Below are 285,142 nucleotides of genomic sequence, written 5' to 3'. Positions count from 1 at the left end.
AATTGCTTCAGGGAAACCTTGAATAAGGAAACCATAACTAAGAACAACCTGATCTTTTCCATTTGTTTACATGTCCTAAAAGCAAATTGTGATGTTTTAATATTTCAGGCAAATTAGTTGCTTAGGGAAGGTCAACAGCCCACTGATGTTTTCCTGGGGTCCTGGTGGATGACAGCTTGACCATGAGCCAGCAGTGTGCCCTCGTGGCCAAGAGGGCTAATAGGATCCTGGAGTGCATTAAAAAGAGCATAGCCAACAGGTCAAGAGAGGTGACCCTCCCCCTCTACTCTGCCCTGGTCAGGCCTCACCTGGAGTACTGTGTCCGGTTCTGGGCTCCCTGTTACAAAAAAAGACAGGGATCTCCTGGAAAAAGTCCAGTGGAGGGCAATAAGGATGATATGGGGCCTGAAGCATCTTCCTTATGAGGGAAGGCTGAGAGACTTGGGTCTGTTCAGCCTGGAGAAAAGAAGACTGAGAGGGGATCTCATCAATGTGTATAAATACCTGAGGTGTGGGAGACAGAGAGATTTGGCCAACCTCTTTTCAGTGGTTTGTGGGGACAGGACAAAGAGCAATAGCGACAAGATGGAGCACAGGAAGTTCCACACCAACATGCAAAAGAAATTCTTCACAGTGAGGGTGACGGAGCACTGGTACAGGCTGCCCAGGGGGGTTGTGGAGTCTCCTTCTCTGGAGATATTCAAAGCCCGTCTGGCTGTCTACCTGGGCAGCCTGCTCTAAGCAATCTGCTTTGGCAGGGGGTGTGGACCCAATGATCTTTTGAGGTCCCTTCCAACCCCTACAATTCTGTGATTCTGTGATGTTTAGACTATAGACATACTAGGGAGAAAATAAGTTTAATAGGCTCTGGTCATGAAAAAGGTTCATTGAGGAGCTGAATGAAGAAGGTGCTTAAACTGTCCCAGAGTGATTCCTTAACACCTCCACAGTCCTCTCATTGCTGGTGGCTGAGTTTGATTCCCAATACGGCCAGTTTCGATCCTTTCTACTTGTATTAATAATGTTAATATACCGATTATAGAGTAGAGAACACAGTGAATACACTCCCGCCCCCCCCCCCCCCCCCCGCCCCCCTTTTTTTTTCTGAAAGGGAGAATAGCTGATCACTTGTGGATTCTCTGGAAAATTAGGACCATACAATCCAGGGTGGGAATGGAGTTTTCCTGTGTCTCTCTGTGCAAGTGTGCAAGAAGAGAGAGAAAAATCCCTGTGCTGACTTACCCAACTTTCACCACTATGCAGCAAGAGTGACCTTCATGCCTCCTTTCTCCTAAGAAGCTGCCTAAGGCCCCTGACATCATGAAAACAGCAGCTGGCAATGTGCACACAAAGCAAGTGGTTATGGGACAGAGACATCTGAGGTATTCGATTTTGAACGCATAAAGACAGCATATAATTGAAATCACGGCTTATTTTGTCTTGTTTTGCCATTGTCACAAATTTAAACACAGTGCCCTTGTAACATTTTTGTAAAATACCTTCCAGGGATAAAAGTGACAAAAAATCACTTGCAGATTGTATTTAAGAGTAGGTCACATTTTTTCTGTGCTGTTTGTGGTTTTCTGATGTATGAGAAAAACAAGACACCACTGCTTAAACTTTCCAAGTCAGATGATGTACTTGAAGATACCAATCTAAGGAAACAAGTGGGGAAGAAAGAATAAAGCAAGTGTTTTCTGTCACCTTGGCAAAATAATACAGCATTTAAATAACAAGAAAGAAGCAATGTTTTTCAGATGTTCTGAGGAAGAGATCTCTTAACATGAGCCTCTCCTGGGATTTCTCATGCTGTAACAACTGAAAAATTTAGTTATTTATGTACTGGTGTTCTGTCTTAAAGGTTCTGATTTAATCAGTTCTGAACAGAGCATAAACTCAACAAGTTGAGAGAGCACAGTTTTGAGAACAAACCTCTGCTATTACATTGGCCACATCAGTCCCTCCTGGCTTACTCATACCTTCGTGTTCTGTGCACAGATTTGATAATAGACTTCTCTTGACACTTTGCCAAAATTCTGACATCTTTCAAAATATGTACATATCCACATCCATCTGTTAATTGCATTTGGAGTAGTTCTGCAAAGGGGAACACAGAGTAACTCAAGAAAAAGGCCAAATTACCAAAGTGTTCAACACTTGATTCTAATTTTCCATTAACCTCATGTAAAAGTAGGATGGTCTTAATGGTATCCTGGCAATTGTCTGTCTGGTTTAAATCTGATAAATATGCACAGATATATATATATATATGAATATATGTATATATATATATGTGTATATATATATATATATACAGATATTGCAAATATGCTGCACTGAATGGAGTGGCAGTAGATTTCTGATAACCAAATTTTGATGTATTTTTTTTAGCATTGACCATTAAAAATAATAACACTTTCTGTTTAAGATGATGTTTAAAAGTGTCATCTCATGTCTTCCTTGATCTTGGTGAGAATGAAACCAGAATCAGATCTCTTTAACTATGTGTTTTGATGTTACTCCAAAAACTGTAGGAAATTGATCTCACTTAAGAATCTCAATCAGAAACCATTATTCAGGATTATGTCTAGAGGCCTGGCAAAGAACAAAGTCAGAGCATTGGCATTATACAGAGAATTGTCTCTGGAAAAAAATCTATAAAAACAATGATTTGCCATCTCTTAAAGTACTTTTATCTAAATAGCTATTATTTAAAATAAACATGTGAACAGTGAAAAACAAAACCATTTTACAGTATGTTTTGTTTTCTGCAGAAGAGATGCTCTCTTTTCTGTTATTTACCTTTGACTTTCTCTGATTTTGTTTGTTTGTTTGTTTGTGCATATAGCCACTGGAAAATGTAAGGGTAAAAGGAGGGAAAGAACAGGAGAGAGAAAAGGAAGAGAGAGAAAAGGAAGGAAAATTTCAGTGATTGTGAAGTTTCATATAAAAAACATTTGACAAAATATCTTGAAAGAAGGCACGAAGAGCACACATCTTGGATGTTCCCACTGCATGTCCTGGCTGTGCCTCAGCAAGCAAGGGCCATGTGCACACTCTGCCTCTACCCAAGCCAGACAAAGACAGGCTGTGAAACTGATCTGGGTTCTGGACCTGATGTCAGGTTCTGGAGCAACTTATCACTCACAATGGCTAAAGCCACTAGATATCATCCTTCTGGGTTTGGGGAGCTCGGCCTTTAGAGAGACCATTGCACCACCAATAAAAAGTTGCTGTGGAATGGAACAAGGCAAGGCCATAGATTCAAGAGGTTAAACAGGACCCAGGGGGCACAAACTGACCAGAGGGAAAACAAAGCTTGCAATGGAATACCCACTGGCCAAAAGAGAGATAAGGAAAACTTAGGGAAGCAATAAATATAAATTACTGATTCTGTATATATTTAAATAGTAAGTGCTAGGTTTTCACTCCTTTTCTTACTGATACTTGTTGTAATATTCTCTCTCCTATTATTTCATGTTTTCATAATAGAACTTTTAGGTTGCCACTAACAAAAAATGCTGCAAAATTAAAATATGTCTGAAAAGATGTCATCACAGTGCAAGAACATATCTACCTTACCTGTGTAACCGACCTAGCCTATTTGGATTAGACTACATCCTTATAAGATTATTTTATTTCATTCAATTTATTTTTTTTAGACTTGAATCTATGTTATTTTTCAAGTGCAAAGTTTGTATCCACATACAGCTTTTATTTCTAGTTGCAGGCTACAGAATGGATTAGTGTTTAATTACTGTCAAAGGTAAACTAGGCAATGTCCTTTATTTTTAAACTTTAGGGATGAATTTTAAAGTGCATTTCTCCCACTGTCTGTACATATGTATACCAGAATAGTCATTCAGATACAGGAGACTGGAAAACATCCTGGAGTTTATATACAAGTTTATATGGAGAATGTATGCTCCACAGCTCACTCAGTGACTCTCAGAAGCTCTTATTAAAGTTATTTTTTTTCTGATCTGCCAAGTGGATATGACATTTTCTCATTAGCTAAAGCAAAATTGTTCTCACATATACAACATCCAGAAGAACTTTGTGCTCCAGATTCTGCTCTCTTTTGTGATCCAGAGTAACTATGATATTAGGTGCTAGCAATGTGCATTGCTTTGTTTTTGTTTTGTTTTGTTTGTTGCTCTGGCAATCTCCAGCCTTTCATCCCATATTTATAAGTCTGGGCTGTTCCATCTAGAGAGATTTAAGATGGGATCCCAAGAGTATGAGCCAGGTAAGGCAGGTGATACTCTTCTGAGTTTTCTGGAAAGGGGCTGTTCTCACTCAACACCAAAGTCTCTCTGCTCAGATCTGGCAGGGCTGAAGAGGAGTAAACAGCTGTTTTTGGAAGGAGAACACTCCTTGATCAGACACTTTCAGTGACTCAGATATCTTCTGTCTGTAGGCGCTTGTACTTGACAGGATGAGGGAAATCATTGTGCCTTAAGGTAAGTGTGCCTAACTAGTGAGGCCATCTGTTGACTGGGAAGCTGGCTTGGTGGAGATGCTTACCCCTTGCAGAACTTAAAGCTGAGTGACAGTAACGCCGTTCTCAGTGCTTGTGCAGTCTGCACAGGGGGGAACATGACCAATACCCCAAACTTACAAGAACAAATGGGTACTGTCAGGATCTCAATGTCAATGTCATTTATTGAAAGGATGCTGTCATATTATCCTGGAGTGCTCATCTGTTGATTTATATTCTCAGTACTGAAAAACTTGTTAACATTGGTTCATTGCCAGCATTCTGCCTGGCACAACTTTGACTGACATTGATTGCTGCACTGTTGGCAGTGCCTTCATAATCACAGATCCACTGTATCCTTCATAGTGTAGGTGCAAATGAATATGTCAGACCATTACATCCCAGGCAAATGAATGCTAGGGAAGAAGATACATGAAGAGGCAGAGGGAGCAGATTCCCTTGAGAAACCAAATGCTGATTACTTGTGCCTTTTGGCCTTCTTCTCTCCTCTGTCCCCGTGTTTTTTCTTTCTTTCTCCTTTTATTTTAAGCTATGAAAAAGTGAACTATGCTAGCAAAAATTCAAAGTAGAGAAATGTCCTGATACAGGACAAGCAGACTCTTCAAGCAGAAAGATAGGTTGAACTGAAACTTCTTAATGGCCTAGGCCCATGTCTAATACTGTACACAGGAACCCTTCCCACCCTCACAGAGAGGGTCTACACTGCAGGGATGCCCTGCAGGACCCTCTCTTGGAAAGATCCCCACTGTCAAGTACCCACAGTTTCTCTTTCAGGTCTCACTAAACATCCCTTCTTCCCTATCCATCTGTACATTTTTCTCTGTGCAGATTCAGTCACAGGATACAACACTTTCACTCCTCAGGTTGCATGCCAGTTATTTTACATGGTAGTCGATTATTTTTTTCCTATTTTTTGAGCTTTGTGGGGTTTTGTTTGTTTGTTTTTGGTGTGTGTGTGTATGTGTGTGAAATGTTGTAAATAACAGATGGGTCTGAGCTGCGCAGTCTCTGTGTGGGAATCAGGGGGCTACTGTGAGTCCATGGTCAAAATCAGTGTTTGAAACATTTCATGCTTCTGTGTCTTCTGCTGTCCAAAAAGACAGCAAACAATTTCAGCTGGCATAAGCAAGTCTACTCCCACTGAAGTTATCCAATATGTATGGGCTAAGGTTTTATCTCCAAACTGTGGCCGGCAAGGTCCTCCTCAGAGAGGCCTTCTGTATCTTATGGTCTTCATTTCATGTTTTGCTGCCATCTGTTTTCCTGTTTTCATCTGTTTTTCTCTGGCATAAGAACAATGCTTCTTGGGGAAAAAAAAATAAAAATAAAAAAAATAAAAATGGAAATAAAAGAAAACCAGGGAAGAAAAAAAAAAAAAAAAAAGAGGAAATTATACCAAGAGTCATCACATGAAAAGTGGAGCAGGTCAATCTAACCTTATTTTCCAGGACAACACCAGAAGAGCTTGTGGTTTTTACTTTTTATTTTATTATTTTGTTTTTGTTGTTTTTAATCTGAAAGCCAGATGTTTAATGTTAACCTCTGCAAATCTTCAAGCCATAGGAAAGGGGAGGAAGACATGGGTATATGGCACCACTTCCAAATTTAACATTGTAATGCTAGGCACTCTACTGAAGAAGATATTTACAAGTTTACTTAAGGAAAAACAGTTTTTAAGAAAAGTGGATTGCATTCTCTTTCCTGGAAAAACAAAAAAAAAAACACCCTGTCATAGACACAGACTGACATACTGCTACAATAAACTTGTCTCACATTGAACAAGGTTGGAGAAAATTGTCTCCAACACAAAGATCTCAGCGTACAATCTCTATATGAAAGTCATATTGGCTCATATTGGCTTCTAATGTAAAGTCCCTGAGAGTTGTAGAAGAAATGTAATAGATAAGTCATTTGCTATCTTCTGTTCTCATTTCCTAAACTTGTAGGACAAAACCCATTGACACCTGAAATTGCAGGGGACAGAATGTCCACCACATTACTGACTAAATTGTGCACGTTTTGTCCACATTTAGGGATGTGTACCTTACACCTTCTCTGAACTAGTTATGCCATAACATCTCCACAAGCTCATGCATGGTCAATTCAAATGAGCAGCAATAAAATTTCCTAAGGCACTTCGAAAATATTGAACTAAAGGCTTAAACCACTTTACGTGGCAGCCCTTATGCCTTTTAAGGCTAAAGGAAATGCTTTCAATTGTGTCACTTTACAGAGGTGACAAATGGGCGCTGGAGATGTCTAGGGGGTAACACATAAGATGTCCTGCTGGAATGACAATTCAGTTGGAAAACCCAACCTTCCATAGAATCACCTCTGCAAGAGTCCAAATGGTTTTTAAGACCCTTTTAAATGACATATCAGATCAAAGGGAATTTTTGCACTGAATTGCAGGTCTTCCAATTCCACACTCAAGAATTATGTTACTAGCAACAGTGTCACTAATTAAAATACTTGGCACAGAATGAAAAAAATGATTGTTGTCTAACAATTTTAGAAAAATGTAGTTTTTAAGCAGCTTGTATTGAAAGCCTATAAAGATGTCTTTGAAAATCAGTATGATTAGCAATGTATGAGTTAAATCTGATTTACTGTTAGTAGGATCACCCTTGAAAGGTAAGATGTCAATCCAATTAAAAGGGAAGTGTCTAGATAATCCATTTAGATATTCCATCTCCTAACCTGTGCAGCATGTTTCTCTGAAGTTAAACAAGCCTCCTGGAGAAGAGCCATATGCTCTTAAATCAGGGATGTATTATGTATAAATGGCATTAAGATTAACTCCAGCAATAACACAGAACAGAAAACCAAGGACGAAAACCTGTCATATTTGATATGAAGTATTCTGCCATTGGCACTAGTTGCAAGTTCAGCACTTCTAGCTATTCTGTGGAATGTTTCACTGGTGTCTTTAATAGCATTCTTAAAATATAGAGCAGTAGGGAAAACAGGATTCACAAAATGTCAGGGTTTTTTTGTTGTTGTTTGTTTGTTTACTCAGAAATATCCTCTGAGAGAGTACTGTGTCCTTTTTCTTCTGATCCTGTGATCTGGCATGAAACTTCTTTTCTGCAGAGGGCAGTTAATACTGATCTTGCTTTCAAACATACCTGCTTGTATTATATGCTAGTCTACGTACCTTGGCCGTGGATGTGTGTGTTTGTGAACGTAGGTGTACACATACATATATAAATTAAAAAAAAAAAAAAAAAAAAAAAAAAAAAAAGAAAGCACAGTTAAAGACATGGGAAGATGTTACAATAGGTGGGATGGTGAGAAGTCTCCAGTGAAATGTAAAGACACAGTTGATCTAAAAGACTACATCTTTAAGAAAAAGTTAAGTATCTGGAAAAATCACATTTCATGGTCGAGGAAGCATCTCTCAAACATATGACCAGTCTCTCAGTTTTAGCAACCTTTCTGTCTCTCTTTATACATTTTAGCCCTACTTCTCTCCATTGTTTGATTCTTCACCTGTCAAAGAGTTTTAGGCTAGGTATTGCTGGTTTATACACATCACAGAACTTTCCAAGCTTTTGAGCATGGTCATGAAGAAATACAAAAATCTGTTCATTTTCCATGGAGAGGTGTGTGTTAGTAAAGTACAAAGATACTTTTACAGGACTAATGTGATGGCTGCTATTGTAGAAAGGCATTATACTGCAATAAGGTCATCTAAATGTGTGTACAGCTTCTGTGTTTACCTTTTCAGGTCTGTAAACCATACTGTGCAGGAACAAGTGGAGTTTTTTGTACTAAGCTACTCTACATATGTAATTTCAATAGCATACTGGAAACAGATTGTTTCTTTTGGGAACAGGGCTTTTTAATCCCTTAATAATATGTTGTTTTACATTTAGCAATTTTTGGATCAAGGCTTTGTTTAACAGAAGCCCTGCAAGAAGTTTCTCAAATTCCTCACAGAAATTAATTGCTTTCTGGCTGTGAAATTAAATACCAATAGTCAATAAAATAGAAGGCCAGATTCATCACCTACTGATGTGAGTGGAAATGTTCTCTGTTAATTCAGTGGCCTGTGGATTGGCACACAGGTCAACAAAGTGACTTAACCTTAATAAGCTAATTGGACTAATTAAGATAAATCCTGTTTCTATTCACTCTTTTAAAGGTGTGAACACTCACCTGCAAATAATGGATATGACTAATTTGGTACAGGAAAGTCAAGCTAGTTCTCATAAAGAATTACAAAAGAATCAAATCTTCACTACCATTTTAAGAAAGTGCATTAGACTCTAAAAGATCTTACAACTGTGGAGGTCCACAGAAATTACCCTACAATCTGTCAGAACATATGTAGTTGCAATTGATTTTATTCATCCTCCAGTATCTAAATTAAAATTTTGTGCATGTACTATAGAATTCATTTTCTTCTAATAAGAACTATGAGCATTCTGTATTCTGTACTCTTTCCTATGAAATTTTGCGGGAGTTTTCTGTGTGAGCAAAGCTGGAAACAGTGGAATTAGAAAATTGTATTCTTAAGAAAGTCTACACACCAAATTCTCTTTGTGGATTTTAACTTTAACTCCCTTTGATTTGGATGGCCGCCATACACAGTCATGCAAGGACAAACTTTGGTCTATTATAACCTCAGAACAAATTTAACTTGCCCAGACACATTTAAGATAGGATAAGAAAACATAAATCCCACAAAATAAACTGATTATGTAAGTTAGCAATAATTGACTATTTTGTGTACTCCCTGTGTGGAAGCCAATGGACTGTACTGCAGAATTATATTGCTCCATATCTATCATCTTTGGTAAGCAGGTTGTGACTTCCTTCTTCTTTTCTTATGTTTTGGAGAGGCTTGCAAATAAATTCAGAAATGTGTGATGGCTTTGTGATTCACACTTGCTTCCAGTAACAGACCCTGTAAGGATAGACTTAGAACTGCTGGAAAAAAAAAATAATAATAAAAGAAAAAAAAAAAAAAAAAGATTTATAAAGAACATATGTCTACACACGTTACAGATTGTTAGAATGGCTTAGTTTGGGAAGGAACTCTGGAGGTCACCTGGTCCAAACACCTGCCCAGGCAAGTCCATCTACAGCAGGTTGCCCAGGACCATGTCCAGATGGCTTTTGAAAATCTCCAAGGACAGAAAAAACAGAACTTCTTTGGGCAAACCTAGGCAACCCTGGCTCCATCTTTTTTGCACCTCCCATCACATATTTGTACACATTGGTGAGATTACCCTTGATCCTCCTCTTCTGCAGGCTGAGCAGTCCCAGCTCTCTTAGTCTTTCTTCACAGGACTGGTTCTCCAGTCCCTTCACTTTATTTTTGACTTTTCATGAGGCTCTGACCACTATTTCTCTCTCTTGTACAGCCCAGCACTGTGCACAGTGCTCCAGGTGTGGCCTCACCAAGGATCATCTCCCCTCACCTGCTGGCAACACTCACCCTGATGCAGCCCAGGGTCCCGTCTGCTGCCTTTATGACAAGGGCACAATGTGGGCTCAGCTTAGTGTCCACCAATCCATTTTTGCAGAGCTGCTTTCCTGCAGGACAGCATTCAGTTTTGCTGGTGCATGTGGCTGTTTCTTGTGCCAGTGCATGAAGCTGCACTTCTCCTTGTTGAATGGCATGGGGTTCCTGTCAGCCCATTCCTTCACTCTGTCCAAGTCTTCCTCAATAGCAGCACAGCCCACTGACATACCAGTCACTCTTCCCACTTTTGTGTCATCTGCAGCCTAGTTGAGGATACACTCTGTCCTGTCATTCATATCATTAATAAAGTTGTTGGACAGGACTGGGTCCAGTATTGACCCTTGGGGTACAGCACCAGTGATTGTCCTCCTAGTGGACTTGGTGCCACTGATCACCATCCTCTGCTCTGCCTGTTCAGCCAGTTTTCCATCCACCCCACTGTCTGCTCATCCAGCCTGTTCTCCATCAGTTTCTCCACAAGGATATTAAGGGAGATGGTGTCCAACCAGTCATTTAATCACAGAAGCTTATCAGGATGGTCAAGCATGACTTCCTTTTGGTGAATCCGTGCTGGTAACTCCTGGTGTCTTTCTTTTGCTTCCTGTGCCTGGAAATGGTTTTTGGTTTCTACTTGCTCTGCCACCTTCCAAAACATGAAGGTGAGGCTGATTGGCCTGTGGTTCCCTGTGTCCTCCCATCTTGCCCTAAAGGAAGACAAGAGTGATATTTACCTTCCTCCAGTCTTCAAGCACTTCCCCCAACCACCATAATAAAAAAAAAAAAAAAAAAAAAAAAAGATTAAAAGTGGCCTCTCAATGACATTTGCCAGCTTTCATCTGCCTTGGTACTCGTAGGTGCATCTCATGAGTGTCCATTGACTTATGCATGTCCAATTTGCTTAAGTATTTCCTTATCACATTCCTCCAAGGGTACATCTTGCTTCAGCCTTTCACATTGGTCCCTGGGATTCCTGAGATTCCTGAAGGCCAGTCTTGCTAGTAAAGCCTGAGATGAAGAATGCATTCAATACCTCAGTCTTTTCCATGTTCTGTGTCACCAGGTCCCCTACCCTGTTCAGCAGCAGCCTGAAAATGAACTGGCCTTTTACCCAGTCTTCCTTTTGTCACCAATGAACTAATGGATGCCCTTGTTTATGCCTTTGAAATACCTTCCTGGATTCGATGTGGGTGGTCTTTGGTTTTCTTAGAATCATAGAATGGTTTGGATGGAAAAGGATACAATTATAACCCAATTACAAACCCCTGCCATGGGCAGGAACACCTCCCACCAGACCAGGTTGCTCAAAGCCCCATCCAACCTGGCCTTCAACACTTGCAGGGATGGAACATCCACAGCTTCTCTGGGCAACCTCGTCCAGAGCCTCACCACCCTCACAGTAAGGAATTTCTTCTTATTACCTAATCTAGATCTTTCCTTTTTTAGTTTAAAGCCATTACTCCTTTTCCTGTTGCTTCACCCCCCGACAAAGAGTCCCTCCCCAGCTTTTCCGTAGGCCCCCTTTAGGTACTGGAAGGCCGCTGTAAGGTCTCTCCAGAGCCTTTTCTTCTCCAGGCTGAACAACCCCAACTTTCTCACCCTGTCTTCATAGGAGACTGCCCACTCATTCGTATGGTTCACATTGGGATTGAGCTTGGAGGAGGTGATTCTTGAATATTAACTAGCTTTCCTTGGTTCTCTTCCCTACAGTGCTTTAACCAATAGTATATCAGAAGAAATACTGGTATTTGTGTGAACCCACCTCTAAATTAACACCAATCATTCATATTTGACCACAGGTCCTTACCACATTTATATTTTGTAGCAGGAGATGCTGGTTCATGATAACCAAAATAAGAAAGGCACTCAGAACATGTAAAGTGTCATTTATAATGTTACTTTTTAGAGCCAATTTTAAAAGAATGAGAGTATAAATACTCTACCATCCCTTCAGAGGCTGGGAACACTGAATTGTGCAGCATCAATGGGCCTTCAACCAGCATGTAACAAACCATGCTGATACTGTCCATAGAAGGGTTATCCTGTTTTTAATCAATTGAGTTTCTTATAGTATTTTCTCAAAAGAAAACAGCTTCCACATCCTTTCTACTGCCAGTAAAGATGATGTTTACATAAGAACTTCTAGCTGACATTTAGATAAAGATAAAAGTCTGCAGTTGGTGTAATTGCTGTTATCAAGCGGAAGCAGGTTACAGGTTTCTCTGCTGTAATTAATCAGATAAGTTTATCCTGCATGCAAGGAATATGTACAGAAGACAGGCCTGAAGGTCAAGCCATACACTCTGCATACTATGGCATGGCACAGCACAAGCTAGGGCCTACCTGGGACAGCTGTTTTGTGGGTCATTAACTCCTCAGTGTACAATGATATTCTGCTCAGGGTCACTACAGTGGTCTGTGTCCTAACACTAAAATTTCCTTGAATGTGTATAAGCACATTGTTGTAGAAAAGAATCTATGTGATCAGGAATGTGAATATAACAAATGAGCCAAAAACAATGTTATCAAAGGCAGATATTTGAAATAAGAAGATTTTCCACTTTTTTTTTTTTTTTAACAAAATTTTTACCTGTTGATATCATTGCCAGGTCAGACTACAGGATGGTGTGGTACTTCATAAAAGCCATACAGTTTTAAATCTTTAGTGTAATTTGGCAGGTTTTTAAATCTTTGTATTATTAAATAATAGTCTGATAGTCTACATGTGGATAACAGAATGGGAAACCTATCTATTGAAGAAGAAAATATGGAAGGTGAAAGGTGGTATAGCAACAAAACTTTGTGAATATTTGACAGAAAGCCAAAGTAGCTACTGGTCTTCCTGAAACAATATCAAAACAGGAAACAAGTCATATTATTTGACTCAATTTTGTTGTATTTCAAGTGTTTACTCTTTATTTGCTGTATTATTCCCAAAGCTGTACCGTACTCTACTCCAACAATAAATTGAAGTATCTGATCTGCACCCACACAGAAAGGAGAGTGAGAGGAGAGTGAGTTTCCCTGACAACAAAAACCATGGGAAAATTCTGAGTTCGGCTCCTGCATTCCTACTCTCAAGTTTCCATTCATTTCAGGTTTTTTTGTGTGTGTGCTGGCTTGCCTGGGAAAGACAGAAACCTGCCACAGAGTTATCAGAAGCACTGGAGACTGTTAGCAGTAGTGTGAGCCCCTTAGTGTCTGTGTGCCATGGAGAAGCGTGAGAGCCAACGGGGCAGCCTGTGGTAGTGCTGGTCACATTCCCCTGGTGTTGACTATTGCTTTTCTTGCAGACATGAATTTTACTTTACATATGACAATCAGAAGCTTGAATAGGAGCTGTTACAGAAAAGCACAAATGGAAGTCCACTCCAAGACAGTATCAAAAGAGCACTTTTCTTCCCCAGGATTATTTTTCTGTAGAGAAGTTTTTCTTATCACTGCTTGTTTCCTTAGTATGGGCATGTATGTCCTCCCCTTCCTTCATATGTGTGCCCAGCTGTTTGTTTTGACACGCGAGGAAATGAATTTAGGAACTTTTGTAGCTCAATGAAAGAAACAGTGTGTAAGAACAGACTTTTTAAAATACCAAATTGGTCCAATGGGGCAAAGATAAAACTAGTTGTACCAGGGCAGCCTAGGAGCACAGAGATCCCTGTGTGGCACAGGGGTAGGAGCTGGCAGCCAGAAAGGGAATGACAGTACCTCCATCCTGTATTCTCTGCCCAGCCTCAGTTTGCATAAGGAACCTGGGCTTTTTAACCCTTCTCAAGTTAAGGTGTTGTAGCTTGCACAGTTACTCACTAGAGATCATTCCTGCTTTGCTCAAGCATTTCCAAAGAGGTGAGAAAGGCCTTAGCTGTTACAGCTCCAGAGCATGTCATCACACAGAGGTGATTAAGTCTGGGTGCTGAGAGATATGGGCAAGCCAGCAGTCATTACAGGAGAAAGGCTGTCTGTGGCAGCTCTCCTGTTTTGCAAGGGAGAGGCTTTCTGTAAGAAATGCAGTATGAGATGGAAAGAATCAGGGCAGACAAACCCCTGCAGGAAGGGCATCAAGAGAGACAGTGAGTGGCCTAGCTCAGCTCCAGGCAATGGCCTGCACACTGGCAAATGCATTGATTTAGGTTTAACAAGGGAAAATGTGTTTTCTTTCTTTCCTTCTGCCTGCCTTAATATGGTAAATGAACTCTTTTATCTGTACTTTACCTTTAGAAGGCTAAGTGAGTAGTGATTTGCAGGTAACAGGAAAACCCCTATTTTTTTATATTTTTATTTTTCAGAACAGGGTGTGGTGAATCTAAATACCAAGATACTTTGACACATTCACCTGCACCTAGCCTCCCAAGGCTTTAGAGCCAGTGTGTAGGAGTACACAGACCAGGCTGTTTTTACTGTGGGAACAGGAGAAAAGTGTCTTCTATGGGTCAGATATAGGGAGGAACATTCTGGTTTGTAACGATGTAGCAGAAACACAACAGAGCACCAAGGTCCTGAAAAAGACTGTGACACCCCACAAAACCACAACCAGCCCTGCCAATAGCACTAATGTGGCTGCAAAATTACCTAACATGGAAGCTGGCCTTGGCATTTTTTTCTCCTGCTCTCCAACCTGTGTCACCATTAATAGGTAACCTGGGGAAAAAGGGGAAATGGCAGGGACAGGGTAATACCCGGCTGTACCTGGGACAGTTGTCCCAGGGTAGGGACAACAGGAAAGCAGGATATTTGTATTTACTCTCTCAGAAAGAAAAAAAAAATATATATATATATATATATATTATATGTATAATATATATATATATATACACACTTCCATATATATATATGGAAGAGATTTTCTTATAAAGCCCCAAAAGCAGGACCCAAATAACAAATCTCTGGCGGGAGAGCTGTGCAACACTTGGTGCTATGGACCCAAACAAGGCAGAGACTCAATTCCTGCTCTGATAGCAAGCCACTCCAGCTATTCTGCAAAGGAAGCAAGCAACATGGCAATACCAACAAAAACGGGGACAGGTAATCAGAGTGAAATTAAAGACAGGAAAACAGCAGCTACTTCAGTGAAAGAAAACATGACAAAGGAGAACGAACTGAAAGAAAACATGGAGTGAGGGAAAGAAAGAATCTAAATACAAAAAAAAAAAAAAAAAAAAAGTTGTGTAACTATAAATGGAGCTGCTTGCAATTAGTAAAATATCAGTGGAAGTGGACAGGTTATGTGAAAAGGAAAAAGTAAAATGTCACCCAGGGAGGATATGTTTGTGGGCATAATGGCACAGCTTGATCAGGTCTTGTGAGTGAGAGTGAGAGATGGGAGAGGTGGGCAGGTTTCTCTGGGGTGCCCTGCATTGCACCGGGCTGCTCACAGGTTCTCACTGGAACCTTAGGCGCAGCAGTGTGACTCCTGGGGAGTGGTACCACAAAGGCAGCTTACTTGGATATGAGAACTGTTCTTTCCACTGTGTGACAGCAGTGTATTGCACTTAAAAAGGATGTCTCTGTAAAGGCACTATCTTAAATAACCTAACCTGTCCTTGGACATGCCCTCTTGATGACTTTGAGGTTGTTCTTCACTTGACAGCAGAAATAACATTAATTGTTTTATGTCTTTATGTAACATCCAGACTGTGCTGTGAAATTTTGACTGTATTCTTGCCTACAGACTAGGCCCACATGTATGTCCATATGCCATTCCCTATCCCATGGAGGGTAGCTTGTTTGTAGAGAGGGATCCAGTGTGTTCGTTGGTACCTGAGATCTTTTTAGGAAGTGATGAGTCTCAGTCCAGTAGAATCAGCCAAAAATAATCCTGTAAAACCAGGAAGTCCATGAAGAGGCACAAGAGAGTAGGGACAACAAATGTTTGCAGAAAGTCAGAAAGTACAGGTCTGAAAAGCAGTGGGGAAATTCAGCTGTCCTCCATGTGTTTCTGGTTGCTTGGGTTTGTTTTATATGCTGAAAAAGTGATTTACTTTTTTTTCCATTGTACATGAAGAAAAAAAAATATGAATCATTCCAAATTAAAGTTTATTTTGAGCTCCAGAATAGTTTTCAAATATGTTGGATTTGTTTGTTTTGTTTTTTGTTTTGTTTTGTTTTATTTTCTCCTCTTCCTCCCCCTTTCCTACTCACTATTACACAGGGAAAGGAGTTGGAAAGAAGAGGTAAGCAGAGATTAGGCATTCTGAGCAAACAGTTCAAATATGCCAAGGTTCTGATGGGATATAAGGAAACACTTTTTCCCTGTGAAAGCAATTAAGCACTGAAGCATGTTGCCCAGAGGGGCTGTGCAGTCCTTATTCCTGCAGACTATGAAGATGAATCTGGATAAAGCCCTGAGCAACCTGATGTGGCTTCAGAGCTGTGTGACCGACCCTGCAGAGGCTCAGAGGAGGTGGGACAGGCAGATGTGCCCTTGAAGCTCAGGGAATGTTGCCGTGGGAGACTGTTGCAAAGAAAGATGACTTTATCTAAGCACCAGGGGGACCCTAGGGTGGTCTTCTGCTGGGTCCGTGGTTATGTCAGTTAGGTGGGTCAACATGTGAGGTAAATGTTTCTTCCTGAACTCCTTAAAAGATTGTCTCCCTGAGTTAGCCCTACCAGCCTGGGGGAGTGAATACATAGCTCAGCCCAACATAGAGTATAAAAACTAAACAATTATCAAAAGCATTTCAAAGAGAAATGTTAGGCTAGCTTCAACACACGTATTCCTTCCTGGCAATTGGGAACAACTAGTGTAATGATGGTGAGCATATTATAGAGACGAGGAATGGGAATAGTATTGTTATTGTGATTGAACTTTGTATTGCAGTTGGTATCTTTTCTTAAGTATAACTTACAATTGTACTGTTTTCACTATGTTTTGTATCACTCTGCTAGATCAGAAATCTGGTGTATCAACTATTTTCAAATAAATAAATTTAATATTAACCCCCTGTCCTTGTTTCAGTTAGGACATGACATCATGCTAAACACCTCCCCCCTCCCTCTCTGGGGTAGGGGAGAGAAGATGAAGCCTGTGAGTTGAGAAAAAGACAACTTATTAAGACAGAAAAAATATAATAACAGTAATAATTATAACAATAATGATGATAATAGTACCAAGAATAATAATGTGTATGAAACAAGTGATGCACAATGCAATTGCTCACCACCCGCTGACCAATGCCCAGCCTATCCCTGAGCAACCCAGCCCCCCCACCCTGGCTAGCCACCCCTGTCTGTTGCTCAGCATGACCCCATACAGTACAGAATACCCCTTTGGCCAGTTGGGGTCAGCTGTCCTGGGTCTGTCCCCTCCCAGCTCCTGCTGCACCCCCAGCCTGCCCGCTGGCAGGACAGAGTGAGAAGCTGAAATGTTCTTGGCTTGGTGTAAGCGCTGCTCTGCAACAATTAAAACATCAGCATGTTATCAGCACTCTTTTCATCCTAATCCAAAACATAGCACCCTACCAGATACTGGGAGGAAAATTAACTCTGTCCTAACTGAAACCAGGACACCCCCCCACATGGAATATCTAAAAGAACTTAATGAGACACTTTGTACAACACTCTGTACAACAGAAAGGTAAAAGACACAGTGGGAGAGAAACATTTTGAGATAAGACACAATGTTGGCATAAGAACAAATGAGTAGTATTGCCACGAATAAGCTGGAAATTAGGGGAAGAGATCTGACCATTGGAGCAAAGTTCTAACAGAGCCTGCCCACAAGAGACACAGCGGCAGGGTGCTGGCCTGGCTTGGCATGGAGCATAGCTGGATTTTGCAGAGGGGAGTCTGATAGCACAGAAGCACAAGGAATGAGGACTCCTAAACACAAAGCTCCTGCCAGGCTTGGGATCCTTACTTCAAAGCTTATAATCAGTCATCGCTTGTTTCAGAAATACTTGCCTGCCTGTTCAGTATATGGTAATTATAGAGTCCTGTATTCAGAACACTTTAGTGGTGGGGGAGGGGAGGCACAATTTTCTTACTATGGTTTGAACCCTTGGAATAACATGTTCCCTTTCCAGAAGCTACTAACTGGAAATGATACATAAAAGAGATTTTCACTGTTTGTCCCAGGTCAAGTTGTTGATAGCAGCCTGAAATACAAACCTTGGGCCTCTTGTATTGCCAGATTCCAGCAGTCTGTCCAATCACTGTGGTCAGTCAAGAGGCAATGCTGGCAGCTGCCACCTCCAGATCTTAAGCAATGAATGTGTTTTCTGCCACAGATTTTGTGAATCTCCTGTCACAGAAACTATGGAGTTCACACTACCAAGTTGTAAAGCACAGCAAAGGGAAGAAAACTGACAGCGTTGCTCTGTCTGATATGAGTCTCTGCAAGCCACGTCACTTGCAACTCCAATGCTTAATATAACTACGTTTCTTTCAGTATTGTGTTATAATGTTTGTAATGCCCATAAGTCATAGATAGATTTTACAGTATTAAAAAGAGAATGTGGTGTTTACCTTTTGCATGGTACATAACCTACCTCTCTTCTTTGTGGTAACATGGGTCCAACAGTGTGTAGCTCATCTCATACCTCTTTAAAGATGAAAAAAAATCTGATCAGGAGCTAAATGAAATTTTCCACTTAATCTTTGCCTTTAAAATCTTTTCTGCATAGTTTCTTTTTCCTCATGTTTCCTTTTTTTCCAGTCACCGGGGACTTCACCTTCCTAACAGGACTTTCCAAATATGATGGAGAGAGGCTTGGCACTTCCATCAGGCAGTTCCCTCAGGCCTCTGGGGTGCATAGCATCAGGCCCCACAGATCTGTAGCTGTCCATTTCCATCAGGGGGTCTACAACCTGCTCTTCGCTTACAGCAGGAGGGACTTTGCTCTCCCAGCCCTTGCCTAGAGGGTCAGGGGCTGGAGAGACATGGGAACTGACTGGCAGTGAAGGCTGAGGCAGAGAAGCTGCTGAGTACCTCAGCCTTCTCCATGTCTGTCATTACCAGTTCTCCCTCCTCATCCATCACATGGGACACACTCTCCTTGGCCTTTCCTTTCTGGCCAATGTACCTGTAGAATCCCTCCTTGTTACTCTTTGCATCCCTTGCCAGGCTCAGCTCCCATCTGTGCCTTGGCTTTCCTGATCCCACCCTGGCACAGCCGAACAGCATCCCTGTCCTCTTCCCAGGCCACGTGTCCCTGCTGCCACTGCCTTTGCATTTCCTTCTTGCACCTCAGTCTGACCAGCTCACCTTGCTCAGCCATCCTAGTTTCCTGCCCTCCCTGATTGCTTTCTTACACAGGGAGAATGAAGAGCTCTTGTGCTCTTCTTTTTAAGCATCCTTAAAGAGTTGGCAGCTCTGTTTAACTCCTTTCTTCCTAAGGACAGTGTTCCAAGGGATCTCATCCACTAGGTCTTTAAACAGCTGGGGTGGGGGGGGTGGGAAGGGGAATACAAAAGCACTGGCTTTTTCATTCAGAAGATAAGTACAGAAACTCTGGCTTCTTGTTGTTCCATGTTGTCTATAAAAGTGGTATTTGATTGATCTAAAAGGTTTTTTACAAAAGTAATGGTAAATAATGTACTGTAATGATAAAGAAAAAAAATAGCTGAACTGGACTGTATATTAGATTTTATAGTCACTGCACAAGAAAGAGAAATAAAGAAGATTTGATTCGATTTTTTGAAGAGAATCTTCTTTCTGTTTTTCCAGAAGGAATGTGTTAAAAGACAGTATGTAAAGTGGCAGTCATTTGAGGAAAGCTGGAATATAGTTGTGTGATCCAGAGTGTTGTCACTACTGGATGTCAAAACATAGATGTTTTACACTTTGCATGGTTGTGTCAAAACACGGCAATGTTGCAAAATTGGCTTATTCTTTTCAGTGCTAAAATAGGAGCTGCACTGCATGTTTTGCGCCAGAGTAGTGGTGTCTTAAACAGTATGACTAGTGAGGGATCATAAATATGTCTCATTCCTAAGTCATTCATAGTATTTCCTGTTTGCTGTGAAAGACTGTACTGCTTGTAGGTCTGTCCTCAGTAACAATATGAACTATCATATTGTGGATATTGTGCCACATCCTATCCAGCTTTTTCTTGTAACAAGAGAGGAACTCTAAATATTTTTTTGATGTAGGAACAGGAACATCTGAGCACAAGAGGAAATCTGTTACCAGAATCAGGCAAACAACGACCAAAGCTCATTCATATTTTACATCCATTCTTTACTTCCTCTTCTGTCCATGTTCATTGCCAGAAGATGGTGTATGTATGCAAACAGATTTTTCTAATCAGATTCACTCAGTCTGGTTTACCACCTGCAATCTAGAGTCTGTAACATCACGCTCATTTCTATTCAAGTGTAACTAGCAAAATAAAGATAAAGTCTTCCTGTCCTTGGCCCAGCAACAAGTAGTTAGTGCCATCAGCTGAGACATGCTGGATCACGAGCCCAGGCTGCCAGTCCCAAAGCTGCACAACCTGGTGTTCGAGCTTCCTCCAAGGGAGGCCTCCCTCCACTGCCTTGCCCTAACAGAAAGGCTTGGCAATTATACAAGATTTCTAGTGTGATCATCACAGTGAGCTAGCTGTGCTACAGAATGGAGAGTTTCTCTACCATGGACAGGAGGTGTTCCTCTGTCCACCATCAGTTGTGAAACAGCTACCTGAAGATGCAGCAAATCCCAGCACATGTTCAGTGTCATGTGTTTTTCTGATTATTCTTCATGGTCCTTTTCCAGCAGAACAACTACACATCAATCCAAATGTCTGGGAGAGAGACATCTTGTAAGACATATGGTAGGAAGAACTTCCTCTTGACTTAAAGAGGTTAAAATGAAAACCATGACTAATATTTTTAATTTTGGTTTTGGTTTGGGCTGCTTGGTTTTGTGGTTGTGTTGTTTTTTTGTTTGTTTGTTTGTTTTGTTTTGTTTTGTTTTTGTTTTGTTTGTTTTTGTTTGTTTGTTTGTTTTTGTGGTTTTTTTTTGGTTGTTTTGTTTTTTGTTTTTTTTTTTGTATGTTTTGTTTGGTGTTTTTTTTTTTCCTCTTTATTTTATTTTTGTTTGTTTGTTTGTTGTTTTGGTTGATTTTCAGGGGAGTAGATAAAAAAGGTTTTCATGTGAACAACACATGTTGTTCAAGCAATAGGAGCTATAGAGTATGGTCACCATCGGTAGTACATCTGCTTCTCATAGTTGCTCTTCTGTCTCAGATTAGAAATCTCCCCCCTGTGATAAATCGGCACCTTACAAAGTGTGTGCTAGGGGTTCATGTCTGGACAACTGATACTCTTGGTTTTTCTTGCACTAACCATTTCCCAATCTGTAACTTGGAACACTGCAAGGCAACTAATCCATATGTAAGACTCATTTAAAGGTCAAGCCTTCAGTAAGTCTGCTGTAGAGAATGTAAGGAATAGACATTATTAGCACGTGGGAGAATATGGTATTTGGAAAAGTACCTTGACTTCTTTATTTCCTCTTTCCCTGATACCAGAATCTAACAGTATGCCACAAAATAGGAATCCAGTTTATTCTGTCTGTACTGGAACTTGATTAAAGTCCTTATCCAGGTCTTGTTCTACTGCTTTGACTTTCCACATGGGAAACATCGTGCAGAGACAGAGTTTTCAGACCTCTCTAACCCAGTGAGGATCAACCCTCATATACATCATAGAATAGCTTTTCTCTCTGCCACTTAGGAAAGGCCAAAGGTGCACTACAGACCTCTTATCTCTGCCAGGAAACACATCTGAATATCCAACACTTCAAAGCTGACAGCAGCCTTGTGGTATCTTAGTGTTGTGAGGAAATCATCAGCAGAGTATTGCCATAAAGGTTTATGCATACTGGCAGAGCAAACCTGGGCTGGTGAAGCTCATGTGTATTAAGGAATGAGAGTTATATTCAGGACTCACAGTTACACGAATAACAGAAATGCAAAGCAACACAAAGTAGATGTTAATCTAACATCCATTGTTTCTATTGTATGGAAGCTATATATGAAAGTATCACCCAGGAAAGAGATAGAACAGATAATTTTTGAAACCATCCAAGCACATGAAGGAAAAGGTGACTGCAAGGAGTCAGCATGGCTTCACACAGAGGAAGTCATGCCTGACAAACTTGATAGCCCACAATGAAATGACTGTCTCAGTAGATGAGGGTAGAGCAGTGGATGATGTCTTCCTTGATTTCAGTAAGGGACATTCTCTCCAATAGAGAAGCTGACATGTACAGGCTGGATGAGCAGACAGTGAGGTGGATGGAAAACTGGCTGAACAGGCAGACCAGAGGACAACGATCAGTGGCACCAAGTCCACTAGGAGGACAGTCCTGTCCAACACCTTTATTAATGATATGGATGACAGGACAGAGTGTATCCTCAACTAGGCTGCAGATGACACGAAAGTGGAAGGAGTGACTGGTATGTCAGTGGGTTGTGCTGCTATTGAGCAGGACCTGGACAGGGTGAAGGAATGGGCTGACAGGAACCCCGTGCCATTCAACAAGGAGAAGTGCAACGTCCTGCACTGGCACAAGAAACAGCCCCACACACCAGCAAAACTGAATGCTGTCCTGCAGGAAAGCAGCTCTGCAAAAATGGATTGGTGGACGCCAAGCTGAGCCCACAATGTGCCCTTGTCATAAAGGCAGCAAAAGTGTATAAATATGTAAAGAGAAGGTGCAAAGAGGATGGAGCTAGGCTGTTGTGAGTGGTGTCCAGTAACAGAGCGAGGGGCGGGGGGCACAAACCAAAGCACAGGAGGTTCCCTCTGAACACCAATAAGCACTTCTGTGCTGTGCAGGTGACTGAGCAGGTGACAGGTTACCCAGAGAGGTCCTGGGTCTTCTGTCCTTGGAGATTTTCACAAGCCATCTGGACATGGTTCTGGACAACATGATGTAGATGGACCTGTCTGGACAGGTGTTTGGACCAAGTGATCTCCAGACCTTTCTAACCTTATCTATTCTGATTGCATGAGAGACTTCACCCAAGGCTTGTGCTGAAATTCAAACTCCACTATTGCTAGCATTCATATTTGTCTAGCAAGTCTCTCCTCTGAAATGTTTTGCACAGACAAAAACAATTTCAGCCGTCACTTTCTTCTGAAATTTTCCTTCACCACTAAGTGCAATGTTCAGCCTCAGATCATTATTCTTATTTTACACTAGGAACAGGGTCCGTATTTCTCCTCATTATTTGATTGCATGCAGCAATTCAATAGAGTTTTCAGAAACAATAACTTCTCTCTTGTCATAAAGCCAACAAGTGATTGACAGTTAATCTGAAAGATGATTAACACACTTTAAATTCCACACTTAAAGTCACATTACTTTGTTACTGTGCTCTTCCAATTACCTGTCTCGATATCTATCGTCCTCTCTGGTTTACAGCTCTTTGAAGCCTTATAACATCATTTTTAGTATGAGGAGAAATTAACAGGTGGAACAGGTGTGTCCATTGCAGTTCTGCTGATTATGGACAATTAGAACAAAAGCGCACTATTAATATGATGCCTTGGGGAATTTTCTTGCTCAAGACTTTTGAGTCATTCACCGTCAACAAGTGCTATGCCTGAAAATGCAGTGTCTTTGTCTTTGCTCAACACTGCTTCTGTACCTGTTTCCTCTCTTCTCCCTTTCTCATCTATGCAGTTTACCAGGCAAGAAATTCACCAATCAGTGCATTTGAAATCAGGGAAACTTCTTGCTGTGCTACTATGTGTTCAAGCAAGCCTCACCGGGGACCCATCGTCTTTGATGTTGGTCTCTACTGACTTTGATTATCTCCTCAGGTAAAAAGTTTTATGTTGAAAGTCCTGTGTTGAAAGGCTCAGCTTTAAACACATCTGCATTTGTTGGCAATTTTGCCAATGAGTACTACATTGTCCCGCCTGCAAGCTCTTTGAAGCATTCTCTCTACATTTGTGCAGTACCTAACAGCAGATCCATCAGTGGAGTCCATAGACACTACTGTAATAATAAAGTGAATCATTCAAATACATGATGAGCACACAGCTTTTAACAAATGCAGGGTTTTTCTCCCAGGGAGCCTGTCAGTGAATCTGATGAACAATACATGATACAACGGCATGGGGCGGGATGGTGGGAAGAATTATCTGGAGAGGAATCAGTATGGGGAAATAAAGTGTGAGTCAAGGATGGAGTGGGTTGGCTAAAGACAATATTGTCCAAGATAAACAAGTTGTTCCCTTTAATAAGATAATACAGATGACATGAAGAAGAGAGATGGATCATTATGACAATTTCATGTCCAAAATCATGAGTCCTGGTCTTCTTCCATAAAGTCACAAGGCTCTTAAAGCCAACAGAAATGATGGATCTCTTACCATTTGGATGTTTTATATTGAACACCCAGCATATTTGCAAGTTCTTTCTTACATGAAAACATACATATTTCCTTCTGTTAACTCTGTGGTCCTCATTCAACATCCACAAATTGAAAATGGAGCACTTAGGAAAAATCAACTGTTATACATGTAAAAGCCTAGGAATTAATTGATTTTAGGTCTGTCAGAATTTAGCATTGTTATTTCATGAACTTGTCTTTTTTTCTATGTACGTAGACACATGACATTACCACATGCACCTCTCAATACGTGGGGTGTGTCCTTGGGGATACAGGAAGATGGGGCCTAGGTCAGAGGTCTGCAGTTCGGAGGATGTACACGTAATGTGAAGTCAGGATTTAGTTCACCTCCTGTAGAGATTTGAAAGGAAGGGTTGTTGGCCCAAGGCTTGTTTCCAAGAGTGAAAGCTGAGTGCTCTCCCCTGCATCTTCACCCAGCCTGCTGTGCTGGGCAATGGGACAACACCACTATACAGTCTTGTACAGGCCTTGAGAGGATGAGTGCAGCATGGTGGTTGGAAGATGCACAGGTAGTGAAGGTCTGACTTAAAACTTCTGTTTCCAAAGCACTACATAGCTCCCACATGAAGCCAATAGTATTTTAAGAGCTCCATTTTCAGATGCTCCTGATAATGTGACCTCCGGAATTTTATGAAGCACATAAATCCACCTCTGCTGGGAAGTCTCAATACCAGATTTTATATTGTTTCCACAGCAATCTGCAATGTCTAAATGCCCTACACTGTGGAAAAAATATATAAAGACATGTCTGAAGAGGAACATGATTCAGCAAAAGGTATATGAATTTATTTTCAGCACAAGGAGTTACTGCTGCAGATAGGGATAGCAGTGAAAATTTCATTACCAAGTGTCCAGCTTTCAGCATGCTTCCCTTTTAGGGGGCAGTGTGCAACCTTCAATATATATGCTCCCATCTTCTTCATCATCATCAAAAGCTTCAGCAGCTTCCTGATGGGAAGAAAAAAGATTCTTCATAGCCCTCTAGCTCATGTAGCCACTCAGCTCAATGCAAAGCAAAGACCAGCTCTGCATGACATTGTACGCTGTCGTGTGGGGATTAGGTTGGCACATTTTGTCTACAGTGAAGGCCAAACATACGCTGAGTCAAAGACATAGTCCTACCACTGGTGTGACTCGCTGGCAGCCCCATGAGAGCAGGTTAGATGTCACAACATTGCTAATGTGCCACGGTAAGCCATTTGGGTTTAACTGTATATTGAATGAGAAGTTTTAGGAATGTGTAAATCACCATTCTCTCACATCAGTAGGATGTGTCCCAAGGAGAATTCGAGTTATCATGAAGGCTGCTCTGCTCTGCTAGCAAATTGTATTTGTTGGTATAAAAACAGAAGGCCCATAAAGAGAGTTGCAACCATCTGCATCTGCTCAGACCAGTGCGCTTGAAGACTTCCCGTTCAAACTTGTGACTGGGTCTGCTGGTAGGATAGGCTTTACTTCGATGTCTCATTTTGTGTGATACCATGGTTCTTCAGATTTTGAAGAGCAGGCGTGGAGGGAAGCTGCTGATAATTGAGAATGAAACTCTTTTTTATTTTCTAAATTGTAGGAACAAGAAGACTGGTTTAATGATCACCACTGGAAAACTGCTCCCTCCCCAGTGCAGACATGTTATTCATATTTTCCTCAATCAGAGGTGCAAAAGGGAGGACAATCATAATGCTGCTCATTTGTGTGTACAAGGACAGAGTTACTCTGTAATCCAGGGCAGGAAAGATCTGCACCCATTTGAACTGTTCATGTGGATTAAACACAAGCTGTTTTGAGCCCCATGTACATTGTTGAAATTCCATTGCAGATCCATGCTGAGCCCACTGTGATGGTCATGGACTAATCAGAGGAAAGCCATCAACTTCCCTTGATATCAGGGTCCCATTCAACCACCAGTGTGCACTTCACAATGCAGTAACCAGCCTGAAGCCAGCCTAGGTCAGTGCTGCTGAAAATCAAAGACCCACCCCTTCTCCCCAACCAAACACACAATACTAACAGAATAACACCATTACCAAGCAGGTGAAGTACCTGGGATATTTTTATTGCTTGGATACTGGCACTTCTGTGGTCTTTGCTTTGCCCAGCATTGTTCTGACTACCTGGAGTCTCCTAAATTTCCGTCTTGAGATTTTTCATGGAATAGCAAATTGATTTGTTGTGGTTGTGCCTCTGCTCCTTTTGAAAGCATCCATGACTGGGTGAGCATGCACCACCTGCCATAGGATCTGAATGTTTTTACCCACTTAGTTTCTCAGATGGTCTGTTCATAGAATCATAAAATCATAGAATCATTCAAGGTAGAAAAGACCTCTAAGGTCACATACTCCAAACTTTAACCTAGTACTGACAAGTCCACCAATAAACCATTTTGCTAAATTCTACATCTACCCATTTCTGGAAGACTTCCAGGGATGGTGACTCAACCACTTCTCTGGGCAGCCTATCCCAATGCTGCACAACCCTTTCAGTAAGGAAATTTCTCCTAATATCCAACCTACACCTCCCCTGCCACAATTTGATGCCATTTCCCTCACTTGGAAGCAAAAACATCAAAATATTACTCAGTCAAAGCAAACACCAGTCATGGGAGAATGATGAAGCTTCTACCCTCTAAGTTACTACAGATGGTGGATGTCTTCACCAAGCATGAACTGTCTGTGTGGAGACTTGCAGTACTCATACCGTTTTAAAAAGGGGCTGGATTGCCAGCCAAATCTGGTGAGTGCTGTGTGCACAGATAGTGTTAAACAATGCAATGGCACTGGGAATACAAAAGCACTGGAAACTGTTTCATAAAAATAACTACCAGTTTTCATTTCGTTTTGCATCAATATTCTCAGAAGACAGAAAATCATACTGTGCTTGACCTGTATTTGAAATGAGTTGGATGTTTTGCTGTATGCATAATTTTTGTGTGCATTTGCCACAGTTGTTCTCAAATGCTGAGAGATTTTCTGTGAAAATACTGTCATACAGCTTTTGGCACAGCAATCCTTCACTATACTATGTGGGTCCCTTCCAACTTGGGATATTTTATGGTTCTACAGTTTAAAATCTGAGCCACAATATTTAATTTCTTCAACAAAAGCTGTTAGTAGAATGAATACAACTGGTAATGAAGAAGCATTCCAGGGTGTTGTCTTGCGGCTGATGTTAGGCTCAGGTTGAATACTGCTCCAACCAGCAAGCTCCCTTCCTCTTCTTGCAGCCTGGCATGACATTCTGGCATACTGCACTTGCTGACATGCTATACTTGTTGGCGCCTCCAACATACAAACCAGTTTGGGCAACACATTTTCTAAGAACTGATCTCTTTTATAACACTAGCAAGCCACAACTATCCGTGGCTTGAGGCAAACCTTCAGCTCACCAAGTACACCTTATAGACAAGTTGGTGGTTTATTCCAGCCTTTGATTTACTGATTGGTTACATTTATCACAAACCACAAATGGTTGTGAGCTGCCATGAGCAGTGGATATTAAATTCTATTTCCATAGCACACAAACAAATATCAGTTTGGCTTCAAAAGCCTCCTGCAGGGCTTAATCCACAGGCTAGGTTATTTCTATTCTATGGATGAAGAAAATGTGGTCATAAAGTGTTAATGGACTTAGGCAAATCTGACCACAGCAGAGGAAAGCATAGCACTGCTTTACATACCGCAGTCTATAGGTATGTCCTACCATGTAGTTCATGCTTGGTAATATTCTGATTCAGCTTCCCATTTAGTAACATTTCATTAACTGAGCTCTAGACTCCCATGCAAGAAGATGCACAGCTCCACCAAAGGCATCCACAAGATTTTTTTATGTGTTGTGGGGAGGGGGAAAGGAGCCAGCAAAACTTCCTTCCTTAATCAGTACCAGGCACATAAAGCATGGCAGAAGCCAGGAGCAGAAATAAATAGGGAATGGGATGTACTCAGTGCCAAGGGGAATCCCATCAGCAGAATCAAAGCTTAGTAAGGAGTGTGCATGCGATGGAGAGGTCATGAAGAATGCTTTGCACATCTTCCTGAAGCCACTGACTACCTCCATAACAATTTACCATGCTTCCCTGCAGCAGTTGTGTCCAGTGTTAATGTAACAGTTATCTTTGCTGATTTAGAAAATGCAAATATTCATGAGAAATTAGCTTTTACGGTACTGTGATCAAAACTGGCAATCATCCTCCAAGTTAAGGTTTTTCCTTATTAAAATAAAAACAGAAAAAGTTCATAGGAGTGGGAGAACCATTGCTGACACCCAGAATAGGTCCATCCTGTAAGACCACTAAGGTAAATTGCCTACAGAGAAAAAATCTGCAGTGTGGCAAAATGAGAGGTAGTGCCACAACATACTTCTGTAGAGAGCCAAAGCAAAGGTCAGTGGTGGACAGACAGCATTTCATGGCAAAGTCTGAGCCCTGAGTTCATTTTATCAGAGTTCATTTTTATCAGAGTTCATTTCCCAGAGTTTTTGTTGTTAGTAATTTAATTATGCCTTGAATTTTCATTCTGTTTATAGACAGTATGTTAATTAAAATTATTAATGCCATTTGTCAGACCTCATTAAAGTGTGATTAGTAGAAAAGGTACACTTTTAACTGACTTTTTGTTGAAATGGGTGTTCTATGAAAATCAAAAATACTGAAATCTAATATATAACCATGGAAAAGGGGAGTGGATGATTACATGTTAGTTTGACAGTCCAAGTTTTGAAAGTACTTTGGGATCCCCGAAGGCCAGAATTTTAATGCTGTGCTAAGTACTTAAACATCTTTTGAAATCTTACCCAGTGTGCCTAACTCCTGCTCAGATCTGTGAGAATTTGGCACAGCCGTATCTTTGAAGACCTTGGCCCTAATATTTCTAGAACAGGGTTGTATGTCCCAAGTTGAGCAGATATCTAAACATTTCCCATCTTTTAGGCAGTGAATCTAAATGCCCTTCTTGGTCAGCCTTGTGCAGGCAGTCCCATTAGCTGTGCAGGGCTACCTGGTGAGTTATTTCTTTAACACCTACACCGAGTCTCAGAGTACCTTTCACTGGTGAAGGAGGAGGGCTAAATGGAAAATGGGTGAAGAAGATGTGGGCAGAGTGTGTATCACTCTCCACCAGGAGAAACATGAGACGATGCTGCTTAACAAGAGCTCTGGAGTCCAGCCCTGTGTTTTTATCTCTCATAAAACACCTCTGAGGTTTGCTTGAAGGAGATACAGGTATCGGTGTTTTGCTAGACTGTCACTGCAGCTCCATGGCTGGCTGCAGACACCAGTCACAGCATCAGCTCAGAAATCACGGGGCTGCCTTAACATTAAAATTAGAAATATCTAAAATAAACCACGTATCAATATCTTACGGCTTTTAACTGCTGTTGTGTTTGAAAGCTCCCCTCCTCGGCACAATGGCCAGGGTTTAGGTACGGTTTGCAGGGTGTTGTGGTTTAACCCCGGCACGCAGCTGAGCCCCACGCAGCTGCTCACTCACTGCCCCCAAGTGGGATGGGGAGAGAACTGGATGGTAAAAGCTAGAAAACTCGTGGGATGGAAAAAAAAAGACAGTTTAAGAGGAAAAGCAAAAACTGCATATGCAATCAAAGCAAAACAAGAAATTCTTTCACTGCTTCCCACCAGCAGGCAGATGATTGTCCACTTTTCTGGAAAACAAGCATCCATCACACATAAGAGTTACTTGGGAAAACAAACACCATACCCATTAATGTCCCCTTTTCCTCCTTCTCTTCCCACCTCCCCAACCCCCCACCCCCCCTTTTTTTCTTTTTTTTTTTTGTTTTCTGAGTACAATGTCATAAGGTATGGGACATGCCTTTGGTCAGCAGAGGTCCACTGTCCTGGCTGTGTCCCTTCCTTTCCTGTCCCGTGCTGGTGGAACAGCATGGGAAACAGAGATCTTGGTGGTGTGTAACCACTGCTCAGCAGCAGCTAAGATTGGTGTGTTATCATCAGTGTTACCAAAACTCCCCTTCCTGCCAGCAGATGAGGAAAGCACAATCTGCTGCAGGATTCATGGACTCGTGCTTGTTGATCCAGGGGTCAATGCTCCATAGCGCAGAGCACCCCTGCCTCCAAGTCAGGAGGCATTCAGCTTCTTGTGAGATCAAGAACCTGCGAAGGGAGTCCAGCCAGCAAGTGTATTTATACCAGCAAAGCATTTGTCATGTTGAATCTGTACCTGAATCTGCATTTCCCAGGTCACAGGTGCCCAAGTCAGTGAGTTCAGCCTAGGTGATTACAGAAATAATGATCAGCTGTAAAGTTTTGAGTCAGAACAGATACTGATCCCTAAAATCAAGATCCCATGAAAACCTTCTTCCTTGTATACAAGGCAACTGTAGTTATGTATTCTGTGCTGCTGGGTACCTCAGACTTGGCATTGGCCTTCTGGAGTCTGAGAACGGCTGGAAGAAAAGGAGCAGATATCAGGAACCTCATGCAACTAATGAGAATCAATGGCATCTGGCACCCCTCGCTCTACCTGGTCCACATGTGCAGTGTGGTCTTCCCCAACCTTCTGTCTCAACTTCAGTTTAGAGCGAGGTTTTTCCTCCGCTTCTTGGACTTGATATGCATAATCTCTCAGATATGTCCTTCAAAAGCTGCTTTCTTCTTGTTTTCACCCTCTTGTGTAAGATGGCTTCAGTTTGTTTGGTCTTTGCCCCAAAGCAAACAGGATATCATAGGATCACAGAATGGTTTGTGTTGGAAGGGACACTAAAGATCACCTAATTCCACACCCTGCCATAGGCAAGGACACCTCCAGGTTGCTCTGAGCCCCATCCAGCCTGGCCTTGAACACCTCCAGGGATGGGGCATCCACAGCTTCTCTGGGCAACCTGTGCCAGTGCCTCACCGTCAGTACAGTAAAGAATTTCTTCCTAATATTTAAACTAAAGCTACTATTTTGTAGTTTAAAGTCATTACTCCTTGTCCTGTCTCTATACCCCTTAACAAAGAGTCCCTCCCGCTTTTTCTGTAGGCCTCCTTTAAGTATTGCAAGGCCACTATAAGGTCTCCCTGGAGCCACCTTTTCTCCAGGCTGAAATCCCCAACTTCTTCAGCCTATTGGAGAGGTGCTCCAGCTCTCTGATCATCCTCATCACCCTCCTCTGGTGTCATCCTAATACATCCCTGTCCTTCTTGTGCTGGGAGCCCCAGAGCTGAACGCTACGCTCCAGGTGGGGTCTCATGAGAGCAGAGCAGAGCAGTACAATCACCTCCCCAGCCCTGCTGGCCAGGATGCCAGAATGCAGTTGGCTTTCTGGGCTGCAAGTACACAGTGCTGGCTGAAGTTGAGCTTCTCAGCAACCAACCCACCCAGGTCCTCCTCCTCAGGGCTCTTTTCAATCTGAGAAATATATGCGAGAAAGATAAAGGAACCCAAATCCAAGCCAGTCGTTGCTCCTTAAAGCTAAGTTTACAGTTTGTGCAATGAAAAATCCATATCTAAGCTCTCAGAATACATGGCTTCTTCTTCCTTAGTTACAGTAATTTCTCATGTTTCATTTGTCTCACAGCTTGAAAATAGCTTCCAGAGAAGTACTAGTTTTACCTACATTACCAGAAGGACACAGACCCGTTCCATGGCAGAGAAATCTGCTTTCTGTGCCAGGGAAGTGAGGGAGAGAGGGCCCTCTTGATGAACTTTGGCTAATGTTAGCTTTCCAGGAGTATAACTCAAACAGCTGTTCGACTGACATCAGCTTGCAGCCATGAAAACAGAGCAGCTGTGTGATATATCCTCATACTGCTTCCTGCACATGCAGTGGGGTTACTAGGTTTCTGACTATGGGGTTGACAGTATAATTAGAATAATTCTTTCTGCCCTTCTTGCCTATGTGAGTTGGGAAATGCAGGTAAAAAAAAATCTTGTTTTATTTCACTCTCATGTTCTTTTCTTGAAGTCATCCTGGTCTTGAGGAGACTGGTTCCCTAGAGTAATTTAAACTGACCAAACTGTAGCAGCTATACAAAAGTTATTCAGCTGACAAATATCTAAATACTGTAGAGGCTTAACACTGAAAGCCAATAAGCAAATGATCTGGCTTGGCTGATCATTCTGTCTGTTCAACTCCAGACAGAAATTAAAGCAACTAAATAAAATGTATTACATCATTAATCCGGTCTCATCAAGAAGCTAACATTGCAGTTTTGTGCTCTTCTCATGATGCCCAATCTGGCCCAAAATGATTCAAATATAAAGGTAAGGTCATAGCACTAATTTTCTCTCCTACTCATCTCCTTTTTGGACTGCAGTATATTTTCCTAATTACTTATTTTTAAAATACCTGTGAAATCTGGGCTTTCAGTGTTGGTTATGTTCCCTGGTACCCCAGTATGAGCCAGAAGGGTTCCAGCAGCAGGGCCAGAGGGGTAGGGGTTGTCTCCAGATCTCCTGTGTCCACAGAGCACCTTCCAGTCAGGCAAGGGCAGCTTGTTGGTGATTTGGGATTCATACCATCCTACTATCAACTGCAAAGCATACGAAGGGATGAAAATCTACTTGACTAGTGTGCTTACTCTCAAATCATGAAAACATTCATAATGAGGTATATTCTGGTGCTCATGTCCACGCTGGAGAGCATCTTATTCTGCCCTCCCACTGAGGTCCCCCCAGGGTACGTGCTGTGAGCAAGCACATCAGACTTGGGCTCATCAGTATTGATAGGAAACAGCAAGGTCCTTGCATAAAACTCATCACACTCTCCCTGACAGCATCTGAATTTACCTCATGTCTGCTTCTCTGCAGCATGATTTATTTTCTTCTTCATTGATTCTGATGATGCAGGGAAGAACTAGCATGCTGCAGCCCTTTGGCTGGCTTCATTTTATTCATGCATTTCATTTTCTTTTGATGACTTCTACTTGCTTGTAACTTGTATTCCTTTCAAAGTTGTTTGCTGTCAGATTTGAAGGTAAGCTGTGTTCAGATGATTATTCCATTGCAGGACAAATTTCAGCCAACCTGTTGACTGGTAATATTCTACAAAGATCTGATTTGTGTTCTTAGATGTAATTTAAGTCAAACTTATGCTGTAAAAGTATACAAAATATTGACTGTGTTATTTGTATGTCAATTGTAACTGCTGCTTCTTCAGTTCTGTACCACTTCTGTTTATCCATACTAAATTTGATTACTGTCTGTCCTGTGTTGTGTAACTTTAGCTGTAACTATGATGTCTTTATAAATGGCGTGGCTATTTGCTGAGTAGGGTTCAGGTCTTTTTGGACCTTTCTTCCTTTCATTTAGTTATTTGAGAAAGAAAATAAAATTCTTACATTTTATATATAGCCTGTTCAGTATTCTTGGCTTTCATTCAACTTCTAGAAGGTGAGAGCTTCATATTTTATCCTTGAACCAAGATTCCACCCTAATATAAAATAATCTGCCTGTGCAATTTCTACCCCTCCATGAAAGGCAATAACCTTTCACATCCAATCCACAGCAAAATAATCTGAACTAGGTCCCATCAGTGTAAATCATTGTGATACTGCTGGTGTCATTTCTATTGTTTGTTGCTGTGAGAATGTATTAAAGATTAAATCAATAGCAAGGATATACAACACACAATCCAATGCACAGAAACTCATAGAAATACTTTAAGAGGTTAAATTGTGGTAATTTAAAGGACTACTTATTTACTTGCTCTGGATCATGTTCTAAATACTGTCCCCTGAAACCATTACTTTCTTGTGATTATTTGTGATTCTCAATTTTAATTTCTAAATGTGCACACTCTTCTTTGTGGTCACAGACATGAGCTCCTCCTGATGTCAGTAAGGCCAGGAGAGGTTGGGATTTTAATCTTTTAATCATGCTATCAATATGTTTTATAAAAGAAGCATTAATATATGCTAGATTTATTGCAAACTTTCTGCTAGGCTTTATGTGGTGATGATTTACCATTAAAAAATAAATAAAAAATTACCTAATCTAAGTACAGAGCAATATATTTTTATTCTAAGTGGTATTTTTTCAACTATATTTTGTGAACTATAATCATCACAAATGGACAAAACTTCTTTATTCCCTTAATGCTCTGATGGCTAAACTGCACTCCTGCTGCTGTCACTTGGAAGGCTCAGTAACAGGTCATATGGGGACAGTTGTTTGGTGACTTTAGATTTCTCATTAGTAAATCAGAATCAGATGTTACTCATCCCAAACAGAGAAAAAGAGAAGGAGGGTGCATGTATCTCAGAATAAGCAGCCTTTGCTGCATAAATCAGCCCACGTCTTCAAAATGAGACCTGAAACAGCAGTCACTCACATGATTAACATTCTTCTATGTGCAAAATGGATGAAAAAAATATGATCCTATAATTAAGATAGCCAACAGCGCAGGTTTCAAATTTGCATTTTGCATGGAGCGACAGCAGTTTGCTCAGGCCATCCTTAAGGAGAAGATGGGAAGGATAAACTGGGAGCAGCAGACAGAGTGGGATTTGTGTCCCAGTTAGCAGGGAACATGACTGCTCATAGGCAAAATCTGTATTTTAAGGAAAAAAAAAGACTGTTACCTTCTTTAGAGTTCTCAGAGTTTATGAAGCTTCTGCATATCCAGAATTTGTTTTGTCCAAACATACCTTTGTGTGTGTCTGAGAGTGGTGGTGAATGGAGTGAAATCCAGCTGTTCATCGGTTACCAGTGATGCTCTTGCTGTCTGGATGTAGCATGTGTTCAGCCAGAAAAACCCTCTCATAAACATATCCCTCACACAGTTCCCCATTCTGCTACTTGCTGAGCTGTAGTCATAAAGCCATAATTACCTGCCCTGCATTAGGCAGGTACAAATCAAGACTTATAACAATATCTGAGGGGTGGGGAAATGGGCAGTTTAATCTCCTTTCCACCTGCCATTATCAAATTATGCTGCTCATAAGAAGTGGTGATAAAGTCAAAAATGACATTTTGGTTTAGTTCCTGACTGAGGAGTTGGAATCCTCCAATGCATCTCATTCATCAGTGCCAAGCTGAATGGCTTGGAAACAGCTCAGTGGAAAAGCAGACCAATAACTTGATCAGCAAGTTGACAGTGATTGTGGCTGCCTCAGGCAAAGAGTCATTGGCTTGACTTAACCCAGCCACAGAATCTACTGTTCTGAGAGAAATTTGGCAGGGCTGTACTGGCCAGGAAGTAAGGCTCCTCAGACAAACAGAAATTAGAATATAAATAATACCTGCATCACTGCAGCCAGTAAGGGATTTTCTTTTTAGAGTCCAGTTCTGCCTTTTTTTACTCAAGCTATAAGAAGCATCTTGTTATGGAGGTGATTTTGCAAAGGAGATAGGGCTGGTCACAGAGGGAACTCTCAGAAAACCCACTAAGGCCCAGTATAGCAATGGTAACTTGTGACCAGGGGAGGCTCTGGCACGGAAGGCAAGGGCTGGCTGCCGGATGGACTAAGCCAAGGGGAAACAGAAATGCCAGGGACAGAGCAACTCCATGTAGGGAGTGAAGTTCCCCTTGCTGATGAGATAAGACGTGGCAGCTTTCTCCTGTAGTGGTCGTGTGGTGCAGGTGCTGGAGGACACCTGTGGGGATTGGAGGTAGGTGCTGGGGCACAAACCCAACATCAGGCAAAGGTGTGCTGTGCTAACACTAACAACTGATGCTGGGGCTAGTATGTAAGTAATCGGCTCATGACATATTTTTGCAGACTCCTTGTGGAACTGCTTACAGTGATAGGACGGTGCAATGCACTGTTCATTAAATCACTTTATACTTAAGCATAAAGACATGTTTAATTTACCTCAAGGGATACAATAACAATTCCCCAACAGCCATTGCCCGCTTACTCATGAGTAGTATAAATTCCTACTTGCCTGAACACAAAACAAGAATCAAGTATCAGTTACTTTGCAGTTACTTTTACCAAAAACCTCTTAGCATCTTCCTCTGCATCCCTTGTAAAGCATGTTCTGGAATTGTCTGCAGTTTCTCTGCACATTCTCTTTTATCTTCTGTTTCCACAGAGAGGTTTTTATTCTTACGCTCCTGGGTGGAAACTTGTTACACAACCTGCACAAATGGACTTGCACATGCACACACATGAATGTAGCCATTCACCAGCAGAAATCCAAACCTAATCAGCCCACTGAAATAAATCCCATTTGCTTGGAGGATCCCTGCATCAGCTCCAGAAGGAGGTGTGAGGTCATCTTAGCTCCTCTGTCACATCAAGATTTCAAAGGTTTCTTACAAATAGAAATGCCTGACTCTGCCTTAGTCCTCATTCAGCTCCATGGTAAATGCATATATGTGCATCACATGACACTTGGATTCGGTCCACTTTTTCTAAGTGGCTATTTTTTAGTTTATACCTAACAAAGCCTTCAAAATCTAGTAAGTAAAACAAGCAATGGGAGCACCTCCTTTGCCACCTCATCCTAGGCTTTCTTCTCATATCAAGACCTAACTGCACTTAAGAAGAAAGATCAGTGCTAGGTTTCTCCATTACCAGGGCAGGCTGCTCCCACCCTGTTTGGCAGAACTCTTTCTCAATGACTATCTTCACCAAAGTAGCACAGCATGTGGAGGGAAGAAATGCATCTGCATCAATGAGATATTTAGATCAGCCAAGCAAGGAGGTAAATGTCACATTAATCAGTGCCACACTCTGTAGGAGTGTCTTCTGATTTTAGTGGATGAATGGGTAATTTCTTTACTACTTATTCGATGTGCTTAATAGTGAAACTCAGCCTCCAGAGGCACTGAGTCAGTGCTTGTCAATCCTGAATGTTCTCACTCTGTAGACACCTCGTAATTTCTCCCTATTCCTCACAGTCACACAGTCAGCAATGATGGCTTCTGTCATTCCAAACAATGTTTAAAATTCCTGAGTGTGATTGCTGTTATCGGTGAAACAGCAATACCACTGTGTCAAAATAAATAAATAAATAATTTTTGTCAAAAACATTAAATTAACAACACTTGGCTTTAATTTTAATTCGGAAAAGTTAGGGTTTTAGGGATTTAATTTTAATCCAGATACATTCTATCTAATTCTACTCAGTTTAATACTGAAATATATACTTATATACATGATATATGCCTACCAGTCTGCAAGTTTCCTCTATGGAAAAACAATTTCTTCTTTATCAAAAGACAAACGCAAACTTCTCTGGTGAAAATATGTTTCTTTATTTACTTGTTTTATTTTGGTTTTGCATGTTTGTGAAAATATATAAATATTATATTAATTTCTGCCAAGACTAATTTAGGCAGGAATGCAGTTTACACCAAAGAGGGTTTGAGTTTGAGTGGTAGTGTTTTAGCTTTAAAAGAACAAGTTTGCCCAAAATTTCAGTTTAGGGGTTCTTAACATGTACAGCCCTTTGCCCACTAGAGTCATGAGCCATTCCTATGACTCCTACAGGAGACCACAAAAAATATTTTTCACTGTTTCAAAGAGCGCTTCGTCTGATTGGGTTTAAAGCAAGATGACCTGCAAAAGTTTCACAAGAGCCTTGTGTTATCACAAAAAAAGTTTCACAAGAGCCTTGTCTGAACACCTGGTATAACTAAAGTACAAAAACAGATGGAAAAATAAATCAATGGGTGCATATACATGTATTTCAAAAACTGATTGAAACAGGGTGATTCAACAAGGTTCTGTTGTAGGTGACAACTCAAGCACTGGAAGCTGGGCTCTTCCCCAACCTACTGACTCTCCTTTAACAACAAAGCAACAGATGAGCACACAGGCTGAAACTCTCATCTCCCTCTGCAATGGGAAGAACTGCTCTAGTTTCTGTCACTGGGAAGGGGGTGATGGTTTCTTCAGCACTTTGATATATGTGTAGTGAGCTGGCTGGTCTGAGGTGGTGTTTCTCACTGGCTGCTGGAACAAAACTCAGAGTGTACTGGACACTTCCAAACATACCATAATACCTATCACTGCACTACATTGAAGATGCAATTGCTGTCCTTGCTGTAAAGTAAACCAATTCTTGCAGTCAGAGTTATTTTCATGGGCTATATATATTTCCTGTAATTGAATCGGTGCTTTATAACCCCTTCCTTAACATGCATTCATTAAAACATTTTGTGGAGAGAACTGCATCTTTCAGGAGAAGCTTTATACAGTGTCTCTGATTGTTAATGGTTTTGTGAGCTGTCCCAACAATTTCTGCTTCATCCTTGGACTCAAGAATGGCCACTGATATTTCCCATTTGTCTTCTGGATCCAAGGCGGATTTTTAAAAATAACATTGGGTACCAGTGCATAAAGACCCCAACAGTGTCCATCTTTCAAAAAAATGCATAGGTACCCATCTTGAAAATCAGACCTTTGAAATTATCTTGTTATTATATTATATTATATTATATTATATTATATTATATTATATTATATTATATTATATTATATTATATTATATTATATTATATTATATTATATCTTATTGTTATTATATTATTGTCTTGTTATATTATCGTGTTATCTTATTATACTGTTATTAAGAAGAAAATGTTTTTAATGTTCCTCTTCTTATACAGGGTTGTTCTGCATCATCTGAAAAACTGTGATGCAGTGAATCCCTGATCAATATGTCTTCTATCTCCCACCTAGACAATGTTGTTCTTCAAAAATTCCCTTCATGTGCTTTGAGCTTACAGTAGCGCCAAGCCTTGCTTCTCCATAACTATCACATTTTCTCTTTTCTTCAGATAATTATTATTATTACATAGCATTCATAAAAGACAGCAGTAGCCTGAGGCTCCTGTCAGGATCAACACTTTGCTGTGCTGGCAGTGTACAACGGACAAGTTTCTCTAGCCCAGCATTTTATTGGGCTGACAGTATAATGCTTAATTATATTGCTTTTCATGTCCATTTTTCTCTTCTTGGGACCTCCTCTACTTCCCCCTTTCCAATGTTATACTAAGATGAAATATTCCTTTGCAATTTCTGAACAGTGCATACACCTGGTCTCTTTGCAGTTTCTAAATACATCACCCTGGTCTCTGGATTTCTGCTGCCACACCAACAGATATTCCTACCTTGTTCAGTCCCTAGAAGTGTCCTCTTAGAAGCTGTGGCATTTCCCTTCTACTCTACCACAGTATTTGTACATGAGACCTGGGGTTGCTTCACACTTGGGTGTGAACAACTTATTGGATTTTATCAGCTGTTTTTTTCTCTCCCCATTCACAACCCCACAGGTGGGGACTGGAGGCATTTTTTCTAAAGGTTGAATATAATTTTATTGCATGAGATGAAGGTGTAATCTGCAAAAGGCAAGAAAATCTGGTCTCAGGTGAATTTATGTTCTACAGTGTTTATACAGTGTGACATATAGCTGGTTAAAAGAGGTGATTCTGCCACTATATTTAGCGTTGATGTAGCCTCACCTTGAATTCTGTGTGCAGTTCTGAGCTTCACAATGTGAAAATGTCCTTGAAAGCATCCAGAGGAGGGCAATAAATCTGGTAAAAGGGCTGGCAGACGTCCTGTAAGGAGATGCTGAGGACACTTGGACTGTCCAGTCCAGAGAAGAGGAGGCCAAGGGGCAACCTCATGGCTCCCTGCAACTCTCTGAGGAGGGGAAGCTCAGAGGGAGGTGCAGGTCTCTGCTCCCTGGTCACCCATGTCAGGATGTGCAGGAATGGCAAAAAGCTGCACCAAGGAGGTTTAGATTGGGTGATGCCACTCATTAGGTTTGGTTGATGGCTGGACTTAGTGATCTTAACACATCTTTTCCAGATGATTCTATGATTCTATCTGTGAAGTCACCACACTCAAAAATGTGGCGCTACATTTTGACTAGAAATGGTTGCTTTATTTCTGTGCCCAAGGAAGTGGCCCAGCTCTCTTTTTTTTTTTAGTGTTCCACATTGCAACGCCCTTCTGTATTGAAAAAATATCTTGTTATACCCTTCTATCCCAGCCCTCAAACAATACAAAGTATTTCAGATCCATTTGTGGAAGTGATACCTGATGTAATTCTCTCTTAAAGTCAAAGGGAATTTAATGGCAAAGCATCCAGCCTTTGCAGATACACTGAAGGAGCCTCAATGCTTTTAGGATGCACTGAAATTGCACAGCCAGATATGAAGTCTGCTTTCAGAAGTGCCAGTGGTCTGAACCATTCATAAGTGCAGGTCTCAGAAGAAAAACTTGCCAGTGAGCCACTGAACTCGTGTCCACTGGACTGCTACATCAAAAGCTGTGTCCATTACTGAGAATTTCCTGCATTATCACCATGGGAGGGACCAGTACTTGGCAGAGAGATCTGTAGAATTACACTGTGGAGAAGGAATTCTTGTGACATTCCTCCTGATATGTGAAACAGCTGCTAAGCCCAACTTTCTGGAAATAGTCCACCAGAAGACAGTGAGACTGTATCACACCTTCCCCGTTAGTCGCCCATATGTCTCTGAGAACTTCCACAGTCTTAAAAGCAGCAGCTGAGTCACCTGGATGTGGACGTCCAGCCTCATGCTTCAGCAAGGAGCTTATGTGGCAATAGTGGTTGGGCATCCCAAACGCTGTGCTGGTCAGATGGTGCAGGGAGGGGGAAAGTATTCGGTGCAGCCCTAAGGAGCCAATTTGCAATGAATTACAGAGAAACAGACACTGCTACAAGTGTTATGCTCATCTTGCCTACTCCTTTTCTATTTGCATGTTCCTCCTTTTCATGCATGTTCATATTCTGAGAGCAATGGAAACAACGTTATAGGCTATTGCCATTTTGCTTTTAGTGTACCTACAGCCAGGAAAGTATCTGTTAACTTTGGTCCATAAAGCAGTTAATCATTATCTACAAAGAAAAACTCTTTCCCTGAAGTACTATGTCCTTCATGTTTCACCTAAAACAAAATTTACTCAAGAACAATTTCTGTGTCTTTACAGCATTATAATGCAAACTATTATCCTTCAAAATATTGGTTTAAAGAACACTTACAGCAGAAAGCAGTGTGGCAAGCATCCTGGGTGAAGCACATGCAACAACAAATTCAATCCAGGACTGTTCTGCCTGTCTAGTTAGGGTGTTTGCAGCTTGCCATTAGTGGGCATAAGACATTAAAAAGCAGTAATTTAAATTAAAAGTCAAACAAACAAAAACAAACAGGTCACATCACTGTAGACACCTTCAGTTCTCCTTCATTTTGCAGGGCTGGCTCCCATGTTTGATCCCCTCCTCAAAAACAAACAAACAAACAAAACAGAACAGAACAAAAACTTTTTTTTCCTGTGTTTGCAAGCTCCAAACAGGATGCTTGTTGATACAGATAAATTTACCCACTAAAATCAGTGCTTCAGCTAAAACAAGGAGGTTTTTCAGGAAAAGGGTTTTGTTCCAGCAAAACCTTGTTACAGACTTCCAAGGCTTCAGCGTGACTGAAAAAGTACAATAGGCATGCTGATGACAAATAACCACTGGGTGGCAGCTGCAGCAGGGATGTACCACCTGTGGAGAAGCAGAAGTGCCGTTCTTCTCCCCGTGTGCACAGCTATACGTTCAGTTTGTTTGGTAGTGAAAAGAGTCATTTCTAGCAAGCCTCAACACCAGCGACCTTCTTTAGCAGTTACTTGCCTATACCTACAAACGTCAGTAGTACGTTGCTAGAGCTAGCTGTGAGTAAAAACAAATCTCTAAAAAATTACAGGGAGCAAGTAGAAGGAGACTCAGCAAAAATTACAGTCAGAAAAAGAAGAGTAGCAAGAGTCATAACAACAACAACAAGTAGGATTTGATTTTGGCCTTTGCAATTTAAGGAAGGTATTCAATCTTCACCCTACAGTATGGGTCTGTTGAACGGAGCATGGGATCTCTGCATTTAATCCAAATGAAGTGAACACTTTCATATTTGTTTGTCTTGAGAAGAGCAAACTGAAAAGTGGCATGCCTTACAGATTTAACTATTTGATAACTGCTACAATAAAGTGATGATTGCCCTGTATGAGCATGGAGGTAGAAGAGAAGAAAAGCCAATGAGCATGATTAAAGGCAATATGTTTGTCTTCACAGTGAGGTGCAGAGACACCCTGGAAGTTGGTGTTTGGGTTTTTGGGTCAACCTTTGCAACTGCACAAGCTGCCTGAAGGGTCTCAGGCCCCAGGGTGTGTGGTACTGCCTTGGGAAGGTTTCTCCTCCCTATGCTACCCAAGCAGAGCTCTCCTAACATTGTCTTCACTCCACACTTCACACCCATTGTTCTCATATGTGTGCTTGGCATATTGGGTTTCTCTTTCACTCTGTGACACTATCCTGTTTCCTTTAAAAGAGAGTCTACGTGCCTGACTATTGGCAAGGAACTCTGTTAGAGTAGATCATGGGGTGGTTTGTCTCATATCTTTTTTATTGTACAAGTTCACAACAGGATTTCAGGCATCTTGCCTCTTAGAAACAGAGGGAAAGGCTTTCTTTCTGGGGAATTAATAAGCAGTATTTTTTTTCCATGGCTTGCAGATGGACAGTCGATAAAGAACAGGGACAATGCATAGAGAAATCAGTTAGTGCTCCAGCACAGTGATTGGGATGAGGACAATATAAGCAATGAAAATAAGAAAACAACAGATTCGGGTCTGAAGGGATTTCTCTGCCCCCAAAACCTGTCCAGAGATTGAGGGCACCATGAGACATTGTATGATGATGGTGGGGAGAAATAGAGCCGAAGGGTGTCCCTGTCTAATCCCTTTGCACTGAATGCTCTGCAAACACTGCTGGGGAGGCATGCAAAACCCAGAATGAAAAATACCGACTCTGTTTTCATCAAATACATCAAACACAGGGTGTGTCAGTCTGGCAGCTATGGTGCCTTCTGTGGATATGTTACAATATGACATGTGCATCACTCCTGATTCTGATAGTGTTGGGAGTAAAATTTCTCTGTAGAATTAAGCTCTTGAGGTCTCCCCTGCCAAGCTTTAACATAGGAAAGGGATTGGCTTGTGGTAGGAGTTGCCAATCCATATCCCTGGAGGTAAGTATTAGTGTTTTCTTAATGTAGATGCATCTCATGCTCCCAAACTCTCTTTACCTATCTTATTTTCTGCCAAGAAAATAATATACATGCTGTTCAGAGCACGTGACCTCTACAGCCTCTGGTAGAGACAATACCTGCGCTCTTTCTTGGCTTTGTTTTGCACTTTTGATTTTTCCTAAACCAAAATAAAACTCGCTCAGGCTGGACATATTCAAAATTTTGTCATTATTTCCTTATATCTGTGTTACTCTCTCAATAAAGGAATCTTACCAAGACCAAGACTTTAAAAATACGAAGTAGGTTGCTGATCATTTAACCACAGATCAAACACCTTGCCAGCTGCTCAGGGTGTAAGTGAACCCAAACCTCATCACAGCAGGTTTAGCTGTGTTCAGCTCCCCCGTGCTGAACCCTTTCACTCTCTGCCCCACTCCAGAGTGCCCAACTGTGCTCGACTTTCCAGAATACTTTGCATCTAAGAAAGACAAGTTTCAGAGATTAGAAAGGTTCTTTTATTGTGCATTGAGAGGAGGGCACACTTTAAAAATGGAGCTGTTTGTAAATGTAAATTGAAAACTTAATTTGAAATGCTTCAGGCTAACTGTTTTGCACTTCTTTTAATGTAGCTGGTTAATATCTTTTAAATTTACATATACATATACATATACATATACATATACATATACATATACATATTGGGGGGGGGGGGAAGAGGGTTAGTTTCCATAACTAACAGAATGGTTTGGGTTGGAAAGAATCTTGAAGACCTGGTTCCATCCCCCCTGCCATGGGCAGGGACACCTCCCACCACACCACAATGCCCAAAGCCCCATCCAGCCTGGCCTTGGGCACTGCCAGGGATGGGGCATCCACAGCTTCTCTGGGCAGCCTGTGCCAGGGCCTCACCACCCTCTGAGTAAAGAATTTCTTCCATATATCAAATCTAAATCTACCCTCTTTTAGGTTAAAACCATTACTTCTTGTGTCCTGTCACCACAGCCCCTGACAAAGAGTCCCTCTCCAGCTTTCCTGTAGGCCCCCTTTAGGCACTGGCAGGCCCTGTAAGGTCTGCCTGGAGCCTTCTCTTCTCCAGGCTGCACAACCCCAACTCCCTCAGCCTGTCTTCATAGGAGAGGTGCTCCAGACCTCTCTGATCATTTTTTGTGGCCCTCCTCTGGACTCATTCTAATACCTCCATGTCCTCCTTGTTCTGGGGGCCCCAGAGCTGAACACAGTGCTCCAGTGGGATCTCATGAGAGCATAGCAGAGGGGGACAATCACCTCCCCAGCTCTGCTGGCCACGCTGCTTTCGATGCCTTTATTCTGAAGTTGGAAATGTTTGAAATTCTGATGTTTTTTTGTCTTGTTTTTTCTTTGATTTCCAAGAGAACCCCTGGAAAGGAAACAATAAGACTAAAAACTGTTTATTTTTTTCTTCTGCCATTGAAAACCGTTTAAATTGTTTGTAATTAAACAAAACTGTTTAAACTTCAGAAACCTGATGGGGGGGGGGGGGGGGGGGGAGAGAAATTAAATGCTTTAACTTGCCCTCTTTAAAACCTGCCCAGTGCTATTCCTACTACATCAAGTGACAAAAAATAGAAAGGGAGGAAAATGCAGGACAAAGAACTAATAATTGAAAATGTAAAGAATATTTCAAAGTGTACTGAAAGGTTTGCACATGTGCCGTTATGTTCTGAAAACCAAGCTAAAAAAATATATACTAATCCAAAATAAAAATTAAAAATCATAGTATTACCCCTTGCCAGTGAAAGATTTTAAACAAAAACAAACACCAACCAACCAACCAACAAAAACAAAACAGAACAAAAACCAAAAAAATAAACAGAAAATATTGTGTTTTTTTTGTTTTGTTTTGTATTTAATCTGGTATGTAGAGGCATGACAACATGAGAGGACATGCATTATCATCACTAGAGTCCTGCCTATAGCAAAATGGTCACGTAGTTTGCCTGCTCCTCATGTGGTATCTCTAAGCCTTTTAGAGTCTGGCTTAGGTACTGAAATATTTCATGCATATTTCCTTTTCGAGTATTTCCTAATCAAACCACAGTGACATTTCACATAAGATTGTTCATGTAACCAACATCTGTTCTAATGTTGAGCTGGTCTGATGCTTTGTTCTATACTTGGAAGCAAAACATGAATTTGTTGTACAACGCAGATGTTTGGCATAAAATATAGGTGGGCATTTGGTCTTGAGTTGGAGACACATGTGGCAGGTGAATCGTGCCAAGCACCAACACTGCAGAGAAGCCTAGTGTGCCAGCTCTGTCATTTTGCTGCCTTACTCTGCTCTGACTGAAGTATTGCAAAAGTTGGTTAACATACCAGCAGCTTAGCTTGGGTTTTGCATCAGCTACAGGGGTACTTTACACAGCAATAAATACGGTATAGCTATACTACAGCTATTTATGTATACAAAGTGAATCATAATTCTACTTATTTTAAGGAACCTTGACATTGTCAGACAATTTGCTAATGTCTCTGGCACAGGGTTCACCTTTCCTAGGAACCCTTCTCTGACTATAGCCAACACCAGACACTTCAGAAGTTACAAGAAGCCCACTGCTGGCAGCTGTAGTCTAATCTGTTCTTTGGACAGAATTTATCTTTAACCTTTTGGAGACTGGCTTAGGGCTGACGCCTGAGGTTTCCTACTTCCTTTAAAATTCACTTCATTTTTCAGTATCAGCCAACTGTGCACAGACTTGCACCTCGTTGACTAGGCTAGTTTTCATTCATCTAGTGTAAGCTCTGTGTGAGAGTGTATGGAGGTTCCTCTTACCATCCAGGCTGCAGAGATTAAAGCAGGGGACAATGGCTTTTTTTTTTTCCCCCGTTAGTGCGAGAGCATAGCTTTAATTTACAGATGCAATGAAAAAGGTACAAAGCCAGCTTAGCTACCAGTCCTTTCATTGTTTTTCCTTCAAAGTGTACTGCAACCCAAGATTGCCCAGAACCAGCTGTACATAGGGGTCTGAAGCACAGCAGCCAGCCAACAAGATGTGCAGCCCCACAAGCAGAGGGTGAGAATGTTTTACATCCAGCATCAGTGTGCCACTGTCATCTACACAAAAAGAGCAGTGAGGATGCAACAGCTGGTCTTCAGCACACACTAGCAAGCAGATCAATGCCCCCACAGGGGTACAACCTTCCTGTTGCAAGTGTGTGCTAAAACCCATCCTGTTGGGCTGTTCCAGGTGCTGCTCTGGGACTAGGTTAAGCCAGCACACTGGTAGCAGCACCTGACAATCCTGTCTAGCTGAGCCGTGTGTCTGGTCACCACAGCCTTGGTCGTTTGAGAGGATGATACATCAACACACCTCTGCCGGAAAGGCAACGCATGGTTCAGGCAGGGCGGGCAGCTTTGAGAAGGCAGGGAGAAGAGCGAGAGGGAAGTGCTGCTGTGACAGCATGCAGGATGTTGGTTTGCCTGTGTGTTGGTTTGACATATTTGAGGGATGAGACATACTTTGGGAAGGGTTCCCAAGAATGCCGGGACAGTTCTAGTTTGGTTGCCTTCCCAGCCTCCCTATTCTTTGGTTCTGCCTCCCAAACGCTGTGCTCCCCTTGTACTCACGCACTTGAGCCTACTGGTCAAGATGTAACTTCAGAAGTTACAGCTTCCCCACTTGTCTGTTGAAATAGAAACCACTGTTCTCTGTGGCCACTGATGCAAAGAGCCTTGAAGCCTGATGCCAGTGTGATCTTTCCACTGGTTTAAGTTGCCCTGTAGGCAACTGACTCCTGTGCTCACCCCTGCAGGTCAAAAAAGAGCAGCACCTCTCCTCTGCACCTGACACTGTGTGGGTGTCTCTGCCACCCCAGGGCAGTGAACCCATGCCAACCCTCACCTTAGGTCACACTGGCCAGTGCATTTCTTCTTCTTGTCAGCACAGATCCTCCAGGAAGGAGAACTCTGATGGAGAGGACGGCTCACCAGACTGAGACCCTTTTATCTGAAGCAGAGACAGTGATAAATAAGACCTGTAAGATTTTCTCTGAAGGGTTTTGACTTTGAACGCACATCAGGGAGTACTGACAGCCACCTTAGCCATTTTGCATTTATGAGCGGTGATCACTTCATGCTTGTGGATGAAGGGTGATCAGTTCAGTGCTCCTGCTGGTCCAAGGCACTTTCAGGAAGGGCACCATCCCAACCTCATTCTCCACTCTGAGGTGAAGCATAGCCAGAGGCAGATGGTGTGCTTTCAGGCAGTATCAAACCTGAGACATTGCATGTGAGTTCTGCCACTGAGATGCCCTGTCTCTAGAGGCAAATCAGTGCACTATTCCATGCCTTAGCTTCCCTTATTCCCTTTCTTCTGAATAGATTGCAACCTCCTCAGGACTATGAACATGTTTGTACAGCACCTCACACAGCGGGGTGCTGCAATTGACTGAGCTCTCTCCAGCACATCCCAACACAAATATAAAAGAGAAAGAACTTGCTACATTTGGCACTCCTTTGTCTCCAAGGTCTGCCATTTGGGACATTCTCCCTATCACAACATTGCATCTACACTGTTGAAGTCACTCAGTAAAGTCCACTAGGAGTGACACACTGGTAGTGTGAAGATAGGAAGCAAGAAGTATGTCCTGGAAGAACTGCAGACAGTACAGACAGTTCTTGCCAAGCACAGGCAAAGCCCTTCTCTTTTCACTTAGGTTCCTTGTTCCTGTTTGAGTAGAGATAAGCAAGTATTTGTGCGTGCTCTTCAGCTATGTATGCTCAGCTACATGATTTCTTGTCTCCTCATGAAGCTTTGCCTAGGGTGAGGTTTTTGCAGCTCGGCTAGAACCTACAGCAGAGTACAGGAATGACTGTGAGCGGGGAGTCCAGCAACAGTGCAGCTTCAAAGCATGTGAATGCTGGGATGCAGCATGAGGAAGGAAAATCAGAGGGCCCATCTGAAAGCTCCGCACTGTCTGTGTGACTGCCTACTAGGAAAATGTTATCTTGTAGGAGGAGTAAAGGATCTGGATATATTTCCATTTGTTACTAATGCTAAAATTTGTTTCTTGAGAGATGTGTTACATCTTCTACCTGTTGCATACCTCACTTTTCACTGAGGTTAGCAATGTCTCATCAGCAGCTTCAGCAACTGACCTACTCTGTCCCCAGCAGGGCCAGCCCTGCTGCCTGCTCCACGTCCTCTGCTCTGCGTCCCCTCTGTTTCCCAATCAGGAGGTGGCTGAGCGCAACCCCCAGGGTCTCTTAGCCTGCAGTAAAGGAGGGATGGATGGCTGCAGACATTGAACATGCAGCAGAAACAGAGCTAGCACCACTGGAAATACCTCGCAGGGGTACCTGCATTGTTGCAAACACCTGCATTTTTGCAGTCAAGCTGTTGTTTTAATTCTTCTTGATTTCAATGTCTTTCTAACTAGTTAGAAGATAGCTTAATGTCAGCAGGAAGCTGGACATGGATATTCTCTACATGGAATTTCTGAAAGAACATGCTTATTTGCCCATGAAGAAAACACTTTTAAAACATGCATATCAGCTTTCTCTTGAAAACTTTTTTTTTTTTTTAATCTGACACAACTCTCTGATGATCCTTTTTTTTTTTTTTTTTTCTCAATTAACTGCCATTGTGTCAGTCATATTTGGATTAAGCTTTTTTTTTTCTTTTTTTTCTACGTGTACCCCTCATAATTGGGCACTTCAGCATCACTGAGAGAGAGAAAACAAAGTATTCAGGGTAAATAGCATCCCACTGCAATGCGTGGCTGACACAAAGCCTTAAACACCACTTCAGCTGCTATCAGTCTTTACGAGATGCCTTTGGGTGCAGTGGAGGCTCAGCTGGATCAATTTTTAATGAAACAATATAGCTAATGTCACCTTTTTCAGGACTGGTTGGAACCCTGCGAACTGTGTTGTATGCCTGATTCTGGCAGACCAGTTGGCAGAAATCCACACTCAAATTTTGTGGGGTTTTGTTGTTGTTGTTTTAGACAGAGTTAGTTATGAGGTTGGAGGAAACAAGCACTCCTGACCTGCAAGGTGGCTTGCAGCAGCATGAGACATTGTTATACTGATTGCTCTGAGCCAAACCAGTGAACTCTTGAGTTCACCTACGTCTACAATACTGAGAGCATTAGCTGTCTGGTCATTGCAGTATTTCAAGTTTGTAAACTTTAAAACAAAATGAAAGCTGTAACATAAAATAAATAAATAAATCACTCACCTTAACTTTTGCCTGGGTCTGCTTGCTGAGTTTAACCCACCAGTGAGTTTACCTCTAGACTTCTGTCAGTTCATTTCTAGTTAGAGAAATGAGACACCACTTGTTTCAACATTACAGAGAGAAAACCTCGTCTTTAAGTATCTGGAGGCCTTAAATAGACCTGAAGAAGGCTCCTGTCAAAAGCTTGTCTGTTTTCCAGATACACTAATCAGCCTAATAAGCTATTGGGCTAAAGGGATCACCTTTTCCGTCCCCTCTGAGCTAAAAGACACTTGGAAAAAGGCTGGATCTGGCTGTTGTAATGATATGCTCTAGATTTTATTCAGAACCAGCATGACAGGAGGACGGGACAGCCCAGCCCCAGCAGCAAACGCAGTGCCAGGCACCAGAGCCCTCCAGCCACACATCCATGGGCCCACCGACCTGAGCCCCTCAGAAGCGGCCTCCCTGACCTCCCTGAGAGCCCGTGGTCAGGGGTGCACGTTAGCTCAGTGGTTGAAGTGCTTTTCCTTGTTTCTGTCAGACCAACTATGTGCATCCAAGTTGGATTTAGCTGAACGACTGACGCTATTTTCGGGCCTTTTCCTGCAGCAGAGCCACCCTCTAGCCCTTGACTCTGCCCCGCTTCAGAGGGCTGATGAGGAAGGAAGTCAGTGCCACAGCGCTGCGTTGTGTAACCGCTTCGGCTGGGGAGCCGTTCAGCAGCAGCTTCCCCTCAGGAAGCCATCCAGAAATGAATCACCCCGCAGCAGCCCTGACCGTCACCACACACCGCCTGGAAGGGGCACGGGCACCCCACACGGGTGGCACAGGCGACGGGACGGGGCTCAGCAAGGCGTGGGCGAGCTCCGTGGAGCTCAGACCACAAACCCCGAGCAGCACGGAGCAGCCCAACACACCCATGCCCTGTGGGCACCGGGGCTGCAGACCCCCGAGGTGCAGCCCCACGGGCGTGGAGCCGGAGCCGCAGGCGCGGACGGGGCCGGGCTCGGCGCGACTGCGCGGGGCGGGCGGAGGCTCCGGGGCCCCGGGGGGGGGGGAGCCGGGTCCGGCCGGGCCCCGCTCGCCTCCACCCCCGGCCGGGCGGAGCGGAGCGGAGCGGAGCCGAGCCGAGGGGCGGCCGCCGGCACCGGGAGCGGCGGGGGGCGGCCCCGGGAAGGCGCCGGGCCGGCGGAGGGAGGAAGCAGGCGGGGAGACTTCCTCCTCCTCCTCCTCCTCCTCCACCTCCTGCTGCTTGTCGTCCTCCTCCCCGGCGCAGCGCCGGGCGGCGGCTCCCCAGCGCCCCGGTCCCGTCCCGTCGGGGGGCGATGCCCGTGCCCGTGCCCGTGCCCCGCCGCCCCCCCCGTCCCCCCGCCCGCCGCCGGCAGCAGCAGCGCGGGGCGGCTCCGCCCGGCTCGGATCGCGGCTGCTGGGCGGCCCCTGCCACCGCCCCCTTCCTGCCTCCCCCCGCCCCCGCGCCCGCCCCCTCCTCCTCCTCCTCCTCCTCCTCCTGCCCGTCCTCCCCCTCCCCCGCCGCCCAGGCCGCCGCCGCCGCCTCCCCCCCGGCTCCCTGCCTCCTGCCGGCGCCCCCCCGGCCCCGTGCTCGCCCCCTCCCCGGCCGCCCCGCACCCGCCATGAGCGGCGGCGCCGCTCGCTTCCCCCCCCCGCCGCCGCCGCCGCCCCCTGCCCGCTGCCCCCCGCCGCCGCCGCCGCCTCTGCACGGGCCGAGCCTGCCGGAGCCGGGAGCGCGCAGCCAGGGCCGGGGCAGCCCCGCCGCGCCCCGCAGCGCCCCGGGACCCAGGGGCTCGCCGCCAGGTGAGCGGGGCGGGCACGGCCCCGAGCTGCCGCCCCCGGGGCTGGGGGGGGCGCGGCGGGGCGGGGCGGGGCGGAGCTGCCGGCGGGGAGCGGGGGTGCGGGGACCCCCCCCTAAGCCGGGGGGTGCCCGCGGGAGGGTCCCTGGGGTGGGTATGGGGTGGGCGTGCGCCCGGCGGGGCTGCCCGAGGGCACGGCGGCCTGCTGCGGGCTGGCGGGGGGCTGCCGAGCAGCAGCGGGAGGCAGGGATGGAGTTTGGTGGTGTTTGGGTGGGCGCCGGGGGTGGGGTTAACCAAAATCGCCCTCCCGAGGTGCCCAGGACACGCGGCTGCGTGGGCCTCACGCGTGGGGTGTCCGGGAGGAGGCGAGCCCGCAGGTACAGCCCGGCGGCAGGAGGGGCTTCGCCTGCCCGAAGCTGTATTGCAGCGTTTTGTCCCGAAACTGCCCCGGCGGTGCTGGGGGGTGGAGGTCCCGCTGCCGGCCTGAAGCGTCCTGCGGTGGGAGATGCCCCTGCGTGCCCCGGGGGCCCTGGGTGGAGGGAGGAAGGAGGAAACGCAGCCCGCACCCTGCGGTGGGCGAGCTCAGCGCAGCCCTGCTGCACCCACAGCTGGCTGTCGGGTCGGGCAGCACCTTCCCTTCCCTTTTCCCCAAAATGAAGAGGGCTCTGGGGGCTTGTCCCGAAGTTTGGGTGTTCACCGGCAGAGCTCCCGTGCTTGGAGGTAGCCGGGGGAGCCAGAACCTCTGCTCAGAGTCATTGCTGCCGGTGCCCGGGTGAAATGGTGAAGTTTTACAGCACGCTTCGGGTGCCGTTAGTGGGTGAATGCTGGCTGTTAGTCGTGATCTCAGAAATACAGAAATTGTTTTTATGTAGTGTGATCTCTGATTCATCTTCTGTTTTCGAGATAATTTCATAATTCACGGGCCGATCCAGGAGATTTCTAGCGTGCGGGTGAGAAGTGTGTATTTTTCTCCTCCTCCAAAGGGAAAGGCTGTCGTACCAAACGTGTGGCACTCTCCCTGTCCCATTCAGATATTTGCCACCAGAGGAAAAAAGCGATGTGCCAAGCTGTGGCGTCAGGGCCAAGCTTGGATTGTTTTGCTGAGCATCCTCCTGGACTTGCTGTTGAAAGCAGTAGTCTCCCATTGGTGGTCCCAGTATTTTAACTTTAGGGGAAAATAAAACAAACAAACAGAGCCTGTATTCTTACGATCCAGCCTTCAAGTGCGAGAGGCTAGCAAATGTGGCATAATTTATGAGCAGGGTTGAGAGAACGTGCTATTTCTTTTATTTCTTTTCCCCCGGCAGAAGTAGTTTTGGTGTTGTCTGGTTCTTTTTTTGGCTGCTGTTGTTTCTTTGTGTGTGTCTGTTCTCCCCCTGTGTGTCAGCAGAAGGGAAAGTCTCTATTCATGGCTGTCAAATTAGTGAAAGGATATTGGACCAGAAAACACCACACAGAAGAGCTGATTCCTTGTTTCATTCAGGAAATTGATCCTGATCTTAAGAGGCACTTCACCTTCAGTAAAGTACTTTGCTTCCACCGGGGTTCGTGCATCTTCTCAGTGCAAGAGAGAAAATGACCTAGAGGCGTGGTTGTCGGCTGGGAGGAGGAAAGTGTGGCTGCAGTGGAAATTTTTAGATTCACTTTTTGTTAGGGGTCTATATTACTGTTCTGAGGCTTTGCAGCATTTGAAAAGTAACTTTGAAACTTGCAATGTGCTTGGCACCAAAGGTATAAAGGTGATGTCTACACTGCTGAAAACAGCTGCTCTCTTAAACACCTTTGCTACGCAGGTTGGCCCTTTGGATGTCACCTGCTGAATTTTGCTGCTGTTAGTTAACGTCTTCCTTACAACACAAAGTCTTGATCTAGTATCATGTTAAAACTAAAAACAACGTTTAAGATGCACATGAGGCCAAGTCCTCTCGGGAAACATTGTTAGAAGGAGTAACGGGTGATGCATATTTGGGCAGATAACTCATCATTTGCAAAGTCTTTCTGTTTGGAGAAGCTGGCAGTGCTGATGGAAGGATGGGTGCCAGTTTTCCAGCATAACCCACCCTGCAGAACCCCGGGGCGGCTCGCTAAGCGTGGTAGGAGGCTGTCCGGGCTCGCGGTGCTTCTGCCGAATGCAGCACGTGCTGAGCACCAAGTGCCAGCACCCTGCCTCTTGGGATGGGCCCACATGAGCTTGTGTGCCTCGAGCAATTACCTGCATGTGGTGCATCTGGTTCCGTGCCCCAGCTGTGGGGCAGTTCCTCTGGATGTGTGGTGGAGCCAAGGGAGGTTTGGGTTGGATATCAGGGCGAATTTCTTCACGGAAGGGGTGGTCAGGTATTGGAATGGGCTGCCACGGGAGGTGGCGGAGCACCTGTCCTAGGGGGTGTTTAAGAGACGTGTGGATGTGGCACCAAGGGATGTGGTTTGGCAGTGAACACTTAGGGTTAAGTGGATGGTTGGACCTGATGATCTGGAGATGGGCGCAGGTCTTCTGGTTTGTGTCACAGTGATGCCTGCACAGCTTTATAAACGTGTGAAATAGGGCAAGATGCACATACAGCTCCTTCCTAATCAAAGTGCATCCAGTATGTGGATGGTTTACAAGTATCTTGGTTGATTTGGGTAGATTAAAAACAAAAACAACAAACTAAAACTTCACAGCACCTGTATTTGAATTTGTTTAAAGTGCAGTGTTCGGGAGTACATGGCTTGGTGGTACTTCTTGGTTAGGACTACCACACTGTTGTATATCTGCAGTGTTTTATTGTGTATATTCGGTGTGTAGAAACAGTTTATCTCAGACACTAAATCGTAATTGCATTTATTATCTCAGAATTACATATTGCAACGTTGGTGCATTGTTTTTGCTAGTTTTGAATTAAAATTGAAGATAGAAGGCCTTGGTTTTTACATAAAGTAGTTGTATTCTGACTAGATCCTGGTAATAGTGGAATTAAAGTTAGCAGACATATGTTGAGCACTTAGTTCAAGACGTTAATAGAAATAAGTTGCATATTCATGGGACTGCTTTGGGAAATAAATGCAGATGTACTTCTTTGTAATTTAGTTGTTTTCAGGTAATGTGCACTTTGCTTTTAAGTCATGCTCTGTGTCTATCTTCCCTATCACTTTCATTTCTTTTTGGCTTACTTTAGTAAGTTAATAAATATGCAGTATTTATGTAAACTGGAAATTATAATTTTATGACATAAAATTGTTCTATGCTATAAATATACTGTATAAAGTTGTTTTAGAAGTATGCTTCGTAGGTGCTGTGAGCACCAACCAGTTCAAGCAAATGCTAGCAAGTCTTTCTTTTTTCCCAGACTTAAGTATTTAAAGGTAGTGTCAGACTAGGATGACTACATTTGCAGGAGAAGAAATCAAATAAAATGAATATGTGGGTCTTTAAGCTGTAGTCTTAGCAGCACAAACTACTTTATGCCTGTTTACACTGGCATTTTTCAAATGTAGGATAGGCAGGAGCATGGGAATGAAAAAATCTGAACTGTCTCTACAGTACAAAGATCTGAATAATATCAGGAAGAAGACCAAAGATAAATGTTTAATTTTGAAATGCGTACTCTGCTTTGCAATGTCTGCTTACAAAATAACCTAAATTACCTTCTTGGTGTAATCTGTCAGGATACCAGTTTCTGTCAGTGTCTGTGGATTTGAACTGCATGGTCTCCTGGAATGGATCCTTCAGCTGTCAGAAGGATGAGAGTTTGGGGCCCACACAGAAAAACGTGGTGAAGAGCAGTGGTGTGGCTGTCAATTGACCTGGTTTGCAAACTCATCTGTCTTTTTTCACCTAGAAGTTGTGAAGTGCCTCGGAAGTGGGCAAGTAATTATCTGCATCTCCTTCTATACTTTCTTAGGTTTGCTGCTCCAAATTAAAGATAAATTCAGGTGCTTCCATCAAAACAAAAAAAGTGTTAGACGTGAGTGTGCGTATATAACTGGTGACAAACACTTCTTCTCTCTGTTGCTTTTTCTGCTGGTGTCACACCACAGGTATTAGTGAAGGTTTCATGGATATGTAGCTAGAAAGCAATTTGGGTCTAATATCTTGTACAATTTGTATTGGTCTGTCCCATTTTGCAACTGATAAATCCATCCTGACTAATAACAAATAGTTGAAAATTCAATGTGCAGTAAAGTCTCACTTCAGAGAAATGAAATGTCACCCAAAATTACAAGTACACGTATATATTTGTGTGTACTATCCTGGTTCATGTCCTGTCAGTTCCCTCTTATGTCTGCATGATTCTTCTGTATTTTAATGACAAAACTACAACACTTGCCTTTTTACGTCCACCTGAAGTCAACATCCCAGGCACGCTGCATGTACCATTTGATCCTTAAGCTACTTCCTTCCAAGGTGAAATATCTACAGAAAAAAATAAGGCAGCAAGGCAGATTTTGTGCTCTCGCTACATCACACAGGGATTATGCTTAAAGACAGGTGTAAGGACTGGAATTCTGTGACAGAAATTTCACAGGCGTAGCGTAGAGAAGAATGTTTGCCTTGTCACAGAAAAAGGTTAAAATGAGAAGTTGCTTAATAAGCATACTACTAAACATGAGTGTGAACATTGAAAATCCTTGGAAGAACTGTGCTCAATTTAAAAAACAAAAACAAAACCCAGCAAAACAATTTCTTGCCTTTTCATACTCACTTTTGCTGCTCATCCAACCCTTTTTTTCCACCCACAACATTAATTGGCAAAATTAAATCCACACGTGCACAGGATCTTTTTGAGCCAGGGTTGTCAGTTTTGTGGGTTTTTTGTTTTTTGTTTGTTTGCTCGCTTGTTTCCAAAAAAGAGTTTAAATCCTTTTCTGTCAATAGCACTGCAGCTATTTTTGTCTTAGATTTTTCACCGTGGGTATTCTAGGTGGTCTCTTGTGCCATCTGATTCATAACAGAAGTCCAGGTGAAGCTGTGTCAGGCAAGGTATGGGTGGGATGATGAGAAGGCAGACTACCTGAGAGCATCGTAAGAAGTTTGCGGTGAGAAACTGTTTGCATGAATATTCTGATATGAGGGTGCTGCTTTCTTCCATCTTTGTTTTCCTGGGTTGGGTTGTTTGTTTTTGTTGTTGTTGTGTTTTGTTGTTGCTTTTTTTTTTTTTTTTTAACACCTTCTGCTTGCGCTCATTTATGCTTGCTCAAAAATATTTCTTTCTTTTTCTTTGTGTATATGGAGAACCATAAATACCAATTGGATGTTGAAGTTCCCTGAATGTGGAAAACATTTTCCATTCTTGAGGGGAAAAATATTGTTGTCCTTATGGTCTGGTGACTAAAGATCAAGTTTTCTTTCAGAAGTCATTTGATGTGTAATGCATAGCAAAGAATGAATACTTTGCTCTATTTAAGGAAAGAAGCAGGAAGTGGTTGTAAGTCATACGTATTTTAAGTGTTATGAGCAAGCACAGCGTACAGCATTTCTGTTTCCCAGGCTTCTCAGAGGCGTGCATGCGCTCCAAATGTTCATTCGTAAAACTCCCTGTCTTAGATCTTGCCCTGTGGAGAGCCTGATATCCCAGCTCTCACCTCCCAGTGCCACACTACGGCGTTCTGGCTGAGCCTCCACCTCCCTTCACTCACACAAGCCCTCAGCAGACAGGATGCATGCAGAGGTGCCACCTGGGGTCGATCTGTCAGTGGTCCAGCACACCAAACCCTTTCTGGGATTTCTCGTGCCATGATGCAGATGTTTGTGGCTGCGTTGCCCAGCAGCTGGTGAGGTTTTCTTGCGGTTCATCTCTATAGAGGGGATGCGAATGTGCTGTCATAGCCAGCCTTTAGTGTAACACCCCAGTGTTTCTGAGCTCGTACATTTGGGCTTGGTCACCAGCTGCTAGAAAATTGGGAAGTGATGAGCTTGAAAGAAGACACGCTCCATCTCCTTAATTGCATAAAAATCAAGAAGTTCACTTAAACCTTTGAGTTTTTATTGTTTTGTGTAATGTGCACAAGTGTAGCACAAGAGGCTTCTGCTGTATACAGCCGTACCGTAAAGAACACTACTTACTCTGTTAAAGGTGTACTTAAGATTGTTTGGCATTTCTCCATATGAATATGGAATTGCACTTTTCTCTTACGCTATTAATGTGTGCCCCAGGGCAACTTTTACCAGAAGGAGGGCAGGAGAAAGGTGGTCATTTATGTTAAAAAATACATTTTCTGTCAATCTGTGTGTTGAGGAATAGAACTAAATATGAATTCTGTGACTTTTTTTTTTTTTTTTAAATACCTCCCGATCTGAGTACTTGGAAAATTACCTGTTACAAACACTTAAATAGCCTAAAAATTGCTAAAAGTCACAGAGAACATCTGTGTGCATAATGTTTGTTAGTAGGAGAGCCTGGGGAGGGATTCCTGACCCGCCGAGTATGGCCAAGTGCATTAACCATGCAAGTGAAGCAGCCGGGACTGCTGGGGGACGTGTGGAGCGGCAGTGAGCATCGTCTGGCTGGACCCACACCAAGGAGATGCAGCACATGGGCTGTGAACATTTGCTGCCTGTTTGCGCCACAGCTGAAAACCGTCCCCTCTCATCCTTTCTTGCAGCTGGGGTACGTTCTGGTTCCACAGTGAAAATGCTAGAGGCTTATGTTTATAGGCTGCTTGGGTTTGTGCTCCACCAAGATTTGTCTCTTGGGCATGTGGATGCTTCTGCATTCATTAAGAGCACGTGCAACTCATTGCAGGATCTGAATTGTGGTTTTTTGTCCCTACGGCTCAATATTTCTATGTGCTTTTTATGCCCCCTCACATAACCTGTTTGTCTGCCTATTTTTGGTGCATGCAGGCTTTCTACAGATCTTCCAAGTGGCATTGCTTTTTTCCTGTTTGTGAGCTGATACTGCAGCAAGCCACGCAGGAGTAAGAGGTATCTTGTGGAAGGAGTTTTGGTGCAGGTTTACTAGCAGTAGCTTACTGAGCCTTCTGGCACTGAAGTGCCGGGAGTCCATGATCCTTGTGGTTTGTGTGTGGTTTTGAGCAAGGTTACACAGAGTGTGTATGACGTGATATGATATGAAAACTGCTTTTGTGGGCTATTTTAGGTTGGATACAGGTTGTATTTCTGAGCAATTCCAGAAATTCCTGTTGATTTTTGGAGATACAGGAGTGGATGCTTCTAGTCATTGGTACAAAAAGCATGCTGGAAGTAAGAATTCTGTGACTGTGCTTATGAAGTAGCAAAGCAGCAAACCGTGGCACATGCTGCAGCAGTGTATTTCCAAAAAAGTGGGAGTGAGGATACACTTGATGTTGTTCTTGGTAGGTGCCTGCTGGAGTTGGACTGAAAAAGTGAAGGAGACACACCCAGAAAAATACTCCCTTCTTCATTAGAATGTAATTTTATTTTTAAAACAAGGGCAGTCTTTTGTGCCCATAGAGTCTTTCACTTGTTGTATAATATTTTGGATGGTCATCCATGATGCTAAGCCATAGATGTGTATATACAAATCCTTGTTCAAACCAATAATCTGCAATAGTTCTAGATTAAGGATATGTTAAATGGACCTTTTTTTTTTTTTCTCCTTTCCTTTTTTCCTCTTTTCTAGTTTTAAATTAAGTCTAGCAGTGGGAGAAATTCAGCCATCCTGAATGACCCTGAATCTGACCGTTGAGTTGTTTACTTCTGAAACCTGCACAGGAGTTCTCGGGAGATGTTCAGCCAGTCTGTAAATTCATGGTATGCTGGTTATTTGCCGGTTTGGAAAAACAAATATCCTTTTTGTTTGTATGGTGTTTTTTTTGACATAAATCTTATTGATTCTGTTTTTATACAGTGTGATGCCAAAAGTAGTAGTAACTAAGAATTTCAGCATTAAGGAAAAATTAATTAAAGGACTTACTGCATTTTGGCTGTTTCTGTTTAAAAGGGGATAGTGAATTTGAAAAAACAGGCAAAACCTGCGAGAATGGCAAATATGGTGAAAATGATGTAACAACAGTGGCTAGGGTGGAGTCACCTTGCAGACTTACATAAAGCCTCCCATTACTCAGCAGCGTGTCTCTGGCGGAGCAGCGGTCCTCCAGCTGGTTCACGGATGACACCAAGCTGCGGTGACCAGCCAGTATGCTGGATGGCAGCCGTGCTCTTCAGTGGGCAGCTGGAGGAGAGATGGCTCGAGGGGAGATCTCAGCAATGTCTGCTGTCCCTCATGGGAGGACACAGAAAAGAGGGAGCCAGATGCTTGGATGCTGGTAGGACAGGAGGCTGCAGATAGGACTGAGTCTGGAATGCTTGAATTTCTGACTACGTGTTAGGAACAAATATTTTTCTCTCTGGGGTGTTCAGGCACTGGAGCAGAGACCTGAAGACTGTGGGATTTCCGTCTTTGCAGACACTCAGGACTCAGCTGGGCATGGCCCTGAGCAGCTTGGCCTGAATGGTAGGGGGACTGGACTAAGTGAGCCCCAGCAGTCGGTCTCTTGCCACCTGAGCAGCTCTCTGACTTCACATAGAGAAGTAACAGTAACTCGGGACTGCTCTAATTGCAGGCAGTCAGAAGTAACGACAAGGACTCAGCTTTCTTGGACATACAAGTGCCACCTCTGTTGTGTTAGGTGGTGTGGTGTTTTTTTGTTTTTTTTTGTTTTTTTTTTTTTAAGTTTGAATTTTTCCCTGTGATCATCATAACACACTTCGTTCCCACACACCCCGGAAAACCTTTTGAGATGCATAATTTGTATATAAATGCTTCTGATTAAAACATAATTAGCTGTTTATATTTAAATGAGCACTGAAAGCAGAGCCACGTTCCTTCAGCACCTCTTCCTAACTTCTGCGCTTGCTGGTTTACCTACAAGCATCTGTTTTCTTCTCATAGACAAAAGCGTGCACCTCAATTTTTATTTCTGTTTATTACAGGTGTAGGGGATATTGAGTCTGGTCTTTGCTGTCAGACTGGGTGCGCTGCCTCAGAAGGTGCCAGCTAAATGCAACAAGGGATGTGTTGTTTGGTAATGGAAGGTGTTTTTTTGAAGTTTGTAAGGTGTGTGAGTAAAATAAGTAAAAAATAAAATAAGTAAAAGTTATGCAATGACAGTTTCATCTTTGTCCGTTAGCCTTTACTTTGTCAGTATCTGTGGTGTGGTGAATCTACTGGAGCAGAAATCATCTGTAGCGGTACAAAGAGGAATTCTATCAGTAGCACAGAACATGGGCATAGCAAAGAGCAAAAACTCTGGTATGTGACCTCCTCGGGCTGCTTTCTCATGTAAATGCAAAGCCAGCATTCAATGTAAAGCTGCCTGCTTGCTCTTTTAGTCCTGTTTCTGTGCAAATAACCCCAGAGTTTTTGGGGGGAGGCTTGGAAATGCTCAACTTGGGAGAAGTCAGCCATCGAGCGGTGTGTCCCCACAGCGTGATGGGTGCTGATGGTGCCCAGCCGGGCTGGCAGCCACAGGCCTGCCAGGCCTCCAGGCAGGAGGAGTGGAGGGCGGCAGGGGCATGGGAGGCCGAGGGAAATGCAATGGCAGGGGGTCGTGAGGGCTCAGGGGACAGCGGGGTTATTGCAGGGATGGAGCATGGAAGTACAGAGCGAAGGCCCATGGAAACCGGGCTTCACCGACTGCTGCTCTTGTGACTGCTGCTTTGGTCTGAGGAGCACTCTTGAAACAGCCATGTTATGAAAAAGAGTTTTAAAAGTTGTCGAGTTCCCCATATTATTGTGGGCATGTTTCCTGGCATTTTTTTGTTGTTGTTGTTGCTGTTGTTTTGGTGCATGTTTTGGATATTGTGTTTTTTATCTGGACCTGGCAGATAAATGTTTCTGGTATCTTAGTTCCTACTTAGGTTGGTGTTTCTTCCTTTTCTACTGCTTTACCCTTCTTTTTTCTCTCAAATTTCGTAGTGACAAACAGGGCAGTGGCGAAGAAGTCTGATAGTCTGCATCAGACGGCAAGACGTAGGAAATCAATCTATCATTGTACAAAGCTGTAGGAGAGCTTCACTCAAGGCAGCATATCTACTTTTAAAGGCCTTTTATGTCTGAAGGGATGCACAAATTCAGGTGAATTGTTCAGCAAAGATACATCAAAATTATTTTCTATTTAGAGCCAGAATTTACAATTTGGAGAAGAGATGCAGGCCCAGGACAACCAGTAAAGATTTTATGTACTCCACAGATGGCAGTAGGTACAAATCCTTAAATGCTGTTTGTGTTTACTACAGTGAGGATGACATTGTTGACTGTCGGTGTACTGAGAAGCTTTGACATTGTCCAGCATTACTGCATAGGTTTTGTCATTGCTGGAAAGTTACACGTTAATTTAATCAGTGTAGGTAAAGTGACAAAGATGCTCCTCTCAAAGATGAAAGTGGCTTTGCATTGCTGATTCTTGGAGAGTTTGTCCTGTTCTGAGAAACAGGATAAGCCATCGATAAGAACATTTTGATCTGTTAACGCAGAGTTACAGACACGGTGTACCTGGAACCTCACTGCTCACCAATATACTTGCCAGTTCTTATGTGTAGAACAGCAGCTTAGAAGTTCTTGAAATCTGAAGTTGTTTAGTTACATTTTATATTGCAAAGAAATTTCCAGCCTTGCTGGGAACACATGGTACCTTTTGGTTTAAGCCTCATTTTCCTGCAGCCCATGTGATGAACTTATGAGATGGTTTCCTCCAAAACATTTGTTGTTTGTTTGTTTCCTTTTATCTTGCTTTGCCTAGCTTCTTCTTTGCCTAACTTCTGCTCTTTTGGTTTTGTTGGCCTTTGTGTTCAAAAATTTTGTGCTCTTCTCAACTCATTTGACAAGTCATGCTGGAGCTACATGGATTGATAGCCAGACTTCCCAGGCTTTTTCCTGGCTTTTGCTCCATCCCAATTCAATTAAGCTTGTCATTTTCAAGGCAACTGATGAAGCAACAAATTTTGAAGTGTAATAAAAATGCTTTGGTGGGCTGAGTCACACCTATTGAAGATTACTGTGTCCATCATTCTTTGTGGCTAGTGGAGCTGTTGGTTATATCATAGGAGAAGCAGTGTCGATGTGGGAGACCTATCATGTAGGAGAGGGGACACCCATGCCTGTGGATATCTGTGTTCTCCAGGGCTGTACTGAGGTCTTCTTGGAAAGTATAGTTAGCAGGCTGAGGCTGAAAAAACATCTCTGCGAAACACATTTCTGGAATGTGAAAGTGATTCTGAGTTCTGGTAAACAAAAAGCTGTCTTGCTCCAAGTGCTTGGAGTCTCTGTGAGCATTTCATGCTAAAACTCTGGTGAAACTAGGCTTTAAAGTTTGTATTTGTGGTGTTAATAAGGAAGGTTTTTGTATGTGAAGAAAACTGCTATTGTTACAAATTACAACTTGCAAAAAGAAGAGGAAGTGGATCTTGTTTGGTGTATGTACAAAAAAGAAATGTAGCAATTTGGTCTCTGGATGTGTCTGAGCTCCTGGAGTTTTGCTCTGGAAGTGGCATATTTTGTGTTGCAGAAGCTTGGGTAGTGAGTTCACTGGCTCACGCTTGCAGTGCAGATATAATTTTCCAGAAACCATTGTGAAACAGAGCAGATGCAGGCAGGTTTTTGGGATCAGATTTGCTCTACTGTCCCCAGAAGTGTAGGCATAATTCTCCTTGTAACCAGGAATACTCATGCTTCAACTTTGCAAATCAAATGTTATGAAAACAATATTGATCCGTGATCTGTCGGTCTGTGCTGATTTCACTGTTCATGCCTATGTTAAAGGAGTCACATGTGCTCGTGTACTGTGAGCACTGTATTTGGAGAGGGGAAGGCAAGAGAGATTATTTCTGTACACTTCCTTAATTCCAGTGGCTGAGCTTCATTGCTGTGGAGAGGCCACTGGACGGCCTCTTTTGGCTTTTGGAGATGACACACAGGCAGTTGATGTAAAAAATATCCTCAATAAATGGTAGTGTGCTGCAAGAAAGATGGATATCTTACAAGTCATTACCTGTTCAAAGTCTCCTTTAAATAGACATTTCTGTTGAATATTCTGTTTTTTTCCTGCATGTTATTATTACTGTTATTAACATACTGTTGCTCTTAAAGAGGGGTTGAGAGTTCAAAACATGCACAGCATCTTAAGTTTGGACTCTCTTTTGCCTTGCATCTTTTCAGTTGTTTGATTGCTGCTCGAGACAGGCACCCCATGCATGGGGAGCCCTCACAGGCACACACATGGATTTACACACTGCTATATCTAAAACAGTCACCTCTTAAACATCAGAGGGTTTAACAGCTGTGACTTCTTTGACTCCGGATTGCATCAGTGCGTTATTTAGGATGTGAAAAGAGATACTGGTGGGGAGGAAGCTGGCTCTACAACATCTTAGATTGATGCATGCTGAGTGCATTGTAAACGTTGCAGGGCTCTTTTGTGAAACTGTCTGCAGTATCCATCTCTGCTGTGTGATGACTTGCTGTTGGGGTTGGCTGACCTGGCTGCTGAGCTACTTCTCTTCAATTCTGCACACTACTTCACAAGATCTTTGCTTCATCTCATGTGTATTTAAAACTGAACTAGAACGCGATATGTATGTTTTAAAATCTGTGTATATGCATTGTGCCTACGTCTGTGAGCCCTTTGTTCTGGATTGGATACAGCTATGCCCTCATTAAAAGCAAAAGAGGTAATGTGTTCAGTCATACAAACATAATAGTGGTCCCCCATCAGAAGGAATTAGTCACTTAAAATGGCCAAAATGTTGAGTAGCTATAATTGCTTGCCCTTAAGATCAAATTTGGATTTCCTGTATCTACGACAGTTTGAACTACAATATGTACTTTTGTTGTTAAGCTGCTAGATGAACAATTGAAAACTACTGAGCTATGTGGACCTGTCACAGGTACTGGCTGACGTGCATCTGTGTTGCTGCTTTTGCTTTCAGATGTTACCATCAGTATCAGTTGGAGCACAAGGAGCTATGGTAATGGGAGTGTTTGGGAGAGCTGGGTCTTGTATACTTGAGAAAGGTAAGAGTGTGATGGGGCTTGGGGACACCTGATGGAACAGAGTGAGAGTGGGTGATAACTAGCGAGGCTAGACCATCAGAAAATGAGAGACGTAGCTAAGTTCAGAGGTGAAAATAGCAGCGGCTGAGAATCAGAAACTACAGAGAAGAAAACAGTAAGAAATCCACTAGAAAGGAAAGTGAGCTGAGTACTTTTTTAGCCCTGTACTCAATCAAGAGACATGAAGAGTGCAGTTCTCTTATGCCGAACTTAAAAAAATTTAAAAACTGTGGAAACTAATGTGGAAATCTGTGAAGAAAAAGGGTTATTGTGTGCAAGGCCTCATTGTGGCCTGGAATAAAGAGACCTGGAATTACTATGATAACTAATGCAGACAAACCTTGCCTGTCTGTGTGTGCTTATCTCTTCATTAGCTGCTCAGGGAATTTAAGCTCATAATTTTAACACAACTCGAGGACAGGTGCTAGAAGGAAATGCAGCTAATATCCATAGGGTGTCCTGGGGCAAGAGGAGGTGTGGGAAGAGCTGTGTTAAAAAAGCTAATGCAGGGCAGCAGAATGAACTCAGCACCCTGTATTGCGTTGTGTGTGATTATTGTATTATGATTTATGCCATTTGCTGCCTAGAGAAGCTCTACAGCTGAAAAGGGTAATGTAGTTGACCCCAAAGGCAGGTGTTTCTGGCCTCCTCATCCTATAGCCTACATCTAAAATTGAAAGTGAGTTGCACAGCAGCCATTATTTTGAATAAAGTCATTTGTATATGCAGAAGATTGCAGAAAAGGGCTGTGAATCCTGCTAATGCTCTGTAGATTACCCACTAGCCAGAAATCTTAGGATTTCTATATGTATACTTATAAGTTTGAAATGGTGGGGGGAATCTGCTATTGTAAAGAAAAGAAAATAACCAAATTCAAAACAAAGTTCCAAACCAAAACCATTTGATGTTTTACAGATCTTTAAAGGCTGAATTATCATGACTTTTGCTTTTTGCTTAGCATTTGGAGGGGGGGAGGGAGGGTGTTGAGATTTTTAACTTTCCCCAGGCTTCCAGAAATCTTTTTTGTTGTTGTTTTGTTTCTCGCACAGCAGACGGAAGTCTCCTGCAAGACTAACAAAGATGCAGAAATAATCCAGCCATGTAAATGGAATGGGAACGGGAGTGTTCAGACTGATGTGTGATTTGCAACAAAATCTACTTAAGAGTGACCTGCTGTTCTGTCATTTGACAGAATTGCTGCACTTTGTGTATTCTTTTGTAAATGCCGTATGGAGATTTCTGCATGCATTTTTGTGAGAACCTTTTAAGTGGATTACATGTGGCTAGCACCTATCTTGTGGTCAAATGCTGAGGGTTGTGATGTTCAGAGTAAATTTCAGGCAGCAGTTGTGCCCATCACAAGGACAGAAGGAGCTTTGTTACAGATTTTCATGTCAGGACAGACGTCATCCAAGTTGCTGGCAATAATTGAGAGTAACAATCTTTCCTAATCATCCAGACCGTGTCTCTAGAAGGCTGCATGGCATTTTTGAATGAGGAGGAGGGGGAAATGGCTTCTATCCTTGTGTTTGTAAGGAAGTGCTGCTTTCCAAGGAGCATTTGGTTTGCTTACCAAGAATGAATGGTTAAGGGCTTTTGTTTTTGTAAGGATCAGTGTGTGTTGCTTTAGGCGACCCCTCTGGTATTGTGTGCTACGGCAAAAAGCTGCCCATTTCAAGCCATCTGAAGTAATGCAGGTGCTGTGGCTTATCCAAGATATTAGTATGGTTCAAAGAAAATTTTGTGAAATACATTTGAAGGGATCAATTTTTTGCTGGATTGAGCGGGTGTGAGGCCTTTTCATAGACTCTAAAGCAGGCGGTTCCTCCAGGAGGCTTTTACTGTGATGACAGACAGTCTGCAGGGTAAAGAACGCTGTCTGCATCTTCGCTAGGAGAGTTTCAATATTAGGCAGTCGCTGTCTTCACACTGAGCACAAAGCTGTGTGGCCTTCACAGCAAAACAGGAGGCAGGTGAAATTAGGGCATGTTGCAAGACCTTTCCTTGTTTTTGTTTTTGATTTTTTTTTTTTTTTTTTATCCTAAAGCCTTGGAGTGTTTGGCTGAAATCAGTTGCATAAAAGGCAGACAAGACCAGCTTTGGTCTCTTCAGAGTTCATAAAGCATTTCCCTTATCTCTCTTGTGTGTGTTTTCTCTAGCTGATGTCATGAAGCTCTGAAACAGGCATCCACGCCTTTATTAACCTTCTAGAAACAGTATAAGGATTGTTATGAAAATTAAGCGTGTTTCTCAGATCATAACGTCATGCGCACTTAAGCTGCAGCTGGAGAAGCAGAAAAGGCTGCCTGTTATCTATCACCCTGGCTTCTGACCGCCTCCATCCTAAGCTGGATGAACGCTGACATGAAGTGTTAAATGAGGTAAATCCCTTGTCTGGGTTCACAGGGCATCTGTGTAGATGATCCCATGATCCTTACCCATGCTATATTGGGGGGGGGGGAAGTATTTCTCTCAGTGACAGTGCTGCCCTAGAGTGTAATCAAGAAACAAAGCAAAAACCTTGCAATTACTTTTCGGTCTGCCTGGTGACTTCTAAGTGATGCTTGTTTCTGTCTCTCTTCATCCATGGTACCTTCTAGTAAATTGATAGGGGCACTGAGTAACAGGGAAGGACTGATAGCTGCATTGTTGAATATAGAGAATTTTTCTTTTTAATACACTGAAAGATAGTTTGCCATAACTAGTAATGTCTGTGGAGTCCTTAGAGGGCTTTTAGCATATACAGATTAAATTTCAGACAGACTCACATAGTAAATGGGTGTTTTGCAAAAAGTAAACAAGTACAGATGAGAGTTGTTTATATTTTTGGCTGTTAATAAAGTATGCATTTATTCCCCATGTAGAGATTAGTAGTGATAGAGGCAGCATCAATGCTGAAGGGACATATATTTGGTGGGGGGAGGGAGAGTGTTTTGGTACATCAGAGGTAAAGGTTTTGTTTTCTGTTGCTTGCAGCTCTACGGTAATGCAAAGTGAACGAAAAACAGCGTTTAAAATGACTGTGTAGATGGAATGTCCTCAGTGTGCAGATAATATTTCTCTGAACTGCACCTCCATTCATGTGATTCAGTTGCTGCATGAATCGGATAGAATAGCTTGGTTTCCACTCGCTGTGTTGAGTAATCCTCGCTGTTCAGGAGTCTGAGGCTAGAGCCCTGCCATTGTGCGGGTAGCAATCGATCCCGCCTCGCCCCCCGCAGCTCAGCAAGCCACAGGCTGGTAGGCACCAGCCTCGGCAGCTGAGTGGAGTTTTTACAGGGCTTCATGTGGTTTGCTCAGGTAGCCTTCCTCTTGTGCTTTCAGCAGACACATTTTTTGGGTGCTTTTTGCCTCGTGTTTTGGTATGCACAGGTACGAATATGATGTAAGCTGTGCTTAAGGCACACACGGAAAAATTGGTGGCTTTTCTTTCTTAACAAGTGCAGAAAACCTGTCTTTAAACCCAAGTGCATGACATCCCTTCACAAAACTCTCATAAGCCTCTCCTATAAAACTAAACGAGTGACTTTATTTTCTGGCAAAGCTGTTCATAAACATCATTCTAGTATCAGCTAGTTTCATCTTAGAGTACACTCTCTTCAACTTTGTAGTATGGTTGCCAGTATTTGAGGGAAACAATTTTGTGTTAAAGTTGGGAGAGTGTCCCACCGTAAGAGCTGCTTTTGTTATGAAAATAACATATAAAGCATTGGCAGTTAGACAAGTGAGGATTTGTGTCTAGAAATCCAGAGTATAAAGCCTCGTCATTTTACTTTAGGAGAACTAATGTTCAGTGGCTTATTAAAGCCAGCTACTGATAGTACTTGAGTTGTGAAAGCTGGATTTTGGTTTACTATCTCAAATTAGCTCTTGAAAGAAGAAGGTCTTGATGTAGGACTATTAGGAGAAGTAAGCAGGGTCTTTAGTGCTTCTGATGGCTTCTGAGAGACTTTGTGCATTTGGAAGCACTTTTACTTCAGTTGCTTTTCCATGTTGGGTTCCTATTAACAGACACTTTGAACTTGTTGTAACATCCCGTTGTTGGCAGAAGGGGGAATCTTTTCATCTTTTAATATGGGAGAGTCCTTGGGCTGATCTTGTCTCTGGGAGGTGGTCTGGAACCCAGTAGTCTGTGGCTGTTTCCTTGGTACTGAAACCCTCTCTCCTAACAGTGTTCCTGTCCATTCCAGCTTCTCTTACCGTCCATCCATCTCCTCTGGGTGATTTGACGAGGGAGGGAAACCATTTTCAGAAGGTCTTTCTCTCTTTTAATTTCTCCAGCCTCAACTTTATTTGCCATTCTTTTAGTTTCATTTTCCAGGTACCAGGTCGAAAAAGCGTCTGTCACGTACTAAGCGTTGAGCAATCAAAACAAACTTCAGGTTTTTCCTCAGTCCGTGTATCCTGCCAGAAACCAACACCTGGCACTTGGTCACATTCCAGGAAAATCATGGGCTTGGTACCTGGCTCCCGAACCAGGAAATAATGTGTCGTACTTTATTGCTTCCTGGGTCAGAATGTTTTTACTTAAATTGCTGTCATGCTTAGAGAAGCTTTAGTTTGCAAAACGCAGCAAATGCACACAGCAGGGAGAAAAAGTGGTAATCAAGCAGACCACTCTCCAAGTGGGGAGAAAGTGCCATATAGATTTTGTCTGATCTCATGCCAGGAGGTTTCTGCTGCCCTGTTAAGGCACCTGTCAGTCTGTGATAGGACTCCTCCAACAGTGTAAAACTGCTTATGCCCAGTAAGCCACACAATGCCTGTAAAAGAGTTTTCTACACTGAGAGGAACTGCTGTTGGTTGCATTGGTGATAACCTGGTCTGTTCTGCAATTTTACTGAGGCCTCACACAAGTACCAAAGTGCTTTGCAAAACCTGGAACCTATCTATAACTGGACTTAAGCATCTGGAGGGATGTTTTTTGGAAGGTAAACAGTATTTTTGGAACAGATTTTTCTCATGTTGTCAGATACAGGTTGGTCCTAGGTCAGCCTAGATTGCGCCTTTTTTGCTGCTGGTGGTCCACAGTAGGTGCTTGAGAACCTACTCAACCTACTGTGAGTAGGTTCTTTGGTCTGTGTAGAAGCACAGACCAAATAATCCTTCTCATTGCATCACCCCAGCTTCAGGAAGTCCTGGCTGGGAACTTCCGAGCTGGAAGTTGTATTGAATCATAGAATCGTTAAGGTTGGAAAAGCCATCAAAGATCATCTGTTCCAACCCTCCTCTTACTACCCGTGTCACCCACTTAACCATTGGGCACATTGTATTCAGTAACTGGACCTTTTTTGAGGCACAGCGAGTAACTTAACTTTGTCTACTTTCTCTGTGGTACTAATGAACTGATAGTCAGCCTTCTGTCTTCAAAGCAGAATGGTCCAGGTCTGTATGTTGTCTCTTTCCCCTCTTGTTTATTTCACCACTGTTTTGTGATTTGAATTGTAGGCTCTCAAGAATGCAGTTTTCAAGGTACTAGCTAACCTTGACTGTATGGCATCTTCAGTCTTGTTCCATGGCCCTTTTCTGCTGATTCTGAATGTTTATCTGTTAATTCTATCAGAAGCAAAAAGTCTCTTTCATTTTAAGGAGAGGCAGGAGAAGAAAGATTTTGGTCCACAAGTGCAACTGGGGTTGTTTTCCTCCTTGTTTGGGTTCCTTTGTATGTATTGGTACTGAGTTTCATCTGTCATTTTATTTGCCCAATGTGTTAAATCCCATGTTAAATCCTTTCATAACTCTCTGTTGTCTGTCTTCTGTGTTGCCCACGGGTTGTGTCTGACCTTAGTAGACTAGAAAACAAGGATTGCATTGAAGCTTTTAAATCTTTGTCTGGTTTTGCAGAACCATGCTGGAAAGATGCGCCTGAGCACTCCTTAGAGGAACAGTTCAGCCCACTTCATCTAGCATGCTTGCATGTCTGTGTGGGGCTGGCTCAGGCACGCTTACCCTATTTCCATTACTGCCAATGTGCTGCTCTGCCTGCTCCTGAGCTGAGCATGGCCTGAGGATCTTTTGAAAATGTGGAGGCAGTGCCTGACAGGGGTGGCAGAGGTCTGTGGCAGGGGTGGCTCCCTCTCTTTTCATTCATGGTTCTATCTTGTTGTTCCCCTTTCCACCTCCTTGAACATATTTGCTGGCCCTCTTCCCACTTTCACTTATTAAATGACTTAAACCACTTTTCCTTGTTAAAATGGTATGTGACCAGTTTTCTGGTCAACAGCATTGATTTTAATTGCTGTGAATAATTACTAAGCTTTTATATTACGCCCCTCACTGCTTCTTCATGATGAACTCTGAATCTACTGATCCCTGTTTCACCTGCTCTCTGGGAATGTGTACCTTGCAGATCCCACTGCTGGCATCACCTCTTTTCTATAGAGAGGTCCCACTGGGTGATCTTGCTGTCAAGCCAGAGCTCAAAACTGTTGCTTCACTGAACTCAGACAGAGGCTAGAAGATCTTAAAACTGTCTGCTTGAGTCTAGCAGGTTGCTGTGAGAGCTGCTTCAAGTTGTATGCTGTTATTTCCGCTTCAGATTGTGTTTTTCCACCTTGCTTAGGGAGTTTGGCTTCTGTCCCCTAGCTGTAACATCTTGCGGCTTCCTTGAAATTAGTAATACCAAAAAGTATGTCTTTGGTCTGCTTTGTTTCTCTTCAAGAGAGAACAAAAGAATCATTCCCGTGCAGTAATTATCCTGAGAGCTGTAAGTTCCTTAAATAAGGTTTAAATAATGCTATTGTGGAAAAGTCTCCTGACTGTATGTGGTAGTGGCACACTGTGTGCAGTCTTCTTGTTCTGAAAGCTTTGGTTTTCAGAGGCAAAGTAAACGCTGTACTGACAATGTGCTTGTGAATATATTGACTTCTAATTGGGGCAGCGTCACAAAAGAGGGATGGGCTGAGCCCTTAAGGGCTTCTGCAGTGGTAGAAATACTGGAGGCAGAGTTCGTATCTTGCATCCGCAATTGAGGCTGCGGAAGAGAAAAGGCAAAAGGATTCACTCCAGGTAGCTGCTGCTTATCCTAAGCATTGCAACCACGTCCTTCTTGTTTCCCCAGTAAGCCTCTCCTGGAGTTCTAAGCTTCTTGATACATGAAGCCTGCTTGCTGTCCCGCTTAAGAAATGAGTGAGTATTTGAGTCATCTGTCAGATGGGGAAGCCACAGTGGCCATTATGGATAGCATTAATACCTTCTATTAAAAATAAGCCTTCATTGAAATGCAGGTTGTCATTAATATACTTGTTGACCTAGGTTACTGGCTAGATGTTTACCTTCATGTTGTTAATTTTGTATTATTTGACAGTGTACTTCAGTTCATCATTAATGTCTGTGCTGAAAGAAGGATGAGTGAAATAAGTGAAAAAGTGCTGCAGTAAGAGAAATGGGCATTTGGTACTGGTGTTGGATGTGACAGCATACCTAGTCATAGTATCAAATATCTCTGGCACATTTGGGATTAAGAAAGAAAGAAAATTGATCAGTTAAAGCAGTAGGTGTGGTACTGAACTACTGCTTAGTGCTTGAAGGTGAACTTCTCTGCTGTGGTTCAGTCTTTGCTATAGCGTACAAGCAGGACAGCTGTTCTGTTTGTCAGCTCAGGGTAAGTTTTCCTCTGAAGAGCATCCCTTACTGATTTTCCACAGCATGTCAGGGTGATGGAGTAAGCAAGATGCCAGGCAAAATGATTTACCAAGCTGGTGTAGGTTTAGCAAAACTGGCTTCAGGGAATAAAAGACTGTTTAGTGAACACAGTTCAGCTTCTCAAGGGCTAGGCAGTTACTTCACCTTTTCATTTTGTTCATCTGTTTCTTTTGTGAATAACATCAGCAGCCTCTGGTCCCTGTAAATCTTATTTTTTTTTTAATATCTTACATAACTTAAGGTGTTGCAGGTTAGATCTTGTTACGTGTGATCGTCTCATAAATAGTTACAATTACTATCTCATGCTGGATGTACTTTCTGCTTTTACCTATTCCTCCTTCGTGAAAGCTCCTTCTGGGTGAGGTTTTTTTTGTTTGTTTGTTGTGTGGTTTTTTTTGTTTGTTTGTTTGTTGTGTGGTTTTTTTTGTTTGTTTGTTTGTTTGTTTTTGGGTTTTTTGGACCTTTTGCAAAATTGCCCCTCTTAATCTTCAGATGTGCCCCTGCTTTTTCTACGGTTTTTCCTTCCTGTAGCTTTCAAAGACACCCTTCCCTGTCTAATCACTGACTTCCATGCAGTTATCTGATGTTATTACTTTGTGTGATACGTATGTTTCTATGCCTTTAATAGAACTTATAAGTTCTATTAATGAAATGCCTTTAATAAGCCCTGTGTCCCGACTACTGAGTTTTTGTTTGTTTTTTGTCTCTGAAACTTGTCTTTGTGCCTCCTGTCCATAGACACAGAGGATGCCGTATAAGTTAACAAATAAAGTCAGCATTGTTTGTGTTTGCATACAGGCTGCAAAGCCTTCTGCTCAGTGAGATTATGGAAATATTACTATCCATATGCAGAGATCTGGGAGGTGCTGGACGTTGAACCTGCCCTCTCACAGGAGAAAAGCTGTCCCTCTGGTGCCTGTCAGAGGGCAGGCTGTGGCCGGCCGGACACCACCGCCATCTCAGGGCCTACCTCACACGGGTGGTGGGGACGGTGGCGTGTGCTCCTCGCCCCTGGCAGTAAGCGATGTGGTACCACTGTGCTGCCATCCTCTGTACACAGACTGCGTGGGCCCTTTTCTTTCAGCCTGTGTGACTGGGGTGCAGTTTTATGGATTTGGGCGCCTTTAAAGTGGGCAGCTTCAGTGACGGCACTGAAAACTGAAGGCAGTGCTACTGGAACCAGACGGCCGTGGTGGTGGTTTTGTGCCCTTTGCTTTTTGTTGTTGTTGTTGTTTGTTTGTTTTGGTTTGGTTTGGTTTGGTTTTGTTTGTTTGTTTGTTTTTTGTTTTGTTTTGTTTTGTTTTTTGTGGGACTGCAAGGATCTCCAGGCAATGGAGTTTCAGACAAATGGCTCCAGAAGTGTTGTGTGTTGAAACATGTTGCTCATTCGTGTCTTGGTAGCAGGGCCAGGAGTTGCCTTATAACAAGACAGCTTTGCAGGGGTTGCAGTGGGTGACAGAAGTCCTTTTTGGTGGCTACTGCTGCCGAAGACACTGTTCAGGAGCAGCACTTTGGTGGGCTGTTCAGAAAGAGACTGCCAGAACAGGAGCAAGGAGCTTCTCAGACAACAAGCTGAAAGAGGAGTGCTGAAAGGGAAAGCAGTCCATTTGAAATCCTCCCTTTCCAACACGTGTTTCTCACCTCCCATTTGATGCATCGTTAGTTTATTTCAGGGGTATAGTTAAACTCCTGTCATACATTTGTCTGAAATGTACTGGAGAAATGTGTTCTTCGTTCCCCAGCTTTCCTGGTGTAGTTGTATTTTGTTAGTTATGCTTTTCCCGTTCTTTTTTTTTTTTTTTTTCCTAAATTGTGCATGTTAATGTGTCTTTCTTATATGCCTGTTTTTTCTGGCCTCTGTGAATGCTGTAACTGTTAACAATTTAATTTATTATTAATTATAATTTATTTAACTTTTCAATTGGGTTACTGTCATCATTGAGTGAAAATGACATCAGCTGTAACAGACTGTCTGGGAAGTCAGCATTTCTAGCACAGAATGCCTTGGACAGCTGTTCCTGTAACTTTTTCCCTTGAAGTCATAAAACAGTTGTCAAAGCACAGACTATAACGCATAATGATGGTTAATTACCTTTAAAGTGCTTTAAGACTTAAAGATGCAGAATGTCTGGGCTCTTCACGTTATTTAACATTGTAGTCATGAGCTTCATAGTGGATCTTTTGCATATAGTCGGTAGTTGCTGAGTGAAGACAAATCTTTTTTATGATTCAAAGAAGTTATACTTTTATTTCTTTCAAGGCTTATGTCAAGTTTGATGGTGTTACTGCAGTTTTTTATTCCTTGCTTGCTCATTTTGTTGTATGTGCAGTTTTAGCCCAGAGAGGTTTTTTTTTTCCTTTTTTTTTTTTTCGGTTTGCCTTAGGGCAATTTCCTGCTTTTATTTATATTTATTTTTTTTAAAGCTTATATTTTCTGTGGACACCTTGGTGCTGTTAGCTGCTTGAGTAACCAGTTTGGTGGAGCTCATGAAAAAATTCCAAGCATGAAGAAAGAATAATGCTCAAAAAAAACAAAATTTAAACTAAAACACGAAAGTCTGCACACCAAATGTCTCTGATTGTTTATAAGGAAAAGAAACCCATTTATTGCATTGCACTGTGCTTTGTAATTTTATTAAAATAAATATTAAAATAAAACAATAACAGCAACAAACACACACACCAAAAACATGATGAATGTAGTCATGATTACAGGAGGTGTTAGGTAACAGCACCTAATGTGACTCAGCTCTTCTGGGTAATAAGACTCTGCAAGAACTGGGAGAATATTACTTTTTTGTTCTATTTCTCATGCTTACTGTGCCTGAAACTGAATTGTTTCACAGGCTTGGCTGTGGAATTGTTGTGAGTGGAATGGGATTAAGAAAAACACCCCACATTTCCTTTCCTTCCCCCTGTGCTGTATGTACTCTTGCAACGATTTCATTAAGAAGCTGTTGGGTCTCAGCTAGGGAAACCAGCAGTGGGTGGGAGTGCTGGATGTTTTGTCCCCCATGTGAAAGCATGGCAAGGCTGCGAGTGTGCCGGCTGCCCAGGAGGACTCCTGTCTGCTGGGCTGTCGTGTGGCCACAGGGCACGCAGCCCTTACAGCTTCTGAGTTTGGCTGCATGAGCAGCAGTGGAGCAGTGTGAAATTTGTAATTTCCTGGCTTAAAGGAGCTCTTCATGCCATGTGATGCAGTTTGCAGAAGGTTATGGTTAGAAATATGCAGAGGTTTTGGCAGAAGGGCAAGACCTTACTGTAGCAGTTGGGTAAATCTCTCTTTCCAGAGTCAGATTAGGGATCACAGTGAGCTGTGTAGCAGGGACCTGTGGAAGTCTTTGCATCCTTCCAGTCTGTTAGCTGGTCCTTGCAGATTCCAGCTGCTTCTGGATGCTCACTTGCTGTGTCAGTAGGAAACTCAGGAGGCTGAAATCCCAATTGCTTTGCTGAGGTTTCCTGTGTGGAACAGAGTTTGTGCATTGTCCTCATTCTGCAAAATTAAATTTCTGGTGAGCTCTTGTCTAAAAGAGCAAGAAAACAAAGGTATCTTTAAAGTGCAGCATTAAGAGTTAATCAGTGATATTTTGGATTTCTTGCTCTATAACCTTTGAGTTGCATGGACAGCTTTAAGATAACTTTCTGAGATGTAGTTACAATGCTGCCTAACAGTACATAAGACTTTTTTTTTTTTTTTTTTTACTGCACTTCAGCTTTGCGTCCAGAGCAGGCAGCGGATGCTGCTGCAGAACGAATCAGGGTGCATCACGAGAGCGTATGGCCTGTAGCATCCCCTCTTCGTGTCACATGCAAGAATGAGCAGTGGCTGGGACAGAGCCTTCCAGCCCAGAAAGGCTGTGGTGGCTATGACAGTGGGAGCTGCCATGGTAAACTGAGTTCTGTTCCTGCCTCCGATACCTCATGTCAGGCAAATAAACTGTGCAGCCCATGCTTTTTGCAGGAGCTCTTTGTTTTTCCCCTCCTATAAACCCATTGTCTGGTTTTGCAGAGCTCTGGGCATGTGTAACTGCAGCTGAGATCAATGAAAGCAGTCCTGTCGAGGTTAGGAAACGAGCCTGCTGTCAGCGTGCGCCGAGCGCCGGAGGATCAGACAGAAAAGGAGGCACACATTTGCCAAGTCAACTCTTTGCAAAATGGCAGCAGGGGGTTGTGGTCTTGTGGACATGGTGGACTCGTTAATGTTGTTGACATCTGAGATACGATCATGGGGAAACTGAGGGCGAGATCTGTGCAGGTTTGGTGTGTGGTGGTGAGCTGTGAAAGGTGAGGCGAAAGGGGATGACCCTTCTCTGTGCCAAGCGTCCGCTTGCTGAGGGAGGAGTGCAGGGAGAAACACGGTGGTTTTCCCACTGTCATAATATCCAGAGAGGTTAAAATTAGCATTGTGCAAGTTATGGTAATTCAGCCATTTCCTGAAGATCACTTCTCGTTTGTAATGTGGTTTTGCTTTAAGGCCATTTGAAAAGTTCAGCTGGAATTTAGAAACATGTATGGGGTTTTGAAAAATTTCTGCTTTCTCTTGGCTGTGATACCTTTTTTTCTGTAAAAGGTGAAACCAAGGAGCTAATACAGAATTGTGTATTGCTTTGTGAGAATGTTAGTAACAAGTTGAATTGAATCTTTCCTTATGCTTTCACTTTTGTTTTACCAGTTTGCTAGCAGGCCTCTTGAGCTCCTGTGAATTTGTGAAGATGATCTCTGAATAGGGTTAAGCACTAGGTACTTTCAGTTGTTTTAAGAAGTCATGTATGTAATGTTGCGTCCTCTTAGGAACAGACAAACCAGAAAATCTGTTAGCAGCCTAGACAGAAAGTTGGTGTGTTAGTCTCCTGTGCACACATGTATGCTTGGACACGTATGCAGTCACATCTCTTTATTTTTTTACTGCAGTATGCAGGAGTAAATGGGTTATAGGTTTGTCATTCAGACTCAGCCTCCCTGGTGGCTGATCTCCTTTTAAACTAGCAGGTGTGTAAAACAGTGCATGTGGAAAACACAGAATCTCCTGTGTGCCTTAAGAGTGCCTACTGAATGTAGAGGAATATGGCTGTCCAGTTGCAAATACTTCCTCAGAGCTTTGTAAAGCAGAAACAACTGTGAAAGCACCATTTCTCACAGTCTGCTTTGATAACTGGAATCCAGATCACCAACCTTTGCCACTCATAGGAACATCTTTGGAATAGTTAAAAGAAGAAGTTCTTTGTTTCTTTGTGCTTCCAAAACAAGTCACTCCAAACACTACTGCTTAAAGCTGATTTAATGGCTATGTATCTGAATGGTTCTCCAGCAAAGTAGCAGGAACAGATAAATTGATTTCATTTGTTAGTCTTCATGTTGGCAAACAAAGGCAAATGAAAATGGAATATTACCTTGTGAATGGCACAGGAGTCCAGCAACAACAGAGATGTTCTGGGGTTCACGCTCTGTTCGGTTAATGTATGGAGTAAACCAGATGCACCAGTGGCTGGAGGACAATACAGTTTGCAGTCCCTTCCTTATTCTTACGGAAGTTGAGGGTTTAAGCACAAAGAGATTTAATTTGTTTTTCCACTGAAATGCTGTCTCCAGACCATGAAATGCATCTCTTCTAACCTGATGTCCAGGTCACCCCCCCAAACCTTTTTAAAGTTATTTTAGAGTCTTTTATGGTAGCCATAAAAGATAATGAAAAGAGAAATCCCCCTGAAGTGTCTGAGTGAGTAGGTTAGGCAAGGGACTTCCTGCAGGCTTTTCTTACAAAAATGCACTGTGTACATTTTCACTTTCTCTTAGTTTGATAAATAGGATGTAGGCTGTCTTGTTTGTCTGTGGCATTGAGTGTGGAAGTATTATTAGAACAAGTCCAGAGGAGGGCCAAGAGGATGATCAAGGAGCAGGCTGAGGGAGTTGGGGTTGTGCAGCCTGGAGAAGAGAAGGCTCTGGGCAGACCTTACAGGGCCTGCCAGTGCCAAAAGTGGGCTTATGGGAAAGCTGGGGAGGGACTCTTTGTCAGGGGCTGTGGTGACAGGACACAAGAAGTAATGGTTTTAACCTAAAAGAGGGTAGATTTAGATTTGATATATGGAAGAAATTCTTTACTCAGAGGGTGGTGAGGCTCTGGCACAGGCTGCCCAGAGAAGCTGTGGATGCCCCATCCCTGGCAGTGCCCAAGGCCAGGCTGGATGGGGCTTTGGGCAACCTGGGCTGGTGGGAAGTGTGGGAACTGGCTGATCTTTAAAGTCCCTTTCCTACCCAAACCATTGTATGGTCCTATGATTTGTAACTCCATCTCCTCTGCTTAAACAGTCATTTGGCAGTGGATTTAGCAGATTGCAGAGTGGTCCAGCTAACCTGGGACAACAGTTTGCAGTTCTAGTTCCTTCTTCCTGATAAGAAATCTTGGCTTTCCTGAATGTGACAAGTGCATTGTAGACTCCAGTGGGTACTGTAAGCAGAAGCAGATCAGCCTGGCTACAGATGTCATGCCTTCGCTCAAGAGTGCTGAAGTTGCCAAACCATCTTAAGAGGATAAGTAGTTTGACCTCGGGATTGGCTTTGACTGAGTGGTGTTTAGAGTAGAATTTGGGAAATTGTTGCTTTTGTTGTGGCATGTGTTGTCCGTGGCTGTAAAAGAGTGAAATTTTATCTGTTATCTCTATTTGTGTAGGAAAAAAAAGTCTATCTGTCCTTGGGCCATGTCCCTCTCACTTAGTCTTTCATTCTGATGAGTTGCAGCTAGTGGGTGCTTTGGGAGAATCTTAGGATCAAAAGCAGTGAGGGATCCTTTCAAGGTCTGTACTTCCAGTTTATTTGGCAGCTAGTAGTGGATGTTGATCTCATTGTCTATAATCACTTCTGATCCACAGCTGTCTGTGGCACCCTGAAGCAAAAAGTTCAGAGCTGAGACAGGGGCTGTGCAGAAAAATTGTGAGTTAACCATATAACAACAACCATACAACATCAATGCTGACAGGTGTCCTGAGAGAAGTAGTGAGTAATTGTTACCTGTTTATTTATATCACGCGAACATTTCACTCTTCAGTGTAGTGCCCCTTAGTTATATCTTCTATGAGCTGAAAATTGCTGGTGGTCTCGTGCTTTCTCCATGTCTTGATCGTTCTTACTGCATGTCTCTGCGCTGTCTTCCAGATCTGAGGTATAACACCACCTACGCCATTGACTCCTGGTGCTCTGCATCCGCCTCCTTGACAAATTCAGCTCTCTTGTAATGTTCACACTATGTTGTTCGCTGAAGCCTGGCAAAGAAGAGAAGTACATCCATGTGTAACTGCATTGTGTCTTGAATGAGTTCCTGCTACCAGCTTACTCTCTCCTGAATTTTGAAGCCTTGCTCTGGCATCTTCTTTATAGATGAGCTATTAGAGCTGCCTAGCAAATCCCCAGCTAGCCTAACCTCAGCTAGCAGATCATGGGAATGGTGTGCTGACAGCCAGTGAAAGAGCCTGTCACATATACCAGTCCTTATCCCTGTGCCTGGATAATTTGCTTCATTAATTGCACACTTTTTTTGTGATGCAGGGAGTGATTCAGAAAGCGTACTAATTCTGGAAAGGTCGCACAACGGGGTTCTGTGTGTGTGTGTTCATTTCCTTATCAAATGGATTCATTTGGGGTAGAAAAGATTTATTTGACTGCAAGCAGAATTTTCCTGCAAATCAAAATGTCTAAAAATAATAAAAAATAATAGTAAACAATGCAGGCCAGGTTAAGTTCTCTGTCACCCATGCATGATTTCACAAAAAAGTTCTGTTGTTCTGAACTAAGGAACAATATTGACTCTTTTTTTCTGAGCAGTGTTGATAATTTGTCTTTTTATTCCTCTTAGAGCTTGCTATCTTCAGGTTTTCTGTTTGAAATTACCAGGACTTTTAAGTTCATGAGAAACAGAATCCTGGTGCAGAAAACCACTAGTATATATAATTATTTTTTTGAAAAGGGCCATTTTAAAACCAGGAAATGTAAGAAGTCACTGCTTGTTTGTTTTTTTTTTTTTTCCAGTAGTTCTCAGTCCTTTTGTTGGATCACTGTATTTTACCTTTTTTTTTGTTTTGTTTTGTTTTGTTTTGTTTTGTTTTTTTTTGGATCACTGAATTTTACCTTTTGCAGGTGACAGCATAGCAGTGTTGTAATGAATCTCCTTAGCATGAATGTTCTTCCACAGATTTCACAACTCTGAAGGAAGAGCATTTGTATATGTGAATTCTCTGTTTACGTTGATTACATATTTGGCATTATATCTCAATTTGTTTTGTACTCGCTTACATAGGATCCTCTCCTTGGTAACTGTCTGTGGTGATCCTACTTAAATGTACATAGAAATCAGCAAGCCGAACAGCAGGGAGCATGTTGTGGAAAGCCTTCACGAGCCATCCGAGTTCCAGTGAACAATGGTTGTTCCAGCTCGTAGCCCCTCCTAGCGCTGTCTGCACACTGGCCAAAAATAATAGATTCTGCATGCTTAAAATTGTGGATTGAGAACTCTTACCACAACCCAGCAAGGTCAGCAAGTTTCTCCAAAATCATGCTAGCTTTTTTTTTTTTTTTTGCCTTTTTTTTTTTTTTTAAGAGGGAGAAAAAAAAAACAACTAAAGCATAATTATTACTAGTTCTTGCATTGAACTTTGCTAAGGTTAAATTGAGCAGAAATTAGAAACATGTTTTTCTGATTTCAGTAAAGCTTTTGATACTGTTTCTCACAGTATCCTTCTGGACAAAATGTCCAGCACGCAGCTGGACAAGTACATAATATGATGGGCAAACAAATGGCTGATGGATTGGGCTCAAAGGGTTATAGTAAATGGGGATCCATCAGGCTGGTGGCCAGTCACTAGGTGGGATTCCCAGGGCTCTGTTCTTCACAGAATCACAGAATTTCTAGGTTGGAAGAGACCTCAAGATCGAGTCCAACCTCTGACCTAACACTAACAGTCCCCACTAAACCATATCCCTAAGCTCTACATCTAAACGTCTTTTGAAGACTTCCAGGGATGGTGACTCCACCACTTCCCTGGGCAGCCTGTTCCAATGTCTAACAACCCTTTCGGTAAAGAAGTTCGTCCTAACATCTAACCTAAAACTCCCCTGGCTCAACTTAAGCCCATTCTCCCTCGTCCTGTCACCAGGCACGTGGGAGAACAGACCAACCCCCACCTCGCTACAGCCTCCCTTGAGGTACCTACAGAGAGCGATAAGGTCGCCCCTGAGCCTCCTTTTCTCCAGGCTGAACAAGCCCAGCTCCCTCAGCCACTCCTCGTAGGACTTGTTCTCCAGGCCCCTCACCAGCTTCGTCGCCCTTCTCTGGACCCGCTCAAGCACCTCGATGTCCTTCTTGTAGTGAGGGGCCCAAAACTGAACACAGTACTCGAGGTGCGGCCTCACCAGAGCTGAGTACAGGGGGACGATCACCTCCCTAGCCCTGCTGGTCACACTGTTCCTGATACAAGCCAGGATGCCATTGGCCTTCTTGGCCACCTGAGCACACTGCTGGCTCATATTCAGCCGACTATCCACCATCACTCCCAGGTCCTTCTCTGCCTGGCAGCTCTCCAACCATTCCTCTCCCAGCCTGTAGCTCTTCTTGGGGTTATTGCGCCCCAGGTGCAGGACCCGGCACTTGGCCTTGTTGAACTTCATGCAGTTGACCTCAGCCCATCGGTGCAGCCTATCCAGATCCTCCTGCAGAGCTTTCCTACCCTCAAGCAGATCGACACATGCGCATAGCTTGGTGTCATCTGCAAACTTACTGAGGGTGCACTCAATGCCCTCATCCAGATCATTAATGAAGATATTAAAGAGGACCGGCCCCAGCACCGAGCCCTAGGGGACGCCACTAGGCGAGAGAGTATTGTCTTGGGACAATTCTCTTCAGTGTTCTCATAAATGATGTGGATGCAGGAGGTGAAGGTATACTTCAAATAAGTCTGTGGATGACACTACATCAGGAGGAGCTATTGACTCCCTCGAGGGTGAAGAAGCCTTGCAGAAAGATGTTGTCAAAACAGAGAGCTGGGCAATCATCAATAATAAGTTTAACAAGACCAAGTGCTGGATGCTGCACCTGGATTGGGGCAACCCTGGTTGTATGTACAGAGTGGGGGATGAGAGAGTGGAGAACAGCCCCATGGAAAGGGATGTGGGGGTTCTGGTCAACAGCAAGTTAACCATGAGGCAGCAGCATGCCTTGGTGGTCAGGAGGGCCAACTGTACCCAGGGGTGCATCAGGCACAGCACTGCTAGGCAGGTGAAGGAAGGGATTGTCCCACTCTGCCCTGTGCTGGTGTGGCCTCACCTTCAGTACTGTGTGTGGTTTTGGGTGCCACAACATAAGAAGGACATAAAACTATCAGAGAGCCTGTGCAAAGGAGGGCTGCAAAGATGGTGAAGCTTTTAGAGGACAAGACGTATGAGGAGTGGTATGATTCTATGACTCCAAATTCACTGCTTTTCATTGTCTAAATGTATGTAATTGGGAAACTGTTCTTTGATTATATGTTTCTCGTCCTCTGATATACTTATCTTTCTCAGATACACTTAACATCCTACTGAAAATGAAAATATTTTTTGTATTTTGGTGTGAATATGCAGGACACTTTGCAAATACATCCTGAGAGAAAGAAGTGCTGGATTTTCTTCCTTATTCTCCAAATAGGCAAACAGTACTGTGGTTTTAGAATACTTCTATTTTCTGATGCCTCAGTGTATTCTCACCCTTAAGCAAGTGGACAGTATAGTATGTTCTTGCATCCTCATTTTTGGGTTATCTTGAGAAGTGGCCAAAACCGCTAAGTGGAGCAAAAGGTATTGCCATCAGTTGAGGTGATTCTGGTTGTAGAATTGAGTCCAAGAAGCAATAGGCACATACTGAAGCACAGGAGGTGTTCAGAGGTTCCCTCTGAACATCAGTAAGCACATCTTCACTGGGTGACTGAGCACTGGCAAAGGTTGCTCAAAGAAATTGTGGAGCTTCTCTCCTTGAAATCTTCAAGAGCCACCTGGATGTGAGGCTGGGTAACTTACTCTGGCTGACCCTGCTTGAGCAGAGCAGGGTGGACAAGATTTTCTTCAGCTATTGTCCAGTTGCAGCTGAAGACTGTAGGTGATGATGACTTCAGGTAGAGCATTCAGACTTCTGCTTTGTAGTTGGAAGTCCTCTTGCAGGAGGGTACTTCTTGCTGCTGCCTCTGCCCATAAGCCTGATTGTAATGGCAAAGATGGAAAGTAGCTTCCCATAATAAGCTCTGTAAAGGAGAGGGAAAACTGAAGCAAACACATGTTTCTGTTAAAGAGTTTGCACCTGGTAATATATTTGGTTACAAGTTCAAAACTTTTTGGTTTTCTTGGGAGGGGGCAGGAGGAAGAGAGATCAGGGATGGAAGTGGGAGAGATTATCAACTTCTGTTCTGATTTGGAATTGAAATAAAAATGGTCATCAGCTTCTCACAGACCAGAAGTTCTGCTTACTGATAGACTTTAGTAACATGCAAGCTGGAATTTTGTAATGGAAGGTGAGAGGTATGTTTTCATTTGAATGGCTGGGTTCACCATCCTGTTTCTGTTGTTGAAAAGCCTAATTTCTCTAAAGCTTTGTCAGCTGGCAAGCCTACTCTTATTTTTAACCTTCTGGAAAAACTTCTGCTCCATGGAGAGAAAGTGATGGATGAAAGATCTGTGACAATCAGAGAGTGAGAACTACTCCTCTGGGGACAACGGAAACCTACTAAGCCTTTATTTAGCTGGCTCAAAAAGCAGCTGGCTTTATCGCAGAAGGGTCTTGTTTTCTGATGAGAGTCTCTTTGAAGGTAAGGTGATACATGTTCTTTCCTGTTCTGGGTTGTCATGAATTAGCTGGCATCTGGGTCTGACATTTTGCCAGGTTGAGATTATGAGCTTTTAAAGCTCTTCAGTTTTATGGGAGGAAAAAATACCTTTTAGGAAAGAATAAAAAAAAAAAAAGGAAAAAGTTATTTGAAAAATGAGCTATTTCTTACAAGTCTGTGAAGAGAACATGCATATTCTGCCTCTGTAGTGGCAGATAGATGAGGTGGTTCTAACTAAGGCACATATTCAGATGTGTCAGCAGTGTAAATTGCTGATCATTCAGGAAAATCTGCTCATTTGTTCTTTAATTCCGTGCTGAGATAGCACTTTACCTTGCAAAAACGTTCTCCCTTCAGTATGAAAGAAGAGCTGCTAGAAAAAGAAACCCATGCCACTGCAGAGGAATGTACAAGGCAGAAAGATCTGTTGGTCCCATTTTTAATGATTATAATTTCTCTGAGCATCTGTTGGGGAAGGATCATATGTGAAATTTTTAGGTGTTTTAGCAGCAAAAATGGTTCAAAAGAAAAGTGGTCTGCTCATTGGAGATGGCATGAGCTGCCTGTTCACCAGAGCTTTCACAAGGAAATGAAATCTGGATGTCCTTGCAGAGCTAGCCTGGGATGATGGTAGAAGAGAGTACTTGCCCAAGAGCGGAGCTCTTTAGAAAAACTAACCACATCAGACCCTGCAGCAGCTGCAAGTTCTTCAGTCCTAGAGACTGTGATGAATTCACCTCGGTTAGTGAAGATAATGTTACTGAATCAAGTGAACACCTTTCCTGTGCCCCAAAACTCCCCTGGTGGCTTCAGGCCTGGCTGCTTTGTGCACTGCAACTAACAACATTTGATGGAGATCCTGTGTTTTTATAAATGGCTGTTGGCAGCCACTTTGAATCTGGAAATTGTACAGAAGACATAAGAAAAACAGACTTTTTGGGGTGTGTCTGGTTGCTGGACCTCACTTTCTTTTATCATATACCTCTACCTTCTTGATATTGTTAAGTTTATGTAATCAGATGCTGGGAAAGTTGGTGAGGGTGGAGTTTGTTTTAGAGGTAATCTAAAGTAGTATCTTCTTTTAGAAACCAAACATCCATGTTTTGCAGCAGCTTTGATGGCTCACATCAAACTGCACATGCCCTATATCAGGCTCTGTGCTCTGATTTCGAACTGAAGCCAAGAGGAATGGTTTGTAATTCTGTTGCACTGGTATTTTCCTTGAGCTCTTCCTTTGACAGTGTGCTACCAAAATTGTCCACCAATAAACAGTTCAGCGGTATTTATTGCCTGTTGTCTAAGTCAGAGTTCCAGGAGAGCAGCACAGGAGGCTTGGCTGAGCAAAAAGGCTGCTTCCTAAGGTGTTCCTCTCCACCAGCATGTGTCGCATACATGGCTATTTGACTTGCTGGTGCTTGGAATCATTTCCAGTGGCCAGTACACCCCTTTGCATCTCAGATCTGGGGAGAGATTCATCAAGCCATGGAGTTCCAGCAGCCTACTGCAGCCGCTGTGCAGTAGCTGTTTGATGCCCTAGTAGAGCAGCTTTAAAAAGACACAGCACTGCAGGTGGAGTGCTCTGTGTGTCCTATTACACTTAAAAGGATCTAGGATTTTATTCATCATTCCTGCTCCTTACCAGTACAGCCTCCACTTCTCACGGTGTAGGCTGTGTCTTGTGTTGGAAAATGTTTCTCTCCTACCTGAAGTGCTCAGAAAGCACATTTTAAAGAATGCAGTAAAGTAACTGGGCCATGTTACTTAAACAAAGGTCTTTCTGATGCTGTTTTGTGTCAGGGAAGAGCCTTTGCTAATGCTCCAAACCTTTACTGGAGCAGAAGGGTCCCCGTTCAAGAAACCTTGGGGTTGTGGGTCTAGCTTTAGGGTGAGAGTGCAGAAGGTCTTAGTGCTTACCTTGAAGGTAACATGTACTTCTGCTGTCAGAATGTTTCTGTAATGTTGTTCTTTGCATGGGATATTTTTTTTCTTAAGATGGAAGAGCAGCCAAGGGTGGGAATTTAAAGTGCATTACCCTCTGTGCCAAAGTTCCCCCTCACTTAAAAAAAAAAAAAAAAAAAAAAAAAGACCTGTCTTTCTCCAAAATTGTCTAGAAACTTTTCTTCCCCTTCAGCCTGCCCTCCTGTCCTCAGCCATCCTCCTACTCTAGCTAGTTGGGTAGTGTTCCTTACAGATCTCTTATCGTTTTCTCTTTTACTTTATTACCTCTTTGAAATTTTGTGCATGTGCTGGTTTTATTTATTCGTTTGTTTTCTCCTTATCCCTTACTTTTGTTCTTAGTTCTGAGGCATGCGGAAGCGATGATGACAGTGGGAGCATACATAGATGGTAGTTACTGTGTCCATTATGTCCCTAATTAAGGCTCTGGATGAGTGAGCTGGGGAAGGGTTGTATAGAGGATTTGATTACTGCAGAGATAGTGAATGGGTGGGAGCCTTAGGGCAGTCTTGCAGGTGGCCCCAGAGACCCAGCTGGGGTTCATGCTCCTGGAGAACCTGCCAAGCAGTCTACTGAGGAGCAGGGCATTTCTGTGGGGGGAGACCAAAAGCATTCACTGGAGCACTGTCAAAAGCAAAAGATTTTGATTGATTGGCAGGTTCCCATTTAAATAATGCTGAGTGAGAATTTCTCCTGATCTGCTCTACTTCTGACCCTGAAATCATGTTTAGTGTTCCCTTGCTTTTAATGTACATCTGCTTTCTTCTGCTTTTTTCATCGGCCCAAGTGGCTGTACAGTAACTGACTTGCAGTGTCCCTCTGCTCAGCTAATACGAGGACTTCTGTAGGATGTCGACTGCAGTGTTTTGCAGCTTAGTGTCTTCTGTCTAGCAAAGAGCAGGAAAAAGACTTCTAGCTGACTCTCAAATGTCAGACAATGTGTCCCTTCTGAGGCTGGTAACAATCCCATGTATTAATATGTTATTTTGATTGTTAGGGTGGCACAGGGTCGTCTGTTGTTCTCATGATCTGGAATCATGTAACAGCTTGGGATGGAAGAGACCTTAATGACCCAGTTCCAAACCCCCACCATGGGCAGGGACACCTCCAACTCAACCAGGCTGCCCCGTCCCACCTGGCCTTCAACACCTCCAGGGTTGGGGCATCCACAGCTTCTTTGGTCAAACTGCTCCAGTTTGTCACCACCCTCAGAGTGAAGAATTTCCTCTTAACATCTAATGTAAATCTCCCCTCTTTCAATTTCAAACCATTCCCCCTTATCCTATCACTACATTCCCTATAAAAGAGTCTCTCAACATCTTTCCAGTTGGCTGTATTTAAGTACTGGAAGGCAGCAATAAGGTCTCCCTGGAGCCTTCTCTTCTCCAAGCTAAACATCCCCAGGTTTCTCATATAAGAGGTGCTCCAACCCTCTCATCATCCTTGTGGTCCTCCTATGGACCTTCTCTAACAGGTCTGTGTCCTTCTTGTGCTGGGGCCCCAGGCCTGGACACAGCACTCCAGGTGGGACCTCACCAGGGCAGAACAGAGGGGCACAATCACCTCCCTCCCCTGCTGGCCACCCCTCTGTTGGTGCAGGACACGGTTGGACCATGTGTGGGACTGTGCCAAAGGCCTTATAGAAGTCCAGGTAGATGACATTGGTCCGTCTTCCCCTGTTGACTGATGCAGTCACACCATCAGAAGGCCACCAGATTTGTCAGGCATGATTTGCCCTTGATTAAGCCACGCTGGCTGTGTCAGATTACCTCCGTGTCCTGCATGTGCCTTAATGTTGCTTCCAGGAGGATCTGTTCCGTGATCTTGCCAGGCACAGAGGTGAGGCTCACTGGTCTGTAGTTCCCCAGGTCCTCATTTCTACCCTTTTTAAAAATAGCAGTGATGAATACCTTTTTCCAGTCACCAGGGACCTGAATTCACTTGCCATGAATTTTAAATATATGGTGGAAAAATGCTTGGCAGCTTCATCTGCCAGTTCCCTCAGGCCCCTGGGATGCATGGCACTGGGCCCCACAGACCCTGTACCTGTCCAATTTCATCAGGGGGTCTCCAACCTGCTCTTCGCTTACAGCGGGAGGGAATTTGCTCCCCCAGCCCTTGCCTAGAGGGTCAGGGGCTGGAGAGACGTGGGAAGCCTGACTATCAGTGAAGGCTGAGGAAGAATGGTTGCTGAGTACCTCAGCCTTCTCCATGTCTGTTGTTATGAGTTCTCCCTCCTCATCCATCACACGGGGCACACTCTCCTTGGCCTTTCCTTTCTGGCCAATGTACCTGTAGAATCCCTCCTTGTTACTCTTTGCATCCCTTGCCAGGCTCAGCTCCCATCTGTGCCTTGGCTTTCCTGATCCCACCCTGGCACAGCCGAACAGCATCCCTGTCCTCTTCCCAGGCCACGTGTCCCTGCTGCCACTGCCTTTGCATTTCCTTCTTGCACCTCAGTCTGACCAGCAGGTCTTCACTCGGCCGTCCTGTTTTCCTGCCCTCCCTGCTTGCTTTCTTACACAGGGGAATGAGGACCTCTTGTGCTCTAAGGAAAGCATCCTTAGCATGTTGCTCTACAGTGAAAAACACGTTTCTCTAACAGAGAAAACCCATTTGAATCTACTGAGCTGCATCACACTTCTTTCTCAAAATTGTCAAAAAGTTCAGTATGCTTGACAGTAGTAGTTATGTAGTTCAAAATACTGTTGATTTTGATTGCTGTGTGAACTAAAAGCTAGGATGTTTGTTGTAGCAGTCATTGCTTGTGCTGGGAGTTCTTGCTCATTGCAGAGCAGTTAAATGAGCAATCTGCCCCAGGGGTGCAACAGGGCGAGTTGTAGAGTTGTAGTAGTAACCTGTGATACTTTTTTTATTGGAAGGTGTTAAAAACTCCCAGAGTGTCAGTAAACCAACTTGTCACCATGGGCATATACCCCAGGTGTGTGCAGTGCAGATGACTGAGCTGCCCCCTGTTGTCCAGCGTTAGTGAAAGCTGTGAGTGACGGAAGCTAACAAAATGCAGGCGTTCCCTCCTCTAAATGCAGATTGCAAACTAATGCTCAGCAAGGTCGTGCAAAGCTCTGCATAGTACATCAAGAAATGATGTAAACCTTACCATGCCAACAAATGCAAGCTCTGTGAAACTGTAGGAGACTGACTTAGGAGATAGAATGCTGTGTTGGGGAGCTGCCTTAGCACCGCTATTATTTTTTTAAAGAATCATTTATGCACGCCTTCTGTTATCATGTTAGTCTCATAAAACATTTATAGCACCCCCCCTCCGCTTGGTGGAGAATTAATATCTTCTCTCCCTGTGAGCTGGATCTTTAATGAGCTGTGAAAAGAAACAGAACAGCGCGGCGTTCCTCATTTTTGAGAGAATTAGATGGCATTGGTCTGAGTGGAATAAATCCTCCTGGAAACCATTTCTTATGCATGAAGGAGGAGAGGAATAACTCAGGCTTTATGAACCTGAATTCTCTTCTGTGGGGAAACAACTAGATCTGTGGAAGATGGGAGAGCAGAGGCTGTCATCACCCTTGATTTATAGTAAGACTATTGATATGGGCTCCCATGGCATCCTTGCATCCAAATTGGGATGATATTGTGTGCACAGGTGAAAAACTGGTTAGATATTTTGGCTCAGAGAGTAGTGGTTAGTAGAGGCTGAGGGACTGAGTCTTGTTTGACCTGCAGAAGAGACAGAAGCGGGATTATGTAGTAGTGGTCTGCCTCTACCTGTGAAGAAGCTGGGCAAAGGACAAAACAGGCTCTCTGCTCAGATGTAAAACAGGAGAATGAAAGACAGTGATCAAAATTTGAATCAGATCATAAACAGAGTAGTTTAAACTATTCAGTGTAGCAGCTTTTGTCTAGAATGCCTTTTCATATGGGCTTGTCTACAAAGGGATAAGGCAAGCTTTAAATTACCCCATGATGTTTGTGTGGGAACATGTAAGTCGTTATGGAGGAGGTGGCTTCTCCAATGAGAATCATAGAATGGTTTGGGTTGGAACGGACCTTAAATATCACCTAATTTCAACCCCTAGCCATGGGCAGGGACACTTCCCACTACACCAGGTTGCTCAAAGCCCCATCCAGCCTGGCCTTGAACACTTCTAAGGATGGGGCATCCACAGCTTCTCTGGGCAGCCTGTGCCAGTGCCTCACCACCCACTGAGTGAAGACTTTCTTCCTAATGTCTACCTTAATTCTACTCCTAATTATCCCAGAGTAATCTCTGTCAGCAAGATGGAAAGCACCTGTTGCACCTAGTCTAACCTCACTGCTCGAGCAGGGTCATGTAGGCAGGCTGCCCAACACACTGCCTAGTTGGTTTTGAATATCTCCAGATCCTGAAAACAATTTCAGGGTACCAACTGCTGTGACTTTTGCTATGTAGGCAAGGCCTCTCTGTCACAGCATGGCTGTTGTGGAAAAAGGCTGAATTATGTGTTAGAGAGCCAAACAGAACAGGTCTTTCACAAACAAGGTTGGACCAATTTTGATTCTTCATTTGTGTTGATCTCTCAGTAACTAACAACATGTTTTTCCCCAGCCTGTAATTCTGTCATGTTGTGTGCATTTGAGTGACACTAAGTTGTGTGGAGGCAGAAAGGGGAATTAGTTGTTCTTTCTTCCCTCTGTGTGAACAAAATGCATTTTCTGCAGAATGTTCCCTCTTGATCCTTGTGGAGGGATGTGGAGGAAGGGATTTGCACTATCAGGCAGTCTTTCTCTTACTGAACTATTCTGTATTGATCAGGGAAATGTTTCTTAGCTTTCTTTTTCTTCCTAAGAGATAAAACACATGATCCCCAGCAGTTAAGTGTTGCCAATTTTCCATATTAAAAAAAAAAAAAAGCTGTGGAGTGTACTGTGCATTCTAAATTCAGGTACTCTGAGAAAGATCCGTACTCATAGTTGTCAACTGTACACAGTAATTTTGAGGTGATTAGAGCCCTTTCTTGTAAGTCAGAATTAAGAAATAAGATGCCAATGTTGTTATGTTATAGCACTAGGACTGCTTAAGAGTCTTGTAGTCCAAAAGATGTCATTTGGGTCATTGTTATTCAAAATAAATGAAAATAAACAAGAACATGCAGTGTATAACTTCTTCATGAAAAGAGCCTGAGAGAATAATTTTTCCCTCAAATCATTATCCATTGTACTAACTGGTAAGACTTTGTAGGCATAATGCATGTACGTGTTTCTTCTATGACCTTTAAAATCACAGAATTGTGGAATGGCTTGGGTTGGAAAGGACCTTAAATATCATGTAACTCCAACCCCCCCTGCCATGGGCAGGGATGCCAAGCCACTAGGTCACGTTGCATTTCTCTGCATAAAGGTTGCATTTCTTTGTGCTATACATGAACTGTTACATGTAACATTTGAAATTACCAAGATCAGAAAACACTGGTGAGTTTGGAGCATTCTTTCTAATTGATTTACTTTTAGTATCTGACAGCAATTGATGTAGGGGTCCTAGTTTTCACCACTCCATCACCCTCAGTAGATGTTTCCTGCTGACTACTGTGTGTGTCTGTCTTTCATGTATCAATAGAGTAAGGAGAAAGGATGTTATCTTGCTTAAATGAACAGTCATAGTCCCTGCTCCGCAGCTAGTGGAGGTGGAGGTGCCTGTGCAGTGCCTAATACTGTTTTTCAGTCATTATTTTGTAACTACTTAAGAAATGACACCCAATTTTTTACTTAAAATTACATGAATGGTTTGTCTGAAGGTGGCGCCAGTGAGCTAGAATAGCCGAAATGCGTTTAACTGCTGAAAACACAAGGAGTAAAAGCTTTCTTGCTGTTCCTTATTTACAGAGGTAGTGAAATGGGCAGCCTTTGTGCTTAACTCAAGTAAGAGGCAGCGTGACCTTAGTGTACAGATCTGATTTACTGACATTTTCTAGTCTTGAAACAGGAATTGAAACTAACTATAGGGAGCTTGCTGCCCAGGTCTTGTGTCATGTATGGGTGTGTGACTGCAGAACCATTATACTGATTTTTGTCAATGGGTTCAAGGTGCCTACCAACACAGAGACTGCTCTCATCTGCACAGCGTGGAGCAAATGTTGTGACATTTGTGAGCTCTGAGCCCCTTCAGCTGCAGTTGCAAGAGGATTATGTCGTCCCCCCCCCCAGAAGATTAAGTAATGATGTGGTATAAAATTCTAAACAGAGGCTGTGTGCATGCTTATTTAAGGCTGCTGGGCTGAACAGAGAGAGAGATCAGGTTGATTTAGGTTTGCTCCAAGGTAACATGAGAGAAGGAGACATGATTGTTGTGTTGTGGTCGCAGAAAGTGGGTGGAATTGGGGTGCAATCTAGGAGAGATGCTGTATTCATTTGCTTTGTGCTGTTTCATGTCTTGAAAGAATTTCCAGTTCTTCATTTTCTAGAGAATATTTTAGGAATCAGATTTGATAATGAACTTATTGTTACTTAGAAACTGGTATTCCTTCAGTCTCTTGTCAGGTACCAGATCCTTTTTAGACTAAGTCTTGGGAGACAGAAATCAGCTTCAGCATGCAGACATAGCTTTTTCATTGGGATTCTGCATCTTGGCATGACCTCTTTGGCTGGCTTTTCTTTGTGTGTCTTTTCAGTTCTGTTTCTGTCCTTGTTTTGTAGCTATGTCCCTGTGCATCCTGCTCTACCTGAGAGCTGGGCTGGATCTTGTGTGCCCATTTCGCTTTTGTTTTTGCTGTCCCCTCCTCCCTGACAGGGAAAAGGACTCATCAGCTATATAGCGAAGACGTATCAGCATGGCTTTGCGTTGCTTTTGATTAAACAAATCTTTGGAGAATTGAAACCCTTGAAAAAGTAGCCTGCTTGTGGCACTGAGATAGTGAAATTTCTGGCTAAACTTTTATTTGTACACTGAACAGCCAAGGACAATACCAGGTATTATTTCACAGAATCACAGGATCATCTAGGTTGGAGATCGACACACGCACCTAATTTGGTGTCATCTGCGAACTTACTGAGGGTGCACTCGATCCCCTCATCCAGATCATTGATAAAGATCTTAAAGAGGACTGGCTCCAGTACCGAGCCCTGCGGAACGCCACTAGTGACCGGCCTCCAGCTGGATTTGACTCCATTCACCACAACTCTTTGGGCCCGGCTATCCAGCCAGTTTTTAAGCCAACAAAGTGTGCGCCAGTCCAAGCCAAGAGCAGCCAGTTTCTCGAGGAGAGTGCTGTGGGAAACGGTATCAAAAACCTCACTGAAGTCAAGGTAGACCACATCCACAGCCTTTCCCTCATCCACCCAGTGCGTCACTTTGTCATAGAAGGAGATCAGGTTTGTCAAGCAGGACCTGCCTTTCATAAACCCATGCTGACTGGGCCTGACTGCCTGCTTGCCCTGCAAGTGCTGCATGATGGCTCTCAAGATAATCTGCTCCATGAGCTTCCCTGGCACTGAGGTCAAACTGACAGGCCTGTAGTTTCCCGGGTCTGCCCTCCGGCCCTTCTTGTAGATGGGCGTCACATTTGCTAGCCGCCAGTCAACTGGGACCTCCCCCAATCGCCAGGACTGTTGATAAATGATGGACAGTGGCTTGGCCAGCTCCTCCGCCAGTTCTCTCAGTACCCTTGGGTGGATCCCATCCGGCCCCATCGACTTGCACACATCCAAGTGCCGTAGCAGGTCACCAACCAGTTCTTCGTGGATAGTGAGGGCCACATCCTGCTCCCCATCCCCTTCCACCAGCTCAGGGTACTGGGTATCCAGAGAACAACCGGTATTGCCGCTAAAGACTGAGGCAAAGAAGGCATTAAGCACCTCCGCCTTTTCCTCATCTCTTGTAACTAAGTTTCCCCCCGCACACCTCCAACAAGCCTTATTTCAGCCTTCTTACCTAGTTTAAAGCCCTCTCAATGAGCCCTGAAAGCTCCTGGGCTAGGATCTGTTTTCCCCTTAGAGATAGGTGGGACCTGTCTGCAGCCATCAAGCCGGGTGCAGAGTAAAGCACCCTGTGGTCAAAAAATCCCAAATCGCTGTGTTGGCACCTGAGCCACGTGTTTATCAGGTGGGCTTTCCGTGTCCTCTCTGTACCCCTCCCTGCCACTGTAGGGATGGACATAAAACACCACCTGTACTCTCGCTCCATCCACTACCCGTCCCTAAAGTCCTGTTTGATAGCCTTCAGGGTTCTCTCTTCAACATGATCACTGCCCGCCTGGACTATCAAAAGAGGATAGTAATCAGAGGGGTGAACCAGGTTGGGAAGCTTTCTGGCAATGTCCCTGACCCTGGCCTTAGAGAGGCAGCAGTCTTCCTTCCCTATAGGCAGGGTCAGGCCAACAAATAGGGCCCTCTGGAGTCACCTATAATGATCACCCTTATGTCTTTCTTGGTGGAGGCAATGTTGAGGCGTGGAGTTGACTTCCTCGCCCTAGGCATTCTCCTGGGTAGACTATCTACCTGAACCTCACCCACTGGTCTCTCAAGCTCCAGGGCCTCAAATCTGTTGTGTAAGGGCACCTGGGGAGGTGGGGCCAGTAGGGAAAGGCGCTGCTTGCGAGGTCGAGCAGGGATTTCTGAATGTTGAAGATGCTGGTTTCAGTTACCATGTCAGCTGGTCCTCCTGAGTGATTCCCTGCCTTCCTAAATAAATTAATTTATTTTAGAAATGCAGTTGGGCTTCCTTTTAGGCTGGCTTTTTTATTAGCCTAAAGTTGGTTTAATTTGTACCTGTCCCTTCCTTATGAAGCCCAGCAAAATGTCCTGCAGCTCTCAGTTTGTGTTTCTATGGCTGTGCATCGCACATTAGAATTAGAAATTAAATTGCTTGAGGGAGAGCATGTCCTGCATGTAGTAAATGGCTATATTATCATTCTCCTCTTTTTTTTAGCGATTTATTTGACAAATTGTTACTCACTGAAGACATGATTTGTGCACTGTAGTAGTTAAGGCTTCAGAGAAGGTCTGTAACATTGCCTTTCTATTTTTACCAATATGCAGTCCTTTCATTCCCTTTTCTGTTTGCTACAGCATTTGGGGCATGTGGGAGTGGTGCAATCTCAAGGTTTGAATGTTGACTATTTTCCTTCAGGTTTTCTGATTAATCCAGGAAGGTCAGAATGGTTCCTAGCACATGACCTCCTGCAGCTGGAATACCAGAGATTTTATTTCATGCTTTGACATCCTGTTTCTGTTGCTTTTATTAATATACCTGTGCCGGGTTCGACTATGCTTCTGGGCTTTTTCTTTAGGGCTATGCATGATAACACAAAGGAGAGCTCTCCCAGCTCACACCTCCTTTTTTCCCGTTATCATGATGAAAGAATTATTTGCATAAGGCCAGAAAAGTTCTGGTTAAAGAGGATGAGACATAAAAACTTAACTAAATAAATCAGCCTGATTAGGATACCAACGCTGTATAATTTTGCTCTGAATAGCAAGGGTTTCTTGCTGAAGATCTGAGTACATCAGTTCTGTTTACATGTGACAGATACTAGGAAAAGCATCTCCATGATCCTCACTGTCCCGCGTAGATGGAGAGAGAGAGAATGCCCAGCATTGTTTTTACTGCATATCCTCTTCCTCACTTTTTCTGACATTTTTTTCCCCACATTTACATTCTACCTTTGATCAGGAGGAAAAAAAACCTAAGAAATAAGCAAGCATATGTACATGTGGGTATTTTTTAGAAGAGATGGCTGTTGTCCTTCATTCTCCATCTTTTACTTTCTCAATTCAAGCCTCAAGGGGGGAGGCAGTCCAACACAAGCTGACCTATACACAGATGAGTCTCAAACTTTTTTTTTTGCAGTTTTACTGTTTGGCAAGGGTTGTTGGGTGGGTGGGTTCCTTTTCCCCACCCCTTCTGCTGGTAGTGAAATGATGACAGTGCAATCCTTGGCTTTGCTTTTCCGTTCTCCAGCTCTGCCAGATCACTTGCTGCTTTTTATCAGATTAGCATTCATGCTGTCCTTGCACACAGCAACCCTTTCCTCTCTATGGAAAGATAAAAGGGAAAAAGGAAAAAAAAAAAAAAAAAAAAAAAAGGATGGCATAGCATAGTCAGTAAGTTCTGCTGCCACTCTGCCTGCTAGGTGAGACTCCCTGGTGTCACTTTGGTGGTGACATTGTCCCATGTAACTTAGCCTTGTGAGTTGGAACATGCCCCTCTGACCCAATGGACTCCTGAAGTTCTCGAGTTCTTCGGGCATGTAATAGATGAAAGTCTCGTGCTGTGCTGTGCACCCTCTTACCACAGTGATGTTCAGATTCCCTCCTTTCTGTGAGTGGGGCAGTCTCAGCCATGCTGATGATTTGGGGCATTATGCAGGGCTCTGGCTGCTTGTGAATCCTCTGCATGATATCTGTTAGCAGCTGAACTACAATGTGGATGTTTTCTCCAGCTTATTCATGTGGGTGGCAGACAGGGGGAAGCAGGAAGATACCCTGCACTCCACACTGCTTTCCGTGGCTTGGTGCTGGCATCAGCCTTCATCCCACTGGTTGTGCAGCTATGGAGTCGCCTGGCACCGCTTCTGACTCCGAGAGCATGTGGCAGGTGTGACTGCCCTGGAGTGCTGAAATGGCAAAGTGCTGCTGGGCTGAGCATGGCAGTGACAACAAAGCTCATCTATGCAAAATAAAAGTCAGGCACCTGTCACAGTTTTGCTGTGTTGCTGCGTGCGTTCTTTCTGTTGTTTTGGGCACAGTTGCTGCAGGTAAGGATCATCTCTCCTTCAAACTGATACACACATCCATGCTGGTGAAAAGACACCACATAGACCTGATCTCCAGGCTCGGTTTTCACCCAGGCAGGTTGTTTGACAGCACATGTTGGCTGTAGCATTAGCTCTTCAGGTCTCTCAGACCTCTTGTGGCTTGAAGTACACGTGTGAGATTCATGCAGTATGCTCACTACTCTCCATGACAGAAAAACCTAGTGGTAGATGCAAGCTGACTCATGCTTTGTGGCTGCTAACGTAGCTTCTCTCACTGTCTGATGTGAAACACATACACAGGTACGGTTTGTGGCCCTCTCTCTGGCAGCACACTGAGGACATGAGGTGCTCAAAGCCTCGTTTAGAGATGCTTGAGTCATGCCAGGGCTCCAACAGCTCCACAGTTCATGCCAAGACAGCAGCCATCACTGGCTGAGCCTTGAGTACAGCACTGTTCAGCGGCTAAGGTAGCTTTTACAGACAGAAATGTGTACATCACCCCTGGAATTAGTCTCCTGAAACTGCACTAAAAGAATGCTTCATAGCAGTGCTCCACTGGCAAATGTTGCTTTGCATCCAGGGAGGTCCCTGGATATAACAGACCTAGGCAGAGGGGAGGGAGGGGGAGACTTCAGATGGGGTGTTGCACCACAGGTTCTCAGTGATCTGAGCATGGGTTTTCAGTGAGTGGTTTTAAGCCAGTGTGATGTGCCAGCAGGGCAATATAGAGGTGGACTGAGAGAGAAGGCCTCTCTCATCACAGAAGTTGCAGATTGCTCAGAAGCTCTCTGTGAGTGTTTCTGGACAGTAATACTATAATGAGGGAGAAGCTGACATTCAGAGTAAATCCCAGGGGAGTGCAAGCCTCTTCTCTCTGGGGACTGTCTGGGTCAGCACTCAAGGGGTGCTCTCGTGTCATGCTCTGAGACTGGGGAGGTGCTGGTGCCAAGGGCCCTGGGTCCCAGCTGAGCTCTTCCAAGCTGCCTGCAGCTGCCAGGGAGCTTCCAGCAGGGATTTTTGGGAGCATCTGCAGAGATGCTTCCCTGTTTAAAAAGGGCAGCCCATTCTCTTTGTTTAGAAGATGTGTTTCAGTTCCGATGCTTGTCGTTGGTGAATTTCAGATATGGGGAGAGGGCAGATGGGAGCTGCAAAAAAAAATTTTTTTTTGCAGATTAAGCTGGGCTGTCAACTAGAATGCTGTTGTTTCAGGATTTGTCTTTGCAAGTCTGTCAGCGTGCATCTCACCTCACATTTGCAAACAGAAAGAGTGCAAAAAGTTGGAGTATTTTATTATATTCTTTCTGTTTGACTTTAATGACTGGGAGAGCTTTGGGGCAGGCAGGACTGGGAGTCAAATTTGTCTTGAAAATTTAAAGTAAATATATTTAAGCATAAACAAAGTCTAGTGATCTAGCCTTAACATGTACAAGAGGCACACCTGCAAAGTTGTGAAGGGAAACTATGCAGTGACAAAAACATCAGGTGCCAGAATCACGTGTGTCATGAGATATTATATTTCCAATGAAGAATATTGGAAATATAGTCAGCAGACATTTTATTATTCCTGGTGCTTACCAAATAAATGTAAATTGGTAAAGAGTTCCTGTACACATCATCTTTTTCTCAGGCTTATTCTGGAGACTGGGAACTAAGCCAGAATTTGTGATGAACCACTGCTGCTTAAAGACATTTCCTGAAGGGAGACTTCTTCAGGCACGAGGGTTCTCCCCATGTTATTTTAGATGCTTAATACTATGTTAGCTTACTTCCAGACTGCAACCAGGTATTATGTCCTGAAGGAGCTTGGATCTGTAAGAAAGATATTCCTGCCACAATGCCATGTTTATTGGCCTCTTCTCTGATCCAGACCCACAAGCTCTCACCCAGCTGTTGTCCCCTGGAAGAGCTCCCTGTATCAAACTGCTGTTTTGCATGAAGGAAGGCATCCCTTCCTCTTCATCTTCCCTGCCCGCATCTCCTGAAGAGCACCTGTATGCCTATGATGATGCTCACTGTCATTCAAGAGGTCTCAGTTACTCCAATCGTGCTGTGTTGCAATCAGCTGCAGGGCTCTTTTTCCTCCTGACTGTTCCCATCTGCAAGTGTTTGTGCACACATATTTGAGGCAGGCATCCCTCAGCTCGTAGTGGTGCTCCTGAGGTGCCTCTTGTTCCTCTCACTCCGAGTTCTTCACTTGCTGCTGCTACTGCTCCCTAGTTCTTCTCTTAATTTTAGGTCAAGGTCAAAATCTCCTTTTCCTGTTGGAGATGCTGCAAGCTACAGAGTAATTAACTGGAAAAAAATGCATTGCATTCACTGATGTTGCTGTGCAAAGAAATAAGTACGAAGTGTAATATCCTGGGACCATTCACGCTGGCTACCTTCTGCCCACTGTATCTGATTCCTTCCTCCCGTGCCCAAATCTTCGTGCTGCTGACCTACTTACTGCCTAAATTTAACACTGCCTTCAGTTTTCTGTATCTGTTAGCTGCATGTGATACCATTAACTGTGTTTGTGACATTTTTGTGTTCTTTTGGACAGCTGGTGATGCTCCTTGTGCATGCCGAATGCACCAGGTTAGTACAGCTTGCCGTAGCTGAAGAGCCCTTGGCTTCTGTTATGCTTCCAACAGCGACTTTGCTTCATGGTGCTGAGAGTCCCTGGAGAGTTTCAGGTGGCTGGGCTCCTTGGGGGATTTGGTCTCAGAGGTTGCTTGAGTTTTGCGACCAGTTCATGTAGCTCTGCTTCAGCCAGCGCTTTTTTGTCCCTGTCTGTTACTGTTAAGAAACAGTAACAGACTTTTTGCTTTCTGCCACCTGTGCCTAAAGGTAGCACTCGGAGTGCCCTTGTAACATCTGAGGTGGTACCTCAGCCATGGTGTTAGTGAAGTATCGCAGGGAGCACCAGCTTGCCCTAGGACAGCAGGATCTTTGTGCCATGCTGTACTGGTGTGGTTATGGATGCAATTTTGTGCTCTGTGTAAGGGAACTGTGCAGCAATCAAAGAATGATCAGAACGTTGTGATGCTTATTTAATGGAAACAAAGGTTTTTCAAAATAAAGGATCCTCTTCAGCTTTTTGTACCAGCAAGGATTTCTATTTGCATTTTGATCTAAAAACTCTACAAGGTAGAAAGGCTACAACCAGGTCAGTCAGTTAAAAAAAAAAAAAAAAAAAAAAAAAAAAAAAAAAGTGGAACCAAACTCCTGAGTGTTGTTTTGATTCTCCTTAAAAGCTGCTGGAGAGCCTTCTTCTGACAGAGGACTTTGTGATGATTCTTGCTGTCCTGCTGCTGTTGATGTTGCATTCCCAACTCATGAAACAACTTATTTTCAGAGTACTGCCTGGAAGTTGGCAGAACCTTGTGTGGGAGAAGGCTTCTTCTTGGAGAGGGAAAAGGGTGCCTGTGATGGTGTGTTTTGTTTCGTTTTTTGTTTGCTGGTTTGTTTGGTTTCTTACGTGTGTTTTTTTTTTCTTTGAAAACCACTCAAGAAAGGGAGGAGAAGGAAAATATTTGGTTATTAAACTCAAATCTTAAATGAAATTAATGGTTTCATGAAACCTGTTTAAAGCTGTTCCCATTACTAGTACTGCAGTTAAAATAATTGCCGCACTCTTCCACTATAACCTCATCCATGGCAGCACTTACTACTTTGTGGTAAAAACATACTGCGGGCAATGAAACTTGGCATTCCTGGCCAGAGCCCAAGGAAATGCTGCTGCTGTTTGTTTTTTTTTTTCTTTTGTTTTCATTTGGGTTTTTATTTTAATTTAAAACCATCATTTTATTTTGATTTGTAAAAGCCCGAGTAGTAGAGGTTTAATGGTTTTGGCTGGTGTTTGTAGTTCCTACAGCTGTTTTGTTTATATAGGGATTGCTGGGTCATTAATTCAGTAATGTGGTCTAATTTGTTTCCATTATATGTACACAGTCTTAAACTTTTACTTGAGTGTTTACCGGTAGTTACCTCTGTCAAGAGGGCGTTTGCAGGATTTACTTTATACCCAACCAAATGCACTCTGATGCTCCCCTGTGCTCGCACAGAGGCGCGCAGGCGCATGCAGTTCATGAAGAGAAAGGAGCTGTGGCTTCAGCAGCTCATGTTGCTGGCGTGTGCTTGTGAGCGAGCAATTTCGGTGAAGCTGATAACACAGCACAGCACAGCCATCCTGGGCTGGGCCCCCTGCCTTGCCAGCGTTTGCACGTTTATGGTCGTCCTTGTTCAGCTCTTGCTGCAGGCGTCTTGCAGCCATCTCGGTGATTCAGGCAGGTGATTAAAAGGAAATCTCCATTTGTGAATTACTTCATAAGAGGATGTTTTGGAGGGGAGCCTCTTCAGCAGATTTGTGCTATTCAGCTGTGGGTAGCTCTGCATCCACTTCTGGTTTTGCTTGCTACCTTACACCATTCTGTTATACCGCAGGTGAACCTTGGTGTAACGCTTGAACTCTGAGTGGGGTTTAGAGCTGTGGTTATGGAAGAATAACAGGATTAGGAAAATTGACAAAGTTTTGATTTGTTGGGAGTTGCATGGGTGTCGTGTGATAGGGTTAGCTAGTTTCAGGTTAGTATGGTGTAACTGAAACCAAGTCCCCAGCACTGAGGTGGTTTATGTTAGCAAAAACACTTTTTACCAATGAGAACTGCTTCAGTCTTGTATCTAAAAACTCTCTTTAACCCAAGTTTACTTTTGAAAAATAAGGTGTATGTGTTTTTAAATATATGCTTGTGTTCATATATATTGCCTTGTCCTTGTAAAGTTGATGGTGAAGTAATGATCTTAAAATTGTAATTAGTGTCACAGTAAACATCGTGTTCAGATTGCTCCCCAAGTATTAAAAACTCTCAAACAGGCAGGAGAGCATTAGGCTGGTGTAGTTATACAGGAGGAAAAAAAAAATAAAAATAAAAGTTGAGCTCCCTGTGGCCCATTTTAGTTCACTTGTCTGGCAGTTGAAGGCGCTTCACCTTCTACCTAGCATCTGATAAATCCGTCTGATGTAAACTATAGTTTGGAGGAAGGTAGTGGCAAGGTCCTAGGACTTCGTGTGCAAGCTGCTGGTCACACATGGCTCTGGGCATTGCTTGCATCCCAGGCTGCTTGTGCTGATGGCTGCAGGAGGAGGTGGGAGGCAGAAGAGCAAGGCCCAGCAAGCGTACGGTGCCTGGGCTAATGCGGCTGTGGAGGCATGGGCCTGTCTGAGAGGGAGGCTGGGGGCAGGAGCACTGCTCCATGTCAGGCACCTGCAAACTCAACAGCTGAGCCACTGAGTCATTTACATATATTCAGTTTTGGGCCCCTCACTGCCAGAAGGACATCAAGGCCCTGGAGTGTGCCCAAAGCAGGGCTATGGAGCTGGTGAAGGGCCTGGAGCACAAGGCCTGTGAGGAGCAGCTGAGGGAGCTGGGGGTGTTTGGTCGGGGGAAGAGGAAGCTCAGGGGAGACCTCATTGCTCTCTGCAGCTGCCTGAAAGGAAGGTGTGGGGAGCTGGGGGTCGGCCTCTTCTTGCAGATAACCAGTGATAGGACCAGAGGGAATGGCCCCAAGTTGTGCCAGGGGAGGTTTGGGTTGGCAATGAGGAGACATTTCTGCTCAGAAAGAGCAGTCAGGCACTGGGACGGGTTGCCCAGGGAGGTGGTGAAGTCACCGTCCCAGGAGGCGTTCAGGGAGAGGTTGGACGTGGTGCCTGGGGACAGGGTTCAGTGGGTGATATCGGTGATGGTTGGACCAGGTGATCTTGGAGGGCTTTTCCAACCTGGGTGATTCTAACAGCTGGCAGGGTGCTCCCAGAACCAAGCTTAAAGCCTGCCCGAGTGAAATTCCTCTTGCAACTGCCTGCTCCCCCTTGTGCCTGTGGGTCAGGATGCTCTCCAGTTGTGGGTAGCTCTCATTTTCAGATACTCCAGAGCACGCCTTGCAGGTATCTGGCACCACATGTGGCAGCCTCTGGATGCCGCCCACGGGGTGGCAGTCCTGGCAGCGATGAGGATCACTGGTGTCAGCACGGAACAGCATGGACTGACAGGTCAGGATGCACCCCGTAACCTGTTGGCGTGGATGGGTAACAGAAGCTTGCAGAGTCAGGAATGGAATCAGAGGCTCTGTCTGTGCTCTGGCAGCTCAAAGGCAACAGGCACTGTTGTGTGTGCTTTCTTTCCCTCCTTTCAAGAGAACAAAGCCTCAAACAAAGCCTTCAGCCCACCACACAAAAAACAACCCTTCACCCAATAGCTAAGCTGCGTTGGTTTTAATTAATTTAGGATGCCTCTGTTTGAATGATGCTTTTTTGGCTTAATATTTTGGAGGTTTCTGTTGAATAAGATTTTATTCTTATTTCTTAATGACACTTCCAACTGAACATAGCTTTTGGTTTTTTTTTGCTAAATTTTGTGAATAATTTTTATGAAAGCTGCAGGCATACTTGAGCAATTCATGTAGCAATTTATTGTTTTCTTGTGTTCCATGGTTTATTCTGTTGGAAAATTGTGAAGTGTGTCCCCCTTCCCCCGTGCTAGGATTAGTTTTTATTTCATAATTGATGCTGTACTGGTGTTGAATAATAATGTAATACAATTAATCTTAGTCAAAAAGCTTCTTAAAGCACTCTTAGAAGCAAGGCATATGTTGATAAGTCAGTGTGCTGAGAAAAAAAAAATCAGCTTAAGAAACTCGGGAAAATGAAAACAAAAATATTTGAGGAACTTGCAAATTCAAAGTCATTCTCAATATGTGGGATTTGTAGAACTCATGATTTAGAATTTGCTTGTGCTTTGCCTTCTTTTTCTAATCTATAAAAATTATCCTGTTTTCTCCTACAATTTGTAATACATTTCCTCGCTTTGAACAAGTAAGCCATTATCCTGAAATGGAAAATTACTCTTTTTTCACCAGAAGGAGGAAAAAAGGCTACAGCTTTTGAAAGCACACCCTAAACAATTCTGACTTCATTTGCGCAACCAAGAATTTCCTTCAGAGGCTTGACTGATGCTAAAACTTCAGGATTAATATGTACCATTTCAGATTTCAACTTAAAAAAAAAAAATAAAATCTAGGCCTTAATATAAATTCTTGCTATTTCAAGTACATTTAAAGTAGCATTTTTTATGTTTAAATTCAGCATCTTAATTTAAATTTTTTCCTTTTTACCTCCTAGCTTGTGATGTTCAAATATTCTTCCTTAGATCAGGGATTGAAATCAAGGTTGTGCATACAATCACTGTTCTGCTTTGTCTTGATTTTTCTTGAACGATGTATTATTATGGAATTCCATTGTTCTGCATTGTTCTTTCTTAATTATGAAAGGGTTTGGAATGGAGTTGCTTTCTTCCGAACCGAGTAATCTCGTGCTTTAAAATATTGAAAAGTTGAATGTCTGGTCCAGACAGTGGTGCTGTGAGGCTGTTTCTGGGTCTCAGAAGTCCTCCGGGTGGGAGGAGTCTTTCTGCATGCTGTGAATTAACCTGACTGTGTGCTGAATGTTTTTCAGAACCAAGAGGCACCTTACCTTTAGTCTTGTTATTATCCACCTCGTTGATTTTGATCATGGCAGTGTTCTATAATTTAAATGAATGGGTGCAACACAGCCTGCCTGTGCTTTGCAGAAAGGTAAATGAAATTTCTGTTTGATATTAAGTCCAGTGATTTCAAGCAATTTAATTCTGAAGAACTATAAAGTGAATAAATATTGAGACTGCTTCTTTGTAACACTGGTCTTTTATCACACGTCAGGGTTTGAGTTCTGCATGACTTGAGCTGCTTACATAGAGAGCAAATTTATGATTGTAGAAAGGTATATTGTAAGTTAGAACTTTTTTTTTTTTTAATATGATCTTTTGAAAAAGATGTCCTTCTCTGCTGAGAACCTTAGGAACTCTTGTTAAGAACCTTAGGTGATTTTTGAAAGATGCAGGGATTATAAAAAGGGAAGTTGTAAATCAATTTCAAATCGGCTAAAGTGGCCCAGAAAATGGTTGGACAAATTCATGAGGGATGGATCCATGACTGCTTATTAGACACCATTATTCACATGCAACTTGCAGCTCAGGGATCCGCGGACTATAGATTTTTGATAGGCTATGGAAGAAATAAAAAAAAAGGAAAAGGAAAATTGTGCTGCTCTTCTGTGCTCACTCCTGACAGATCTGTTGTTGACCAACAGTGAAACAAGACACAAGCTTAAACAAGCCATCCATCTGAGCTTGAGTATGTGTTCTTTGGTAACAGGTTTCTAGAGTGCCCTTACCAGAATTATTGACGTCTAACAATAGCAAAATAAATGGAAACATATTTTTTTGTTGTTTATTTTTTCTATGTGCTTCAGTGCATGAAACTAGCCCACTCCTTGGGTGACAGGCTTCTAATGTTGAATATGTATCAAAAGAGTGCCTGTGTTAGCATTTAATAAGCCTGCTAAGACTTGGTAACCTACAGAAGCAGGAAAGATAGGCCAAAGAATTTCTGTATTTTAAAATAGAAAAGGCAACAGTGTGCAAAAATAGTGAGTGACTTAAGCATGCTAAAAAGTTGCCTTATTTGATGGGGTGATGCAGTGTGTTTTGTGATACTGGAAAAGAAACCTACTTAAACCCTGGAAGCCTTTCACCTCTCTCCTAGCCCATATGCATGCTGTTGTAGCACGTATTCAGAGGTTCTTTTTTGTCTGCTACTATTGCTGTAGTACATAAAATTATCGGCTTGCAAAACAAAGGAAGAAATGGCATGACGAGATGAATGGTCTGGAGGGGCAGGACGTGGTGTTCGGTGGCATGTGCATTAAATGTTGGCCAGCTGCTTTTTCAAACAGAAGCAGTGAGGCAGAATGGAAATATAATCTGATTTTTGAATTCTGAAATTGAATTCGAAGTTGAAGCTCTTAGAATTAAGAGAGTTGCATTACTTAAAAAAAGGATACTTAAAAAAAAGGAGTTTTGTGTGCAGATAAAGTATGTGTATGAATCCCTGATAACTGGGCTGCTAAGAGGCAGTAGTTCCCTGTACAAGGTAGCAGTCAGTTATTCAGAGCTTTTTTTCCAAATTGTGACATGGTAGATGGAATTTTTTCCAGCACAACATCTGAAAAGACTTTAGAAGGAATTTTCTGCTATCTTCAAGGTCCAGGACAGACAGAAATGCATTTCTCCAGGTTAGGTTTGGTTCTCAGAGCACTTGTTTATGAGAATTTTTTTAGTTGTGTACTCCTTGAAACTTAGGAGAGGCTTGGACTCTTGTGTCAGTGTTGTACTATCCCTGTGGAAATTCATTTCAGTTAGAGAAAGGAAGAGTACTTAACAATCAAAATAATAATAATATCAAAATAATTAAAAAACAAATCAGATTTCAGAAATGCTGGAAATTGAGACTCATGAGCATGGTACCTCCTGCTTATCTGTTTGCTGGCTGATTTACCTTGTTTTAACTACAGGTTGTGACAATGTGTACTGTATTTGCACCAGAACTGAAACTGGGGAGTTTGTGTACCCATTTATGTCCTTTCTTCTCAGACTAAACAATGTGAGAGAAAGGCTTTTTGCCGAAGAGTATAGTCTGGACAAGAGCAAGCTGGAGGGGTGTAGGTGGTGACAGGAGCTGGGAGCTGTAGGGATGCTTTGGATAAAGGCGTTAGGGGGAGCAGCAAGGAAAGGAGCACCAAAATGGGTTGAAGTATGTGGTAATGCACCTTGGGTTTAAAAAAAACAGAGCATGAAAAAAAAGTCAGAAGGAATTGCAGCATTCCTCCAAGAGAGGTGCAACAAATTAATACAGAATTGCAGTGCTGTAAGGCTTGATGGAATTTGCTTATTGAATGGTACTCCAAAAAAGCAGAAGCTGGTTTACCAGAGAAACATTCATCTGTGCTGGTAACACATTGGCTTGTCATTTTCTCAGGATCTGTGCCTTGTTGTTTGCAATAACAGGCCTGCTCATGATTTAGCAAACTGAGATTCCTTAGGAACATTTCTCTCCCTAGGGAAACACAGTCATTTTGCGACATGGTATATCCAGAATGGGGGGAATAGTGTGGTATCATGTAATTGATGTCTCTGTTACCGTGTGCGGGGCTGAGATAAAATAGGCGTGCTGCCAGTCTTTTCTTCTTTTCCCTCCAACTAACCTGTGTTTTATCATTAGAACCTGACTTGCTCAGACAAAAAGATAACTAAACATTACTAAATATTTTATTCATTTTTTGAAAGAATGGCACGGTATCTGTGTCTGCTAATGTCCTTACTCTGAAGGTGTAATAAGAAAAAGGCAAGTCAAGTGCTGAGCGTTCCTCCTTGGAAACAAGGCTGGGACCAACGCTCGCTAATTGGAGTGAGACGAAAAACGATGGGAAGAGAGAAAGTTATTTCATGGCCCATCAAATATAAATTAATTTAATTTATAATCATTTTGTCCTGGCAAGTCAGTCCTACTGATTAGTTGCAATAAGTAACTGGTAAGTTGCAATAGTAAGCACTTCATCAGCTGCCAGGAGACCAGGGTTGTAGAAAACTCATGTAGGGTAACAAAGTGCTACTTAATTGTGGCTTCTCTGACCTGAAACCAATTTTAATTATATTCAGGTTTTCCTGTTTTTGGAGATAATCTGTCGTGAGAGAGAATTTGGGCTTTCCTTTGAAATACTTTCCTAGAGATGGCTTGATCACACAGCTTCAAGTAAACAAGCTTTCAGCTTGGCCCTGCTTCAAGCAGGTGCTTCCAAGGTCAGTTCCTAAGCAGGCAGTGCCTCGCTGGTAATCTTTGCTTCATGGCTAGATTGAACAGGTAGTGAAAATACAAAACAAAATAAAAATGAGATATGCTTGATTTTTTTTGTCCCAAGGTTTCACTGACATTTTTGTTTTCTTTATAGAAGTAGGAAACTGGAAAAAGTTGATCACAAATGCATGATCTAGATTACTGTTTCCTATCTGGACTAAAGCCTGTGTGAGTCAGACAGCAGTAGGAACATTTTCAGTGCTAAAGCTTTCTATTCTCCAGAATAGGCTGGATTTTTGTGCAAATTAGCGATGGGTTTGATGCTTTGTTGGGTGATGCCACAAAGAAACAGAAGGAAGGCAGCGAGCCTCTGAAGTTTAGAGCTTAACATTTAAACTTATGCCTGTTTGCTTTTGTTGTAGTTATTATAATGATGAATATGTGACAATAAGTTTAAACCAAAGAAAGGACTCTTAGTTGCTGCATCCAAAAATACGTTTCCAGACAATTTGCATATGCAGTCCTTGATTCGTCAGTCTTAATGAGATTCTCAAGAGAAGGTGAATTTCAAGAAAATCACTTCAGTGGTCTGGTTACGAATAGAGAATAACAAATGGCTTGAAATTTCAGGTACCTTTAGCTTTATGAAAATAACTTGCATTCAGGTGTCTCAGGAAGTCAGCTGAATCTTCAGAACCATTAGTATCAGTCCTGTAGGATGGATAAGGATGTCTGTGGGCTCGTCTGCTCATACCCAGCTTTTAACAGGGTGTTTTCTCCTGTTGCTTCATCTCCCAAACAGCTGATGATGAACACTGAATTCCATGACAAGATTAAATGATTTTTCTTCTTACAAATGCTGTGTGGCTTGCATGTCATACTTTTTTGGTCCGGGGTCTCAGCAAAGTCAGCCCTGAGTTGCTGAAAAACTTGTTTTCTTTACATTCTGTATCTATCTGCACATGCTTTTAAATAATTATGTTTCCATATCTTTTTGTCTTTTGGTGCTGCTGTTAGCCTCCTTTTGTAAGATGACAAGAGCAGGAAGAAGTGCTAAATTTTGGCTCCTAGGAACTGTTTTCTGTGGTGGGTTTCACCCCACTATGTATCTGCATAAATGAATGCTGTGCTTCACTCTGGAAGTTCACCCAAAGCACGTTTCCACAGCCAGCTCTTGCAGGATGAGACGATCCAGAGCTCAGTGGCCCTCAGCGAAAGTATAACTTGTGCAGGAGCACACCTGGTGAGATAGCCACCCCTCACCAGCCAGGGGCTGGTGTAACTAGCCTCCAAAATAAGGTGTCACAGGGGCCAGACACCATATTCAGAGTGTGTTGGCAGTAGTGTCAGCCTCTCACAGAGTTTTAACGAAGAAAACAAGGTTTATTCTAGTTTGATAGCGATTTAAAAATTCCTTCTGGTAAGATAATTCCAGTGTAGGAGTTGTGGATCCTGCTGTGCAGCAAAGGAGAGGAAGATGGAAAAATACAAGAGTACTTGTCTTTCAGCTGCTTCTCATCCCTCCAAGCATTGATTTCTGTGTAGGTAAGTCTCGTGTGATTCCTGTAATGACAGCAGCTAGGAAGGAGGAAGTATGTTGTCATGTTACAGTAGCAGCGTGTTTCAAGCTGCAGTTTACATTGATGCCAATTCTTCAGAAAGTATCCTCAGAATGATTTTGTTGTGAGAGAAGATCTGGGCAGAGTGATCACTGACACAGGAGGAACTGGTCATTGTGCTGCTGGCTTGGTTCAAGCATCCAGCTGCCAAGGCCAGCAGGGATGGCCTCTTCTGAGTCTGGGGGCATCGTCTGCAGCAGCATGTTAATAATGTGCGAAGGGGGCTTCCAAAATGTGTAGGTAGACTGCACCTTAACAAACATGACGGTTGTGGGAGTAAGCAGCTTTTTGGAAAATGGTTCAATTCCCCACACAAAGGTTGGTATATGTGTTAGGTGGTGTTTCCGAATGCTCAGGGAGCAGTCGAGCTGGATCTGCCTTCTTGCAGTAATCACACAGGCACATCTCTTTGTTGGCCTTCTTTTGTAAATAAGCTCGTGCCCTACTGATTGATTATGTGCACCACTGTCATTTTCCCTTGGGACTACTTGGGCCGTCACCTGAGGTGGATCTTGCTGCTGAACATTTTTAAACAGCTCCTAATCTCCATTTACTGGTTGGTAGTGTTTCATGTTTGAGGCTTGAATGAGATAGCACAGAAACCAGGTGATTTTACCGAATCCAGTTCGTCAGAGACAGGAAGATACAAAAGTGACACAGCCAATTAATTTAAAATCCTGATACAGTGAAGGGTGAACGGTCTAACTCTTTTCTAGTCTTAAAAAAAACAAAACAAACGAAAAAAAAAACCTGAACAGCTTGTATTTATAAACAGGGTATGTTAAATACATATCCTTGCAATACTTGATGGAAGTTTTACTCGAGTGGCACAGCAAGTGGGAGTAAAGTTATGAGCAGTGTCATGTTATGTAAGAAAATCAAGAAGTGGCTTTTGAATTTCTATTTAAAAATGGGTCTCGAATGAAATCTAAAACGCTGTTTGAGGGGAGTAGTATAGACTGTTAAGACAAGCAAAATGAGTTTGTTTTTTTTTAGATTTTTTTTAAGAATATATTTGCAATTACATCACATATAAAGTTCTAATCTGTGACTTTAGCAACATCAGTGCTCAGACTGGAGAGGTTGTCCTCAGAACAGAAGGTGACTTCCTCTTTTTGGCCGTAAGATTAATTGGCTTATTTGACACAAGTAGTCCTTTGACCTTACTGCTTTAAGTATTTTTTTTCTGAGGGTGCCTAACTATTATAAGCCGGACTGACAATGTGCTAACAGATTTTGTTGGCGCTTTGCTGTGTAATCTCATCAGTTGCACTTCATCTCCTGAAATTCTAAGTACCGAGATTACCAGCAAAAGAGTGGTGGCAGTGTGCTTGTGGGTGTAAAAGTATTTCTGCATTAACCTAATTTCCTGAAGGTTTATGGCTGCTGTAAATTTTTTGCCCCAAGTGGCTTCTTCCTGAAGTGCTCCTTGAACAAGCAGGGAAAGCTGATCCTTGGAGCAAAGCAACCGCCTGTGAGTAACCTTAAGGAAAATGCTGCTGGCTGGTATATGTGCACTATATAGATAGGGAAATACTATGTTTAAAATACTCATTTAGCACTTGCATGGAATTCAAAATAGAATTTGTGTAGTGTTTGAAGTGACATCAGACTAAATTCCTAAAAGCCAAGGCACCTCCCTTAGCTTCATTCCTCTGCTTTTCCCCTGGCGTATCTGAGAGGTGGCACTCAGAAGCGTGACTGGAAGGTACGTTTAGCGAGTGTGAGGTAGCACGGGCACAGACTTCCCTGTGAGCTTGCAGTGGTCTCATTTTCATCAACTTTTCTTGATCCTTGTTAGGCAGACAGTCTGTTTCCCTGACAGCTACTGAGAGGGAGCTTTTCTTCGTCGTGGTGAGACTTCTGTTCCTGGGGAGAAGTTCTGCAGCACAGCTGATTTACAGACATCTCTTCCTCACCCCAACTGATTGGACGTTGTGATTGGCATTTTGTGAATTCATCTCTAACTTCTTTTCTTTGTTAATAGTGAAATACTCCACTTGCCTTGTCAATAGTGTTTTCACTGTGGTGAATGTTCTTTTCAGGGTTCTTGAATTCTCAGGAGCACCTAAAATACAAATAGTGTGTTACAAACAGGAATATTGTTGTCTAGCAGATAATAGACATCTGCAGGAGTGTTTTGTAGTTTTTTGTTTGTTTTTTTTTTTTTTTCGTGCCTGTGTTTTTTGGATTGTGTATGGAAGACGAAATTTTTGTATCACGGGGAACTTGTTTCTCTTCCTTGTATGTTCAGAGGTGGACTGGCCATCTGTGGCTGTATCATATCATGAGAGTACATCCTCCTCTCAGCTCACAGGTGTTATCAAAGGAACAGTTGATTAAAGAGCCTAAACTTGCTCCAATTCAAGCTTTGTTTCCGTGCCTTTGCAACTTTAGCCTTCAAATCTGCTCTCCAGCCTTCAAACCTGCTAACACTCACCCTGGGACTCTTCTGACTTAGGTAAGTCAGTGGAGCTCCACAGCATCATCCCACATAAAGTTTGTACTTTATGTGGCATATGTGGTGGTACTTTATGTGGCATATACAAGCAGTTTCCTGTTCATGCTGGTGCTGGGAAGGGGATGAGTGTATCAATCGGTGTCATTCATTTAAGCAACGAGGTGTGTACAGTAGCTCTGAAATGAGTGCATTTCAAGGACTGAACTCCTACCTCTTCCCCTTGCATTACCACTTCATGAGCTTGAACTCATATTGATAGGCGTGAGGCAAGCCATTCGAAACTGATATTGATTCCCTTTTTATCACGATCCACAAGTTAGGTCGAAACCGTGAAATTCAGAAGATTCTCTCTGCTGTTCTGTTTAATGTGTGGGTGTAGAAGGAAAACAATCCCCTTCCTGTGGTAGGTGGGGAGCCCAGCACTCTTTCTTGCTTATTACAGTATAGCTGATGTTTTTTCGTGAATTCAAGACATACCACACAGCATGTCTCACTTGGATTTGAAAAAGGGACTTGAAAAAATTTAGCTGTGTTTGAAGAGGGAAAACGCAAGTTTGTCTTTAAATGTCTTTGAGGTGCATGTATTACATCTAGATACACGTACACACATACATATACAAGCAGAAGTTGTGTGTGCATCGCTTGAAGGGCATTACTCTGCATCCTCTCAGTATCAGTGATGCAGAAGGGGTGGCTGCTGTGGTGTGTCACAGATGGCTGTTGTTTCTTGGAGGCCTCTCAATGTAACTTGAGGCCACAGTTTTGTCACCGACGTATTAGAAGCTGTGAGTTTGAGCAAACCTGCTGACTGTCACAAACTGCCCTGTTATTAACGCAGGAGAGAGACTGTTTTGGGTTGTGTGTGGGGGAGTACAACCTAGGAGGTTTCATAGGGAAAAGGTAGGCATTAGGCCTCACAGTTGCATCTGCTGAACACTGCAACAAGGAAATGTGTTTGGCAAGGTGGTGGGGACAGTAGCTTGCATGCCTTGCTCTGTCACCTGCACAGGAGTCTTATTGGCATTTTCCCCCACTTTCAGTCTGTGCATTGGGCTTATGTGGCCGGGGGGCTGCAGGGGTGGCCTCTGTGTGCAGAGCCCAGCAGCTGCCCCATGTCAGAGCAGAGCCAGCTCCAGACGGCTCCAAGAGGGAGCTGCTGCTGGACAGAGCTGAGCCAGGGAGTGATGCTGGGTGGGCCTCTGGGACAGCAGATAGAAGAAAGGGAAAACACTGCAATGCTACAGCAACTGGGAGACCAAGGAGTGAGAACAGCCCTGCAGCCCCCAGGTGCGTGTCGCGGGAGGTGCTGCAGGCAGGCAGCAGCAGTTCCCCCGTGGGCTGTGCAGGGAGAGGCCCCTGGTGGAGCAGGCTGTCCCCCTGCAGCCCATGGGTCCCACATGGAGCAGATCTCCACGCTGCAGCCCCCCCATGGGTGGAGGAGCCCCCGGTGGAGCAGGTGGATGTGGCCTGGAGGAGGCTGCGGCCCATGGAGAGCCCCTGCAGCAGCTCTGGTGTTGTATCCCAGTTGAACCACGGTTGAAAAGTGGTGATGCAGAGTAGGGAGCTGCTGATGTTACCTTTGGGATTTGGGCTCATCTGACCTTCCTTACAGAGGCATGAAATGCAGTTCACCTTTCTTCAGGGTTGCCTCAGTGTAAGGAGAAGCTATCTGTTTCTCAGAAAGAAGATACTTTAAAAGCATGATAACCCAATTACTAAACCTGTCTGTTTAAAACTAAAAACATGTTAAAAAAAAAAAAAAGAACCACAACTCCTACAGGAGTTGCTGGTTGTGTAACTGAACATTATAGATGCGCGGCTGCAAAGCTGAGCCTCTAGCTGGTGGTAATCCTGTCCCAGCTCCCGGGCTCTGCTGCATCTGCTGGCCCCATCTGGGGGACCACGTTACCAGCATGGTCTCTGAAGGAAGCAGGAAGCCCTTCTGCAAGGCTGCCTCTGGGGAGGCTGTGGTTGAGCTCAGCCAGCTCACTAGTGCAAAGCAGGCAGGACGTCTGTAAAGTCCTGACAGTTATGGGGTCATGCTTTATATCATGCTCTTGCACTTCAGTATGCTTAATAAGCCGTTGACCAGAAATGAAACAAATATGACGTGAAGACCATGGAAAACCTTGTTCAAAAGAAAGAGAAAGAAGGCATTTCTGTGTCTGTGGCTAACTGCACTCCGTGGTATGCGGTTCAGCTTATGGAGCGGCTGAGTATGAGTGAAGCACATAGATTTATCCCAAGCCAGCTTTTTTTCTTAGTAATGTGGACATTGGTGGAATTGTGGCTCTGGTGACCTGAAATGTAGTGGGCTGTCCAGATGCTGTAAAGGTTTGTATTTGCTAGCCGAAATCTGTTCTGCGGCAGCTGTGTTGCTGCTGCTGGTATCAATTACAGCTGGAGTGCAGCCAGCTTCTGATTGTCAATGTGTGTGTGATCACTGTTCTTGAAAACTGCATCTGTAAATGAACAGCATGTGCTACCTGCCTCTCCTTGTGTGATGCAACGTCCATGTATGTGAATTTACTCTGTTAGAGAACAAGTTTTTGGTGATGTTGAGTCTAGACTTAAGCTACAAATGTCATAAATGCACCAGCTGTGGAATCATCCTTTGTTATCCAAAGGCACAGATGCCCAAAACATGCTTATAAGTATTTGTCATGATTTGGCAGAATTGAACTTGCTCCACAGTTTTATCTTAGGCTAATTCAAGAGGTCATATTATACTTTAATTCTGCATCCAGAGTAATGGACAGAAAGCTGCCAAGCCTTATCTTTAAGACCATTTTCATGATTTTTTAGTTTGCCTTTGAGCTTGAATTGATTCCAGATTTCAGTAAAGCATGTGGAGTGTTTCCAGTGAAAATACATGTGTTTTGCACAGGTCTAAATCAAATGGGAATGAGCTTAGCATGTTTTGCAGTTTAAAACTGGTCTTTTTTTAACTTCACACCCTGAAACTTAAACTTAATAATGATTTCTTCTTTGTTCTCACTTCCTACAGAAATACACAGGAAGTCTTCTGGATCTCTTATGGCCTGTGTAAGCCAATGTCAGTGAATCCTATGGCAAAGTTACTTCTTTCCAAAGTGATGAGTCAGAAGTTAATTTTATGAAACTAATGTTTGGAGGAAAATAACCTGTTTTTCAAAATGATGGCCTTCCAAAAAGCAGCTTTCTTTTTCTTTTCTTTTCTTTTTTTTTCTTTTTTTTGGAAACTGTCAGCTCTGTCTGAAGAGGTCAGCCAGCCAGCTAACTCACTAGGAACTCATTACTCTAACATATCTTCATCAGTCTTTGCATCTGCATTGATAAAAGTTTTGACAAGAAACCTAACTGACAATCCCTGTGTACTTTGACAACAAAAGTCTTGATTGTATCTTGAACTACGGAGTGATAAGCTTGCAGAGTGCAATTACTGTTTTGTCCAGAATTATCAGTTTGAGGCTAAGTGATTTTTTTTCCTGCCCTGTGAAAAGAACTAAATGAATTTTCATGTTTGCCTTAATGTGTCTTGCATTCAGCTGATCAGTATTACCATCAGAAAAGGCCCTCTGGGTGAATACTGTTGATTTTTCCTCTCCAGGGTTCAGTCGACTGCTTCTTTCTCTCCTCGGTGCATTTCCTAAACTTCCTTGGTGTCTTTCAGGTAGCTGTGGGTTCTCAGAATGTGCGTTCTTGGTCTTGCTGCATTATGGTTTCCAGCAAAAACAGAAGGCGTAATGGATAACGAGTAGGTTTAATGGTGCTGCAGACGTCAGGTGTGGTTATTTGTGGTTTTACTAGACCATGCTTGAGGAGTGAATGGAGGCGTGTGTTGCTGCCTTAACCTGTGTATGTGGAGGAGTCCAGGCTGTTCTATCACACTGCCTTTTTTCTTCCCAAGTGTCTTTCTGGTATGTGTTTCTAGAACAACAGTGGTAAGTGAATGCAGAAGTTGAATGCATCCTCCACAAGTTCACTAATGACACTAAACAGGGAGGTGCTGTAGACTCACTGGAGGGGCCTTCAGAGGCATCTGGTTGGACTGGAGCATTGCGCAGTCAGCAGCAGCATGAAGCACAACAAAGAAATAGACGTGAAGCTGCATAAAAGGGCTGGAAGATGTCCTTCTGGGAGAGGCTGAGGACACCTGGGCTGTTCAGTCGGGACAAGAGGCCAAGAGGTGGCCCCATGGCTCTGTGACTCCCTGAGGAGGGGAAGCACAGAGGTCTCTGCTCCCCTGGTCACCAATGGCAGAATGTGCAGGAATGGCACAAAGCTGTGCCAGGGAGGTTCACATTGGGCAGTAGGAAGAAATTCTGTACTGTGAGGGTGGTCAAACGCTGGAGCAGGCTTCCTACTGAGGTGGTTGCTCCCCCATGCCTGTCAGTGTTCAAGAGGCATTAGGGTAGTGCCCTCAATAGCATGTTCTAACTTTTGGTTAGCTGGACAAGATGACTTTTTGGAAGCCCCTTCCAACTGAACTGTTCTAATTCTAAATATGTTTGTTGTGTGGGGTTTTTTGTTTGTTTGTTTGTTTGTATTTTTAACCTTACAGTGTTGCCCAGAGAAGCTGTGGCTTCCCCATCCCTGGAGGTGTTCAGGGCCAGGCTGGATGGGGCTTTGAGCAACCTGGTCTAGTGGGAGGTGTCCCTGCCCAGGACCAGCTGATGGGACCAGCTGGTTTTTAAGGTCCCTCCCTTCCAACCCAAACCATTCTGTGTTTCTATGATTATATGAATTCTGAATAAAAGATAAGTTTTGATCTCAGGGATATTGATAATCTCTGTCAACTTGCAAATTCTGGAATGATTTGTGGAAATAGAGTAAACAAGGCACTTAAAGCTTGTATTTTATTATTAAAGCAAAAGCTGGGTGTATCAGCTATAATTCTAGGTGAAATAGATATGTAAAATTTTAATCTAGAATCCTACCTCTTTACCAGCATTGCTGAGCCTTCTTTTATAAACACTGCTTATTCCTGTTGCTAATTACTTATGCTTACCTAGTTAAATAACTTCAATCTCTGCTGTTCTGTAAGAAATAAATAATGAAGCTTTGGAGACAGTTTTGCCCACAAATCACATTTTCTGTAGTTCGGGATTCTTGTGTAATTATGGACATTTACTTGAAAACAGACTCCTCAGGTTTTTTTTTATCTGTTCTGGCTGTCTGATCCTTACTGGAGTTGATAATTACCCTCCTAGCAACTGGTTGCAGTGTTAAAACTGAATGATAGATTGTAGAAATCGGTAATAAACAACACAAAATACGTGTATATGCGTATGTAAAATATTTATATATATATGCATGTGTATGCACATGTGTATACATCTATATGTACATACATACAAGGCTGTATGTGTGCGTATATAGAATGTAGTTGACTGTGCATAGATAAATACAGAACATAGTGGCAAACAGTACGTGCAGGTGGATTCCTGACACAAGATTTTGCTTTGTTATAAACATTTTCCACTGCCCTTGGAAGTCTCTGATTAAAAGAAAAAGTAAGTAAGGAAGAAAGGAAGGAAGGAAGAGAAAGAAAGAAAGCGAGAGAGAGACAGAGAGAGAAAGAACGAACTCCACCACTACTACCACCTTCCATCAGGCATTAACATCTATTTAATTTCAGTAACATAGTATGTTGTGATGGATCCATTTGCTAGCAAATACACATCTGTAAACAACACGGCAAAGAAACTTGCAGAGAGAGCAAGCAGGAAAAAGGAGATTTAGTTTTCCTTCTTCTGAATTTTAAACTTTTTTTCAGCAGGCAGAATTGTCAGTGCTAAATGTCAGGTTTCCCTTCAAGAGCATGAAGTAACAGACTCTGAAAGGCAGTCTTGCTAAGGGAGGAGGGGGGTAGAAATCAATGGCAGTGACAGCCTGGCTGTGGGAACGTCTCCACACTGTCACTGCTAACGATGTTAGGGACCCAGAGGAATGTGCTGCTGCTGCTGCTGTCCGGAGTTTGCTGTCTGCTGTGCAGCAGTTTTAAGTACAGTGATGCAGAAACTTATGCAGGTGCCCTTTCCTCTGCAGCAACACCCATTCTCAAAGCACGTATGTGAGAAAAAGGAAGTTTGTTGTAGTTTTCCACAGTTCAATGCACAGGCACACTGCATAATTTAGTTCTGCTGTAAATACCTGCAGTCCTATTTCAGTTCTACTCTTTATCTTCGCTTGTAAAATGGCATTATTTAGGATTTAGTTAGAATTTATCTTTATTTAGATGCTTTTTCTTTTTATATATATATTATATATAAATATTTGTATTATAGAATATATTCTTTAATATTAGAATTTATCTTCTAAAATGGCATTATAATCTTAATTAATTTTGGGTGGCATTAAGGCAAGGATCAGTACAGTTATGCTTAGCATTGAGGTGTACTACTGCAAAAAAGGGCACAGAATATTGGTCCCAATGATGAGAAAAGTAAATCACAGAATCACAGAATCAGAAGATTGGAAGAGACCTCCAAGATCATCGAGTCCAACCTCTGACCTAACACTAACAGTCCCCACTAAACCATATCACTAAGCTCTACATCTAAACGTCTTTTAAAGACCTCCAGGGATGGTGACTCCACCACTGCCCTGGGCAGCCCGTTCCAATGCCTCACAACCCTTTCAGAAAAGAAGTTCTTCCTAATATCCAACCTAAACCTCCCCTGGTGCAACTTTAAGCCATTTCCCCTCATCCTGTCACCAGGCACGTGGGAGAACAGACCAACCCCCACCTCTCTACAGCCTCCTTTAAGGTACCTGTAGAGAGCAATAAGGTCGCCCCTGAGCCTCCTCTTCTCCAGGCTGAACAAGCCCAGCTCCCTCAGCCGCTCCTCGTAGGACTTGTTCTCCAGGCCCCTCACCAGCTTCGTCGCCCTTCTCTGCACCCGCTCAAGCACCTCGATGTCCTTCTTGTAGCGAGGGGCCCAAAACTGAACACAGTACTCGAGGTGCGGCCTCACCAGAGCTGAGTACAGGGGGACGATCACCTCCCTAGCCCTGCTGGCCACACTGTTTCTTATACAGGCCAGGATGCTGTTGGCCTTCTTGGCCACCTGAGCACACTGCTGGCTTATATTCAGCCGACTATCCACCAATACTCCCAGGTCCTTCTCTGCCTGGCAGCTCTCCAACCACTCATCTCCTAGCCTGTAGCTCTGCTTGGGGTTATTGTGCCCCAGGTGCAGGGCCCGGCACTTGGCCTTGTTAAACTTCATGCAGTTGACCTCAGCCCATCGGTGCAGCCTATCCAGATCCTCCTGCAGAGCTTTCCTACCCTCGAGCAGATCGACACATGCGCATAGCTTGGTGTCATCTGCAAACTTACTGAGGGTGCACTCGATCCCCTCATCCAGATCATCAATAAAGATATTAAAGAGGACCGGCCCCAGTACTGAGCCCTGGGGGACTCCACTAGTGACTGGCCTCCAACTGGACTTGACTCCATTCACCACGACTCTTTCAGCCCGGCTATCCAGCCAGATTCTAACCCAACGAAGCGTGCGCCAGTCCAAGCCATGAGCAGCCAGTTTCTTGAGGAGAGTGCTGTGGGAAACGGTATCAAAAGGCTCGCTGAAGTCAAGGTAGACCACATCCACAGCCTTTCCCTCATCCACCCAGCGTGTCACTTTGTCATAGAAGGAGATCAGGTTTGTCAAGCAGGACCTGCCTTTCATAAACCCATGCTGACTGGGCCTGATCGCCTGCTTGCCCTGCAAGTGCTGCGTGATGACTCTCGAGATAATCTGCTCCCTGGTACTGAGGTCAAACTGACAGGCCTGTAGTTCCCCGGGTCTGCCCTCCGGCCCTTCTTGTAGATGGGTGTCACGTTTGCTAGCCGCCAGTCAACTGGGACCTCCCCCGATAGCCAGGACTGCTGATAAATGATGGACAGTGGCTTGGCCAGCTCCTCTGCCAGTTCTCTCAGTACCCTTGGGTGGATCCCATCCGGCCCCATCGACTTGTGCACATCCAAGTGCCGTAGCAGGTTGCCAACCATTTCTTCGTGGATAGTGAGGGCCACATCCTGCTCCCCATTCCCTTCCACCAGCTCAGGGTACTGGGTATCCAGAGAACAACCGGTATTGCCACTAAAGACTGAGGCAAAGAAGGCATTAAGCACCTCCACCTTTTCCTCATTTCTTGTAACTAAGTTTCCCCCCACATCCAGTAAAGGCTGGAGATTCTCCTTAGTCCTCCTTTTTGTGCTGATGTATTTATAAAAACATTTGTTGTCTTTAACAGCAGTAGCCAGATTGAGCTCCAGATGAGCTTTGGCCTTTCTAATTTTGTCCCTGCAGAGCCTCGCAACATCCTTATAGTCCTCCTCAGTGGCCCGCCCTTTTTTCCAAAGATTATAAACCCTCTTTTTTCTCTTAAGCTCAAGCCACAACTCTCTGTTAAGCCAGGCCGGTCTTCTTCCATGCTGGCTCATCTTTGGGCACGTGGGGACAGACCGCTCCTGCGCCATTAAGATTTCCCTCTTGAAGAGCGCCCAGCCTTCCTGGACCCCTCTGCCCTTCAGAACCGCCTCCCAAGGGACTCTGCCAACCAGTGTCCTGAGCAGCTCAAAGTTAGCCCTCTGGAAGTCCAATACAGCGGTTTTACTGGTCCCCTTCCTGGCCTCGCCAAGAACAGAGAACTCCACCATTTCGTGGTGACTCTGCCCAAGACAGCTCCCGACAATCACATCCTCCACCAGTCCTTCTCTGTTTGTGAAGAGAAGGTCTAGCAGGGCGCCACCCCTGGTAGGCTCACTAACCAGCTGCGTCAGGAAGCATCTTCCACGCTCTCCAGAAACCTCCTAGACTGCTTTCTCAGGGCTGTGCTGTGCTTCCAGGATATGTCAGGGAAGTTGAAGTCCTTGACAAGGACAAGCGCTGATGATTTCACAACTTCTGTCAGCTGCCTGTAGAACACCTCATCTATCTCCTCATCCTGGTTCGGCCGTCTATAACAGACCCCCACCAGGATGCTTCCCTTGTTGGCCTTCCTGCCAATCCTAACCCATACGGACTCAACCTTATCATTCCCAGCCTCAAGTTCCACGACATCAAAACTCCCTCTGATACAGAAAGCCATACCACCACCCCTTCCATACTGCCTGTCCCTTCTGAAGCGCCTATAGCCAGGCATTGCAGCACTCCAGTCATGAGAGTGGTCCCACCACATCCCCGTGATGGCAACCAAGTCATAGCCTGCCTGCCACACGATGGCTTCCAGCTCCTCCTGTTTGTTACCCATGCTGCGTGCATTGGTGTAGATGCACTTCAGTTGGGCCATTGCCTTCTCTCCCAGCCTTGCCATTGTTACCCCTGGCACACCTCTAACAATCCTTGTTTCAGCCCCGTCCCCCTTCTTACCTAGTTTAAAGCCCTCTCAATGAGCCCCGCCAGCTCCTGGCCTAGGATCCGTTTTCCCCTTAGAGACAGGGACCCGTCTGCGGCCATCAGGCCGGGTGCCAAGTAAAGTGCCCCATGGTCAAAAAAAAAAACAAAATTTCTGTGTTGGCACCAGCCTCTGATCCACGTGTTTATCAGGGGGGGCTTTCTGTGTCCTCTCTCTACCCCTCCCTGCAAATTAGAGGATTTGTTCTTGTGGGCAGGGGGATCGCTCTGCCCCCCCTGCTCGCCCTGCCTGCACGAACTGAATACAGGGAACTTACTGTAAACTTGTTCTGTGTTCACAAACTGGAGATGAATTATCACTACATGGCTAAAGCTCAGTAAGCCCTTTCCATTTCTGTGTGCCCATCTTCAGTTTACGTGCCAAGCCTTTATACCAAAGTTCTAGAAGTGTTGTATTTTCATGTCTGAACAATAAAAGGAACTGATTTTTATATCCCACTATCCTTTAAGCCCAGCATGCTTTGAATATCCTGACAGCATGAGTGAATGATGCTAAATAATGAATGCTTATAAATACTGGAAAGTTTTATAGAAATAATAGAATAGAATTATAGATAGAATTATAAACTATATTTTGCATATATGGCTATATAAACACTTGTATGTATACACATACACAGATAAATGCATACATATACACACCTATGTCCATATGTGTACATGTACACATATGTGTTGTTTACTTTTGATTTCCACAATCTGTTCTTCATCTAACATACTTTATTAGAGATTTCTAAACCCATTTTTTTTAATACCTTTGCATTGAATTGTTGTTACTGCAATTCTTGATACAATCAGCTCAAAAAAATTTGCAAGATGGAGTTGGGCACAAGAAAGCCAGGATTTTCCTTTGAAAGGGGAACTTAAATAAATGTGCGAGTTTGTGTGAGTGTGTGTAAACTCTTTTATTCTCTGATGTGTTTCTCCCACAAAATCAACGCAATTCAATTTCTTTTACACTTTTCAAGTACATTGTTTGTAAATTTAAAACAGGAAGGTTCAGAGTTGTTTACAACAGTGCAGAAGAGAGATGTTTAAGGGAAACCCCAAATCTCATGAAACCTGTTGGTGTTGGTGCCTGTAGTTCCCTGTCTGCATTACTGTCAGGATGTGAGTTCACCCTTTTGACTGGAGACTTGAGTCATAACTGGTGCAAAGCAATTAAGGAATTTATTAATTAGTTACGGGGAAACTGGTACAGCAGTAAAATCATCACTGGTAGGCCATCAAAAAAGTTCGCAATTATATTCCAATGCATATGATTATGCCCTGCTAGGTAGCTGCTAATTGTAGGTTTGCAGTCTAATGACCACTGAATTGCAGCTGTGGGAGCACGGCGATGTGTCTCGCCACCGCTAGCATGCCCCACAGCATGTCTTAGAGGTGCAGACCTGACCGAGAACTGGTCAGGCTGTGTGAGGGGGTTGGCTCCACAGCTCCTCCTCATCGCTGCCTGGAGGCGTCGGCGCTCCTCCTCTTTCTTCTACAGATGACTTTATTACTTATTCTAATTTTTTTTTTCCAAGTTTGGGGCCAGCCATGTGCTTCCCAGACATCTCCTTCACTCCACCCACCCTCCACATTCATTCCTCTGGTATTAGTCCTGTGACCGCTTCCACCAGCAGCCGCATTCCCCAGCTCCAAAAGAGGGTCAGGCTTTTCAGCCTGAGGATTCCCAGCACATTCATACATGTGGAAGCCACGCTGCTAACGAGGATTTTCTGCTGCGTGGCCACTCCAGAGCTGGTCTGCAGGAGTTATAACACTTTTGTGTTTATTATTTAGTACGTGCATGTATTTACATGAAGTCCTCTTTTAACCCTTGTAAGTTAACATGGGACTGGCTTCAGGAAGCAAGCATGTGTGTCTCCTGCGTTCAGAACAGTAAGGAGTAACTGTGTTCGTGCAGCCTATAAAATTAAGCTGCATCTAATATAATCCAGGCTTGACAAGATGGGTGTAGACATGCAAATTCTTCACCTGAATTTCAGGCAATACACTTTTCTCTGTGTGTTTAAACTTTTTGTGCATGTTGTAGCCACGTGAGAGCAGCATCTAAAACTGATTGTGTAGATAGGCACCAGAATGCTGTTATTTATCTCTCTGCATTATCTGCTGTGTTTGTGGTAACACAAATTTTCAGCATTTGAAAGCACATTTGCCTACAAAAAAAATCCATAATAGGTTTTCTGAAATAGGTTTCTTGTCTTTTTCATCCTAACCTGCTAGAGCAAAATAGCTGTGAAAAGTGCAACACTAGATTCAGTTCAAAGTCTGCTTGTGAGCCCAAACGCCTAGCAGTCTGCAGTAAGCTGTGACAGCTGAGTCAAGTTTTTTAGTTTGGGTACTAGGAACAGATGCCAAAAAGAAAACTGTATGACATCTGAAGCTGTTCTTGTTATCTCAAACCAAATAAATATGTGGCCTTTTTATCTATATTTAATGATCTTTTATTATATTGGTGCATTATTTATGTAAACTGTAACTAATTGGTAACTTCCGTGGAAAATTTAGGTTTTAGTTTGTTTGTTTACTTGTTTGGGATTTTTTTCCAGAAGGATATATAGATTCTGGCAGTGTGTTCTGGTTCCTTTTTTTTTTTTTTTTTTTTTTAATTTATTTCCTGAGAATGGGACCATGGGATTACTAAGAATTTAACTGACATCTGCTTTCTTGAAGAGCTATTCCATCCTGGAAATGCCAGGGGAACTTGGGGGCAGGGGAGAGTCCCATCCCATCCCGTCAATAACATACAGTTCTGGTAACTTGTAAGAAGCTGAATGTGTGAGTCTTGAGGGGGAGGGAGGGGAATAACCAAGCAACACGTTTAAAAGTGCTCTTTTCTTTCAAAGTTGCAGCCTTTAAAGGCACGTGGCTTTTTAGCTGACTTCAGAGGTAACATGCTTCTGCAAAACTACCAGACAGCAAAGTATTTATCAAGGAACCAAAGCTTCTATTTCTGATCGGTCAGAGTGTGAGGAAGCTCTAATCCTACCCAGCACACGAGTGTGGATTCCTGTGCTTTGCTATAAAAACAAAACCAAGCACAACACCTTCTGCGTGTGAGAGCCAAACAGAGCTGTAGATGTCGTACCCTACAGGATCCTCTGCTACCACCTTTTTTAAGATATTTGCTTTGTTTGTTTATTAAAATGTGCTAACGGTGAGCATTTGTAAAATACTGTTGTGCATTCTTACACATTAAGAGCTTCTGAAAGTTGTCAGCTCTAAAAGAAACTCAGATTTGGAACAGGAGGAAACCGTACATGTATCACTTGATGGGATGAAATTTTTAGCAGTACCTGGCAGGAAAAAGGAAGTCAAGTGCTTTATTATGTTCAAGAAAGTCAGGGCATGTTGGAGTTTTCTCGTGGATTAAATTTAATGCTTGGATGGAGACTTTTTTCTTGGGAAAAGTAATGTTTAAGTGGATGAGTAAACTTATGTTAAAGTTCTTCTGACTGAATGTTGTTCAGCTAGCACGTGCAACTTCAAGCCTTTGGACAGAAAAACTGGAGGCTGTTAGATATTGTATGAAGCTTGGAAACTTCAGGACAGCATCTACATGCAGCCGTGACATGAATTGTTTCCCAGTAGCTGTGGTAAAGCTGGCTAGTCTGCAAGCGTGTGATTCAAGCCTAAAATGTTGTGAATTGGCTGAGGACCATGATGAGTAACATCCAGAGGCGAAGTGCTGGATCGGGCTCAGTGTGCCGTCACGGGCTGTGCCTGTGCTGCAGGGTTCAGCAGTGGCTCCTTCAGGAACATCTGCTCTGGCTACAGCGAGCCTGCAACTCAGTGGAGGGGAAGGAAACTCGTTTTCCCTCTCACCCATTCTTTGCTTTCTGTTATAGAAGTCAGGAAAAAAATGCAATTTTAATGGTAAACACATTGAGTCTTATCTGAGGCAGTGATGGCAATAATGGGGGACAAACATTCCCTCGCCCAATTACAGCAAGATTTAAGGGGCTTACGTTAACTGGTGATGATTTCTGCCTGTGGCTGAATAAAAAGAGTTTTTTTTTTTTCTGCCTATGGCAGCATAAAACCAACAATAGCTGTTACCCGACTCCTGTAGTTTCTAAGCAAGGAAAAAACTCGTGAAATAAATCTTTACGGTGTAAGGGCTCTGTGAGTGTATTTTGTAAATCTAAAAAGTTTGGGAATCTGTGTGGATATGATCAAACTTCAGTTTGGTTCTCTCCTTAGACAAAAGTCCCACAACTGGGTGAGCCTTTGTAGAGGTGTGCTGTACCACATAAGAGAATGTGACATAAAGAAACCTGTTGAAAAAACTTAAGAAGGCAGAAACTCCACTATAGACAAGACTGATAACAACACAGCAAAGCTTTTCTGCTTTGACCTCAGATTTTTCCGCTCACTCTTATTCCTAATATACCATTGGAGAGAGACTTGTTTTGTGGCTAACCAGGGTGCTGAAAATTTTCTGGAGTAAAAGATACGGGGCAGGACTGCACTACCTTAACGTGGAGCGTGTAGCTTCTCTCTGTTTGTGCCTGTGCATATGCACTTTGCTGCATATGTTTGCCTTGGACGGATGAAGTAGTTAGTTCTAATTTTGTTCCGTTTAAATATTTGGAAAAAGTCTGCGTGGAGATACTGCTGGCACGTTGTGCAAAATGCATCTCTGATGCTTATTCCAGCATCAGATTTAAATGTATGACTTGTCAGACATAAGTCTTCAGCAAATAAATCTCTCTTCTGTGTGTGGAAAAAAAATTCTGGCTGGTACATGTGTCTTTACTTTTAGCATTCACGGGAGTTGGGTTATCACTTTAACAATTTTTCCCCACCTTCTTTTGTAGGTAGCATTGGTACTTCCTTTCAATGCCAGTCAATCCATCAAGATCACATTTGCAGCGATGACAGTGATAAGGTGAGGCATACATAAATTTTTCCTTCAAAAGATGCATATATATATATATATATATATATTTATGTATTGCTTTTACTATATAAAGACTGTTTGTTATGCAGGCGTAGCAGTCAATTTTAAAAATTAGTTTTGAACTCTCTGGCATGTTAAGAAATATACTTTATTCGGGACAATCTCTTAGTAAATGAAGGAGAAATTTATGTTGTACAATATTTTTCTTTTTGCTTGCATTCCCTTGGTAAACACTGGTGGTTTGCCATATTAATGCTCTCAGTTAATACAGTTGCTGCTAATGTTTAGGTAAGGTAGGATGTCTTTGAGGAGTTGTAGCCTAGCTAAGTGTTGAAGTTTATTTGTTTGTTTGTATTTTGTTGGTACATTTTTGGGGAGTTTTCTTGTGTGTTTTGTTTTGTTTTGTTTTGTTTTGTTTTGCAACGGCTGTAGTTTCCTGTTCTGCTAATGGGAACTTCAGATTTTACAGGTAGGAAACTGTCACTCAGTGGTGCAGTCTTAAAACACCAACCTGTCCAGTAACGCGTGTTTTCCTAGTCATTTTTGACAAGAAATCACATCCTCAGATTGGCTCACAGTTGGTAGCACACTGGTTGTGCTACCAGTGTTCAGCATTACTTGGATCAGTAGCATAAGTCTGGCATACGGAAGGGAAAAGTTTTCACACTGAACTGCTTGTGAGACTTTCCTTCAAGTTACCGGTAATGTTGATGGGTCTACCTTAGACTTCAACTGTCTTGAAGTAATTAAGAGATTCCAACTTCAACCATCCCTAAGAGATTTTGGAGTAATTAAGATTTTAGAGTAATTAAGCAAATTGATAAACATTCATTCAACATATAACATGTACTACATTGTTTGCAACTATGACACTTCATAGTTAGCTTACTTTTTGGCTTGACGTGGCATATATTAGTCAAATTTTAAGGATCATTCTTAGAAATGAGATTTGCATCTTAGCGCCTTGATAAATGCAAAACCCCTTGTGTTTTAAAATCCTGGAACAGGTCAATTTTATAGTTACTCCAACTCATCCCAGCGCTGGATTTGTTTTTACTGCAAGTTGCTTTTAGTGCTATACTACATTTTTTCCCATCTCCCTCTTTTTAAAAATAAGTATGTATTCAGGGACCATGCTACATTTGAGGCTTGGTTTAATATATAGATATTGGGCAAACATGCAATCCAGATTGTGGGATTATTTTGTTTTCTGTTGATTAGCTGGCCATGAATTGTGAAACTCTAACAGCGATATGTTCTCTACTTTTGTTTCCAGTGTCTGAAAATATTCTCGGTAAATTAAAAAAACAACCAGACAAAACCAGCTAAACTCCCCTTTTCTATTATCATTTTTTTAATTTCTTGTTGTGTTGGAGCTATTTTTGAAGATGCTTAAAGACCGAGCTCCTGCGTTGCTTTCTTCTGTACATGCTTGCAGCAACTAGAAATCTTCGCTGTCCTTCCTCTTTGGAGAGACAGAGCTGAAGGTCACTTTCACATGGTGGGTCAGAAGTGGGAAAAATGTGGGAGAGGAAAAAAATAGTGCCAAGGTGAGGGGCAGGTGGTGGAAATTTCCTTTCGGAGCCATCCTGGTGCACCAGCTTCAGACTGGCAGTCCCTTCAGCATTCTTCCTTTCCTGTTGCGTGGAGGAACACCTCTGTTGTGTTGACAGAAAACTGAGGGAAGATGGGTGATTAGAGGGAATCGGGGTTATTAATGCTGTTTTAAAGCGTTTTGGAAATCCTGTGAGGTGCTTCACAGGCTTGGGGGGGGGTGGGAATGGGAAGGGGCAGCAGCTGACCTGGCTTAAACTTCAGAAGAGCACATCCAGCGTATACCAGCTACCTCTGTATTGACAGAGGAACTGGGGGAGAGCCTCTTTATTGTTATCCTGATTTCAGCTTTAAGGATTGTGGCTGAAAAACGTGTTTTACTTTTGGGCACTGACGCCACACCTGAGGAGCATTCCTGCCTGTGTGTGAGGCAGCAAGAAGGATGCGTGCTGCCAGCCCCATGCCGTGGAGGCTTTGGGCTTCCCGTCCGAAGCTTTCGGAAACGAGTTCTGTTTCGCTTATTTATATGTCTATTTATTTATTTATGTGTTTGTTTATTTATTTATTTATTTACTCCGTGAGGCGGCGCGGGGCGGGGGGGGGGGGAGGAGGGAGCTGAGGGGAGGGAAAGAGGGAGGGGGAGGGGGGCGTGGTCTCTCGCAGGTGGGGGGCGTGGCCAGCGCCCTCCGGCCCCGCCCCTCCCCTCCTTCGCGGGGCGGGGCTGGGGGGGGAAGATGGCGGCGGGCAGCGGCGGCGGCGGGGAGCAGCGGGGGGGCGCGGCCGCAGGTACCGGCAGCGGGGAGGGGGGGCGGGAAGAAAAGGGCCGGCGGCGGCCGCCCCCCTGCACACACGGACACACGGACAGGCACACGGACAGACAGCCAGACAGACAGCCTCTCCCGGCCACCCTGGGAGCTGCGCGGTGCTATGGGCAGCACAGCCGCCCCGCGGGAAGCCGCCCGGCACGGAGCTGTGGTGCGGGGGGGAGCGGCGGGGAGCCCTGGGCATGGGCATGGGCATGGGCATGGGCATGGGCATGGGCATGGGCATGGGGAGGTGTACACGGGCAGCCTGCGGAGTGCCCCGGGGCACGGGCAAATTGGGGAGAAAGCCCCCCCGTGTTGGGCAGCGGGGGCTGTGCTGTGTGACTGTCCCTGCTCTGCAAGGTGTGGGTGCATCGCAGAAGCAGGTCGCGGCTGTGATCCGCGAAATCCATGCCTAAGCTTCTCCACGTGGATTTCTTTCAGTATCATTTGTTCAAGTTGTTGTAGGAGGTAATGATTTACACTGATTGCTGTTGACGATGTAAAGTCACTTGTTCGGCTCCGGTAAGAAAGTTCTTGAGAATTAAATGGTTTCTATGCTCTAATTAAAGAGTAGTACTAAAGTTAAAAGTTGTGCGGTTGTGGATGCAAGTGAGTTCTTCGAGACTCCTATTGAAGCTAGTAGTCTTGTGGTGATTCTAGTGCTTCAGGACTACTTGTAGTAGTAGTTCTGATAGTTCTTCAAGACTGCTATTGCAGATTAAAACTTAAGCTGTCATCTTGTGGCTTTTCAAAACTGTCTTACGTCTCTGTCCGTGGAAAGAAGTCGCTGGTGCATTCAATGGGAATTTGTATGGAGGGAGTGTAAGTCTTACACTCCCTCCTAAAGGTCTTTAATTTAACCTTCGTCAGGAGCTCTTCCTCCCCGTCCCCAGGAGGAACACGAAAGGTAACAGTAAGGGTGCAGGTGGAATATGAAATTTCTTCCTGTTTGGGGGAGTTGTGTTTGATTGTTGGGGCGCTGATGCTTGAAAATCTGGGAGGAGATTTGACAGCCAGTTCGCGCTGGACTCCAGCTTGTGCTTTTCTTCTCTGTGTGCGTTTGCATGGCAAGTTGAATAATTAATTGATGCATGTTCAAATTCTGTTGTGGACGAAACTTGCCCGGGTCTTCTCTGACTTCCAAGGAAGACTTCTCACGGTGCTGGCTCCGGCTTCGCTTGGGACTGCTCCCCTTGGCAGACCAGGTAGCCTTCCTTTGCTTTTTGGTGCCCTCTACTGACTGCTGCTGGCCAGCACGCCTGCAGCTAGGGCTGGTTTCGTCTTCAGCTGCAACGAAACGCCAACAGCAGCAGCTAGCTAAAAGCAGCGGGAGGGAAAAGAAAGGCAGCTCTATTGCACCGTAAGTGTTTTGCTGATTGCTGCCCGACCAGGTTGTCTGGACCGCTTTGGAACTGCTCCTCACTTGGTCGAAAAATAGTTAAGTAGCAGAGCGCGCCCTCAGCAGGTACCTTCAATAGGCTTTCCAGCTATAAAAAAAAATCGGTGGCTTTCCTCTCCATCACCACTTGCTCTCCCCTTGCAGAAAAACAGGCTTTTCAGGGTTGCTGTCCTGGAGATTTTTACCTCTTGGTTCACTTGTGATAACTTTTGCCTTTTGTATTTATCACTACAATCATACAGTGTTTAAAAAAAAAAAAAAAAAAGGAAAAAGTGTTTTTTTTGTTGTTGTTGTTTGGTTTTGTTTCGTTTGTTTGTTTTTTGTTTTTTTGTTCTTTAAAAAGGGTGCTGTGCTTCTTCATGTGAGCACTGCTACATATCCTAAACTTTATTTCCTTTCTGTTTAAGGAGCCCTTTCATCTGGTGAGTCTTACAGTGTTGCTCCTGTCACTCAGATCTCTTGATGCCTCTGTCCTAGGCAAACTCACCAGTGGCTTGAACTCACCTGTATCTCCTCCAGAGCCTCTTACTGATAGCCTTGTGGCCTGATTTTGCCAAATCTGTTCATTTTTGATAGAACTAGCCATTTTTTTCCTTTCACGTTGCAGCAAGGGTAAGTCATGATTTACGAGCAGTTATGACGTATAATATGTTATGACTTATGTGCTCATAAGTCACCCTGCTGGGGTGAGAGCATTCATAGCACAACTTAGGTCCCTGTTATGTAGGGGCTGTGCCGGGAAGTCTTCATCAAAGCTTTCGGAAATGGTCTTCTCTCTGAGAATTTTTCTTCCTTGCTCAGGTGATTTACTTTAAAAGAATGTAGCGTGATGAATATTCTTGTTGAGCTGCACTTCTAAAAGCTGATTCTTAGAAACCTGTCGTGAAGACACATTTAAAACTACTTTGACACTAAGTGCTCAAGGGGGCGTTTTGTTTTGGTGTCCTGTGTGCATGAATCTGTTGGTAAAACATCTGAACTGAATATGAAACGAGAGGTGATGTAGAGGTTGGAGTCAGTAAGAATAGCTACTCCTTTTAAGTAATGTGGGAGGAACTTGTGAAGACAAATGGCAAAGTACTAAGTGGATGAGTATGGATTTGAGAGAAGTGTTCAGATGTGAACATGCAGTCTGGCGAGACCGGTTACGCATGTTGGCATTTTTCAGTATAGAGTAGGGCTTAGGACAGTATAAGAAAGAGGCACAGATCTCAGTGATCATGGTTCTGAAACACTGAAATAAAGTGGATTTGCATCCTCTTCGTACTGCATATAATAATGTTAATCTCACTTTACAAATTGTATTCTTTTTAAGGAAGTACTGTGTAATACTTCCCTACTTCATTATCAAAAGTCACAGAAATCTGAGGTGTGTAAACCTGCCACAGCAAATTTTACATTGGCAGCCTAACATTGTAGATTGGTTTCCATTTTTAAGCTGTCATTACTAATTTTTTTCTTATCCCGTGGTGATATTTCACAAGCAAGTTTGGAGGAAATGTAGGCTTCCTTTCAGAATGATGTGCCTGCTAGGGACTATTTTGTCTCCAAGAATTAAAATACAGAGTATTTATTTCCTAATCCCACAGAGAGAAGGCCATAAGGGTTTTCTTCTGAACTATTTTTTTCCTCTGTAACCATAGAAATGGCTATTTAGTGTTTCTTGATCAGTCCTGAAATTTTCATCTCAAGTACTGGTTACATACCACCGATTTTCTTAAATCTCGACTGTCCCTTCTGAAGTGCAGTGGCAGAAAGTATCCCATTTTAAATACCCTGCCGTGTACATGGTGCTCAGTGGTAAACTGTATATATTCACAGGAATACTTCTCCGGACCTCTGCCCTTCTTGGACCTCTACCCCAAGGTATTAGTTGAGTTGCTTTTTGCTGCATTCACAGGAAAACACTCCTAAAAGCCTAGCACAGCATGCAGTGAAGATCAGCTACTGCTTTGATTTGTGTTGTCACAGATGCACAGAATGGTTGAGGTTGGAAGGGACCTCTGGATACCATCTGGTCCAGCCCCCTGCTCAAGCAGGTTGTACTGGGTTTGGCTGGGATGTTACCTTTCCCTGCAGCAGCCCATACAGTGCTGGGCTCTGCAATTGTACCTAGAACAGCAGTGGTATCACACCAGTGTTGTGTCTGCTGCTGAGCAGTGCTAACACAGCACCAGGACTCTCTCCAACCCTCCTAGAGGATGGGCAAAAAAGTGAGAAGAGAAACATCACCAGGGCAGCTGACCTAAACCAGCCAAAGGGTTATTCCATACCATGTGGTGTCACACTCAGCAATAAAAGGTGGAAACAGGAAGAAGAGGGGAGGGGTGGGCTCTTGTTGTGAAAACGTTGGTCCTCCTCCTAAACACCGGCTACGTGTGTTGAGGCCCTGCTTCAAGGACGTGGTCAATCATCGCTCATTTGTGGGAAGCAGAGAGTAATTTCTTTCCTCTGCACTTCCATATAGCCTTTGTTTTGTTTTGTTTTTCCCTTTCCCCATCCCTTTTCCTCTTTCCCTTTTTTTCCCCTTTAGTTAAATGGTTTAGTTAATAATAACCTTTCCTTATGTGCTCCAGCTCATTCTTCATCTGTGTGTCTTTTCACTGGACTCTCTCGGTACCTCCCTCCCTCAGTTTTGTACTGGGGAGCTCCATGCTACAGGTATTTTTCTCTAAGACTTCTGGACTTACCCCAACAACTGCTTAATTTTGGGCTTCCTTCCACCTACCTGACTTATTTGAGCCAGCTCAGGTTTGGGACTGCCTGTATTTCTTATGGTGTTATGTTCCAGGTATTTTATTACTCTCGTGAACAGGTGAAATGGTGGTATAAAAATTGGTGGGTTGGAGCAGAAGATCTGAATTCAGAAGTTAACACTGCAAAAAGTGTTTTGTGATGGAGCTGAACTAGCACACTAGTTACAAGCTTTTTTTTTTAAAAAAAAAAAAAAATCTTAAAAAGCACAACTAAGCCAGCAAAATTCATTGGGCAAAAGCAATTACTCTGGAAAGAGATTCTTATTGCCGATGTTTATTCTGTCATCTAACGTTTCTGTAAAGAGCTTTTGCCAATAAAAACTGTGTGTCATCCCAATATGATTCTGCTGGCAAATTGCAGACAACTCCTTTGTGATGCAGCCCCGTGTCCAACTGGATAATCTTTGTTTATTTTGTCTTGGAAAAAGCATAGCAATTGGTCTTAGAAATAATCTGTTCATAATCCATAACCCTTTTGCCAGTTCTGGTACATTACTCTTAAATTTAAGTTTATTGTGTGTGTTTGCTTCTTTTTAGCAGTTGCTTCTAGATTTGTTTAGATCTAGAAATTGGAGGGAATATTTAAAGGTAATGTCAAGCTTTTTGTATAAAGTCGATGAGCTTTTCATTTGCACCTTGAAAGTTAATATGACCACTTTTTTTTTTTTTTCCTGTTTATTTTTTCTTGCCTTTTGAATTTTGGTTTAACATTCCTGTGTAGGACAAAGCACGGGGGGATGCCCATTTGTTCAGTTTTCATGGGTAGTCTATCTCATTCTTCCTGAACTGTAGTTTCTGACATCCTTATTTCTCTCTGTACAATTACTAGAAGTTTTGCGAGTTTTCTTTTTTAGCTGTGTGGGGAAGGAGAGGGTGTATGCCCCTATATATATGTCTGGTCAAGGACCATTTCAGTGCCAAGAAGGGAAGCCATAAAAAGGAGCTCTCTTGAGAGACAAACTTGACCAAAAAACGGTAAGGGAGGTGGTGACAGGAACCAAACCTGGTCAGTCAGTAATTAATAGGAGTATGTGGAATGCGGGAGTGCTTCCTGCAGTGAGACCTGATCAAGGACCTCGCCAAATGGGATGATAAGCGAGGGGGTGAAGCAGTAAACAGGACTGAATGCCGGGACTCAGACCTGCCAGACAAACTTAACAGAGACGAAGACCAAGCGCAAACCCAGTCAGCTGCACTAACTGATGTGTTATCAACAAACTGCAGGCAAACAAGGACTTTGCAACCAGTGGGGATGCAAACCTGAGGTCTGGGCTGCTGGAGGGGGCAGGTGGAGCGATGCCAGCGGACGAGGCGGTGTGCAGGGGAAGGGGAACGGGGATGGGCAATGGGGGCAGGCAGAAGAGGGCCTGGAGGGGCTGCCGGTGTGTGACTGCCTGATCACCACAGGCTGTCCCCTTTCTCCTCACATCCTTGGTTAATGACCCCTCTGTGGGCTCCCACTCGAGTCCCATGCGCATGGTGGGGACCAAATGCCACGAGGCTGGCAGCTGGAGCCCAACATGGCCGGGCTTGGGCCTGCAGCACCAGGGACTGGAGCCCCTGGGGTCTCGGTGCCAGCCCCAGGGCAGGGGCCCGGCACCCTCCTGTCCCCGGGGTGGGAGCGCTGCCTGTCCCCAGAGCTCCGCCGGCTCCCTTCCAACGGCTGGGGCAGGGCCGGGGGCCGCAGCAGCGGGTGAGAGGCCGGGCTGTGGGCAGGGGTCCCTGGGCAGGGCTGGGGGAGGCTGGTGTGCATCTGATGGTGGCCTGGGGACGTCGCCTGTGGGCCTGCACCAGGGCAGGAGGGGTCGAGTCTGTGCCCCTCAGCAGTGGGGTCTTGTATATGGGCAGCCCCTCATCAGTGGCAGTTTGTGCAGCTGGCTGCCTCTGTCCTCCAGGTGCGTGCCTCTGAGACGTGTGCTAGGTTTGGATCTGCCAACAGGACAGCAGTGGCCACGTCCCTCAGCTCCATAGCTCCCTAGACACACGGGACTGGGCTCCTCTGGCCACACGGGAGGAATTCCCAGTCCTGGAGCTGCTGGTGGCAGTGGCCACTCCCAGCATAACATCCCTGAACAGCTTCTTTTCCTTGGTCTGTGAGGGGACATTTTTTTTTTGTCATCTGCTTACATTCTCAGTATGCAGGAGATCAAGAGCTTGTCAGCACGTTAAAATCATGGGATGTGTTAGCACAGTGATGGCTTGTCAAGCTGCTGGAACAGCAGGGAGTACAAATGACTGGTCACGTTGCTTATACTGAAGTACAAGTACCTTTCACCAGTGTTGTTTCTTAGACTAAAGATAAAGATCACAGCAGACTTTTTGTACAGGTAACACACATGAACCAAACACGGGAGGAAAATAGTGGTTTTGCAGTGGACGGAGGAAACCAAATGCTCTTTGAAAGTGTGTATATATATATAAATACATGAGAAACTGCCAAAATACTGCAATAACTACTGCTCAGGCAATTTGGATTCAGAAGGATCTGAACAGTGGGGAAGCCTGTGGTTTTCAGACATGTTGAAATGGGTTGTTGTTGTTTTGTTTGTTTAAGAACAACAAAAAAAAAGGTTTTATTTTTTTATACTTAAAAGCAACCAGAAATACTGGAATGAAATACTGTGAAGATGATGTCCAGGAAACAGGACAAGTCTGGAAAACAGACCAGGTTATCAACTTAAGAATTGATAATTAAAGTGACAGTCAGACAAGAGCTCTTCAGAGAAGGAAAAATAATGACATGCGTTCATTCCTCCAAGTCTGTTGGGGAGGAAAATGAGAAACCTTGACACTGAGTTTAGTCAGGAAGCCCTGCTAGCCTGGCTTCAGACAGGGATTTGCAGAATGGAAAGGCAAGGCCAACTTTTGCAGTGAAGAGAGTTTCAGGAAGACACAGGGTGGCTTCATTCGGGTTCCTCCTTTAAAAACAAGGAAACTGCACACTTTGAGGAGGATTCCGAACTGTAATACTGACTTAATTTCAGTCTCTGATGTACAAAACATTTAATTGAGTGTCATCTTCTGCTTGAGATAAAAACATCGTTAATTTGTTGCTTGTGTAAGCCATGTTTGTATTGTCACTCAAGAGACAAGTGAGAATGACTTTTTTTGTGGAGAAGAGCTCTTCTACCTTCCAATAAGAATATTCTGGCCTTAAAGTTGGTCAGTTCCAAATGGTTGATTGTGTATCACCTTTCCTGAAAAGCACAATGTGCTTTTTTGCCCTGGTTACTACTTTAAAATCCTTAAAATCCTTTTGATTGTGCTACCCAGATGTGGGTTTTTAATGTGTAATAAAAGTGGCATTCCTGAGTTTCAGCTTTTTTAATGTATAGCATTTTAAGTACATGAAAGTATGAAAACAAAGTGGTGTATGTAGGTGAACATATTTTGCTAGATGTTGTCCAGATTAAAACTGATGATTCAGAGATAAGATCTACAATATTTGCCAAGAGAAATTGATTTTTTTTTCAAATTTTTAAGTTCAAGAGTACTATTCCTTAGGCAGTACAATTGTGCGGACATCTTAGAAGCATAAAGAGAAAATGATGAATGCTTATTCTTTGAAAATGATGAATGCTTATTCTTTGCTTGAACCATTAGTCTCATCTAGCAGAGGCATTTTAAACATTTAGAGAATGAGAAGTTTGATGCATATTTTGTTTGAAATTAAAAGTTTAGTACAGATTTCTAGACAGGCTTGCAACTTGAAGATGTGAATATAAGAGGTTGCTATAAAATACTGTGCTTAGAAATGCAAATAAACAATCAATCCTGTTCTCCCATCTAAGGACCTACATTACCTCCTCCTAGCTTCAGGTTATTTCTTTCTCAATATGGGGGGGGGGGGGGGGGGAAACATAATTACTTTTTAAAACTATACTTATATGTCATTCCAAAAATGATTTTATCTTTATTTTCTTTCTAATGTGAAGCAAGTTGAAGTGAAAGCATGGTCGCTTAATGTAGCGAGCAATTAAGCACTTGCTATGGGGTTTGAAATAACATTGTGAGGTAGTAATTTGGAGTGATGATGAAAGCTAGCTAGTTGGCAGTTTCCATCTCCACTGTTTTTGAAGAGGTGCAATCCAGATACAAAATGAAAAATAATCAAAGAACAATCTCTCTTTTTCCCAAAATACTTTCTACAGTGCAGGGTGTGTTAGTGTTACTGCTTGGGGAAAACGTGCCAGACGTAAATTATTGCAGTAGCAGTGGGAGATTGCCAAGCAAAGGCATGTATGGGTTGTGGCAGGGCAACAGCAATTATTTTGTTACTTCACCATGTTTTGTTCTCTGCCAGCTTCACTAAACCTTGTGTCTCCTCCTTCCATTTGACTTTTCCTTCTACACTCACAAGACCCCAGCGTGCCTGCTTTACCTGCATTTTTATTTCCGCTGTTTCAGTTTGAGTAGAGTTGGGCCACAAATCATCCTTCTCTTTGGCTCCTTAGAGTAGGATAGATTAAACAAGCAGCTCTGTGAGTGGCAGAACAACTGTAACTTTGTTTGTGATTTGTCCTATGGTAAGACTCTCTGAAATCTGGTAAGATACATATTTTCACAGAAGCTTTGACTGCTTTGAGGGCAACTGTCAAGCATCTCTTCCAGTTGTTTGTTTATAATGAATTGAAATCCCAAGTGCCTGCAGCCTTCTGGAAGAGTCGCCCTTTACCTGGGCATCTGCTTTTGTGAACCTTCAGGAATATGCCTGTATTTTGACCTGTTTTTTCTCTCGCTGCTTGATACTGAATATTGATACTGAATTTGATATTCAGGTGCAGTGAGTTAAGGAGTTGAAAAGCAGGTTGCATGCATGATCAGCCTGTTTCCCTATGTAAATCACACTAAAAGCAGATGTGGAATTAAAAATGGGCACCCTCACATGTACTTTTTTTTTTCCTTATCATTTTCTCTTCAGTCATCATTCCTAGTGACTGCTTGAATTAAAATAAGGTAGGAGAAAACTCCTATTTCTATTGAAATATTTGAAAGCATGAGGCTGAAGAGAAGTGAAATTTAGTCAAAATGCCCAGAAGTCAAAAGAGGAAAAATACCTTTTTTTTTTTTTTTTTTTTTTCTCTTAAACACATGGACAAAACTTAGGAGTTACATAAAGGTATGCTTGCACTGGAAAGAACCAGAGGACAAGCTAAGTATCATTACTAACTTAGTTGTAAAGCTAAGAAGAGGTCTGTAATCTACAAGTACGTCTGCAATGAGACCTCTGACAATCTCTGGATTGCCAGGTATTCTCTGACTCAGTTATCTGCAGTTGTCTGCAAGTTTGAGGCCGTTTCTGTTAATTGAAATAACGCTGCGAGGGACTGAAGTGGGTGAGGTGAGCTGAGCGAGTAAGCTGGGGAGCAGCAAACCAGCAGGGTCTGGCTCGCAGGGGGAGTGTCAGTGAAGTGTATGTGATGTTTGGACCCAAAGGTGGGTGCAGCATGGCTGTTCTTGTGTGGCTGTTTGTGTTCATGAGTTCGGTGATCTCCGGAGCAGAACATTTCCAGTTGTTAGGCTTGTTACCAGCAAGACAGGTTACACTTCCACAAGAGTAGCGTGGAGGGAAGGGACATGTAGTGCCTTTCCTGCTGGATTTTTGGTCGCCTTGAGATCTTCTGACAGGAATGGCAGCTGTCTGCATTTAACGAGTCAGCAGCATGGGCACACAATGAAAGCGAGAGGTAGTTACTTGTACTCGGAACCTGCTGGGAGCACGGTGCTTGGAGGTGAACAGTGTTCCTGTCACTGACACCAAAACTTCAGGTGGTACGTAGTCCCAGCAGAGCTTCAGTGAAGTAAACGCACGTAAACAGAAGTGATTTCTTTTCAGATCATGTACAGGTACTTTCCTATGATCATTATTGTACTAATGAGTAGGAAACTGAGCGCTTGTGTGCTCAGCTGGCAGAATTAAAATTGGCTGCAGAGCAAAGCTAATATCTGATCAGCCACGTTAGTACAGTCCTCATTGAAAAGGCATGCATCCCAGAGCGCGAGTGGTATCATGAGGGCTGTGCTTATACCTCTTTTCAAGCCTCTGTAAGCTATAAATGCAGGGGCAGGAGGAATGCAAAATAGGACATGCCTTATTTTCCTCATATTACTCTCTTTCCTGAAGCAATTTTTTTTTTGTGCATTGATGTTAAGATTTCAGTATATTCATGCTTCTAAAATATAACTTAGTTATTCATCAGGAGTTAGAAAACCATCACAAATTTGTATTACAAAGGTTGTAAGTAGGTAACTACTTGCAGTTGATTAATTTCATGGTGTTCTAGTGCAGTCTGCAGTAAATCCCTCCTTCTAATGCTAGCTGCAAAGTGATATTGAAGTGTGGATTGTAACTCACTCATCTGAAGGTGGGTTTTTGTTTTGTTTCTTGCACTGGCATAGAGCGAAGACAGTCCTAGTCCCAAACGACAACGCCTTTCCCATTCAGTCTTTGACTACACAACAACATCACCAGCCTCATCACCACCAATGCGACCATGGGAGATGACATCAAACAGGCAGCCTTCTTTGGCTCGTCCCAACCAACACCACTTCTCAGGGGAACGATACAACACACCTGCACGACACAGAAGGAGGTAAGCAATATGTACAGTGTTTTTTTTTTTAACAGTTTTAAACTGTTTTTAAAACAGTTTTTTATTCTTCCTGACTTCATCTCAAGAGAGGAGTATTTCTGAATAGACTCCTCTATTCAGATGAATCAGTATTTCAGACCAGATCTCATGGTAAATATGTTAACATTTCCTTTGAGCTGTAAATTGTTATATTTGTAACTGAGAAGTTAAAGTAATATAAATTGATTCATCATCCTATAATTTACTGAAGACAACTCAAGGAGTGTTTATTAACATCTTTAATTATTAACCTGATTCTGTTCTACTATGCACTGGAGCAATAATCGTTCAGAACAATGTGAGGAAAAATGCTATTTCTTATCAGGGTACTTTGAAAGAATCACAGAACTGTAGGGGTTGGAAAGGACCTTGAAAGATTGTGTCCAACCCCCCTGCCAAAGCAGGTTCCCTAGAGCAGGCTGCCCAGGTAGGTGTCCAGATGGGCCTTGAATATCTCCAGAGGAGGAGACTCCACAGTCTCCTTTGGCAGCCTGTCCCACTGCTCCGTCACCCTCACCATGAAGTTCTTTCGCATGTCAGTGCGGAACTTCTGGTGCTCCCTCTTGTGGGCATTACCCCTTGTCCTGTCCCCACAAACAACAGAAAAGAGGTTGGCCAAATCCCTCTGTCTCCCACACCTCAGGTATTTATACACATTGATGAGATCCCCTCTCAGTCTTCTCTTCCCCAGGCTGAGCAGACCCAAGCCTTTCTTCATAGGGGAGATGCTCCAGGCCCCGTATCATCTTTGTGGCCCTCCACTGGACTCTTTCCAGGAGCTCCCTGTCTTTTTTTGTACCGGGGAGCCCAGAACTGGACACAGTACTCCAGGTGAGGCCTGACCAGGGCAAAGTAGAGGGAGAGGATCACCTCCCTCAACCTGCTGTCCATGCTCCATTTAATGTACACCAGGATCCCATTGGCCTTCTTGGCCACCAGGGCACGCTGCTGGCTCATGGCCAACCTGTTGTCCACCAGGACCCCCAGGTCCTTCTCCTCAGAGCTCCTCTCCAGCAGGTCGTCCCCCAGCCTGTACTGATACTTCGGGTTGTTCCTTCCCAAGTGCAGGACTCTACACTTGCTCTTATTAAATCTCATTTGGTTTCTTCCTGCCCATCTCTCCAGCCTGTCCAGGTCTCGCTGAATGGCAGCACAGCCTTCTGGTGTGTCAGCCACTCCTCCCAGCTTTGTGTCATCGGCGTACTTGCTGGGGGCAGACACGATTCCCTCATCAAGGTCGTTGATGAAGATGTTGAACAAGACCGGACCCAGCACCAATGCCTGGGGAACACCGCTAGTCACAGGTCTCCAGCCAGACTCTGTGCCACTGATCACCACCCTCTGAACTCGACCAGTCAGCCAGTTCTCAGCCCACCTTACTGTCCACTCCTCTATCCCACACTTTCTCAGCTTTGCTATCAGGATGTCATGGGAGACAGTATCAAAAGCCTTGCTAAAGTCAAGGTAGATGACATCCACCGCTCTCCTCCCGTCTACCCAGCTGGTGATGCCATCATAGAAGGCAATGAGGTTGGTTGAGCACAACTTCCCCTTGGTGAATCCATGCTGACTACTCCTCATAACCTTCTTCTCTTCCAATTGCTTGAAGATGGCATCCAGAACAAGCTGCTCCAATACCTTTCCAGGGACAGAGGTGAGACTGACTGGCCTGTAGTTTCCCCGATCCTCCTTCCTGCCCTTCTTGAAGATCAGAGTGACATTGGCTATCCTCCAGTCTTCAGGCAGCTGTTCTTCAGTTCTCCGGGACCTTTCAAAGATGATAGAGAGCAGTTCAGCAATCACCTCTGCCAATTCCTGTAGCACCTATGGATGCATCCTATCAGGACCCATGGAGTTGTGTGCGTTGAGCCCACTCAGATGCTCCTGAACCACTCTGTCATCAAACGGGGGAGCCCTCCATTTCCCAGCCCCTTTGTCCTCCCGCTAGGGTTGAGGAGTCCTGGGGGGAGTCCTTGAAGCAAAGACTGAAGCAAAGAAAGCATTCAGTATCTCTGCCTTCTCAGCGTCTCCTGTTACCAGGACACCCCCCTCGTTCAGCAGTGGACCCACATTATCCCTCATCTTCCTTTTACTCTTTACATACTTAAAAAGAACCCTTCTTACTATCTTTTATCTCTTTCACAAGCCTCATCTCTAGGTGGGCTTTAGCCTTCCTCGTCGTGTCCCTGCAGGCCCTGACAACACATCTATACTCCTCCCAAGAGGACAGGCCCTTTTTCCACATTTCATAGACCTTCTTCTTCCTTTTGATCTTATCCATGAGCTCCTTGCTCATCCACACAGGTTTCCTGCCCCCCTTCCCCAATTTCCTGCGCTCAGGGATGCACTGATCCTGAGCATGGAAGAAGTGTAGTTGAAATGTAGCCCAGCTCTCACAAGCACCCTTGCCTTCCAGCAACCCAGCCCATGAGATACTCCCAAGCAGGTCCTGGAAGAAGTCAAAGTTGGCTCTCCAAAAGTCCAGGGTTGCAATCCTGCTTTTAGCCTTATAATAATCATTATTTGTGTAGTACCATGATTTTTGTGCATTAAAAGTCTAAATTTTTTACATGGTTACTTTCAAAGGACTTTAAAGCACAAGTTCATTACCAATGTTCAGTAATAGTTTAGATCCCTGTGCTGGTTATTCATCTGAAGTGCTTGCCAGTAACTTGGGAAGCATGTAGAGCTGTGTATCTGGACGCACTGGATTTTGCTGAATGAAACTTGTAGTTTCTTTATTATTCTGCATAGGAAAAATACTGTTTTTCTTTTTTTTTTTTTTTTTTTCCAGATAATGTTAATCCATTTGTTTAAAAAAAATAATAAAAATATTCCATAGGTCATGCAAACTTTTTCTGGTTGTGCTTTCTCATGATTCTGAGTCCATAAAAAAGTAAACGTACACCATTTAACATTTACCAAAGTGTAATTATGAGAAGCTACCTTGTCTAAGTCCTGGTGTCAGAGAATTTCTGTAATTGGTCTTCCAAAGCACTGGGGTTGCCATTCATAGCTTTTCTCTATTACTACAGCTTTTCAAAACAAATATGTTGCATACACACTTATGCCAAAATATTTATTTAGACCATTTCTGTTTTGTAGCAGGAAATAACTTTAAAGCAACTTCAGTTACCAGAAAAATCTTTTGCATTAAGTGTTAATCAGCTTTGTGGTTAGAAATCGTATATACCAGTTTTATGGTAAATTATGTGAATTTACCGGTTTATGGTAAATTATGAGAAAATTATGTGTATTTTATTAGCAATACAGAGATGGAGAGTGGAAAACACTTCTCAGAAAATAAACTGTGACTAAGACATACAAATACATCAAATTGTAAATTGAAGTCCTAGGTGCTCAGAATAAAACATGTTTTATGTGTTCTGACATGATAATTTGAAAGGAGAATGATGGCTAGGTTTTTTTTTTTTCTGCTATTATAATTCAGCATCAGGCCTTCTGTCTGACCTGGAGTGAATGACCATTTGTTTCAGTTTTAAGACAATAATGGCATAACATCTGTATGAATTAGAGCAGAAAAGTAGCAGCTTAAGACATGGTATCGTATACTTACAGTATCATCTGAATAACTGGTATGATGCTCCCCCTTTTTCTGGAGTGCATCAGTTTCACTCAGAAAAAAAGTTGGACTCAGCTTGAGCAGGCTTTGTTTTGCCAATTTGTTGTATTTGCTAATACGAAAGGAATAGTGAGAGTGAAGCATATTACATTCTCTTTGACACACTCTTGGAGAGGATATGCTCTAGTGGTTGCAGCCCCTTCTGTTTCTTTGCTGCATCTTGGCTCCTTCAGCCTGTTCTGTAACTGGGAAAACATTTTGTCCCATGTAGCTTTACTTTGCTGTTGCCACTGGGGCATGCAATTTGTACCTTCCAATCTCCTCGACACAAATTGGAAGTATTGGGGGATGGTCTTGTACTTCCAGGGATGTACCAGGGTGAATCACACAGAATCACAGAATCACAGAATTTCTAGGTTGGAAGAGACCTCAAGATCATCGAGTCCAACCTCTGACCTAACACTAACAGTCCCCACTAAACCATATCCCTAAGCTCTACATCTAAACGTCTTTTGAAGACTTCCAGGGATGGTGACTCCACCACTTCCCTGGGCAGCCTGTTCCAATGCCTCACAACCCTTTCAGTGAAGAAGTTCTTCCTAACGTCTAACCTAAAACTCCCCTGGCGCAACTTAAGCCCATTCCCCCTCGTCCTGTCACCAGGCACGTGGGAGAACAGGCCAACCCCCACCTCGCTACAGCCTCCCTTGAGGTACCTATAGAGAGCGATAAGGTCGCCCCTGAGCCTCCTCTTCTCCAGGCTGAACAAGCCCAGCTCCCTCAGCCGCTCCTCGTAGGACTTGTTCTCCAGGCCCCTCACCAGCTTCGTCGCCCTTCTCTGGACCCGCTCAAGCACCTCGATGTCCTTCTTGTAGCGAGGGGCCCAAAACTGAACACAGTGCTCGAGGTGCGGCCTCACCAGAGCCGAGTACAGGGGGACGATCACCTCCCTAGCCCTGCTGTCCACACTGTTTCTTATACAAGCCAGGATGCCGTTGGCCTTCTTGGCCACCTGAGCACACTGCTCAACACTTGTTGAACTTGTGAGAAACATCTCAAATAATTTTCTTCAGACAGGGTCTTCTATGAAACTATTTTATTTGCGACTGCAATGGCAGGCATCCTGCAATTAGGAGTGCATTTTAGTAAAAAAAAACATGACCTTTTATTCCCTATTACCCGACACCTGATCACCTCCCCTGTTTCCTCATTGCCTGAGTACTACAGGTTCTCAAGCTACTCAACACTCCTCTATACCATGTGTGTACAATTTTTCTTTTTTTTTCAACTCTTTAATTTCTCCTTTCTTATGTTTAGAGAACTTGTGATCTTTGTTTTACTGTTCTCACACTGCTCATCCTGTTTTTCTCAAGCTTCTACCTTATTTTGGAGCAGTGAGGCCTTCTACTGTCCACTTACCTACTTAGCATTTCTCCTTATGTAATTCTCTACTGCAAAAACACAACTTTGTTTCTCACACTAGTACTGGAGGTGTTCAAAAGATGTGTTGATGCGGTGCTTATGGACGTGGTTTAACAGTAGTCTTGGCAGTGCTAGGTTAACAGTTGGGCTTGATGATCTTAGAGGTCATTTCCAACCTACATAATTCTATGATTCAGTCCTTTACCCTTCCAAATAGATGAGAAGCCTCTCAGTCAAAACTTCTAATTGTGAATTTGTTACTTGTGTGTGCCTGATTTTCTGAGTGTTGAGCCTGAGCTGCCGGTTTCTGATTTACAGAAGTTTTGGCTCAAGATAGTGACAGTTCTGCTCATAACATACGTGTAATTATATAAGACTATATTATCAAATCCCACACATGTAAATGAGTTACTCAAACGAAGTAGATGCTGTGGTCTATTTACACTGCAGTTCCCTGCACTGCAAAAGAACGATTACTGCAGTCACAATTTCCTGGTGTCTGCCAAGGAGATGCCTCTGAGGCATTCAGTTATTTGGTGAACATGTGAGAGCTGAAAAAAAAATCATGTTTCTCCAGAGGAGTCTACTGCTCTGTCCGTCTCACTAAGTGAGCAACCATTCTTTGGTGTGGCTGGAGCACGGAGCATAGGGAAATCTGTAATCATACAGTTAAGGATTTTTGCCTAGAATAAATGCATAGAAATCTTCTGAAGTTTGCTGTCATTTGTGCATTTGTCCTGGCAATCCCACTGTCATCTTTCTAACAGGTTAATATTTATATTGGAGTTCTCCAGCTTTCCTTGATAGCATTAAGCTATGCTCTATTAAGCACTTCTGCGCTGAGATAAGTGTCAGCTCTAAAGATCTTGGCAAGTTTGTTGGTAAGAAATTGTGTTCCAGTTTAATAAATCTGTTCCAGTAACATTTTCAAGTTTACTTTTTTTCTTTGATACTTGATTTTCATGTGGTTTTAGTTAATAGGAAGGGCTTGTGGCATTTGTATGATCTCTAATCTTTTTAATGTGTTTCCAGTCCTCCTGTTCGGCGTCAGAGAACAAGGAGAGATCGCCTGTCTCGACATAATTCCTTTAACCTAGATGAAAACTATCACCGTTTCTCCTATGGACAACAGCAAGCAATAGAAGAACCCAGAGCCTTTCATCCACCAAACGTATCTCCTCGTATGTTGCGCCCAGCTGCTCACCCGCCACAGCAAAATGCAATGATGGTTGACATTCATGATCAGGTAAGAGTTTCAGGGTACAAACAGACAAATGTCACAGATTTTTTTTTCCCAAATCTTAAGATCCCTCTCCACCCCGAATTAGTTGGCTATGAAAGTCACATTATCACTAAATTCTGTTTGTCCTCTTAGAAGTTATTTTTGTTGTGTACTGTTATTGATGTATGAAGTGCTGCAGTGGCAGTGGGGAAATAAAAATTTCAGAGCGTTAGTAAAGAAGATTGAAAGTTAACAATTTTCCAATACACCTACTGGCATAGTGCTATAGGCCTCCTGCCCACCCTTGAAGTGCTTTTGCTTCTGAAGTTAATTTAATGTGATTAAGATGTAAGATGATAATCAAGAATGTGTTCTGTTTCACATGAAGTGCCTCTCCTTAGCACAGGAGCCTATAAATTTTTCAAATAAGTTATTCAGAAGTAGAATTCACAATGCCAATAATTGGCTGTGAACATAACAGCAGAAACATGACAGTATTGTCACAGAACCAAATTAGTCATCCAGACCTAATCAACTCCTTAAATTACATGAAAAAATGAAATCTGTGGTTGGTCCAGAAAGCAAATAATTCCTGAGACAGGAATTGGTACAGAGTTCATAAATGAAGACCCATAAAAGAAGCTGACTTACTGATGTAACCTTTTGTTGTTGTGCAAATCAGCAGGCTGCAGCACAAGTGCATTAGTTGCTACACAGTCATGAACTAGTTATCTGGACGTCCACTTCTCAAACTGCACATGCATGGAATGCAACTCTTAACTGCCCTGCTTGAAAGCGTACCTGCATTCAGTGCAGCTGCATACAACTGATGCGCTGTACTACATCTGCAGAGCAGAGCTCAGTGAGGAAGTATTTGCATTTGGGACCAAGTGCAAGGGTGGAAGCTAACCACCAGTCTAGCCACCTCACAACATAGCGTTTAGATGAACAACTGTATTGCTGCAGCATCTTAAAAATTCAAAACATGCTCTTGCTTTGTGTTGCAAGATTACATCATGACAAGCCTGGATAAGCAGTTGTTCCATCCCACTGCCTGTACCTTCCAAGCACCATCTATGATCAGATGTCAGTGTTTCCAGACTAACTGAGGTCTTCTATGGTGATGTTTTATACTTCAGAGACAGAATCATTAAGAGGTCGTTTTTTATTCTTATTCTGAGCATTTCTGAATCACACCCAGCATTACACTGTATGCCTAATTTTTGTACCTGAGCCAGAACCAGGTCAAATTCAGTGTCTCTCCTGAGAGTGGTCTCTGTCATCAGTGATACATATGTTGAGGCTTTAAGTTCCATACATTGATCCGTGTTCTTGTTTTGGCCTCTATGTCTAGCTGTACACTACCAGTTCAGTAAATTAGCTGTCTTTAATCATTGTCACCTTCCTGATGAGCTGTCCTTGCTTGTTAATTTCCCATGAGTGAGTTCTGTTTTAGCAGAACAAGAAGGAAGAATGAGCTTCTCTGAAGTAATTACTTTCTGTGAATCCATGTTTCCTGACACTAAGGCTTTCTGGTTTTATCAGAGCATCAGAGATTTCTTACTTGGTGTTAAACAAACAAACCAAAACAAAATAAGAGCCTTGGAAGTTTTAACATTTTAAAATGAGAGATCCCTCTCCACCCTGCCCAGAAACTGCTGATCAGTGAGTAGTATTCCAATGAGAAAAGTATTTGAAAGAACAGGAATTGCAGTCATGTGCCTCCTTTTATAGACCTTCATTGTGAGTATATTTTTCCTGATAAGTAGGTAAAGGCTTGTTAACTTACCCAGCATGCTGTTAAGAGTTTACAGTAATTAAGTTATTTCAACTGTTTTTTTTCTTTTTGCTGCAGATCCATCAGGGCCAAGTTCCCGTCTCATACACAATGACAACGGTGGCTCCACACGGCATACCACTTTGCACAGGCCAGCACATCCCAGCCTGCAGCGCACAGCAGGTCCCAGGGTGCTCAGTGGTTTTCAGTGGACAGCACCTTCCAGTTTGCAGTGTACCTCCGCCTGTAAGTGGGCTTCTGTAGTTTACACCAGATCCAATCTTAAACAGAAATTGCACCTTGGAGCTCCCACATCTGTGTGGCTTTAATTACACTGGAAAATGACATATTTTTTTCCAAGTGCTAAATTGTAGTGGCATAGCAATGCAGGCCTTAGAACTGGTAAGCATATGTATGTTGCTTACATACCAGCTTAATAGTGCATGACTGTTCTTAGTGTAAAGTCCTGATGGCTTTTTGTTCTAGTGACATGCTGGTTTATTATATGATTTCATATCAACAGCTGTTTTGTGTACTTCTAGATTTTTAGAGGAACACTTCTAAGACTTTTATTAGTTAACTAACCAAGAAAAAAATCATATTTTATAGAGACCTCTCTCGTGGATTGGTTATACAGAAAGGTCTGATATTCCAAATTTACTTTTCTTCTGAGAAGATGATCTACTGATCCTGAATGATCAGTAAAAGCTGAGAAGTGCTCTTCTGTCCGGAATGCTCTCAAAAAAATGAAAATATTCTTCAATAATGTCTCTCGGCCTTTCTGGGAGTGAAATAAAGTGCCTTGACTGACTTACCAACTTTGAACATAAAAAAATCTGAACTATTTTCTCAGAAACATTCAGATATCAACTTATAGATACTACTTTCCATTTAATAGCATTCCCATGCTATGTTATTCTGTAAAAATTTCACCTTTAAGTGCCAAAAAAAGCCAGGGCTGAACAAATGAAACGGGTACACCTGAGAAGTTTTAACTGTACAAATGAAGGTTGTAGAACCTGCTGGTAGAGTCACAACTATTTTTTTAACCCTTTTCTAGTATAAATCAGCAATATCATACATAAAAATTATATAGTCAGTGTCCAGTAACTACTTATAATGTTGGTATATACATTGCCAACATCTGCCAGCCGTGCATTTCCTAGCAGTGTGTAACTTAGCTTTTCCTCTGTTGCATGTTCTGTGACCAGAGAATATCAACTAGCCTGTGGCACTGAAACAAAACTCGTGGTGTGACCACCTATTTCTTTGTTCAAGCTGATTCTTGAAGAGTGAGGGTGATGTGCACTCACGTTGTCCAGAAGCCATTTATCCCCATGAGAGACAGTAAGCACTTAATCAAGTGTGTTGAGAGGATGGATGGACATCATGAATTAATCAAGGTTGAAATTACGTAATGTCAGCAGGCAGACTTTACACTTTTTTCTGTAAAGTCACAGAATAATGTAAGTTACAACAGGGCTCTGGAAATCATCTGGTGGTCACCAGTTTCCAAGGATGGAGATTGCACAATTGTTCTGAGCACCTGCTCCAGTGTTAGTATGTCCTTACAGTAAAGAGCTGCTTCTGATTGGAATCTGATTGGAATTTCCTTGGTTGCAGCTTGGTTCTATTGTTTCTTGTCCATTCACTGTGCCCCTTGAGGAAGAGTCAGGTACCCATTCTTATGAGTTAGATGAAGGCAGGATTAAGGTCATTGCTTAGTTCTCTCTTCTTAAGGCAGAACAAATCCAGTTCTGCAACCTCTTCTTTTATGCAGTGTGATCAAGGCTCCTTGGTCTTTTGGCAGATCCATCTCAGGATGTCAGAGTCTGGTTTTGGTACTGAGAAGGCCAAAACCAGACACAGAACCATCCACTAGGACCAATCTTTGTTTTTCTTGTATATCCACTCTGCAGCCAGTCTCAAAGTGTCCTGATCCATGAGGTTATTCTATCCCAGTACCAGACTTCATATCTTGCCTTCATTGAGCTTTGCATGGTTCCTGTCATCTAGTTTCCCCAGACTGTAAAAGTACGTTTGAGAGACATCACTGCTCTCCAGCATATCATCTTGCTCCCCCTGACTTCACCTGTGAACTTTGCAGTATCATTTTGTTGCTTTCACGAAATTAGTGTAATTCAGTATATATGCAACTACAAAACAAACGTTATCTATAAAAGATCTTCATCAGTTCTGCTGTTTGAACTTATGCTACTGTAAGTTTTAGAAGTTTTCCAAAAGTCTGAATGAATAAACAAATAGTTTGCATGATCTTTCAAGTGGAAAGACATGAAACTTCATTTGCTCTTACTTGAAATTTAAGTAAGCATAGCACAGATCGTTCCCAACGTATATTGCAGATACTGCAGTAACATATCCTGCAGCTAATTGTTACTGTACAGAGTCTTGGGATGAAAACTATTTTACGGTATTCTCCAGAGTACTTCCTGTTTTAAAGAGTAGTCATGTTGGACAGGCAAATTTATCTTCAACTACTTTGGAGAACAGTTTTCAATATAATGAACTATAATAACTGTTTTAACAGAAACATTTCTCAATGGTATTTACTTTTTTATAAAACAAGATAGTAACTCAAAGAATAGTCAGCATTTAAGAAAAACTAATAAATTAATCTGATACTGTTTCAGTGCATCTAAATGTGTTTGGTTATGACAGTGCATAGCAATGAAGTAGTGATTCCACCTTCACTAGTAACGAATTTTAAACTGGATCTATCATTCTGCCATTATAGTTAGCATGTTTAGTATATGTTGTGTGACACAAGACTCAATGAAAGAGTGAGAGATCAAAACTGTCATCTACATGACTTTGTAAAATTTCATAGGCTTTGCAAGTAGGGTGGTGGAGTTTTAAATTTAAAACTGTCTTAATAAAAAACTGTCTTAATAACCATCTTTGCTTATACAAGACAAAGGTACCTGTTGTTTTACAGGTAGCAAATATGTTATGAATTGCTCTTTTAATGGCTAAAAATGCAACAGGAACGCCTGACATTCTGGTAACACTTCAAAGATCAGGAAAAAAGAGAACAAAGATTTTCTTGATCCTCTTCATGTTTAGAAATGGAAATAAAACTGAACTCTTCCATGAAGCACATGCACACCTTCATCATATGTGTGTTCAAACTTCAGTGCCCAAAGTTGCTTTCATATGAGTAACTGCGAAGACGAGAGAACAAGGGCTACTTCCCACAGTAGGTGTATCTCACCTGATTCAGAGCACAAGGCTCCCCTCGAAGTGCAGAACTGAGCAGAGCTTATGTGTTTTTCTTAATAAATAAAGCAACATATGTTTTAAGGCACAGGTTGATGTCTGGGAGTCCCTCAGCTACATCTACAGCTTAAAATGTTTGGAACAGTTTTGCTTTCAGATGCCATTTTGAAGGTAAAACATGAGAAAAAGTTAGCAGGGTAAACATATCCACTTTTTACTTAGGAGTTTGTCTGATACTGAGTATTGAAAATCCCACTGACCTCACAAGAACTAAGAGCTATATTGCACCTAGCAGATGTCACACTATGGTATTTTTGTAGCCTGCATGGTGCTAGTTACTGACCATTGTGTATTAGAACAAGTTACTATTTGTGTGTTTTGGAGGCTCTTCCAAGGAGGCAAGAGAACTGCTTTCTTTTAATGACATCTTTCCATGATAAGCATGGATTGTTCTAGAGGGAGTGTTTGTGCTAGAGTCAAAAATGTGTTGTTTTCATTTTATTTCAGATGCTTCAGGCATGTTCGGTCCAGCACCTACCAGTACCGTACGCAGCATTTCCACCCCTCATTTCTAGTGACCCATTCCTTTTTCATCCTCCTCATATCGCTCCACACCACCCTCCTCACTTGCCTCCTCCAGGACAGTTTGTTCCTTTCCAAGCACAGCAGTCGCGGTCGGTAAGTAATGCTTCTTACCCTCTCTCCTTAGGATTGGTATGGCTGAATGGGCAAATAGTGCTGATACCTTACTCAGGAAACAGGTGGAATTTGTTTAAAGTTACAGGTTTTTGCCCTGATCCTTCCTTAGCAAGTCTATAGCTACTTAGTGTGAAGATGAAAAAATAAATTTAAAATTCACCCTGCTTCTCTTCAGATTTCATCAGCTGTTGTCTGTGCTGTGTCTCCAGGGGCCTTTACTCTTCATCAATAAGATGTATATCTTCTTTACCAATGGTTCCTTCAGGTGTTTCTTTTCCAGAAAGCCAGAGAGAATCCAGAGGAAGCTGTGTAGAGCAGCAGTGGTCTACATTACTTAGAAGTAGAGGAAGGTTTAGCAGAGAGATAAGGAAGGATGGGATGTTACTCTTATTACATGCTTCCCCAGTATTACTTATCAGTTAATTTTTAAACGACCAGTGGTTTTGCTAGAACATGATGACCGTAGGGCTTCCAGGTATATTTAGGAGCCTACAGTCTCTTTTTTTCTTTTTTTTTTTTTTTTTTTTTTCACTTACAGAAGTTATTGGCACTTCTTGTTTATGCTGACTTGGCTTAGTGATAGGGACTGTGCAAATATAGGAACATGTGACCCTGTTCTGGATTTGGGGAGAGAAGCTAGGTTTTTACTACTGGCATATGGCTTGTACTGTGGGTCTGTCAGTATACTCCCATCCATTTGTTTGCCCCTCTGACCAGAAGATGCCAATATTCCACTAATGCAGAAAGAGTTTCATTAATTACAAATGTTGCTGAGACCTATCCATGCAGTATCTCAGGTGTGGCTAACCATTGTAACAGCTTTGTTACAATGATGGTCAGCATAAGAAGGAAGCGGAGTTTTCCTTTGCTGCCACAAGGTGGGATTCGTAAGCTGAATTTCTCAAAACGGTGGAATTTAGCATCAGGAACAGAAAGGTGTGTTAATGAAACAGTGACAACTTCTGGTGACAAGTTCTTCAGAACTGTTGGGCCTGGTGGATGTGCTGCAACTGACCAAATTACAATGCTGAACTGGAATCTCACAGTTCTGAAACCACCGGACTGTGCTCTGGATGGGACTTCTTGCATAATCCTCCTAGGAAAGCACCTGCTTGATTACTGGCTGTCATTCACAGTTTAATATCATTAAAGTCACCATGCTCACTCTCCTCTTTTCAGATTGTCTTGACACAATTTCAGTTCTCGTCTTTGGTTGTTTATTTTTTTCTTTCACATAGTTTTACAGTGAGAGCAGCCTGGCAAGAAGGAGAGCAAATATTTGTCCTGCAAAATGCAAGAGACAGGAAATTACAGCCACTCCTTTATTTGCTAGATCGCATAAATTCCTAGTCAATAAGCATGGCTAGCTGGAAAAGGTGAATTTATATCAAATGTGTAGTGCTATCTTTGCTTTTTGGTAGTGTTAATGACACAGGAATTGTTCGTATTCTGTCAAAGTGAGTACTTTAATTTTTTTATCCCGTACAATTGGCCACAGAAGGGCAGAGTATGCATCTGGGATTTCAGTTCTTTAATGGGGAAAAATTGCATCTCTATTACCACAGCAAAGATTTTTTTTTATTTTTTTATTTTTAGCCACTTCAAAGAATTGAAAATGACGTGGAACTGCTCGGTGAACATCTTCCTGTAGGAGGTTTTACGTATTCTCCCTCAGCCCATCCACCAACACTGCCTCCCTCAGCTCCTCTCCAATTCTTAACCCATGATCCTTTACACCAGGAGGTGTCATTTGGTGTTGTAAGTATTGCTTTCTGCATGACACACTAATTCATGCTGCGCTGACCATCTTGCTCGCAATTCTGTACTACATTTTGTCAAAAAGTAACACTTCTTGCCGTTGTCCATTAATGGCTAAAGCTTCAGCTGTGGTGTTTCCTTTAAGCTCGTTTAAATCAAGTTAAGGATAACCTATGTATTGATACTAGTAAATAATTTCTGACAACATTATCTGCAGAGAGAGTGAGTGATAGCAGTTACTTTGAAAACGTTTCATATTACCATACAGTCCAGGACTTCCACTGCAGAAACTAGTTTGTGTGGTTTTGAAAAGCTCTTGTCACTTATCTTGTAGTTAATTCTTCATCTGTAAGGTGAGTTTCTACAAGTCAGAAAAACTAGAATGGTTTAAAAATAGTTCTTTTCCAGAGTGTTTGTAATGTGCTGTCCTGGTTTCAGTAAGGACAGAGTTAATTTTCCTCCTAGTAGCTGGTAGGGTGCTATGTTTTGGATTAGGGTGAGAGTGCTGATAACACGCTGATGTTTTAATTGTTGTAGAGCAGTGCTTACCCCCAAACAAGGAGGTCTCAGCTTCTCACTCTGTCCTGTTAGCGGGCAGGCTGGGGGTGCAGTAAGAGCTGGAAGGGGACAGGACCAGGACAGCTGACCCTAACTAGCCAAAGGGGTATTCCATACCGTATGGGGTCATGCTGAGCAATATATAGGGGTGGCTAGCCGGGGGGAGGGGGCCGGCTGCTTGGGTATTGGTGGGGCATCGGTCAGCAGGTGGTGAGCAATTGCATTGTGCATCACTTGTTTGTACACATTATTAGTAGTAGTACTATTTCATCATTATTGTTATTGTTGTTATTATTTTCCTCTCTTAATAAACTGTCTTAATCTCAACTCACAGGCTTCACTTTCCCATTTCTCTCCCCCATTTCAGAGCAGGAGGGAGGAGGGTGAGCAAACAGCTGTGTGGTGTTTAGCTGCTGGCCGGGTTAAACCACAACATGTGCCCACAAGCAATTGTATGGAATGCTTCCATACTACAGACTTCCATATTACGGAAACAGCCAAGGTTGATTTAAGGCACCTGTCTAGAGGGCTACAAGCAGTGCAGCTGCAGCAGTACAAAACAATGAAACCTGGTCTGGGTTAAGATCTGCACTGAAATCTGTGCTTTGTGGTTAAGCTACGTCCAGTGTCTGTGCTGCTTCCATGGTCTCTATGGTGCACTTCAGTTTGCTATGTTGTTTTGTTTGAAAAAAGCCTTTCCCACATGTGCAATGCTTGAAGAAATAACTGCAAGGCAAGACTAGGTGGATTTTTTTCAATTTTGACCTGTGCATCAAGTCACCGGAAGGTTTTAGAAGCACATTGTCACTTAAACCTTTACATAAGAATGAAATTTTAGGACCTGTGAAGACACTGCTAGCTTTGCTTTATCAGTCTCTTGAAATCAAGCAACATAGTTTAAACTACAGTTGCAAACATTTTTCATGAAATTTTCATTCACTGTGAGACACTTTCAAAGACACTTAAAAACTTCAGTAAATTGCTTGGATTTTATTCACATCATCAAAAAAATTTGGAGTTTTTCTTGATTTCCATGTTCACTCATTAAAAGTAGATAGAAAACAAAACAGCAATTTTTTTTTTGCAAGATATATATAATCTTTCCTCTCTGGTGTTTTTGTTCTGTGTTGCATACAGTTGAGGGGTGGAATAAAGTTTTATTATGAATAATCGTACAATGTTTTATAAAGCAATACTAAGTATTTATAAAATTTCTCCAGTGGTTTAAAATGATTTTCAGAAAAGCTTAGTATTTTTCAAGTGGTCATTAATGTTCTCTTTAACAGTTATGATAGAATGGCTGCATCCCTGATTCTCTTTCAATCAATGAACTGAAAACGGAACACAGCACTTTATAATATTTCTGAGTTGCAGAATTCATAGAGCAGTAAAGCTAGTATTTACTCCATCTAGATTGGGATCTTACTTGCAAGAAAAAGACCCTGTTTTTTATATTGTGTTTATATGTAAGTCCATGGCTATTAGTTATGTCTCCATTGTAAATTTAAGAATTTTATAGCTAAATTACTGGTGGTGCTGGGCTTCTGTATGTTCTTAAGTTTCAAACATGAAAGAATAAATACTGTTTACTGAAGATTTTGAGTGCTCTTTGTTCCAAAAAAATAAATGCCTTAAAGCTTTCAAATTCGAATTCAATAATGGTATATGAGTTTCCTTTTAAAAAATTACTATAATTTTTTTAGTACTCTGAATATTTCTGGGAAAATATAATTTACTAATAAGTGGAAAATTTCTACTATATAGGTTCCCATTTTACTAGGTAAAACAAGGAGTTTTGAACAATGACACCATAAACCTAAATATATGTATTTAAGTGAAGAGCCCTGTTTTATCCATGTAAATTGAAGCTGTAGGCTTGACCATCTCTTTAGGCATGGTCCAGATGCAGGAGTTGTACTAATTTAACTCCACAAGTACAGCTTAAATCTTTCAGCGCCTCTTCAATGTAAATGTAATTATATGCCACTGCTTTCTTAAATCCTGCTTAGAGATTTTGCTGTAGTGCATTGTAGCAGTGCCCCATAGAAGGCATTAAAGCATTATACTAACCAAAGAATTCATGAAGATAACACGTACAGATCTTTAAAGGTTTTAGTTTAAGATTTAAGTCTTCTCCACTCAACCACTTGTGCACAAGCCTGCATAATAGCACCAGGCTTAAAGTAAGTCACTAGTTCATGTCCTGTCTGTTTCCCAAACCAGCTGACATGGGGACTGAGCACAATAGGTGTTGCCAGGATTCCTGCTGCATGTCACTATTGCTTAACATGGAATGGCATGAATTTGTTCCTGATAGGAATTCCTATTTCAAATCTTTGTAAGAGAGGCTTAGATTTTTGGACTTGAGCAAAGGCTGGATTTTTTCTAATAAAGTCTTATTGAAAATGGATTTTGATATTCAGATATACTTTTATTTCATGGTTAGGTAAACCACACATTGAATCACAGGATAACAGTGGTTGGGGTTGGAAGAGGCCTCTCAGGTCCTGTGGTCCAGCCCCTGTCCTCAGTCAGGGACACCTAGCGCTGCCCAGCACCGTGTCCATGCAGCTGTTGAATATTTCCTAGGAGGGAGACTCCATAACCTCAAAGTTCCACTTCCACAAGTTTCAAATGACACTTTCTTTCTTATCTCTTGTAGCCGTACACACCGTTCATGCCTCGAAGGTTCACAGGGCGCAGCAGGTACCGATCGCAGCAGGCAATACCACCATACCCCTACCATCCTAGCCTACTACCTTACGTGCTGTAAGTTCCAAGAACATTTTCTTCCATGTAGGCTTAACGAAGTGAGTTAACCATTCCCCTCAACAGGAATTTGCTATCTTCATGCTTGAACTCTACCAGAGAACAGGCATAGGCTGCACCAAAAAGGAGGAAAAGTTCAGTTCCTGTGTGAAGTTTTCAGCCTGTTCTGAATAACATACACACTTAGAGAAAACACAAGTGAAGGATTTTGTACAATATACTTTTGTGTCTGTACCTCTTGTTTCTGAACTCTCCATAAAGATGACTTCAATATGGAAGTTCATCAGTAGCATATCCTGATTATCTTCATTATGTGTTGTAGACTTTAAAAAATATATATAAGCTTCAAGAATTTTGTGTTGGAGTTAGGAGAATTTAGGGTTCCTGATCATTGTTTATGTTTTATACACTTAAAGAAATAAAATATTGTTTAAGTCCAGACCATAAATGCAATGTCAGTATTATTATCACACCTTATAGTAATGTGTGATAATCAAGAGGTCCATATTGGTGATAATGCTAAACATTATTGTAAGTATCAGTAAAGACATGCATGCAGTTAAAAAGGCCACACTGACAGTATCAGAAATTGGCAGAATTAGCTTTTCCCTTTATCCTTTCATATCAAATATATATTCGTGATTCCAAACTTAACATTTTTATCAGTTCTGAGAACTTGACATTTTGAGAGGGATCGATAAGATAACTTTACCTGTGCTGTATGTTTTTGTGCTTTCCTTCAGCAAGATGCTGAGCCTTATCATTGTTTGCTCTCATAGATCAATGCTTCCAGTGCCACCTGCAGTTGGACCACCTTTCAGCTTTGACTTGGACGTGGAAGATGGGGAAGTAGAAAACTACGAGGTTGGTGCGCAAAATGAAAATACATTTAAAGAATAGATTTAGATCAGGCAATACATAAAATGGAGTTATATTTTGCATTTTATCCTGGTTTTGCCTTCCAAATAAATATAATAACCATGAAGACAGAATCCGGAAACCATCCTTTCATATCTGTTTGTAGCACTGGATATCTTAGGTGCTTAGCTTTACCTTTTACCAGTTGCTTTTTCCCAGAAAACACCCTTCCAAACTAGTAATCATTAAATTGTTCAGCCTTTATTTTCTACATGCTACTCTTCTTCTTAATGATAAATGATTTTAAATATCAAACAAGAAAAGTACATTCAAAAGAAAAGTTAGTGTTCTTGTGTACATAACTGCAGAATAGCATTAATATTGTAGGATTAATCGATCTAAGTGTAACACTTGTAAAACTGCTTTAGTGGCTCTTCTTCTTGACCCTTGGGATGGTACAGGAATTCACATCTATAGATGCATAACCGTGTCTAACATCCTAGGCAGTTGTGACGCAATTCAAGCTGGTGTGCCTTTGCTGGTTCTGAAACTACCAGATTCCCTTTGGATTCTCTTTAAAAATTCCTTCTTCAAAACCCCTTACTTTTGCATCTCTTCTCCAGTGCTCCTCTGTGCAGTAGCAGTACACCATTGCCAGTTGAACAGTGAGCGCTTCTGTTGTAACTTCTGTGCTAGTTCAGAAGAAGCATCATCTTGTTTGTAAAAAATGCCCCTAGGTTTGGCAGTATTAGAAATCTGCTTGTGACCAGTACTGTTTTGCAGCTTTCACCAACTTCTCTGGGCATTGGTTCTCTGTTAAGTTCATAGTAGTATTTTCCCCAGGTCCCTTGGAAGGGAGTGCAAGTTACATACATGACAGAGTGCAAAATTAAGTACACAAGAGGCTCCTGGTTGCAAAGCTTGACTCACAGAAAGTGAACACAAAATTCAACAAAAATGAAGTATTTAAGCTTTGATGGTATGCACTCATTTTCCAGATTTATTATGAAGTCTCCATCTCCCAGTTCATCTAGCCCACGTTGTGGAGTGGAAATCAGAAGCTGTTCCTTTACATTAATAAATCACAGAATCACCGAATGGTTTGGGTTGGAAGAGACCTTAAAGACCACCTGGTTCCAACCCCCCTGCCATGGGCAGGGCCACCTCCCACCAGCCAAGGTTGCCCAAAGCCCCATCCAGCCTGGCCTTGAGCACCTCCAGGGATGGGGCACCCACAGCTTCTCTGGGCAGCCTGTGCCAGTGCCTCACTGCTCTCATAGTGAAGAGTTTCTTCCTGATATCTTATCTAAATCTACCCTTTTGTTATTTAAAACCATTGCCCCTTGTCCTGTCACTACACACCCTGAAAACGAGTCCCTCCCCAGCTTGCCCATAGGCCCCCTTTAGGTACTAGAAGGCCACTGTAAGGTCTACCCAGAGCCTTCTGTTCTCCATATTGTACAACCCCAACTCTCTCAGCTGCTTTTCATAAGAGAGGTGCTGCAGCCCCTTGATCATGTTTGTGGCTGCCTTCTGGACCAGCTGCAATACTTCCTTGTCCTTGTTCTGGGGGCCCCAGAGCTGAACACAGTGCTCCAGATGGGGTCTCAAGAGAGCAGAGTAGGGGGGAAAGTCACCTCCCTCACCCTGTTGGTCATGCTGCTTTTGATGCAGCCTAGTATACGGTTGCAAGTGCACATTGCCAGTTCATGTTGAGTTCTTGGTTTCTTTCAGAGGACTAGAATCGTAGTATATTCTTAGGAAGCTAATCTGTTGACTTTTTTTTTTTCCCGTTTACCTACGCTATTAATTTCATAACGGCATGAGGGGATCTTTCAGAAGCAAAACACACATGAAGCTGTGCAACCACAGTAGCATTTTGAAGTTTGGCCCTGGATTTTGAAATCCCAAAGAGTGTATTTTGCTTAGTTCAGAAAGATGGTCAAAAGATGTTGGTGGACAGGACTTGCCATGATGTTTGTTTTGTAGGGTTCTAAACATCTCTTAAGAGTGTGATTTGTGCTACCAGGTTGTGTGGTGGTATATTATGGCACCTCCACCAGTAGCAGAACCAGCACTTGTTTAAACAGAATTTGTAAATACCTCATTTCCTTATTTTTCAGGCACTGCTGAATCTGGCAGAACGTCTGGGAGAAGCCAAACCACGAGGACTAACAAAGGCAGACATTGAGCAGCTCCCATCTTATAGGTTCAATCCAAACAACCGTCAGTCAGAACAGACATTGTAAGTACATTTGGGTCTTTCAAGGTAACACAATTTATGTCTGTATTTGACTTTATGTCGATTGCAGCCTCAACTACGCTGGAAGAGCTGAAAGCAGTCATATCAGTAACCAGTTTTTTCTTAGATTGCTTTCCAGATCAAAAACTCTATGACTTCACTGTAAAATGTCTACATAGTCTCATGTTATTTAGAATTGTTTCAATTTAGTTCTTCACATTTAAAAAATTTTAAGTTGAAGAAAGGGTGTTCTAGGATTCAGCATCCTAGAATCTAAAATAACATTGTCAGTTTGGATTTTGGCCTGTGTTAAAATAGCTTCATGTGTTGAAGTTTCAAGTGCTTCTGATAGAGTTTAGTCAGTGGTTTAAGAGTGCATTTTCTTATTTTTAAAATCCATTAACTTATTCTGTCTGCAAGATCTGCACAACCAAGTGGGAAGAACACTATTGATTAAAAGTGACTCAGTACCAAATTAATTGCAAGAATTTTTTTCTTTCATATTCTAGTGGCTGTGCTCCTCAGTTCAACTTCAGCAGCAGTAGGGAATGAACACAATTTATATGCCTGTATTTTATTTATTTAGATTGCAGCCTCAGCTACACCAGAAGAGCTAAAAGCAGTCATATCAGGAAACAATTGTATTTTTTTGAGTGAACTTTACAATCGTCTCCACCATTTTAAATTTTTGGTGAAACATCTGTTCTGTGGATTGGATTTGTAAATTCATGTGAGAAGCAGCACTGGTTTTGTGATGTGAAAGCACAAAAAAAAAAAAAAAAAAAAGAGTTCCTAGTTTACCTTGATCCATTACACTTCTTCAACCACAAATACAGATAGCTGTAGAAGCTACTGAGTTGCAGTCATACCTGCAGAGTTGTGTGTGGAATGTATATTCGGCATTCTCAAATAACTGATACATTTAAGCTTTGCTGTCTTTTTTTCAGGTGTGTGGTGTGCATGTGTGATTTTGAGTCAAGGCAGCTACTTAGAGTCTTACCCTGTAACCACGAGTTCCATGCCAAGTGTGTCGATAAATGGCTTAAGGTAAAGTCATCTTACAGAGAATTCATTATGTCGGGATTTTGAGGAGGGGTGGTTATTATTTGGGGATTTGTTTATTTTACTGTTCTGCTTCATTTTATCTCTTGCTTCAAGTTTCTATTATTTATGGTAGAAATGTCAACAGACTTGAAAGTACAAATTTGTTTATCTCACCATAGGGAAATTCTATTTTCAATAACCTTTATAGCAAAGAGTAAATATGAATACCCTCCTTCCCTGCTTTGCTATCAACATTAGGTTTTAGAGGACATGGAATGTATTATGTGTGTACATATGTGTATGCATGTATAAAGTACAATATATAAAAAAATATAAAACTTAAATAAAACTTTTTAAAATATAAAGCTTATATAAAACTTAATTATAGTTACGGCTTTACATAATTATGGTATACATTTCAAGACGATCTGAGAAAAAATAGAAGGGTCTGGAATCAGGACAGCTCAATAAGATGACAGAAAATAACAGCTATGTAGAAGGTATGACAAACAGGAGATACAAGTAAGTAGACAGTACGCAGACATTTGTACACGCTGCATTAGCCAGATACATTGCCAACAAAGTATCCTAACAGCTCACCTTTCTTCTGTATTTTCTTCTATTCAGCTTTATTTTAATCTTTGTAATCTTTGTAGAACATCTGAAACTGCAATGATTGTATGTTAAAGTATGTTGGAAGCAGTCCCTAGAGGACTTAAAAATTAAATTAAAAACTAAATTAAATTAATTAACAACTAAAATTAAAAAAAAAAAAAAAAGTAAAAGCCCTTTCCTTTTTGGCTTCATAAAGGCAATAAAATATGTCTTTGGTATACACTAAAATACTTGCCGAGGAAAATTAATAATCAAGTTAATATTGACAACATTCTTTCAGCTAACTTTCAGAAGAACTGTTGTCCTTTGGTATCTGAATTCATGTACATACCTGAGAATAAGCAAGAGGAATATAAACATCTGTTTGTTTTATCTTCAAATTAAAACAAAACAAAACAAAACAAAACAAAAAAAACAAACAAACAAAAAAAAAAAAAAAAACAACCACATAGATGTATCATATTTCATTCGGTAACTGCTAATTAAGTAGATAATGTATATGAAAGTGGTATTCTCCAGTGACCCCATATTCCTCTTGGTGCTCAGGAAGTGTTCACACCACATTTTAAAGTATTTTCAGTGCATAAAACTTAAGTAATTTGTGGAGTTGACAAAGTAGCCATGTATAATAGTAAGTCTGTTTTATGAGGAACAGAACTAGGATCATTGGACAGCGTGTGAGACAGAGGATGCTAAAGGCTTATATAGGTTAAATTGACTATAAAGATTTTAAAAAGAAAGTTCTTCCTAGACTATTAGTGCAAAAAATCATCCCTGATTTATGGAGATCCTGATCTGCAAATTGCTGGGAGTTAAGAAAATACATCAGGGAAGTGGCATGCCAACTTGTCCTGCTCTTGTGCCCCTTATTGCCTGCTATTGGTCTCAAGAGCCAGGCAATTAAGTGAAATGAAGATTTTGGGGGACTCTGTGGCAGTTCTAGCATTATATGCACTACTTTCAACTGGTAGTGAACTGGAAAGTGAATTCAAACCATCAAATAGAAAAAGCAAGCTTACATTAGCCTTTATTTTCAAAACCTTAGATTTACTGTAGTAATGGTGAAACAGCTTTGTCTTGATGTTCCTGTCCCAGCTTAGGCACCATGTATTTTCTAAGAGGTCTAAGTGTGGTACATTCTAAAGTTTGATATATCACAGGAAAACTGTATAAGCATAAGAGTATCACCTAGATGGGTAAATAAGGTGAAAGAAATACAATCTAAGTGTAAATGAGGTGCAAGCACATCTACCAAAAATGGTTTGTATTTGCATAACATATCCCAAAGCGGAATGCAAAGAGACCTAGCAAGAATAAAGCATCCTAGTGGGAAGTTGCTGAAGCAATGTGTGTAGGTTTAGTTTCATGGAACATCCATGAAGATGCTATGTCAAATAAAGATTATTTCGCCTTGCAAACCAGAACAAATTACCTGTACAATGTAAGTCTATTGTAATATAAATAAATAAATAGGTTACAGGTAAAGCAGCAACCATCTGGAAGCGAGGATAACAAAGATATTTTGGGTTGTAATTTTTTGCTTATTTCCATTTTTTATACATTTGACAAATCGCTGAATATTTTGATAGTATGATTATGTCCACATCTACATAATTCACAGCATCCAGCCAACATAGTGTTAATAAGTTTTCCAAAGGAAGGTAAAAATCTTAGCTTTTATTACTGTAAACCTTAAAAAAGAAAAAGAAAAAAAAAAAGTCCCTAAAAGGTAAATAAATAAGTAAAAACTAAAAAGTCAAATTGTCAACCTTTTCAGTTTAGCCTTGACTGAAAAATAAAGAAATAAAAATTAAAAAAAAAAAAAAAGTTTATCCCTCTTTTTTGTTGGATTAAACTAGTGGAAAGAATACTGTATATAGTTCCACTCATTATATAGTGTATGCAAGCAAGAGGAAAAATTCTTTTAAAGTGCATTATGTCACCTGCTTCAGGTTATATTTTTGTAGTTAAACGAGGCTAAATACTTGTGAAAGAGCAGAGGAGATACTTGTATTAGAGCAGAGGAAATAGAATTAACAAGAGGGAGATTATCCTTTTTCTTTTCATAGTATTGTCGACTCTCATATTTCACAGTATTTGGTTATTCCTTAATATCATAAATCCTTTGGTCAAATATGAATACATGAGAAACTTTTTATTTCATAAGGTAAGGTTTAATCATCATTCTAAAAAAGGACAGCTTGAAAATATGATCCATCTTCACTTTTAGGATTTAGGTCTAGCTGACAAGGAAAACTTGATTTTATGTATAACAGTCCGATAGGAAACGCGGTATTATATATGAGAAAAGACAAACTAAATATTAAATATTTTCGCTTGGTTCTGATCAATTAACACTAAAGAAGTGCAGTGGTTGTCAGAGAATTCTAGTGACATTACAGATTCATTGCTCTAAATGCAGTTGACTTTAGCTAAAAATTTCTATCAATCATAACTAAATTGGTTAATTCATGGTGCAACTCTCTGTTACAGCACAGAAAGTTGGCTTGGCTGAAGGATAGACTATCTTATGCTTCTTTTTGCAGTTAGTCTCCTTAAATATCAGGAAGGGGAGTGAATTTTAAGAAAGACAAAAGAATGCAACCAAACTTAAAACAGAGAATCTTGAAAAATTGCTTAAAAAGCAGTGCCTCAGTGTGCGTGGCTATTCATTTTGTCCTGGCACAGTGGGTTTGTTTCTGCAGATTCTGCCAAGAAATTGCACTTAGTAATATTTTCCTACTGAATGCTCTGTTTCACACTACAAATGGTATATACTTCATTACTTATCTTGGTAATTACCCCGTAATATTTTCCTACTGAATGCTCTGTTTCACACTACAAATGGTATATACTTCATTACTTATCTTGGTAATTACCCCTTGATTTATTAATCCATTGAATTTTAAAGAATATGCCTTTTCATTTTAGAAATCATGTTAGCTGAACTATATGTAGAGTAATGCAAAGTAGTGACCAACTGATGGCATTGTTTTCAAGTAGTTATAAAACTGCTAGAGAAAGAGCAAGGAATAACTTCTGAAATGATTCTCCAGTTCATGCTTTAACAAAACTATAAAGCGATATTAACTATGATATAAACTATACATCAATAAAAACAGAAGCAATTGACAGAAAAGATGGTGATTCATTTTAACTGACAGTAGTAAGAAATGTTTTACAGTAATAACATGTTACATTGGCATTTATAGCTTGGATTTCAAGCATGTGGCATTGAGGTTGGAAATGAGACCTGAGGAGCCATGTTTCTTCATGCTGTCAGATTTGTTTTCACTAAAAAGTTTGTCTACCTTTGAAAACCTTGGAGTTGACAGTGGCTGGTCCTGTTGTTTAAGGAATTGTGAAATACAGAATCTGGGACAGGGAAGTGTTTCCTTCCCCCTGCCAAAAGTAAATGTTTGTCATAAACGTAACGTTTTGTTTGTGATGTTTCCCCTTACTTTCTTAAGATGAAATTATGCCTTTACTTAAAAAGAGGAAACGAAGACAGAAATACTCCTGGTAACTCCAAGAATGTTACATTTCATCTGTGCTATGCTTTTAAGGAAGCTGTGAAAGAGTTGCAGGATGCATATTTTCAGTGAGTGCCTTAGCAAAGGGATAAACTTACACCTCCTTTTCTGCATGTTACTTAGGCTTTGAGGTTTAATACCTGTTTAGCCAGGTTATCTTCCTTCTTTTTATTATTATTTTATTTATTTTTATATTAAAACTGCTTCTGTTTTTCCCTGCTTTGCTTTGACCAATTCTATATGATGGGTGTCTGTGAGAATAACTGGATAAGGAGAGTGTAAAGAGTTGTGATCCCTGATCAGTAGAGCTTGTGACAGCATGACACCTTCAAATAGGGCGTTTACTTCTGGCCCACTGTGGCTTGTTTGGTTTTGCTGGGTTCCTCTGCAACACACAGTACAACTTCTAAGTTGCACCCATCTGACTGCAATATACTATGACTGTAAGTCTACATTAATATAACCACCATCGCACAGGTAAAGCCCAGTTTGCTCTTTTCCTCTGTCTCTTAAGATAAAAAGCCTTTTTTTTTTCTTACTTTTGTAAACATAATTTTGAATTGACAAATGCACAACTCTAAAGTAACAAAGGAAACTGAGAAAGGGCATAAACACACTTTGTCGTCTCTTCTTTGTTGCTTCTGAGTACTCTTCGGCACTGAAAGTGCCTTCTCATCACAGATGTTTTGCGTCATGTACTCACTAACAATGTATTTGTCAGTAAAATGAACCCTTTCTTGTTTCTGGTTTTACAGGCAAATCGTACCTGCCCAATTTGTCGAGCTGATGCTTCAGAAGTGCATCGTGATTAAGAATGACCAATCTAAGAGCACAAATCTGTTTTGGATGTTCCTGGTCACATGTATATATGATCTATTGAACTTACCCATGTGGCTTCCAGCCTTTCCCTTTCCACAAAAGGGTCAATGGACCTTACTTTGCACTGTGTGACTTAATCAATTATAAAGCTTCAAACTAGTCTTCACAGTTAGGGATTGTTATACTAACAGTGTGATTGGAACTCCAAAGATTTTTTTCTTTAGCTTAATTTTGTGTGTGCACTAACATTCCCTGGTTTGTGTGATCATTCCGAGTGTTGCTGCGAGATTACTGTGGATGTGATCTTTTAGCATGTGCTTTTCTATAAAATAGAGACAAAAAAGTGGTAGCTCCAAACAATATAGCAATCTACCTTATATAGAGCCTTCAGATACTGTGAGTGGGAATGAGTGGTGTGACCGTGTGTTTGCCAGTGGGAGGATGTGTGAAGTGTGCTTCCGAGTGTGCATGTCTGTTTGAGAACCTATATACCAGCATGTACGGAGAACGTATGTGTGTAGTATTAATTATGCTGCAACGTATAATCTTGTGTGTTATTTAAACAGTACTAGGACTGTACACTGGTTTCTTTCCTTGTGTTTGCAGTTGCACACTGAATGTGATGGGTGCAGCAATTACAGACATTTAGTATTTCCTCCCCGACATACTTAGAGGTATAAAGACTTTTCTGCCTACTATTCAAACAAGCGGTTATGCTTCCCCTTCACTGGAGGCTGTAAGTGTGTACCATGGAAGAGTGCATTGTTCATACATGAGTAGCCTTGTTTTATCAGCCTATGTTACAAAGACCAGATGTTTAAATTGCTGATTTACGAGTTATTTTACCAATGTAAAGTTACAATACCGCAAAAATCATTTAGCAATATTAACATTTTCAATCGGTAATTTGAATATCAGTGTGTTTCTGTTCTCCCTTTCAATTTTTCTATTTTTCTGGGTTATAACTGCATTCAGTTGATTTCAGATTAGAGTTAAGGGTTACGTGCTTCCTTTGTGAAAGGAAGCAGAGAGAACGCTGAGGGTCTTGTGCAACAGCTCTTCATTTTTCACCATTGTACCTGCTAAGTACATAGTGTTTTAGCTTTTAAACATTGGCTTTAATCATATACGTTCTTTGTCATTTACTAGGGAGTTCGTATGCAATTACAATAACTTGTAAGAGGTTACGATTTTATTCCTGAAACTGAATAAAACGAACTTTCCATCATTTTCACAGAGAAGTAGAACTTTTTTTTTCATTGCATCACAAAATAGAGTGGTTTTTGGTCACTCATTGCAGAACTCAGTTGCCCTGATGCTGCTTCTTGTCCCTCCTTATTTACGTGATGAGTGTAATATGAAGAAGGAACTCCCTTGGTTTTAGCAATTGAGTTTCCACAGTAAGACAAAATGGGAACACCTTCCAAAAGAAAGTGCTATTAAACAGGAGGTAACCTCTATTCTGAATAGTATTTTCTTTGTGCTTTCAAAGAAATTAGTTTCGTTTATAACATTTCAGTCTGTTAGCATGTTCAAGATGTTTCACCAAAATATGTAGGTCCACATATACCATAGTTATTCAAAGGATGCACTTTTTGCATCAAAATGCTTCTCCTAAATTCAGTGTCGTTACTTTGGTTTCAGCAGCACAAGTGGCACAGTTACCAGTATTGCTGTTACTTGCTGCCAGTCTCAGCTTTAAGTTTATTCTTTATCACTTTCGATGTTTTTGTATGCTGCTGTGCTTTAGTATCAGTTATAATTTCAGACAGTGTTACATGTTCTCCGTGCTGCTTGCCCTCTTTAAGTATTCTACAGACCGGTCACAGCTTGTGGTGCAAGTGAAATAAAAGCACAATTTTGCCCTATTTCAGATGCTCTTGCCTCCATTTAGTTATGCAGGTAGTTCTCAAAAACACTGAGTCTTTCCATTCCTATTCATACCTAAGAACACTAACTAAACAAAAACATGCTGTTACATCAAATTCAAAATGTTAGAATTTCTTCTCTCTTCCAGAGGAGTTAAAGAGTAGGTTTTTCACAATAACACCTAGCAGGTTAAATTACATATAGTAAAATTTATTTTTTTAACGAATGAAATCATGTTTAAAAAAAAAAAAAAAAAAAAAGCATATGCCACGTGTCTTACAAAACTTAGGCTCTTTTATATAGCTGCAAAAGAAAAATTTCTATGTGTACAGATTTAACCATAACTAACACTATGTTCAGTATTCAGTTTGAAGCATGGAAAGAGGGCACTTTTTCTAAGCTAGACACAAATGCATAGTGAGCAAGAACCATTCTGAGGCCAAGGGAAAGTAGTTCTCTTTCTGGAACTGAGAAACCTCGATGTGTAACATGCCTTTTTCTCTAGTGAAACTATGTGAGGCAGTGGGAGATGGAGATGGAGGGTCTAACTTGGTAAAATTATGAAGTGAGTTGTTGCCCTCTTACAGCTCGTCTCTCCTGGACTGTTTCTTTCGTTTGCATGAGACTCTTGCAGATGCGTGTGGACTTGCTTTGTGTGGTTAGTGGATACAAGCAGCACACATGCATATATTTTAGATCAGCTCAGACGAGCTACAACCAAGCCCTCTGTGTTGTGGCTGTGAAGGGAGGGGGATACATGCTCAGCTGTGAACTGCCATGTGTCACACACGTTTGTGTGCAATTTCACAGCCTGCTGTGGTACCTGGCGGTACCAGCATCCAGCAAGACATTTCTTAGGTTAATTCCCTTCCTGCCATCACCTGTCTCCTTCTTCTTAAAAATAAAACTAAAAATAATAAATGTTCGCTTTATCACATCGGCACTGCTGTGGTTTTGGCATAAACTGTCAATTAAATTTGACATTTTAGTGGATATCAAGGCCTATGGATAATTCCAATGTCTCATTTTGTGGCTTTCTTTAAAAAAAAAAAAAAAAAAAGCCTTTTGTTTTATGCCGTTTTGTACGGTCTCTTGAATGTGATTTCACAGCTGTTAACACACAGTGTAATACAGGGGATGACAGTTATCAACCTTTTTAATTTTACTTACAGAAAACACATTTTTGACTGAGTTATCTTTGGGCCTTTTATAAAAGCTGTGTTTTTGTTTTTGTTTTTTGTTTTTTTCTTTGGTGCATTGTTACCTCATTTTGCTACTTGTGTTTCAGATTTGCTAATGATTCTGAAAGCTTATGGGTTTTGTTGGAATCATATTTTGTCAAGTGTTTTCTTTAAATCATACTCTATTGTATCACTTAATGTGTAGTTTTAAATGTATTATATCTGTAACCAAATCATTTGAAGGCTTGATAAATTTTTAATAAAATTTGTACATTTTCTATGAGAGTTACTAGTAATGCTTTACTAGGTAGTGCAATGAACTCTTATTTTTAATCCCTGTGTCCAATTTTGGAGTTGAGAGAGTTGTTCAACAATAAATGTATAATGTACACTTACACACTTTTGTCCTGTTCTTTCTCCTAGAAGGAGGTGAGTTGTTTCCTTATTGTATTCCTTATGTTTCTCTGCCTCATGATGCAACTCTAGATATTGGCAACATAGAATCACAGAATGGTGTGGGTTGAAAGACACCTTAAAGATCACCTGGCTCCAACCCCCTGCCATGGGCAGGGACACCTCCCACCACACCACAATGCCCAGAGCCCCATCCAGCCTGGCCTTGAGCACCTCCAGGGATGGGGCATCCACAGCTTCCCTGGGCAGCCTGTGCCACGGGATGTGTTGTAGGTGCGAGGTTTATCTTCTAAATTGCAGTGCATAGAAGCATAGGATCATACAGATTGGAAAAGACCCGTAAGATCATAAAGTCCAGCCATCACGTAACACTGACAGGTCCACCACTGAAGCAGGTCTCTAGTTGCCACATCCACACATCTTTTAAATACCTCCAAGGATGATGTGATACAGACTTAAACAAGATCTACTTTGAGATATCATAAGAAAATGACGCAAAGTGTCGTATTTTGGAGGTGTAAAATGGTCATAATTAATAGAACACAAAGCCTTGCCTAAAAGATCAGCTTTCCGAAAATAGCTACAGAATCAAAGGGAAATTTGAGGGGATGGAAGTGCTCCTTGGGCACACAGTTCACACAGTGTGTCATGGAGATCTGTTGACGTGTTACATTTTGCAGTGCCCTAAAAGCGGGGAAGAAAATCATCCTGAGTTAAGGGTGAAACTGAATTGCAGGGATTTGGGGTCACACAAGGAAGCGGTGGTTACACAAACAAAAAGGAGCCCGTCCTGTAGGTGTTTGGTTGTTGCACTCTAGTTACATCACCTCATTAAAAACAAGAAATATATATACATTTAAAAGGCTTCCATTTACACAGACTATCTAATAGGCAGCACAAACCTGTGCAAGGCTCCGAGCACCGGGTTAAAGCCACGCTACAGCCGTACCCACCGTTCCCGTGGGCTGTGCTGAGTTAGGCAGCTCTCCCAGCCACACAACGCCCATCCTTTTTGCAATAGCTTTTCTACACACACTGCGCATTCGGTGCTGCGTGGATGGTACTGTAACGGGAGCCTGCTTCATAACCTGTCACGGTGTGAGTGCACGAGGCAGGCCTTCAGCAGAAGGAGAAACCCTCGGCAGCTCTCTGCAGTTCCTCTCTGTGCAGAAGAAAAGAGGATGTTTGGCTGTTCAACAGGAAGCCTCTGAGTGGGGAGGAAAGGCTCAGAAAACATACTTGTGAGCTGGTAGGTGAAGTGGCAGGTCTGTCTTGCCAGACTGTCTTCTCACTGCCAACCCTGTAGGTTTTCTGCTTTTGTTTCCTGTTAACTGAGTATATTATTTCCTTGCTGCTCCCACTACAACCACCTTCAAAATCTAAATCCCTTAATCCTCAGTACCAAGCCAAGCTCCAGCTGTTCTATAAATCCGTGAACATGTGTAACTGTAACCCAGGAGTTGCCCTTAATTTCAGCCAGAAGTGAAGTTCTCCCCCATCTCTCTCCCCTTGCATCATTGCAATACATAGAGCCCTCCACTCCTTCGATGAATAGAGTTGTGAAGCTAAGTCTTGTTTCCCTAGGATATCTTCATACAGTGCATTTCTGCAAGGAAATCTGTCCACTTCTTCCTGCCTGGCTGATCTGAGGCTTCACTAACAACCATGAGCCCAGTCTTGCAGTCTTTGCAGGTAGGAGTAAAATAACGAGGAAAGCACTGATCAGGAGCTCCTGTGTCCTATCTCATCCCAGCAGATACTGAACACTTGGGAAAATAGGCTGAGCAGTTATGCTTCTGCTTGAGAAGTCTTGCACATTCTGTGTCTTCCGCGTGTTTTTGCTGCCTTGGTCACCATTGTCAAAGCAGGACCATTTAGCAGCCTGTCTCAGGCAATATCAAAGCTGAACACTGGGGACCTTGCAAGCTTTTACCAAGAACTTTCTCATCAAACCACAGCACTGATTGCCTGGTAACACTTTTGATCTCAAGTACTGATTTTGGCAGAGGTTTCTTGCTTCTAGCACCAGCACACGTGCTGGTTTTCCACCACTTTACCTTAACTTTCAGCTGGGGGGCAGCATTCAAGAATGCTATAAACTCACAAGCAAACAAGTTTAACCCTCCCTTCTGCAGTTAAAAGCAGCTTTCTGGTTTCTGCCAGCATCAAGAGATGCAGCGGTACCATCACAGGGCAAAGAGTAAATTGCTGGTGCATAGGAGGAAAGCGGAGAAAGAATTGGAGGAAAGACTGCCCTTCTGGTCCCACAGAGTTCATGCTCTCTTCTTGTGCAAAGTTCCTACTGAATTACATCAGGAAACTGCTTGAATAAAGAGCCCAGTCGTGCTTTTTGTGCATCTCCACAGAACAAGGAGGACTTACCATGCCATGCAAGTATGGCTAGAGGACAGGGGTATCAGCAAGTACGTGAAGGTATTCCCTTCGTAGTAACTTGGAATGTATGGACTGGCTGAAACTCCTGAAAAACCAATTTCTTGAGCCTGAGCTCAGATACCAGCAGATCCACGTCTGCTGCCCCCAGACACTGGCTGTTCTGCCCATGTAAAGCAGGTTGCAGGGGCAGCAGTAGTTTGACCACAACCAGTGCCAGCCCGGAGAGCAGAGTTGCCCCCAGATCTTCCCTCCCTGACCTCCGTCTTCCCACCCCCTTTGTGCCACAACATCTCACACTCAGCCTATAAAGCAGCTGTCTTTGCTGATCCTGACCACTTCTTGTGAGTCTTCTGCCATCCTCAGTCGTTAGCTGGAAGGCCGTGGGTTAAATATCAGAGGAAATGCTGCCACTCAGCCACTGTGCAAGGGCCACAGAGCAAGTTTGGTATCCAGAGGAATGCACACTGAGGAGCGAGGTGCCTGAGGCACTCAGTGCAGTGGGCAGGTGTGTGCAAAGGTGAAAAGTGTTTTCTAGCATGCATGAAAGGTCCTGGGAAGAGCTGGGGAAGTGATCCGTAAGTGCCCTACACTTAATATGGAGGCCAGACAGCCTGGAGGAGGATCCCACTGCCGTCACCGTGCTAGTGTCTGCAGGAGCACAACACCCAGAGGGTGCTGGAGGCGGGTGGGTTAGGCTGTGGTGGTTCTGAAACTGATGATGCCATCTACTGACGAGTACTTGATTTTACCACAAAACAGCCCGTTCAGTACAGCAGCGACAGGCAGCAGAGCCGCAGCAGGCCGGAGGTTTGGGCCTCAGCACTGGGCCCAACACAGTGGGGGTCCCGCGGGGCCTGCAGCTGTGTTAGGGTGAGATGTGAGGTAAAAACGCTTCAGCTGAGCCGGGGATGTCTCATGTGCTTTTCCTACACAGTATTACGGAAGTTACTCGTTGCCTGTTACTCGGGCAAGGAGCACCTGCTGTGCAAGTGGCAGCGTTCAGCAAGCATGCGAAGAACAGGCAAACAGCAGAGTGTCACGGATAAGCAAAGAGCAGAGGACACGGAGATTGCCTGTTCTTTAGAAAATCTTGGTTCCTGGTGAATGAATGCACATGGGTTTCAGTGCTACCTTTGCTGGGTTGTCCTAGGGCAGTGTTGTTCACACAGCAGTTAGCGGCATGGCGGACAAGCAAGGCAAAGAAACAGAAAGTGAAAATAAAATGCTGTCATAAACACAGGCGGGGGGGGAGGAGATAGGGAGGGGTGTTTTTCTTTCCCCTTATTGCTAGTTATAGGCCTGTCTGTAGGAAACAAAGCATCTGTGGCTGAAATACAATAAGTAAAAAGGAAACGTAGAACAAAGCAAGGCCAGTACAAGAAGGAGAGAGCAGGAAAATTAGTGCACAGGTAACAACACCAAACAGAAATGCTACAACTCCTCCCCCAGGAGGGGACAGGGCTTCTTCTTTCCAGCTTCTCTTCTGCCCTGGAACAAGATGGTGTGGTCCCTGTGATGGGCTTTCTGTGTCCTATGGTAGTTGTTAACAATCGCAGATAACAAGGTTCGTAGCAAGGGAACAACAACAGGTTGTTGTTTGCTTGTTTGTTTGTTTTTTTTTTTTTTGCTGGAAACTACAAAGAAGTATGGGAAATGGGGGCAGAAGGAGGATTTTACTCAGCCTTTTGCCCAAGTTCTCTTTAAAAACAAAACCCAGACAAGCCAAATCTGTGCTGTGAGGCAGGCTGGGCACGGCTGTGGGTCTCACATCCCCAAGCAGGGGACACAGCAGCTGCCCGAGCTGCTCTGCCCAGCCACAGCAAGGCCCGTCCTCTGCACACAGCAGGCTCTAGCTGTGATGTGGGGTCCCTTCCCGACGGTGGCTGGTGTCCTCAGCCTCTGCCCCTCCCTGGGCACATTCACTCCATGCAGCGGGGGCTTCCAGTTGCTTGACATCTACAGATGCTGTGTAGCTGCCACTTCTCACTCCCCAGTGTCTCTGCCAAGGTGCAAAAAGAGCCCAGACCCTCACCAGAACCTGTGAATCGTACACGGAGACAGACAGGTAATGGCCTCCCAGCCAAGGTGACGAGCAGCTGTTTGGATGCATGTTTGGAGCAGATGTTTGGATGTTTGGTAGGCCAGCAGGCGGACAGAGAGCCCCCTGCACTGCTCGGCACTGAGCAGTGCCATCAGATGCACAAAGTCCAGGCCGCAGCTGGGTGCTAGCACCGCTCCTGGGAATGTTTAATGTCCTTATCTGCAGACAGGGCAATGGGGTAGAACAAGCCCACGGTGACTGTGGATGGGAGGTGACAGCAGGCAGGGCTGCTCTGCAGAGGGCCTGTGACAGGCTGGGGAAAGGCACCAGCGTGAATCCCACCAAGATTAAAGCAAAAGCCACATCTGGGGTCATCCCATGCATGAAGGACCCCTCTGCAGCAGTTCAGGCTGGGCACCAGCAGGCTGGGGAGTGGCTGTGGCAGCAAAGGGCCCAGGTCTGTGTGCTGAACACCTTCCCACAGTGTGTCCCTCTGGTGATGGGGACCAGCCACAAGCTGCGTGTTGGCCCTGCTGGGGGAGCCCTCCTGTAGAGGCCACTCAGAGAGCGGTGGGGGTGAAGCACAGCATGGCAAAGGAGACATGGGAGGAACTGGGCTTGTGCAGCCTTCTGAGGAGATCTCAAGGCTGTCTGTTACTCCCTTTTTGGGAGTGGATAGGTGATGAGGCCACAGCTGTCCTTGGAAGTGCACGGTGAAATGGCATGGCACAGGGTGCAATGAGGAACGTTTTGGCTCGACACTAGGAAGTTTTCCCCGCGGAGATGGTCCAACACTGCAGCACGGTCCCAAGGAGGCTGTGAAACCCTCACCCTTACTGCCTGCGGAGCACCAGGCTCTGGCCCTTTTCTCTGTGGGATGGTGAGACCAGACGGTCCCCGATGCTGCTGTGAACCCTCACCGTCCTGCGACTCCTGTAAGGCTCTGAGCAAGGCTCCCTCAGTGAGAGTTTTTGTGAATCCCTGAGCATCCGTGCAGCTTTGTGGCATTCCCCTTGCTATCAGAGGGAGCACCCTCAGCCCTCAGCTCCCCACAGCCTCCTGCATCCACGCGTGCAGTGAAGCCGCACAGGGAAATAAACCCTCATCGTCAGCCCCATCCTGTTTTCCACATCGCTTTCCCTCCGGGCCATTGTTTGAGCCGCTCGGTTGGCTTTCACTGGCAGAAACAACGGGCGGAAAACGCATAAAACAAACAAAACCGGAGGGGCACCCGGCACCTCACTCAGCCCGGAGAAGGCTGAGCAACCCCGGGCCCGCCCCGCGGCCCGGCCCCATCCCGGCCCGGCCCCGGCCCTGTCCCCGTCCCCGTCCCCGTGCCGCCATGGCGCTGGGGGAGCCGCGGCGGGGTTGCGGGGCCCACGCGGGGCGGCCGCTGGAGCTGCTCTGCGAGGACTGCGGCCGCTGTGTCTGCGCCCTCTGCCCCGCGCTGGGGCCGCACCGCGGGCACCGGGCATGCCTGCTGCACCATGCGGCCCGGCACCGGCAGGTGGGACGGGGAAAGGGACGGGAAAAGGGACGGGACGGGACGGGACGGGACGGGAAGGGAAGGGAAGGGAAGGGAAGGGAAAAGGGAAGAGGGAAGAGGGAAAAGAAAAAAAAAAAAAAAAAAGGAAAAAAAAAGAAAAGAAAAAAAAAAAACAAAGAAAAAGGAGAAAAACGAAAAAGAAAAAAAGGAAAAGAAAAGGGGAAAAAAAAAAAGAAAAAGGAAAAAAAAGAAAAAAAAAAAGAAAAAAGAAAAAAAGAAAAAGAAAAAGGAAGAAAAATAAAAGGGAATTAAAAAGAAAAAGGAAGAAAAGGGAATGAGCACTTGTGTGCCTGCCTGGAGCTGGGAGACTCGTGAAAATCCCATCTTCGGCCATGTCTGCAGCTGAGTGACTGGGCTCCTGCATCCAGGCAGCCCCTAAGGGAGCTGGAGCAGGGTGTGCAGGGCAGGTGCTGCAGGCTGTGCATGGCGCCTGCTGCAAGGATTGCCCTTGAGAGCAGCTTTCGGTTTCCTCCCTGCAGCCCGGAGCGCTGCTCGGCCTGGGGCTGGCACCGTGTTGCCTGTGGGGTGGGAGTGCTGGGTGATGGGCGGTGCTGGTGGGGAAGGAAGGGGAAAGGGGGTGTTTTGCTCAGTTCTCTTGGCTGGTCTTTGAGGAAGGCAGCAGGGTGCAAATTTTAGAATAGATGGGGGAAGGTTATCACCTAGCAGAGCTTGTGAATCTTTTAAGTGGTGCGTCAGGGTCAAGACTGGAAAATTGTGGCTGGAAGAGGTGTCATGCCCCAAGTTTCTTGGAGTTCCCTGCTCCATGCAAGAGAAACATCTGTCTGCTCACACATACATGTCTGTGGCAAGGGGCTTCCAGACATGGACTCCCCAGCTTTTTCCTGCAGCCCATTTCATCTCTCTCTCTCGTAACTGAGTGAAATATTGCATGTGTCTCAAGAGGAGCCGCATGTCAGCAACGCAAACCTACGTAGCCCACACAGAACCCCGAGGGCTCTGTTTATCCCCCCGGCAGAGTTTAAACGCAGTTAGAGCTGGGGATGTTGCAGTGAGTTCGCCTTTGTGCTTGGGTCCTATCTGCAGGACGGGCACATCGACAGAGCTGCAGCTGTGGAGCTGGCCTGCCTGCTACAGCTGAGAGGCTGTGTGAACATCACCAGTGCATGGGGCTGCCTTGCCATCGGGTATCACTGGTGCCAAGCTGTAAATATTTGTTGTTGCAGCCGCTGGCTGCAGCATTGCTGTAGTGTAGTGGGTGTTTCTGATTGCTCTTTCGCACGCCAGGAAGCAGTGGGTTTTGACCCTAGATAGAGCCCCCTGCTGATGGTCTGTGTGGAAGTGCTTGGTGAGCTGCCCCTCAGTGCTAAATGGATGAACATGCAGTCTTGATCTGAAAATACAGCAGGTTGACCTTCTCTGGTCACCCACCTAGCAGCTCTCTCAGCCCCCCTCCTAAGTAGGACCAGGGGAGAAAATAAGATTGATAAGCTCCTGGGGTGAAGCAAGGACAGGAACGGGGAATCACTCAGCAATTGCTGTTTACTTGGAGAAGGTTAACTTGATTTATTGCAAATTAAAAATAAAGTAGGATAGTAAAAAGCAAAAACAAAACCAGAAACACCTTTAACGCTTTCTCTAGTCTCCTCTGCCTTTTTCCCGTGCTCAACATCACTTCTTCGCTTTGCGCTCCTTTACCTCCTTCCTCCCCCCTGAGCAGTGCAGGGGAATGGGGAATGGGGCTGCGGTCAGTCCCTGACGCTTCGTCTCCGAAGCTTCAAGCACTGCTCCCACACGGCTCCTTACCATGGGGTCCATCCATCCATCCATCCCCCAGGAGCAAACTGCTCCAGCACGGGTCCCCCACGGGTGGGGGCAGCTCCCCCCAGGCCCCCTGCTCCTGCGTGGGCTCCTCTCCACGGGCTGCAGCTCCGGCCCGGGGCCTGCTCCTGCGGGGGCTCTCCATGGGCCGCAGCCTCCTCCAGGCCACATCCACCTGCTCCACCGGGGGCTCCTCCACCCATGGGGGGGCTGCAGCGTGGAGATCTGCTCCATGTGGGACCCATGGGCTGCAGGGGGACAGCCTGCTCCACCAGGGGCCTCTCCCTGCACAGCCCGCAGGGGAACTGCTGCTGCCTGCCTGCAGCACCTCCTGCCCTCCTGCAGCACTCCCCTGGTGGCTGCAGGGCTGCTTCTCACCACTCTCTCCCTGTGAAGCAGCCATTTTTGTTATTTTTTTCCCCTTTCTTAACTCTGCTGTCCCAGAGGCCCACCCAGTGTTGCTCCCTGGCTCAGCTCTGTCCAGCAGCAGCTCCCTTTTGGAGCCGTCTGGAGCTGGCTGTGGTTGTGACATGGGGCAGCTGCTGGGCTCTGCACACAGAGGCCACCCCTGCAGATCCCCTGTTACTAAAACTTTCCCACATAGACCTAGTACACAATGCCATAGATTTCAAGATGAAAATGTTTTTTTCACCGTTGGTTTCCCTGCTGCTTATGAAGGTGGCATAATTTGTACATCAGTATGTATCTTACCCTTTTAACCACTGGGCAGCAGATGAAATGATGAAATATTTGTTTAATCTCCCTCCACTGGCCTTGCTGGACAGCCTTATAAACTGTTTCTGTAACATACTCACTGATAAGGAAAGAAAGTTGTTTTTTACAGATGTTGTGAAACAGTAATTTTATTTATTTATTCATTTATTTATTACTGTATAGGAACTCCTGATGCTGTGTTTGAAGGATCTAGAAGAGAGAAAAGAACAAGAGGCTGGTAACAGAAGGTGTATAGAGCAAGCTGCTAATGATCTGAAGGTAAAGCATAGCTTCTTTCTCCCCTGGATGGTTGTTTTCCAAGGAGAGACATTTTGTTCTGTCTGTAGCTCTCCAGACCCAGACAGCTGTTGCTTCCCAGGAAAGGAATGCTTTTCATGTGTACATTACAACATACTACTGTCAAAGGGAGAGAGGAAGGGAAAGAGTTTCTAAAGGCCTGGCCCTCATCCCCTGCTCAGCCAAACACCTTTGGGAGAACCAAGCTGAAATGTCTCTGCAGAGGAATAGTAAATATTCCCAACAACTTATTTTATTCTGACTTTACTGATGGATGTTGCATTGCACAGAATTGCATTATTCAGTCTGACTGAATTCAGAGTGTAGTAAACAAGAAAAGCTCTGTTAACTTCCCCCAAGAATGGGGATGTGTGCTAAGCTCCACCTCATTTATAGAGCATTTTGCTCCAAGGAGCATCTCTGAACTTCTCTGTTACAAAAATATCAGTAAAAGTTGGAGGAATCTCTGAAGAGCTTTGGACACTGTGGTTTGCTGTCACTTCCTTTTGATGCTTTCTTTTCCCAGCAGCTCCCTGACCCTAACTTGCTTTAAAAAGGGGACAAAGCGTTGCTACCAAAGGACCAGGTCTGCTGCTTGTAGCAGTTGATACCCGGCCTGGTACCTGGCCTGGTTACATTACAGCTGAAAACTGTGTTTTCCACATATATAAGCATCACAGAATCTGCCCTCAAGCTTTTCCATCCAGGAGATAAGCAGGAAGATCCTGACTGTGCTTGCCCTTAACTGGGTGAACACTCATTTCTAAAGAGATGCAGCAAATTGGTAAAATTCAACAGAAACGTGTCATTGACAGCTGAAATGTTTATGGTCTGTTGAATCTGGGGCGGTCACTCTTCTGCTTCACCTTTAGGCACACGCTGCTATGACCAAAAAGCAGCTGTCAGACAGAATGACTGAGCTCCAGTTACTGCTTCGTGAGGAGGAGAGCCTGGCGAGAAATTTAATTGACGAAAAGACTCAGCAAGCCCTGGAAGCACATGGTCAGCAGGTGGAGTCCTGTCAAGAAAAGCTTGCAGTCCTGGACACCTTTTCATGTCGAATCAGAGAAACGCAGCAGAACAATGATATCATTCAGTTTCTGGAGGTGGTATTGTGTGGTCTCGTTTTGCCTCTTATCCTCATAGGCCCCGGTTAGTCACTGCTCTAGTGGTTATCCTCTGTTGATCCTTCTGTATGTAAGCAGCATCTTTCTCACTGATTTTTTTTTTCTTTTTGTTATTATTTTGGTGGACTGGTTTGTTTCCTGATTTTTGAGCTGTTAGGTGTTCATATCATGGAATTGACGTCAGGTCTGTATGAGAACCACATTAATTTTAAGCATACGTGAAACGAGCTAGGCCTGTCTCCTCATCCCTAAGGTTAATGCTGTATTGGGTCTTTCCTTATGCAGGTTAACACAAACGTCTGAGGAAAGGCAGCCCTCTCCAGGAACCTAAGGAGGAAGGCTAAATTGGCTCATTCCTTTAATTGCAAAAGATGCCAATCTTCCTGAGCTCATTTTACTGGAGTGCTTTTCTTCCTGCCTACCAATAAATGTCAGCCTCTCTTTCCTCACAGGCTGTTAAACAGTCTGAGCACAGCAAGGGTTCCCTGTTACGGTCCTGATGTTCACCTAGTGATGGAGCTGTCCTTGCCCTCTGGTGTTTGGGAGCTGGTGGGAAGAGTCCATTCATGCCACTGTCCATACTAACTGGAGGATTTGCCTTCCTGCCCTCAGAAATCCATAGAAATCGAGAAGGAAATGCAGGAGTCAAAGAGCCAGCTCGAACAGTGTCACCCGATACCTCTCTCATTTGAGCATGTGCTCAACTACTACAAGCATCTCATGACAGTGCTTCAGTCCATTCTACAGAAACCACTAGAGGTCCGGCTTAAAGAAGGTATTTGCAAGAGTGCTGTGAATTTTGCTTCCTCCTGGCCTCCTTCTAAATATAGTGAGGTCTGTAATTTTCTTTTACTAAGTAAACTGAGCTGGAGAAAGCAAGCATTTCAGGTATGTGTGCTGTTCTCTGGCAGCACTGGTGTTATGTTGCTATAGCTGTAGGAGATGTAGGAACATGTGAGGTTTCTCTTTCACCTGGTTCTCACCTGGTGTGTGGGGTGGTTTTGGAGGAATGGCAGGGGCTTGCCTAGGGTTGTGCTGGGTTGTGAGGTCCCGTGGCATCACTGGGATCTAGCATCTCTGTGCTATCCAAAGAGCTTGAAGTAGAAAGTTTGCAGAGTGAGTGTCCTTTTTCCAATAAAAGTAGTACAGATTGTCCCATGAAATTGGCATATATGGTGACTGTATACCTTACTCAGGATGTGGGTGGAATTCACAGCAGAGTGGTAAAACCCAAATAAACTGTCTTGCAAAATCCCCCATTGTTTTATTTTATTTTTAAAATCTTGAGAGTAGAGCTATCTTCTCCCACTGATAGACTTACCTAAACTGTGCCTTTTGATTTCTGCCCAGACATTTTCAGCAGCCTTAACGCCACCACAAAGAAGGAGCCTGGAACAATGCTGAAAACCATGTCTCCTGTTGATCGGTTGCTTTTCTTAAAACGTAAGTATGGTTGCACAAAAGCTAGAAGCACTCCAAACACTCATGGCTTAATCACTGAAGCAGTCAATGAATGTGTGCTACCACCTGTTCATTATCTCGAACAGGTCTCTTAAGAGGATTCCTGCTGTTTGGGAGGAGCAAATTCTTAGCCCTGCTTGAGAGCCAGTACCCTTTTCTTTGCCTCAAGTTGGGAAAGGAATTTTAGTTTCTTCCTGTGAAGTCTTGATCCTTTGTTTTTATTCAAAACTGGCAGTGTGTGAGTCAGTTAATGGATAATTTATTTTTTTTAAAGACATTCATGTAGGGTTGGACCAGATGATCTTGGAGGTCTTTTCCAACCTTAACAATTCTGTGATTCTATGTAGCGTGTCTAGGGACAATCCACAGGTCATCATTCCCTCTGGTGTTGGTAGGGAAGATGTATAGCAAATTGTTTCACCTCCCTGATGGAAAGCTAATTAACATATCCAGTGGCCTGCAGCAGATGAGTGCTGTGGCTGTTCTTAATCCAAAAGCTGTCAGGTTCCCTGTTAACATGGCATCTGCTGGCTGTGATGGCAGTGGGTCCTTCCACGCTTGCATCATCTCTGCGCTGCAGGATCCAGACTGAGTCATTCACTTTGTAACCATAACTTGATCTTTGTAGGGTGCTAGGACAGGTAGTATGAGCTCTAGCCAGAAAGAGAGCTCTGCAGAAGCTTTTGTCAGGCTGTGAAGTGTGCTCTCAGTCTTCATGAATGCCAGTCTTTATCCATCTCCTTCAGGCTGTCCCCTGATGGATTCATAGAGAAAGTACTCCATTTGTTTCACGTGTGAGCAGACATCTCTCTAAGGGCCAAAAAGACTATATCTCAGCTCTGTTAAACCTAAAAATAACAAACCTCACTAAGATGCTGGATGCAGCTGCTCATAGTCCAGCAAAATTGTCAAGCCTTAGTGATAAATGAGTATTTGGAGTTAAAGTCACTTAGATATGCTACTACTTGGGAAAAATGGCACATCCTCCAGTAATCCAAACAACTCCAGCTGTTTTGCATTATTTTTCTAGCCAAATTCACATCCATGCTCTCATATACTGGCATCCAGATGCCATTCAGTTCTTGGTTTTGTTTGTTTGTTTGTTTGTTTTTAAGCAACAGACATATTTTCATTTTAGTAGCAATTTATTTATTAGGAACGTGTTTTGTGAAAACCTAGGTTTTCAGGCAAATTTGACAGACTTGACACCAACAATTTGCACAGCTTTTCAAGTGCTTTCTCAAAGAGAAGCAGACACTGAAGCCAGGCCTTTAAAATCATTCCTACTTTCAAGTGACACTTTCAGTCTCTTTTGGACCTAGTGTCTTATGTGTCCTGTACAAACAGCATCCCCACAATTTACCTCTTGAAAGGTGACTTGAAGCCTAGACCCAAAGACAGCCAGAGAGACGTTAACAAGAGAGGATCCTGCAGCACGCTGTTTTTACCTTTGTGATTCCTGTTTTTCTGTCTTTTGTCACCAACTGTACATGCAGGTGGGCATGAGTGTTTGCAGCGTTCCCCCACCTAAAACACCTACGCAGACTGCATGAAAGCCAGTGCTAGCTTTTCTGACTGGTGCTGCACCCCTAAAGTGCAGTGGAGATCACTACAGTAAGATGTTGCATGTGCAAGACCTATCCCTGTGGTGGTTGGTGTGCTTTTGGAAGTTTCAACTTGGTGTCTACAGTCATAATACCAGAATTAAAATTACGGAAGTTTTATTTTTGTTTAGAAAATGGCAGTACTTCTGTTAGTACTTGTGCATGTACAGTGCTGTTTCCCTCTCCCTTTTATTGCAGCAAACAGGTGCAGTTCAAAGGGCGTAGAATTACCAGCAGCGGGCTCTCTAGCACCTTCGCCTGCATTTTACACTTCAGCAACCCTTTTTGTATGCCTTTGCCCCAGAAACTGCTTCGTTTCTGATAGCCAGGTGTGTGCAGCCCAGACCACGATGGTCTGCTAGCAAGGCTATGTATAAAACAGCAGCGACTGGTGCACCACTGGTTCCTGTATGTTAAATATAGCTGATGTTAGGGGCCATGGCAAGGCAAGGGAGGCATGGCGTGCAGCTGCATCTTTTAGTCACGACTCGTGTAGTGCTTACTTGTCTTTCTGAAACACTACGGATGGGTATAGAGGTCTTTTTCTGGCTTTGTGATTTCCAGTCCTGTAGCAGCTGCTTCATGGTGAAAATATTCTGAGCTGCTGCTGAATAAGACAGTGATTTCTAGGGTATAGTTCCAGACTGTGGTTTTTCTTCTGTAAGTTGCAGGCTAGGTGACAGTTTAGTGCTGTAAGTCCCCTGGGAGCTGGTGGGTTGTTCCTTTGCTACATACATGCTGCTGAGCTGTGGTGCCTCTGTGTGAAACCAACTCTTAGCCCATTTTTCAAATGTGATCTCACTGAAATGAGGTTCCACAGCCAAAGAGTCTGCTCCAGTGCTCTCTAAAAACCTTACTGTCATCACAGCACCGGTTTCTAACTATTCCACTTAAAAGCAGAAGCTCTGTGTTTATTCCCTACCTCGCTGTATTCTTCTTACTGTTTGTTAAACACACATACACTGTTTTACGTATTTGTCTTTTACTGACCTGCTTTAAAGCCTGTGCAACTTCGAACCATCAGTGCATGTTGATAGTGCAGTGTTTTCCAATTAAAATATGACTGTTTCCTTCCAAAACTGCAGTTTCCAAGCCACTGCCTGGCTGTGGGCTCTTTTGCAGGCTTTGTGTAATTTTGGGCTTCTTTCATGGGTCACAATAAACGCAGCAAGTACGTTTTTGGTTTTGATTGCAGATGCAAGATCGCCAACCTGGGAATACGACAGCCTTCATCCGAGGCTGAAGTTGTCTGATGACCGTCTAGTGGTAAGCTGCAACTGGAGGAGGATATTTTACCCCTGTGGCCCCCAGCGATTCGATAAATTGTGGCAGGTGCTAAGCAGGGATGCGTTCCTCTCCGGGAGCCATTACTGGGAAGTCGACCTCCTTCAGGCTGGAACTGGGTGGTGGATCGGCGCAGCCTACCCTTCCATCGGCAGGAAGGGAGACTCTGAAACCTGCCGCCTGGGCTGGAATCGAGCATCGTGGTGCATCAAAAGGTTTGATTTCGAATACTGGGCATTCCACAAGGGGGAGAGGATCCCTCTCACAGTAGAAGATGACCCTGACCGTGTTGGTGTTTTTCTGGATTACGAGGCAGGGATCCTTTCCTTCTACAACGTTACGGATGGCATGGCTCACCTGCACACCTTCCGCTGCAAGTTCACAGAGCCGGTGTACCCAGCCTTGAGGCTCTGGGAAGGGTCCATTGGCACATGCAAGCTGACATAAAGAACGAAGTAAAAACAAGGCTGTAACTCATGGTTTTGGTATGAAAGCCACTTTATAGTAGCGATCTACATGAATTACGCTGTGTCCTATGGAAGATTCAACTGTGATGCTTTTAGAAGGCAACAATGAAGTTGAAGAAAACCAATTGTGTTTAATGTCTGTGTGTTTTAAATGGGGGAGGTTGATCTGCCATTTATAAATGATGTCAATATACCGCCTAAAGTGCCATACGTTATATTTTTTGTACTTGATTCAAATTTGCAAAATGGAAAAATGGAAAAAAATTTGCAAAACTGTGGTTAGAACCTGGAAAAAAAGTTTATTACAACTCGTATTTGAGTCTGATAATTGTTGTCTTTTTGATTTGATTTGGATAATGATTTATTATTCTTCCCAGGCTCAAAGAGTCACAGGGAACAGCGTTCAATCCCACTGGCAGCTGGTCACCAGTGGCTTCCACCAGGGCACAATTCTGGGGACAGTTTTCTTTAACATTTTTGCCAATGACCTGTGCAAATGACCACGTGCAACCTCATTAAGTTTGCAGGTGATCCCAAGTTAGGCAGGAATGTTGATCTGCTTGAGGGTAGGAAGGCTTTTCCCAGTAACAGCCTGCCCAGCGAGGTGGCGGAGTCCCCATCCCTAGAGGTATTTAACTGATGTGGCGTAGAGATGGGACTTCATATGTCAAGGTTGGACTTGATGATCTTGAAGGTCTCCTCCAAGCTAGATGATTCTATGATAAATTACAGTCCTAGAAATCTGTGGAGCCTGCATTGCCCCCATTCCCTAGAACCAGCTCTACCGCCCCACTGAAGGAGCACTGCCCCTCGAAGCAAGCAAGGTAATCTTGGGTGGTTCACATACTATCGGCCCTGAAATCCTCTCTGCTGCTAGCAAAGGCAAGCTCTAACCACGCACTGAAACACAAAAACGATAGCTTGTTTTAGAAGCTCAATTTATTTTTTAAAATTGCCATTAAAAAAAAGATCTTTTAACAATTGAGTTGTTTCTTAATGTAAGGCAAGCATACTGCATCAATCAGAGCTCACAGACTGTCACAAGCACAGGATTCAAAGACCTCTTCTCTCCACTTCAAATACAGGACTACAGTCTCCTCAGAACTGCAGCAGGGTAAACATTTTGAGAGTAAACTGCTCACAGGTACAGAAACACAACCATCAAATTCAAAATACTTCACCAATTCATAACCAAGAGGTAGCAAGTTCCAAATAACCGTAACTAGTAAATGGTTCTGTCATGGACAAATGCAGACAACTTACAACAAGGTGGCTTTGTGCTGACCCAAGCTAGCTGAGAGATGCATTGTACCTGCTGCCGTGCAGATCCTTCCTGGACAAAGGTACGGGCTGCAGGCGACTGGGGAGAGGAACTGCATTTCTTACTTGAAAAGTAAGAGGCTGTGATGGAAGGGTGGAGTGGATGGAGGAGTATGGACTGTCATGCTGTGATCTAGTCGGTGATGTGATCTAGTCAGGCAGCCAACCTCAGCTGTTTCAAAGAGCAATGAGTGGGAAAACAAAAATCCCCGTTCAGTGCCTTTGCTTATTAGTCCAGAAAGGAGGCTGCTGAATCTTTACCAGCGTGAGAAGTTGCCCCAAATACAAATAGAGATACCCAAATGAACTGCAGAAATCATTAGGATGCCAGGATTCAGTCAGCTGACGGTGGATGCTTTTGCCAATTTCTGGATGCATTGATTAAACTTATTTCCACTGATCTTTTTGGACTGATTTTTCCCCTTAACTTGTCCAGCTTGCTTTCTTGCCTTTTAGTTCCCAAAAAGTACAAAAAAAAGGCTCTGCCTGTTAGATGGGGGCTTTCTACCCATCCAATTTACTACATTTCTTGGAACTGTCTCTTGAGACGGTATGGCCATGCTGGAATCTAGTTTTCCCAAGGAGATGTTTTTTTCCTACAGTGGCATTACTGAATAGAAAGTTATCTCCCTTCACTGTGATGCTTCTTTTCAACTTTGTCCACCTCTATTCCTTAGGCAGGTTCCTGCAAACCATTTATCTTGAGACTTCTTCTTAAATCTTAAGACATACCTCGAGAAAAATCCATCGGGTTGTATGTGTAAAGTTTTCTGTTAAGTTTATGTAACCTTGCACTTCTCTGCATTTAACTCCAACTAGCATCCTATTTTTGCAGGGATGAGGAAAATGATGGAAGAGAGAGGGAAACATCAAACGACAGCGCCATGACAATTCGAAGTGCAGAAAAATTATTAGAATTTAGTGTATTCTTACCAGAAAAGGCAAACTGGAAAGAAGCAGACCTTGGTCTCTGATTTGGCAAAACTCCAAAATAATCTAGGTAAAGTGGAATGGAAAAGGAGTATGGTATTTTCTACACGCACTGATACACAGTTTCTAAAAATTGCTTTTCATAATTTATATCCCCTTGCTGAAAAAACTTCCTGCTACTGGATCTGGAAAATTATAATCTGCTTGGATCCTTTCTTCTAATCTACCATGCTGCTATACTTAAATATGTTGTGCAGTAGGGCAGTCCTACGTCATGAAATGCGTAACAGAGTACTTTGGTTTAGCACTTTACTTTCTTGACATGATTTTCTACCGCCTGCTCAGTGATGGTTTCATCTTCTTCAATATGCCTTTTAACCTTCTGGCCCACCAGATCGAAGATGGCTTCTGGAGGAAATCCCTTAGGCTCTCCCACCTTCACTGTCAGCATATCAAGGGTTAGTATGGTGCCTTCAGGAATTGTCACCTTCGCCACAACAGACTTCCCCAGCTACAAGGGAGAATAAAAAGAAAGTTTGAGTCAAATACATTCCTAGACACAGAATACCAAAAGAGGTGAAAAAAAAACCCTGCAGTTACTTGGGAAGAGATTGTGTGGACTGCCCCCTCTCCCACCCCCATTGATTACTTCTTAGTCCAAATTAAGTTTGAGTTAGCATGGAGGCCTTCACTCTGACAAGGCTGTCAGGAAGATTTAAACCCATTCTGAAATCAGACAATGTCTCACTGGAATAACCCAGAAATAGAACAGAGAGAATCTCATTAGACTGACCAGTATTCTAGCTTAGTGCAAAAGCAGCTTAGCTCCTCAATGGATGGTATGCATACAACTGCACTATATTCAAAATTGCCAGCATTATGCTTTGGTAAAAATAGTTAAGAAATAGCACTTCATAGGAAACAATAGGTCTACAAAGACGTTACAGTGTGCTACACATCATCAATGCGCATGCTGCTACCCAGCAGCAGAAAATTTAGAGTGCAGAGGCAGAAACACTACTGCAATAACTGAGATATTGAGAATATAAACCTAAGTATAACGTGCATATTATCGGGCTGTTTTTCTGTATTGGTTTTATGTGGCAAGAATTTGGTAGTGTGGGGGCTGCAGGGGTGGCCTCTGTGAGCAGAGCCCGGCAGCTGCCCCATGTCAGAGCAGAGCCAGCTCCAGCTGCCTCCAAAAAGGACTTGCTGCTGGCCAGAGCTGAGCCAGGGAGTGATGCTGGGTGGGCCTCTGGGAGAGCAGATATAACAAAAGGGAAAAAAAATGCCAGGCAACAGCAGCTGGGAGAAAGGAATGAGAAATGAATGAGGACCAGCCCTGCAGCCGCCAGCTGAGTGCCGCAGGAGGGCAGGAGGTGCTGCAGGCAGGCAGCAGCAGCAGTTCCCCTGCAGGCTGTGCAGGGAGAGGCCCCTGGTGGAGCAGGCTGTCCCCCTGCAGCCCATGGGTCCCACATGGAGCAGATCTCCACGCTGCAGCCCCCCCATGGGTGGAGGAGCCCCCGGTGGAGCAGGTGGATGTGGCCTGGAGGAGGCTGCGGCCCATGGAGAGCCCCCGCAGGAGCAGGCCCCGGGCCGGAGCTGCAGCCCGTGGAGAGGAGCCCACGCAGGAGCAGGGAGTCGGGGGGGAGCTGCTGCCCACCCGTGGGGGACCCGTGCTGGAGCAGTTTTTAGTTTGCTTTTAGTTTCTCACTGTGCTAGTCTGCTCGTGATAGGCTGCAAATTACATTAATCTTCCTATGCTGAGTCTGTTTTGCCTGTGATGATAATTGGTGAGTGATCTCCCTGTCCTTATCTCAACCTCTGGGCCCTTTCCATCGTATTTTCTCCTCTTCCTTTGAGGAGAGGGAGTGAGAGACCGGCTGTGGTGGAGCTCAAGTGTCCAGCTGGCTAAAGTCACTACATGAATATAGAGCTGTCAGTCTCAAAGACTTTCAGCTGATGTGAAGCAAAAGCACAAGTTACCTTTTCATTGCAAGCCATTTCACAAGGCAGGAGTTGTTTAATTGGAGAACCCATTGCTTTTTCCACGGTACGGATGGCTTTCACTAACTCAGCCAGTTCATTTGGCTCCAGGGATGCTTGGTGGTCACTTCCTTTCCACGTTTTGTCAAGAGTCACGTGGCGTTCCACTACTTTTGCACCCATAGCTACAGCTGCCACTGAAATGGCGATGCCAGTTTCATGCCCTGAGTATCCAATGGGGATATCAGGAAAAGCTGACTGATACGCCTGGAATCAAGACAGAGATGGTCTGAATTATCAAGGCAGCAATTTCAGAGATGGAGCAAGTTTAACAATGATAACTGCAATGAAAACATGGACAGTTACTGCGCCACAGAAGTGCTTGGTTATGCCCAAAATGATTTTTTTTTGAACAAGTCATGCATTACCAAACATCTTGTTTTAACAAGTTCATTGGGAACTTGTCAATGCTGACAATGAAAGACATATGCTCTATTCTTCAATTTCTTACACTTTTCTTTTTAATTTAGTTGTACTCTTCAAGGTCTTCAAAGCCTACACCACTGTAAATTACACTGATAAAGTAGTGCTTTATTTTCATCCAAGAACCCAATGGACTACTTAACTTGTATCCAAAGCAGATTCTGCACCTCCCCATATTTCAACTCTGAAGCAATCCTTTCTGCAGCACACAGGGGAGTTATCCAGTCTTACAGGCAATTAAATGCAGTCATGCCCAGTTCTACTGAAACTAAAGGTAGGCAAATGTTTGAACACCGGCCAATTTGGGAACCTCTTCTTGCATTAGCATCAAGCATACCCAAGTAATATTTTCAGCAAAGGCAACTATAATCTATTTCCTTTGCAGCTCTCATATTCGCATGAAGCCTTTTCAATGAAAGTTTCTGGTCTTGACCCCTGTTTAGGATCATGTTCTCAATTACATGCACCTTCTTGGAGGTAACTGTCTGTGTCACTTTTCTTTCCACCACAAAGCACGGGGTGACACTTCAACCTCCCGTGTCCCTCTGTTTAATTGCAAATGCCCCAACAGTAATATACCTTATCATATTCTTCAAAGCTGAGTTCTGCTAAAAGAGGATCCAATTAATAAATTCACTTCAATGTTTGCATGAATTAGAGGAACATGACACTCTTCTGACGTCTCAGAAGTGAATTCCAGCTTGCCCAAGATCTGGAAATATAACGCAATAGAAATACATAGCTCTTCTCTGGTACCCTACCCGTGGCACTCTGTTACTCACTGACCGATATAACACGGAGATTGACATCCTCTGGCTGAAGTGGGTAGGCACTGGTGCATTGCAGGAAGCAGAAGTTTGGATTAATGGGCTTCACAATCTGATAAACCTGGTGCATGGTGTTCATTGACTGCATCCCGCTGGAAATCACCATTGGGCGTCCTAGCCATTAAAAAAAAAAAAGGTTTGCCCCAGATCTCAAGGTGAGGTCCATAAGAAAGCTACAAAAGCTTATTTGAAATTCTTGCAGTGAATGAATTCAATTGAACTGGAAAAAGAAGGTAGGTGAATCTTTTTTCTTCCTAAGAGTTTTTTCTAAAATCAAGTGGAAGAATTATGTAACAATTGAGCTACTGAGACAAAGTGATGTTTACCAAGACTGCTTGAAAGAAAATGCTTACCTTTCTTTGCAGTCTTTTCCAAATACGGAAAATTGTTTGTATCTCCTGATCCTACTTTGAAAAATGGAACATCCAGTTCATGTAGAAACTCCACAGCCATCTGCAAGAAAAAGAACTCACTGCTCTTCAACACACCACTTCAGCTGGGTCAAGAACAAACAAGAACTACCATGCTGTAGTAAACCAAACAAACAAATAAAAGCAACCCAACCCTACAAAACAGTAAAGCCAAAGCTTAAGTAAAAAGGGCACATATATACACAGCCCCACGAACTATACTTCTCACGAATCAATGGTATCAGGTACAAAAAAAAACAAAACAAAACACAAAAGGTCAAATAAATCAAAAGCAGATAACACCATTTTGCTTCAGGAGGTTGGTCTGCAGGTTAACATTTCAGAAACTCTGAGCCCATCAAAGGACTAGATTTTAAGATAGAGCATAGATAGTGTGGCAGGATTTGTCAGATGCCTTGTGGCATGCATATAAACATTGAGCCTGACTTTCTGAGACTGTTATCAAAATGCTCTTGATATCATCAGAAGGCAAATAGTAAGAATATCAACATTTGTTACCCTGGGGAAAGGACTAATTTTATTCAAAGTGAGACTTTGGAAAAGGGGCTTACTGGAACAAGCTAAGGAGCAAGGGATGCATCAGGTACTTCAGTCTGCTCAGTTCAGTTCATGCAAGTCTCATCAAACAGTACTAACTTTTGGCAAGGCTAGATCTCAATGGATTTACACGTCCAACTCCTGAATAACATTTACTATTCTGAGGATACTAGTTTCTGACTTCCCTCCAGATCAAATATTACCGAGGTTCCTTCTTTTACACTGCTTTTACACAGATTTTGCACAGGTTTTTTATTAGGTTCCCTGTCTCAAGGCAGTCTCTTTGGTCACCCGGTCACAGCTGGTCAAGCCTGCTCTAGGTACAGCAGCTTCGTACAGGCGTGCTCCCCTGCTCCTCTAACTCTGTGGGCCATGGCACTCTTGCTTGATTTTATTACCACTACCAGGAAGAATAACTACCTGTAGATGGGCGTTAGCCCCCTGAAGAGTGAATGTGCTGCAGGCACAGAGGCAGTTTTCCTGCCTCACGTCTGCAGCACTTAAATCTACAGGTAGCTTTCCTGCACAGCTCTGACATTGAAGAGTCATACAAGTATTCTGCGGCCTTTCGACTCTTAGACGAAACCTGTCACCAGCTTTGCCTGTGTAACCTGTTTGCAATGGCTGATCCCCCTCAGTTCCCACCACACGTAAACTTCTACATCTAGCTACTTGCCACGTCACTATTTGTAGAAAAAGTTAATGCTTCCCTTCCAAAGAACAAGTAACCCACAGGCATGGAAAAATCATGTTTGCAAATCAAAGGAAGCCACAATGGATTTTCTTCTATGAGCGATATCCAAAAATAAATCTAAGATGTGCCAAAGAAAAGACAGGGAGACAATTTATTCAAATCTTAATTACACTCTGCCTCCTTCTAAAAATGTGTGTGCTATATTTGAGATAATTCAGGAATTATTGGATGTTTCATTAAAATTAGCATTGCATCAGTAAGTAACCTTTTGAAAATAAGTATATTTAATGAAAACAAAAATCCCAAACCTATCACAAGTGACATTAAAATTCTTCATTCACATTTGGGTGAAACAATGAAGTAGTTACCTAACTTTGACCCCCTTTCAATCTCTCCCCACACACTTTTAATTTTTTTGCCTCATTCCTTGTTGCAGCAAAATTAACTTAGTGCCAGAGAAAGACAAAAGTAATGTTCAAAACAGATTCGCACCTTCTTCAGTCTAATTTTTCTATAATCACTATGATGCAGATTCAATTGCTTGTGTCTAGGATGCGTAATGCCTCTTTAATATGGTTTATTCACTAAGATGCATTGTGCATGAAGACATATTAAGAAGCCACCGATCTAATCAGAAGAGACTGCACAAAATGAAGTATGACATATGGGCCCAATATCTAATGCCACTCTTCATAAGGTGACTATCTCACGGAATTTGGCAGCTTTCTCGTAGGAGATTCACGGAACAGGACCAGCCTGAGCAGCAGGGTTGGAGCAGATGACCCCCAGAGGTCCCCTTCCAGCCCCAACCAGCCAGTCTGTGATCCTGTGTAACTTCAAATAGCAGGGACAACATAAAAGGGAGTGGTTAAACAGGATCCTGTTCCGTCTCCAGTACACACTGGAGCAGAGCAGATAAAGGAGTTACCTAGAGTCTTTGTATTTACGTCACACATTGCTTCGCAGAACTTCCTCATACGATTAAACACACAACTTAACCTCTTCAACTTACCTGCAGTTCCAGAGGTTATGCTCAATTCACAGAAGCTAATGTTCCCAAGGACTTACTACCTCAATCGGTGCAAAGTCTGGATTAAGTCTGAAGAGGGCTAGCACAAATACTACCAGAAGTGTCAGCAGCTGTATAAAGTAACTGCTGTTCAAAAGAGGATGCCCAAGTAGGTGTCAGTAGTGTTAACTACCTGATGAGGCCACAGGCTCAGAGAAGCACAGCACCTTGAGATAACGAGAGATCTTAGAGGTGGAAAGTGATATTATCTGCTGCATACGAAAGATGTTCTGCATTTCACTACAGCCTGTAGAAGGAGGAAAAGAAAGGACATGATTTTTCATCCCAAAGACACGCAGGTGTTTAAGATCTCAGGTACAGAACTCAGAGGCTACTGGGTGTAGTTGTTCTTTTCCTAAAGGAAAAGATGGAGTAGGTGTTGTTATTCAGATGGTCCTTAGACATGAAGGCACCAATAAAATAAATATCACAACACCCTCTGTTCCCTGATCTACTTCAGAGCCCATGGCACTGGGCTATTGCCATACATGCAAAACACCTGCTTGTCTATCAGATGTCTGAAGTAGTTTTTGATGGTGTTACAGTGTTTGGCAGCTGCACTCTCAGCTGGGGCACAGCAATTCAAGGATTTTGGTCCACAGGACAGACTCTTAACAGAAACAGCGGGAATGGGCAGAGGACTAGAAAAGACAACATAAGAAACTTCAAGGATTTGAAACCGCTTAGTCAAGAAAAATATCAACAAGAAAAAAGGGAAATGTAATAATGGTGTCTGAATAAACAGGAGATAGGAGAATGAAAGTATGAACTTTTATGTCAGATGAAGAATCATAAGAAAGGAGATTAAGCTGATACATCAGGAATTATCTCTGATGGTAGGGTAGGGAAAGTAAGGCACTTAAAGCACTGAACAGACCACCTGAGAACACTAGATAAATCCCATCCTTGTCCCATCCTGGATAAGGCTACATGCAGAGTGACAGTGATGACCGTGTGCCTGCCTTACACAAGAGTGGCTGGCTTGCTTCTGGAAGCTCTCGTTCAGTTTGTTTCTCTCTTATTTTCTAGGCCACAAAGAAAACTAGAACAATACATAATCTGCAATCTCTGCTGAGGTTTAACTGTTACCTGGACTTTCCAGTTTACACATTTCAGCTGTACACTGCACTTATTAATACTGCAATTAACATTGTTTTGAGGCAGGCAACGTGCAAGAGTTAAAGACTTCAACCACTTTCAAGGGGGAACAGCAACAGATGAGCTTCATGGAGTTTCCAGGCTGGTGGCTGACTGTCCCAAAGCCCACTTACAAAGTAAGTAAACATTTCAGAAATAATGGAGCAAGGTGGAGACCCTCTCCCCCTTGATTAGTAAAAGAAAAAGAAATGCATTTCTGCTCCTTAGAAATATGAACTTAGTAAGCAGAAAGAAAGAAAAAAAATAAGAGAGAGAAATAATAGGTATTAAGAACAGAACCTAGTTCAAAAGCACAGGAGAGTTTGAAGTGTTGGAGCTGATACTGCAGACAACGCTAAGCATCATTCAGATCGCCCTTTTGATCTACACTCTCAAAGTCTCGATTGTTTAGGGAGCCCAGCTGAGGCCTACTCTCTAATATAGTGTACTGTGCATACGCCCTTCAGCATAAATGTCAGATCTTCCAAGATATTCAGCTGTCTGGTCAATCAGAATAGATGCACAAGGGAACTGACAGAAGCACCTTTCCTCCAGTTTCCTCATTTACAAGCTCAACGTCCAGACATACGTGGTATCTTCTTTATGTCAGAGCTATAGCACATGAGTAACAGACTCGTATACTCATATAGCACATGAGTAACAGACTGCAGGCAGGCTAGCTGGATTCTCCCTGTCAGTCCCCTATGGCTTACGTACCTCGTCCATGCCAGACGCCGTGAAGAAAATCCCAATTTCCTCGGCGTATTTCTTGAGCTCTCTGTACTGGTCATGGCTGAACTCCAAGTGCCGCTTGTGCTCCCCGTAGGTCTTTCCCCAGGAGTGCTTGGAGGTGTATGGCCTCTCCAGGGCTTTCTTGTTGAACTTGTGCTCCAGCTCGCTCTTCTGGAACTTAGCGCAGTCTGCTCCGCACTCCTGCAGAAAGAGAAGGAAGGCGGTGCACGCTCGGCGCCAGCACCACCAGAGTGACAAAGGCACCCCCCCCACACCCCCCCGCACCTCTCCATTTCAAAATGCCTGTAAAAACAGCAGCAAAAAATAAAAAATACAAAAATAAACCATTCCTCAGCCACCCCGCTGACCGCCCCCCCGAGCCGCCGGCCGGGCGCACCTTGGCCATGCGGATCATGCGGCGGGCGATGTCCAGGTCGCCCTGGTGGTTCTGCCCGATCTCGGCGATGATGAAGCAGGGCTGCTCGCCGCCCACCCGCCGCCCGGGGCACAGCTCGAACTCCCGCGGCATGCTGGCGGCGGACAGACAGACCGACGGACACACCAGACCGACGGACAGAGGGACAGACGGACAGACCAACACGGAGACCGCGGCTGCGCCGCCCCGCCCCGGTAATGGCGGCGCTGCCGGCAGGGGGCGCTGAGGGAGCGGCCGCCGCCATGAGGCGGCACCGGCAGTCCCGGGGGAGGGCCCGAGCAGCGGGTTTTGGGGGAAATGTTTGCCAGTGCTGCACGCTAATGCCCTCTCTGCACTCTAAATTATTTATTTATTTATTTATTTTTGTCGTGAGCTGCCTGCAAGCCAGCCGGGAGGCGTTGCTCAAGGCAGCAGGTAGCTGCTTCCAGAGCCTGAAGGGTAATGGGCGTTGTAATGCACCCTGCAGGAGGGGAGAGAAGTTGATGGTTAAGCCTGAGGAGCAGGTTTCTGTGCAAAAGGAAGCAGGGTATATATCGGCTACGCTAACGGAATATATCAATGAGCACTTTGTTGGCATTTATTTCATGTAGTGGTTTAAGGCCGTGTTGGGCAACTGCGTGTTAACTCCAAGGAAAACAAAAGCAGAACTATCAGTTGTGAAGTGAAGTGTGTGAACCAGGAACTGAACCCAACCAGGCTATGCTGCGTGGACAGGATCCACCCAGAGATCTTAGTGATCTCTGAAGAAAATGATCAGTAGCTCCCATTTCTGCCTGCCTCTGATTTTCTTTTGACTGAACCTGGCAAGGCTGGAAAAACATCTAAATGCTTGTTCACTTACATTAGCCACAGAGCATTTTTCTTATATACAAATGTGTATCTTTGGATAAAAATGATGAATTAACAGTTATGAGGAAAAAAAAAAAAAAAAAAAAAAGAGGAAAGTTATACTTCCTGTGTTCAGAGATTTTCACATGGTTAGCTGTGCCACATTCCTATCATTCCTCCAGGGCATATGGAAGAAGACTTTCTGTCTTCTATCTCTTTCACACTTTGGAGAAAAAAAAAAAAAAAAAAAAATGGACCTGTAAAAAACAAAACAAAAGCTCTTGGACATTCAGTTTCACTTGGCATTTTTAAACACTCAGGAACATCAGGAATGGCACTTCTGGCACCCATGAGAGATGATGATGAAAGAGCAGCCACATTTCATGGAGCCAGCTATATAAAATCATTTATCCCACAGCTCTTCTTCCACAAACATTTGGAAGGTTGTTATTAATGATCCTGTCGAGATTATTGCTGTACTTCCCTAATTTAGGTACCTCCTCTCTGATAGCTAAAAGGCAATGTTCAGGTGTGTCGTGGTTTAACCCGGCCGGCAGCTAAACAGCACACAGCCGTTCGCTCACCCTACCCCCTGCCTCTCTGGGATGGGGGAGAGAAATGGAAAGTGAAGCCCATGAGTTGAGATAAAGACAGTTTAATAAGACAGGAAAATAATAATAACAATAATAATAATACAATGATGATAATAGTACTACTACTAATAATATGTACAAACAAGTGATGCACAATGCAATTGCTCACCACCCGCTGACCGATGCCCCACCAATACCAAAGCAGCCGACCCCCCTCCCCTGGCTAGCCACCCCTATATATTGCTCAGCATGACCCCATACGGTATGGAATACCCCTTTGGCTAGTTTGGGTCACCTGTCCTGAGTCTGTCCCCTCCCAGCTCTTACTGCACCCCCAGCCTGCCTGTTGGCAGGACAGAGCAAGAAGCTGAGATGTCCTTGGCTTCGTATGAGCACTGCTCTGCAACAATGAAAACATCGGGGTGTTATCAGCACTCTTCTCATCCTAAGCCAAAACACAGCATTCCACCAGCTACTAGGAAGAAAATTAATTCTGTTCTAACTGAAACCAGGACAAGGTGGTGAATTAAGGATGGGTCAGGTGGTTTGTGGCTACCTGACACAAGCTGCTGGAGAGCTGCAAAGCTTGGTGTTGGTGGAATAGAGAAAACAACAACAGCAAAAAAAATTTTTTTTTTTTTTTTTTTTTAGGATAAATGGATATGTATCTGGATATAATGGAGATGCACAGATGATGGGGAATTATCACTGTTGGAAGCTGCAGTCTGTGTTACCTAAGGAGCTCAAACCACTGGTTGTGTCAGTTCACTTAAACAATCAAAATCACTCCAAGATAGAAGAGTCCTTGCAGGTCGTTTCTGTTGACCCTGATCATTAACCCTCGTACAGCCAAAGAACACCTGCAGATTTTGCTGGAAGTATGAGGCTCCTGACATGGAAAGGAGGCCACACCAGTGAATTGCTGGTGGTCATGGCAGGGTTAAACTTGGAAGTGAGGCGGTCAGAATACCAGCAAGGTTTCTGTGTACTGGTGATGGAAAACACAGTCCTGGTGTTGTTATAAATAAATAAATAAATAAATCCTACTCTAAGAAAGTAGGAAAGAAGTTTGCAGTTTTGGGGTGTGTTTGTGAGTATTTTGGAAAGATGAATGTTTTTGACTTGAGGATGTTTTTCCACACTTTTAAACTGAGGATGGTCTTGCTTTCGCCTTGTATTCCAAGTGATGGCAGTGTATTAATTTTGTTAGGAAACCTACTATGCCGGCAAAACTTAAACTGTGGCACTTTGATAGGCCACACAGCTTGGTTTTTAATATCTAGATTTACTGTGGTAACACTAGAGAAGTATAGAATGTGTTTATTTGCATCCATCTAACACAAATGCAAAAAAAAAAAAAAAAAAAAAAAAAGAGAGAGAGAAAAAACGTATCAGAAATCTCAAGAGATTTAAGAAAAGAAAGGTCCATCACCACTATAGTAAGTGAATGGGTTAGAAAACTGATAGAGGCAGGGAAAAAGGAAACATTTTTCTCCTTAAAAATACCTTTGTGGACAAGAGAAGGATGGCTTTCATGGAAGGGCTCTGGCACCAGGTGGTGCCTACAGCCAAGGCATTTCAGTGGGTGGCCGGGAGGGGACCCAGGCTCGTTGAATCCAAAGGGATTGGACCGTGGTCTTCAGGCACTTTGTGGCTGAAGACATTCTCCATACAAATGTGGAGGACTGTTAGTGTTAGGTCAGAGGTTGGACTCGATGATCTTGAGGTCTCTTCCAACCTAGAAATTCTGCGATTCTGTGATTAATTTAGCAGAGTTATATGTATTGACCAAATAAGCCAAGGCGAGGTTTGCTATCTCCAAGGTCTTGAGTATCTGTATCATAGCCTTGTGTTTTGGTAAACTCCAACGAACTACTTTTTCAGGGATTTGGCCAACTTTCTCAGCACTCCTGAATCTGTGCCTCAACTAGGCCATATGGAGGCGCTGGAGAAATAATTTACACATACTACTGCGTTCTGACAAAGGCTGCCTCTGAGACTCCAAAAACACCTTGTGGCAGATGTCAGACATATTTCTGATGTTGTGGGCCTGTCTGCGAAGTTTTAATGGAACTGAAAATTGGTAATTGCATTTATTATGATTTTGTGGTACGTGGTTTTTGTTTGTTTGTTTTTTCAGGGTGAAGCTGAATTTTGTCTCCGAGGCTGTATCCACACATACCAGATACTGACTCGTGGAAAACGGACTCCACAATCAGTCAGATTGTACAGTCAGTATGTTTAGTCAGTGCTGGGCAGCACAGGGGGTAATCCCACCAAAGTCGTGCGTGCCTGACATGGCAACTTGCCTTGGTTATATGCAGTAAAGAGCTTCATTTGCATGAAGTTTCCCAATACGCCTATACATATTCATAATCTGTCCCCGCTTCATATTAAAATTAGTTCCAAGGAGTCATTTCCATAAACTCCTCCCATCTGTGCTTGTGCAGTGTATTCTGGTGGTGGTCTTCGGGGGTGGTGGGGGTGAAGGTTGATGACTCTTCCTCATCACCGCTAGCTGACCTCTTGTCTTCGCGCAGACTCAGTTGCTCCTTGGCTATCAATTTTCTTTATTAATTCTTTGTCTTGTCCTTTTATGAAGAGTCCTTCTTATCTCTGAGCCCTTGGTCACAGTCCGAACCATAAGGCTGGTTTCATCTGGTTCTCAGGGTCCCGGGGGCTCCTGTTACCTGGAGGTCTAAGCACAGCACAGGCACAGTACATCACAAATATAGCACATATTAAGCAGTGAGTGTTGCTCAAATTCACTCTTAATCAATTGCTCTCTAATTTCTAATCCCATGGTTCAGTCCCCCCTTTCTGGAAAATGTAGTAAACCTAAAATCTAGTAAATTCTTTTACTTAATACAAAAATTCTTCCCAATCTCTATGATATGTATCCCTCAATGCCTTGCCATGTACTTTCATCGAGGAAGCTAACATCACCATTCGTTGTAAAAATTTCCAATTCCAAACAAGTATTACAAAAGACAATATTAAACTTATACCAGCTAATATCAATAAAACAATAACTGGGTGACACAATGTGTTCAGAATCCCAGTTGCAGTTGGCGACCATCCAAAGAGTGCATCCCACCAGTTGTGATTTGCATCTTGTTTTACTCTTTGCATATGAATTGTGAGAGCATCTATTATTAATTTGTGGTCTTGGTCTTCAGCCTTTTCCCATCTTGGCGCAATACCTTTGAAACTTGCCATTGGCTAGTTCCCAATGCCAATAAGGATGATTGTAGGGGCTGTTAATCATTTGGCACCCTATTTTAATTTCATCCCCTATGGTTCTTTGGTGTTTTCATTCTTCTCCTAATTTTTGCCATTCTGTTAATGTATATAAATGGTCACAATTTGTTCACCACATAACCATAATTGCTAACTTTCCATTAATGCTCTTATCCTCCGTTGTTACGGCTTTGGACCAAGGCCACTCACCATTCTCTACTATCATAGAGGCAACTTCCAATTCTTGAATTACAATTATGACTATAAGCCACAAAAATAAAACAATTCTGTTAACTAAACTTTCTGTGAATTATATTACTAAATACTCTTGACCGTAACATCCTCATTTTGCTCGACTGAGCTTTAGTTTCAATTCACCGTCACCCAGTGTTACTTTCCAGGGGGCTTCTGGAGCTTTCTTTACTCGAGAATGGTGAATCCAGGCACTCTGTTCCTTGGTCTTAATTGCGGTGAAGGTAGTAAGGAGCACCCGGTATAGTCCTTCGCACTGTGCTTTCGAAGTTTTCTCTACAAGAGACTTAGTTACCTCTCGGGCTTTGGTAGTGGTAGTGGGGAAAGCCTCTGGCTGTCCTGAAAAGGTATGTGTTAACACCAGTAAATATCAACACCCCACTTTTCTTGGAAGTTCAGAAAAGTCAATTTGCCACTGTTGCCCAGGCCCATGGCCTTTTCCAATTTGACCCAGTTTTGGTTTGGGGTTTAGTCTGGAGACAAAGATCACATTGTTAAGTTATTTGAGTGATGGTAGCATATAAGATCCTGGCAACAATTTTTCCAATTAGATAGTTATACAAAGCGTCTATTCCCCAATGTGTTTTCCAATGTTCTTCCTTTAACGTGCTTCCAATAATCTCGTTATTCAGTCCGTATAGATGTTTATTGTCCAGATTCTATTACGTCTTTGCAAGTGGTAACTGCATACCCAGCATGTCGTTTTCCACTGATGACGTAGCTGCTCCCATATTTCCACCTTGTCAAAAGGAGTGTCCTTCAGATCTGGATGGCTGGAGCAGGTAGCCTCAGTGGTCTCCAAGCAGGTATCTCTGAGGTATCCTGGCCATCCCTTGGCGGCAGCATCCAGCTGCTTAGAAAAATAAGCAACTGCCCTTCCATACGGGCCCAGGTCCTGTGCTAGTATTCCCAGGGCAATCCCCTATTTCTCAAGGGAGAAGAGGAAGAATGGTTTATTTACATCTGGAAGTCCCAGATGTCAATAAGAAGGCTGACACGAGAGCCTTCTTTTTAGTTGGTCAAAGGCTCGTGTGGCCTCCTTTGTCCATTGGAGGTCCCTGTTCCCATTTGCAATGAGCGCATACAGCAGTTTTACAAGCAATCCGTAATTATAGATCTGCACCACTCCGTCATTCCCGAAAAGGTTCGCAGTTCTTTTATTGTCTCAGGTTTTGGGGTTTGACATATCGCTTCTTTATGCTCTTGCCCCAAGGTCCATTGTCCAGCACTAACCTCATAACCCAGGTAGGTCACCTTCTGCTTTACCACCTGAGCTTCTTCGATACCCTGTACCCCTGTAGTCCCAGAAAGTTTAGGAGGCTTACTGTCCAGGCCACAAATGCTTCTTCTGTCTGGGTGGCTATTAGGAGGTCATCTACATACTACAGCAGCCTTCCTTCTCCTGATGGGGCTTCCCAGGTCTTCAAGTCCTTTGCAAGTTGTTCTCCGAACAAGGTGGGTGAGTTCTTAAAGCCCTGAGACAACCTTGTCCATGTGAGCTGTGTTTTGTGCCCACTCTTAGGGCTTTTACAATCAAATGCAAAGATTTTCTGGCTGCCTTCATGGAGAAGGAGGCAAAAGAAGGCATCCTTAAGGTCTAAAATGGTAAACCAAGTTAGCTCTGGTGTTAAGCATGTTAATCAATTACCAGGCTAATTCCTTCTCTATCTTCCTTTTTCAAGGGGTACTGTTTACATGCATTTTTCGCCTTTCCTGCTGCATTAGAAGATCGTACTCCAGAAAACACTTGACTTAGAATTTCCTGACTAATTTCCTCTTTGGTCCCAAAAGCTGTCAATATCAAACTCAACACTTTCACATGTCTTTGATCATTTACCTCCAGAATAATCTCCCCATTTTTAAATGAAATGGTTGCTTGTAATCTTTCCAATAAATCTCTCAGATTGGCCAGTTGCCCACTTCACTACAACGTAATCATTCCCCACTGATGCTAATGCTTTATTTAAAACTGAGTATGTTGCCCCCGCATCCACCATAAGTTCCACCTCTTTTCCCTCCTTCCCCAGCTTCATTTTTATAACCAGCAGATCTGCTAGGGTAGATTCCCCCGGTTCTCTTCAGTCATCTTTTGCATGTGCAACCACCACCTCCCTTCCCCGGTTCCCTTTTCCATTTCTTTTATGTTCTGGGCATTTTCCAATGCCCAAATTTCTTACACAGGGTACATTGCTCCTTGCCTAGTCGGGGCTGCTCCTGTCTGGGCCTCCTTTTTCCTTCTTCCCTAATAACTGCTATCAGCCTCTTCTCCATGTTTAATTGAGGAAGATAAAACTCCTCTCTTTCCAAATTGCCCCATGTGCATGCGCCACACCAAAGGCATGTTTCAAATCTGCCCAAATGTTTGCCAGCTCAAGAGCTCTTATCAAGGCAATGATTTCCACCTTTTGGGCTGGTGTTTGCTACTGCATATCCTGTGAGGTTAAATCCCTGGCGGATGACGCTGCTGCCATCTATATACCAATCATCCGCATCTTCTGGGGGTGTTTCCTTTAAGTCTGGTCAGCTGGAGTATCCTGTGTCCATGGTCTTGATGCAGTCATGAATGGGTGATCTGGAAACTCTGTTACTGAGGAAAGAGCCTGGGTTCACAGTATTAGTGCCGAAAAAAAAAATAGTAAACTAATAGTCCATTATAAACATTCCTTTTCTTCTTCAGTAGCTATCATTTGCATGTTGCAACAGTGTCCCCTTTTCCCGAAGGGGTCTTTCAAACTTCAAGATCACAGTTCCCGAATATGGTGGGGCTATTCTTGAATCCCTGTGGTAACACTGTCCACTTAAGCTGAGTTTTCCGTCCTGTATTAGGATTTTCCCATTCAAAGGCAAAGAGTTTCTGGTTTTCAGTTGCCACAGGCAGGCAGAAAAAGGCATCCTTTAAATTTAGTACCAAGAACCAAACTTGACTATTTGTCTCATTTTGTAATTCCAATCATTTTTCCCAATTTAAATTTCAAGCATTGCAAAAAAAAAAAAAAAAAAAGCCTTTTCCTGTTGGCCAGTTGCTCCTATTACATTTCCAGACTAATTAACACAGAGAAAGAAGCTCCCATAACCACCACCACCAACAACAAAAAAAATCAAGCCTCTCTTCTTTGTTCCCTAGCTTTATTTCAACCAGTGGACCTGCTAGGGTAGATGCTGCAGGCCCCCATTACTCCTGACTGTTGTAAATTTATCTTGCAGCCTAAGACAATTTCTTCCTGATATCGGGGGCTGACTGCCCTAGAAAGAGGCTAGCCCATTGCCTCTGTTTGTTTTCTGAAGCCAGGTCCAAATTTTGTTTGTTTGCAATCTGAGCTTACAGGTGAACTCAGGTTGTTTTAAGAGTTAGCTGCTTTTCTGTTTCCATGACAACTCTCTCGGACCCAGCATGGTCCCTCTGCCCCAGAGGGCTCTCTAATTTCTCATCCCATGCTTCAATACTGCCCTTTGTACTGCTGTAGATAGAGAAGCGTAGTAAGTCTTTTTGCTGCTCTGTCTGTTCCCGTGCAGAGAACGGTGTCCTTCTGAGGGCTGCAGTAACAGTGACGACTTGAACACAATAACCACATTGCTATGATATGATATGAAGCCCAGCCTACAAAGCGGCCTCGGCTTCAAACCAGGGGTGCCTCTGAGCTAACATGATACAACACCTTGCTGCTGAAGTGACACACGGAATGGATGCAGCTTTTTAGAATGCACTGAGACCTGCAGATGGCAGTGGGAAGGGGATGCTGAATAAATACCATTTTTTGCTTTGTCTGCTTAGGTATTGTAGAGCAAATATGTATTTTTTTTTTAAACTAACCTCTGAGTAAGAAAGAATGAGTTAAAAGACAAGTTTGTCACTATCTGATGCTCAGCAATATCACATCTTAAAGAAAACAGCAGGCAGCAGAAACAGCAGAAAAGAGCAGGCACGCATATATCCATTTCCTGGCTGTTTCATAGCCAGGAAAGTTTCCTGATAGCTGAATCTGTACTAGTCCTTTCTACCAGTCAGTTACACTGAGCACTGTTGGTGTGGATACAAATGCAGGCACAGCTTTTTTAGGGGTGCTGAGCCACTAGAGATCTGAGTGCAATACAGTCCCATTTTGTCCTATGGAAATATTTACATTTTGTGTAATGGGTAGTACATACTTTGTATATTTCTGAACAGTTTCAAGATATAGAATAAAAACTTAAAAGTGTCTTGCAGGTATTACTAAAACACCCAATAATGGGCCACAATATCATTTGAGGAATTAGAGGGGGTTGCAAACCCTAGCATGGACAAACTGAACGTAAAGGCTGTAAAAATAACTAGCCAGTTATTTATAACTAGTCACCTCACACGCATTGTTGGATTAACACAGAATGCATATGAACGCTGGGAATAATGAAGTTCCCCACAAAATTTGCAGATTGAAAGAGCAGTTCATTAGGAAAATATTTTTTAATTGTAATAATTGGAGTGACTTCTGAAGCAAACATCTAAAGTGCTAGGTCTCAGTGGATGTCAGTTTACACTCCAACATGCAATGTGTGCTTACGAGACATTACGACAAGTAAGCAATATGTCTTGCCGCTCAGCCCAAAGCTCCAGATTTCTCCTCAGCATTCAGTAGGTGCTCCGAGTGCTCCCTGCACAAATGCTCACTGGCAGCTCCAGGGAACAGGCACACCCCTCCTCCTTGGGGCAAGTTCCTTCTGCAACCACCTGGTAAAGAAGCAGGAAAAAGATGCCTCTGGAACACAAATAATTAACTTCTGAAGTAATTTTACTATGGCAGAATACAGCTTTGCCTGTCAGAGTCTAACAAGACAAAGGATTCAACCCCCGTATTTATTATTTTTATTTTTTTTAAATCTTGCATTAAAGCAATGGAACAGGAGATAAAAGGAAATGCAGCTATACATTTGTAATTCTAATGTAAAGCACAAAAGCAGGAAACAGATAACGAAAGTATAGAAACTGTGGAGCAGTAAGTGAACTGTTCCAACTCGGGCAGTTTTATGGGCAGTTTTATACTACCACCTCCTAGAAGCTGCCAGAAGCTTTGATGTTGTCGGTTTTGTGCAGGCAGTAAAACTCGTACAAAATGGGTAGGCCTAGGACCTACTTACTGATGTCAGATATTGGGAATTTTTCAATTTCTTTTACCCTTGATAAGGGTGTGGTAACAGCAGTTACAAAACTGTTTTTCATGAACCTCTGCGTGATGTCTAAAACCTGGTTCTGTTGGAGTTCTGACTTTTATTTTGGTGGGAGAGCCACCTCACACTGAGGATTTTATGGATTTGTTTTGGCACCATAATGAGAAGTAAACTTTTAAGGACAACGAGAGTGTGATTATTCTCACACTGATAGATGGTGACTTGTAAAATTGATTTTTTATGCCATTATGCTTTATTCAGGAATTACAGAGCTTGAGACAACAAGTGCATGTAGTTTGAGCATTCTGACATGAAATGGCTTCTACAGAGCCCTGGAGATCAGCTGGCATGACAGAAGACCTCTGAAAATGTTTCTCGAAGCAGGCAGTGTGCTTGCAGCTTTGACAGGTTGTAGGAAGACAATTTCACAATGGTTCAGTGTGATGATCATTTGCCCACAGCAATTTCTTTCCAATATCAAGATTCTAAACTGCTTAAGTTTCTCAGTGGACTGTAAATTTTTGTTCTCATCTCCTTGGACTATAGGCTGCACAATGCTGGTGGGTGTTGACTTCCTCTGGCCATATCAGCTGCCTTGTCCTGTTGTGTGACTGCTTCTTTGTCCTCTTTGTTATGTCTAAAGTGGCCTTCCCTGCTCTTAAGGCTGTACTTCTTCAGTAACCAGAAGCTGAGATGAATCAGTGAGATGTTTACAGTTTTGTGGCCTGTTTTCAACCTGTGCATTTTCAAGGTCTTTGGAATTATCCCACGCTTAAACTCCGTATCATAACAAAAGACACCTGGCACTGACCTCCAGTCTGCACTGCAAATTCGCACTAGCTAACAACAAGCCTAAGAGTTCACCAGCTCTTGCAAAGCTAGCATTACGTTTCTTACTGGCAACAGCAGCGTGGTTATTGTTGGGCCACCAGACAACAGTCACAGGCTGTACGCCTACTCGTGGTGATAGCAAGAATTCATTCCCTGTAGATTTTTTTTTTTTTTTTTTTGTAATTTCAGCACAGCATCTAAACTTCAGACTCCACCCAAGATTATGAGCATTTCCATTTTGCTCTGGGCACTCTTCTCTTGCCAGTTTGAAAGCAAGCCTGTGTATTTTGAATGAGTCTAGACGTGCTAGCAGCTCAGCACAGTACAGTAATGATGGATGTGTAGTGTCACAACATTTTGTAGATGTTAAATGACTGTAAGCCAGGGAAGGGCTGTTCAGTCTGAAGAAGAGGAAGCTCCAGGGTGACTTTATTGCAGCTTGTCAATACTTAAAGGGGGCTTATAAAAAGAAGGAGAGTGACATTTTGCTCAGGCTGACAATGACAGGACAAGATGGGAATGGTTTTAAACTGAAAGAGGGTAAATTTAGATTAGATGTTAGGAAGAAATTCTCCCCTCAGAGGGCAGTGAGGCCCTGGCACAGGCTGCCCAGAGAAGCTGTGGATGCCCCATCCCTGGAGGTGTTCAAGGCCAGGCTGGATGGGGCTTTGGGCAACCTGGGCTGGTGGGAGGTGTGGGAGGTGTCCCTGCCCATGGCAGGAGATTGGAATTAGGTGATCTTTAAAGTCCTTTCCAACCCAAACCATTCTATGGTTCTAGGATTCTGTACGAAGAAGAGGAAGTCTGAGACTCGATAAAGAATTTGGAGGGATTGTCTGGGATAGTGTGCACAAGACAACTGTGACTAGAAGCCGGTAAGGGTAACAGAAGTGGAAACTGCAAAGAAACAGATCAAAGGATAAATTAGGGAACAGTGAGAGAAGAGAGTAGGACTGCCTGATGCTGGGTCAGTAAGCTGGGAAGAATGTGGAAAAGCCCAAGAGCTGAGGAGGCCAAGGAGCTGCTTTGAAGGGTGTGGGACAGAGTAACTAGTGCAGGAGTTGGGGGCTGAATAGAAGGAGAGCGGTTCCATGAGAAATGCTGAGGGACTGAGTCATGAAACTGAAGAGCCTTTCCATAGTGGGATGACTGAGGCGAGACAAATGGACTGGAAATGTGGGATCTGCATGAGAAAAAGGCAGGAGAGAGGCATACTGGAGGATATGGAACTGATGGTGTTAAGCATCCTTTTTTTTTTTTTTTTTTGTTTTTTTTTTTTTTTTGTTTTTTTTTTTCCCCCTAAAATGTCACAGGAGAAAGGCTGTGAGCCAGTAGCACACATCCCAATCTGGTGAAGATTTTGAATCTAACCGGAGATGTGCCATCAGCATATTTTCTCCCTCCTTCAGCACAACTGTCTGCTCCTCCTTCAGTTATTTCCTGTGCTGAAGTAGCAGAGGTCTAAATGTTCCAGCCCTGAGCATGTCTCTGGGACACACTGCTTTCTGATTCGACAGTGCACATGCTTGGGGCTAGTGACACAAAGCACATGATTAGGGCTATAAAAAACTCCAAAGATAAGGGCTGCTAGTTTTAAGAATTTTTTTTTTCAGTTGTTGTTTTTGCCTCTTTTAGCATACTTACTATAGAACAGTCAGCAAAATACCCTACCCCAAAAGGAGCCTTTGCCCCATGTTGTACCAGTTGTAGTGGAGGTGACCGTCCTAAAGTCCATATGTTACGTGTTTTAGAGGATGGGAGGCTGAGTGATCAAAGCTTTATGGAAAAGAAAAGCTGGTCGCTATGTGTCCTGGTTTCAGTTAGGACAGAGTTAATTTTCCTCCTAGTAGCTGGTAGGGTGCTATGCTTTGGATTAGGATGAGAAGAGTGCTGATAACACGCTGATGTTTTAATTGCTGCGGAGCAGTGCTTACACCAAGCCAAGGACGTTTCAGCCTTTTGCTCTGTCCTGCCAGCGGGCAGGCTGGGGGTGCAGCAGGAGCTGGGAGGGGACAGACCCAGGACAGCTGACCCAAACTGGCCAAAGGGGTATTCCATACCGTATGGGGTCATGCTGAGCAATATATAGGGGTGGCTAGCCAGGGGAGGGGGGTCGGCTGCTTTGGTATTGGTGGGGCATCAGTCAGCGGGTGGTGAGCAATTGCATTGTGCATCACTCATTTCGTACCCATTATTAGTAGTAGTACTATTATCATCATTACTGTTATTATTATTATTGCTATTATTATTTTCCTGTCTTAATAAACTGTCTTTATCTCAACTCACGGGCTTCACTTTCCCGTTTCTCTCCCCCATCCCAGCGAGGGAGCAGGGAGCGTGAGCGAACGGCTGTGTGGTATTTAGCTGCTGGCTGGGTTAAACCACAACACTACGTTGAGTCAGTGATGATTCCCACAGCCTTTGCTGAAGATTCGCTGGGTGATGCTGTGCAAGTTACTAATTTAAGCTTTTCACAGAAGGTTTCAAATTTGAATTCCTCACTTTGTGTCTGCGCGATTTGAGGCATTATGATTTAGTCCACCCAAGTGCTGATTTTGTGCAGCTACAAATCAATAGAAGTGTGCTGAACTACACAATGATCATAAAATACCAGTCTTTGACATCTCTAAATAGGCATTGGGAATAAACAGACACTTTCTACCCTCATCTCATTGTATTTTAGTTCTGCCCTGTGTGTGTGAATGTACTCTCTGTAAATTGAGGACAGGGAGGGGAGGAGTAGTTCTCTCTCTTCTTGCTGAGAGGTGTGTAAAAGTAAATTATTACTTAAAAAATCCTCCACACTCCTGTGAGAGGTGCAAAGGAGAGGCACAGGGGAGCAATGAAGAAATCTGTTGTCAGAGCAGTGTTTGAAAGGTATCTGGTGCAGAAAGCCTTTGTGACATGCAAAAAAAAAAAAAAAATTGAGAATAAACTTAGAAATACTAATTAGTGTCAGAGTCCAGGAGCCAAGCAGCATCAGCTTAGCCTGGGGGCCTCGGTCCTGCCCCAGTGAGAGCTGGGACAGTTTAGCCTGGAGAAGCGATGGTTCAGGGAGATCTTACCAATGTGTGTGACAGCCTGATGAGGCTGCAGGGAGAAGGGACATCCAGGATCTTCTCCCTAGAGCCTGCTGACAGGACAGGAGCCAACAGGCACAAATAAACATAAAAATATAAGAGCATTCAATCTGAACACAAGAAGACACTTTCTTACTGTGAAGATGGTTGAACAATCAAAGAGATTCCCAGAAAGGCTGCATTCTCCATCTGGGGAACTACTGAAACCACAATTGGACACAGTCCTGAACATGGAGTTCCTGGTGATGCTGCTTGAACAGGCATGTCAGAGTAGACAACCTCAGGAGGTCCCTTTGAAGCTAAACAATTCTGTGATTCATCTGCCACTTCTTTTGATACAAAAAAGCAACTCCTAATGTCTTGTTCCTTACAAAAACCTCTACATTGCATTCTATTCTCTGGGCTGTTTAGCCTCAGTCATTCCACTTAAAACAAGGTCTCATAATCTCATGTTCCTCAGACTTCAGTTTCATGGTTTTACATCTGTCAGTTGTATCATTTCAAGCATCTTGTGCCCATCACTGCAAAGATGGCTTCTATACCACTCCTGCCCTGCCTGTTGTCATAAGACTTTTCTGCTTCAACAGTCTGTCCCTCTCTCTGTACAGTTCATCTTTGTACAGCTCTGAGCTTCCCTTAGGCACTGGACAACCTCTGTCCTCTACACTCTACTTATTTGGGTTCTTCCTGAATACCATGCACTGGTTGTGGGGGCCTTGTAGAAGGTGACAACACGTCTGTCAGTGTGCATATGAAGTAAAGGTGAGACACTTCAGGCCTGCTCGCCTGGCTGGTGAGCCAGTGCTCCCCATGGAGTACGCCTCATGTGCTGTGAGGCAGGCAGGTGCTCTCAGCTCCACGTGCCTCTCTGGCCCGTTCTCCTCGGCTCCTGTGACTTGTGGAGGTGCAGCAAGCAAAGTAGCTGTCACCTTTCAGACACAGGAGTCTAGTTGTAAAAGATTAGGTTAATTTAAATGGAAAAAAAAAATAATTATTTTTTTCAAACTCCTGTCTGTAGCGTGGTGGTTGCGAGCCACCAGCAGGTCGAGGGAGTCTTTTCATTGATTTCCATGGACTTGGAGCAGAGGCCAGGCAGCGTGTGCGTGCCCTGCCCTTCTCATGGGCACCACCAGCTCCCAGCAGGGAGGCTGCAGCTGGAGAGGCTCCCTGAGAGGCGCTTCCTGCCCAGGTGTCAGCTGGACGCTGCCTGTCTCATCTGCATGCTGAACGGGTTAACGGGCAGCTGAAAGCGCTTGCAATTTCACATTTTCTGTGCTGGAGAGGTCTGTTCTACCAAATCTTGAATTTCTGAAATCGAAACTGTTCTGGAAGAGTCAATGGGGATCCCGTCACGCTGTCGAAACCATTCCCTTCAAGTGCTGGAAGTATGTAACTGGAGTCCCTTATTTTGGTTAAGTGCTTGGAAACATCTTGTGAAACAGAGCACGGTCGGTTTGGGAATGAGACTTATGTCTCATCCCAGTGCACAGAACGGGGAGAAGCTGCTCTGTACGGGAGGTGTTGTGTAGTCTGGTGGTTGTTGGGTCTTTTCGTTTAGTTGCTCCCCTGCTGGACTCTCCTCAGCGTGACACAGGAATCACAAAGGGCGCTCCTGCGGGCTCTGCGCCCGTGCCAGCTGCCTTCAGAAACCAACGCGCCCCGCCTGCCCCTGCGGGGTTAAGGCAGCAGGAACAAAAATAACACTTTTGATGGTGCAAAAACATTGTAAAACAGCGCAAAAGGCGCAGCGATCCCAATGGGACACCGGGATCCCCCCCCTCAGGGGCAGCCCAGCGCCAACGGCCGCGCCCCTCAGCGCTCCCCCCCCGCGGTGGCGGCCGTTAACGGCCGCCAACGGCCGGCCCCGCCCCCTGCCTCGCCGCCCATTGGCCCCTCCCCGGGGCGGTGCCGCCCTCCCATTGGCGGCGGCGGAGGCCCCGCCCCTTCCGCGCCGCTTTGTGGCCGGGGCGCGGTGCCGGAAGCCCATTGCCGCCGCTGCCGCCGCCGCCGCCGCAGCCATGTCGTCGTCGGAGGCGGAGGCGCTGGGCGCGCAGGCGGCCGGGAACGGCAGCGGCAACGGCCACGGCGCGCTGCTGGACGGCGCCGAGGAGGACCCGGCCGCCGCCTTCCTGGCGCAGCAGGAGAACGAGATCGCGGGCATCGAGAGCGACGAGGGCTACGGCATCCTGGAGAGCGGCGAGGTGCCGCCCTCCCTGCAGGCCGCCGACGGGCTCGCAGCCGGTACGGCGCCGCCTCAGGGCCGGCCGCGGGGGCCCCGCCGCGACCTTCGTACCCGGCGGCGCGGCCTGCCCCTGGGGGGGCGCTGCGGGCCTCGGGAGGAGGTTGGGTCGCAGGGTTTGGGGCGGGGGGGCCCTCCCCGAGCGGTGGGGTGCGAGGGGGGTCGTCAGGAAACTGTCCTGGGCTGGTAGGTGCAGCTTGGCTCCCTTCTGGATAGGGCAGAAACATCGCACGGCTCCCCCTTTCACACACCTCACACCCCACTTTTACTCCCCCTTTCATACACCTCACACCCCACTTTTTTCCCCCCTCGTAAAGGCCTTACTTACCCTTTACATTCAAAACAGACGCCAGAATATAAAAACAGCTCCGTGAGGACTGAGTGCTTTAAGGGAAGTTGTTGGATGCTGGCCTCTGCCAGCTGCTAGAGCCATCTAGCCCCACCACCTTCCCCAAACGCATGCAGTGTGGCTCGTGCAGTGTGATTTATTCTCAAAAAGTCAGCTCGCTAAATGCTTCCAGATCGGGTTGAAATGTGAAAGTAGTTAAGCTGTGTTTGAAGAAGCAAAACTGCTATTGGAGAACTTGTAGGAAAAAAAATCATAATGGATATAATAACTTGACCTGCAAAGTCTAGGTGTGATCAGTATGTCGTCTTGCTGCTTAACATGTCTTGGGATTGTGTTTGTCCTCTGGCCTGTTACATAGGCATAGCAGATTGTGCTTCTGAATGGACCACCTTTGGTGGTCTTCTTTTTAACACAGCCTTCATTTGTTCATTGTTGGAGCTTGTACTCTACCGGTTAAAAAAAAAAAGTGCAGATTGCAGCAATGCAAAATGTGCTTGTTCAGCCATGGGGACGTATGAAGTAATGACTTATGTTGGCATTTGTCTTTGGGATTTCTTGTGATCCAGTCAGCATCCTAACAAACATCAGACAGCTCTAGTCCATGCTAGTTTATTAAACAATTTTGTAATTAAGTTAAGTGAATGCAATTTTCTTTTTGATTTTATTATAAGTCCTTAAGTAAGTCCTTAAGCACTGTGGTCAGGGATTTGTGGATTTACTTTTTTTAACCTTCTTGAACTCCTGACATATGGATCTGCTGCTGGATAAACTTTCTTATTGATACCGGGGCAAGAGCTGTAGCTGAGGCAACCCTCAGGTGGAGTTTGAAGACCTTAACTAGATCTTAACTTCAACTATTGAGAAGCAGTCACAACTCCATGTAATGTACTTCTGAGGGATGTGCTATCTCACACGACAATGTGTTTACACTGCAGCCTGTTAAAAAAAAGAACAGAACAAAAACATTCACAAGGACAGTGGTGAACTCCAGGAACTTGTGCCCCTGCAAACAGGTTTTAGTGTATAGTCCTGTTAATTGTAGTTATATTGAATACTGAGTGAGTATGGGGGAAATGGCAGAATGTTGCCAAGCTCACCTGGTCTCACAGAGCACCACTTCATAGTGCTGTGGTCAGGGCTGGACTGCTGGCCTGTCCTATTTGACCATTTATTACGTAAGTAGCTGTTCTGTTCAAGCTTCCTGGGCGCGTGGAAATTAATCTCGTTTTCCCTTGAAAGAGGAAGCATAATCACCACTTCAGAAGACAAGATATTCTGTATAAATAAAGCAATATAAAGCTGTTGTCTAGGTATTAGTATCTTGGTCTCTTGTGGGATCCCCTTCTCCGTGATAAATCAGTTACAGCAGTTCACTTGCAGGGTCCTTTCATCAGGAGTGGATGTGTTTGGGTTGAAGTGTCCGCCTTTTGGACCCTGTGTGTCAGTGTAAAGATCCCATGACAGCTTGTCAGGTAGTTTCTTACTGAGAAGAGCATTCAAAGGCAAGTGTTTTTGTGTGTTAACGATAATGAAAACATTACTCAAGTTTGACGTAGGCTGCCTAGTCTCAAACAGCTTCAGTTTTAAGCTCTGTCACTTTTATGTGAACTTGAATGGATGATGCCTCTCCACCTCTGGGAGAGGCTCATATTCCTCTCTAGGAATTAAGGAACTTAATTGCATTTGGTGGTTTGTCCATAAACCATAAGAGCTCATAACATTTAATATTCTCTCAGGGACTGAATATGAATTTGCTTGAAAATATCATCAGGGAAAGAATTGTTTCCTCCTTTCTCTATTTAGCACCACAGACCAAATGAGTTGGTGACTGTTGATACTTCTTAACAGTTTCAACAGTCAGTGCTGTAGATTTCGTTCTGCAGTCACCGTCTTCAGGCTTCAAGATGCTGTAAGATAGCATTGAGAAAGGTATAATGTATTTGGAGAGGTATCTATATTACTTGTATTTGCAATTTTGTGGTTATAGTATGTGCTTGTGAATTTCATGGTAGAAAAATCTATTTTGCCTTTTATAAGGGAATGCTGTGCCTACTGGGAAGTTTGGCACATAGTTACTGCATGTAGAGGTGTGCAGCATTACTGCCTCTAAGTGTGATCTAGGATCAGCCTATTGAATATATTGGAAATGACTAATTATTTTCGCTGTGACAGCAGCCTAGAACTAACAAGGAAATAAGCCCTCTTCCTGACCCATTTGTCTTTATCTATTTCTCAAGCCTGTGTGTGAGATAGAAAACGTATTTTTTTCCTCAGTTTCTTGCATCACCAACTTTAAATCCAACAACAAAACCAAAGCAACCACTTCTTAGAATGTTTTTATACTCTTATGGATGAGAGATAGGTGAAAGGGAAGCTATGTTCCTCGGTTTTAACTATGGCTGCGAGCTCACTTGAAGTAGCAGTGAAGAAGCAGAATACTCAGTGTCTAAAACGGATGTCAAAAGTAGCTTGTAAGTACTACTTTTATAAGTATAGTCATATTGAAGTTGATTTTTTCTGCATGCAGGACATTGCCCAAAGTGTAGCCAAATACAAGGACTTCAGGAGGGGCTAATCCATGAGGTAGGAGCTGCTTGGACTTGTTACAGGTTATAGCTCTGCACAGTCCTGCCTCTGACACTTCTGGTAGCACACATCTATTGCATCATCAATAAAACTCAGGGAGGCTAGTCAATAAGGCTAAGCAAACGGTTTTATACCAGACAGAGTGTAGTATTACTTAAAAGCAATTTCTTGCAGTAGCTGATGGCCATTACAGTCGCTTGGTTACTGTCCGCATTCAGTATTAAGTTAATATGAAAGGAGGAGCATGTCAGCTAGCTGTTGGCTAAACCTGTGCTTTGGTCTTGGAACTGGTCTGTAGCTCTTGCGTAGTTCTACCAGAAAGAGCTCAATGCCGAAGGAATAACTTGTATCCAAATCCAGGGTCAACTGTTTGGTCTGCCCTGTTAAGTTGCATCAACTTCCTTGGCTGTTCCTTTCAGCTAGAAGCTTAATCTGGCGATTTCGCTGCTTGTTGACTTGTAGACCTAAAGGGACAAAACCGGTGTGTTTATCTTCAGGCTACCCAGACCTTTCTTCAGTAAGCTGTAGGACATGTGGAGGGCACTGATGCTAGCTGTATGTCTGGCAAGCTTGGCTGCTGTTTGTCTTCTGTCTCTGCAGATTGCTGATATGGCTGAAGCTCTCACCACCAGCCCAGACTCTGAAAACGTCTGGGAAATAGCTATCTGGGAAGTTGGTTACCCTGTTGTCAGCACCTTGCAGAACCACAGAGGCTTGGACATGTTCTCTGCTTATCTTGAGTCCAGAAGCAAACACTGGGATACTTATTCCTAACTTTTTTTTTAAAAGTGTGATGTTAACTTCATGAGCTTTAAGATGCAGTACTGTGTTGGGGTTGGATGGACTCTGAAGCCAGTAGAGAACTCATTGTTCATGGTTGATGAAAGCATGATAGTGATAGTGGTATTTAGGCTTTGTCTGGAGGAAGCCTGGTACAAAAAAACCATACTTGTACGAACGGAAGTCTGGTATGTATCTAGCTTTGCTTACTGAGATGAAGTAATTCAGACTGAACACTGAGACTGGAGAGCTGAAAAGAGAATATTTGACCATTGGTTCTGTTCCAGTTAGTGTGCTTGTCTTGGCATGTGATAGGATGTTGATACAGAACCATTTCATCTTCAGCTGGCAGTATGCGCAGTCAGCATGCTGACTCGGCATCTTAATCACAAGTTCTAGGGAGCTTAAAACAGATGGGAAGTTTTAGTATTTTTAATGCTTCTGACTCGTGTACTCTCTGAAAGCACTTTCTGCAGCACCAATTAGCAGCTGTTTCCAAGCAGAAGAAAGCAGTCCTGAGACAAACATCTGTTCCTCAGCTGCAGCTCTCAGCAAGAATGTGTTTCCTTTCACCTACGTGGTCTACCAGCCTGAGTGCTAAAGACATTGATGAATGCTTTCTCTTTGTTAGGGTAACAAGACCTACTTGTATTATCATGATTCTTTGAAAAATCTTCAAGACTAAACCCACTTGCCTAGCTGGTGAGTCTGTGCTCCCCATGGAGTACGCCTCATGGAGCAGCTGCCTTCCTGCTGGAGAGGAGAACCACCTCTAGTTAAAGGCTAACCTGTTTTGGGTGTCGTGGCAACAAAATTCTGCCTGCAGAGTGACTGTCTGAAGGGGTGAGCTGCTCTCTGCTCCTCCCAGGTCAGGCAGAGTGGGCAGCTGGCTGAGCCAAGCTACTCCTGTCGGAACGAGTTACGGACCCTGGCTTAGCTCTAATTCCAGCTCAGCAGAAAAAGGTGAACAGCTGTGGCATGTTTAAGTGGTGTGGAGTGTCAGTGTATTTCCTTTGTGGGCTGTAGTCATCCTAGACCTATTCAGCAGCGTTGTTACTTGCAGCTGACACTGCCCAAGTCAGCGTGTGCTGGGTATCGTGTGTGAGGCGAAGCTGTTAGTGACATGACTTATTTTACACAGACAGGTGTAATGTACCAGTATTCCAGAAAGGTGCCTTGCTGAGACGTAGCAGTTACTGAAAATCTTAGTGCCTTTTGCATAGTCTGGTGATTTAAATGGTTTCATAAACTCAAATGTTTGTCTCAAAATTGGTGTTCTCACATCTTTGTTTCAAGATGAAATTCTGAGCTTCCCTGGCAAAGATTGCAGCTGGTCAAGTTCCTAAGGCTGCACTGCCAATGTCACTTTGGAAGGAATAACGCTGCAGCTGAAGTAGAGAGCTATAAAACATGATAGCAAAAGATAGCTGAGTTGTTTTTTGGTAGGAATGTTAGCTATAACTTCTGAATTAATTGGGAATCAGGAAGTATCCAAATGATGCTAATATTTACAAAGTGTTGCCATACTGGATTGTTAGTTTTCCAGGTTGATGGATGAGTAGGTCATGCTGCTTAGCTACTGAACAGTTGTCTAGTACTCATTTTCGAAGACAGGAGAGAAAGTGGGAATAATTTGTGGATGTTCCCAGTAGCAGCTGTTCAGTAATGCCAGTTCTGCTCTTCATGTGGCTTGTGGTGTGATCCTGTGGTGAAGAGCTGACTTTGTATTGTTGGTTTCAAAGGATGATGGCTCGCTGTCCCTTGTGCCCCTCTGGAAGAGGAGTAAAAGTGCAGAGATAAGGAAATGACCCTGTGAGGTATCAAGTGACAAGCATTTACGTAACTCCCACATTGGATACTGCAGTATAGCTTTCCCTACAAGTTACAGTAGTCAATAAATCCAGTGGTATTGTTTTTCTCAAGTGGCTAAACTACAGTTATTTCTTTACAGGTGCAGTTGATGGAGTGATTAATGGAGATGTCTATCAGGTAAGGTAGAATTAGTCTTTATTTTGAATGTGCTGTTCTGCTGTAAGGATTTTACCTCAGTCTAGGCTCATGCTTCCCATTGCCCTTATCTAATTTGCTTGTACCTCATGTCTGAAGAGGAGCTTCTATTCTGATAGCTCATCTCATGTTATGCCCATATTGTGCTCTCCTCTGAGCTTGCAGTCAACTTAAATCAAAATGGACAGCTGCTTTATGTGTGAACCACTCTGAGCAAGTTGACATGCTGTAGGATGGCTTAACATTGACTTGCCACTGGCTAATAAACTGAACAAAGCATGTTCTGACTACTTTAAAGCAGAGATTTCTAAATTGCTTATTTTTTAAGGATAGCTCATATATCTTGGTTATCTATCAGCCCTGGTCTTACAAGGAACTGATTGAAAACACTGCACATTTCTTAGTGACATAAAGTTGCATGAAACTGAACTGCTGGCTAGATAGCTCTTTCGTATTATGAAAGCATGTTACGCATGGTAAACAAAAGGAGATGCTTGATTTATCAGTGTCAGGGAAAAACAGGGCATGTTAAGGCAATTGCTGCATTGTAGCTGAATTTAAGACAAGTTTGGCTAAAGCATGGTTGCTTCCTGCTGTGGGAGTTGCTTGGATAGTGCTGCTTAATTGAATGCTTGGAAAGGACACAGCGTATGAGCTATTTTTCCATAGACTTTTAAGTGAACACAGACTTCTGGAGACATAAGCTACTTTCACTGCTACTAATATTTTTGTCCCCACTGTTGCTGTGAGATTGGTAGGAAAACTGCTTCTTTTTGTTCCTCTGTGCCTCATTACATGGTAAAAGGTAGATGAAGTATTTTGATTATTTGCAGTTCTAATAGTTCTAATCAATTGACTGCTTTATTTGATGGAGCCTCCTCTTAATGTGGAAGAATAGACTGAATGGGCTGTATGTAACTTATTTCAGCCACCTGTAACTCATTTATCCCTGTGACTGGCCAATTTATTTTGTTTTGAATTCAGTGTGAAACCTGGTGCTGTTGTACCAACCTTCCTCATTATCTTTGCAATATTCCTTCATTTTGAGGACTATAAGAGACCCAAAGAAGGCAGGATGTAGCCACACCTGCCATGAACTGCAATCTGGTACTATTAGCAGTGGTATTTCATCTGTTCAGAGTAGAGTGAACCAGTAAAAACTGCTGGAGTATGCTCTGCAGCAAAAAGCACCGTATTCATTAGTTTTGGAAGTCTCGTGCATTAATAACAGTATTCATTGCAAGTCTTTGAACTATTGTATGGTGAAAAGTATGCTAGTACTTGCACTGTTTTGTTGCTTAAGTGTTAAACTGCGTCCTGTTTTAAAAAGCTGCTTACAACAATACAAATTCTGTAATTCCTTTGATATTAAAAGCCTATGTCCTTTAAGGTTTATACATTTTTCTGAGGCAGACAAATGCAAGTTACAGAGGACATTTTAAACTCCTGTACACAAAACCAATAAAAATTGAAAAATTACTGTTGTAGCAGGTATTTAAGGTGAAATGAGCTGCAGGATCTGTAGGCCTGCAACTGCATGCTGAGGCACTAGGCACTGTCTTCTGCTTTCTTCAGGCATAGAGCTCTGGCACAGTTTGAACTCCTCGTCAACTTGAATTTGTTTGATCCTAAATTCCCAGAGGCAGCCCTATATTAATTTGCATCAATCCTGCTGTAACTTGTGGCAAGGAAACTTTCATTGTAATGGTGAAGATGTGGTATAGTGTAAGATGAATGTCATGTGCTCAGTTCAGGTGGTGTCTACTTTTATGTAGCTTGCAGGCAATTACCTGAAAAATTCAGCTGTAATGAGTAAATGATGTGATTATTTCTTCCCTTTAAGGAGAGTAATGGTCCAACAGACTGCTATGCTGCCATATCACAAGTAGATCGACTGCAGTCAGAGCCAGAGAGCATTCGTAAGTGGAGAGAGGAGCAAAAGGAGCGCCTGGAGCAGCTTGGTAAGGAGGGTGTTTGTTGCAGTAGTGTTCTTGCTGGTGACTCAGAAGTGGCAATTTCTCCAGCAGGTGAACTTCTCAAACTGGGGTTTCTAGCTCTTCAGAGCATAACTTGCCTCTTGAGCTTGAGCAGGAAGCTTGGGGGATGAGCCTTCTGGTAAGGAGACTGTTAATATTGGTGTAGGTGGGATCCAGCAAGCAAGTGGATCGCTGAACCTTGATCCAAGAATGTTCAAGTGGCTTGCCCTTTACTTACCAGTAAGCTGTTCTTCAGTCCTGTAACAGAAAACAAACAGCTTTTATCAGCAGAAAACAGTGAGTTAATGCAACAACCATCAGCACTTGTTTTTCTTTTTGCAAGGGAGAAGATTGCTCTTTGAGCAAGGGAGAAGAATTTTGTCATGGAGGCCATCTGTTATGTAGCTTTAACCTAATAGCTAACTTAAGTAATGGACTTGTAACTAAACCACGCTATCAAATTAAGTGACACCTACCTGTGGACAGTTTTTAAGAGCCTCCAAATTGGTGTGCTTTCCAGTTCGGTTTGGGAGGAGACACTGCCTTGAAACTGTTAGGAAAACTTTGTATACAACGTGATTCCAGATAGAGCTGAGCCTGTTGTTTCTCTTCTGTACTGGTTACAGCAGATGAGTTTGTCCTGAACAAATGGGCTGGGTGTAAAAGCAAGCTGAGTGTCATGCTCCCTCATTTTGTCTAATGCAGAGGCTTTACTCTGAGCTTTGTTCTAGTACTACTATAGCAAAGTGTTTCTGAACAGTTTGCAGACTTAACTGAATCTGAATTAGTCTATGGATTGTTAGCCTAAGCTGAAGTAGGCTGTCTGCAACACAGGCATTCTGTTTAGCTAACCCTCCGAATTCTGAGGGCATTGGACTTATCATGGCCTAAATCAGAAACCTTCTAACCCTTATTTGAATGGATCAAGCAACACTCTGCATTAGGGTGCGCTCTGAACGATCAGCTGAAATGTCCGCAAGATCTAAGTGGAACAAATGTGCCTGACAGATCAATTCTTAAATCTTTAGATGCTAACTCACGAAAGCAGGAAGCAGAATGGAAAGAGAAAGCAATAAAGGAGTTGGAGGAGTGGTATGCCAGGCAAGATGAAAAGCTCCAGAAAACAAAAGCCAGCAACAGGTAAGATTTCTCCAGCCATTTGAAGACCTATGCTACTGTGAAAGTAATTGGGTGGGGAGAGAAGTTAGAATGTCTAGCACTAATCCTTCATCCCACTTTAGTAACCTCTCTAATTAAGAGATGGGTGTCCAGTGTTAGACTCTTCTCTAAGCTATCTTAAAGTCTAGATTCTGTGTCCAAGAATAGTAAGTGAAAGTGTTAAGATAGTGAAGCAAAATTATTTATGTCCTTAAGACAAAATGTTTGAACTTGGCCAGACTTTATCAATCTGCCTCCTTATTTGCATGTACCTGGCTGCACAGGTCTTCAGTGACTACCACGCAACTAGCAATCTTACTTGCAACCTCTCAAAAACACAGAAGTGGCCTTCTAGTTACTCTGCTGCCACTTGTTCCATTAGATACCTTAAAACCTCAGACTGTTTCATGTGGAAGTGTTTGAGAAATACACAGTACTGCTAGTGAAGAACTAAATGATGACTATTTAAATTATTACATTTAAGGCTTGAATTGTTTTGTTATGTACTGTGGAGCAGAAACTAATGGCTTAGCTGCAGTCTAGTCAATTCTTACAGTTCCTTAGAAGCTCCTTGCAGAATTTTGACTTCTGTCTACATAAAGGTAAATATGATAGTTCTGACTTAGATCTTCACTTCAGACTTAGGGCTGCCAGTGTCATTTTGTCCAGGTAATCATCAGGGCTACTTTATACATTGGGAACCCACAGTCGTCAGGCTGAACTGTGTTTTGAAATGCCATTTTTCCTATCTAAATCGCCAGCAGGCTTGTCAGAAGTAGTCCTAGTTTACCTAGGACTACTAGACTTCCTAAAGGAAGAAAGGAGGCCTATGTATCCTACAAAATTATGGATTTGATGCTTTCATTCCCTGAGGTACAGTTATTCTGATAGGTTGAAGAGAAAACAGGATTGCCACTTGTACAAGCAGTGGCAAGATCTCATGATATCCCCATAGCTTTATCTTGATGCAGTTTGAGCTCAGGGTGTACATTCAGGAGAAAGGCCCATCTAACAAGAGCTGCGATCATGGAAGCACAGTGTTTCTCTGGGGGTGTTTGGCATTCTCATCAGCCTGGTGAGACCTCCCTAATTAGTCTGTCCACTGGAGGTAGTTTAATGCTAACACTGGGGCTAGCCCTAGGCTAGCTGGTCCAGTTTCCTAGGACATAGAGCTTTTATGCTGCCCCTGTGAATCAGTGGCCTTACTGGTACATTCTAGGTGGTAGAAGTGGCCTCCCTGTGAGAGTGAGGTCTAGGCAATATGAGATTAATGCACTTTTTAAAAACTGCCTTCAGCTGTGTTCTGTACTTCTCATCCTTATCTCTTTTCTCCTGCCTGCTTGCCTGCCTGTTGGACTACTTGCTACCTAGGGTGGCAGATGAAGCTTTCTACAAACAACCCTTCGCTGATGTGATTGGTTATGTGTATGTTGCTTAACTACTAATTCTGTTTGCTAGTAACTAGGTAATGAGGAGGATCAGACATGGTGCTGAATGACCAAGTGTGACTTCTGCTGAATATCTCAGGCCAGTAGAAGATAGAACACATGAACAGCCTTTACTTTCACACAGCACTTAATGCTGCAGGTCAGAGTCAGTTTTCCTGTGGGAATCTGTACAACATCCAGCACCTTTAAATTAAGTCATGTAGTACACGTACCACCAGCATTTTGCTAGTGAGTTCAGTAGTCTGTAAGGTGCAGTACTTTACAGTTCACTGGCTTTATAGGCCAATGAACGCTGCTTAGCACGATGCTTTGTATGTATGGGTTAATGTCACATGTAGCCTCATGTGGGTGCTGTATTTAGCTACCACTTGCTACCACAGTGAAGTACAATGTTTAACTCTGCATTCTGTGTAGTAGGCATTGTGCTCCTGGTCTGTGCCATTTGCCTATATAATCAGAAAAATATTCAAGCAAGCCTTGCATGTAATGCTCTGCAAACCAGAGAAGATGGGAAGGACTCAGCTGCCATAAATCAGGGTAGAAAAGGTGCCTGTAGAACTTAGGGTGCTGTTAGAACAGATGAGAAGGACAAGAAGATGGTATTGGAAAATCAGCATTAGCTGCTGGCAGAACATTTATGAGCACTTATTTGTAGACCTGTTGCCAGACTAATGACCAGTGAGAATACAGCCATGACTTTCAAGCCCCAATGAGTATGCGAGTTTCTGCAGGGTGGAAGGATTGCAATGTTCATTGGCTTGTTCATGTCTTTTAATTTCTTCCCTTAATTTGTAGACTTGAATTGAAAGATGGCCATGTCACAGATTCTAAGGTGACACCTTTAGAAGGTGTACTGGTGAGCCATGGTGTGGCCTTGAGTGCATTTATATTGAAGGTCCCGTGTGGAACTTATTACCTAATTGTAGATGGATGTAAAGCAAGACTTGTGAAATGATGGATTTACAGGTGGTGTTTGACTTTGTTCTGAAGTCTTCTGGAGTTGACTTAGACCTTCTAATAAAACACTTATTTTCCTGTAGCCATTGCAAATGCGCAGTGCAAGTGCTGCAGAATAAAATTGGCAGCATGTTTCCTGAATGTAGGCCGAGCTACTAGTGCATGTTGAGCCAGCTGACCATCTGCATTAAACTCATTCTCATTTTCTATATCTGACTTAAACTTTCTCTCCTTGTTTCTTTTCTTCTCTTCACCTTTAAGCACAAACATAAATCATCCTTGCTACAGCCTAGAACAGTTAAGTAACAAATCTTCACTGCCCCTTAAAAGTGTCATGTCACATAAAGTAGCGGTGTTGTAGTGACCCTTGTCTTCGGTGGTGTCTGTAACCTTACCATCCCTGTGAACAGTGCTGAACCCTCATGGGAGAGTCATCCTCACTGCTTTCTCTGTACCGCTTGTTGGAGTAGATGGATTTGGTTTGATCTCTCGATGCTTACTGCTCTTGCACTCAGGCAGCCACCAGGGCCCCACAGATCACCTAAACTGGATGCTGGAGTGTTACACATGTGTTGAAGCAACGCTGTTGGCAGCATAGAAAAACCAAAAGGATACTGCTGGGGAGGCACTGTCACTAACCTGTCCGTGTTGCAAAAAGCCTCCTTAGAGTATCCTTCGGGTGAGAGGGAGCAGACGAAATGTGTTTATCCTGCTAGCTGACTCCAGATGAGTCACCCTCTCTGCCGAGATTTGCTTTAGACTACAGCACCCAGAGGCGTGGGATTTGTGACTTAAATTCCTTTTGATTCATGCTGTTTCACGACAGCACTGGGAATCATCAGCAGATAGTTTTTTGATGGCCTGGAGGCCTTGGGGCTGATCTAAATCCTCAAATGGAATCTGTTGTAAGACATGCTTGCAGGGAACTGTAAATTTCTAGTTGGCAAGTGTCCAAAGCAAGCCATCAAGTGGCAGAGGCTTCAATAGTTGAGACTTGGGCATTTCTTCATAAATACATGTAAAATGCCTACATAGGAGTACCTTGCTTCCTGGTAGTTTGTGTGGTGACTCCTGTAGGCAAAGACTCGATAACTACTCTTAAAACCAAACACCTGTATTCCAACATTTTACACAGCAATCCTCTGCACTGCTTGTGCACAGCATACTATTGCAACCTACTTCCATCTCCAGGGTTGGGGCAGTGGGAGCTTAAATAGCCATAATGTTCACAAGCAGCTGTCAGGTCACATTTCTTACAAAACACAGTGAAAGAAACTGCATCCTGTAAGAGGGAAGGAGTGCCTTATGCTGGGCATTAACACGAGGTGCATTGCGTTGCTTTCAGGGCAGCTGAAGAAGCCTTTGTGAACGATGCAGAAGATGTATTTCCGGGCACTGAGTGGGAACGCGTGGCTCAGCTCTGTGACTTTAATCCCAAGTCTAGTAAGCAGGCTAAAGACGTGTCCCGCATGCGTTCAGTCCTCATCTCACTCAAGCAGGCTCCGCTGGTTCGCTGAAGGAAAGCACAATGGAAACACTACAAATGCAATATCTTAACCTTACTCAGAGAAGCTGTGTTTGCAGTAATTGGGTTAATTGTTTCAATGTTTTTTTTGGACCAAACCTCATGATGTATCTAGAGCTGATCTTTGTTTGATTGCATGTTCTTCCTCATGTTTCTTTTGTGTCTGGGAGGACCTCCAGAACTGTAGCCTCTGTGCTGTTTGCACTGAGATGTCACTTCCAAAAGTACTGATATTAAAGATCTGTTAAACTGCAAAATGTGTTGACTTTGGATGAATTTAGAAGTTGTCCTGCACCTTTTCCACAGGGAGTCTTTAAATTGTGTGTGAGCAAGCATATCTCTTAATTGATGGGGATTTTACTGTGCTGGTGAATGACTAGCCAGCAGCCACTCCTCCTGGTTTCTTAGAGGATGTCCTGCTTGTCTCTGAGTGTTCTTAAAGCTCCTGAGAGCTTTAGTTAAAACTGCTTCCTTATCCAATTTATTACACAAGACAGGAGCTTTGGGAAACTGGAGCAGCAGGCTTGTTAAGGAGCTTATTTCTCTTCTAGTGGAACTGAGGACACTACCTTCTGCAGGTAAGCAGTTCTGGGTAGTCTTCTAAGTGGTTCACTCCAGACGTAGATCTTGGGCTAGAAATGCAGTACAGGGCACTGAACAGTTAAAGCTTCTGACACTTCTGCTTGTTAGACTGCCCATTTCACTGAGTAAGTATTCAACACTGGTTCCATATGCAAAGCTCTGCTGCATGGAGGCTGTCTAAGCTGAGCTGTCAAGGAGAGAGGCAATGCTGTGCTCTGTGGTTGTCATGAAGTTGTGTGTTGGCAACTGTGTCCTTGTCCATACTGGCTTGCAGAGGCTTTTATCGTGGTGCTGGACTGGAGATTCAAAATGTGCTCCTGCTGCTGCTTCTGTACCAACTAGACTGGAGCTCTCTTTCCCAAAGTGGTTTGAAACAAACACATCCACAAAGTTTGTCCTGTTCCTTCCTTGGCTCTCCAGCCTCATTCTGCATTCAGAGGAGCTGTTTTCAATCATGTTCTGGCAGATACAGCATCTTAGCTAGTGTGTAGGAGGGCTACTTTAATACATTCTGGCATGAGCTGGAACCTTAGTACAGACAGTGTGAAGGGGGCTCCAGATGCTGACTAAAACTTGCTGAGAGTTGTGGAGTTGTTGCACAGCAACTGGTTTAATAGCAGCTCGTTGCCTTGGTGGATAATACACTGAAGAAATGGTTGCCAGTTGGGCCTCCAGTTGAAGTATGCTGTGTCCTAGTGTTAACTACACTAACCGGGACTGTTCTCATGTTTGTGAGTGTGCCCACAAGGTACAGCTGAGCGGTGATGGATGAAAGTGATAGCAGACTACAGCTGTGAAAGCTTAATACTGTACAAGATTAAAGGAAGAAAATATTTTCTGAACTACATGGGAATGCCACAGGTGAGTTTTAAAGGACTAGCAAACAGAGGAAGCTCTTTGAACACTGATACAAGGTGCTAGCCTCGACCACTTACGCATTCAGCTTGACTAAAATCCTTATTCTTCCCATCACCCCAACATTCTACAAACACAGGCTTTTAAAATAAAATGGCAATTTAATAGTGAAAACTTCATTGCATAAAATACACTCATCTACAATGTGCTATGCTAAAATAGATGCTAATTGGAATTTACTGTCATGTGAAAGAATGAGCTATGGAGCTAGTTGATCACCACATGGATCCCATCAGACGTTTTAACAGTGGTAAGTGCATGTAATGGTTTGTGCTGTAATTGATAAAACTGCCAATGGCTCCCAGATTTGAGGCCAAAACAATATTACAAGAGTTAAAGTAGTGTTTTATGAGCTGAGCGCTATCAAGGGGTCTGCAGTTCTTGTGTATACCATACAACTGGGACACTCAATGAGCATCTTCTTTTGGGTTTGGTTAGCTATTCTAGCTCTTACATTGAGTTTTTGTTAATTCCCTCATTTTCCTTGATTTTTTTATTCACTTATACAAGCTCACTGCCTTTCTCTGCCCCTATGCATAAGCGGGGCCACCCAGAGCTGGCTGCCCAGGACTGTTTCCAGATGCCTTTGGAAAATCTCCACGGAGGAGACTCATAGTCTCTCTGGGCAGCCCGTGCCAGTGCTCAGCACCTGCACGGCACAGAAGTGCTGCCTGTGTTCGGAGGGAACTTCCCTTGCTCCTGTGTGTGCTCACTGCCTCTTGTCCTGGCAATGGGCACCACCGAAGGTAGCCTGGCTCTGTACTCCCTTCAGCTATGTGTGCACGCAGATAGATGCCCGTGAGCCTTCTGCAGGCTGGGCAGCCCCAGCTCTCTCAGCGTTTCCTCACAGGAGAGGTGCTGCAGTCCCTTAATCACCTCTGTGGTACTCTCTCCGCTATGTCCATGTTTTCTCTTCTACTGGGAAGCCAAGACTTGGAGTCAGTGCTCTGGGTGGGGCCTTACCAGTGCCATGCTCAGGCTGTGTCTGGGAATTATTTTAGTTACTACTCGTGACACTGAACAGAAGAACAATGAGCTTTATTTGGGTGAATCCAGCTCCTTGTCTGTTTCTGAACACTGGCATTGTTGTGGAGCCAGCTTCTGTCCCTGTGCCGTGACTACACGTGACGATGCTGTGCTGCATCTGGCCTAGCTGGGTGACTCAGTGCTGCTCACTGCCCTCCCCGCCTTGATGCTTATCTCAACAGCAGTGATGTGGCTGACAGGAAGGGCTGTGGAAGGGCGACTCAACGCTGCTGAGCAGTTTAATTTGGCATTGCATCAGTTCAGCGAGTGTCACTGGTGGTTGGGTGTGATGACAATGACTGCAGTGCCTGCGGCCTACAGGTATTTGCTCTTGCCTCCTCTGGCAGTTGTTCACCAGCTGCAGGTATTTCACCCAGCGCAGTCAGGTGAAATAAGGCATGAGGTATGGATGGGACAAAAATCTTACCAAGCATTTTAAACAGTACTGTAACCATACTGATATCACATGTTTGTGAAACTGATAAATGAAGGAACCTCTGGAAATTAAAAACAGGATATTTCTTTAAAGTTTCATCTTAAATATACCCTTCATGCACTTAAACACAGGTTTAGCACTTCACACAGGAATTTTAAATGCTGATAATGTGCTACACACAAAGAAAAAGCTGGAAAATCTAGTTTGGAGGACATTCAGCTACAGGAATTTGTAGCAATGGTGGTCTCATTTTAAAAGCAAGGCAGAAGTGATGTAGAGAAGTATTTATCTCTTTTTAGACCTATGGAAAAAATGCGAGCTTTCACATGAGGCCTTCTTCAACTGAAGTAAAAGCCCAGTATTAGATTTGGTAAGGATACTACTGACATCTGCATGAGATCAGCAGGAGGGCTGTGTGCCCAAAAGCTTCCCTCAGTTATGACAGCAGCAGCAAACTGTCTGCCTCCTATGTTCTTGTTGCCTTGTTCATTCTGAAAAAGTGGTCATCTTACCCTGATTTTATACCAGAGCACAGTGTACAGGCAGCAAGTGTTTTGGGCTATAGAAATTGTATATATGAAATTGTATGAAAAGTATACAATTTCACTGTGTTTTGTGTGGTCTTGCCAGATGAATCAATCTGGAAGTGCTACAATGGTGTGTGAAAACTTAATCCAGGGTCTTTTGCTTTGTGTCTTCTTCAGAACATCATGACCATTTAAAAACACTTCATGGGCCCACAGTGCAAAGCATCTGCTTTCAGATTATGAAGTAAACATAGCTCGGTGCCAAACTAAAACATAGCTGCACTAAATACATGGCATTAGCAAGTGTTTCAGTTGACAATTTCTTCTGCCAAGTTCTTCTCCCAGCCTGTCCTCATGTCTGCGATTGCCCCAGCCCAGGTGCAGCACCCTGTATTTGGCCTTGTTGAACCTCATTAGGTTCACGTGGGCCCAAGCCTCAAGCTTCTCCAGGTCCCTTTGGATGGCATCCCTTCCTTCTGCTGTATCAGCTGCACCACTCAGCTGGGTGTTTGCAAACCTGCTGAGGGTGCACTTGATCCCACTGTCAATGTCATTGATAAAGACAGTAAAAAGCACAGGTCCCAGGACAGACCCCACAGGGACACCGCTCATCACTGGCTGCGCCTGGACATTGAGACATTGACCACCACCCTGTCTGTGGCCTTGAGTTCAGAATATAAAGCCTGTCTGTGCTTTACTGCCCAGTACCTTACGCGTTTCTGTGATACAACGTGACAGTTTCTCTGCTGGTAACACACACAACTTTCTGACCATTTCGGTAAATTTAAGTAGAGGAAGGACACTAGGAGAAGGCTGAGGCGTTTGTGAGTCTTCAGTCTAGACAGTGGATCAGAGACAGAAAATAGTAACTAAATTTGCTGCTCAGGAGACCAAACAAAAACAAACCAACTTAGCTCTGTAGCTTGCAGTGTATCAGCACAGATGTGCAGGACAGCTGGCAAAACTCAGCTGGCCTGCTCACAGACCCAAGTCCTGGCTCTCAGTGCCCTTGTGCTTTGCCAGGACTGTGGTGGACAAAGCAGTCTTTTTCCCCCAGGTGCGAGGATGAGGAGCAATGCAGCATATGCACTGCTAGAGGTCTTCTGCAGCAGGTGGTTGTAACAGATGATGCCCATAAGGTAATGAGAAGGCATTGCAGGATGTCTTACACATCTGTAGTGTCTGGTAACAGCTGGGGACAGAATGTCAGCTGCTCGCGTCTGCTTTTACTCCCCTTCTGCCCTCCTGGCAGTGGAGACAAAGGCTGGTTTGCCCTCTTTGACTTTCAAGGTGTGGGGTGCCTTGAAGTGCACAGGGTCAGCAGCAATGAACCAGACACCACAACACTGCCGATGTTCTCCCCCTGGGAGTGTGTACAACTGCGAGTCAATGTCCAGAAAACCTTTGGTACACAATGATGTGTCTGAAGCATGGGGGGTGTTTCTGAACATGGAATGAAGAAGTAATAAAAAAAGCAGAGAAAAAAATCACCACTGCACTCTTAAATATGAACTTTTTTTTTAATTTTACAAACCCACAGATGTCGCAGGGAAAACCAAGGACTTCTACACCACTTGCCCCAGTGCAGCAAGTTCTTGCTCAGTTGCCAGAAAAAAAAAAATTCAAAAGCATTTGAAGAACAATTTTCTTGAAGAGAATAGACTTTAAAGATGTTTAATGTTATTTTTTTTTCAAGTATTTTAAAAATGTTGAAATACCTTTCATGTTTTCTCACTGCCTCAAACATCCCTTCACCTGCTAGGGAAAAAACATGTCTGGAGTCTGAGCTATCAAAATGCTATTTGCATCAGGAGGTCTGAAAAGCAAAAGCCTGGTCCCACTTTTAATCAGACATTCCCTGTGATGGGAGGAGGATGGAAAGGGCAAACAACAGGGATCCTCTCTGTTAGAGCCTCAGCACTGTTACCCCTGCCATGAGATGCTATCACTGTGGAGCAAAGCACATTTCTCCTCGACTTGCTCATGGAGCTACTGCTCTGGTATTGAAGTTACTGGGATTCACTGAGTAAATAAAGGAAAAGGAATACTAAGAGACCTTGGTGACATAACTTAGCTACGTTGTAGTAGGCTCTAAGAGCCAGTGCATCCTTACTTGCTGATTCTGTGAAAGAATGTGGCACAGAAGGTTTAGGTCACTACGTGAAGGACCCAGGATTGTTTCTCTGGCAGGTGTCTTCTTTCTGGGATAGCTGATCAGCTAGATTGTTCTGCTTCTCAGTTTCTGCTTCTGTGAAGTAATTGTCATTACTAGAATAACTTTACAGTGTGCTAAAAAAGCAGATAGATAAAGGCAGAATTATGAATCAAGAACTAGCTAAAGAAACCACCTCCCTTAAATGTGGAACACAACTACGCTGTGTCATCTTAAGCCTCTAACTAGGCCAGCAAGCCTTTACTGGTAGTTATATACTCTGCTCCAAGGCCAGTGGATGCCTTGAACACGAGAATGAGGCTCAGATTTGACTTTCCATCCCGTGAGATGATGGTGAATGCAGGACAGTGATACCGTACCTGCAGCCACCAGCACCGCCGAGGAGACGCACCGTGTCACTCTGCAGTGGATGAGATTTCTCAAAAGGTAGTCTTTACGCTCAGATGCAATTTAAAATCCATTACTGAATTTTAGCTAACTGGCCGCTACAGAAGAAAGTCCCCTCTCTGCTAATCTGGGAGACAAAGTGGTGGACTAAGTCCCTTGAGGAAACCCCATAAAATAAAATTAACCCCAACAATAAAATTCAAATAATTTACTGCTGGCTAAAGCCAGAGCACAAAGATGCTCACTGTTACGCTTGTCAGTTTGTTTGGACTGCTTTGGCAGTCCGTAAGCTCACTAGACTGTGGTCTTTTTCCTTCATTTGCAAAGCTTCTAAAATGGGACTCTGCCCTTTAAAGATGATGTAATAAATAACTACTTCCTCCAAGTCCTTCAAAAGCCACAGTTTCCAAATGCAGCTTTTTTGTTTGTTTGTTCGTGGAGGCACCTTCCCTTGTTTCCACCCACTGAAACTACCACCTGCTGTTGGTGATTATCTTGCATTTACTTTGTGGGTGGAAGCCTAGAAATAAAAAAGATGGTCACACTGTAGACTTCTCATTCCGCAGAGGTGGGAAATGAGATGTGTATCCCCAAATATTAGCTAATAATTTGACACAACATGTATACTCCCTACTGTACGTCAATATATGCTCATAAATAATTCAGCTACACTTAAAAGCAACATCTGGGCTTGCCAAGAGAAGTGATTAAAAACAACAGAATTGCACGTTGATTCCTCTGAAGTCAGATGAAATTTAGAAAAAATACAAAAAGATAATACCTAATTAGGAAATGTTGAAGTAGTCACTAACTATTCAGAACATTACTCTGATTCTGTAGCTGCTCTGGTCAAAGAAAAAATTTTGGGCAAAGTATTCCCTCCACCCATTATTACTTTAAACAGTCCGTTTCTGCTATTCTTCCAGGTACCTAGTATATTCTACGTGTAGTATAATCTAGTACCAGGCTAGCAGCTCCAAGAAGAGCAGGATCTGCTAGATTTGAGACCACCACATCCACAGTTTTAACAGAGGACAGAGCCTGTCGCTGTATCACATCTTTGACAGTATTGACGTAGTGGCTGGCTAGGACTCCAGAAAGGATCACCAGAGAGGGGTTCATGGTGTGTAGAATGTTCACAACTCCGAGGCCTAATGCTGTACCAGCTGAAAAAATAAAATAAAACAAAATTAAGTAGAACACTCAAAGCAGTCCAAACATCATTTTTTGCAATAGGTCTGTTAGCAGCTAGTAACACAGTAGTTAGGAAATTGTTTTATTCCATATGGCAGAACATTTTTAATTTGTTATCACAAGTGTAAGTTTGCCATTACTCTTTCCTTCAAGGAGAAAAAAAAGGCAATTTTATTGCACAACAGTGCATTATTCAACGATATGGATGTGAAAGACCAAGCAATGCATTACCACACTTGTAATGTAAGAGAAAATAGCAAAGCATTATTCTACTTTCTCAGTGCTATCAGCTATGTATGAGGAAGGGGACTATGTCTGAAGCTAGTAAAATAGTGAATTATCCAATGTAAAGTAATGTGAATTGCCTTTGCTTGCTCAGACAAGACATTCCCTTGACTACAACGGAACATCCCCAAAATTTCCAATATGAAAATCTTGAGACCTCACTTCTTTTTTTAATTTAAACCCAAACCTGATCTTTGCAGGAACATAACATAGAGACTCTTCAGGACATCTTTTGCTCAAGTTTCCTATAACACTGTATTTAACTTTTCATTAAAGTTAGTAATTATACACAGAGAGTTCCTTGAGTCTAATGCAGGACTGTTGTTTGCAGTGGTATAGTGTATCCCCCAAAATCTAACCATGTAAGGGTTTTCTGCCTGCGGCTGTCTTCTTACCTGTTCTGAGAATGCTTTCTGCCTTTGTGTTCCCAAGTTTAGCTGCCTGAATGAGATGTGCAGCACTAACAACTTCCTCCTTCTTCATTGACATTCCTTCCACTAAAAGCAGATCCGCTGTTTGAAGAGGAGAGAAAGACAAGAGAAAAACATGGTGACGTGGTAAGTCAAGAAATGGAGAGTAAACAGGCAGTTAAGATTTTTCCATCTCTTTCACTTTCATACTGAAACCTGAGCAAACTGGCCAGTCTTGAGTTTAGCAGTTATATGCATATTCAGGAAACTCTTTGTAGAAGCAGGACATCAAATTCAAACACTTGTAGCACGATAATTCATCAGTCCTATCATCTGCCCCAAAACTTCACCAAATAAGAAAAAATGTTCTCAGCTTCAGTCTGAGACTGAGAAGCTGTTGCTGAAAGAGGATCCCTGTGAAACTAAATCTCTCACAGGCTCCCTGTCCAGTTGGCTACCTTACAGCACACTTAAAAAGAAGAAACTGAACTGTACTACATGATTATTGCACTTCTGAAGTCAGAGGTTCCAAGTATGGCTTTCCTGCATATTGCCATCACTGAAATATAATTGTATTGTACTGTACAGGCTGTGGCAGCTCACCCTGGCCACACACAAGAAGTCTAAGCTCACTGCCTGTATACCTGTTGTCTTCTCCTCAGAAAAGATGGCAGGTCTGTTCTTTCTTTTTATGTCTTCTTTGCATTTTTTTTAAAATACACTACAGCTTAGGAATCTATCTAAATATTAAAAAAAAATGAAGTACACAGATACCATCATGCAGCTTCTTAGCTTCTCTCTGCAATGCTATGCCAGAGGCATATGCTTCTATACATCCTTGGCTACCACACAGGCACTCTGGTCCATCCAGAGATACAACAATGTGCCCAAGCTCAGCGGCACAGAATGAACTGCCATGGATCAATTCGTGCTGGTGAACGATTCCACCTCCAATTCCTGCAAAGATACAAAACCAGCCATGAGTAAAAAAGACAAAATACAGTTTTTAAAGGCCCCGATTCTGTAGGACATTGAAATTTACATATTCTAATACAGACAAGATAAAATATGTGCATCCATGATCCTCTATACTGAATCCCCAAAAATGACTGGTTACTGAAGAGCTCTTCTCTGTTCAATACACCTACTAAGCAAGCTCAAAGCTCCCTCCTATTCATATAAAACAAACCAGTAAGCAATGCTTGTTCTTTCTTCCAAGCTTATATTAAAGGCCTATGGATAGTACTGAACTACCATGACAGATCTTTAAGAGCTTGTGGGTCATGCCCTTTATGCACAAAACTAACCTTCCAAGTGGCCTTAAAATTTTGCATTTCAGATGCTTCATATGTTTTAGCAGCACAGTTTGACAGCTGTAGAATGACTGTGAACTCTGTGCTGAAGACCCAGGGCATTTAAACCCAGGCCCCTGCTGCCCCTTCACAAACCCCAGGTGGGGATTTATCAGCCAGTTACTACTGCCACCATTCTAAAGGACTTTAAAAAAAAAAAAGTTGCACACATCTGCTTTTGTGTGTCTTATTCAGGTGCTTATCTAGCTGTTCTACATGTATGTCCTGATCTGACTTCTATTTCTGCAGATGAAAGAGAATTAACTGATCTATAAAGCTGAATAAAGCAAAAATATTCCAGCTAAAGTTGGTCAGATTTTGCTTATTTTGAAAAAACTGCTTGCCTGCATAACTGTATCAGCAGAAATTCTTTTATCGAGAAGCCTGTACTGTGCAAAAGGTTTAATTTGCCTGAATAAAAGTAAAAGTACCCCCAAAAGAACAAATAGATACAGTGGCAAAAGGATTTTTGGTTTAAGAAATTAATGTATAAAAGTTTTACAGGCACAATAGTGTTGTTTATGCTTTTAAGATCAGATGAGACTATGGGTGATGGTAGTGATATTTTGACCCTGGGTTTCACTGAGCTGTAACATACCCACCTGTACCAGTGATGAGCGTTACAAAATTTTCTATTCCCTTTCCATGACCAAATTTCCTTTCAGCTAGAGCTGCACAGTTTCCATCGTTGTCCACCCAGACTGGCAGGTGCAGAGCATCAGATATTGGGGTTCTGAGATCCACGGAGCTCCACTCCTGAATGAGTTTTGTGGAGTGAAGCACAATTCCTTCTCGGGGGTTTACCCGTCCACCTGTGGAAATGCCTAAGTCCCAGAAATACAGGAGAGAAAAAACAAAATTAAGTCTACATAAAACTTTGAGTAAAAATATTTTTTTCCTCTGTGCATTGACAAGTATTTATATTTATAATACAGGGCTTGAATCAGAGTGCGAAAATAAAAAATTCCATGTATTTCTGGCAGTGCCATTTCTGACATGTACAGCGAAGTTATAGAACTCCCTTGCTCTAGTCACGACACACCTAGTATCTTAGGACTAACTAAATGGGCAATGGTTGACGTTAGTCTTCCTACGTCAGGCAAGATTGCAAAGAATTTTAATATCTATGTTTATTTTTAGCAATGTATGAAAGACAATACAAGAGCAAACTGTAAAAGTGCTCAAATTCTCCCTAGAATTAAAAAAAAAAAAAGTTTATTGCAACAAAACCTTACTTAATAGTTGTTAAGTCAGCAAAAGCTCGTTAAAACATACCTACTTTTTGTCCTAAGTATGTAATCAACGTAGACAAACACGGAAATAGCAGAAGCCGTCTCTTCATCCTCTTTTCTCTACTATCAGCTCCAGAAAGGTAAGTTAAATACTGCTGCAGGCATCTCTGCTGTAGTTACGTAAGTGATTCTCAAGCAGACTGGGATACCGACAGGAATTTACTTCTGTATTACAGAGTGCAAGCTGGGTAATGCGTTTTTGGTAAATTTACTGTCCAAGAGCAGTGAGTGGATAGCTCTCATAAGTATCTCAAAGAAGGATTTGTGCATACAACTGTATCTGCTTTGGCTTAAAATTTGTGTTTGGTAAAAAAAAAAAATAAAAATCAGTAATAGCTGCTGGTGTTCTCTGGAAATGTTAATCTTTTTCCTCATTTTCATAAAGCTGTTTCTAATACAAATTCTTTGAGTGAGAAAAACCACCACGACAAAACAAAAACAAAAGCATAGAAACTAACTACATAGCTGTTGCAATCCAGACTTAACATGGACATCAAGACACAAAGATGTTGAAAACTATTTTTTTCAGTGTTCTGCTTTTTAGTTGCTCTTTAAACATGTTTTGTATTAATGGGAGTTCTTCAATACAAGTTATGCTCATGTAGCTATTTTTTCGAGTGATGACCCAAAGAAAGAAAAAGCTTTTCTCATAGAGCTATTAACAGAAAGCTTTCTTCTCATTTATTTCCAATTATTATTGCTTTTATCCTTGCCTATGACAGCTAGCCAGAGTTACTGATAATGGCTCCAGGATTAAGTCTGACCCTTTCTCTTCTGCCTTGCAAAAATTCCTCCAAACTTATAGGAACACTCCAACTTATGATTATGAACCTTAAGGAAATAACTATCATCTAGCAAATTAATTATTCCCATAGGAATTTTATGTCTTTCTCTAAAGAGAAATCTTAATCTCAACTAGCATTCTGATTCAAACTGTAAGGCTGAATGAGGCAAGGAGCAGCTAACAAAAATAAAGTAATCAGGTAAGAAATTTATTGTATTCTGTAGCACACCTCCTCATTCACGAGGAATTGAACAGTAAACAGTCACGGAACTAAGTGGGCTGAAGAATAAATAGGGATGTTATCCTGGTAGAATGACAAACAAAAGGAAAGCTTTTTCCCCACGTAAAAACTCTGTAAATTGGCTTCTGTAACACATAATACACCTACCTGATTATAAGCTGTTCTTTGATATTTTGAACACAGAGTAATGCAGAGTTTGCTACATTTTCTACAGGAAGTTTGAGGCTTGCAAGATTCAGCACCTGGGCACAGTAAAATAGTCTGGCTGGTTAAGTCACGTGTGTTACCAGACACGTAGCCTGAAACATTTGTTGTGTGTGTATATATCTTATGACAAGAAGGACATGGACTCGTTAGAGCAGATTCAGAGGAGGGCCACAAAAATGATCAGAGAGGTCTGGAGCACCTCTCCTATGAAGATAGGCTGAGGGAGCTGGGATTGTTTAGCCTGGAGAAGAGAAGTCTCTGAAGGCCACCTTACTGTGGCCTTTCAGGACATATTATAGGGGACTTATAAGAAAGACAGGACCTTTTTACCAGGTCCTATAGTGGCAAGATGAATGGCAATGGTTTTAAACTGAGAGAGGGTAGATTTAAATTGGATATAAGGAAGAAGTTTAAATGATGCAGGTGGTGAGGCACAGGAACAGGTTCCCCAGAGAAGCTGTGGATGCCCCATCCCTGACTGTGTTCAGGGATGGGAGGGGGGTTGGATGAGATGATCTGCAAGGTCCCTTCTAACCCAAACCATTCTATGATTCTGCTATGTAATAAGTAAGACGGAAATGAAAGAAAAGGTTGCCTTTGTCTCTGTGAGCTGCAAAACTGATCTAACCTTTTAGCCTGTTTATTCTGCTGTAGTGTAACTGAGGATTCTGCTGCACAGTTGATCCTAGCCATAAAGAAAGGCTTATAGGCAACAGTGGAAATTGGACTCAGCTGCAGTTACGTTTCAAGAGCAGTTTCAATATACACACAGCATCTGGGTCACAATTCTGAGACTGCAGTTAACTTAAAAGCCCACTTCTGCTATATACCACAGACTTTACACAGGCTTCATTTAGAGAACCTGTAGAATGCGTCATTCAAAACCACAACCATGAAGCTCAGACACAACACAAATAGCAACCTTTTCAGTAAAGCGGGAGCCTCTCCTCTAAGATTAATCGTGTTGGAGGTTAGGACTTAGGCGCTGTTAAAGCGTAGCAGATTGCATTCCTGGCTGCTACAGACTAGGGCAACTTCAGTTTTTATAGCCAGCTTCTCATATTCATAGTCACTTTAAATTTATTTTCTGGGTGTGTGTGTTAGGAATGTAATTTAAGTGTTTCAAATACACAGGATCTGTTTTAGAGAAATGTTTTAAATTAATTGATAGTGATTTAATTACATGTTACAATCCTCAGATGAAAATACAAAAGAAGGTAATATTTATTAACTTACCTACTCCCAAAATTCTGCAGTTCAGTTTTACTGCCTCTGATGCAGCTTCTGTACACATCTTTAGAATTAAACCTAGTCTGTCTTCGTAAGTTTTAGGGTTGAGCTGGGTATACTTCTTAACTATTTCACCCTAGAAAATAAAAATCACAAACATGATGCATGGAAATGTACTTTATGATGAAATTTCTCTTGAATTTCAACACAAGTCAACCTAAAAATGGGAAGTCACAACTTTTCTCTTTTCATAAAAAAAAAAAAAAAAAAAAAAAGGAAGTATATCTTAGGTCTTGGTCCTACAAACTGTTCTGTGTAGTAAGATTCCTGGTGACTATGGGGGACAAGCTCGCAAGATTAGGTCTTACATTATGCTTCAACCACCTGTCTGAAATAAAATATATAATGAACATGTGGGTTGTGCAAGGAAATATTACAGGGCTTGCTGGAACTGTTGTTAGGAGTAAACTGTGATACAGCAGTGTTGTTAAGCTCATTTTTGAAGTGTTAAAAAGATCAAGAGAATAACAAATAGTAAAAGGACATAAAATCCATGGACTTTATATAAGTCCATAAAATCCCAGGACTTTAAGAATAAAATGTTTCCAATTTGACTGCCTGGAAGTTTGAATGGTTTCATAGACACTGCTACTTTACCAACTAGAGGCGAGTTAGATAGAGAGAAATACCTGAAATTTCTATGTACAACTTACCATCCTTTCAGAAGTAACATTTTTTCTAAGCAGTTATGATTCTGAGTCACTTGAAATATTTCTGGAGCACCGTCTACTGTGACGTCTGACATATGTGGGAAGGAGGTCCCAAGAGAAAGGGACTGTTTTTAAAGCCTACCAGTCATGCAGTGGCAATGAAAAGAACTATACACACCCGAATCTGTGGGTACTAAGGAACCTTAGTGTAATGTTAATATTGCAGGATTAGGACAGGAAAATCCAGAAGACACATCAGAAAGTTGTCCTGTAGTTCTAGGACTTCCCACAGAAAAGAAGTAGCTAGGAACAAGTGCTAGCAAATGGGCTTTGCTAGTTTTAACAGCAGCTTTAGAAAAGCAAACCAGCAAGGCAAGTTGCATCAAGGCTGGATGAGAAGTCCACCCAGTTGGGGAAAATCTACTTTATCCCTCAACAGCAAAATCCAGTAGGACTGCTTGTTTTTGAAGGTCTTTTGTGTTATACACATATCCCCACCACAGGAGCAGATGCACAAAGCCCAGTGGAGTTTGCAGAATAGCTAAAAGAATAACAGAGTATTTACCTTCATACTGACGATTGCTACTCGGAGATTTGTTCCACCTAGATCCACAGACAAAGCACTCTGTGTCTCTAGAATATGGTCTATATCTTGAGAGATATTATCTTTGACAGGAGGAAAACAGAATTTCTTTTGCAATGGCTCTTTGAGATTGATGGATTTGAGGAACTTCAAAATCCTTGGAACAGCATTACCATCTCCATATATTTTTGAGCTGTAATATGAGAAAAGAGATCAATTTAAATGTAACTAACACTGCAATCTATGAAGTTGTTTTTTTTTTATTATTTTTTTATTTTTTATTTTTTTTACATGACAGGAGGCTGTAATACTGTAACATTACGAAATTATGGTATGACTATTCTGACAATGCTGCACCTCAGACTACTCAAGTGAGTCATGGGATATGGTAGAATACAGTAGTTTAAATATCATACACAACAGATTATGCAAGTTGGCATTGGCTCCATTTAGGAATGCGGAACACAGAATGTAGAAGGATGGAAGGTTAATCATGCCAAAAAAAAAAAAAAAAAGAAGAAAAATTAAGTGTCTAATGAAAGGACAATAAAGTTATAAAGTTACATAAATTAAAAATTTGATTTCTGTATATACTGCATGCCCAGACAAGATGTGCTTATCAGAAAGATGACAACTAAGTAACAATTAATGGTACATTCATGCCAGTTTGCTGCAGTGAAGTCTCATTTTAAAATATTGCCATACCTAAAGCACACATTTGTTATTCCAGAATTTATTTTTCTTACTTTACTGAGGTTCTTGAAAAATATACTCTTGAATTTTGTCCTTAATTAAACACATGTAATCTCCTGAAGCTTTTAAGAACTCAGTTATTTTAGAACTGTGAGTCAGTACTGTATGGCTGAAGAGGAATGAATTCATCCAGCAGCTCCCCTGGGAGCTTGCACTCAGGGCTCTCTGTGTATCATGCCTGAAGTCAATCCAGCTATGAAGTAACATGTCCTTCAGGAGTTAGGGGCAGACAGTCAGGAAGTTCTCCCTCGTGCTGCTACCATGGAGCAAGCTATCATGTTAATCTAAGCCTCACATATGAATTTCTCAACCTTCTGTTGAATGTTAAATTTCTAGTTATACCAAAATAATCCTAGCAACATTTTGCTCTCCAGACACAAATCCCCACACCAGAGATTGCACTATGATTCTGAATGAGCCATGTAAAATGAAAAATAATTTGCAACCTCAGATTAGTGCACTAGAAAGAGTGATCAAGTATGACCACGTCAGAACTAAATGCCTATTTCTCTACTGCTTTAGCATCTCAAAGGAAGACAAAGGTACTTACCATGGGTACTGTTTACCAAACTGAAGCTTCAGAGCATGCAGAATCTTATCCTGTGTGTCAGCATCACGAACATGAAGAACGTTTTCACCTAGACAGTGAGAGTTAACAAAATAGGACAGGTCAGCTACTTATAAGATGAGGCATAAGAAGAGATCAATTTAGAAATTGCTTTAGAAATGAGTACGTATAATTATTTTTGTTTACTATGAGCAGGAAAGACTCCAGCCAAATGAACATTACTCTTCAACCTTTCTGTGCCTGCCCTTGCTCCCAGTGAAGCAACACCGACTCCTACAGGATGCTGTCATGCCTTACAAAACACTGGAGAGTAAAGTACCTTTCAACAAAGTACTAGTATTAAATTAAAAGAGCACTGATGAAAAGAGGGAGGCAAGTGGCTGTTTGTGCCATATCTGTGTCACTGAAATACCACAATACAGTTAATTCCTGAAGTAGTGATGAGTTCCTGTTTTTAAAGTGAAAATTGGATGCACACGGAACACTGAACTAAAGAAAAAAACAAAGTTGCCTATTCTGCTACACTCCAAATGGAGATATATTTTAACTTGTCCACAGTCAAAAGCCTCATTATTTTAAGCAAAACACACAAACATCACTAACATGGTACAGGAATAGCAAGCAAATTTTTAAAATAGGTCAAAAATTATTTTGCTCCAATACTGCAGGATGGTCTCTGTATGACACTTGTTTTACTTTATTCCATGGAACAACAACAAAAAAATCAAAACAAAACAGAAATATAAAGAAATTAAAGTAGTTACATAACTATAAAACGCAAACCTGTGGTTATAAAACACAAACCTGTTTCTCTTCCTGTCTGACGCGTCCCCAGGTTGATAACAGGTGTACCAAATGCTCCCACCTCTCTGACACCACAACTGCTGTTGCCAATCATACAGCCAGCATGAGCGACTAGCTGAATGAACTGGTCAAACGGGACATGCTTCACTGCCCGAAAATTGGGATGATGTTCAATGCCCTTCTTCCTCATCACCCGAACCATCTCTTTGCTTCCTACAGAAAAACAAAAGGCACAAATAAATGATTCAAGTTCTATTGCTCTGCTGAAAGCCTCAACACGCAAAGGAGCTGAAAGCAGTCAGTTTAATTGTCACCTCAGAGCTGTTTTTGTTCCCTTTCAGGCATAGAAGCCTAAGTGTGATCCCAAAATCCACTGTAAAAAGCCTTCCTGTAATATTTTTATTAGTGAAGGAGGCATTGAATGTTGTTTCTGTATGTCACATGGTTTCCCTTCATCTTCTTCCTGAATGTGGAGAAGATGTTCTCCAGCAATGTGGACATGGAGTTGCAGTGGATGCAAGCCTGATGCTGAAATCGTCCAGCTCCATCCTGCTGGAGGTTCTGGGATAAAAACACTCTGTAAGAACCAATATATGCTTTACATACTATCTGTTATCTGTCCTTCTGTCACGCAGGCATTTTACTCACCTGCATCCACGTTGGGGAACAGAACAAGTGTTCTCTTGTTGAAGGAGATGAGTGCATCTAGAGTCAGCTCAAACATCTTTATGGAATGTTTAATGTCCGTGGTTACAGGATGTTGCAAAGCAACTATATAATCTCTGGGTTTGACATCTTCACCTGTTCAAATGGAAAAAGAAGAAAAGGTTATGTTTGATTGTTCTTTTTTGTTGTAGTTTTGTTTTTTGATTGTTTTTTTTTTGTTTGTTTGTTTGTTTGTTTGTTTGTTTTTTAATTGGTAAAGAATAGTATGAAGAAGAGACAACAACAATTCTGAAACTACTGACGTAAAAGCCTCCACAGTCAAGGCACTGAATGGGATATCTTACATGTAAATTTCAGTGCTACAATAAAACTTGAGGGATAACAGGAAGGTTTAGCTTGTTACTTGCTTCTCTAAGTAAAACTCATAATTTTCACCTTTCTCTAAAACCCAATACACTGTTAACATGCAGGCCTAGATCTAAAGCATTGCAAAAGACCGCGACAGAGTGGAGAACCTGTTCTGACATCACTCTAAATCTGGAATAACATGAAAGCCCTGGAGCAGCTCTGAACTTTCACTAATGGCTTTGAGAAAATCATGTCCTGCAGTGCGGTTTCACAATAGCAGGTGGACAGGTATGATCATTCTTACAGCAGTACAGAATTCTCATTATCACTCATTACTCAAGTTTTCTGCCAGTTCTCCATCATCAGGCAAAGACTTTATTCCCATTGCTTTAAAAACGTGAAAGCCGTACTTGTTTTAGTACATTTGTTAAACAATTTATCTGCTAAATATTCACCTACTGATCTAGTAAGATTCTACCTTCTAAGTACACAAGTTATTGTGCCAGATAGGACATTGCTTTGTCAAACACAAAAAGCAAACACCAAACTCCACTATTTACCAAAATTACTTTTAAGCAAATTAACACGAATGGCCCTGTTACAGTGAATTCCTCAAAAGAATATTCAAAATATAAAATCCCTTTGATTTTTTTTTTTCTGTAAGTAGTCCTAAATAGCTCCGATTCTCTTTTGATACATCCTTTATACCATCATAACTGTTCATATAGGAAAAAGTCTATTTTTAAATTGTTCATATCAAAGAAGTTATCAATTTAAGGAAGGTTTTTTTTTTTTTTTGACCTTGTAAAAGGATCAGATGTATTTGCTAAGACAGATTTGTAGCAATACTTGATACTGGGAGCAAACATACTGTTTTTTTGTTGTTGTTGTCTGTGTTTTTTGTTTTGTTTGTGTGGAAACACGTTCATAATAATACCCAATTAAATAAACTAAAACCTGCTAGCAACAAGCCTGTCTGTTGCTTCCTGTACTCTACTCAAAGCCATTGGTCAACAGATCCCCCGGTCCCTGTGGACCACAGATTAATAACCCAGTCAGAGTTTGTCTGAAGTCACAGGAATAACATTAAGAAGTGGACTGCTTACCTAGCCACACACGTATAACACTCATGTAGTCTTTATTTTTGGCAGAGAGGAGCTTGTCATACGAGGGACAGCCCGCTAAAAGGATGCGGTCGTGGTCCTCACACATGGCTATCAAGTGCTGCTCCGCACTCCTGGTGCAGCACACATGGTAGTGGGCCAGTTTGGTGATAGCGTGCCTGATAGAGTCGTCAATGGTCCCACTGACTTCCCCGCCTTCAATGTGAAGAATGCGGATATTCATCAGGGCTGCAGATGTGGCTAGTGCCAAAGCATCAAATCTGTCACCGTGAACGATCATTATGTCAGGTTTCAGGCGATTCAGGACATCTGGTAACTTCACTAACGCCAGGCCCACTGACTCCACCATGGCTGCCTCATCCTCCCCTCTCACAATAGTGTGCAGTCTTGTATGAATATCGAAGTCATCCTGTTCAATCATGCGATAGGTGTTCCTGAAGGTAAGAGAAAAAGGGTTAGAGGAAACGCAACTTGGTTTTACAGCAACACAGCTTGACAGAATAATTGCATACTAGAAAACTGTAACAGTGCTATGCTTGAACAAAGGCCTGTGTATCCTTTGCTAAGCAAACAACAAATGTATAAATACAGAATGGACAAATGTATAAATAGAAGAGACAATGCAAAGCTGAGGTCTCTATGTTCAAGTAAAATACCTTGCTGCTATCATCTAACAGAAAAAAGTTTTTTTTTTAATTATTTTTTTTAAATCAGGTTAGTTTTACAGTGTTGAATACATGTACACCTTGCCATGTTACTGCATGAAAACAATGGCCAGTATAAAGCAGAGAGCATAAGGCTGAGAATGTACAGTGGTGGAACTTCACTCCTTAGTAGCTTCAGGTAACAGAACTTCCCACAACCTCACAGAAAATCACACTTCAATTTATGAAGTGCCAAAACATCTAGTTAGCAAGTGCAAAATGTGTCTTTACTTGAAGATATGCATAGCATTTCTAAAAGTTTAGCAATGCTGGCATGCTGAGGCCCTTATGCTAACATCTAACTTTGTCTTGCAAAGTGTTTTCCTATCAATTTCATTTAACTGAGCTCAATCCGATAAATGCACCCAGAGAAAAGCAGAAACCAACCTCAGCAATAAACATGCTTTTCTTTCTGCTTTTCTCCATTCCCTCAGCAAAGCGTATACTCACCTGGGATACAGGAAGTCCTTCCAAAGGAAGGGATCCAGAACAAGACATTCCATTTTCCCATGAAGGTGATCTGACTGCTTACATACAGGGTGTTATGGAGGGGACCCTAATCTCCCTTGCCAAACCATACGTAATATACCTATTAGCTACTCATTTCGTCAGAGTAAAATGACCTCTCCCTTTCTTTCCCTGCAATCCTGGATGCGAAAACTTAACAGTATTCAACTGTGATACCAAATATATAAAGACTTTAATCAGTAAATAAGCAAATTGGAAGAGCTTCAGCTTCGAATGACTGCAGACTATCTTTTCGCTGTGAAAGTTCAAAACTGTAACACACTGTTGTTTGATAATCATCAGATTCTGAGGGAAATTTGAATGAATTTCTCACTTCATGAGAAATTCTACGATTTGGCTGAAAACTTCAGCTACAGCATTTACTAAGCTGGTTTGAAAAAAATATGCAATCTCAAAAGGAGCTGGGAAATGAAATAAAAAGTACTTGAAATGTCTGAAAATTTATATTTAAAAATGTTGTTGTTATGTGCATTCATGATGACAAGTAGTTTGTGACCCAGCATTTATGATGTTATTGCCAACACAGCAGAAACAGAATGGGAGAGGTACAAAAATCCACCTTACCCATAATCATCAATCAGGTGGGAACCAAGCACTACAACGTCAAGCTCAAAGAACTGTGGTTCTGCCTTAATGCCAAACATAATGGGAGCTAATTTTGAATAATCAGCACGGTTGCAAGTAGCAACACAGACACGTAGTTTGTGGTTGTTTCCATTCTTCTCCATGACTTCTTTTTGTTTCTGTTTTGAAAGATTCTTGAAATACAGTTCCTGAAAAAAAAAAAATACACAACATATTAATAATAATAATAATCTTTATAGCAAGTATATGGTGTGCTTAGTGAAAAGCATAAATAATTACAGCCCAGAACTGTAGGCGCATAATCTCACCCATTGATAACAGACAACTAATAGCTTACAGCTGGAGAGAAGCTTGAGCTGAGAGAAGCAGAGCCGTGCACACAACTGTCCCTCGCTGGTAAGCAGTTGCGCATTATGGGGAATCATACGTCCTTAGAAACAAAGACTGTCCTGGTAACCTTACGGCTTATTCTCCTTCTTAACAATCAGACAGTTTACGATCCTGAAATATGGGACCAAATTGAGGTCAAGGCGTGGGACTCTGCAACTAAAAACGACAAGGTTGCAGTGGGATTGCTCGGCACCTGGCGAGCAGTCTCTGAGGCCTTCAAGAGCCGTGTGGGACCACAGTCAGACACGTGTGGTTTGCCAGACAGTGAGGGAGCTGCGGGCTCCTTTACTGATCCGACTGCTACGCCATCGGCCAAATCATGGGAGATATGGGAGCACTTCAACCAGAGTTGCCAACTCCAACTATGCTCCCCCAGTCGTGGTCATTAATAGTAATAGACTTAAAGGATTGTTTGTTAAACACTTGCCTTTTAAAGCTTTGCCATGTTTATGTTTCAATTGATACCTTTTCTGATTGTACATATGCATAGGCGTGCTTGGGTTTACTGTGTAAAAGCCATGTTCTGTATGTTTAGAAAGTTCGATGTTGGTGTGTGCATGTTGGTAGAGCGTAGGCTCCCCGCGCACCCAGTGCTGTTTACTTGCCTTTTATAAATATTACTAATTTCAGATGGAGTTGAGACTTCATTTATAACCAGGGATCTGGGTAGGCTGGATCAATGGGCCAAGTCCAACCACACAACATTCAAAACTGCTCCGGCTCAGAGGGTTGTAGTAAATGGGGTTACATCTGGCTGAGGGAGCTGGGGGTGCTTAGTCTGGAGACGAGGAAGCTCAGGGGAGACCTCGTTGCTTTCTACAGCTACCTGAAAAGAGGCCACAGTGAGGAGTGTCGGTCTCTTTTGTCAGGTGAGAAGTTATGATATGCAAGGAACCAGCCTTGAGTTACACCAGCGGAGATTTATATTAGACATTGGGAAGAATTTCTTCATGCAGAGTGTGGTGAAGTGCTGGAACAGGCTGCCCAGGGAAGCGGTGGAGCTCCCATCCCTGGAGGTATTTAGCAGGCACGTGGATGAAGCACTAAGGGACATGGCTTAGTGCAAGGGCTCAGTAGGTCAGGTTGATGGTTGGACTTGGTGGTGCATCAAGAAAAAGAACTGAAGGTCTTTTCCAACCCAGATGGTTCTGTGATTGTAAGTAGCAGAATGGCCTTCCTTGTTCAAATGGAAATTTTTATGTAAAAAAAATTATTGGTGCCTTAGTAAGTTATGGAAAAAAAATCTATTCAAAACCACACAAAGGAACAAACTAGTAAGAGCTACATCCACTGACAGACTCCATTAACAAAAAAAAAAAAAAAAAAGAAAAAAACGGTTTTGGTCAAGTCAGTTTACGTATCTGTTAAAAACACTTTGGTGAAGCAAAGTGAGTTAAATATTGACTCATAATCCCTTTAATCCCTTCCATACTATTTTGCAGACCAAAGTACATCATGATATTAAATAATACAACATTAGATTACAGACAACTTTGGGAGATAGTAAGGATAATAATAATAATAATAATAAGTTAATAATAATCAGAACTCCAGATCACCATGATTATCATTGTCCTTATTATTATTTTAAAGGGTTCCTGAGAATTAAAATTTCTCAGGAAGTGACTAACTGACTATTTTTACTAGCAACATCAACAGTTACTGTAACAAGACATTTCCTCTAATTAACTTTTCCAGCTTGTAAAGTAGCTGATTAAACTACATTATGTTTAATGTTTACCTGTCCCATGTTACTCATTTCACCCTGCTGTTTTCACAACCCTCCACCCCTGCCCGAAACGTAAGAACTGGGAAAAACAACAACAATAACAACAAAACTCTAGAGAAAAATATTTATGTCTTAAAAAAATGACATAAGAACTAAAATTGCACTGCCACCTCCCCTTCTTCTCCCAGCTGTAACCAAGTTAGTAGCACAGAATATCAGATCAGATATTTATAAGTTTTCTGTACTTCTTCTGAAAATAACTGGACTGAAAAAAAATGGAGTTCAAATTAGTACCATCCTCTGGGTATGAAATCTAATGCTATGTCAGATTTTTACTGCATTTTGGTAGCAAGTAAACTCAAGTTAACTTTTTCCAGCTTAATGGACATGGATCACTCATTTCTGACTGAGATACAGCAGTATCAATCTTTCTACTCATTTTGACACCTAGGGAAGCTCTTACTACGCAGCTGCTACGCAAGCATGACAACAACACTGACCGTCCAATTTCATGCTCTTTTACATTTATTTATTTATTTTTTTTACACTGCAATAGAAGTTTGTGGTGAGGAAAACAGAGAATTACTTCCACAAGATATTAGCTATGATGGAAGGCCCAAATTTTATTCTTTTGGTTAAGACTCAAGGTTAGATGATAGTCTGGAGTAGCATACTGTACACCACACAAATAATTTAAAACAAAAACATTTTCAGTAATTTTTCCAGTAAATTTTTAAAATAAGGTCTGTTAGGCTATTATTATTAGGTATCCCACTCCCATGATGTATATATAAAACTTCAGCAACTTTTTAAAGATCTCCCTATTTTTAATGCTTATTAGGTTTTATCATACACGATGAAAAAATATTTTGCATAAGTCATGTCAGGACTATCAGGAATCTGTCCTGAGTTGACAAGGGTAAAACATGTTTCTAGTCTCCACTTGCAAGCTGTAAGGGCTCTACAAAACTCTAACTGGCATGGTGATTTATTTTTTCCCTAGCACAACTCCAACAACAGTGATTCCTGAGTCGTTTACCTTTCAAAATGAAAATAAAGTGGCAAAAACCAGTGACGTCTGGCATGACTCAGCTCGCCAGAAATGCCATTTCTCATTCACCCCAGCAAAGCAGCACCAACCAACTTCAGCAGAACAGACACAACCTGGAATTTCAGCAACTGATTATTATGACAAATTAAGCTGAGCTCTGTGGGTTCTGCCACAAAGTAATAGATATTGTTTTACAATGAGCAGAGATTCATTGTATTTTCTTTATCATTTTGCTTCAAAAATAGTATGTTAATTAACTACCAGTTTACATTTTCAAAGGGTTAAAAAATAATCATTCAGACAAAGGACTTTCTCCTGCTGAAAACTTCTGCAGTTATGTGTGTATATGGTTGCTGTTGTCTCTTTCTTTTTGTCCAGCAGGCTTTAAGTATTTTAAGTGTATATATGCAACTCAGTACTTGATGTCAAAAACGTCGAGAAAGGATATTTGTAGAGTTCTAAATGACGTATAAAGTTAGATCAGAGAGGGCATTACCCTGCATCACTGACTGAAACCTTAAGCTAGACGGAGATCTAACTGCATTGCTTTTTTTTCTACACAGACCGCTTTTCGGAGGTGCTTCTAAGCAGGACATCCTGTCTTTGCATGTCTGAGAACAGCTACTAATTCTAATGAAATCACACTGAAGACGTGAAGGAAACTTCTGACATCCCTGTAAGCTTGCCTTTGAACCATCATGAATAAGGTTCCTATAATTAGAAGCAAACCTCTCACAAGACCACTCAAGCCGTCCGCTGCCGTGTACATACCCCACACAATACAAACTGAGAAGCCAAGGCAAAAGGGGCTTGGAACAACGAGTCTATACGCTGCCCAAAAAACGTCAAGGCTCCCCATAACTGCAGGTCGAACAACTACAGGTCGAACCCCTACAGCCCTAACCTTTATGGCCCCAAATCTAGTTACGGCGGTGACAGCAGCCTCTGGAAACAACTTCCGAGGCAGACAGGGCGATGCACCGAAGGCGTACGAGCCGGCAGGCCAGGACCCAAAGCAACCCGTGCCTTTTGTGCATTTCCCCTTCAGCCAGGGCTCGGGGAGCCCCTCAGCAGGCTCATTCCCAGGGCTCAGCCTCTGAAGTTTTATGAGGAAGCCACGGAAGGCCTTGGTGCAGGGGCAGCTTTGGTACCGCTGCCGCTTATCTCTCCTGCCGGAACGGGCAGCTGGAAGCCAGACGCGCGTTAAATAAATCCAAAGGGGGACAGCTGGCACTGAGGGGGCGAAGGGCTGCGCCCCCCCACAGCACCCACTCCCCGAGCACCTACACAGATATACGCACATATATACACGTATATGCATATACAGGCACGTATAATCATATATATAGAGGTAAATGTGGATTTATGTGGGTATGTGGGGGTATATGTGGGTTTATGTGGGTATATGTGGGTATCTGCACCCCCGCGGACACGCGCGCTCCCCCCTCACGCCCCAACCGCCCCCCTCACCTGCGGCAGCAGCAGCACCCCACGCCCGCACCACGCGCATGCGCACAACCCCCCTCCTCCCCCCTCGCGGGCCTCAGCGCAGACGTGGTGGCGGAGGCGCCGAAATAAAAAGTGTTGCCGCCTAGTGACACGTCGCCCTAGTCAAAAAAAAAAAAAAACAACACAAAACCAGGAGGAACACACAGACAAGACCCACCGCAGCAGTGGCTCCCGTGTTCAACACAGCTAAAATAGATGCAAAGAACGGGGACTTTTCTTCTCCCATACGTTAGTGGGGGAGAAAAAGTCTCACAAGGCTCTGAGGAACAAATACCGAGATCCTCAACTAAAAATACCCCAAGTGTCCATTGTGGCAATACAGTTTGTCAATCGAAACAAAACGAGGCGAGACTTCTCCTTGGGAGTGTTTCAAGTTCTGCCCCAAGTGCCTGCTTCCCAAGAAAGTGATAAAAAGCGTCCTACAGGGAGGTTGGGAAAATCCTCAGAGGGCTGTGGTGCAGTGAGTCACAGCTCCTCCAAGCCTCAGTGTCTCGGGAACAGGGAGAGGGCAGCACACCCACGTCTCAGGTTTCTGGGGAGGTTTTTGTGCTGACCAGCGGTAGCAGCAGCTGCTGGGTCGCACCACAGCTTCAGTTCACACCCCCCTTGGTTTCACTCTTCTGTGCATCACTATTTTCTTTGTACACGTTGCTCAAAAGCCCGTGTGCACTCTGGAAATGTCATTATATGCAGGTCTGAATTGTCTCCTGCAAGGGCTTTCGGGTTGTGATCAGTTCACCAGAGCGGCTCCAGCTGGTTTCACTGAAAAAGAATCAGAGCCACGGGCCCACAGAGTGCCTGGGGCTGGCAGTGACATCTGCGGGCCACACAGACCAGCCCCTGCCCCATCAGGATCATCCAGAGCTGGGAACCATGCCCAGGCAGCTTCTGAAGATCTCCACGAATGGAGAATACACACCCAAAATAGTCCTGATTTTTAAAAAAGCATTTAACTTTCACCTGGTAAAATGTGAATCTCCTTTTATTCTAGATGCAGTTGTGACTTTGTAAAGTGTCCAGTTGTGCCAGCAAGAATTTCAGTGAGGTTTTCTCACTTCCTTTTTGCACTTTGCCGGCAACGTGTTTTAACTAAAATCTCTGTAGTATTTAAGTTATGAAATCTAGGTAGAAAAGTTTTGGTTTTCACCTTTCATCTAGCTTAAAATTTCAGTGTTTATATATTTAGATAAATTCTCCTTTGAGATTTACAGTGCATGAAAGTTTTACCTTCTGTTTTTACACATTTTTATGAAAGTAAAGATCTTCCAAAGTTTCTGGTTCTTCATTTAGAGTTTTGTTCTGATTTTCCAAGACCACGACTCAATCTTCTAGACATTTAACACACTCTTTTCTATGGCATTCTGGAGCAGCTTCTCTGTTCTTCTTCAGCTTTAATTTTCATTTCAACTGTGGATTATCTGTTTTATTTATCTGGGAATACTGAGGAAGAGCCTGAATCAAACAAATGAATGTATGGTTGAGTGTAGACATTTATAAATTCTGAATTATGCAAGTACTTATGAAGCTAGAAGCAATCACATTGAGGGTTATTCTTAGCACGGCATCATTGCATCTCTTGATATGTTTTCTCCAGAAGTGTTTCAGCATCTTGCAGCACAAACTGCAGCACAACGGGCAAAGTTTATGCTCCTGTCAGTTATTTCTCCCCCACAGACCTCACACTGCATAATTCGGACAAAATTTCTCTTGCACTGTGGAGTGAGCCCTGCCCCAGTCTCTCCAGCAGAGACACAAAGACTTGATAGAGAGCTCAGATGGGAGGAGAAGGTTCAGCCATAATCTGCCTGCTCCTGTCAGCCCCCTTTGCTACCTGCAATCTCTCAGGGCTCAGAAGAGGGCCTCTGCTCCCACCAAGTCCTGAGGGAGTTCTGGGGCTCATTAGGGGAGCAGGGCCTCTGTAGTCACATTAATTCATTGCCACCCTCTGCATTAAAAAGCTATGCAGAAATTGGGGCAGCCCTGCAGGACACTGATACGCAAAGAGCTGGGAAACGCAGAAGATGGGCTTGCTTCTTTCCAGAGAGGGCACACTGCTTAGGATTTTAACAGAAGGAGCAAGATCTTGCAGCTGGTTTCATGATCACCCTGCCTGGGAAACCATCCTGAATGAGGTGACAGGTGCTAAAGCGCAGTCTGGACTTGCACCAAGGGGCCTGTCAGTGCATAGCTGCACTGTCATGCAGTGTGGGCAGACTGAGTCAGTGCCACTGCCATCTTCTGCACGGAGGTTAAGCACAGGGTTACTTCCTCATGCCTGAAAGCAAAGGAATATGTCTTTTTAAATCAGCATCTACATCAGGTGGGGCTTTCCTTAACTCTTTCCTTAACTCTTCATTTACATCGATTCTATTTACATCAAAACCAGTTTGCTGAGTATAAGGAAGTGAAAACTCAGTCTAAAATTTCCAAAATTACCTAGAAGCAGCTGCCCGTGTCCATTCTGCACCGTGCAGCCAAAACCACTGGCAAGCAGCTTGGATTTTAAAGGTAAGGACATCGGGGTGTCAGAAGAGCAGGTCCTTCTGACACAGTCATCATTTCCAAAGAAAGTGGCCACAGTGCTCAGCTGCTGTGAATGCACGCTGTTATGAATATCCTGTATAGGAAAAGAGCAGGCAGTGCCTACAACACGGTGTAAGGACAATACAAGCTGATCCACACAGTAGGGAAAGCGTAACAAGTTATTGCCTTCCTGTTCTTTCTGTTTGTTCTTCCCCGTTAAAACTGCCAGGTGGGCAGTGCTCAGTCAACAGTAACTGTAGGTGACCGCAGCGGTGCATTAGCTAGGTCAGCATCATCACATCAGGGGCCTGCAGCTTCCACCTGATGCTTCAGAAGAATGGGAAGAGAGGGAGGATGAGAAAAAGCCATTTATGGTACGCAAAGGGAGATGCGGGGCTTTGTTCCCTCCTCATCACAGCACAGATCTCTCACATCTTTGCTCAGTATCTTGCACCGAGACAGACAGAGGACATACGGGTACAGCGGTCAGGCAAAGAGCTTTTTGCCAAGGGAGAGGAAATGCAAAACCGTGTGAAAATCTGTTCTGTCTTGGGGAGCTTACCTTAAAACCAGGCCCATCAAAACCCCAGGTAGGAAGGAGAGTTGTGGTTCTCGTCGAGGTTACTACAGATGGGCTACAAAATACCACAAGACTTTCTTCAGAGTTGCCAGTGATGTGTAACAGATCTTTCTCATTAGAAAGATGGCATATGCTGATACCTGGTGCTTTATGGTGTGATTTATATCTTCTGATAATCTATGAAATTTGACTCAAGTTTCCAGTGACTGTAGGCTGCAATAGATGTGCGGTATGAAAGGCCGCCTCTGTGCTGGGGGACTCCGTGCACGGCAGGAGGATACCATCTAAAACCAATGCAAAGCAGTGGAAAAAGTGCTGACACCCTCGAAGTGACTTTTATCACGTTGTTCAATCTCTAACAGCGCGAGCCGTTCTCGTCATTTCGGCTGACAGAAATGCTAAACTTTTCTTTGGCACTCTTTCTCTCTAAAAATAAGATAGCGGGACTGACCCACTTTCTGCTGCCGTCATGTGATGCTGCGTGATCTCGGCTTGTGTGATCTGTCCAACTCTTCAACGGGGCCTGCTTTCTCTGCTTGGGTTAAAAGCTCTTACAGACACGGCTTGTCTGTCTCAAGCTACACCCCTGTCCGCTTCTGCTAGAATAAACTCGACTGCTGTTGCTGATTCATGCTTGCTGACACACGTCAAGCATCCTCTGGGGAATGTAGCACAGTTTAACGTACCCAAGCTGGCCTCGAAGCAGTTGGTCCTGAACAATGATGGCAGCCGAGCTGGGGTGATGCTCATAGCGGGATTTTCACTCAGGACAGCTCTATGCACTCTGCTGAAGCCTGTGCTGTGTGTCCAAATTGATTAATTAATAGAGAAGATAGTCTGATTAACACTAGGTGGGGTGTATTCAATCAGCCACTGCACACACTGAAGTGTATTTGGACAAAAGCCGGGGAGGAACCGACTTGGTTGCAAGATGCCACCACTAGGGGAGAACAGCAGATAAGCCTGTCAAGTACCAGATCCACCATCACTTTCAGGCAGGAGACAAATTTGTCAGGCAGTTTGGGTCGAGGCAAATACGCTGCAGAAACAGCCACGTCAGCTGGATGCAAATGGCTCTCAAACGTGAAAGACTAGAGAGCGAAACCAAGTTCTTCCCATAAACCTTCTCAGTTCTGGTCACTTTTGGCTTTTATCACAATGGCAAGTCACATATTTCTCTTTAAAGAGGGAAGCTTACAAGACTGAGTTTAATTCTCTATCTGGCTTTCAGCGGAAGCTAAAGCTACGTCGTTTCTCCTTCAGGCCTGCTGTATTATCACAGTAAATATGCGAGATACCAAAGTTTCTGTGTTCCAGTCGTGTCATGGTGCTAATCCTGCCTTCACCCTCCACCTGCCAGCCCTCTGCCCTCGCTCCAACCTTCCTCTCAGCGATGGAGCAGGGCTGTTTGTCCCGGTGGTGTGGGTGCAGAGAGACACAGGGTGGACTGGGTCCACCACACGTGGGTCTGTGGAGGCTGTGAGCTCCGGCAAACACACAGAGAGCTGTGTGTCATGGAGCACGAAGTGCAACAGGCCAGAAGCTAGGAGAAGGGGGCAGGAACCCCAAATATTCATCTACTGATAACACTGCCTATTTTTTCCACTTAAATTTGACATATGGCATTAAAAAGCATGGTAAACGGCTGGTAGTAAGGACTACAACATCGAACTCGCCTCCTGTCAGCATGAATACTTCCTGCATTGTGAGCAGATCTAGAGGTTCCTACTGGTTCTTCTTGTCCAGCTAGTGTGTGTGTATATATGTATGTATGTATATATATATCTATATCTATGCATACACGTACACCTTCCTTATCCTTCATAAGGTGCTACAGCATCTGTCTTGCTTGCAGCTGTGTTTTCAATGTGGGAAAACTATCAACTCTCAAATATTAGTCAAAGACAGCAGACAATCTGCTCACGAATATTTGGTAATTCCTAATTTCTAATTTTAAGGGATATTAATGCTACTACATAGTTACAAAAAACAAAAAACAAAAATACAACCCAACAAAACACCAACAAAACACCAAAAACTGTTAATCAAGCAGTGATCTAATGTCAAGAATAAAGAATGATATTAGTAAACACGTATTTCCTCCCTTTTTCAATATAAAATAAACTTGGTTTGTGTGTACATTGTGAACTTCTACTTTGGCTATTAGCTTCGCTAAGACCAAAAAAAAAAAAACAAAAAAAGTGATGGAAGAAGAATATTTGATTGTAAAGATGGTTACGCTACACAATACAGTTTACAATTTAAAAGATGGCGGAGGAAATTTTGAAAGACAGAATATAAAAAGGGAAAAGAAATGATTTATTTTTTTTCCCCCTGTAGCTGTTCACTAAGAAAAGAGCACATCCTTCTGTCTTGGTAGCTTGTAACATACCAGATTTCATCACCTTAGTTAGGTAAACATCACCTTTAACTGTGTGACTTTTAGGGCAATCTTAAATCTGACACTATGGCTGTTAATGGCTGTTACTAGTTCCCGAAACAATTTCATATTTTCCATTAGAAGATGCTTGTTGGGATGTCGTGGAAGGATCAAATGCCAGCTGAAAGCACACTGTTTTCTGTATCAGGCACTGTATAAAAGTACATGTTTGTTTTTAATTCTGGGTCAGGAATGAAGCATCCTCATTTTTTGTTTGGAATATCTGTAGCTCTTATTTTCCTTACCAGCAATCTCCAGGAACGGTTTTCTTTTCCAAGCAACAAGCAAAAGTCAAAGAAAATTACAAGCAAGCACACAATTTTAAAGGAGGTACTATCTAAAGACAGTATGAAAAGCCTGCCACAAACCTTCTGTAAATGTGTTTTACTTGGACAGGAAGCCAGAACCTTGCAAATGACAAAGAGAAAAGCTTCAGAGCTCAGGATGACATTTAGAAAGAAAGAAAAAATAATGGTTTGGAAAAAAAAAACAACACAACAACAACCATGGTAAATGGTAATTTACTTCTTTCCTTCCTTCCTTTCGATAGTTATCTGAAACAGACACTCACATGAAAAGCATCTGAGTAATGCTCAGTGGTTATTCTTACTTAACCTACAGGATAGTCTCATTTCTCAGTTGGGTTGGCTATCCGTGTTATGTTTTACGAGAGCTTTGATTTAACACGCGGTGTTTGAATGACAGACAGTCCGGAATCACAAAGAAGTAAAACCAAATGCTGCCAGGCTCCCTGACTTTGCAGGAAAGCTCTCCTGACAGATGCTCTCACCTCAGTGTGGCACGTCCACCGGCTGTGCCGAGTCCCCCTGGGAAAGTCCACACACCTCAAACACCACCCAGAGACAAGCAGCCCATTTTTTCCCGGGACGGGGTGCGTGCCAGGATACAGGAGACCACCCAAAATCATGTGGTTAGAGAACACCTTTCCGGCAGCGTGTGTCAGAAACCAGCCCAGACGTCCCTGCCATTGGGATGCTGAGGCTCCACGCTGCGAGAGGTGCTACCTCTTACTTCCCCTGCAATTTGAACAGGATTTTCCAAGGGGTATTTAGGGCACTTGGAAGGATATTTGGAGGCACTTTGTGGGAAAACCCCCACGAGTGGCTCCCACCACAGGACACCACGCAGGTTCACAGAAAATGCCTGTGGGGTCCCCGGCTCTACCCTCGCCTCAGTGTCACACTGCCCATAAAAATCCCCTTTCCCTGAGCAGCACATGCACCGGTGGGCATCCCACTTCCTTAATTTATTCCCCACAGCGTGGGCTGCCATTCCCAAGGCACCATACCCTGGGCTGGTGCCTCCTCCACACACCATGCCTCCCTGTCAGGGCAGCCAGCCCGCTCCACAGGTGGCGAGGCGGCCACGGCCACCTTCAGGGGGCTCCGTACCCTCCCCTCACACCACAACCCCCCCCTGGGACCCCACCGGGGCAGGGGGCTTTCCCTCAGCCCCCCTCAGCCCCCCTCAGCCCCCCTCATCCCCTCTCAGCCCCCTCAGCCCCCCGGGACCCGGCCCCGACTTACGTGGGGGCCGCGGGCGGGCGGCTCCCTGCGCGGCGGCGCGTTGGTCCCCATGGCGGCCCCTGACAGGCCCGGGGAGACGGCGACAGGGACGAGGATGGGGACAGGAATGGGGACAGGGACAGGAGAGGCTCCAGGGGACCGGGGAACGGCGGCGGGGCCACGCCGGGACCGCCCCGAGCCGCAAGCGCCGCCCTCGGCCGGCGGGTGGGCGAGGGGGAGGCTGCGGGTCTTGGGGTGGAGGAAGGCGGGCGGCGCCTGTCCCCGGCTGGCATCCACCCCTCCTGGGGGTGCAGGTGGCTGGGGGTGCAATTAGCGGGTGTCCCCAGCTAATTGCTGCCTCTCCCGGTGTTGTTAGTGCCGCCCGCGGCTGCTCGGAACAATAGGGGCGCGTGGCTGGCAGCGGGCGATGAGCTGGGAGAGCTGTCACGGCACTGATGCTGAGCGAGAGGCTCCTCCAAGCACCGCTCCGCAGGCACAACTTTGGGTGGATGCTTCCCCGTGCTTCTGGCTCCTGTGTGCCCCGTTTCACGGCTGCGTCCTGCCTGCAGCGCCGCGTTTCTGCCCTCCTTTCAGGGCCCGCACACTGGGCACCCCATCCCAAGCGAGCCCGCGGTGCCCTGGCATCATTTGGGGTCATTTTGGGGTACCCGCACTTCTTTGCAAACTGCATTTTGGTTTTTGGTATGTGGGCCTTGCTGTGTGCAGAGAAATGACTCATCTACAGCCATTCCCTCCTTTCCTGTTTTTTATTCCTTTTTTTTCTCTCTCTCTCTCTGTTTTTTTTTTTTTTCCTGAAGCAAACATGTTCAGCCTAACATGTTTACAGCAAAAAGCACTCCAGTAAGCAGATCAGTGTGCAGCACCTGCAAATTCAGTCAAGTGGCTCCTCCACATCCAGATTTACGGCTACGCACAAATCAACAGCAGTGGTCATGGCTGTTGCTGAAAGATTTTCTTAGCTCGGGATCAACCTGCTGTGCAGCTAGCTGTTTTAATTCATCCCTTTGTAACCATGGCAGTTTACCATTTTTTGCATTTTGTTAGCAGTGTGTTTCTAGCTGCTCATTTTATCCCATTACATACCTACAAGGCAGGCTGCTGCATAAAGCATCAGAGATGGAAGAACAATAACGCAGCAACAAAAAGCTTTAAAAGAGCGGGTACATGGAGAACTAGAGAAAAAGGAGGTACTTGGTTAGTTTGCTGTGAACTGTATGCTGCATTATTTTCCCCGTTTTCCCCACGTATATCTTACGCGTTTTAACTGTGAGCATATTTTCTATTACTCTCTTAGCTTTTTCTCCCTCAGAAAAATATCCAATTTTTTCCTTCTTCAGTCTAATCTGAACCCTGCCAGTGTAACACTCTTCTACTGAAATCACATCCTCCCTCTCCCCCCATGTGCTTGCAGCTCTTAGTGTTTCTTGGCACTGAAATATTCACTTAATAGATTTTCTTCTCCTAGGGCTGTATTATGCATGTGTATATGTTTCTGCATGTAGATCAGTATATATGCAGGTGGATTTTTTTTTATTTTTGTTTTTTAAATTTGCCAGGGAGATTTCAGAAAACAAGCTGCGTTTAAATTTCCCCGTACCAGATACTTGTCTGCTATAATTTCCCCATTGACAAAGGCCATTAGAATTGGAGCTGGAGGCTCTGTTTTTCCCCCGGGACTGCACTACAAAGCAGAGAAACAAGCAAACATACAAAAACCAAATCCCCACGCACCTCCTGGAGCCAAATTCCCCTCTTACTGTACTTTTCCACCTCAGCAGAGATTGGTCATCCTGCTTCTCCAAATCTCACTTGCCTCACATGTGGCCTTTACTTCCTACTCTCCTGATGATTAATCCACCTCCAGAACAACTGGCCTTTGTTCTGGACTGACAGTAATGCACGTTCATTCATCTAACTCAGTTGTTCCTCTAGCACTGTATTGTACGGCACTGTGGAAAAACCAAGTCTGGCAGGAACTGTGTCTGGTGGGTCACTGCCACAAGCTCTACGCCCAGCATTAGGCCTCTGGCTGTCGGCTGGGTCTTTTTGATGTTCCCAGGAGCAAAGCAGGAGTCCCAGAGCACCGGGCATCAGGCTGAGGCATTCCTGAATCTGCTCTGAAAACAAACCAGCTGTCTGTCAGCAGACAAATGAACTTTGCAAGGATGGTCAGAGGTTCTTGCCCTGGCCCCTTGTGCCATGCAGGTTGTACTGCTGCGTTCCCCCATGTGCAGGAAAACAGCCCCCGTGTTTAGAGGTGCACTAAAACACCCTCTAAGTGCCTGATGCTGTGCACTGAAGCAGTCTGAGCAGCTCGGTGTGTGTGTCTTTGCCTTGCCTTCCCCAGCTGAGGGGTCACCAATGCTCTCATGCAGGTTCTGCAGTCATCCCTGTGACTGTGGGCACCACAACACACGTGTGCAAGGCCTCGTGCAGGAGGCATGGCTGGGACGTGCACAAAGCAAACCTTTGACGAGGTTCTGCTTGCATTGCTGGCCTGGTCAGGCAGCTGGCACACAGCTCAACACATTCCTGCTGTCTGGTAACAAGGGAGTGGAAAAACAAAGGCTTTGCCTTTGCACAGTTGCGTGGGAAATTAATATGAGGGATAGTAAAGTGGTATATATATGGTATGCACTGACAGCACCAGGGCTTCAAAAATCCATGCCCACCAGTGCTTCTCCGCACCTCTCCCCTGTCATTTCCTACTGGGAGGCAGGCAGCACCTCCCTTTCCCTGCTAATTTCATCAGGGCCCTCAGCAACATCTTATGGGTTCGCTTGATCTCTCTTTGAAGTTTCTATGGCCTGGAGTCTCTGCCCTGCCCAAGTGAGGAGGCATTGGGTATGGAGAAAGCTGAAACTGGACCTGGGAGTTTTGTAGGCTTTCTTCTGCTCCTGCGTGGGAATCGAGAACCTTGAGCTGGTAGTGCAGGAAGCTGAGAGTAAATGTCAACTTCTCTGACCCCTTGCTTTGAGGCAAGGAGGGCCAGAAAACACTGATTAAATAATTAACCTCACTATACCAGCTCTTCTTGTTCTACCCTCCTCTCTGTCCTTTTACTTGCCCCTAGGCTGTTCCTGCTAAGCAGGCATGTGAACGAGAGCTCTCAGAACAGGGCAGACACTTCTATGTAGTTCATGCAGTCTCACTTACAGAAATGCCACTCGAAACAAGGCAGGAATTCAGTACAACAATTAGGACAGTAGAGTTAGTGGAGGAGAAGGGAAGGATCTGCACTTCCAGTGTGACAGAAGAAGAGGAGGTTTCTGCCAAGCACTGCAGTGAAGAGCTGTGGACACCTCAGGCCAATTGGGGCTCTGCACTGGCATTCTGCAGCCCTCTTGGGGCCAGCCAGCTTTTGTGGATGAAGTAGAGATGAAGTAGATGAAGTAGTGGATAAGTCCCTTTTCATCCCCTATATATAGAGCCTGTCCAGACAGGTTTGTCTGGACAAGAGTGGAAAGGGGATCTTGAGCCTTCAGCAGTGGGGACTCTGGGTTGAGAGGGTGGGGAATGGGAGAGCTCCATGTGGAAAATCTCTGGGCTTGCGGGCTTAATAAAACACAATAATTTGTTCTGATTCAGACAGAAGATGAATATTAGCTCTTTTTTTTTTTTTTTTTTAAAAAAAAAAAAAAAAAAAAAAAAAGGTCAAAGCCCTTTCCTAATGTCCAAGGGTGTTAACATGGAAAAGGTGCATAGGTTTCCATCGCCAGTGGCATACAGCGTGGTCAATGTTTAATGTATCTAGTTAGCCACAGCTCATTAAAAGTAGAATCAATAGCATCTGAAAATCTCTCTGCTACCAGGAGCAAACCACCAAATTTATTTCCATGTCTGCAGCCTGTTCCAGCACTCAGTGAAATCAGATATTATCCCTGAGACAGGTTTTAGCAAAGTCCTATGTTGTAATCCCAATAACACGACCCTACGTAATAAGGTTCTTGGAATAATATTTTAGTGCACAAGCTACGCTATGCCAAAGGAAAGCATGCTTATTCATGCATTGCTAATTTCAAAAGCTTCAGGCTTGGCTACACCTGCAGAATCCTGCATAGGTGGAGCTCAAGGAAGTATCTGTAATGTAATAGCAATTATCTTCTGACTGTTTATATAGCATTGAACTACAATCTCTGTGATTTCCATGTGAAGCAGAACTCTGGAAACATTTGCTTTGTATACATAAAGATGCATGGAAGCAGCCTGGAGGAAGGATTCACTGGGGATGGCATAGGGTGTTTACTTAGAAATCAAGAAGGGTGCATCAGTGTCCTGTATTAAAAATAAAAAGTAATTTAAAAAAAATAAAGAGAGAGATTTGCTTGCAGCTTTTTACATCAGAAGACTCCCTTCTACCTTGGTGTCTTATAGATTGACACTTGCTCTGCTGCTAGAAAAGACAAATGAAAACAACAGAGAGTTTAGTGATTAGCTCAAGGAAAGCCATGTGGATTTTAAAGCTCTCTGAGGAGACCAGTGACCATAACCAGAAGTCATGAGGTCTAATTAATCCTTCAGGAAGGAGATCCGTGTGACTGGTAGGCAAGCTCATGTGATGGAGAGAAAGAACATGCAGAAAAGAGTGCTTGGTTGTCACGGAGACAACGTCACTGTCAGGGGATGCTCCTCAGACAACCTCTGCCCTTATCCGAACTTGGGGAAGATACCTCAGCCTGCCCTCTACATCACTGCTGTACAGCAGGGGGCCGGCCACAGTCCTGTGCTTTCCAGCAAGCCCTGGCTCTTCACAGAGCTTGCTGCTTATGAAGGGAGCAATGTGGTCAGGTATCCGAGCATCCTGGCTGATGGTCTCAGAGCTCTGGGCAGGTCTCATCCAGCAGAGCAGCGAGGAGCACTGAGCACTCCCATCGCAGCTCTCAGAGAGGTGCATGCTGACCGCGGCTCACCCCTGTGGCAACCTGCGTCTGAGGTTAAAAAGTGTCCCTGAAAGATTTGGCAGGCTGCCCTGGTATGGCATCCAGTCACTCCCTGTCCTTGGTCAGAGCAGGGTTAGTATGAGGTTTTCTTCCACAGCTGAAAGTACCCAAGCAGCAGAGAACATCTGAGGATTGGGGCGTGTAGTGCTTTAGTTAACAGCTGATAGACAAGAGAAGCTACCTGCTCCTGTTAGAGAACAGCAATGATCCAGACGTACACGGGTCATTTCTTTGAAGAACGGTGGTCATTCCGCAGTTAGCAGTGAACCTGCTCCCAGCCCTGTCTGGAAAATTGTTGTACCGAGCAGACAAGGGCGCAGACGGGAAACAGACACCACTGTTCTCCTGTTCATGCTGTTGAGCTGTAAATTCCTACTTCTGCTACATGCACACACAGGAGGGTCTGAGTTATTGATGCTGGTGGATTTATGCAGCTTCCAGCTCTTGGGAACAATCAAAAATGCCTTCACTTTGGTCCCAAATGACAAACCAAGGAGACAAGAATTGGACACAGCAGACTGAGAATGCCTTTTTTGCACTGCCTGTGGTCAGAAAGCAGGCCCATAGCTTCACACCCCACTGGGCTGTGCTGCAGTCAGTTCACAGTGACTGCCTCTTTGCTGGCAATGCACAGCGTGGCGTTCGCTCATCGAGCTCCTTGGAAGTAATGTTTTTGTTCAGAAGTCCACAGGAGTGGGGCGGAAATCTGGAGCAAGGCAGATGTACTCTTGGTAGAAAACAATCAGGTCATGGAATACTTAAATGACCAGGACACTGGCCATAGGCCAGGATGGGATGCACCCATCAGTGCCTGATGTCACTGTGAAACTCCTCGTGATGATCACGGCAACTGGGAGAGGTTTGTGAGGACTGGAGGAAAGCAAATGTCACTCCTACCTTCAACAAGGGTGAGAAGGAGGCCCCAGGCAAGCAGAGGATGGTCAGCCTCACCTTGATCCCTGGGAAGGTGATGGGGCAGCTAATTTTGGAAATTATTCATTCATGGAAAGAAAATGATTGGTGTTAGTAAGCATGGATTTGCGAAGAGGAAGTCCTGCTTAACCTACCTGATGACCTACTCTGATGGAATGACTGGCTTGGTAGATGAGGGGAGAGCTGTGGGTATTGTCTACCTTGACCTCAGCAAGATTTTTGACACTGTCTTAAAGGAAAGGTGATGAAGTATGGGCCAGATGAACAGACGGTGAGGTGCACTGAAAACTGTCTGAACACTTAGGCGTACAGAGTGGTGATCAGTGGTGAAAAGTCTGGTTGGAGGCCAGTAACGAGAGGTGTACCCCAGGGATCAATACTGGGACCAGGTCTATTTCAACATCTTTATTAGTGATCTGGATGATGGCGTGTGCCCTCGGCAAATTTGTAGGTGACACAGATCTGTGAGGAGTAGCAGATACATCAGCATGTCATGCTGCCATCCAGAGGGATCCTGACCTTATGCACTTCAGCAAAGGGATACACAAATTCCAGCACTTGGGGAAGAATAATTCCATACACCACCACATGCTGGAGGCCAAACAGCTGGAAAGCAGCTTTGCAGCAAAGGTCCAAAAGGTGGACATCAAGCTGAGTACATGGTAGCAATGTGCCCTTGTGGCAAAGAAGGTTAATGGTATTGTTGGCTGCATTAAGCAAACTATATCCAGCAGGTCGAGGCAGGTGATACCTCTTCTCTCCTCAGCACTGGTGAGGCCACGTCTGGAGCACGTGTGCAGTCCTGCAGTACCAGGGAGACACGAAGGTATTCAAGTCATCTGGACGTGGTCCTGGGCAACCTTCAGTCAGTGGCTCTGCCTGAGCAGAGAGGTGTCAAGGTGACCTTCAGAGGTCCTCTGCAACCTCAAACATCCTGTGATTCTGTGATAAATGTTGTAAAGAACTGAAAACTTGTAAAAGGCCCCATAGGTCATGTACTGGCAGCTGAATGCCTTAAGTGGTGCCTAACAGTCTCTACAATGACACTGAGCACCAGGTTTAAACACCTGAATTACTCTGTGTGTCTTGGCTGTAATTTCTACATTTGTTCCACTCAGTATTGCACCACTGGATGGAGCAGATGACAAAACAGGTTCAGGATGTGGATCCTGTTGAAAAGGAAGAAGATATTTGACTTAGAGGTGTTGGCTGGTGTGGTATGTCAAACGACACACTGCAGAAATTGCTGCAGTTCTTTTCTAAGCCTCAACTTTTTACAGTGTCTATCTTTCTCTCTCTCTCTCTCTCTCTTTCTTTCTTTCTTTCTTTCTTTCTTTCTTTCTTTCTTTCTTTCTTTCTTTCTTTCTTTCTTTCTTTCTTTCTTTCTTTCCTTCCTTCCTTCCTTCCTTCCTTCCTTCCTTCCTTCCTTCCTTCCTTCCTTCCTTCCTTCCTTCCTGCTTTCTTTCCTGCTTTCTTTCCTTCTTTCCGTCTTTCCTTCTTTCCTTCTTTCTCACACTGACAATGATGAGTGAGAGCAGCCATGGAGGTGAGCTGACACTTAACATTTCAGATAAAGCAAAGGAAAGAGCAGCTTTTCTGTTCTCGGCAAAAGTCTTTGCAAGGACCTGTGTGGATGGCACCCAGGAAAGTTGAAGCCTACATACAGGTAGAGACTATTTTTTTGAGTTCACCTGAAGAACAAGCGAGGCCCCTATTTCCATCAGCACCCTGCTTACCCAGAACTGCAGGTTACTGTACCAGCATGTGCTTTGGCAGTAGTGAAGCTCTGCGAGTAGGCAGATCATACACTTGTATCATATTTGCTCCAAGAGCAAAATGTGGTATCCCAAGAAGAGCAGAGGCCTGAGAAGCAACTTAACACCTCCAGTGATGTCTGCAAACACTGCTTTGTTAATACCACTCTTTATCACAGTCCTGCCCCTCAGAGCTGTGCTGGTAGAGGTGTTGGTCTGAAGCTTCCTTCTAGGTCCTTTCCTTGCAGACCTATGTCAGAAACTCATAGTGCAGCTCCTCGTTGTTGTGGTTCAGTCTGGTGCTTTCACCGTGCTTCTCCCCTCTTCTCAACATCTGTTAAAACCTTTTTTTTTGATGCAGAGTTGAAGAAATCCTTGCCCTGCAGCTGAGCTGCTCTGTGGCTATGCCCTGCTGAGCTGAGGGACATCCTAACACTCCGTGCCACTGAGGAACTGTTTGGAAGGCTCTGGAGAAACTTCTCATTCATGTTCTGTCCTTACCGGGCTTTTAGTGCAAGTGGAGACCCTAGCTGACTCCAGGCAGGCCTTTAGGTAAGGCCAGCAGCCTGGAGCAGAGGGAGGCTTTAGGCAGCGGAGGTGACAGGTATAAGTGACAGCTCGTCAAAAATCCTGCGCTGAAAGCCTCCCCACTGACTGCGTCAGGCTTCCCTGACATTCACTGCTGTGCAGACCCAAGCACAGAGAAAGTCCCAAGGACTCTCTAAATCCCTTCTAAGCCTTCAAAGGAGACTCTGTTCCCAGTGCCCCAGGGTGTTCATATTCTTAAATGTCACAGATGTGCATCCTTTTAGAAAGGATAAGAAAGCATGTGTGGAGTGCACCAGTTTCAAGCTTTCCTAACATTAAACCTAGTGAAAGATTTTATTTTATTTTATTTTATTTTATTTTATTTTATTTTATTTTATTTTATTTTATTTTATTTTATTTTATTTTAATTTTACTTTATTTTACTTTATTTTACTTTATTTTACTTTATTTTATCATTTGTTTTCCTTCATGTGTCTTAGAATTACTTATGCTTGAGATTTCTGGTATCTGAAAAGTTTTTTGAGAATATTGTGTTCTTCACATTTTAATTACCTCAAAATACCCAAACTGAACTGCTTCATAAAGGAGAAAATTACACAACCTTTGAGGGAGTAGACTGGAACATTTCAGACTGAAGGATTTTGTTTGAGCAAATTAGGTGCAGTGAAAGGCAGAGGTGCTAAGACACGTACATCAATCCTTTCCAGCCTAGTTCTGAGAGCCATTTTTAGCAGTTAGGTCTTGCTGAGTTTTGTCTGAGAGAGGGCAACTTTTTAAAGCTACTTTGGCACTTAATATGTAAAAGATACCACTGGGACTTTCAAATACACCTGAGAAATTGCTGAAATTCAGGACTCCTCTCCCCTCTAGCACTTAGCCCACTAGAGTCTAGCCCAGCCAAGACCTTCCCCCAGCTGTTGGGGCCACAACGTATTTGAGAAGGTGATAGGGAGGCCCCCAGCTTTGTTCTGGAGAGCTCTAGGCTGTCACAAAACCAACAGCACAGTCATTCTGGACTGCAGCCTTGGCTGGAGTCAGGGGAAGTATTAAACCTGCCAGGGGACTGGCACCACCCATGTGGGCTGTTTTCCCCTGTGCCAGAAGACTTGCAGCAGGGACACGTCACGGCGCAGCAGGAGGCAGAGCACGGTGAGCAGCCCTTCTTGCTTCCTTCTTTAGGTCACACAGTTATGTTAACAAAGAGGTACAGGTCTCACACCAAACCCCAACTCCTCCCTCCTGTGTAAGCAGTCCCCCAGCAGCACCGCGCTGTGTTGGGTGCCCAGTCTGGTGGGGTAGAGATGGGGGGCAGCTTTGACCCCGTGTTCATGGATGGCTGCTCTTAGGGCTCTGTTTAAGCTGAAAAACTCAAGGGCACATAGTTGTCTCCATGAAGGGCAAGCACAGCTTTGCTCTGTGCCAAAACACTGCTGCATTCAGGGAGAGATAGCTTTAGTATTTGTGTGAGAATGGCATGCCTAACATTCAGCAGCTCAAGACTGCGGGTCTTTGGCTGAAATCTACAGCACGTAACACGTGACACAGACCAGTCTTTCACTTCTTGACAAATCCAGGTGACAAGAAATCACAAATAGCTCACAAGACCTGCTTCAGACATTGCAGAGAAAACAGGTTTAAGGGCAGGGCTGTGTTGCCCCCAGATGTGCTGCTGTAGCTGCAGGTGACAGGGTGACCTGCTCCATCAGGTCTGTGATGTCCAGCACCACCACACAGCCGGCTGTTCTTTTACACAGCCAGTCCATACAACACAGCTGAGATACACATTTAACCAAAGCTGGATGACTATTGCAGCCATCCATATGCACTTGCAAGTTATGATGGCCAAACAGAATAAGTCTTTGGAAATTAAGGCCAACAGCATCCTGGCTTGTATCAGGAACAGTGTGGCCAGCAGGGCTAGGGAGGTGATCGTCCCCCTGTACTCAGCTCTGGTGAGGCCGCACCTCGAGTGCTGTGTTCAGTTTTGGGCCCCTCGCTACAAGAAGGACATGGAGGTGCTTGAGCGGGTCCAGAGAAGGGTGACGAAGCTGGTGAGGGGCCTGGAGAACAAGTCCTACGAGGAGCGGCTGAGGGAGCTGGGCTTGTTCAGCCTGGAGAAGAGGAGGCTCAGGGGCGACCTTATCGCTCTCTACAGGTACCTCAAGGGAGGCTGTAGCGAGGTGGGGGTTGGTCTGTTCTCCCACATGTGCCTGGTGACAGGACGAGGGGGAATGGGCTAAAGTTGAGCCAGGGGAGGTTTAGGTTGGATGTTAGGAAGAACTTCTTTACCGAAAGGGTTGTGAGGCATTGGAACAGGCTGCCCAGGGAAGTGGTGGAGTCACCATCCCTGGAAGTCTTCAAAAGACGTTTAGATGTAGAGCTTAGGGATATGGTTTAGTGGGGACTGTTAGTGTTAGGTCAGAGGCTGGACTCGATGATCTTGAGGTCTCTTCCAACCTAGAAATTCTGTGATTCTGTGATTCTGTGTGATTCTGTGGTATTGAAACCAGTATGGGGTAAACCCATAAGCTGCATTTTTTTTTCCTCTTCTTTGAGGATTTTAAAAAGCCGTTGTATGCAAATGCCTTACAACTTCAATTCTGCGTGTCTTCCTCAGTCCTTAGGAGCTCTCTCCAGCATAGCCATTCAATGGCTATGTGGCTTTTGAAACCTAGAGACAATAAGGTATGTGCATAACATTCCCTTATCCATGCAATTTTATTACTGTGTTCATAGCGAAGAATGTGTTGTCAGGTGGTGTCATTCACGTCAGAATCAACACTAGTGTTTTATAACTGTACTTATATAAGCATAGAAGAGTTTGCACCTAAGTCCAAGATTCTCAGTTGTTGAAGGAGGTCTGTTGAATAAAAGTCCCAGACGAATAACACTCTCAGAGGACCCAAAACAAAGAACTGTTCCCACACTTCCACAGGAGATGCCATACTCCCCCTGCCACCCCATTCTGCACCAAAGTCCTGATAGACGCTTTTCATTTCAGATGGAAAATAATTCACTCCTGAACTCAAACTTAGCTTGGTGATTAATCTTGAGTATGTGAGCAGGATATACGAGGTTTTTGTCAGAGAGAAAGGAATGTTACTTCAGGACAGGAGGCACTTCATTCCCTTCCACCTCCTAAATCCATGGGCAATAGAAACTTCATTTTATTTATCTCTTTATTTACCTGGTCTCCAGGAACCTCCACTTTACGTGTTCCAAAGATGTCAACAGAAAGTGACTCACTTTTCCTTTTCAGCAGAGACCCAGCTGGCCTGTACCAAATGTTTGTTGTCATTCCATTGGTACATTAACCAAGGTGTGTTGTGTTTGTCCTTTAACTTTTGTCTCTTCCAGTGGGTTTTTCAGAAGGGGTCTGAAGAATAATACACTCTCTAACAGAGATCAGGAAGGGTCTTCTTTCTAGAAATGAAGCAAATAAAAAATGCATGGTGTCAAAATCTTCCATTGCCTATTTGGAGAATAGAAAAATAAAATATTGAAGTACCTGGGATTCTCTCTGCATCCCCATGCTTTCTTTGAGTTCATTTGAATCCAGTTTCTCTTTGGGAGGAGGAACACAACTACATTTCCTAAGACTGCAAAGACCCTATGATCTAAGAAGATTGTCAGAGAAAACCAGTTCAGTATCCTGAAAGTCTTCATACCTGCAGATGCAAGAACAAGGTCCTTCAGTGATTCCCTAATGGATTAAATTTAGGGACAATTATGAACATCTTGCCATGGCCTTTTGCTGGGAAAGATGGGTGATGGACCTCTGAGAAATGCTGTGTAATGGGATAAGGTGGGGACTTTCCTGTGAATATGAAGATCACAGGACAGTTTATGGAGAAGAAGACCAGCTAGCAAAGAGAGTTGGGAAAAAGTTCACTTAAAATGAGTCTTTCATGTTTGGGAAGTTCGTGCTGGGTTTGGCCAGGGATCATCACCAAGAAGCACATTGTTTTCACAGAATCCCAGAATGGTTGGGGTTGGAAGGGACCTCTGGAGATCACCTAGTCCAATCCACCACTCAAGCAAGGTCATCTAGAGCACGTCGCACAAGATGGCATCGAGGTGGGTTTTGAATATTGCCAGAGGAAGAGACTCCACAGCGTCTCTGGGCAACCTGTTTCATTGCTCTGCCACCCTGACAGTAAAGAGTCAGTGTTAACAGGCAGTGCTAACAATCTACGTGCCAGTCTCATGATACCTAGTGTTTCTCACAATGGTCTTTTGCCTGTGACCCTGTCAGAATTTTGACTTTCAACAAGCAGCAAAATGCATTTGTAGCTGTTGGGTATAAGAACGTGTTATCTGAAGGTAAGAGGAAGGGTGTAACCTAAAATGACACAAAACAATTATGAAAAAATAAAATAAAATGAAATTAATCTGGCTGTGGCTGGCATTTCTGCGATTCCATTCTCCTCATGTCTCTGGGTGAGTAATCCTAATTTCCTGCCCACGTGCTGCCAAATGAAGCAAGTGTTAACCTTCAAGATAAAATAAGAACCCACATACTGGACCTTTGGACCTCTGAGAGATAATTCCGATATGGAAGGAACATCATGCAGTCCAGGGGAACAACAGCCCTATTCACTGGCAAAATGGTGAGGCTCAGTGCCGAGTGTGCTCACCGTAGGCTAGTCAATGCCTCTTGACAGTGGACTGACTCGAGCATTTTTATAGCACTGCTCCTTTAATCTGCGGGTCCAAGATTTTGTTCCAGCTTCAGCAGCAAGCACTGCACAACAGGAAAGCTGCAGCAGTAATACTTACCGGTGAATACAGGGCTCAGAGGACACTTCTCTTTGACTGTGGAACAATGGAGCTGGTGAGAGCTGTGAGGCCGAGATTTTATTGTTTGCAGGACAGTTAGTGAGCAAAGCAGCGATGAGATTGTGGAGATGTGTCGTGACCTCAGCTCTCCTGAGCAACCTTCACTGGCAAACAGGAGCTGGCTATAGAAGACGAGATGCAGCTGCAGCATTTTTCATGGGAGAGCCCACAGCTGTATGGAGTTTTGGGGTAGAAGGTGCCACTAAGCATCAGGTTGTCCTTGCTCCAGGGAGAACATTCTCATCGACAGTGTGTAGCATGCTGGTACGTCTGTTTCAGGGCCTGCCCTGAGGCACTGAGGACACACTTTACCTGTCACATATATCTATCTGTTGGGACGCTGCTGATTACACCTTGCAAGACCCAAATCTAGGAGCTGGAACCGCATTTTTTTCTAGTATAATTCATCCAAAGGGGAAAAGAGGATTGACCACCACGTTGCTGCTTATGCAACTAACTGGGTGCTATCCTAAACTACCCTGTCAGGGACGGGTCATTCTGGGCACCTGAGGATTGAGGATGGGACATACAATCGAACTGCCCAGGCCCTCCTGGGCTCTGAAGAGCCTCTGGCTGGTAGCGTTTGGCAGGGTTTGACTTTGCAAAAGCATCTTCCTGGGTATTTTTAAAAATATCTTTGAGGGTAAGGTAGTGCATTCAATTAAAGTCAGTCAACACAGACAGATTCCTTGGAACCTGTGGCCACCTGAGGAGGCTCACGAAAGGTCTTGGTGCTGTTTCTCTGCCCCAGCCTTCACAGTTTCATTAAATGCAGGAAATGACACATCCTAAGAAAGCATCTTTTTGTGGGGGATTTTTTATCCTAAAAGCTCTGAATTTTTTTGCACCTTCTCTTCTAGCAAAGCAGAAAAGAAAACTAAACAAAAAACTGCTTTTGAAACTTCTGGAGACATTTGCTTGCATAGAATTGAGCATCTGCTAAAAACTCTGAGACATCAAGGCAATTAATGGTCTTCTCCTCCATTAAATTTGTTTTACATGACGTTTTTCAGATGTTTACTTACATCAATCTTTTCTGCATTGATTATCCCCACCTGTAAATGTAAAGCTACATTTTCCACTCTAGGTTTTATTGATATGGTTTTTCTGAAGGTGACAATGGTGTCCAATGATGCAAGACACAGACAGCAAATTCACATCACAGCTCCTACCTCAGACAGCAAACAGACTTGATACCAGAGCTCCCATCATGTGGATAGGCCAGATGGTGAGAGCAGGAGAATGAAATAACATATGGACCTTGGCAGGAAAGGTCTTAGCTCCTCCGCAGGAGTCAATGAGGACAATGTTTAGTTGTCTAGAAATAGTGTAAAAAGGTCCCCAAATGCGGCATTTTGTATAGTCTGTTTCCACCTCTAGGCAAGGTGCTACACTACTGCTCTGTTCACCAGGTCCTGGACCATTTAATAAATAGTCCTGATTACTACTGTCAGTGAGGGCAATCTTTCCGCTTCTCCAACCACCAGTTCTGAGTAGTCAATTATTGAACTCTGTGAGTTAAAAATAAACACAATGCAGTAGCTCCGAGGACACCTTCTGTTTTACGCAAGGTAACTAAATGGTGTTTCTTAGTCAGTGTCAGTCACGCAGGCAAATTTTCAAAGCAAGCCAGTTCTAACTGGTCTTTAAAGGTCATTATTTCTGTGCAAATGTTTGTTTAATAGTGTACGTGTAATTTCCGGTTCTGAACCTGTCTCTTTGGCTCCTTCTCAGCTTTTTCTTGGCTGCGCAGAGAGGTGAGATGGCATTCAGGCCTCTGCAAGACAGGCACCAGAATTGCAGGTGTCAGGTGCCTGTGCCAGCCCGCGAACCACAGTCCCTCCTCTTGTCCCGTGCTGGCTCTGGGGTGGTGGGCAGGAGTCTGACAGCTCCTTGCCCAAGCTGGGGAGCAGAGCAGAGGTAAGGACCATGTGCAGCAGCAGGCTGCCTGTGCCCAGGAAACACCCACGTTGGCATGTACCAGGCACAGACAGAAGTATTGCTTGCTGCCTGTTGGTTGGATCGCACCTTAGTGAGGTATTCAGAGCTGGCTGAGGCTGGCTCTTCAGTCCCATTTTATCTCCAGGTCCTGTTTTTTTCCCTCTTTAATTTAATCCTGTGTACCTGCTTTGCCATTTGATGAGTGTTTATTTTATTGGGACTGTCTTCATTTTACACTTGGATCCCCACTATGCCTTTCAGTTCTTTAGTATTTCTATAATATTTCTGTCTGGAGACCTAATTCTGGAGCAAATAGTTTATTTTTAGCTTGCATACTTGTATAGGACCAACCATAGTGGGCAAGAGATTGGTGAACATTACTAGAAATGGATTATTTCACAATGAAATTCAGAGAATCATAGAATCATTAAGGTTGGAAGAGACCCCCGAAATCACCTGTTCCAACCACCCCCCTACCACCAATGTCACCACTAAACCCTGTCCCTAAGCACCACGTCCAACCTTGCCTTGAACACCCCCAGCTCCCTCAGCCGCTCCTCACAGGACTTGTGCTCCAGGCCCTTCACCAACTTCACAGCCCCTCTCTGGACATGCTCCAGGGCCTTGATGTCCTTGTAGTGAGGAGCCCGAAGCTGAACTCAGTACTCAAGGTGCAGCCTCACCAGAGCAGAGCACAGGGGGACGATCACCTCCCTGCTCCTGCTGGCCACACTGTTCCTGACACAAGCCAGGATGCTGTTGGCCTTCTTGGCCACCTGGGCACACTGCCAGCTCATGTTGAGGCAAGCACTGACCAACATCCCCAGACCCTTTTCCTCTGCACAGCTTTCCAGCCACTCTGCCCCGAGCCTATAGTGCTGCATGGGGTTGTTGTGGCCCAAGTGTAGGACCAGTGCAGCACTCAGCCATGTTGAACCTCATCCCACTGGCCTCTGCCCATCCACCCATCCTGTCCAGGGCCCTCTGACGGGCCTTCCTACCCTCCAGCAGATTGACACTTCCCCCACCTTGCTGTCATCTGCAGACTTACTGAGGGTGCACTCAGTTCCCTCACCCAAATCATCAATAAAGATATTAAACACAAATACAACAAGAAGCAACAGGGACTTTTATTTTAATACTATGGCCAAGCTGAAATTTATTTTCATTTGAGGTGGCTGAAAGCTCACCAAGTAAAAACTTCCATCTTGTTGACCACCTAGAGCTCCTAAGAGTTTTGTTTTGGGACAAAAAGTTTCATTTATCTCATTTTTTGTTTAAGATTCAGCTGAACTAAAGTAATGAACACTTGATTCAGAATGAAAATGTAAACATTTTTGATGCAGTGAATATCTGACATTATGGAGGAAAACAAAATATTTCTTTCTTGCTGACTAGATTTGCATTTCAGTAAATGATTTGTTTCACTGAAATCTTTCCCTTTTTCAGAAAATACAATTTCAGTTGAATTTTCTTGTTCCACTTTGCATTTCAGCAGGGGCTTAAGAAAACATTTACCAGCTCATTCTGGGAACAGCTGCTAACACCCAGCCTGGCACAGCAAATTTGGCTTCTCCAGCTATATTTTATTTTCTGCAAATTCAAGGAGGGTGATGTCATATAAAAAGCTCCCTTTCAACAATGTAAAGATCTATGTATGTGTAACAAACCAACCCAAACTATGTCATTGTCTTGTAGGATTTGCAGTCCTCAGGAGACGAAGCCACAGATCGAGGCAGGAAGGCTAGAGAAAATTTCAGTGTCTGAGGCTGTTCGCAAAAATGATAGAGGCATTTAGGATACAGCCAGGGTACTGCATGGGTCTTCCTCCTGCTTTTGTCATAATCCTGCATAAACACTGTCTGTGCTTTCATATCTAGCAACCAGGAACTGTTGATGAGATACAGATGTGTGAACTATCGTGATTGTTGGCACAAAATATTGCAAATCTTTACTGGCAAAACAGGTTAACTTGTCTCTTTTTTGAGCCAAAGTAGCTGTGCTGGTGGATCAAAGGAGCTGGTAACATGGGAAGGGAGATAGTGCCAATGGTCACACAGAAGCTATCACCAGCTCCACTCTCTTTGCTGAGTCTGGGAGAAGGTGCAGCAGGCACCCTGGCACTCCTTTAATAAATACTACATGCTCTTGTAGTGGAAATCCTGAAAAAGGTTCACAGCCCTCCTGCAATGTCAGAAGCCAACTGTTGTCCTGCAAGTGCTGGCAATGTAGAACATTGTTATGTCTGTAACACCAGAATGCTGTTCTGATATGTCCAAGACTAGCAGAAAGCCTGTCTTGCAGTTCTTTACCTTTGGATGAGGCATGGAATAAGCCAGCTCATGAATTTAAGTTTAGTTTATACCTCCTTAGTGTTAGGATCTGTATGTTTGTCAGACACTCCAACATTAACTACTAATAATTAAGCCAAAGACTGTGACACAAAATACTGTACTGCAGAAAGCTTGTGCATGCATTGTAGTCTGCCATTCAAAGAGGAACTGGAGAAGAAATATTCATGAGCTCTGAGAACTGCATTCTGAACTGTGTATCATTCTCATACTCTGTTCAAAGAGTACCACTAAATTCAGCTTAGAAGCCATTACCTGTATACTGTGAGTTGGTTTACAAAGTTTCCTCCTACTAAGAAGAAATAGGTCAAAACTGGGTACCTCTGAACCTCAAGCATTCAGTTACTTTGCAACATATTTTGATTTTTCTGCTGTGAAAAGTACTTTCAATCCTCTGCATTCAAAAAATACTGGTACTTACTTAAAAATGACAGATCAATGTATTTTTCCTTCAGCTTCCTTTCTTTGAGTTTTTGAATATTTGCTTGCCCTCTTTTTTTTTTTTTTTTTTTTTTCCTTCAAGATTTCTCTGCAAATGTGATGGTTAGAACCTTAATTTTTGGTTAATAGGGAGCAAGTCAGATGATGTGACTTAAGGAGCTGGGACATTTGGAAAAAATGGATCCAGTGTATATAGTAGAATCTTCTTCCCTCTTCAAACAGTACCACAGTAAATATTTGAGGGTCCATATCAGGCTCCTGGAATGGTGTGAATTGTCTGTTCAGTGGACAATGTGTCTAAGACCATGGCTGTTTAAACCACAAAGCAATTGCCTCTGCACAAAGCATTCCTTTTTGAGTGCGGTAACAAACAAACAAACACTGCCACTTTCCCAGGGTTAACTGAATGGAAAGCTGGGGTGACCCTGCCCCAGCAGGGTCTCATTTTGCAGGGTCTCATTTTGCAGGAGAACTGGAACACAGCGTCAGCTTTCCCCTGTACTTTCTCACATCAGCAGAGGCAGGAACTACATGTATTACTGTAAGGTGACCCTTGTTCCTGTAATGGCACTGTGACAACCCCCTGGGCACTCTTCAGCCCAGAGCAGAGCAGGCTGAGGAGAGGCCTCATGGCAGCCTGCAGCTCCCTCACGAGGGGAGCGGAGGGGCAGGCGCTGAGCTCTGCTCTCTGGGGACAGCGACAGGACCCAAGGGAACGGCATGGAGCTGGGACTGGGGAGGGTCAGGCTGGGGGTTAGGGAAAGGGTCTGCACCCAGAGGGTGGTTGGGCAGTGGGACAGGCTCCCCAGGGCAGTGGTCACAGCATTGAGTCTGCTGGAGTTAAGCAGTATTTTGGACAACACTCTCAGACACATGGTCTGATTTTTGGGTGGTCCTATGTGGAGGAGCCAGGAGTTGGACTCGATGCTCCTTGTGGGTTCCCTCCAACTTGGGATATTCTTTGATCCTATGATTCTCTGCAGATGGTGCTGTAGCCTGGGGAAGGCTGACAGCAGCTAGAGGGTGTCAAAAGAAGGACTGGACTCTGAAATTTTGCTCCTGTCCTCTATCCCCTCTCTGTTGTTCACTGGCAACTCAATTCTTTTTTCAGTCTAGAAGGGAAGGGGAAGGGCTTTTCTCAGCAAGTTAAGTGAGATTCACTCCAAAATATTCCCCAGTGGGGTGATAAAAAATTAGATCTCTGTTGTAGGTTAAGACCAACACTATGATTGTCACACACCTGGAATGTGGATGGGAGAATCTCTACTGCCACAGTGGAACCTCTCTGCTGGAGCCTGTGGGCTGTCTCTCAGACAGCTATATTTGGGAGGGAAGAAGAGTTGCAAAGGTCTCCCTAACAAGCAACAAACTCCAGCTGAATAACTGCCCTTCTATCCCTTTCTTTCTGCAGTCAAGCAATAGGAAATGGAAGATGTCTGGGAACAGCTTTCCCTCCTGTAAAGGCAAACTTATCCGGCAAAATCAATTCAGGCACTGTGACAGGGGACAAAGAAACCTTATTGTCACAGCATGTTGTGATTGCATCCAGTCTACCAGAACACTTTGGGATTGGCTTCTGCAGTAAGAAAAACAGTAAAGGCTTTGAATTTGCAAGGGAGTAAATAGTGACCCAATAAGTTTGTCTTGAAAATGAACTGAGCCATGTTTTGTTGTTTCACTAAAACATATTAGCAAGTGAGTTGGAATTTCTCCAGGAACCTACCAATCCATCCAAGTCCAGTGAAGCATTGACGAGGTTGTGCAAACATGTCCTGTGGTACAGTACATTTCTCTGAAAGCCTCCAACAGAAGTCTGTCATTGCTGTACTAAGTGCTATGAATACACCCAGCTAGCCCTTTCATCAAATGCTTGCCTTTGAAAGAGAAAGAAAACGGGGAACGGCAGGAGGGATGTAAAGCCACAGGGAGAGTAAAATATTTGCCTCAAAAGTTAGTGACTATGCCAGGAGCATGGCCTGCATTTCTAGACTTCAGTCATCAACCATTCTGCTGAACTACACTTCCCTCATGGTTTTGTGTTAAGGTTGTGTCTGAAGCCACTAGAATCATACCCGCTCTTATGAAACACTTCTGTTGATGAATTAAAGCAGTATGTTTGGTTTCTGTCAGGCTTAGGTCTCTAGAGGGAGAGCTAAATGTCACTGTGCATTGACTAGTCAGGAAGAGAAATAACTTTGCTTTTGGCTTTTTTTTTTTCCTTTTCTTCTCTCTCTCTTTTTTTTTTTTTTTTTCTTTTTTTTTGTCTTTTTTCAATGATAGGTCACTGAGAGCTGGATAGAACATTTCTGTCAGAGTAATACCTTCCGGGAAATAAAGTTTTGAAGGAGTGATCCATGAAATTGCTACAGTTTCAACAATATTTAATTTAAGGAAAAATCCAGATAAAAAGTTGAGCCTAAAAACTGTGATCTCTCATGTGAATTAGTTTTATTTGACGACGTCCATTTGAAGAAAACAGAAAAGGGAGATTGGTGTTGTAGAAAGGTGCTTAGAATCTACAGAAACGAAAAATGTTTAGGTTCCAAAATGGTGTTTTCTATCCCAATTTGGGATGAAAAACTCTTCCTATACAATGCCAAGTGTTTACCATAGCTTTTCTCCCCATTGTAGGAGGTCTGAGTCACTACAGCTGGGTACCCTGAAAATCCATTTTGCTTCCTAGGAATGGTCAGCCAGTAAAACATTTCATGTAGAGCATCACTTCAAGAACAGAAACAGCATATTGTAACAATAAATGTTACAAGTTTGCAAGAAATATTTATTGCAGATTTGTGTTTTGAGACTTGAAAGGCTGAAGTCCCTCATTCAACGATGGAAACCCTCAGTCAAGGCTTGCTTCTCCTTTTCTCCCAGCATTCTGCGCTTTGTCCAAGTAGCATTGAATCACAGAATATTTCCCTCCTTGCCAAAATCCATTGCCAATATGGTGCAATAGCACATAGCAAGAATTTTTCAAGGAACTAGTCAAGCAGAAAATGAGACTTTCATTGGTTATCCTGCTCCGTTGAAACCAGACAGGCTAGACAGTGAAGGTGATGGTGCAGGTATATTGGGTCTGTTGTGCCACTACAGCCAGGGTGGTATTTTGCAAGTGAGAACAGCACTGTGTGATGGTCATCTCCTAGGGTGCTCCTGGGACCGTGAGTCCTGGGATGCGGATCTCAGCCATGATCATAGCAGAGTTATTTTCTGGTGTTTGGCACCTGTGCTTTGAAGCTAGAGGTCACAGTTGTCTTCAGGTGATTACAAGAGTGTAATGGTGGAGGGTTAAATCAAACACAGCAGAGATAACATCAGAACATGCGGAGGAGACCTCCTGCTGTGCAAGGGGAATGGCTGGTAAACTGCTCTTAGTGCTCTTTGGTGCCCAGCAGTGAATTGACACAGCTAACCCACACCTTCTCATGTTTATTTTCAAGGAAAAGCATCATATTTCTCTTATGTCTTATCAAAATAGAATTCCTAAGGACTAATGGTTAGTCATCTGGAGCAGGGCCAGGAAGAAAACCTAACTTTTGTAGGCAGGACTTCAGGGTTTATCCAGATAGACCTGTATGAAAAGCACACAGGGCTGATTTCACTTATTGATGAACAGGGATGGCTGCTACTGCCCACGTGGCAGCACAAATGTTTTTCCACACACTCAGGCCAATGGAGGAGTGTTTTTGTAGGGGGTGAGACTGCGGAACAGGATCTAACCTCAGTTAGGTGAGTATGGGGAAATTACACAGGTTCCTGAATGCTACTTTGATTTTCCGATGGTGGGGTGTGCTACAGAGGGAGTGGAGTTTATTGGGTCCACATTGCTATCATAGGGGTGTGAGCAAATCCCTTCTGTGGGGGCTGAAAACAGCTGTGTTCAGTGCAAAAGACTCCAAAAATTGTGGGGAGTCATCAATTCATTGTGCCCTTATCTGAGAAATGCTATGCTGATGGGGAGACACAGGCAGCAAACCTCTGTGCTGTAAGCTAGTGGAAGAGAGATATTTTCAGAGATTTCTCAGCTCCCTTCTTTAAAGATATTGTTTAAAAGTCCATTAATTGTACCGAAAATAATTTAAAATGTGTAGTACTAATGAAATTAAAGAGTTTAGCTGAATGCAATTCTGCTTTTGACCTTTTCAGTTTGCTGCTGGGAGTCAAGACAGTTCTTGGTCTTGATAAAGCTGAAGCCTTTTATTTGTTTTGGCAAAAATGATTTCCTGCCTAGCTGGCAAACATACCATTCCTCCCACCTCAGGTTTTCAAAACTCCATGATGGTGCTCAAAAATGGTACTCAACCCACACATTTCTGAACCCTCAGAAACTCGTTTTCCATTACTGGTGTGAGAAAGCTTATTTATTTATTTTGTTTTATTTTATTTTATTTTATTTTATTTTATTTTATTTTATTTTATTTTATTTTATTTTATTTTATTTTATTTTGAAAAAAAAAAGAAGAATTGTTCACCTGAACGGGATTTTCTTAAAAATTCACAAGATTTGTAATACCAGTTGCAGAGAGCTGAAGGTTGTTTTGTTACAGGACCAAGCAGAACTTGACTATGCTTCCCACAGTCCAACAAACTGGTCTCCCTACTTACACTGGAATGCTTTTCCAGAACATTTTCCTCACCAGGGGGAGGAATGAAAAACAAGAGTCAGTGTGTGGCTGCCAAATGGAGCCCTCCCTTTGTACATGGAGCCAGGAGATGGCTCCTTTAGCTTGCTGCGAGGAGCTGGCAAACTGTCCTCATTGCTGCAGACAGGAGGAGCAGGAAGTTTCAGCTTACACTGGGCCTGAGGAAGAGCAAAGGGACAGTACAGCAAGCCAAAGTGGGAGCAGAGACCAGACAGCTCAGCCTGGTGGAGAGTCCCCTCCTTCCCTAGGCTGCTGGCTGTGGAGAAGGAGGTGGAGGGAGAGGAAAGCATGGACACTAGGCCTTACCTTGTAAGATTGGCAGAGCCTGCCCTCTCAGAGGCACAGGGAGAAACCATCAGGTGTGTGAGAGTGAGGCACAAGATTTTGGTAGCTCACCACTCATCCTGCAGAGTCCCTTGGCCCACGCTTCATGCTAAGCACGTCATGGCTCGGCTGGGCTGGGCCTCAGGAAAGTTGTGGTCACCACCCTCGTCTGATGGCCTCACGCTCCCTGATGCTGTCAGAAAGCTGGAACAGAAGGGGCACCCGCCCAGACGGGGGCACATTCCCACCCATAGCACAAACAGCAACTTGTGGGAAAGGCAGAGCTGGGCACAGAGTCCTAGTTTGAGGGTAAGCCAAGAAGAAGTGGAGAAATTAGGGTTCAAGTGATGACTGGGGGGTGTGGAGGCTAACACAAATATCTTACCTCCTCTTGTGCTCTAGGATAGGTATATGTTATGCCTTCTTTGGAAACGAGATCACAGATTTACCATTTTTCCCACTTACTTTATTTTCTTAATGCAACTATTTTGCAAGGCCTTAGATTTTGGCTAGTCACTCTGGTCATAGGAAGCAGACACCCAGAGGCTGTACATAAATGAAAATCAGGAGGCGCCGAGCTGCCCCAAACTACTGAAACGGAATCTGTGCAGGTTCCTGCTGAGTGACAGTGGGGCTGTGTGTGTTCCACCATGAATTTCAGTCCTACATTTTGTGTTCTTCTCTCTCCTTATGCTGTGTTATTTAGTTCAAAAATGATCTCTGATGCCAGGATTTCCCTTAGCCTTAAGTCCTCTGTAAAATGCTTTACAGCTGTGGAACCAAACTTTTGTCAGGAAAAGAGTTTCTATTCTACATGCCAGCATCAGCCACCTTGGATTTCTTGCATTAGTGCACATAAATAGCACACTTTGGGCTTCACAGGGCTGATCCACCACCTGGGTGAATTCTTCCCTCCCTCACTAACTAAGGTTTGCTTTGGCACAGCTAAAGAATTTAATTGCAGATGGCAGTCCTGCATCCTCTTGCACCTAATTCATCAGAGTGCTGTTCTCTCATTTGAGAGCTGTGCTAGTGACTGTGGCAACGCTTTGTCAATAACATGTCAGGGTGCTGGGCACCCATGGTACCATGTTTTGTGGAACAGGGCAGCCAGGCCTGAGTAGGGGAGGTGTTGCAGATGAAGAACATATTGGAGGAGGGTGGAAGATTACAGGCGAGGAATGGGGAAGTGATGATGCCAGGAAGTGCCTTGTGAAGACCTCAGTAGTCACTTGGGATGGCAAGACCATGGGATGCAGGTTGGACTGTTTGGTCCATGGCTTGGCTGGCAGGTACAGAGAGCTAGGCCTGAGGGGGCCCAGGCCGCTTCCCGCTGATGAAGAGGCCACCCTGAGCAATAGCACAGCTGCAGTGTGCATGGGTGAGATATTGCACAGTCTGTCCTGTCACGGGACGTGCAAACACACACACCATACCGGGTAATTCTCACAGGAAAGCCACAGTCCTATTAATGTGTGCTTCTCCAGGTCTGCCCTTCTTTCCATAGAAGACAGCCTGCTTGTCTGCTGGTGGCTCACTTGAAACACCCACTCAGAAAACTAAGCTGAATGTTTACCCCACCTTGAACTCCAGTGCTCTCCCCTTACACCATTCCTGCCTTGTAATTATTACCTGTTCTTCCAAAGACCTTACTCCTTTCCACCTCACTTTCACCCCCTTCAACTGTCCCAGTTCTTTTTTTTTTAAAAAAAAAAAAAAAAAGAGAGACATCTTCTCTGAGCAGGTGCAGTAGTGCCCAAGCAACCCGGTTCCTTTTGTATCTGTCATTGACAGCGTAGCTACATTTCCAGGCTGAAATTACCAACCCTTATTATCATGACTGGCAATTACATCTTGTGGTGTAACAGTGACACCAAGTGGCCAGTAAATGCAGAAAGTCACTTTCCCCTGAAAGTCTTGATCTAGGCTTTCTTTGAATTTCAGGGGCCTGGGACTCTTGAGTGCTAGTCTTAACATTTAAGACTGAGGCAAAGAAGGCATCGAGTACCTTGGCCTTTTCTATGACCATTGTCATCATCGTTCATATTCACTTATTCCTAGCCTTCCTTTTGCTGTTTATGTGCCTGAAGAATCTCTTCTCATTGCTCTTCATGTCCTTTGTCAAGTTTATCTCCAGATAGTCTTTGGCTTTTGTAATCCTATTCCTGTATGATCAGACAACATCTCTATATACCTCCTAAGCCACAGCTCTTCCCGTTTGTAGGTGTCCTGACAGAGGAGCTTTCTCTACACTTAGAAGAAACCCAAAACTCAACACTGATGAAATTGGTGGTGTGCTGAGACTGCAGCTGTTGACACTGACTACCTAAAAATGCTTCCCCCAGGCCTCTTCCTATCTCATGCTTGAATGCTACGCTTTAGAGGACTGGGATGAGTATTTTTTTTCTGCTTTTTTATGACATCTACCACAACAAGGTCAAGGAGGAGTTGTCACAGTAGTATAATACTAAAATAAGTAGTATGAGGTACACAAGTAACACTAAGTATTTTTTTCTCTTACTGATGTAGAGAAATGATATGCAGACTTGCTCCTTTGTTCATGTCTTCACTTAAGTCATAAGGAAAACAGTATTTGTTTGTCTTTAGTTCTGCCACAGAACCACAGTGTCATCTTAAGAACAGTGAATAGCAGGCAGGTAAGCAGAAAGGGCTGACATTCTGGAGTATGCTTGTGGCAAAAAGTGTTCCTAGGAACAATTCTCTCCTATTCTTTAGGTAGGGATGGTCTGGTGGAATTCCAAAGGAGGAAAATGCAGACTTTGAAAAAAGACTAGATCTTTTTTTTTTTTTTTCCCCAGAACTGCTAGATGACAAACTCTGTAACCGCTTAAGAGGATCTCAAGGGTTTTGCTATTAAATAACCCAAAAGTATCCAAGGAAGACAACTTTCCAGATAGAAAAAGAAACTACTGTAATGTTTGCCAGAAAAGTTAGGAGAGAGTTGTCTTATCTGTAGCTGTACCTAGTTATGATGTGCCTAGGATATCCAGATTTTTTCTTTCATTATAGCAGCTGGATTCTTTTCCTCTGCAGGGAACATATCCCTACCCCATTAAAAAAGCCAGTGGGATCATTGCTACCCTGAGTGACATATGCTCCAATCCAGTGACTATAAATTATTCTGTAGCTCAGAACCCAATTCACCTCACTCAACTCCAGCAAAACTGCATTAACAGCAAGGCTGGAGGGAACAATTCAAAATCCAGCTAATGAATGCTGCCGAGAAAGGTCACTGCTCATGAGAAGTTAATTTTAGCAAATAATTTTATTTAGGCCAACTCTTACAGCCCCATTTGTATTAGCCATTTTTATGAGGTATGGTCTCCCTAAGCATTATTTAATTTGGTTTGGTGCTCACTGAACTGCTGATGAAACTGGAGTTCAGCACTTGTTTCTGAAATGTATTTTAATGTCGTTTATAAAATTCAGCTCTGCTGAGGTGTAGCTGCACATTGGTGTTGAGTTGATGGTGCTGGCTGACAATGATCCTGCCAGGAGGTTGGCTGAGGGGAGGCCTCATGGCGGCCTGCAGCTTCCTCACGAGGGGAGCGGAGGGGCAGGCGCTGAGCTCTGCTCTCTGGGGACAGCGACAGGACCCGAGGGAACGGCATGGAGCTGGGACAGGGGAGGATCAGGATGGGGGTTAGGGAAAGGGTCTGCACCCAGAGGGTGGTCGGGCACTGGGACAGACTCCGCAGGGCAGTGGTCATGGCACCAAGCTGCCAGAGTTCAAGAAGTATTTGGACAACACTCTCAGACACATGGTCTGATTTTTGTGTGGTCTGTCAGGGACCCAGAAGTTGGATGTGATGATCCTTGTGGGTTCCCTTCCAACTCAGATGTTCTGATTCTATGCTTTTATAATATCTGATGAGCACTTCTTGCATTGTAACTTGTACACATTGCCTTTTGTACTATCCCCATGCAACTCCGTGAAGAGTCTGCCTCTGTCTTTTCTGTACCCTCTGATCTTTTAGTTGCTGACAGCCATGAAGCCACTTCACCTTCTCATTTTAGGCTGAACAGATCCAGTTCCTTCAGCCTCTTAAAGAATTGTAGAATTTTCATTTTACTGCATGCCCACCTGAATGATTCCTGACTCTGCTTTTTTTCAAGTTGCAAGTGCCCTTGCTTCTATTTCCTGTGCACCTTCATAGCTCCAAGATACCAAAGATTCAGCATACAAATGCTATGAAGTGACTTTCTGCCCCCCTTCTCACACTGAGAGCTCATGTAAGTTTTAGAATATAAAAGCACCAAATTGTGGGCTTATACTCATTAGGTTTAAGTGGGACTACCACATGAGCTCATTTGATCTCTTGAGCAGAAAAGTCTGCCTGAACTGAATATACCTCTGTGAACAGTTTCACCAAAGTCAAAGATACGATTTTTAGAATATAGTGTTAGCTTGAAAATGATAACCATTTCATTATGGGATTTGACGGAAGACAGTTATGAAGTATGATTTTTTCCTTGGATTTTTTCCTGGTATGTTCTGCAGCCTAAACGATTTCTCAGAAGTATCATAAAAATAGGTATTTTTGAAAAAGAAAAAGAAAAAGAAAAAAGTATGTCTGTTTTCTTGGAAGTTGAAGAAATAAGATTTCCAAGTCTAAAAAGCCCTCTCCATTACTGGGCTGCAGAATCTGACTTAACTCTAATTTACTGTAAGCTGTTCAAGGCAGTTTGCAAACAGAGAAAAAGATAAAATTCATCATCTATAATATTTACTCTGAATTATTTGCTAAGCTCCATAGAGGGAGCTGATATTCCTGCTAAAGCTCTCTAACCTCTGCCTGTTGGTTTTTCCTGCCAGACTTGTATCTTTCAGATATAAGTAAATAATGACTTACAGGGAAAAATTTATATTACAAAATACACCTCCCCCTGCCCACCCTTCTAGTTCATGAATTGTTTGTGAATGGATAATGAAATCTTATTTTTTATTTTTTTTGGCAAGCCTTTTTTGAACTGTAGCTAACCCTGATTCACAGAATTCACAACCCTCTTTGATCAGTCCTGGAGGCCCCACTGGAATATTGAGTTACTTCCTTGGGTGACTGAAATTATGAACGGAGTTTATGAGAATTTCAAATGATATTATAATTTCTGAAAACTAAGAAGCGCTAAAAATGGATCTTTATATATAAAAGTAAAGATTGAACTCCTTAAACAGTCTGAAGGCTGAAAAGAAATATCTGTGGAAAAAGAGATTGGACTTTGATAGGTTTACACCAAGTTCATTGTAGAAGAATGCAGGACTGTAAGGAAATAATTAGAATAACATGTAAACTCTCAGGCATTTATAATAACACATGGACAAAATTTATATATGACATTACTTAATAAAAAATGAACACCAAAATATTTGTCCCTGTCTCTCAGTCACTCTCAGAGTCTACCTCTGTCTCTCCCTCTATTTTTTCTCTCTCTCCTTCTCTCTATTTACTTTTTCTCTTTCTCCCTCTTCTTTCTCTTTCTACCTTTGTGTTTTTCTGACTGCTCTGTCACCCTTTGTCCCTCCTCTCTCCTTCTTCTCCACTCTGTCTTCTTCTCCCTTCTCTCCTTCCTCTCTATCCCATGTCTGTCTGTCTGTGTCAGTGCCTGTGTCTGTATCTGAGTGTGTCTGTCTGTCTCTGTCTCTCCAAATGACTGCCTAAATGTGGAGAACTTCTGCTCCCCAAAACTTCCTTGATTTTCTTGTGCTACTGGGTGGTCTTATTAAAAATACTTTTTCCTCCTTACAAACCCACCTGGCTAAGCATGTAAGGCGACCAGAGAATCATGGATGTTTTAAGCCTACAGGGGATCAAGAAACAACCGTCTCAGTTGAGCTCCCTTCATTAAACACGTTAACCCCATCATCCCTTCATTAAACACATTATCCCCATCAAGAAAGGGATACTCAGGAGTGAGACCCTGCAGCTGAATTAAATTGATGAAAATTGGCAAGGTCAAAATGGATTTTGGGAGGCAAAGTCTCCTTCTCCTAGTACAGAATATCTGGTAAAACTTGGAAGCAATCTACAGAAAAGTGATGTAATTAACTTGTGGTAAATGTAACTCATCTAGAGGAACCTGGCTGCATGGTCACATAAACTGAACAGTTATCAGAACTCATGAGATCCCAGGCAACTGGAAAAACGGCTTGTCAAAACAGTCGCTGCATGATCCTTTGCTCCCATTTTCCATGTGAAGCCAGAGTGTGAAAAACCTGAATGTTGAACAGCTGGAATTCAGGCTGAGATCTGAATCCCTGTTTAGAAAACATTCTCTGTCTTTACAATGTCCTTGTTCAGGTATTTCCTTCATCACATAGCTTTGAACCAGGATTTTTCTGAAATTAGCACTTGCATTTGTCAGAGTGGGTTGATTCCTTTTTTAAACCCATCTATTACTGAGACTTCTACTTTGTCCCTGATTATCGCTCTTGATAAGATGTCTACATATCAGAAATAGTTTCAAGTCATTCCTCTCCTTCTCACACACACACGCCTTGCCAAGGGTAGCAGCACCTTTCCACGTAGTATTTCCCAGGTATTTTCCAGTATCTTCCCCAAAGAATATCCGTCTTCTGCTTTCAGTTTTTTTTTGGGCCCCACCCATTTGGATTTTATTCTCTTGGGCTCATTCTTGCTTTTAGTCTTTCTGTTTCAAAATCATTACTTCCTGACCTTGTCTTAATTCTCTTCTCAAGGATATTTCCAGCTGAGTTTAGTGGAAATTGGTCACAGGCCCATTTAGTCTGACCCAGATTTCTTTTCTGCCTTGGTGCTTCGGGTAATTAAAGGCTGTGTAGAAGGGGCCTACATGGCAGTTTTTCTTGATCAAGTGAAACATCACTATTAGATATCATGGTGCTGGACAGAAGGTCTTGCTATGCTGTGTAGGCAGTTGTCCCATATCGTATTTCCCAAATGGTCCCAAATGGGTAGTTCAAGTACTACACAACTCCTTCCCTTCCTGTTTCTGTAGTGATAGTCCTGTACATCTCTGACTGAGACCTTCCTGGCAACTCTCTGTCCCCAGTGCCTCTGACTTCTCCAGACACCACCCAGAGCAAAGTGACAGAACTGGCAAATCACTCCTCGAGCAATCAGCATCCTGACACCTCCTCATGATTCAGTTGTTGGTGAAATAGACAGGGCTGTGGGCTAGTACCCAAAACTGGCTGCCAGTGTGGAAACTGTAGCGTGATTTCATTTGCTTCAATCTGACTCTGCCACTGGTGTGAGACGCTTGTTTATGTGAGGGCGATTCCCTAAATTTTCCCTTCACAATGGGGTGGGCTAATCCTGCGTTCCTGTAAGGAGCCTGAAAAATCTTTCGAAATGCATGCATATTGACAAGTCAAGTGCCAAGGCAACCCGAGAGTGAATGCTTCACTTTGGGGGTATTTTGGGAAACTGCTGCTCCCACACATGCCAGCAACCTGTTGTATGTCCCTGAGCAGATCTCTTCCAGGAAAGGCCAGGGGTACCAAAGATGACTTCTGCAACAGAATAATATCCCCGTGCAGGACTGAGCCCTTCTCTCCTTTCACCTCTGCCCAGGTCACCCAGCTCTGGGTGGAAGAGCAAGACAGCGTGATGAGGCTCTCCTTTTCCAGCTTGTCACATTTTTGACATAGGAGCTTTGGCAGATGGGGTGTGCAAAGTCTGCTTGTGCTG

The 285,142-nt window shown here is 43.3% G+C and overlaps 5 protein-coding genes across 11 annotated transcripts; 3 read left to right on the top strand and 2 right to left on the bottom strand.

The window, feature by feature from the left end:
- Positions 1–50,986: 50,986 nt before the first annotated feature.
- Positions 50,987–168,130, top strand: RNF38 (ring finger protein 38). 4 transcript variants are annotated; one of them, XM_082783516.1, is made up of 13 exons: positions 51,143–51,273; positions 64,159–64,243; positions 125,437–125,507; positions 138,434–138,627; positions 144,704–144,917; positions 146,749–146,916; positions 150,415–150,585; positions 152,203–152,364; positions 155,585–155,691; positions 156,471–156,555; positions 158,673–158,794; positions 159,739–159,838; positions 164,739–168,130. In XM_082783516.1, the coding sequence occupies exons 2-13, from the start codon at positions 64,159–64,161 to the stop codon at positions 164,793–164,795; spliced, it is 1,536 nt and encodes a 511-aa protein (XP_082639642.1). In that variant the 5' UTR covers positions 51,143–51,273; the 3' UTR covers positions 164,796–168,130. The 4 variants fall into 4 exon arrangements, with proteins under 4 accessions (XP_082639641.1, XP_082639642.1, XP_082639644.1 ...); XM_082783517.1 differs by lacking the exon at positions 64,159–64,243 and adding an exon at positions 58,853–58,983 and having other exon boundaries at positions 51,184–51,273; XM_082783515.1 differs by lacking the exon at positions 64,159–64,243 and having other exon boundaries at positions 50,987–51,273.
- Positions 168,131–173,979: 5,849 nt separating this feature from the next.
- TRIM14 (tripartite motif containing 14) lies at positions 173,980–183,758 on the top strand. 2 transcript variants are annotated; one of them, XM_082784386.1, is made up of 6 exons: positions 173,980–174,208; positions 176,924–177,019; positions 177,910–178,143; positions 178,777–178,939; positions 179,515–179,607; positions 182,425–183,758. In XM_082784386.1, exons 1-6 carry the CDS (start codon positions 174,044–174,046, stop codon positions 182,958–182,960), a joined length of 1,287 nt encoding a protein of 428 aa, XP_082640512.1. In that variant the 5' UTR covers positions 173,980–174,043; the 3' UTR covers positions 182,961–183,758. The 2 variants fall into 2 exon arrangements, with proteins under 2 accessions (XP_082640512.1, XP_082640513.1); XM_082784387.1 differs by lacking the exon at positions 177,910–178,143.
- Positions 183,759–183,901: 143 nt separating this feature from the next.
- On the bottom strand, positions 183,902–193,750 carry NANS (N-acetylneuraminate synthase). The gene is made up of 6 exons (XM_082784388.1): positions 193,524–193,750; positions 193,112–193,327; positions 188,880–188,979; positions 188,486–188,640; positions 187,217–187,483; positions 183,902–185,741 (listed from the first exon to the last, which is right to left on the bottom strand). The coding sequence occupies exons 1-6, from the start codon at positions 193,653–193,655 to the stop codon at positions 185,532–185,534; spliced, it is 1,080 nt and encodes a 359-aa protein (XP_082640514.1). The 5' UTR covers positions 193,656–193,750; the 3' UTR covers positions 183,902–185,531.
- A 15,759-nt stretch (positions 193,751–209,509) lies between these two features.
- CLTA (clathrin light chain A) lies at positions 209,510–222,804 on the top strand. The gene is made up of 5 exons (XM_082782717.1): positions 209,510–209,769; positions 215,434–215,471; positions 217,333–217,450; positions 218,494–218,605; positions 222,374–222,804. The coding sequence occupies exons 1-5, from the start codon at positions 209,547–209,549 to the stop codon at positions 222,543–222,545; spliced, it is 663 nt and encodes a 220-aa protein (XP_082638843.1). The 5' UTR covers positions 209,510–209,546; the 3' UTR covers positions 222,546–222,804.
- A 4,774-nt stretch (positions 222,805–227,578) lies between these two features.
- On the bottom strand, positions 227,579–254,873 carry GNE (glucosamine (UDP-N-acetyl)-2-epimerase/N-acetylmannosamine kinase). Of its 3 annotated transcripts, none has more exons than XM_082784220.1 (12): positions 254,737–254,873; positions 242,947–243,155; positions 241,133–241,584; positions 239,661–239,813; positions 239,013–239,225; positions 238,191–238,278; positions 236,870–237,080; positions 235,601–235,730; positions 232,443–232,664; positions 231,263–231,445; positions 230,474–230,590; positions 227,579–229,765 (listed from the first exon to the last, which is right to left on the bottom strand). In XM_082784220.1, the coding sequence occupies exons 1-12, from the start codon at positions 254,785–254,787 to the stop codon at positions 229,530–229,532; spliced, it is 2,265 nt and encodes a 754-aa protein (XP_082640346.1). In that variant the 5' UTR covers positions 254,788–254,873; the 3' UTR covers positions 227,579–229,529. The 3 variants fall into 3 exon arrangements, with proteins under 3 accessions (XP_082640346.1, XP_082640347.1, XP_082640348.1); XM_082784221.1 differs by lacking the exon at positions 254,737–254,873 and adding an exon at positions 247,608–247,644; XM_082784222.1 differs by lacking the exons at positions 242,947–243,155; positions 254,737–254,873 and adding an exon at positions 242,305–242,908.
- Between the last annotated feature and the right edge of the window lie 30,269 nt (positions 254,874–285,142).

Source organism: Aythya marila (genome assembly GCF_965140915.1).
Source record: "Aythya marila genome assembly, chromosome: Z".
Taxonomy (NCBI): Eukaryota; Metazoa; Chordata; class Aves; order Anseriformes; family Anatidae; genus Aythya; species Aythya marila.
This window is presented reverse-complemented; position numbering and strand designations above follow the sequence as displayed.

Coding starts and splice junctions, on each gene's coding strand:
- RNF38 (XM_082783515.1), top strand. CDS start 51,093: ATGAGCGGCGGCGCCGCTCGCTTCCCCCCCCCGCCGCCGCCGCCGCCC. Junction 51,274..125,436: donor ACCCAGGGGCTCGCCGCCAG/GTGAGCGGGGCG, acceptor CTTCTTTTGTAG/GTAGCATTGGTACTTCCTTT. Junction 159,839..164,738: donor GTGTCGATAAATGGCTTAAG/GTAAAGTCATCT, acceptor CTGGTTTTACAG/GCAAATCGTACCTGCCCAAT.
- NANS (XM_082784388.1), bottom strand. CDS start 193,655: ATGCCGCGGGAGTTCGAGCTGTGCCCCGGGCGGCGGGTGGGCGGCGAG. Junction 188,980..193,111: donor CGGCGTCTGGCATGGACGAG/GTACGTAAGCCA, acceptor TTTTTCTTGCAG/ATGGCTGTGGAGTTTCTACA. Junction 185,742..187,216: donor AAATGGCTTGCAATGAAAAG/GTAACTTGTGCT, acceptor TCTCCCTTGTAG/CTGGGGAAGTCTGTTGTGGC.
- CLTA (XM_082782717.1), top strand. CDS start 209,547: ATGTCGTCGTCGGAGGCGGAGGCGCTGGGCGCGCAGGCGGCCGGGAAC. Junction 215,472..217,332: donor TTAATGGAGATGTCTATCAG/GTAAGGTAGAAT, acceptor CTTCCCTTTAAG/GAGAGTAATGGTCCAACAGA. Junction 217,451..218,493: donor GGAGCGCCTGGAGCAGCTTG/GTAAGGAGGGTG, acceptor TTAAATCTTTAG/ATGCTAACTCACGAAAGCAG.
- GNE (XM_082784220.1), bottom strand. CDS start 254,787: ATGGGGACCAACGCGCCGCCGCGCAGGGAGCCGCCCGCCCGCGGCCCC. Junction 239,226..239,660: donor GTTCCCCAACGTGGATGCAG/GTGAGTAAAATG, acceptor GTTTTTCTGTAG/GAAGCAAAGAGATGGTTCGG. Junction 230,591..231,262: donor AGCTAAGAAGCTGCATGATG/GTATCTGTGTAC, acceptor CTCTTCAAACAG/CGGATCTGCTTTTAGTGGAA.
- TRIM14 (XM_082784386.1), top strand. CDS start 174,044: ATGGCGCTGGGGGAGCCGCGGCGGGGTTGCGGGGCCCACGCGGGGCGG. Junction 177,020..177,909: donor AAGCTGCTAATGATCTGAAG/GTAAAGCATAGC, acceptor CTTCACCTTTAG/GCACACGCTGCTATGACCAA. Junction 178,940..179,514: donor AGAGGTCCGGCTTAAAGAAG/GTATTTGCAAGA, acceptor ATTTCTGCCCAG/ACATTTTCAGCAGCCTTAAC.